The 288,358-nt window shown below is 43.2% G+C and overlaps 3 protein-coding genes and 1 long non-coding RNA gene across 12 annotated transcripts in view; 2 read left to right on the top strand and 2 right to left on the bottom strand.

Moving 5' to 3' along the window:
* Positions 1 to 39,994, top strand: part of PHACTR1 (phosphatase and actin regulator 1) — a 657,956-nt gene extending 617,962 nt beyond the window's left edge. For 3 of the 4 annotated variants that reach the window (XM_066268377.1, XM_066268376.1, XM_066268375.1), the window contains exons 9-13: positions 23,455 to 23,510; positions 28,166 to 28,227; positions 32,929 to 33,069; positions 35,202 to 35,278; positions 36,174 to 39,993. In XM_066268377.1, the coding sequence (XP_066124474.1) occupies positions 23,455 to 23,510; positions 28,166 to 28,227; positions 32,929 to 33,069; positions 35,202 to 35,278; positions 36,174 to 36,189 (352 nt within the window). In that variant the 3' untranslated portion in view covers positions 36,190 to 39,993. Of the gene's footprint in view, positions 1 to 23,454; positions 23,511 to 28,165; positions 28,228 to 32,928; positions 33,070 to 35,201; positions 35,279 to 36,173 lie in introns of all 4 variants that reach the window. The other variant, XM_066268374.1, reaches the window with a different exon arrangement.
* A 12,506-nt stretch (positions 39,995 to 52,500) lies between these two features.
* Positions 52,501 to 73,411, bottom strand: TBC1D7 (TBC1 domain family member 7). Of its 5 annotated transcripts, XM_066268370.1 has the most exons (10): positions 73,334 to 73,365; positions 72,007 to 72,072; positions 70,637 to 70,756; positions 69,220 to 69,300; positions 66,987 to 67,025; positions 66,098 to 66,285; positions 62,176 to 62,313; positions 55,284 to 55,429; positions 54,096 to 54,225; positions 52,501 to 53,070 (listed from the first exon to the last, which is right to left on the bottom strand). In XM_066268370.1, the coding sequence occupies exons 3-10, from the start codon at positions 70,746 to 70,748 to the stop codon at positions 52,984 to 52,986; spliced, it is 921 nt and encodes a 306-aa protein (XP_066124467.1). In that variant the 5' UTR covers positions 70,749 to 70,756; positions 72,007 to 72,072; positions 73,334 to 73,365; the 3' UTR covers positions 52,501 to 52,983. The 5 variants fall into 5 exon arrangements, with proteins under 5 accessions (XP_066124467.1, XP_066124466.1, XP_066124468.1 ...); XM_066268369.1 differs by lacking the exon at positions 72,007 to 72,072 and having other exon boundaries at positions 73,334 to 73,406; XM_066268371.1 differs by lacking the exons at positions 72,007 to 72,072; positions 73,334 to 73,365 and adding an exon at positions 73,144 to 73,168.
* Positions 73,412 to 73,426: 15 nt separating this feature from the next.
* On the top strand, positions 73,427 to 105,364 carry LOC136330862 (uncharacterized). The gene is made up of 4 exons (XR_010730393.1): positions 73,427 to 73,530; positions 88,911 to 89,017; positions 103,203 to 103,293; positions 104,029 to 105,364. It is a non-coding gene; the product is annotated as an uncharacterized lncRNA (long non-coding RNA).
* Positions 105,365 to 111,072: 5,708 nt separating this feature from the next.
* On the bottom strand, positions 111,073 to 268,842 carry GFOD1 (Gfo/Idh/MocA-like oxidoreductase domain containing 1). Of its 2 annotated transcripts, XM_066268367.1 has the most exons (3): positions 267,875 to 268,006; positions 252,808 to 252,913; positions 111,073 to 113,155 (listed from the first exon to the last, which is right to left on the bottom strand). In XM_066268367.1, exon 3 carries the CDS (start codon positions 113,097 to 113,099, stop codon positions 112,236 to 112,238), a length of 864 nt encoding a protein of 287 aa, XP_066124464.1. In that variant the 5' UTR covers positions 113,100 to 113,155; positions 252,808 to 252,913; positions 267,875 to 268,006; the 3' UTR covers positions 111,073 to 112,235. The 2 variants fall into 2 exon arrangements, with proteins under 2 accessions (XP_066124464.1, XP_066124463.1); XM_066268366.1 differs by lacking the exon at positions 252,808 to 252,913 and having other exon boundaries at positions 267,875 to 268,842.
* Between the last annotated feature and the right edge of the window lie 19,516 nt (positions 268,843 to 288,358).

Below are 288,358 nucleotides of genomic sequence, written 5' to 3'. Positions count from 1 at the left end.
ACTCATGGAAATTAAAACAGTCTCAGTTAGAGAAAAATGAGACCAAAAATAAACATTGCTTCTCTTTAAAGAAAAAATTAGGCAAAATACAACTGGGAGATCCCAAAAGGAATTTTTGACCTTGAGCTGGATGAGTTTGTTTTCAATGAGTTTAGATTAACTTTCCAGAGAAACGGTTACTATGGAACTCCAGCTTCAACAAATTGATTCTATTGGAATGTATTAATAACCTACTGTGTGCACAACCCTGTAGTAGGTGTCATTTAGAAGGTAGCTAGACAGTCATTCTTCTAATAGGATAAAGACTAATGGGTCAAGGTGTGCTTAAGTCTGGGATGCTAATGGCAAGTTTTGTTGAGAAAGTGTAGGTCCTTTTAGAACACATTCTCTCATTGATTTAAATTTATTGTATACTATTTCCCTTTCCCCTTTTTTCCCTTTTAAATGTTCTCAAACGCATAATAGTGGGACAGAGCTCTGCATAATTTGAACATTGACTAATCTACACATTTGATTCAGAGTTTATTCCTCTTAATCTACACATTTATATGAACAACTGCAACCTGAGTTCTCAGACCACTTTTCTTGCAATATATTATTTTCTTTTTCTTCTCTATGATTTTTTGATCCTCTCATAAAGTCAGACAGTCATAAGGATGGGTCATGTCCATCATACTTTTATCCGTGGAAGGACTTCTCACAACCATTTGTGAACTTAGCAGGAAGCAATGAATAAGCTATGCATAAACCATCCTATGAAGGATCCAGTAGTCTTCAAGCTTTGGTTAAAGGTAATTTTGTTGCATGAACTACTACCTCAAAAGCTGATCTGATCTGGATAAAGAAGATGTGGCACATATACACTATAGAATACTACTCAACCATAAGAAATGACATCGGATCATTTACAACAAAATGGTGGGATCTTGATAACATTATACGGAGTGAAATTAGTAAATCAGAAAAAAACAAGAACTACATGATTCCATACATTGATGGGACATAAAAATGAGACTAAGAGACATGGACAAGAGTGTGGTGGTTACCAGGGGTGGGGGGGAGGGGGGCGTGGGAGGGAAGGAGGAGAGGGGGAGGGGAGGGGCACAAAGAAAACTAGATAAAAGGTGATGGAGGACAATCTGACTTTGGGTGATGGGTATGCAACATAAGTGAATGACAAGATAATCTGGACATGTTTTCTTTGAATATATGTACCCTGATTTATTGATGTCACCCCATTAACATTAATAAAAATTTATTTTAAAAAAAGCTGATCTGATGCTTTTAAATTGGCTTATTCAGAGATTTCTTTCCCCCTACTATGGGCTTTCTACCTATGTCTCAAGGAGACTATTTATGAGGCTCTTCATCCACTTCACAACTGATTTCCTGGTTTGAAAAGGTAATATAATTAGAGCACAGTAGGGCTTTAATGGACACTCTCCATCATTGCTTCCAGCACCTTTAATTTTATACATTAGCAAACTGAGGCCAAAGGGGTTGAGCTGCTAATCAAGGTCATGTAGCTGTCTGGCTACACTGGAATATGAAAACAGGTTCTCTGTACCCAACCAGTGCTAAAAATTATTATCCTTCAAGAAAGGGAGAGATGTATTCACCTTTTCTGGAAGAATAGGCCAGTTATTAGATAGAAAGCCTAACAAGTCATGTATCTTAAGTTGAGTTTCTCAATTCATGTCTGAAAGAAAAAGAAGTGACTTAACACAGAAGTTTTGAATGAAATTTTTAAGGAACATTTTTAATAATCTAAAGGCCCATGAAAAAGGAAACCTTTAATTTTATTTAGAAAATTAAATTTAACAGGGTTACATTGATCAGTAACAGTACATAGGTTTCAGGTCAATGTTTCTACAGCATTTGAACTGTTGATTATGTTGTATACCCATCACCCAAATTGGTTCTTTCACGGGTACTGTTTCCCTCTCCATCCCACTTAGCTAAGAGAACATCTAAATTAAATGCCTGGGAGAGATGTTTCCCCATCTTAACAGTTATAGTTAACAGCTGGGAAGGTTTCATTAATAATTTTAAAACTCAGAAGATACTTGGGAAAATTTTTTTAGCTGGAGCCTGAGTTTGAACTTGTGCTATTCTAGTGATACTATTATTCAAATTTAGGTAAATGAAGCTCTAATCATTTATACTTAAAAATTTTTTTTTGTTCATGTCTGATGTTGGCAGAGTTCTTTCCGTGGTATGTAGTGCTCTTTCTCCCTCATCCACCACAGTTGGCATCAGGTGTGGTTGCGTGTGATTTTTCTGCAGCTCCTGCATAGACTTTATGTTCTGCCCTGAATATTTAAATAGCACAACTGGATTATAAGTGAGCAATTTTCAGAACAGTTGTTTTTCATCTTTGTTTACTGGCAAGATACCTTGAATCTCATGCAAAATGCTAATAAGAGTAATTCATTTTTTTATTTATCTCCATTGTGTTCTTTTTCACTCTTCTTAGTTAGAACACAAAGATTTTTATAATAGACAAGAAAATTGCATATGTGCTAACTAAGTAGTCATTTTTAGACAGAGTATAAACAGGAAAAATCATCCAAAGTTACAAACCCTGGAAAATTGCTTTTCCCTCTGATTCTCAAGGCAATTCTTTTGAAATATAAATGTGCTCCTATTTTAGGAAGTGCGAACATGAAACTTTTATGTTCTTTGCCCATTGAATCATTAAAACAATAGTTCTTCAAGTGGGTAGCCTTGTTCATTCCTTTGGAAAACAAAAATAGGCAAACAGATAAACAGTGGGTGCTGACAGGTAATTCGTGTATTGAACAGTTTTACCAGCTATAAATACAAGCCTCCTTTTAACTGTTATGATTTTCCGTGTTTTGCTCAGGTTCATATTGTAATTTACCAAATTCTCTCTTTAAAAGGATGCTAAGGCCCTGGCCGGTTGGCTCAGTGGTAGAGCGTCGGCCTGGCGTGCAGAAGTCCCGGGTTCGATTCCCGGCCAGGGCACACAGGAGAAGTGCCCATCTGCTTCTCCACCCCCTCTCCTTCCTCTCTGTCTCTCTCTTCCCCTCCCGCAGCAAGGCTCCAATGGAGCAAAGATGGCCCGGGCACTGGGGATGGCTCCTTGGCCTTTGCCCCAGGCGCTAGAGTGGCTCTGGTCGCAGCAGAGCGATGCCCTGGAGGGGTAGAGTATCGCCCCCTGGTGGGCAGAGCGTCACCCCCTGATGGGCGTACCGGGTGGATCCTGGTCGGGCACAAGCGGGAGTCTGTCTGACTGTCTCTCCCTGTTTCCAGCTTCAGAAGAATGCAGAAAGAAAAAAAAAAAGGATGCTAAGATGGGTAATTACATCTTCCTGCATATTAGAATGATACTATGTAAGAGCTGTCCTCCCCAAATTTGACTGAACCAATGCATCTACCTGCACATGCCACCCCAAGAAGCCCATTCCCTGTCCCATACAAGGCAAGCCTTCAGCAAACCCTCCATAGTGACTTGTATTTGTGGAAGTTGAATGGGCGGCTTCTGTCTGGAACCTGCCATGTCGGGGTAGCCCATCCTTGGAGCTCTTCCCCTGCCCACCCAGGGCTCCCCATTTCACTTTTTTTGTCACATTGCCCTCTCTTTTCACAGTCCTCAACCAACAGAGCCATTTGGGGCCATAGCCTGTGAAATCTGATTCTCACCTCATGGTCAACAAATAGATATGCTTGGGCGTTTTCCATGAGGGAACTGCAAATTCGTATGACTGTCCAGGCAACAATAAAATAAGCTTTTTTTAAAAAAACAAGCCTATATATTATGTCAGGTTTAAACTACCTAAGAAATTAATTTAAATCTGTCATAAATGTATATTATGTGTTATGTGATATGTTTGTTTATTAATAATAGAATGCTGAAGTTTGTAAAAGTTTATGGAGCATTTTCGTAAACATTAAACATTTCTATAAAAAGTTTTCAAACTGCTTATTTGACAAGCCAAGTTGATTTAAGGGAGAAATTCTCATCTCCTTTATGTACATCAGTCATAGTCATCCTCATGTTGCATGATGACAGAGCCCCAAGGCCATTGGCCCTGTTAGAGGAAATAAGTCATTTTAAGGTCAATTAATAGATGAAGCAGTAAATCATATTGAAAAGCATGCTTCTAGCTGCCATACATGAAGGAACTTACAGCTGCAGCCAAACCTCTACAGCTCTGTCTGACTACAAAATTACCAAAATGCTAATCCTCATGTGGCCAAAGCACAAGCAATGGACAGAAATCCAAAAACCAGAATGGAGAATGAGAAATCAGCATGGGAGCCTGACCAGTGCTGACTCAGTGGATAAAGTGGGGTCGCTGGTTCGAAACCCCGAGGTCACCGACTCTGAACGCAGACTCGTCAGGGCAGGGTCACCGACTTGAGCAGTGGAATCATCCACACGATTCCAGAGCTCACCACCTTGAGCCCAAAGGTCACTGGTTTGACTTAGGACCCCGATCAAGGCATATATGAAAAGTAATCAACACATAAATAAAATGAAAGCCACCATGAGTTAATTTAGCTTCTCACCTTCTCTTTTTTTTCTTGTATCTCCCATTCTCTTTCTCTGTCTCTCTCTCTCTCAAAAAAAAGAGAGAGAGAGAGAAGGATGGAGGGAGGGAGGAAAGGGAAGGGAAAGGAAGAAAGGGAAGGGAAGAAAAGGGAAGGGAAGGGAAGGGAAGGGAAAGGGGAAGGGGAAGGGGAAGGAGAAGGGAAGGGAAAGGAAAGAAATCAGCCTTGGAAGAGTTGGTATAGGGGAGAGGGGAATGCTCAGCAGTTACGGAAATAGTGTGCCAATTAAGAAAAGCCAATGCAGGACGGGCCTGACAGGTATTTCCTTCATCACAATGATAGTGAAGAAGAGGATGTTAGGCCTTCCTTCCTTTCTCGCCACCCACAGTCTATAAATCAGACTGTACAATGAGTAAGCACTTGCCTTTGCCTTCTCACACACCAGCATTATTCTTTTTGGCCTTGGGCCAGTGCTTGTATTCTTTATCTAATGTGTTAAAGGACTCAGCTTATTATGCCTCGCTTACAAGATTAAGAACTACACAGCATGTGACTAAAGAATCACCCCTTTTAGTTCGCATTGAGGTACCAAAATACTTCACATTGAGGAAGTTGTGGCAGTTCTTGTGGTCCCACTCCCAATGACTGATTATTCACGGACAGAGTTTTCAGGCATTGGTGACACTCTATGGCAGGAACAGCCAAAGTACAGCCTGAGGGCCCAATCTGGCCTGCTGCCTATCTGTGTAAATAAAGCTTTATTGGAACACAGACACGCTGATTCATGTGTATGTTGTCTGTACTGCTTTCACATTATAGTGAGAGGAGAGTAGTTGTGACTGAGACTGTACGTATAGTCTGTCAAACCTAAAGTATTTTCTGTGAAGAAGGAAAAAGAGATGGCATATTTAAGGATCTAGACCAGAAGTAGTCAACCTTTATATACTGACCGCCCACTTTTGTATCTCTGTTAGTAGTAAAATTTTCTAACCGCCCATCAGTTCCACAGTAATGGTGATTTATAAAGTAGGGAAGTAACTTTACTTTATAAAATTTATAAAGCAGAGTTACAGCAAGTTAAAGTATATAATAATTACTTACCAAGTACTTTATGTCGGATTTTCGCTAAGTTTGGCAGAATAAATCTTTATAAGACAACTTACTATAGTTAAATCTATCTTTTTATTTATACTCTGGTTGCTCCGCTACTGCCCACCATGAAAGCTGGAATGCCCACTGATTTAAACTGAGGACATTTAGAGAAGGTGGCCTTGCTCTCACAGTATTGACAGTGGATTCATTTTGGAAGTGCATAAGCTTAAAATATCTCCATTAGAGGGATAAATCAAATTTATTTAATTTAAATAGGTTTTTCTTTGTGTTAATTTCTCAAATCATCAAAATGATTTCACTTACTTTTACTTATTGGTCTGAATCGGAAGCACCATATTGCTTTGCAAATTGTACTAGGAATTCAGTACAGGCTTTTTACTCGGGTTACTCCCTCTGGCCGCACATGTCAGACTGCACATATGGGAGTATGTGAGTGAGTGAGTGAGTGAGTGTGTGTGTGTGTGTGTGATATAAGCATGCTAAATATCTTTTGTGACCAGTGTGTGAGGAAGTTTAAAAAAAAAAGCTATAAGGGAAAGAAGAGAATTTGGACTAACATCACCAGGCTGGGAATTGGCAGTCCTCAGGCAGATCGGTGCTATAAAATCAGGGTCCTCTTTGAAACATATCTGAGGGGAGGCAGTGTCTTCTCACAAGGCGCTGGATAGGTAAGGCCAGGAAATGAGTGAGACACCATTCATGTTGTTTCCTGTATGATCCATGTAAAATCTACGTGAAGCACCCATGTCACCCTCCATTTCTACTCTCGTCCCCCTGTCCCGGGCACATAGACCCTTCCTGGACAAATAAACTCGTTTCATTTTTAGAACTCCATGTTTTCTGATCTTTTTAGAATTAACAAAAGATTTTCAAAGAATACAAAAATGCAAATCCAGACTGGTGAGACATTCTTAAAATTCATTATGCTGCTGGAACAACAACAAAAAGGTGTAAGTATGGGGGGGTCTTTGCTTTTTGTTACATCACATATATAGAAATATGGATTTCTGAAAGATCGTCAGGCATGGGAAAGCAGTTTGCATTTAATGAGAAAAGCTATGCTATTCCACGCCTTTGGCCTCTAGGGCTGTTGGTTTAAAAGTGAAGCTTTACATTTAAAATTGTAGAGTGATGGATCAGGAGACAGCAGGGGACATGTGACTCCTAATAAAGGAGAACTACAGAAAACTTTGCAAAAGAATTTGACCAAAACCCCTCTACTTGTGCATGTGAGACTCTGTGGAGTTTTTGTGTTTCCAGGTTTCTAAAAAGCATGGGATCCCATCTGAATGTGAGTTATTTCTTCCAGAAGTAGGAGCTCAGAAGAGGCCCTGGGAAACAGTTGGAGAAAACAGCTGCAGCCCCATTGACAGAAAGACAAAAGGAGGTTGGCGGTCCCTGCCAGCTGCCTCCCTGCCTCCACCTCAACATCTGCCTGCTGACTCTCCTGGGGAATTGCTAATGACCCGGGGTGAGGACTGGCCCTTTGGGAGTGACTGTGAAGAAAGCATGAGCTTCACCTAAGTCTGCAGCTCCTGGAGCAGTCCAGGTGTCCCAATCAGATGGGGCAGGAGAGAAGACATCCTAGGAACTGTTTCCTACTTGTCATCTCTTGCCTTGCCTTAGAAAGTCATCAAGGGCTGTATATGTTGTTGATGGAGGCCCATCAAAGCAGAGGCATAGGGGAAATCTAGAACCATCATACTCTGGGAATGAATGAGTGGCTAATAAATTTAATATGCCCTCTGTTACATTGTTACATCCTTGTATTGTCTGAGCTGTGCATGTGCACATCAACCCAACCATGATACTGTTCTTGACAGTTGCTCAGCAATGATCAACCCTGCCCAGAGCTTCCTCCCTTCATTGAATCATTCTTTGGCTCTTGACCCAGAGATATGTGTTCATCAGAAGCATTATTCTTTAAAGAAGTAAAGACAGTTAAGTACAGGGAACCTAGGTAAGGCTCAAGTTAAGAAAAGAATACCTGGCCTGACCAGGCAGTGGCGCAGTGGATAGAGCGTCAGACTGGGACCCGGAAGACCCAGGTTTGGAATCCCAAGGTCGCCGGCTTGAGCACGGGCTCACCAGCTTGAGTGTGGGGTCGCTGGCTTGAGCATGGGATCATAGACATGACCTCAGGGTCACTGGCTTGAGCCCAAAGGTCAATGGCTTCAGACCCAAGGTCGCTGGCTTGAGCAAGGGGTCACTCACTCTGCTGTAGCTCTTGTCAAAGCACATATGAGAAATCAATCACTAAACAACTAAGGTGCCACAATGAAGAATTAATGCTACTCATCTCTCTCCCTTTCTATCTGTCCCTCTCTCTGACTCTCTGTTCCTGTTTCCATCAAAAATAAGAAAGAAAAAGAAAAGACTACCTGGATGTACACATACCAGAAGTTCCTGTATGAGCCTATAGCATGTCTTTTGCCAAGGTTCAGACAGTTGTAAGAATGTTTTCTGAGCATGTCCTGGGTCCACCAAAGTGCTGCTTTCTTGTGGGAGGTCAGTTTCATTACCATGGACATCTGTGCCCTGACACAGAGCAAGCATCCTTTAGTAGTAAGGTGGCTTTTCCAGCAGTGAGGGCAGGAAACCTCACTGAAGGGGCTAACAGCATACAAGGGAAAATAGCCAGTGCCCATGATCACAGCAGGGCTTGGTGACATGTTAAAAATCAAGTGGAGACTCCCAGAAATAATTGGGATAATTTTCCAAGATTGGCTATTATATGGTTGTGTAACATAGGGAGTACAGTGTGTAAGTCACCTGAATATTTTTCTTGACTTATTCTTCTTGGTTGGCGCCTTGTACCTAGTTTGATTCTCTACCGCTAGAGAGAAAAGATACATAGATAATCAGATCAGAATGTCTTCGGTCACTCTGTTTATCAGCAGCATTGATATATGTAAGTAGCTATTAAAGGAGTTCTGTCTTAATCTTTTGCCTTGACCTCTTACCTGATCATATTAAACTTCTTGAAGACTAATATAAAGTTATTCAAAAATGCCTTGTGCTTCTAGAAAGAATATTAATTTTTACAATAGAAAGTTGGTAGAACTCTATATTGAAGGATTAATGAAAAAGAAGAGATAAAATTTTAGTTTTCATGTTTTCGGGAGAGGCTGATGGCAAAAGATAAAACAGTATATATTTATATATTTGATGGCAGAATTTTATTATAGCATCCATACACATTATTGCTGATACATTATTCTTTTTTTTTTTTTTTTTGTATTTTTCCAAAGCCAGAAACAGGGAGGCAGTCAGACAGACTCCCGCATGCAGCCGACTGGGATCCACCCGGCACACCCACCAGGGGGGGATGCTCTGCCCATCCAGGGCATCGCTCTGTTGCAATCAGAGCCATTCTAGCACCTGAGGCAGAGGCCACAGAGCCATCCTCAGCGCCCGGGCAAACTTTGCTCCAATGGAGCCTCGGCTGCGGGAGGGGAAGAGAGAGACAGGGAGGAAGGAGATGGGGAGTGGTGGAGAAGCAGATGGGCGCGTCTCCTGTGTGCCCTGGCCAGGAATTGAACCCGGGACTCCTGCACGCCAGGCTGACGCTCTACCACTGAGCCAACCGGCCAGGGCCTGATACATTATTCTTATACTTAGCTCTGAAGGCCCATATGTGGGAGACTGCAAACTGGCAAAGCCCTTGCAGTTTAAGACTTAGCAAAAGGCTAAGTTCTCCCCCCCCTTCCATATTGGTTATGAAGCTGAGTATTTGCACTCATCACAACCCTCCACCTCACTTGCTTGCTTGAGTTGCTAGAAGCAGTTTGCATGCCCTTCCTCTCACCCTTTGTTTGTTCTGATGTTGGTTGATTTCAGTTATGCAGGGTGGAGGGTTTCTGCACTTGGGAGAATTCTTGGGATGCCTTGAAGATGTGTGACTTTGTATCGGAGACTTCCTTATTTGCACATGGCTATATAATAAAGCAGACCTGGGGTCTTGGTTTTTTTGCAAGCTATCTTCGCATTGCAAAGAGACCTCCTGATCCCATCTTTTTTCTCTAAGTTTATTTCTTCATTCCACACCACTCCCACTCAGGACCTGGAATTACTAGCTGTGCTGGTTCACGGCACCTGACCAATGTCTAGTCTACAATAGATGGATGATGGATGGACTCACACATGGACTGATGGATACATGGATAGATGCGTGCACAGAGAGACAGATGGATGCATGGATGTATGCACAGACAGATGGATGGATGGATGGATTCACTCAGATTAAGCTAAAGGTGATCAGATCACCTTGATTACTTTAAAGTGATAGAATAATGGCCTTTTTTTAATGAAGCAGGAAAGAGAGACAAAGAGTACAGAGAAGGTTTAGAATTTTTTGATTGATTTTTAGAGAGAAAGGAAGGGAGAGGGAGAGAGTAAAAATTGATTTGTTGTTTCATTTATTTATGCATTCATTGGTTGATTCCTGCATGTGCCCTGACCAAGAGTTGAACCCACAACCTTGGTATATCAGATCAGTGCTCTAACCAAGTTACCCAGACAGGGAAATGGTCATTTTCTTGATTCCCACATTTCTTGTCTTTTGACATCATATTGTTTTAGCATTTATTTTTATTGATTCTTCACATAAAGACTGTCCTATTGAAATGAGTGTGTTTTTTGGTTAGCTTCATTAACTATTTTAATTTCTATTGTAACTACTCAGATACTCTTTCAAAGTGTGATCTTCCTGATTGCTAATATTGGGTATATGTCTAATAGTCCTGACAAACCTAAAGGTATCGCTCTGTGGGCTCACAATTTTGTACTGTGGGGTTTTATTTTAATGGTTTGATACCTAGAAACATGGTCCCATTGTTATTTCCAAACTGATTGCAACTCAACATGATCAGTGTTACTTCTATGCCCTGGCTGGATAGCTCAGTTAGTTAAAGCATCATCCTGAAGCACAGAGATTGCTGATTCGATCCCTAGTCGGGGCACATACAGGAGCAGATCCATGTTCCTGTTTCTCTCTCCCTCTCGCACTTCCTTCTCTCTCTCTAAAATCAATATAGTAAACATTTTTTAAGTGTTTTCTGTGGTTATTACCTCACAATACCTTATATCTTATTATACTTTATTATAATTATCTTATAATATATGGGGCCTCACACTGAGGCCACAGCCTCCAGCGAATAAATCCAAAAACATTTCTCTTCTTAAGTGTAACTTGTTTATCTATTTGAGGTAAGGGACTTTTTTCAAGTTACTGAAAATATTTCATGCTTTATATTTATTTTTAAAGGAGACTTTCACATCTTGTTCACATTTTGTCCTCTCAACACTCCTAGGCTGCAAGCAGACTATCTGTGTTATGGCCATTTGTTGTACGGTGGTATTTGGGCATGGAGGGGTAAAGCCATGTCATAGACTCAAGTGGCCTTCTGGTTGGTGGTGGAGGCAGGCAGGAGGCAGGGCTCTGGAGCCCAGTTCATTTCCTCTCTGTTCCTTCCCTGGGCTATGGCCACGCTGTTTGTGAACAGCTGGAGGAGAATAATAATAAGGCGAAGTTGATAACATTGACTGGAGTACCTGGAAAGAGCTGGGTGCATGGAACCATAGTTTTAAGAGTTGTGCTGCCTGGTGTATAGAAGGGGAGGTGGTACTGCAGTACAAGAGCAGAGCTTCCCTGCAGCCTTCGCAGAGGGACCTCCAGTGCTGGTGCCAGGGCTGCCCTGCTGCTGGCCCGGGGTGCTGCTCATACTCATGGGCACAACTCCTGGGTTATTAAGTTATTTAATTATCCAAAACCACCAGTGCCCTTCCTGTATGCCAGGTACTATGCTAAGTCTAGAAACACAGCGATAAATAAGACATCATTTGTGCCTTGACTGGGAATCAAACCTGGGACTTCCACATGCCGGGCCAGTGCTCTACCTCTGAGCCAACTGGCCAGTGCCATCAATATTTAAGTTTTAAGCTTCTGTGGGGATCACCATCAGTTAGCCAGACAAAGAGGAACAGAAAGAATGTCGAGATACAAGGAAGAGTGTGCAGATCTGGAAGGAACCAAGACTGGATCCTTGTGTCTGAAGAATAGGATGGGGGAGATTCTTGGGAAGTGTTCAGATGAGGAAGAATCTTACAAGACATTGGGTGTTCTAACTCCCTGCTGTGGGTCCCAGGAACGCATGCACAGTTTCCAAGCAGAGAACGTGTGATCGGACTTGCTTCTTAGAAAGACCATTGTGTCTGGGCTGAAAGAGGGCCAGAGTGAGACAGGCTGGCCAGCAGCAACCAGGGGAGATGCTGGTGGCCTGCTTTCCTGCGGAGGCAGTGATGGGACAGGATGAGAAATGGTCCTAACATGGTGACTGATTGGCTGTTGAGGAGGAAGGACAGAGAAGGTAATTCCCAGTTTCCTGGCTTGGGCAGCTCACTAGATGTGAGTTCCAAAACTGTCTGGACATGAAGAAAAGAAGATAGATTCATCCATTTGGGACTCTTGAAGTCTGAGAGCCTGTAGGAGGATAAGGCGGCAGGTAGAAAGATGGTCTGGAACTCAGAAATACAACTAGAGGTACAGATTTTAGTCACTGACATCTGAATGCTACTTGAAGTCATGCTTGTTGTTGAGCTCATCCAAGAAGCATGTGTGGCATTAGAACTGGTAAGATCTGGATTAAATAATTGCTGAATGAGCACGTGGTATGTTCTCCGTGGTCTCATAGGAACTGATGATGCAGTGATGAGCGAGGCCAGACAGTAATGCCCCAGTTCTCGTGGGACTGACAGGTTCTCAGGACAGGTTCTGAAGGAGGTGGGAGAAAAGTCAGTGTCGACCTGTGTGTCCTACTGAGGGCATCTGTTGGGAAACCTTGTTTTCTCTTACTCTCCATGAGTACCTTTACACTGTCTCTTTCCATCTGTCTGAAAAGGCAGCTAACTCCATCTGGGGCTGAGATGCAGAAAACCTAAGTTAATTCTGCTTCTGTTTTTCCTGAAATGCAAATACAATTTCAGAGATCCAAACTTGAAAATCAGGGCTCTCAAAACAATGTGCAGTTGTAAATGCTAATGAAAGCTGTGACCCTGTTCTAAAGCCTGCAGAAAGCTCATTAGCACTGTGCAGCAGAACGCATCCTTGCTGGCCTCCAGAAGTCAGACCAGCAAAACCTACAAGGGTTTGTCACTTCTCTGGGGAGATGCTGCGATGCACAAAGATAGCACTCCCCTGCTTTGCAAGGATTTAACACCTCTTGCCACTCTGTTCCCTAGCACTCTCATTTTTCCAGGCTAAAACTGAAGCCCTGTTTATTTGGGGGGCTATTTTGTTTTACCAAAAAAGAAGAAGAGTTGCTTTGTTTGTTTATGGTTACTGGTATAGATAAGAGTTGTTAAAACTGATGAAAAGATCCATTCTCAAATATTGAAAGTAAATAGAAGTCTCATATTTGGTGATTGGTGGCATGTGGCATTTAAATGGAAACTTAGTGTTTTTTCAGTTCACAGTAAATGAAAATCATTTAGCTGTGATCTATGGTAAAGAAAGCATTTGAATTGTGGAAATAATTTTGCTGCTCAGAGATATCTTTTAAACCAGGGTCTCATGGGCAATAGTAAAGCAATTTAAATAGGTCAATTGGAAGTACATTAAATGTTTATTTTTAGATTCATTTCATATAAATGTTTTGGCTTCATTTTATATAAGTAATTAATTACCAAAAAAGTTTCCCTCACCACCTAGCATATAAATGGTTTTGTCAAAATATATAGTCAGAGCCCTGGCCGGTTGACTCAGTGGTAGAGCGTCGGCCTGGCGTGCGGGAGTCCCGGGTTCGATTCCCAGCCAGGGCACACAGGAGAAGCGCCCATCTGCTTCTCCACCCCTCCCCCTCTCCTTCTTCTCTGTCTCTCTCTTCCCCTCCCGCAGCCAAGGTTCCATTGGAGCAAAGTTGGCCCCGACACTGAGGATGGCTCTGTGACCTCTGCCTCAGGCGCTAGAATGGCTCTGGTTACAACAGAGCAACGCCCCAGATAGGCGGAGCATTGCCCCCTGGTGGGCATGCCGGGTGGATCCCAGTCGGGCGCATGCGGGAGTCTGTCTGACTGCCTCCCTGTTTCCAACTTCAGAAAATAAATAAATAAATAAATAAATAAATAAATAAATAAATTTTATATATATATATATATATATATATATAGAGAGAGAGAGAGAGAGAGAGAGAGAGAGTGTGTGTGTCAGGAAATTTTTTTCAAATTTAATATTAGCCTAAGTCAGATACAATTACTTAAACCTATTAGCAAGGTGGGGTAAGAGATACAGTATATTCAGAAAGCATCTCTACTTTTATTCTTGTGAGTTTTTGGATCCTTGGAATTATAATATTATTACTTTGTTGGTTATCATGCGGTTGTTCAGCTTTCTTTTAACCAGTACTTCTGCACAATGTAGATCTTAAAAGGCACAGGGCTGCTTTATTTGGTGAAGATGACAGGCAGCCCTGGGGTTCCCCTAAAATTCTGATGATTAGGGTTCTGAAGCTAGAGCTTTATCCCTCTGGTTTGTGAATTTGGCTCTGTTCAAAGACATATCCCCTCTAGGAAAGTTAATATTTCCAACTACTATAAGGCCCCTGTGTTATAGTCCCACATGAGAGAGTAAGAGCCATCAGTTAGGAACGCCTTTTGTAATTCCAATACCAAAACATACAGACTACATACAGTGCTCTCTGTCCTTCTTCCCCTGTCACAGCAAGACGTGTCCATCCTCCATGCGGAAGGTAAGGCCTTCTCTGTCCCTTGGATCCCAACCCCTCCTGCCTTCTCAGACTTCTGCACTATCAGTTGAGACTTCTCCCTCCTTATATATTTAGTTTCTCACCACCACCACCACCATCACCACCCTCACCACCAGCATTACCAGCACCAGCACCATCACTTAATCTGGATTCTTTCCATTAAATGTGTTCCCCATTAAAAAATATAAACCTCAGCCCTGGCTGGTTGGCTCCACGGTAGAGTGTCAGCCCAGCATGTGGAAGTCCCTGGTTCGATTCCCAGTCAGGGCACACAGGAGAGGCACCCATCTGCTTCTCCACCCCTTCTCCTCTCGCATATCTCTCTCTCTCTCTCTCTCTCTCTCTCTCTCTCTCTCTTTCTCCCTCTCTCTCTTCTCCTCTCCTCCTGCATGGCTTGATTGGAGCAACTTGACCCCAGGTGTTGAGGATGGCTCCACAGCCTTCACTTAGGTGCTAAAAAATGGCCTAGGTTGCAATGGAGCAGTGGCCACAGATGCACAGAGCATCGCCTCCTAATGGGTTTGCTGGGTGGATCCTGGTCGGGGTGCATGTGGGAGTCTGTCTCTGCCTCCTCTCCTCTCACTAAAATAAAATGTGTGTGTGCATGCACACGTGTGTGTGTGTGTGTGTGTGTGTGTGTGTGTGTGTGTGTGTGTGTAAACCTTGCTACAGCCTCCTTCTGTTGTTTATTATTACCGCGGACACAAAGAAAAAGTCAGAGACAGAAAGAAGCCGAGAACTGAAACTTGTTAAGGGAAATCAGCCTCAAACATCATTCACTCTGTGTATTTATTGGTTAACACACAGTGGGGGTGCATTAGTCTAACTATGTTATTTTTCTTTTCTAAATATCGACTGTAATCTTTTTTTTTTACAGAGACAGAGGGATAGATAGAGACAGACAGATAGGAACAGAGATGAGAAGCATAAATTATCAGTTTTTCGTTGCGACACCTTAGTTGTTCATTGATTGCTTTCTCATATGTGCCTTGACCGTGGGCCTTCAGCAGACCGAATAACCCGTTGCTCAAGCCAGCGACCTTGGGTCCAAGCTGGTGAACTTTGCTCAAACCAGATGAGCCCACGCTCAAGCTGGAGACCTCGGGGTCTCGAATCTGGGTCCTCCACATCCCAGTCCGATGCTCTATCCACTGCGCCACCACCTGGTCAGGCTCGACTGTAATCTTTAAATCATGCACTTCTCCATTTCTTCCAGAACACTAGGTGAAGGACAGAACAAATGCTTTAGACCAGGGGTCTCAAACTCGCGGCCCGCCGAACAATTTTGTGAGGCCCACAGACTAATCCACGAAGTTCAAAATATTTTGGATAAAATTAAGTAAGCCTAGGGGCCTACTTGTATTTTTCATTTCTCTAGCATCCTAGCTAGATAATAAACTGTATTATTCATCTTACTTACTTCTATGGTGCTTTTCCGTGGATGCCCCACCCAAAGCCTGGCGATAGCGGATAGCCTATTTATAGCTTTGCTCTGGAATGAGACAAAGCAAAGCTAGCTATGCCTGAAAGCAGCTGCTGCAGCTGAGTGCGGTTTGTTGCCGTAAATGGCCTGGTCTATTTTTCTTTGGTCCCGTCCACCCCGTGTTTAATAATGTCGTCGTAGTGTTCTAAAAAGCGAAAGATTGCGGATGAAAAACGACTGTTTCAGGATAAGTGGGAAAATTTATATTTTGTTATGCAAGTAGGTGACAAAATCAACTGTCTGATTTGTCTGCAATGCATCTCTGTGCCCAAGGAGTACAACGTGCGTAGACATTATGACACGCTGCATGGACAACAGTTTGCTGCACTGACTGGCACAATTCACGAGGAAAAAGTCCGTCACTTGAAGGCATTGTTCGCCAACCAAAGAAACTTTTTTAAACGTGTTAACACAGCAAGCGAAGATTCCGTGAAGGCAAGCTTTGTTGTTAGCGAGATGATAGCAAAGGCGTCACGACCATTCACTGAAGGCCAGTTTGTAAAAGAATGTATGATAAAGGCGTGTGAAATTATTTGTCCCAAGAAAAAGATGCTCTTCGAAGGTAGAAGTTTGTCTGCAAACACAGTTGCCAGCAGGATCACGGAGTCAGCCGACGATGTACATCAGCAACTGATTGCAGTTGCAAAGAATTTTGAAGCGTATTCCATTGCACTGGACGAGTCCACTGGTGTAACAGATACCGCGTATTGTGCCGTATTCATCTGAGGGGTCGACGCAAACTTCAACGTCTTTGAAGAGTTATTGGACATGCTACTGATGACAGGAACGACGAAGGGTCAGGATATTTTTCAAGAACTGGAAGCTTGTATTGACAGATGTGGACTACCATGGGACAAACTCGTTTCAGTGGCCACAGATGGTGCTCCAGCAATGTGTTCACAGAAGGTTGGTGTTGTCGGATTGTTGAAGGACAAACGGAATCGGCTCAGTTTGAGCAGACCTTTTGCAGCCATACACTGCATTTTGCACCAGGAAGCACTCTGTGCCAAAAATATACAACTGAAGGAAGTCATGGATGTTGTTGTGAAGACAGTAAACTTCATACGTGCAAGGGGTCTCAACCACAGGCAGTTTGTGTCATTTCTAGCCGATTTAGAGGCGGAGTACGGAGAGTTGCTGTATCATACTGAAGTCAGATGGTTGAGTCGTGGCAAAGTGCTGCAGAGATTTTTTGCTCTGAGGCAGGAAATAGCATTGTTCATGGCAATGAAAGACAAAGACGTTCCTGAGCTGTGTGAGCCAACATTTCTATTGGATCTAGCTTTTCTGACATATGTCACACAACACCTCAATGCACTGAATTCAGAACTGCAGGGCTCAAAGCAGTTGATTACTGTGATGTTTGACTGCATCAAGTCGTTCAGATGCAAGCTCACCTTGTGGGCAAGCCAGCTGACAGGTGGCAACATGGCTCATTTCTCTGCTCTAAAGTCGTTAGGTGCTGTCGATTTACAACGCCTGAAAGACTATGCAGATATGTTGACCAGATTACGAGATGATTTTGAACATCGCTTTCAGGAATTCACGGCTCTGGAACCGCATTTTGCACTTTTTGCCACTCCATTCGCAGTTGATGTGCAGAGCGTTCCAGAAGAAGTCCAGATGGAACTACTGGACTTGCAGTGTGACACTATTCTGAAACAGAAGTATGCTGATGTTGGCGTTCCAGATTTCTACAAGTCCGTTCTGAGAGAAAAGTTTCCAATATTAGTCTGCAGAGCTGCTAGAATTCTGGCGATGTTTGGCAGTACATACGTTTGTGAACAATTCTTCTCTACAATGAAGATCAACAAAACAGCATTGCGATCGAGACTGACTGACAAACATCTGAAAGCAACTTTGCGACTTGCGACTACACACAACTTCAGGCCTAACTTCGACGGTCTGGTGTCTGCCAAACGCACTCAGCTGAGTGGACAGAAACCTTCTTAAGAGCTTAGCTTAACAGCAGTTAAGAGTTAACAGCAGTTGTGATGCGAACTACAGTTTCTGGTCGTTTTGTGACACTGAGTAAACTGCATGTACGATTGTGCTTGTTGTACTGATTTTTTTGTTTGTTTTCAACTGCAGTGAGAAAAGTGTTGCGTAACAGTTGCCTTTTGTAGACCTAGTGCGGCCCACTGAACGGCTGTGATCTTGCTCTGCGGCCCACATGCTGAGTTGAGTTTGAGACCCCTGCTTTAGACAGTCTCAATTATAAACAAGATTCTTCAACTCCAACTCTCCCATCTCCTTCAAAGTCAGTCTTCGTAGAAGAGTCCTCCATACTTGTTATATCCTTTTTCTCACCTCTGTTCTCAGCCCACCGCAGCCTAGTTTCTGCCCCCACCACCCCCTGAAAGAGCTCTAAGTGAGCTTGCTAATAACCTACCTGATGCCAAACCCAGTGGGCACTGCCTCTCTTCTAAGTCCCTGGCAGGCTTGCCTTCCTTAGCTGTAGCATTAAATATTAGAATTCTGTAAGGCTCCATCCAAAACACCAGCTTCTTCTTATTCTATGTTCTCTCCATCCTCCTGGCTTCAGATATTATCTCTGATAACAACTTGTCACAAATACTTGTCACTGGCATAGATTTCAGGCCACTGAGCTCAGTAGATCCAGCTGCCTACCTGACATCTCCACTTTGATATCGCAAAAGCACTCTAATTCAACAGATCCAAACTCAGACTAACAGTTTTCTTCTATCCTTCTTCTCTTCTCTCCTCAAATGCCCTAGTCCCTTCCAGTATTCCCCTTCTCAATGAAGGATATCACTATTCATCCTGGTGTATGTTATGAATCCTAAGAGATAACCTGTACAACTCCCTCCTCCCCCAACCCCCATCTATATATGCTGTGTCTCCGTGGTCTGTCAGCTTGGTTCCCTGAGAACTGCATGCCTGCCCCCCCCACGTGTCCGCCGTCCTCTACCAGGTGTGCAAAGAGCCTTCGGAGGACTCTACGCAAACTACCCCCATTCATTCTCTGAGTGGCAATTAGTGCTCTTATAAGTCTGAAATGTTTATTCATTCTTTTCCTCACCTACCCTAAAATTTAAGCCTATCAGTGACTTTACAGCGCTCCTCAAGAAAAGATCAAAGTCCTGAACACAAGTATATGGCCCTGCAGCCTGGCCTCTGCCCCTTCCTACCATCCTTCTTCCCCCTGCTCTCTCTACTCTAGCAACCTGGTTTCCTCTGTCCTTCAGATCTGAGCAGTGTCACTTCCTCTGGGAAGTTTTCCCTGATGACGTAACTTGGTCAGGTCCCACTATCACTGTCCCAGTGACTCACCATGGAAGCCATTACTGCAGTTACATCTTATACTCAGTTCTGTGACTGTGTGATTGATGATTGTCCCCCACCAGACCCTTCTAGTCTTTAAGTTCCAGAGGAGCAGAACCTTGGTCTTGTTTTTGCTCATTCCTGTACCCGTGTCTAACACAGAACCTGGCCCAGAGCTGGCACTCAGTTTGTGAAATGAAAGAATTGATTTATATCTGAACATGGCTGAGTAGATAGCATTGGTCTTTAAGAACAGGTCTGGGCGGGAATGAGATAAAGCAAGACTGATGACATGACTCCAGGGACTTGATGCAGGAAGGGTCTAAGAGGTAAGCTCGAGACAGAACTCCTACAGTACCTCTTTCACAATTTTGCCATGTGTCCAGCTCTGCTTCCACAGATGTCCTGATCTGGTCAGCCCTCCAGAGGGCCAAGCTGAGATGCTGCAGGAATCTGTGGTGCCTTTAAACTGCATGAAAGTCTAAGTCATCTCCAATTTACTTATCAAGTTGAGGACGTGTTATTATAGTCCAGCTCCCGAAGATTGTTGATCCAATTTTAACATGCAAATTTTAATCCCTGTTGCTCATGGTTTAGAGCTGTGAGCTCCTGAAGAACTGTCAGTGATGGGGCCCTTAGTTGATATCAGGTAAATGGGTGGATGAAAGAAGGAAAACAGAAATAAGGATTCTTATGACTTGGTGATTTCAACCATGGCTCTCAAACTCAGAAGCCCACCGGGGCCGGCAGTGATTGCAAAGGAGAAATCAGGACAGGTGTCACTGCGCTCACACACGTGTTATCTGAGTGAGTGCTGGGGACTGGGCTACGGGTACCGCACACTCCTGTCTAAAGGCATTCAGGAGGAAACACTCTAACAAATGCGCATGCTAAGGAGAACTTGTAGAGTCACATGCAGTGCAACAGATATCAGTTTGCAAACTTCTGACTAGTAAGTATTATGGTTGTAGTGGACAGACTATCGCTCCCCCCAAAAGATGTCCATATTGTAATCCCGAAACACAGGAACATGTAACCTTTGATAGCAAAGAGACTTTTTAGCTGTGATTAAGTTAAAGATATTGAGATGAGGTTATTCGCTATTTCCTGGTGAGCCCAGTGTAATCACAGGGTTCTTATAGGAGTAGGCAGGAGGGGAAAAGTTAGAGAGAGGCGGAAGGTGATGCACTGCTGGTCTGGAAAATACACAGGGATGCAGGAAGCCTCTCAAAGCTGAAAATGGCAAGGGGACAGATCCTCCCCTTCTTCCAGAAGGAACTTCTTTATAACTCCTGATTTTTTACCCAATGAAATTTATTTTGGATTTCTGACCACCACAACTGTAAGATGATAAAATTTGGTTGCTTTTAAGCCACTAAATTCATGCTACTTCATTACAGCAGCAATAGGAAGCTAATACACTGGTTAAGAGAATGCCTGGATTTTAGTCCTGATGCTGTCATGCGCTAACCATGTGACCTGGGGCAAAGTATGCAACTTTCTGTGCCTCAGTGTTTCCATTTGTACATTGGAAATGATAGTACATACTACCTCAAAGGACTGCTCTGAAGATTAAATGAATTAGCATGCATTCAGTTCTTAAAACCATGCCTATGCATTTTAAGCATTGAATTGGAAGTAACATATTATATTTATTATTTGCAAAAAAAAAAGAACAGAGGCCCAGCAGCATCCCAGACTTTGTCCAAGGAAAATAGGCTCATAACAGAGCCAGACTAGAACCCAGACCTCCTAACACCTGTGCTGTTTAGTGTCTTGTCATTAGGTGCCACAATATCATTTACCCACTGAAGCTCCTTTCCAAAGTCAAAACAACTCATTATAGTACATGCCCTTTGGGAGGGCTTTGCAACATTTTATAGCTATAGTTAGCTTGGAGGTTCTCAGATCCTTTCAAGAGAAATGAAACATAAAGGTCCTCATTAGAAATCATGTGTGCTTGACTAAAAACCTGCCTGGTTAATAATAGAATTTTCTCTGGTTATAGTTGAGTCACTCATTGTTTTGTCCCCTCCAAACATAACCTGCAAGAAAAACAAAGTGCCAGACAGAACCAGGCAGTGTATCTGGAGAGGAAGGGCACTGGGCACAAGCAGACACTTTTGGGCATGAGACTCCAAAATTCCGGCCCAGCTTCACCGACACAAGCTCCACCTTGAATCTGGAGGGCTTGTTCACAACATATTATCCCAAAAATCCAAGCTTAATTTAACACCTGGGCTTTACCTTGTGGTCCCATCCAGGTAGCAGTGCCTTTCTATAAGAGAAACAAGTATTTTTGGGGAAAATAATTGAGAGATGAGGCAGAGCCTCTAAGAAGCTCATTCAAAGTGGCTGCATTACAGACCTGTGGCTCCAGTTTGTTCACTGTGTGATCTCAAAAGTCCTCCTGCAGTATGAGAATGCTGGTTTAGAAAGGACCTCAAGACTGCTGAGTCCAGCCCTGGTTGGGTGGCTCAGGAGATAAAGCGTTGTAGCAGTGCACCAAGGTTGCGTGTTCAATTCCCAGCCAGCACATACAAGAAGCAATCAGTGAGTGCACAACTAAATGAAACAACTAAGCAGAACAGCCTATTGATGCTTCTCTCTCCCTCTCTCTCTCAAATCAATGGAAAAATTTAAAAAAAAAAGATTACTGAGTCCAAATTTACAACCTCCAAGATTTTGAATTTCCAAAATGTGTAGCTATAAACTTAAAATACTTTGGAATACTTTCTAGCAGTTTCCAGGGTACTGACCAAAAAGTTTTTCTCTGGCCTGACCAGGTGGTGGCGCAGTAGGCAGAGCATTGGACTGGGATGCAGAGGACCCAGGTTCGAGACCCCGAAGTCGCCAGCTTGAGCACAGGCTCATCTGGTTTGAGCAAAGCTCACCAGCTTGAGCCCAAGGTCACTGGCTCAAGCAAGGGGTTACTCGGTCTGCTGAAGGCCCATGGTCAAGGCACATAGGAGAAAGCAATCAATGAAAAACTAAGGTGTCCCAACGAAAAACTGATGATTGATGCTTCTCATCTCTCTCCGTTCCTGTCTGTCCCTATCTATCCCTCTCTCTGACTCACTCTCTCTGTTTCTGTAAAAATAAATAAATAAATAAATAAATAAATAAATAAATAAATAAATAAAGTCTTTCTCTGGCGTTGAAGCCCATTCCTAGTTGTCTGCAGCATATGTGGTCATGATATTGGAGTATCACAGAGTCAGCTGTTTCCTGGCCCAGTGCAATGAAGAGAACTGCAAGTGGCATTAAGCATTGAATTTAGAATATTTACACTTATATCTAGGTCTCTCTTCAGATTCTCCAATGTAAAGTCTTGCCAACTACAGACACCAGTTGCCAATAGTTGGGGAGGGACTAGAACCTCTCCTACGAGGAGAGTTCTCCTCATACACTACAGGTTCCAAGGAAGACTTGGAGAAGCTTCAACTCCTTCCACACTTATTTGACACACCTCATTGCAATGGGCGCTGCCGGATGCTGAATAGTTGCGGGGTTGTTACAATTTCCAAGAGCTTCAAAAATTCAGATGTCTCTGTGAATGCTGAGGCCCACTGTGCTTGTGACCATTCCTGGAACATTCTGCCACCATACAAGGATGTAGTTCTCCCCTTTGGTGCCCTTCCCATTCCCTGGTGACTTCTGTCATTGCATGGTGCCCCCATTGTCTGCCCCTCCCCCTGCTGTTACAACATAGCTCATGTCCTTGCTGTGTTTTACTTGCTGTGGCTAAATAATGTGCCCGGCCACAGGAGTGGTCACTTCTGTTCCAGTTCACTTGTCATTCCATGGCTAATAAGGTTGGGTGGTGATGGGTGGGGACAGAAGAAGAGCAGCTATTGTTCTTTGCGAACATACAAGCATCTTGCATCTCCCTGGGCCTATGAGCCTCTTCACGTTCTAACTGGGTCTGCACAGACATGGTGAGAAACAAGGCAGAGGCCAAGGTCCCGAAGTTAGGAGGCCACGAGGAAAGAAAAGGACTTCTGTGAAGAGAAGGCCACTTGCCTGGAGGCCCTGGAGGAGCAGGGCTGGGGAGGGGCCTGAAGGGAGGAAGGAGGAGGTCACTCGCCGTGACATGACGTATGGCGCCTTTCCTGGAGTTGAAATTGAGGAACTGAGGGGGCGTTGGTGGTGAGAGTCAGTCTTTCAGAGCCCAGGATGGAACAAGAGCTCCAGCCACTGGCTCTGCCTCATGTATCCACAAGGGCCGGTGAGATTAATGACCCAAAGAGGATATGGTATGGTCCAAAAACTTTTTCTGGATTTTTTCCACAGGCGGCTGAGTCAGAGGCCGACTGCAGAGGAACTGGAGCAGAGGAACATTTTGAAACGTAAGTAACTAAGCCAGTGGCAATTCCTGATGTTTTTGTGGTATCTTTAGTTATGATTTAATTGTAGGCCACAACGTCTGTCCCTTGAGCCTGTGTGGACATGACTGGGAATGTCTGTGATGGCAGAGGCTCATCCTTGTGTGTCAGAATATCCGAGACAAGCTCCCCGAAAAAAGGGCAAATTCTAATCTGTTTCACTCCTTACAAGTACCCCAACCATCCCCAGCCACTTCCCTGTCATGGGTTGTAAATTCAGAGAGCAGCTGGACAATGACTGTATGACAACTTATTATTCAGTGATTCTGAGGAGCATTAGTGTCACCTTTCAACCAAAGGTGGCGTAAACACTGCAAATACTACTCTACTGAAGGCAAAAATGAGGCACACAGCCATTTGCAACCTGGGACTAGAAACCATGACTTGGCACAGCAGCTGGCTGGCTGCAGTGTTCGTTTCTCAGGACCCCCCACAGCAGGCTAATGGCAAACCTGCCTGGTGCTCTTGTTCAAGAAAAACTCACTGTCACTGTGGCTGTGGAGAGAAAAATAAATGAGTCTTTTGTTGGGTTGGGACATAGAGATGTTTAAATATGTACAACTCAGTTGGTGCTTAATATATATTTATATTGTATATAATATATATATTATATATATGTATATAAAAGTAAAAGAAATCAAGTGTCTCATGGGCACTAGTACATCTCAATTTAGTGGGAGATAATTGAATAATTAAAAAGCAAAACCTTTGCTCACATTCTGCTTCTTCATGACTACCATTCTCACCCACACTTTCCTCAAGATGGTCAACAAATAATATATTTAGTTTAATTCATGACTCTTTCTTCCCACACTCACATCCCCTTCTAATTTCTCTCCAGAAAAGAGAACTCCGTGCTATGCAGAATTTCATAGAAATGCTATGCTGTGCATGTGTGCTCAGGCACAGACACACTCAAATCACGTGAAGCCTCAGTCAGCGTTGGTGGCTGTTTCCACGTACATCAAACTGAAATGTTTTTGCTTTTGCTTTTCTAAACTTCCTCATTATTGTCTTGTGACCCGGTTGGCATGGCAGAGTTTTTTGAGGGTGAGCTGTTGAATGTGCCCTGGGCAGGCGGTGGTGGGAAGTGTGTGGGTGGGCAGCCCCTCCAGAGCACCCACCTGTGTGAAGTTTGTCATCACAGATACCCTGCCTCCCCTGTGCCAAGCGAGACACGATTTCCCCACCTCTGCCTCTCGGTCAGTCGGTGTTATTTTTAGGATTGGCCTTCCTCAGTCTTGAGTGTACCTCACATATTTCCTTGGTCTCTAGGAACTTATGTGTATATTTTCAACCAAGGTATGCCCATTAAGGTTTCTAAGCTGTATAGGCTATAAAACAGAGTGAGAACTTTCCCAGATGATTTCCATGGTCAAGGAAGCATTTAGCCTGTATGCTGTCTAACCAATACCTGGTCTATTTATAAACTCTCCATTGTCAGAGAGAAGGAAAAGCAGAAAGCCATGCATTTATTCCTAAGGTCACAAATCAGGTAAACGTGCTTCCTTCCCCCTCTAACCCTTCACCCACACACAGGCGAACAGACACCTGTTGTCTTCTGAAGGAATCTGTAGGCAGGACCAGACTAGACTTGTGGCCTCCCCACCTGACTCCCTAAACTCAAAGAACCTAAAAACTTCTGGGGGGTTGTTCAGGTTTCAGAAACTATTCAATAGTTCTTCCCTGGGTAGAGGTGAGGGTTTGGGGAAAGAGAAGGTGTCAGATCTTCCGCTCATCTTTGGCTTCCTGAGGCAGTGGTGTCACTCCTTGCTTACCCAGATCCCTGGGGGACCACAGGCTGGCCCCTTGTATTGGATTCGTATTGCTATCCAGAAAAATATTCAAATCTTAGAGACAGTTGCTCATGTCAAATAAACCTAGGGGCTCAGATTCAGGAGACCAAAGTAGCTTAAAAGATTTTTTCCATGGTTTCTTCTATTTCCTCTTCCTTCTTGTCCTGTTCCAATAGCTGCAAATTAAAGAACTACTTGACCAGATTCAAGCAAATTGATCATTTTGCAGTTCCAAAACTTTTCTGAAATAAACTCATTTTTCTTGTTTTTTATTTTTTCCTTGCCTTCTAGAACATTGTTTTCCTAAATGTGTTTTTCTTTCTTTCTCTTTTCTTTCTAATTTTTTGTTTGTTTCCAATCTGATTGTGAAACAAGACATTTTTAATGGAATAAGAAATCGCCCTCAAACGAGTTGTTCTGAAACGTGTTTTCTGAGCTTGAACTTGTGGAGGTGCCATTTCTCCAAGGGCTAGAGAAGGTACGCAGGGGCAACAGGGCTCCAGGCGTGGGAGCCCAAGTCCGACCTGCAGCCCTGCCCTACCCAGCCCTGGACACAAGGTGCGCTCTGTTCAGCAGCCAGTGACACACTGTGCACTCGGAGCGCATGATCGGCACAGGGTGATGTCTGCCTCGCCTCTCCTCCCAGTTGCCCAGTTGAGTTGCCTTGATATTATTAGCCTGGGGAAACATTGCCCTGGGTTTGTAAATGGATTTGAACTAAAGGTATAGATTCCATAGGTGGTCTTGGGGCCCCATCCCTGAAAGGGACTTAAGAAATGCACACAGGAGATGTCCGGTCCAAGCTTGAGCAGAGAAGGCGGCACCCGTGGCATGGAAAGGCCTGTCGGGTAAGGAAACCCTGACTAGCCTCCGAGCACCATAACCAGTAATGAGGAGGGCTGACCCCAGGCAAAACATGAGGCAGCAAGATGCAGTGTCTTCTAGAAAGAAAACAGAGCTGGGCTGTTTGTCTAACTCATTAGCAGTGTGTGTCTGTGAGAGCAGCTATTTAGCTCTGCTGTTGTAGATGAGGCTTTCACATCCTCATTTACAAACTAAGAGTGGTAGATGAGGTGGCTTCTTGGGCCCCTGGTGGCCCTAACATTCTGTGAGTTGGTACACTTCGACCAAGTACCTCGCGCTGCCTCCTAGGCACCTGTCACCCCACCTAGACCTCGCCTTCCCTCCACCCACCCACACTGCAGCCGGCTCAGGTCTCCCAACTTGTCTCCGATAGATTAGTTCATACTAAGATATGAATGGCTGACTAGTTGAATCGGTTTTTATCCAAAAGAGATTTGCACTTTTAAAGTAACTCTGAAAGGGAGATAGGATCTTTAAATCTAAGTAAGGAGCTCCCGTGGGGGGTGGGGTCTGGGACACTGTGGAACAAGCTATAGGGGAGACCTCTGGCGACCTTGGCCCCCAGCAGGCCATGGGCATTTCTAGTGCTGCCCCCATACACGATCCTGATCTGCACAGGCAGCCAAATTGTGCCCCTGCAGGTGTCGCCCAGGGGCCTGAGTCCCACTCTGAACTGCCTTAGTTAGTCCCTTCCACAGGAGGTGTTGCCACTTTCAATGGGTGTCAGCTGTCTGTGGTTGCTGCTGTCAGGGCTGATGAGGAGGGGCAGGATGAAATCCCACTCCTGTGCACAGGGGCTTCCCTCTTTTAAAAATCTGTCCTATTCCATAACAACTGAATTGCAAGTGTGCACTCATACAGTATATTAATTTTAGTTATTGAAACATAATTTAACACTGGTGATTTCAAACTGAGAGAATGGATATCCGGGGCACTCAGTGTGCCCTGTGCCAAAAATCACACTGGAGCAGCTGCCTTTCACTAATGCCATCAGAAATTTAGTGGGGAGAGTCAGAGGCCTCCTTCGACTTTCATGAGTTTAGCCAATGTTATGCTTATATCTATGCATCCATTCCAAGGCCCAGAAGAAAATGGATATATCCAAGGTCATTCGGTTAGCGCAAAAGGAGAAATAAGCCCAAGTTTTCTGCCTTCCAAATCTCTGCTCCCTTCCCCAGACCCTCTTACCTGCGGTTCTCTAAACATCTGATGAGTCAGTCTCCCCCCACATTAAGCTGGCAACGTTTAGGCTCCAGAACCTGCTCTTCTAAGACACTCCTTAAAAGTCTAAACGCAGGCCATTGTATTCCACATTCTGGCCTCACACATGCGCTGTGGATTTCTTGGAAGAGTCAAAGAATTAATGGAGTCAGAGTTTGAGAAAGGTGAGTGTTCTGAAATTCCTCCCCATGCAGCCAGGCTTGCATTCAGTGTTAGCCTTACCTTGTTTCTGTTGTCTCACAGGTGACAAGCATCCCACCGAGGGCAGGGCCAGCCCTCCCATAATGCCCCAGACACCGTATCACAATGAGCCCCCTGCAGCCACCGTGAAGCTAGAGGCAGTGCTGAGTGAGGCCCAACTCTTGTCCAAAGAAGGGAGCTTCCCCTCTCCCCACATGCCCCTGTCGCTGCTGACAGCACCCCCACTCTTTCAGGACCTACGTCCTTGCCTTGTAAGCCACATTTCTCTCCCAGCCTTTCTGCCTGGAGACTCAAAACCTCGTGTGATGTAAAGAAAACAAAGTAAGAAGGTCATCCTGCTAGCCACCAATTTGAATGAAGCAAGGCAGGCTGTTTGGAAAGTGTCCGCACAGGCAGAAGTATGGCTGGGGTGGGAAAAAGCTTTCTCTTCCCCTTTCAAACTGTGAGGTACTTGGACTAGAGCCTCGAAGCCTCCAAGTGTGCTCCTGTGAGCAGCACTGTTGGCAAAACCAAAAGCATCTTCAATGTTTCTTTCAGCTCGTAATGAACAAGAGGAGCAAGAGGAGAAAAGAGAGATCAAGAGGAGGCTCACTCGAAAGGTGAGAAAGTCCTCCCATGAGCTGGGACAGGGGAGGCTGGCTGCCTTCCACTCCTGTGCCCTCTGCTGGCCGCAGGGGCCTTGCAGCTGCTGGCTCATGGGAAGCGACATCCGTGTTTCCGTCTCTACTGTCAGAGTGTGCAGCTATGACTCTCCAGGACCTCTCCAGGAGACCATGGGCAGATCAGCTGCGTGAACTTCAGTCCTTTGGTGACGTTCTATGTTACTTATTTTGTGACATTCACCTGCCCTCAAGCAACTTGATGTCAAGTGCATTATATTTTCAATCATAGTGAATATTTTATTTTAAAAAATGTACTATTACCCCATCAAGCAGTTGGAAGCTCGTCCAAATCAGCAGCTCAAGTATGTCATATTTATTTGCTATGACCTTGGGAACATAAGAATTTTTTTTGCTTGACTATATTAACTAAAAGCTATTTGACTTTATTATGCTAAATCCAATTTGGAGTACTGAATTAAGAAAAAGCCTAAAGTACTGATAAACTTCTTGAGGATGTTTGAAAACCACTTAGAAAAAAGACATAAAGCTAGAATTTATATATATAAATTTATATATATATATATATACACACACATTTAACCCCTAAAATAGATGGCTTGACAATGCACTATAGACTCAAATGGCTTTAATTCTGCATAAGTGGCCTCTTTATAATAAACTCTTATCTGAGGCTATTCTTGGAGGATGTTGACAAATTTAATTAATTGATGACACACAAGATATAATATTATATTCTGTCTTATGAGAGCAGTTTTTTTTTTTTTTTTCAGAGACAGAGAGAGAGTCAGAGAGAGGGATAGACAGGGACAGACAGACAGGAATGGAGAGATGAGAAGCAGTCAATCATCAGTTTCTCATTGCGCATTGCGACACCTTAGTTGTTCATTGATTGCTCTCTCATATGTGCCTTGACTGCGGGCCTTCAGCAGACCGAGTGACCCCTTGCTAGAGCCAGCGACCTTGGGTCCAAGCTGGTGAGCTTTTTGCTCAAACCAGATGAGCCCACGCTCAAGCTGGGGACCTCGAGGTCTCGAACCTGGGTCCTCGGCATCCCAGTCCGATGCTCTATCCACTGCGCCACCGCCTGGTCAGGCTGAGAGCAGTTTTAATCAGCCTCCTACAGTGACCATCTTGAAAGATTCTTAAATCTCAAGATAGTTAAGAGTCCCATTAAAATTAATTTTTAAAAAGTTTATAAATGAATTTTTTCTCCCCAGAAATATTATGCAAAAGAAGAAATTCCAAAATCCTAAAATACCATAAATATCATACCAATTATTAAGGTGATGACTTGTATTTCTCAACACTCTTCTCTCAGAGCATCTCAAACTTCTAGAGACAAGTAAATGCCACCCCCATTAAAAATAGTAGGACAAGTGCCTGAAAGGCCAATGGCAGGCCAGCTCACCCTGGGAGGAACTATAATAGGAGCTAGTGACCTTACTTAACCCAGTCTCGGTCTGATTCTTTCCATTCTCAAGACCAAGCAGTCTTTGGGTGCAGGGCACCTTTTGTCCTGAGACTGAGTAATGAGGAGGGTGGGTATAGGGTGCGTGAACTGTTGTAAGTGTGAACTTGAAATGATTGTGATTGCTCATTTCTGAAACAGAAAGATCTAGACAGTTCAGAAAAAATTTTTTCATACAATTTTCATAAAGTTCATTGGAGCTGATTGCTGGTACATGAAAATTCTTCTAAACTTTAGTGCTTCTAAAAACTGGTAAGAGGAAAATGCTTAAACATCCATCTCATTCTTATCCCTTTAAAAAGAGTATATAATTTTGTAGAGAAAAACTTGACTAATTGCGTGATTTGTCAGGGAGGAGAGGGAGGAGGGCTCCAGCCCACCCTGTCCCCCCTGGGGAGGGTTGCATGAGGGACAGGACTGTGAAAAGGCCCAGGTTTCTGCAGTTCTCCAACACAAGAGAAAGGCCTCTTCCTCCTCCTGGCTTCCTGTCCTTCCTCCCCAAGAACACTGCCTTGTAATTTCCACCTTTCCCTTCCCGGCACTGGCTTGGGAAATTAGAAATAATGAGTTGAAGTGAAGGGATAACTGTTTGAAGGGAGAGAAGAAGCTTTCGCATCTTTTTGTCCACAGCAATGTAGACTTGCCAGCAGGTAAGGAACCCACACCACCTCCTGACTCTGGGCAAGTTCTTTTTCTCTGGGGCCTTTATCATACTGAGACCATATGCCAGTGGTGGTGGCTGCTTTTCAGTGACCCTCAGCCCAAGGACTTCCTTAGTACAGTTTTATTAATTTTAATGTACTAGTAGGAAAAATCAAATACAGCAGCCAATGCTGATAGCAACAGACCAGTTATTTTCTTCAGTCAAATCAATACTCACCTAAAAATTATGCTCTTTTAATAAATGACTGCCTTCTCCTTCCAAATAAAATGAGATAAATGGATAAATAGATGTGAGAAAGGAAGGAAGGAAGGGAGGAAGGAAGGAAGGAAGGAAGGCAGGAAGGAAGGAAGGAAGGAAGGAAGGGAGGGAGGGAGGGAGGGAGGAATCTACTTGGGTCAGGTGATATTAATACTGAAATTTGGGTCTCAATTTACTTTTCTGTTGAGAATTTGGTAGCAAATGATATTATTGCTGCCATCGATTGATACACAGTGCCAGCAACCCTTGCTCCCTACCACTTCTTCCCATGCATCATCCCTAGAAAGCCAACTTTGGCCACAAAGATCACTTCCTCAGTATCTGAGGAATGACCTTGGGTCACATGCCCTGATGACTATAACCAGCCACAAACTAAAGGGACATCTCCTAAGACCTACATAGCAGGGGCACAAGCCCAAGCTCACACAGAGTCCTGACAAGCATAGGTTAGTTGGTTCACACACAAACTGAGACCCTCCCAGCAGAAGTCAGTGCCCCCACTCCTTCCCTCAGCACTTGGGCGCAGTGCCTATTGACTTGGAGAGCTCGTGTCTTGCATTCCCATGGGATTCGGACAAGAAAACTAGACCTTGATGTTCAGAGCTAGCATTCGGTTGTCTCTTCACTCCAGACTCTGCCGTTGACAGTCTATTAGTAAAATCCAGGTCATGATTTCCAGAAAAATGAACTATAATTCCATACTTGACAACCTTTCTCATGTCATGGAACACTTTGAAAAGAGTATCTTTTGTCCAAAACCCTGGAGTAAATCTTGCTAGTCCTAAGCAACATGCACTGGGGATTTTGAATAGAAATCCTCCTTTATCTGGTGTAAATATGAGGAGCATTAAGTGTTTCTATGTATTTTAATAATAGTTCAGAAGCTCCCTAGACTCATATCTTAGTCAGGCTGGACCACCATTTTTGTTTATAACAATCCCGGCTGTCGAGCCTGGGAGCCATAGCCATGTGGTTTCCTGTGATGGGCCAGCACTGATGCTGAAATGTCCCATCCCAGGAAAACCAGAGCTGCTCTGGGACAAACTAAAACCACCTTGAGGGAGAGCTGCATGTGGTCCAGGCAGGTGGGCCCGTGCCACAGCCCTAGGGGCCTCTGATCCCCTGATCTTCTCAACGCTGGCCAGGAGGGAACTGTGGCTGCACTGGTCCTGCCTTGCAGACACAACACCATCCCATTTAATACCAGCAGGCGGGCATCTAGTCGTGCTTGCCCGTGTGGGCCGGTTGGCAGCAAGTTCTGCGCCCTGGCCCCAGTGAGTGTGAACGGCCGCTGCATGGTAAGAATCAGGTGGCCAGAGTGGCTGTGCCCCTTGTGTGGCTTGTTTGTGGGCCTTTGTGGTGAGATGCTATCTGACTGCATCTTCTATTAATAGAAGTAAATGCAGTCTAGGGCTTGAAGGAAACATTGCTTTTAAATAATATTGCTTAAACATGAATCGACAGCATCCTAACAAAAGGCCACCAGAGGAAGTGACCCTAGTGACAGGAAGAGAGACTAGAAACGTCAGCCTCATGTTGTTAAAGAGCAAAAGAGGGTGCCAGGGGGGGACATTGGGAGAGGCATAAATAAGGATGAGTTCTCTTCTCACGTGTCTCGTCCCCGCTCCGCAGACCCATCCAGAGGCCCATCCCGAGCCACCCTGGCGTAATACCAGCCTGGCTGGGCTGACCTTTCATTTCACCTTCTTGAGGGACAGAGCCTCCTCTGACCTCATTAGTCAACACCTTCCCATACCTGCATAACCTAGAGCTTGCATATACACTGTTTTGTGTCTGAAATACATGTATATAAAAATCTTCACAAACCCATACATATTTCAGAGAGCACACAGTTTGACACACAGATGTGGACTCACAAATCCAAAATAAGACAAAATCTTTGTGTAAGATTTCTGTCACCTGATGTGAGAAGTAGGACAGATGTGGGGAAATGCTCAATGGACACCCACACCCACAGAAGGACAGCTGCTTATAAAGACCAAGACACTGCGATGTTTATGAAAGAGAAGCCTAGCCACACTGGCTGTCCATCTGGATAGGCCTGGAGGTAACTCAAGGAATAATAACCCCATCCCATCTGAGTCCTTGAAGAGTCCCGGTGCAGGAGTCAGGAGCCCTGGGTCCTGCCTGGGCCTGCCCCTCCCTTGCTGTGTGATGCCTCAGTGGCTTCTCTCGACCTCATTTTGCACACACACCTATAAGTTCAGGAATGGACAAGCGATCTAAACTTCTCTGGATGACTATGTCCATGTCTGTTGTCCTGCAGCTCAGCCAGAGGCCCACAGTGGAAGAACTTCGGGAGAGGAAGATCCTCATCCGCTTCAGCGACTACGTGGAGGTGGCGGATGCTCAGGACTATGATCGCAGGGCCGACAAGCCATGGACCCGCCTCACTGCTGCTGACAAAGTAAGCAGAGGGGTGGCAGGTCCCCGCACCTTGCTCTTGACCCCTGATCCTGGATTTCTCCCTTGCTGCCTGGGATGCTGTGTTAAAACCAACAGCCAACCCATGGTCACAGTCCCAGTAATGGATCACTCATGCCCACTGGGCAGGCCGTGTCCCCAGCACCTTTCCCCAGTGCTCCAGGTAATCAGCGGGGGCCACTGCATTGAGTCTCCACTGCTCTGGAGAAGGCGCAGGACTGCCAGGTATCCTGCGCCACGCACAGAGGGGAGCGGCATGGGAAGCTGTGATGGAGGGGAGAGCGTCAGCAGGCGCCCGCTGGTGGCAGCCCTCTGGGTACACACACTCCTTAGCACCCAGTGGGGGCTCACAGAACCAAAAGGGGACTGCGTCATTGAGCTTGCAGTTCTTGTAACCTAATGGGAAACACAGGACACAGATCACAGAGGCAGCAAAACATGCCTCATTGCAGTAAACCCTCATCCATGTGGAACGCAGAAAGAACAGAAATAATCTGAAGCTGAGTTTGTTTTTAAAAGAAACGCAGCGATGCTGATGATGAGTCATTTCTACCTGTGCACTAGACCATGTATTAAGATGAAACCTTGCTTGGTCATTGCTCATGATTCTAGTCCAATCACCATGAGGAACTGGAGGGCTCAGGGCCTTTGTTAAAAAATAGTCTAAAATAATGACTGAATCCAATGGACATGTGGCAGTGGGCAACTCTGAGGTACTCTGCACTGTCTCCAAAAGGGTCCTACCTCATCTGCTGGCCACATCCCGGAGCCATGGCTTCTTTATATGCCAGACCAGAGGCAGTCAGCTGCAGCCCCCATGCTGGCTGGATCAGGGACTCACAGGGGAGCTGCCGCAATTCGGGGAAACAGATGTAGCCCGAGCTGGAGGCCTATGGAAATGGCCTCCCACACAGGGCTCAACCCCACAGATCCTGACCAGTGGAAAACCCTGTCCTCCTCTTAAACATAGCACTCGTCTCCTCCCTGTACAGGAGCTCGTCCTGGGCGACCCAGGAACGGGCGCAGGCAAAGCCCGCACTCCAGGCAGTTGTGTCTGTAGATGTCAGCATAAGCGAGCCCTGTACCTCATTCTCTTTTGTTCACACTCCCGCTGCAGCATGCTTGCTTACCACAGGTAAGGGTGTTGCCAACGTCAGGGACAAGGCAACTCCACATGCACATGCTCAAATTCTGAGGAGAAACTGTCCAGGTGGAGAAAGTGTCCAGTTCCTCCCAGGCCACTGGGGATGGACGAATGGACGTGGTGCCTTTCTGAGGCTTATAGCCTGGCACGTAAACACTAGCATGTCTTCCTTCCTGAGGCCAGCCACTCTGACACTACCTAAAGCCTTTTCCATCCTCAAACCCTCGGTGCTTTGATAGTCCCATCAAAGAAAATATCAGCCTTAGAAAGAGCTCTGCAAATGGGCACCTGTTTAAAACTTCAGCCCCTGAGGAAAAAGTGAGGTTTCCTTCAACCCCAGACATCCTTGATTTCCTCACCTGTCTTTGCAGTCTGATTACCCAGCCCTCCCCTGGGTGGGCAGTGCTGTAAGGATGAGATCATTCAGGTTTAACTCAGAATATGCTGAGGTTATTCAAACTATCCCATATACTCGTAATGGTGAAAAATGTTAACTCAGCATCAGCAGAGTTGTCAAAGAACAGAGGCTTTATAAATCAAAGGAACAGTTGGGGGAGAGGCAATCCACCCCTTCTAGAAGTTTCCATTGTGAAGCATTGCCATGGCTGTGATGAGCTTAGATTGTTTCCCAAAGGAAGATGAGAGGTTGATATTTAAATGTGTACTCTGGAGCCCAGGAGTGTGGGGTAGGGGTACCCACACTATGGATGCCCAGCTAAAATAGCTCTGTGACAACAGGAAGAAAAAGATGCTCTGGTCAATATCCCACACAGAATCATTTGCAATTTAGATTTAAGGGTAGGTTGACGCTATCTCAGGTGACTTTTTTTTCTCCCAGTAAAAGAATCCATTTTGTGCAGCTTTTTCAAAGGAAAAAATAGATATATTGTTAGAAATAAAATAAAATAAAAAATGAACTCATCCCCATCTGCCTCCTCTGCATATTCATGGGCTTCTTCTCCTTCTCCCAGGCTGCCATTCGAAAGGAGCTCAATGAATTTAAAAGCACTGAAATGGAAGTTCATGAATTGAGTAGACATCTAACAAGGTTAGTATCGAGTTGTGTTTTATCCCTCTCAAACTGCCTATCTGCTTGGGACGAGCACTGTGTGGAGGTGGGCACAGTGAAGGGGATAAAGGAAGGTTAGCATTAAGTTTTCACTGTGGTTACTGAAACTGGGGGAGGGGGTATTAAGCCCCAGGCTTAAAACCCCCTTCTGAAAGCCTAGCTTTGAACTCATTCAAACTAAAGATCTAAGCACCAGACCACCACTAACCCCACAGTGGGTTTTTACGAAAACTTAAGCTAAGGAGAAAAGACCATCACCAATTTATAGGCAGTTGGCAGAGGCCAAACCTAGTTCAGGGCTGTGCTTCCAGCAGCAGGAGTGAGAACCTCCCCTGATCTCCCAGTAGGGGGTCGCAGGTGACTAACTTCTAATAGACTGGACTGAGGTGAGCAGAGCCCTGGGCAGGCAGGCGGAGAAGATCTCTTTGAAAGGGAGACAGCAAACTGACTTTCCAGCCAGATCCAGAAGGATGCTGGGAGAGCTGACCACCACTTCATTGGGATATGCTTGAGGAAACTGAACACAGAGAGATATAAGGAGCTTATATAAGGTCCCTTGGCTAGTTAGTAACAGAACCATTGACCGTTCTTGCGACACTCTCCCTTGGTGAACATTCAGAAACATGGTGCTGAGACTCGGAGGCACAAGGTTGAGTTTCCCTCTTGCTGCTGAGTCCAGGCTGAGGGCCACCAGAGCCATCTGATTAGTCCCTAGGAGTTCGGATTAGACTACTTCAGAACCAAAGGCAAATTCAGTGGGCCTTGGGCACTTGAGGAGTTCTGTGGGGATGTGCCTCTGGATGGGAACCTTGGCTTGTGGAACCTGACACCTCTGGCCGCCACTCGGTCTTGATTTAATTATTTGTTCTCCTAGGTTTCACCGACCTTAACAGTCAGATTCTTCTTGAGTGCTATGCTGTCTTCAAAACATAAATTTATAAGAACCATAAGTGCTGGTATTTATTCACTTCCCCATCATGATGTAAATCTTCTGAACTGCCTTTTTTAAAAACAAGAAAAGTAAGAGTAAACACAATCAGGATTCTGTTTGCAAAAACGCGATTGTTTGTTAGTGCTCCGTGGTCAGAGCTGCTGGCGCCACTGCTGACCCTGTGCCGTCCCAGTCCTGGCAGGGCTGAGAGTACAGGTGGAGCCTCCCAGACCTGCCAGCCCAGGAGCAGCCTGGGTCCTCTCCAGCCAGGCCGACAGGTGCCTCACTCAGGATCTCGGGAGACTCTTCCTCAAAAGTGTCTGTCACCTAAGTCCAAAGAGAGCTGAGGCGCTGGGTGTGGCCTGGAAGGACTTGCAGAAGCAAATCTCTGGTTGGCCTTCTAGACTTGGCCAAGCTCACCAGCCCCGCACATGGCTTCTGGTTTGGAGTCCTCTTAGGAGGAGGAGCTGAGAGGGAGTACTGCCTCAGTGACCCAGGGATTTCTCCCTCCAGCCCCGCTCCATGCAGAGAAAAGAGAAGAGCCCTTCATCTGGGGCGGTCTGTGGTTGGCTGTCTGTCACTCCTAAGAGTGTGAGTGATCCAGGTGTGCAAGGCAGACACTGAGTGCCCACCCTGCCCCTCCGATGGAACTGAGCTGCCTTCCAGGAAGCTCTGGTTTAGAAGGCAAAAATTGTCATTTGCTTGATTCAAATGAACTGACCCATTGTATTAACAGCCCAGTGTCATGAGGAGCTTTGCACACAAACAGCCATTGCTAAGGGATGTCTGTGGTATCATGTGTACAAGCGCAAAGACCATACCAAGGGCATAAAGGCTGGAGTTAGAACTGCTTTGCTGATGGTCTTCATTTTCTCTGCATGTCCCAGGGCTGGTGACTCTATGGCTTGGAAGTTAATGGCTTCTGAGTATAGGACCAATGCATGCAAGCCAGAAACCATTCTGGAAAAACTGGTCATCCAGTCACTGATGGACTGGTACTCTAGACCCACTCAATGGCCTTCTTCTAGTCTCCTTTCTTTGCACTGAAGAGTTTCTAGGGAAAAGCTCCAGGGTGTGGCACATGCCAGTATCATGCAAACACCAACCATGCCGGTCTCGTGCTGCACTGTCCCACTCATATGTATCCAGTGGGACCCCTCCTGCCCTCATGATGCTGGTGAGGATGACTGAGGATGTGGCGCTAACTGTCCTACTCCCGTGGGACCATAGGAAAGCAGTGCTCTGTTGCCCAAGGAACACCAAGGGTAGCAGATGCAGTGAGAGGAAGGACAAGTCCCAAATCCTAAGAACTGTTCACTGCAGCTCCTTTTGTTTTCCCCCGACAGAGCTTGTAGGGCCCTGCATTGCAAAACTCTGCCTGGCCTTCCATAGTGGTCTCAGAATCACCACGCTCTTTCTAGGTGATGGTTTGCTCTCTACCACACATGCTCAGGATTTAGAAAGATGCCAGCCTGGCCTTCACAAAAAAAAAAAAAAAAAAAAAAAAATACACCTGTCCCCACCTAAAACTGGATGGGAAGCAAGTTACTCTTGAGATGCACACCCATTGGTGAGGCTACTTACTTTTCTGCAGGCACTCCAGGCCCCTATGGCCAGTAGTAGCCCAGGCTCTGTGCATATTTTGGGGGGGGCTCAGGACAGTTCCTCAGGCAGTGCCCACTAGCCGTGGCAAAGCTGTCATAAGCTTTCCTCGCAACACCTGGAGTGAGCACGCCACTGCCCAGCCTCAGGAAGACACCATCATGACATCTTTTTTACTTTGAACACTGAATCTGAATAGTTATTGACATGGGTAGAAATACTGTTCAGGAAAATGTGTGCGGTCAGGATTTTAGCATGGCTTCCCAAAAGGCTTACTGCCACCTGAATGCACTACTGGTGTGACAAAAGATGTAGAGCTCTTTCATCTGGCTTCTCTACGGCAGGCACATGTTCTAGGGAGGTGCCTGCTTTGCCAGGAGTTGATTCTGAACGTCTTCTCACAGCTGTGCTTCAGGCAGCTCTCAGCACCCTGGCTCCATGGTCAGGCTTTCCCCGGCCCAGGAGAGAGTCCTAAGGGAACTCATTCTATGACCTGGACTCCTCCCACCAAGACCAGTGGGTCCTCTGCCGGCCTTGGCTCTGAGGCCTTTCAGATGCCTAGAGACATGAGGCCCAGATCAGTTTCCCTGCAGCCAGCCAGCAGTCCAGGTCTTCTGCCCAAAGTGCCCTACTTTTGCAGTCCACGTGTGCATGGAAGAAATGGAGCACATTTTCCACTTCTGTTCCCACAGAGCACCTTTTCCAGCAGTCATTTGCAGGAGCTCTGGGTGCACCAGAGGGCACCCACCATAGAGGTGGGCAGTTTCAAACCCTCTGTAAGTGGCTCAGCAGCCTCCGTGGACCACAGGATGGCTCTCTGCTGTCTCTGTCCTTTCCTGAAATCTCGAGGTCTTTATAGAAATCTATCCAAATTTCTCTTTTGCCACATTGTTATGACAATTGGACAATGTGTGTTACTTCCCAAGATGACAAATTAATGAGGGGTGGGGGGTGGGGGGGGAGAGATGGCCTGGCTGGTTTACAGTGTGTTACTTTCCTGAGGAAGCTGCAGTTTGGAAGTCAAGGTTTATTTTTTGTGTATAAATTTCCTCTTGTCATCTGGATTATCACGAAAGGAAAGATGTGAAATTTCTCAGATCGAAATGTTTCCTTCTGAAAATCAGGCATTGCCCGCTTCTCCCCATCCCACCTAAGACAGAACAGTGCCATTGATAGGCTGACCCATGCTCTTTCAAAATTGCATTCTTCTTCCCAAAGGCCCTCAAAGCCCTGAAAACCCATTAAAACTTTAGCCTTTATATCAGATTAGAGACACCGAACAATGTGATGGTAGATGTGAAAAGTGAAAACCTCTGAGTTTATTTTTCTCCCGCTTATGATCATGTATTTATATTTGCTGAATGAAAATTGTGGTGTGTGCTGCGATGAATGACATTTCCAGCTCCCCCTGTGCACAGTCCACGAGCAAAGGTCACTTTAAATGACTCTTTCCATTTGTCTGTTAATCCCCAAACCGGTTGCTTTTTCCAGTTGCTTCCTGGGTGTCTGTACATAGTTTGTCTTTGTATAGGAGCGCTCTCTCGTGTTCTAATTTAACAGATGACGGCTGTATGAAGAAGACCATGTAAATAGAATACAAATTAAACTGGATCTCTATGGCCAAGGTTTTGTACATACAGAAACTGCATGGTATTTAAATTATTGTTTGTCTCTGATGATGTATGCAGTTTCTTTAAAAACAAATCCAAAAAAAAAAAGAAGTCTTAAGAAAATCATTCTCTTGCCTCCTGTGTGTTTTATCAACCACCCAAAATATATACTTAGTTTGGCTGGGGTGGGGGCTGGTGGTGAGTCAGCACATCAGAAAATTATAAGAGTTAGGGAGATATAGGACAACCTCACAGATCTGGTAGCACCAGGGAAGAAAGGATTGCTGCACATAAATTAACTTTCTAGCCTGACCAGGCAGTGGCGCAGTGGATAGAGTGTCGGACTGGGATGAGGAAGGATCCAGGTTCGAGACCCCAAGGTTGCCAGCTTGAGCGCGGGCTCATCTGGCTTGAGCAAAAAGTTCACCAGTTTGGACCCAAGGTCACTGGCTTGAGCAAGGGGTTACTTAGTCTGCTGAAGGCCCGCGGTCACGGCACATATGAGAAAGCAATCAATGAACAACTAAGGTGTCGCAACAAAAAACTAATGATTGATGTTTCTCATCTCTCTCCGTTCTGTCTGTCCCTATCTATTCCTTTATCTGACTCTCTCTCTCTCTCTGTCCCTGTAAATAAATAAATAAATAAATAAATAAATAAAATTAACTTTCTAGATAACGTTTGTGTGCCAGGACTTTTTTCTTCCAAAAGTGTTTTAAGAATGTCTAAAATGCATTACCCAACTATCTGTCCTTTAATAATCTGGGAGTGATGAATGTGAATTAACTTGGCAACTCATTCAGTCACCGGGTTTTATCAGTTACCAGGCAGCCTTAGATCGCAACATTACCTTAGGAAACCTATGGGGTGTCATTGCCTAGAAGCAAGAGCCTCAGACCACTCTACTCTGATGTCTGACTCCTTTCTTAAGAAGCCTGAGTATTTGTCCTGTAAAGCAAAGAACTTGATCACTTAACCTCCTGGTCCTAACTTGTCTTTTGAAGGTTTGTTGGGAAGCGAGAGGGGCTGTGATGCTTGCTGGCACTGCTCTCCTGCACCATGGCTGGAAATCGGCCTGGTCAAAATACAGGTGCCAACTCAGTAGGGCTGGGGTGGGGTGGGGGTACCTGAGAGTTTGCATTTCTAACTAGCTCCTAGTGCATACTGATGCTGCTGGTCCAGGAATTACACTTCTGGGCAGTGGGGGCTCCAGAGAACAATCCGAAGGGAGCTGCTTTTCCTTTGCCTGGGACTCTTTAGGCTTGGAGAAGCGAAGCAGCATGTGCGAGGCTGATGTCTTTGCAGACAGCAGTGGCAAAGCCCAGGTTGGAAGTCAGCACCTCAGCATTGCATCCGTGTCTGAGCACCCTCTCAGCTGTGCTGCGGAGGGATACTGGGCGGGTTTTTCAGAAAGAATGTAAGGTTTCAGGTGGAGCTTCTCTCTCATCCTGCCTTCTCCTCATCCCCAGAGCTCTCACTTAATGAAGCTAACCATCAGAACTTGACTGCAGCTATCCAGGAGAGTGAAAGGGCCAGAAAGGAAGGCTATGGTAGAACCCCCAACAGGCTTTGCCTTGCAAGAAAAAGGGACACTGGCCTCCATGCTAAAGGGAAACCTTTCGGAAGTAAGGAGAGGTCACGGCTCCACATTCTCAGTAGGTAGAGGCACTTGGTGTGCCCATTCTCAGACCCTCAGATCTGTTTACACCATCCCATAACAGAGAAGTGGTGTTCCTGTCATGGCATTTAACTGGATAATTTTGGCCAAGTCAATTTCTATGGGCCTCTATGTCCTTATCTGGAAAGTAAAAACACTGAATTAGATGTTCTCTCCTGTGCTTGGGGGCATCAGTTTTCTAAGATTTGGATGTATCTGGATTTTTAAAATGCTAAACCTAGTCCTTAGGAAAGAGGGATCCTTAGATAAGTCCAGTCAAGGCAGTCACTCAGACAGTTTGAAGTCCTCTTCCTCAGACCACCTGAAGTCTGATCGCATGCCTCCACCCCTCCCTGCTTCGGGCTGGCCTCCTGGAGTGCTGGTTGGTACCAAGACCTGCCCTCCCCCACGTCTTCATGGGGGCTCGTCTTAACGCTGCAGTCAACCAGGCTAGTCTACTTTGTCCAACCTCTCCCTGCCTCTCTCTGCTTCTGGACACAGCACCCTGCAGGGGCCTGTGGGCCTCAAGCAGTGATGCTTAAGACACTGCCTGCGGCCTCTGCTACACCCCAAGTTTGAGGGAGCTTCCATGATGGGGTGTTTTTATACCTGCGTGTTAATCCAGCGAATAAACTTGGTGCCACACACTCCCCGCTGGCTCTCCATGGGCCCTAAGAGCCACCCTGGACTTAGATGACTCCATAGCTACAGCTCCGATCCTCCCTGAGCGCCTGACCCCGATGCCCAGCTGTCACAAAGCAGAAGTGTAGTGTAGACATCAAGAGCAGACATGAGCCCACATGCCCTGAGATCAAATTGTGGCTCTGCCCCTCACTAGCTGTGTGACTTTGGTCACCTTTCTTAATCTCACTGTGCCTTAAATTCCTTATCTATAAAACAGGAATAGTGGCACCTGTTTTACAGGGCTGTTAGGAGAAAGCAATATGTGCAAGGTGCCTAGCACAGTGCCTGGCAGAGCTAGGCCTTAGTCAGCATCAGCTCTATGGTTTACATGTCCATCTCTCCCTCAGGCACCTCAGACTTCTCTGTCCCAGACAATGTTTCCCTGTCTGCCAGCCCTACCCCCCTGTCCCTTCCTGTTCCTCTCTAGTCCCTTTTCAGGGAATGGCATTACCTAGAAGTCACCTTCTTTCCACTTCCAGCTGTTCATGAACACCTGCCAATTAGTCTCAAAGCCATTGCACTGCTCTTCATTAAGGGCCCCTCTCCTTCCCACAGGGTAGAGTCACCTTGCCTGTGGCTTTCACCTGTCTAAGCACGCTGCCAGAGTCCTCTATCCAAACACAGACTTGCTCATGTCACACCTCTGCTTGACATCTGCTGTGGCCCCCACTGGCCTACTGATAAAATGCCAATCTCCAGTGTGCCACCCTTGCTGTCAGCGAGGCCCACCCAACATGTACATGCTCCTGCTCACAGGATCCAGGACAGGCTCTGCACCATGTGTGGCTCTGGAGCCCTGTGAGGGAGACTGTGCTGTGGTGATCACCTCGGGACAACCAGAGCTGACAAGGGCTTCAGGGACTGACTGGAGTCCAAGAGAGGCCTCCATTTGCTGACCCCGGGACTCTAGTGCATGAGCAAGGGTCCTCAAGCACGCAAAAAAACCAAACAATGACAGACGGTTGTCCCCTGTGGTGGTGACATGTGGCACCTTCATGTCTAACCAGCTCAGCTCTGGGTGCCTGCCGACAGCACTACTCACTGCTCCCACAGAGCACCCAGGCAAATGTGCCTGAACCAATCAAGCCATGGCTGCAGGGGGAGGAGAGAGAGAGAGAAGGAAAAGGGGGAGGGGTAGAATGGGCACTTCTCCTGTGTGCCCTGACGGGGAATCAAACCTGGGACATCCACACCAGGCTGATGCTCTACCACTGAGCCAACTGGCCAGGGCCTGAAATGCAGGCATTTTTAGACCATCAAGCACCTGGTCAGAAAAACAGAGCCCCACAGGACAGCAGGGAGTTCCCAGCGAGCAGCCCCACATTGGGTCTCTACCCACCACCTCCACACCAGGAGATGAGCCCCCTGGATGATTCAGTTCCCTGTACAGAGATGGGCTTTGCCCTCCAGGAACCTACTGGCTCTTCCTGAGCTGAAACAGTACAGGGTACCAAATATAAATAATTGAGGTGAGGAAGAGAGGAAGGACAAAGAGCGGTGGCTCCAGGTTTGGAGGATAGCTTTAAAAAATTTGAAGCAAAAAAAAAAATCTCTCATTTGAACAGAAGAGGTGTGGACCATTCCACTGTGGTTAAAAACCTTTTACTGTAGCTTCCCATCAGTCTCAGAGAATGTGCAGTCCTTGTTAACAGCTCAGTCCATTGGGCTGGCTCGGAACAAGGGGTTGGGGTAGAGTCATTTGGGTTTCAGCAGCTAAGCAATGGAGGGAGTTGAGCTGTCACCTGAGCCACCTCCTGGGCCTCAGCTTAGGGCTTACAAGTGGGTGGAGGAAGATACAAAGCGGGTTTCTCATGGCCCACTTGAAAGCTGCTCGTGCTGTCCCCCTTCCTCCTAAAAAGCCACACTCACAGAACACTGATGGTAACAGGGCCACTTAGCTCAACTCTTCTGGTTACAACTGAGGCAGTGTTACTCTGCCTCCCTCGACACACCAAGGCCTGTGCCCAGTGGAAGCTCTGAAGGGTGTATTACTGCCTGTACCAAAGCTGCACCCCTGCAGTCCCCTCATGGCTCATGTCGGCACTGGTTGCTGCTGCTGGTTGGTCCTGTTCTCATGCCATCCTGAGACACCCCTCCCAGCACTAGCAGAATGAGCTCTGCACCCTGGCACAGTGCTGGGTGTTTTCATCCGCCATCCCCTTTTTATAGGTGAGGGGATGGTGAAGCTTAAAAGAAACAGGGTCACACCACTGACAGCCAAGCTGAGGACCTCAGACTTCTGACTCTCAATCAATTCCCTTGTCCCTACGTGACAGTTTTAGACCCAGATTTAAACCTGTGGCTTCCCTGCCAACCTGCATCTGCTGTATTGGTGTCAGTTAGCTATGGGTTCTTCAATCTTCATGTAATGAAAGACCCAAATAGTAGCTGAAACAACTGGGATTTTTTTTTAATATAAACGAAGTCTGGAGTTAAACAGGGATGAGCTGTAATACCATCAATGTGCCATAGCTCTATTTTTCTGCCAATCAACCTTAAGTGGCTTCTACCCTCAAGGTTGCCTCATGTTCCAAAATGGCTGCTGGAGTTCCAGTCATTATGTATGTGTTCCTAGTAGGAAGTAAAAGATAAGGTTACCTGCCTGCTGAAAAAATTGTCTTTAAATAAGAACCTTTTCTAGAAGTCCTACCTAATGACTTGGCCTCCATCTTATAATCCATTCCTCTTTGCACAAGAGGCTGGGAAATAAAGTTTTCTTAACACATTCCTACTTCAAATAAAATTGAGGTCTAGCAAGTAAGAGAGAAGTAGAGGGTGCATATGGCTGTTAGCTGCCACAGAGCTATCCTTGGTAGTAAGCTGACTTGGGATAAGGTTATAGTGAAACCACTTCCAGTGACCCAGCAAGGAGAACAATCCATGGAGAACATCCATGTCTCAGTTCTGAGACTTTAGTCAGGTTTTGATGAAGTGCTTTATAAACTTTAAGCAATAACCCTATCATTGCCTAGAAATAAAGCCAGACTAATAATTTTAAAATGAGAATAATGGGCCCTGGTTGGGTGGCTCAGTGGATAAAGCATCAACCTGGCACACCAGAGGTTGTGGGTTTGATCCCCCAGTCAGGGCACATACGAGAAGCAACTAATGAGTACACAACTAAAAGCAACAACTAAATGAAACAACAAATGACTTGATGTTTCTCTCTCTCTCTCTTATATCAATGGAAAAAAATTTTAAGTAATATAAAATAAAAATGAAAAAATGACATGGGCAGGTAGCATTCTCTGAGGCATCTTTCTTTCTTTAGCAATCAGGGTAAACTTCATACTCTAGTGAAATCTACACTCCCTAGGTCCTTGCTACTCATACTGTGGTCCAAAGACCAGCAATATTGGCATCATCATCAGGGAGTAGAATAAAAATGCAGAACCCTAGTTCCACCCAAGAGCTACTAAACCAGAATATGCATTTTAACAAGGGCCCCAGGAGATTCCTATGCTCATTAAAATTTAAAAAGGCCCATTTTTTTTCTTTTCTTTTCTTTTTTTTTTTTTAAGTGAGAAAGAGAGAGAAACAAGAAGAGAGATAGATGAGAAGCATCAGCTCATAGTTGCGGCACCTTAGTTGTTCATTGATGGCTTTCTCATATGTGCCTTGACTGGAGGGCTCCAGCTAAGCTAGTGACCCCTTGCTTAAGCTAGTGACCTTGGGCTCAAGCCAGCGACCTTTGGCTCATAAGGAGCCCTTTTCAAATGCATGATTTAAAGAACCTATAAAGTGTCTCTAATCTCAAGACCCTTCTCAGGAAACAATCTCCTCTAAGGCAGTCTTTAGGAAAACTGTAAGTCACAGTGCCACCTCTCTGAGAACACGTTTATCACTGTGAGAGCTTGTTTTGTGCCAGGCACTGACCTAAGGGCTCTGAGGGTCCTGCACTTAATCCTCCTACCAATTCTGTGAGGTGACTATTAGTATTGTACAATGTCAAGTCTGGATGAAGAAATTTTTAAGGTTCAGAGAACATATAGAATGAATATTTCAGAATGAAGGAGTTGCTTGGAGTTCAATACAGTCCAGACAAGGAGCCAGAACACCTGTGTTCCAGAGGCTGCTCGGCCCCCCAGTGGCCTGGTATAACCTCCTTGGTCACCCAGAAGTTCACTTTTCTTATTTATGTATTGGGAAGGGGACCAGTAAGTTTTCCTCCAGATTCGATTTTCCTCAAGCTGAAGTGTTTCACTGCCATGAAATCAGTCAGCCTCAGCAGCTGCCTACCCCGACTGACCTTATTTAGGTTCATCCAGTTGTCACCAGGGCTGGTGGAGCCCAATCTAGTCTAGAGACCCAGCTATTGGACACCCAGAGGGACCCACACACCTTCCCAAGCAGTCAGGGGCAAATAAATACAGCTGGCGCCACCTCTCATCACCAAGCCTCCCACATGACCCAGGCTGGGATAAGGAGCTGGGCAAAGCTGACTTTCCAAAGACTTCCAGAATAAACTAGACTTGATACACTTACAAAGGAAATGCCTGGCCATGTGACACTGTTCACCGAAGCCGCCAGCGAGGTGGTCCCACTCTGCCCACCCCCATCTGGAGGCACTAGCTGTACCACTCTCAGGCTGATTGACAGAAACCAGAATGAACGGTGAAGGAAAAACCACTTAGACTTAGTGCAAGGCAGAAGGCACTTGTTACGCCTCCTGGCACCTTTCCAGGGCACATATCCAGTCCAAGGATTTGCTAAATGGAGTGGAAAGTGTTTGAGACTGTCCTACCAGTTCACAGTGGACCTTGGGACAATGCCCCTCATTCACTGCCCTTAGACTGCCATGGACACAAGAGGCTCATCATGGCATGATGTGTTTGCTCTATGAGCCCTCCATCTCCATGGTTACATATGATGGACCGCAGACAGCACCAAACCCACACTGTACCACACCTTCTGTCCCACAGATTCAGGAATTGGGGCCAAAACACTCCCTCCCCAGTGACTGTACCACACAAGTTTAGGGTCTTAGGGTAAGGCATCTTTGGCCAGAGCAATGTGGACTGCAGAAACAGAGGTCAACAGGAAGGAAGAGGATGAGAGGGTCCAGAGTCTCAGTAGTCCTGTCCCAGACTCCAACCCTTGCCCTTTATGTCTGAGCCTCACCCCTGTATCCTACAGTAGGGTCTCCTTGAAGCAAGCCAGCACCAGAACAGTCCTATTACTTGTCACCAGAGGAGTCTTAATCAATACTGAGCCAGCCATTCTTGTGTTCCTCTAATATCCCTGTAGAACCCAGGCGGGCTGGGAGGTGCCTGGCACTGAGGAAGTGAAAGAAGGAATTAGACATGATCTCTACTGCAGAGGCGAGCTCAGCCGTGGGCGTGCATGAGAGGAAGGTGCTGCAGGACTGAAGCAAAAACATACAACACACAACATAAAGAAAAGATGGGCGCTGGCGTTGGCTCCGTGGTGGAGCGTCGGCCTGGCATTAAGGAGTCCCGGGTTCGATTCCTGGCCAGGGCACACAGGAGAAGCACCCATCTGCTTCTCTACCCCTCCCCCTCTCCTTCCTCTCTCTCTCTTCCCCTCCCGCAGCCAGGGCTCCATTGGAGCAGGGGCTCCGTGGTCTCTGCCTCAGGCGCTAGAATGGCCCAGGTTGCAGCAGAGCATCGCCCCCTGGTGGGCATGCCGGGTGGATCCTGGTAGGGCGCATGCGGGAGTCTGTCTGACTGCCTCCCCGTTTCCAACTTCAGAAAAATACAAAAAAAAAAAGAAGAAGAAAGAAAAGAAATGATGAGTACAGGGGACTCCCAGTCTCTAGGACTGAGAGCCCAGATCTCTACAGCCTCATCATATTTATTTGTTTCTTTTATCAGCAAGCAAATTAGCAGAGCATAGACTTAGGGACAGAGAAGGATGATTAAAACATTGCAGATATGCAGGAAATGGCTATAAGGTTCAGAAGCTTCCATTAAACAATCTTATCAGTGCTTGCCAGGGTAGCGTTCTACCCCCATAGGCTTTGGCATTCCAAAGTCTGCACATAAGACTTGTTTCAGGGCGGCATTCCAATCTCAGGCCATTTTCCTACTCTCTGCCCTCAAGGATCTCGCAGGCAAGTGTGGACACAAACAGCTCACTCCTAACTAATGTGTTAATGTGGGGAAAAGGATACCAAGTGCCATGGAAGGAAACAAGGTCAAGGGCAGAGAGCCAGGAGAGCTTCCTGGAGGAGGGGATGCTTGAGCTGAATTTAAGAGATAGGAGGATGTAAGTCACAGTGAGGAGAGGATGCTTCTGACAAAAACAACAGGATGTTTATGGATGGGTTGGGGACAGCCTGGTTTCAGGGAGAAAACATGCCTGAGGGATTGTACCAGGTAAAGTGGGATAGTGCAAAAGGGAACAAGACCGTCTCTGGCCTTAAGAAGCTTGCATTTCATTTCATTTTATTATTATTTTTGTTTTTTAGAGAGAGTTAGGAAGAGAGTGGAGGAAAGGAGAAAGATAAAAGCATCAACTCATTGTTCCATTGAGTTGTGCACTCATTGCTTGCTTCTCATATGTGCCCTGACCGCGGCTTGAACCAGAGACCTCAGCAACGAGCTGGCAACCCTAGGATCGAACTAGTGACCTTGGTGCTCTCAGATGATGCTCTATTCACTGTGCCACCAGCCAGGGACAGAAGCTTGCATTTTAGAGGGAAAGTTTAGTAGAAGTTCAAGGCCATTAAATGAGAGACTTTCAAAAAGTACTGCTAAAGGAGTGGTGGCCAAGGTGTTGCAGAGCTCAGACGAAGGGGTGCACTTTTGCTGGGAAGCTGATAAAGGACTTCTCAGGGCCCACAGGGCTATCAGGCCTTGAAGTTCAGGCACCTTCAAACAGAGGCGGTGCCTGGCCACACTCTGGCAAACCATCTATTAAAAATAGCCACCATTCTGTGGAGATCCTTGTTTCTAAAAGTGCTTTCACATTCAACTCATTTGATGCTAAGAACCACAATGAGGGGTAAAGTGTGTAAAAGAATTGCTGTTTGGCAATGGGGAAGCAGAGGCACTGGCAGAGCAGGGAGGCTCAGACCCTCCCCTCAACCCCACTCTTCCCCCAGTCTGGGCTGTCACCTCTTCCATTAGTAGGGAAGGGGGCAAAGAACCACATATCTCAGAGTGAGTTGAACCTTTCTCTGGAGCTTACAGGCCAGCCCAGGTTACCTTCTCCCTGTGTTACAAGGTGCTTTACTTAGGACTAAGAACAAAATACATACTTGTTTAATTTAATATTTCTCTTCCCTCAATGATTTTAAGTCCCAAGAGGGCAGATAGCATGACTTTTTTTCAGCAATTATGTCCAGTACCTGGCCCATAATGAGGAGTGCATTCAAATTTATTTCATGATTGAATGAGAATAAATAAAACAACCAATGAACCAAAAAAGAAGAGAGAGGAATGAGAGGTGGGGGTGCAGGCTCACTGGGTGGCCTCCTGACACTTAGAAGGGAGCCATCAAAGCTCTCCTCCCTCACAAACCTGAGCATCACATCCAGCAGGCAGGTGCGGGTTGGGGAAGAAACGTGAAAACTACTGACAAGGACCAGGCTGCTACCTGTTAACAGTACAGGAAAAGGAGGGTGATGGGAGACCAGGAAGATATGGCAGAAAGGGCAGAAGTTAGTGTGAGCTCCAGCCAACCCTAGCATGTGTGTGCATGTGTGTAAGTTCTTGGTAAACTACTTATATCTAAATTTTAGGCACGGTTTGGGGCTGTGAACATTAAGCACCGGCTGCGATGTTTGGAGCTCCAGTTAGTCAGAACAGGCTTACTGCAAGGAGTTTTTCCCCTGCCCTTCTCAGAGCACATTCTTCTTTCCCCTATGGTTTCCTCACAATAAAGCCAGCCCCCAGGACTAAAGTGGGGAATTATCACCTCACTAGCAACTAACTGTCCACTTACCTTTTAACTTCCATAAGATAAGGCTGGAAGAGAGGCTGAAAAGGACAAGAGGTGGTCAGGAAAGCATGCAAGGGCAGCAACCCCACCCCATCTGTGGCCTCCAGGAAAATTCCTCCCTCCTGCTGTCATCACCCCCTTCCTCCCCCCTCCCTCCTACTCTGGGCAAGCAACAGCTGATCTGGACAGGCAGTGTGAGCCGGGGGCCACAAGCGGTTTCATTTGGCACAGACACTAAAGGAGAAACAGCCCTTTGTCTCACCCACCAGAGGGAATGCCAACAGCTCCTGCTACACAAATTCCCACACCCCCTGCGTCCTCCAGGTCTTTGGAGCCAGTTAAAGACAAAAGCTGCTTACTCTGTGTGACCTGTGACCACTGGCAGACACAAATGCAGAGCAAACGCCCTGCCAGCTGCCCACCCCCTATCCCCCATCAAGGATGTCTTTGCCCTAAGAGCTCAGGACACCCCTCCTGCTTAATGTTTCATAGTGGAGGCTGTCCCTCTCTGAGCAAGAGGCCTTCAGACCAGTCCTGGGATGATATGCTCTATTTTCAGCCTCCTGGTTTCCAGACTTCCCTCCAGATTCTGCACTATCAGGGACAAAAAACAAACCTCAAGTCAAGGTAGGGATGTGGTGACCACATGACGGGACTGACTGGTCAGAGGAAGGGAGGATTCTTAGGCAATTGAAATGGGGCAGGCGTGCTTCAAACCAGAGCAACAGGGGACAGAGGCCTTCAGAGTGCTTTCCACACATCATGTGACTAGAGTGTGATTTTTAGGAACTTTCCATCAACAAAAAACAACAAATAAACCCCACTTCATTCCAACAAACTCTGACCTCATTTCCGGAAGTATCCTCAAACATACACACGCCTCTGTACACACAATTTGCCAATTCCCTCTGTCATTGAGCAAAAACCACACACACACACACCCCTTCCTTGCCCTCAAAACCTCCTAGCAGAGCAGAATCAGAGCTTCTCACCTGGCTTTGAGAAAATACTGCAGAAACTCAATTGAGTAATGCCAAATCCCAGTTTTCCAAGGGAAGGAGAACTCCACAACAGTTTGGCTACAACAGAAGCCCTGGGCTTAACATAGAGGAGGAATCCTGCAGTATCCTGACAAAATGTTTTGAATAGAGAAATTGGGGGAGCTGTGCTTCTCACTCAAGGTAGCGAACATTAGTGTTTTCAAAATACTTAGTTCTTAGCAGAAAAAAATGTGGACATTAAAATTAGATCCACCCAGTGCCTTAAAAAACCCTTCTACTGAGATGAAGCTCTTTAGTTTCCTCCGAAAACTCTTGATAGTTTCAGATTGACTCACTTAGAAAATAATTCTCACCCCCACACCCTACAGCCAGAAATGCTTTACCAAAGGTTTGACAGAGTACACTTGCAGAATATTGTCCTTACTTTCCAATTCCTCAGCAGTCAAGCTTCCCATTCCGGGTTGCTTGGACCTCCCCTCAATTGTGCAGATGAATACTGCAGCCCCTGAAGCGTCCTCCCCAACCCCAAGGCTCCCATCTCCCCACCTCCGCCTCTCCTGGACAGACCAGTCTTCTACCAGCATTTCAGTGTAAGTAGGAGCGCATACCTTGAAATTATCCCCTTGATGAGAGATCACTAATTTTTTTCTTCCTTTTTTGGAATATTCACTAATATCCCTTGACCTTCTAATTTCTATTTTACTAGTTATACAAATGATATGTGGCTCATAAAATATATAAAATTATTGTCTTATGACTTCTCTTTGAACTCCATATATCCCTCAGGATCACCACAGGACAGACGACCAGAGCAGGAATTTCTCCCTTTGCTTTTTTCTCACAGCCCCAACTGGACTGAAAGTTCTTCAGGGACAGAGGCAATCAATGAATAAATGTGAAGTATTCACTGTAGGCATCTGTTTGCCTTTTGTGTGTGTGTGTGTGTGTGACAGAGAGAGGGACAGATAGAGACAGAAAAGGAGAGAGATGAGAGGCATCAATTCTTCGTGCGGCTCCTTAGTTGTTCATTGATTGCTTTTTCATGTGCCTTGACCGTGGGGCTAGAGCAGAGCAAGTGACCCCTTGCTCAAGCCAGCGACCTTGTGCTCAAGCCACCAACCACGGGGTCATGTCTATGATCCCACACTAAAGCCAGCGATGCCACGCTCAAGCTGGTGAGCCCATGCTCAAGCCAGTGAACTTTGGGCTTTGAACCTGGGTCCTCTGCGTCCTAGTCCAACACTCCACCCACTGTGCCAGCACCTGGTCAGGTGGTAGCTATTTGAGTTGAGGTTTTCTTCTGAGTGTATTTTTTTGTTGCTGTTTTAAAAACATTAATACCCTTAGATAGACTGCTCTACAGAAGTATAGGCTAGTGAACAACTCGGCTTGCTCTGAACTCATTCTCAAGTTATTTCACACATTAGGGAGGGACTGCATTCTCCGATTTATAACTCCCTAATTTTATGATCTCCCTCCTCTTTTGGGGGTGGGGTGGGGTGGAGAATCCAGCTCACCACTCAGGTCCCTGTAAGTCTGACAGCTGAATCAGTCTTAAAGGGCCGCATCTCACTCACTAGCCTCAAAGCCTGTCACTGCCCAGTTACCACTATGAGGCACAATACGGCCGGGGGCACTAGCTATTAAACTTCACCCGCCATTTCTCCCACTCCCATTCTGGATGACAGACTGCTCCTTGAAGTATACCCAACACTTAATGACCCACCAAGAAAAAGCATGACTCCAGCAAAATGTCAACAAATATTCTCTCTCCTGATAAGTAAATTTAGACATATTTTGTTCAACATCTGTTTTATTTCAAATGGCACAAACAGAAAATAATGTTAAGTTCTTTATTTAAATTTAGCAAAACAAAGCCTCAAAAGCAATTAGCTTAGATTTAAACAAGAATTGCATCAATAAAAGCTGAGTCCAAGTTGTCAACAAAAGGAAGTTATTCTTTACTCCAGAAATAGACCTTACAAAGTCACTAAGTTGGTGCTAATTAGAGAAGTGCAGGGTGTGGTTATGGACTGCTCATTAAAGCGTCTACCCACCTGACTGAACAGCTTTAGAAACTCCAACAACCCTTTCAGCTGCACTCAGAGTGGAACTTTGTACTTCTGCGTAACTAAAGGATGCTGCTTCGCAACATGGCAATATTGGAGGGGGGGGGGAGCTTAATTAAGTAATTATACTGGAAAAGAAATGACACTTTGACAACCAAAGCAAGAACTCTGTTTTCAATCACTTTAGTGTTTCAGGTTCCACATGGGCCTGGCAGTGTCCAGTGTTCAGGCGGAATGCACCGGGGTCCCACAGTGTTTGTGCCATAAGTCGATGGCCTTGCTCACAATCGCATCCGAGCTGTCCTGGGGAATCTGTGAACAAGCAAACCAGTGTCCCTGAAACCGCAGCGTTTATAACATCAGTCTCCCTCATTCACAGTGGCATATTTCCAAGGGCATTCTTGCTGTTTTTCAGAAAGTGATGGCACAAGAGGCTGCTGCCTGGACCTCTGTTTCACATGACCCCCGAGGACACACTATGGAGCTCTGATGTCAGCTGCCTAGGTTCAAATCCTGCACTGCCCACTACACTGTGTGGCCCTGGGCAGGTTGCCTAAGCTACCTGGGTTCAAATCCCATCTCAAAAATATGCAAATGGACCCCACTGCATAGGGCTGTCACAGATTCCATGAGCTAGCCCATGAGAAACACTTAACATAAGTCCTGGCACTGTTAGCCACTAATTATTATAATGATTATTCAACACACATTCACTTAGTACTTATTATTTACCCTGCCTGTTCAAATGTTAATATCGACTGAAAAGAAAAAAAAAAAGAATAGCTTTTGGATCCAGTGAAATTCCTCAGGCATAAGTCTCTTCACATCTTCCTCTTAACCTGGTTAAGGGTATTCTAAGACACCCAGAGAGGGAAAAGCTGACTCATTTCCCAATATGCACAAGTTTATACGTAAGCACATTAGCAAACCCAACTGGGGTTCCAACAGTGATGCTAGCAAGAATGAAAGGGCTTACAAAGTCCCCCGAACACTAGGGTCCTCTTCCATTAACAAGGATTACTCATCCTAAAGTGACAGAGCTCACCCTTTTCTTGATAAGGCTCTCGGTAGTCCCTTCAGGGCACAAGACTCTGGTCCTGAGTGCACACAGTCATGATGACAATCTCACTGCTCAGACCATCATCCCCCAATTAGAGGATATAAACTATAATCCCCTTATCAATTATAATCTGAACGTTTTCAAGGAAAAATCTGTTTCTTATAATGTAAAAATATGTCCCTTCTCTGAAGTAATTTAATGCAGCAGGAAAACCTGACTTGCTAGTAAGCTGACTTCCTTTCCAGATTCATAATCGAATCAAATAAAGCACACTTACATTTTCCAGAAACTTGGTTATCTTCTCTGAATTGTTCAGTGCCATCACTTTTATTTTGAAGGTTAGTAAAATTTCCACTGCTACAAATACCAGGATCTTACAGGATCCACTTATAACTTTATCCCAAACCCTACAAAAATGAAGAAATAATCAAATTATGTGAGATTAAAATTTGTTTACCTAGTCATCTCAAATTACAAAATTAAATCACATCAGAAGAGCTATAATGAAATAATCATTTAAAAACAACAAATCAGCTATTTGAAATCTATTTTAGACACAATCAGCAATGGATGGAAAAAATGAATGATCGCCGAAAAGTACTTGCTCTGCTTAAAATCTACCAAATGCTCATTTTCTGTTTCAGACAGACAGTTTCGAGAAGGAAAGTCCTAAACCAAAGTTTAGATTTTACTAATATTTTATAATGCTAATATAATCATAACATGCTAAGGAAAAACAAAAGCAGCATAAGAAATGAGATAAATTCAATCCCATTTCCCAGGGGTTTAAATTCCTTCAACTTCTCCATGGGCTTAAGGAGCTAGTTATTGATCTGCAAGCATACAAACATAATTATTCTGATAATTCCTATAATTCTTAAAGTTGGTATCACACTCTGCATGCTTATTATCTGTTGTCCTGTGATGTTCTTTGTGTACTGCCTCTCTTCACAGCTCCACCCTCACTCCTTGGTGGGGAAGGGCCAAGTCTCCAAACACCCACAACATATGTCTGAAACTAATGCTTTCATTAGATTACGTTTGAGCCTCAAATCTTTTTGACTGCCTTCAGCTACTTTAAAGATGTCATAATGAAACTAAAAACTACCAAGATTTCCTCTAGATCAGAATCTACACTTCTGAAAAAGGCTGGGCTTGTATCAGCTCCTGGAGACTGTTTCAAATGTAAATATTGTACAGCATCTAAAACGTTGAGGGCCCTTGATGTTTACAATTGTATATTTTAATATTTGTAATTTTAATCTTTGTTATTATTAAATATTAATATTCTAATCGTATATATAACAAACAGAACCATGTGTTGTTATGTTAGCTGCTAGAGAAGTTAGCTTTAAATTACTATGTTGTTCTAAAGCAAATTTATATTCTGAGGAATGATCATATGAAAAACCAGGATTCTTCTCAAACTCCAAGCCTTCAGTACATCTTTGAAAGAAATACTTGCCTCTGTAAACTGGATTCAGGCAAGCACCCTGCAAAGCACCTCTTGAACCAGAGACCATAAGGAAGTTTGGATACTGCAGAACACATCTTCAGGTGACTCAGCAGCCTGCTATCTTCCAGAAGCAAGTACTGCTCAAAAGCCCTTGGCTAATGATAAAACAAGAAAGATTATTCACTTCCTGTGACATAACATTACCTAATCTTACAACCTATGATGAAAAAATGTACATGATGAATGCAAGGAAGTACTAGAAAACAAAATTTCAGAATCATCCAAGTCACTGGTGATGCAGCAGTTTCCCAAGTCAGCACAGCCAGGGCAACCAACCATCTGGGACCAAGGGGTTTCCTGGGACAGTCCCAGACAAATGTAACATTGGTCACGCTAATGTTAACTGTATTAAACAGATTCAACAGCCTAAGGCAAAAGTCCAAAAGCAAAATTCAATTGTTCTGGGGAACTTAGAAAGGCCCTTGATCTTCCTGGCTGCTCTAGAGCAGAAGATTATATATACAGGGAAAGAGGGGAAAGGGGGGAAAGGGGGAGAAAGAGGAGAAGGGGGTGAAAAGGGGGGAAAGTGGGAGAAGGAGAAGACCAGAGAAACAGAATGGGACTAAAGTGGGAGAACTAGGAAAAATAAGACAAGAGAGCTGGAGCTAGAAAGGGCCCCTCAGCCATTGACCACACATACGCTGACCCACACTGAGCACTACTGTGCGCAATGCCAAGTAGGTTCATCTAACAGGGATGTCCAGAAGTGCTCTGTCCCCAACAAAATGTGCACAAGAATTCTCAGTAGTCAGAGGAATAACACGGAGGGAACAGAGTATACCTGGATTCTACCTGGTAGCCTCTCCCACATAAGGTTAAGCAGCAGCCAACTGGGAGACTAACAAAAGCAGCTCCCCAGACCAGGCCCAATACACCTTGATCACACTACTCTCTTTAGAGTCAACTGGCTAAGAATGGACCAAAGGGTTAAACACTAAAGCCTTGACTGACTGATGGTGGCAGAGTGGACAGTGTTGACCTGGGTCGCTGAAATTCCCAACTCAAATCCCTGAGGTTGCCGGCTTGAGCGTGGGGCTGCTGGCTTAAGTGTGGGATCACGACATGATCCCAAGGTTGCTGGCTTGAGGCCCCCCCATCAAGGCACATATGAGAAGCAGTCAAAGAACTAAAGTGACGCAACTACGAATTGATGCTTCTCATCTCTCTCCTCCCTTTCTCCCCCATCCTATCTCAAATCAATTAAAAAAACAAAAAACCTAGTATCTGTACTCCCTATCCAGAAGCATAAGACCATTTATCATTTAAGTACATGCAAATATTTATTTTACTAAATACATGCATCTCTACACTTCTGCCAAAGAGGTGATTCAAAATATCAGTGTCCATTATAGCCACACACTGTGCTATGTACAGGAAATAGACGACAAAATAAGGTCAAGTCCCTGCCTTCAAGGAGCTTAAAGCTGGTTGACAGAGCCCAGGAAAGAGGAAACTAGGTGACACTGTAATAAAGCTATGGTTGGGATAAGCACAGGATGCTGGGCACACCCACAGGGAATCCTCACCCTGTCTTTAGAAGCCAGAAAGTTTCCCTGAGATGTGACCTGTGAGCTGGGCCAGGAAAGCACAGGGTCAGCCAGACAAAGAGGGCCCACATGTTAATATCTGGTCCACTTTTCCCTCTCATTTCCAGAGAATCTCTTACTTTTTCTGTTTATCCAACTTATCTCTACCACTTAATGCTTCCAATAGCTTCTCCAGAATACCACATACAACTCCCCAAACCAGGAGTTTTTCTCTAAAGACCAATTGTCAAAGGGCTCCTGTTCTGGCTTTTCACCTCTGAAACTCTATTCTAGAATTCTGATCAGTTCTGCCAGTGATAAATATGTATGCTTTTCCCATAAAGTGACACAGATGAACACACACACACACACACTTGTATATTATGTCTCACAACAAAGAAAATTTCATCCAAAAGGCAGTGCAAATAACAAAATGTAGATGGGTGAAGATTTAAAAATATTTATTGTCCTTTTCCTTTATCAGACTGTAAGCTCAGTGAGGGCAGGGGCTGTGTGTTTTGTACACTGCTAGTTCTCCAGTACCTAGAACATTACTTGGCATAGTAAGTACTCAATAGGTAACTAATAAATGAATACTATGAGTTAAATGAAATTTAGACATGTATTAATCAACATCATAATAATCATTCAATGTATATCTTTTAGCTAGTCTTATATTCTTCCAAAGTTTGTTTTTCCTGATTTAGAATATGCTTGTACAAGAAATCTTGAAAATACAGGAAAGAACAAAATAAAAGAAGTATATAAAGATCACCTATAATCACACTCTCCAAAGATAACTGGTGATAATATTTACGTTGTACAGCATTCATCTGTCTTGCTGCATAGATTATATACACACTTTCCTTTTATCAATTGGACTCATATTGAATATACAACTTAGTATTTTGCTTTTTGCACTCAACATATTATGGACATGTTCCCAGATTAACAAATAACCTTAAAAGGTAAATACCCCAAATAAAGAGAACCTCTAAAAATAGAGAAGAAAAAAGCCATATACTCTAAAAAGTGCAAATGGCTCTTACCCATATGAAAAGATGTTCAATGTTACCTATAATAAAAGAAATGCAACCTAAAACTACAGAGGCATCGTTTCTCACCTATCAGACTGGCAAAAATGACACACCACTTTGGCAAGGCTGTGGGGAAACTAGTGTTCTCATCTACTAGTCTTGGGGATGCAAAAGAGTATAAGCTTTACGAAGAGGAACATGGGATATTTCTAGCAAAGTTAACACATGCATTACCCTTTGATCCAGTCAATCCATTTCTAGGGAATCTTTCCCAAAAATCTACAGGCAAATACATAAAAAGATGTAAACACAAAACTATTATCTGTTACACTGTATCATAGCAAAGGACAGGAAATATCCCAAATGGCCAACAATAAAGGACCAGTTGAAGAGTGTAAATATGCATAAAGGAGTAGTATGCAGCCATGAAAAAGAAAAAGGAAGGTCTATACCATTATGGCATGATAATCAGGCAACAATAGGATGAAAAAATATATACATCATGTGCTAAGTCTAAGAAAGAGGATAAATATAAATATATACGTTTTGATAGCTGGTATGGAAACTGCCATGGGGTCAAAAGGCACCTAAGTATTTGAATGCAAGTGGAAAACAGGGACAGAAATCAGGTACTGGCAGTTTTTTCATTTTCATTTGTGTGTGAATTCTTTAAAATATAAATGCTGGAACATTAATCATTAATACAAGTTAAATGCTTCAGTGAACAAGTTTCAACAGTTCAACTTTATATAACAATTACAAATAAATGTGTTAAATTTTTCTGGACAATGTCAGAATTTGGATATTTTCTAAAACAAGTAAATTTCTCATTGATGGCAACTAAAACAACAACAACTGGTTTTTAACTCTGGGGTTAGAAAGAGCTTTCTAAATAATATATAAAAAAAAATATTTGACAAATCCAACTGTATCAAAACTTACATTCTTTGTACAACAGACATGGATAAAATATGTTCAACATATTTAAGGATAAATATCCACTTATTGACAGCTTACAAATAAATAAGGAAGCAAACAAAATAGGAAGGGGAACAAATATAAATGACCAATAAACATTCAAAGCTGCTCAACTTCACTAAAAAATGAGGATATGTAAAAAATGGGATAATTTCACTAGCAGATTAACAAAAATGTAAAAACATGACACTACCAAATATTGGCAATGGAGTGGAAACCAGGAAATCTCATAACCTCTTGGAGGAAGCAAAATTGGCAGAGCTTTTGGGTGGACAACCTAGAGTTAAAATTTAAATACATCTTTCCTTCAAGTCAGCATTCCCCTACAGGCACCCATTCTGGAGAAAACACTCACACACATACACGAAGACACATGCACAAGGGCATGCTGAGGGTCAGTATGGACCTATCATGTTCAATTATGGCAAACAAGAAACACTATGAGCAAATTTAAAAAAAAAATAAAGGTGGTTGCCTGACTAGGCGGTGGCGCAGTGGATAGAGCGTTGGACTAGGATGTGGAGGACCTAGGTTCAAGATCCCAAGGTTACCAGCTTGAGCGCAGGCTCAGATCTGGTTTGAGCAAAGCTCACCAGCTTGAGCCCAAGGTCACTGGCTTGAGCAAGGGGTTACTCGGTCTGTTGAAGGCCCATGGTCAAGGCACATATGAGAAAGCAATCAATGAACAACTAAGGTGTCGCAATGAAAAACTGATGATTGATGCTTCTCATCTCTCTCCGTTCCTGTCTGTCTGACCCTATCTGTCCCTCTCTCTGTCTCTGAAAAAATAGAAAGAAAGAAGGGAAGGAAGGGAAGGAAGGGAAGGAAGGGAAGGAAGGGAAGGAAGGAAGGAAGGAAGGAAGGAAGGAAGGAAGGAAGGAAGGAAGGAGGTTCTAAATGAGTAATTCTCAGCCTGAACCACACTTCAGAATCACCTAGAGCTTTTAAAAAATTAGAATTCTGGGGCCCCAGCTCCAGAGATTCTGGCTTATTTGGGCTGGGTGGAAGAAAGGCACTGGTATTTTCAAAAGCTCCCAGAGGGAGCCTGCCCTGTGGCAGCACAGTGGATAAAGCATTAACCTGGAACGCTGAGGTTGCCGGTTCAAATCCCTAGGCTTACCTGGTCAAGGCACATATGGGAGTTGATGCTTCCTGCTCCTCCCCCCCCTTCTCTCTGTCTCTCTTCTCTAAAATCAATAAATAAATTTTTAAAAATTAAAATTAAAAAAATGCAAAAGCTCCCAGAGGGTACTAACAGGAATTCAGGGCTGAAAACTACTGATCTATTCGTACTAACTTGGAAAGCCTCCAAGATATTAAGATAAAAATAAACTGCGGGGCCATATGAACCGTGTGTTAATATTTGTTTTTAATACTATTTACATTCGTAAAAAGTATATACATCATTATGTGTGTATATGCATCCACATACACATCCATCCATCCTAATGTAGTCTAGAAGAACATATCAAGTTGATGACTATGTTTACTTCTTAGAAAGTAGGAGATGAGGAGACACTATTACAGATCTATGGGAACACTGGATTCATTTGGATTGTTGACTCCTTCAGAATGTATTTATCAGCTGTTAGCTCAGTGGATAGAGGTTCAGCCCAGCATGCAGATGTCCTGGATCCCCGGTCAGGGCACACAAGAGGAGCAACCATCTGCATCTGCTTCTCTTTCCCTTTTTTTCCCCCTTCTCCTCCTCTCTCCTGCAGCCAGTGGCTCGATTAGTTCCAGCATCAGCCCTGAGAGCTAAGAATAGCTCGGCTGGTCTGAGTGTTGGCCTCAGGCACTGAGTATAACTTGGCTGATTCAAGCATCAGCCCCAACCGGGGTTGCTGGGTGGATCCCGATCAGGGCACATGTGGGAATCTATCCCCCTTTCTCTCACTTAAAAAAAAATGTATTTATCTATTACTTGTGTTATCAAAAATAAAGGATGAGTTTTTTAAACCTGAGCTTTCAAAATGTTACTAAATTTACTCCATTATTAAATAAGAAAGACTAAGTTATGGAATCATTTGCACATCCTGATTTAATAAGGCAACATTATATTTACAAATGCTCAATGCTACGCTTAAACCATTTTAATTGAAATCAACTAAATGAATTAAATTTCAAGATTTTAAGAATCAAGCTTTATTTAACTTAAATATTTAAAAAGCACTCTTGTGCCATGCTCTACAAAGCTGAAGGGCCTAGCCAACCGTCCGATAATCGAGCAGTGATCCTCAGGTATTCCGAGCCTTCAACACTTGGGTCCTGCAACCCACATCACAGTGACTGCTTACAATAAAATTTTTAAATTAAAAAACTCAATGATTTAAGGAAAAATAGAGCTTCACCTTCATAAATGAGAGAAGCCAGGAAAAACACTGGAAAAGAGAACAGAAAGGACACCAGCTTATGCTGATGAAGGAAATGCCGTTCAGTTCTCTGGACTCCCAAGTCGGAGCATAATGCTGCCCTCAGACCCACTCACCTCACCCTCCTCACTAACAGAAGCCTATTTTAACAGGAGAGCACACGTGTCCGGTTAAATACATACACATTTCCCAGTCGGGCAGCCAGGGAACACGGTCCTGCCACTAACTGACATGAAGAAAACAGTCTGTTAGAGTGGGACAGGCTTGACTCACTTGTCCCTTCTATTCCTGTGCTGGGTCTCTGCCTCACCCCGCCTGCTTGCCAAGAGCACAGATGTCACAGCTGTCTCTCCATTTGTCTTATGCACCCAGAGGAAGGGTGACACTAAGAATGCTAGTGCAGGAAGGACTGGTTCCCTACTGACACCGCCATGCCATGGCACCAGCTCTGGGCTGCCTCGCCCCTGGACTGCTGTTACAGGAAAAAAACAATAAAGTTTCTGTTTGGGGAGGGTCTTCCCATCATATGCAGGCAAATCTAAACCTTAGCTCACAGACAGGGACAAGTCTAGATAAAGCCCGTGGATTCTAGATCAACATAAGGAATACTGGGGGGGGGGGGGGGGGGGGGCAAACTATGACCTGTAGCAGACAACTCCAGGCATGGCCATTCCTTTATGTATTATTGATGGCTGCTTTTGTGTGACAACAGCAGAGCTGAGTGACTGTAGCAGAGACACAGGGGCAGAGACACCATCTGGCCTGCCATGCTGAGAATATTTACTACCTGGCCTTTTACAGAAAACATCTGCTTATTCCTACTACAAAGGGTCTACTCCTAATTGTAGCATCACTCCCAACACCACTGTTCACCATGCTCACCATCCCCTATCACTCCCCTATCAACAGCCAGAAAAGTGCCCCTCACCAGCTGGCGTAAGGAGTCCCGGTACTTGCGGTTTAACTGATTCACAAAGCACCGGGTGAGCCAGTAGCAGTCGACACTGTCTTCCATCATCTCCTCCATGGCCTTAGCAATGGCAAGAAATACTTCATCTTCTGGTTCCTGGAAGATTAATAATAAATCTCAAGAGGGAAGCAGCAGAAAAGAGGAATACATATTTCTTTGATAAAAATAAAACTTTATCCCCTAAATTTTGAAGAGGCTGCATTAATAAATCAAAGTGGAACCAAAACGCACAAAGTTCATCACTACAGAGAAGACCAAGGAGGAGGTAAGAATGAGTAACAATAGAAATCTGAATGAACTGTTCTTTGTGAATACTAGGTTTCAGGCTGAGCACTCCAAGTTTCCAACGTCTAACATTAAGGCCATCCATAAAGGAATCAACACTAAGCAGAAGCAAGGTGCTGACTCCACCTAGAAATATTCCTGGTGTTAGAGAATTACTCTCAAAACAATGTGATATACAGATAAGTAATAATTGGAGACATTTGCCAATATGGTAACTTTCAAAAATTTAATGACTCCAAAAGGACTAAGAAAGCATTTTCTTCACCTCAAAACATTCATACATACCTTTAGAATTCTGTTCTATTTTTAATCACCTAAAGAGTTTAAAGTGTCCCTAGGATCAAAATTTCAGGAATCAGAAGAATGGCATTTCTCAATATTTGTGTCAATAATCAGAACATAAAAGTAAACCCTCCAGGAAATTTCAACAAAGAAATCTCATAAAAAGTGGAATCTGCTTGAAAATCTATTTTGTTTCCAAACACCATTATCTTACACAAAAATACATTTTCAACTAGAATGCTCAGGGATTTTAATGTTAAAAAAGAAACGAAAAAGTATCTTTCTACTCTCCTAAAATGTCCCAAGTTAAATCAAAATTCCCATTCTAAGAAAATTATTTCACTTTAGGTTTATTTTCATCTTAGTAATATTTTATAAAAAGTCAAGTAAAAGAATCATAGAATATGCATTTTTCTAAATATTAATGTGTCAGAGATGAAGAGAAAAGAAAGAGGAAGAGGGAAGCTCCTTTCCTGAACTCCCATCTAGTTAGTACCAGGCACGGGGCTGGTGCTCCAGAATGTGGCATCGCACTACTGCTTGCTCCTGGCCACTCCGGGTGATCAGGGAAGAGGACTAATGTCCTTGACTGACCACGTTCCAGCCCAGTGCCAAGCACTGTCACACATTCTTCTTAATGGGTAAGGAAAATGAGGCGGTGGGGCTTGGTAACCAGGCAGGCATGGCACAGCAGAGCCCAACACAAACACTTTGACGGCACGTCTGCCCGAGACTGCACCGAAGGTGTCTGGGCTTGCAGAATGGACAAGCTGAGCAGGGATGAGGTAACAGCTATAACTATCATTCTTGAATAGATAATCTACCCTGACTTAATATATAAGAACTCATGTAGTACTACCAACTTCACTTTGCCAAAGATAAGCAAAATTTTAAAAAGCTTGTTAAGAGTTCCAATTATTTTCAGGGCCAAATTCTCTGGATAAACTCTAAAAAAATGGGTGACCAATAGGCCTTCATGGGAACCATATCATTAACTTCAAAAAGAAGGATCAGTTCAAAGCTCACACTTCTATAGTGGCAGATTGCAATCAGAAATAAAATAAACTTCACATATAACATAGCTTGCACACAAATCCCTCTTTTGAACAATTCACTATTTCAGCCCTCCAACATCGTTAAAGTGCCCAGAATAAGTTGCAAATTGCATTAAAACGGCTAAAGCTCAAGACCTGAACTCTTCCTCTTCTCCATCTTTTTCCTCTACAAACAAGTAAAACAAGTAACTAGAATTGAGATTAGCAAAGATGAAGTTTAAAAAGCAGGCTGGGGCCTGTGGGGCTGAGGCCAAGAAGGTGTGAGGGCCGAGGAGAGGCCAGGGACTACAAGGCCTATGCAGCTTGCAGGCCAGGGTCAAGAGATGGCTCAGAGTGCTGGTTACAGAGCAATATGCAAAGAAGTGTTTATGTACTGAGGGAAATGGGAGCCTCTTCAGATTGCAACTGTCAGAGAAGAAATTACAATACAGAAAAAGTAAAGGCTAGAATGAGCCTGATACTGGATCATATATATAGTATTTGGAGCTATGACTGTGAACTCAGGATTTCAATATATTGAGATAAACAGATACATAAACATGCACAGGTGTATGGGAATACGTATGTGAATGTGTATGTATGAACATGTTTCCTGGCTCCTTCTGCTGAGAGGGCCTAGAAGATGATATCCCGACAATGACAAGAATACCTAGGTGCCCTATTCTTGGTTTCTAAATATCACACTCCACTGGTGGGGGCAAGGCAGATTCCAGGCCTGGGGCAGGGAAAGTATATGACCCTGGAGCATCTTTTTATGCCAGAAAGTAAGGAAATGCTCAAAATGATGGAAACTTGTCAAAAAAGACAGAATTCAGCTTGATGAAAAAATCTGACATAATTTAAATACCAAAATAAATACTGGCAGCAATGCATTATCACCCACTGAATAAAAGAAACCCATAAATTCACACTGATATAAACAAATGAGAAGGGAAAATTTTCCTTATAAAACAATACCAACTAATAAATGCAGAGGAAATAAAAGAGTTAGAAAATCACTATTTGGCAATCAGCACAGCAAAATTGTTTCAGGCAAGAATCATTAGCAGAAGGATATTTACAAAGTCTGAAACTTTCTACCCAGAAGTTACTTATTAATTACAAAGGGGAAAAGTAGTAGGTTTACATTGGAGAAACCTGGCAGACACCACCTTAACCAAGCAATCAAAGTCAGCAGCCACAGTAATAAGTATCATACTTCTGTGGTACTTCTGCCAAAAATGCATAACCAGATTTTAATCATAAGGAAACATCAAACAAAAACAAACTGAGAAATGCTCCACTGCCCAGTACTCTTCAAAAATGTCAAGATTATGAAAGTTTGTACAAAGACTGAGGAACTGTCCCAGATTAAAGAAGACTAAGAACTCATGGGAGTAAATGTAAAGTGTGAACCCAGACTGGATCCAGGGTCAGAAAAAGGACATCAGTGGAACAATTAGCAAAATGTCAACGTCCACAGAGTTCATAATATTGTATCAAGGCTAATCTTCTGGTTTTGTTATTCTACAGTTTGTGAGATACATATAACATTTGAGGATGACAGATGAAGTTATATGAGAACACTACACTATTTTTTTTACAACTTTTTTCTATGTCTAAATGAATAGTGAAGACACTAAAAAATTTTGAAATCAATAAATGATAAAACTAGCGGGTGAAAGTTTGATAAGAGAGTTTGATAAGTTCTGAACTAAAACTTTGTTTTGATAAATGGCATTATTTGGACAACTGATCAAATGTGAATGGAGTCTGAAGATTAGATGTTAATACTGTATCAATGCCAACTTCTTGGTTTTGATGATTGTAGTATGGTCACCAAGGGGAATGGTCTTATCTTTAGAAAGTACATACTGAAGGAATAAGTAATGGGATATCAAGTCTGCATCTTATTTTCAAATAATTTAGAAAAAATATGTATACATATAAAGAAAAAATGACAAAGCAAATGTTCAAAAATATAGACCAGGTATTTTTGGGTAACCTGGGTAAAGGGTATATGGAAATTCTTGATAGTATTCTTGCAACTTTTTTGTAAGTTTGAAATTACTTCAAAACAAGACATAGTATTAAAAAAAATTAGGTACATGGGGTCAGACTATGCAGGGCCATGTATGTAAGTGAAAGATGTGTTGCTTTTATTCTATAGACAAAGGGGAGCCACTGAAAGTTTCTAAGGTAAAACATGATGCAATCAAAGGCTGGCAAGATAGGACCATCTAGAGTAGAGCAAAGTGTTGAACAAAAGTACCACTGACCAGTGGGAAGGAGGGACTTCGAGGCAACTTTCCAGATTCCAGCTGATACATGCGGAGGTACAGTTCAACCTGAGGTGTGGTATCACTGATAAAGTGAACGACCCTCAGGGCACGGAGGATATCCAAGTACTGCCCCTTGCGATATGACATCACCAGGGAATGGGAATCATGGTGTGGAGGCAGGATCCCTATACAAAGACCCAGGGGAAAAAAAGAGCAAAATACTGAGGCATCAATCCAAATTCCTCCTCTTGTAAAGAGAACCCTGGGAGAAGCTGCCCATCACAATTAAACTAGAACTCACACAATTATATATTTAGTTACCATTCAGATTTCTTTTAGCAATTCTCACTATAAAAAAAAATTTAAATACCATCATTATTTGGGTGACAACTATCACTGCTATAAAAGAGAAATGAAACAGCATCATAAAGCCCTAAATTCAAGATAATAACTGTATCAATTATAATAATGATTTAATTCAATTAAGGTTGTCAACCTAGGGCCACCTTTAGCTCCTAGAAACCCATGTTGTTTTCCTACTTGGCCCATGGTATGGACTGAATTATGTCCCCTCAAAATTCGTATGTTAGAGCCCTAACCCCCACCATGACTATATTTGAAAACAGGACCTATGAGAAGGTCAAGTTAAATGAGGTTACAAGGGTGGGGCCCTAATTCAATAGGGCCAGTGCTCTTATAAGAAAAGGAAGAGATACCAGAGCTCTCTCACTTTTTGCCATGTGAAGACACAGAAACAGGTGGCCATCTGCAAGCCAGGAAGTGAGGTTTCACAAGGAACCAAATCAGCCAGAGTGGAAAGAGCACACAGGAAAGGCCTTCAGCACACCAAGGTCCCAGCCCCCGATCTGGTAATACCAGTACTCACAAACATCGGTGTGGGCCCTTGTTTTCTCATCTGTCAGGGCTGGAAAATGGGAGGGATAAATGTTCTTTGCAGAACACTAGCTCCTACAGTCTTCATGAGAAAAGGGTGACAGGATCAAATAGATTTGGAAAATGGTGACAATGAATCTTCAAGGCTCTAAGTTTTGCTATTAAGAAAAATATGCTACTTTATTTATTGCAGCCTCATTAAACTTAATCAAACTGCAGAGCAGCACAGACTGGAGTCCAAGTGCCTGGGTCTGAAGTCTAGCTCTACAATTAACTGGCGGATGACCATCAGCAACTTACTTGATCTCTCTATGCTTTGGCTTTTCTATCTGAAAAATGAAATCATAGTACCTTTCTCAAACAGTTGTTATGATGAATAAAAAAATGTATATACATAAAGCACTTAAAAAGTATACGGCACATACGTACGTAGAATAAATGACAACTAATACACCTGACTATGGGTCACTCTTTGCTTCGCACCACAGATCTAGCTTTCTAAAGAACACTCTGGGAGACAAAAGTTGGATAAGCTCTAAGGACTCTAGCTAACATGATGCTTTGTTAACGTTACAACCAAACTTGCTTAAATGTTCTTTTTCCTGATGTAAATCTTTATTTACCTTAGCTATGGGGCACTATGCAGGCTTCCAAAAAAGCCAAAGAAACACACTAAAATGTCCTCCAAATTTAGACTAAAACAGTACAAATTAAATACCTGTAGTTAAGTCCTTATAATACTACTAGAGGCAGCATGTGTTTCCAAGTTAAACATCAAACGTGTTTTCTAAGACCTAGCCCCAAAATGTCTCTTCCTGATATTTATTACAATGGTATCACAAGTAGGCAGAACAAGGACCCTGAGTAATCAACAACAATGCTAGTAAGAGTCATCCTGTCTTTTCCACAGTGTGGCAGCCCTAAATCTCCATGCCTTTACTGCAATAACAACACAACAAAGACTTACCTGAAAAAGACAACTAGGGACAATACAGGTGATGAATAAGCCAGGCAGCCTTGGCACTCAGGGAATGCCACAAAGTATGACTGTGCCTCTCTCATCAATCCACTGGTATTATCAATTAATAAGACACATAGTATTTTCCAGCAAAAATAGATAATATTTACACTGCCACTTAGAAAAAGCATCCTTATTTTCATGACCACTGGAAACACTAAGCTTTTTTTTTTAATGCCCAGGAAAACACTAAAATAGCTTTCACCCATTCTCTAGATTGTAACTGCTCAGTGACCTACTAGGAATACAAGTGTACAAAAACTGCCAAGATGCGTAACAGAACAGCTATTATGCAGTGCTTTCTGGAATGGTTTGTAGTCAGACTTAGGATTAAGAATTGTCAAGTCCTGAAAATACAGTGCATTTTAGAAAGAAGACGAGGTCTATAGTCTATACTACCTTCAAATGGGCTCTACAAACCTGAGCTCAAAGCCTAGCTCTGCTATTGATAGGCTACAAGGCCTTAGGCAACCTCATGGTCCTTTACCTATCTGTAAAACTGGGAAATTTGTACTTAACCCACAGGAAAATTCTAGGATTATTCTAAATATTTTCTTTCTTTTTTTTTTAAAGGAAGGAGGGTAGCATATGTGTTAGCAGGTTCAGCCATGACAGGGGGTGGGGGGGACTTTGGCTAAAAGTACAAAGGTCACTTGTGGCACCTAATATGCTTTTTCTTCCACAGAAACTGAGCAAGATCCTTTTCCCTTCTCCTTAAGCCACCACTAATCACTGGAATGGATTCATCTGCACCTCTAGGAAATAAAAACATTTCCATTCCGTTCTGACTCTGATCACACTCATTAGGAAGTGCACAGCATACCTCTATGCTAGGAATCACACAGGACAAACTGAGCGCTAAAACCGCTCAGTTAATTTAGCAAAAAATGAGACCTTGCAGGGTCTTTGTCAAGGTTACCCAGTTCACAGCAAAGCCTAGCCCAGTTCTTTCTCCCAGTGCAATGCTCTTGCCACACTTTGTCTCACAAACTACATTACTTTCTCTTCTACCACTAATAAACTGACAGTCTTAGAGTAACATTTTATGTTTTGTCACTAAAGTCACCTCCTGAAAGGCAATCATAGGGAGCAGTAATTCAGTCTCCTAAGATCAGACCCAATAATCAGTGAGGACCTCCTTTTCCTGACTGATAAAATGAGAAATGAGCATTTTTGAAGATAAATTTCCAACTCTTTGGTCGCATACCTAGAAGCACCTTCCATACCAATGCACGGTACATGGACGGGAGGGGGAACCTTTGACTAAAAGTACGAAGTTTCTCAACATCTAGAAGAAGAAAAAACCCCAATAGTTAGAAGCTTTCATGCTGTTCACAATATATAAAAGTGCATTTCGTTGTTTATAACTTAAAGCAGGAGTCGGGAAACTTTTTGGCTGAGAGAGCCATGAACGGCACATATTTTAAAATGTAATTCCGTGAGAGCCATACAACGACCCATGTACATTACACATTATCCAATAAAAATTTGGTGTTGTCCCGGAGGACAGCTGTGATTGGCTCCAGCCACCCGCAACCATGAATGTGAGTGGTAGGAAATGAATGGATTGTAATACATGAGAATGTTTTATATTTTTAACATTATTTTTTTTATTAAAGATTTGTCTGTGAGACAGATGCAGCTATCAAAAGAGCCACATCTGGCTCGCGAGCCATAGGTTCCCAACCCCTGACTTAAAGGTTAAAGTTTCCTCCTTCAGAGGAAACCTACCAAATAGTAAATCTAAGAAAGGGAAATCTGGTCTGATTTCTAGTCTGAGGGTTCCACCAAATAGCTATTTTAAAAACAATTATTGTGTCCCAGCATAGGAGATACATTGCATATATTACTACATTTCCAATAATATTAACAGTAGTTACTACTTACAGAATTTATTTCATTTAATCCACCTTGCAAGCTTATTGGCTATTCTTTTAAAGCACAGAAATGGAAGCTAAAAGCAGATGAGTGACTTGACTGCGTTAACACAGCAAGTGAGTCAGCACTCAAATCCCACATTTTCTAATAAAGTACACTCAACTGTCCTCAACCTGAACTCTACTAATTATCAAATGAAAATGATAACAACATACTTAAAGCAATGACCATCTAACAAGAACCAAAGCTCAGGTGGGAAATGTCTTTGAAACTTTAAAAATACTGTATGCATATAAAGTGCTATTTCTAACTATGGTTCAGTTTTACTTTAGTCAACCACAGAATAGACCTTATTGTTATTTACCAGCTGGAAGAAACTGAACTGTCAATACACAATCCAGTCTCAGTATTTCCATAAGAGAAAGTCAGAGCAAGAAACTGTAAATTTACCCAGAAGCTCTGAAGACACCAATGAAAATTGAAAAAAGAAAATATATGGGTCTAAGACAAGAAAAAAATATTGCCTTCTTTGAAGGCCCTTCAAAAGCATCTGATTTTTGTCTCAGCGAAATATAAACTTGAAAAATCCATAATTTCTCCCAAAATATATATACCATTCTGCTGTCATCCACCATTAAACAATTCAGCAGGTAAAAAATACTTCTGGATGTCTTAAGGTAACATTTATTTCAGAACAATTGGGATGACCAAAAACCAGCAGGCTTAATTTAATTTATAAAACTCACCCAAACGGTCATCTTTTAGAAGAATTTCCAATGATTTCTTTTCTTCCACTCCACGAAACCCCACTTTCTCATAATATACTGAACGAAAGTTCCTTTGAGAATCCTCAGTCATGTTTCACTCTTGGAGAGGGAGCAGGAGGAGAGAAAAAAGTGAGTTTACAAACAAAGAATAAAAAAGGAAAATTTTTCAACGATTTTCTCCAATGTTTCAGTGAATCTGTCTGCCCTTGCACAGGACTCAATATTAACTCTTTCGTTTTACACAACTCTAACACCACCTCACCTGCAACTTGGTCAAAACCAAGAAATGAAACCAAAGTCCTCCGAGCCGCTAAAATAGATGGCATGAAGTTTATGCACTAGGGATCTTACTTTACTTATGAGAGCACCTAGTCATAATATATGTTCAGGCCCTGGCCAGTTGGCTCAGTGGTAGAGTGTCGGCCTGGCGTGCAGGAGTCCCGGGTTCGATTCCCGGCCAGGGCACACAGGAGAAGCGCCCATCTGCTTCTCCACCCCTCCCCCTCTCCTTCCTCTCTGTCTCTCTCTTCCCCTCCCGCAGCCAAGGCTCCATTGGAGCAAAGTTGGCCCAGGCGCTGAGGATGGCTCTGTGGCCTCTGCCTCAGGTGCTAGAATGGCTCTGATTGCGGCAGAGTGACGCCCCAGATGGGCAGAGCATCGCCCCCTGGTGGGCATGCCGGGTGGATCCCGGTCGGGAGCATGTGGGAGTCTGACTGCCTCCGCGTTTCCAACTTAAGAAAAATACAAAAAAAAAAATGTTGGGCGGATAAAATGTATTATGCTCACTTTGTTAAAGATGCCGTTGCCCAGGTGATATTAATGGGGGCAGGCAGTCATTGTAGCCTGGGGCTTGGTTTTGGGATTAAGCCTTTCCCACCCTTTTTGCTGTGGGGCAGTACAATCCAATCATGCCTCAGAAGTGATTTTGTATTAGAGACTTCCCTATTTTATATATTGGATTAGAGGTTGTGAAGCTACACTATAAAATGAGGGTAGAACAAGAGTTTATGCTCTTGGTTCCTGGGATGATTAGAAGAGAGAGCAGAGGAGAGCAGGAAAAGGCCATGTGGAGGAGGCCAGGAGAAGCAGCCAAGATGGCAGAGTGCTGAGTGAGATGCCAGTTTGTACAGAGTTTGTATCTGGGATAAGGAAGGAGATGGGGAACTGAGGAGAATAAGGCTGGTGAGCTAGAAACCTTTGATTCTAGGAAACTCGGATAAGTCAGTGGCTTTGTGAGCACTGAATGTGATTGGGTTTTGGAGCCCAGTGTGTATTTTTACTTGCCCGCCGGGTGCAAACTAGAATTAAAGACTATGGCCCATCAGTTCTTGGCTCCGCTGTTTCTTTACCGACTGTCCGAATCCAATGCGAACCTGCATGGGCCAGGGTGCTGTGATAGTGGCCCTGGCTTCTGGCTTTACAAAAAAGATATGTTCAAAGACAAAAAATGAGTGAAATAGGCAGACAAGGTGTCATGCAAAAGGCTTTACCAAACTATACACAATGATTGTTTTTGTTTTATAAGTACTATGCATTAAAAAAAAAAATAAGACTAATATCTGAAAAGTTAACTATAGTTATCTTCAGGTAGTAGGATTCCAGAGGATTTTAAATTCTTCCCTTGCTCAGTTGTGTTTTCTAAAATAAGCATTTTGTAAAATGAAAAAAAAAATTATAACAAGTAAAAAGCCACAAGTTCCTTGATTAGTTTTCCTTCAAACACACAATTCTAACCAAGTTCATTATCAAAATTCAAAACCCATAAAGCTTAACAGTATTAAATTACAAAACAGAAGAGGGGCAGGAACATAGCTGATGGACAAGTTATGCCACAAAGTTAGAGACAGAATAACAACTTAAAATCTGTCATTAGAATTCAAAAATTCAGTGGTCTTGGGTTCTTTCACAACCTTCATACCACTGATGGCACGTCATCAGGAAAAGGTCTAATTAGGTTGGTATTTTAAGAATATAATGGATGTTATGATTTTCAAAAAAAAAAAAAGTACTGCATTGCCCGACCCAAATACTTCAAGTGCCGGTGCAAAAGAGGAACATAATCCTCAGAATTCAGTAATTTCTCATGTGCTCGGTGATCACAGGAGGGCTGAGCTCCAGGGAGCCAAGATCTTTCTTGGAGAAAAGATCGTCTCTGAGCCAATTCAGTCACAGGAAAGATTAAGATTCGCTTAAAATAAGAAATTTTAAAGTGTTCTAAGCTTTGGGGACCAAATGTTTTTTAAGGACAAAATTACTAAGCATTAAAACGCTAAATAAATTTGGAGGTTATTTACAAGAAGCATGCAAACAGCTGCAAGGCGATGCAGTGTCTGCTAAGGAAATCAGTCTCAGACCTCAAAATGACAGACGCATCGTCTTGGAGGAAATACTGTAAATTCCATTCCTGCCCATGACCGAACCCCTGACGGAAAAGTAAACACAGGTTGGTCTAAGGCCCCGCGTCCCATCCCTTCATTACGCTTCACCTCTAGTGGAAACCCGGGTTGAGACTACGTGGCCTGGAAAAGGGCCAGGGATGGACACCAGGCCAAGGGCGGACACCAGGCCAGAATCGCTAACCCGCGGTCCGGCAGGCGGACGACGTGGGGGCTGGCCAGGGGGTCGAGGACGCCACTAGGAGGTCTGCCGGACGGAGGGAAACGGGGGGACACTTACGCCACGAGCAGCAATAAACAGCACACGGATACCGGCTGCGGCGGCGGCGGCGGCGGCGGCGGAAGTGACGTCACTCAGTTCGAGGGGGAGGACCGAGAGTGCGCGTGCGCGTACAGCGTGGGCGGAAGCTCTGCCCATACAGTGGTGGGCGTGGGGGGCCTGAGATGCCGAGCCCCACACGTGTGAAGGAACAGAAGGTATCTAGTGTTATTCGTCTCAAATACCTATCTTGTCTCTCCGCCGACTCTTTCCTAGCCAGAAAATCTCGCGACCATGTTATCCTCGCTCTCCCAGCCGGGCGTGGCTGGGATGCTCCCTCCCTTGCTCTCGAGGTCCCTGTCTGGAGACAACCTCCGGACCTCAGGGCGGCGCTCATCAGGCTGTCTGTGGTCGAGGACCCCTGTTTTGTTTTGTTTTTTAATTTTTATTTACTTTTTTCCCTGGTGTGTGGGAATAAGTAAAGGCCAACCAAACGCAAAGGCATTTTACTCAGAGCTTGCTGTAGACAGAATCAGCTCCTCACCGCTTGCATTTTGTTACACTCAAAGGCAGGCAGAGGAGTGGGGAAGGTTGGGAGTGGAAAGAAGGGAAGATGCCAGGTTTGCACTCAACGCAGGCTGCTGGCATGGGGAGCTGTAGGTTGGCTGATTAGAAGCGGGGCATCCTATGTGATCGGCAAGCCATGTTTTGCTTTCCCTGCTTCTAAGTTGGAAGCAGGAACAAAAATCAAGGAAGCTGTCAGTTATTAATCAAGTTGTGGCCATTTGGGGTCACCTGTCAGAGAAATGACTGTTAGCTTCTTGGGTTGTTACTAAACTGGCAATCTGGTTTCCTGTAAGGCTGCCTTCCTAGGCTGATTACTGTAGATAAGGAGTTGTTTTCCTATACAGGTTGCTGCTGTTGTGAAGTACCCAATTAACAATTCCGCAGGTTTTGGTAGAGACACCAAGTCTAGATGAGTTTTGAAAAGTTTTATTAGGAGGAAATTTATTAAATATGCCGGCCGCATATAGTTTACATGGAGCAGTCCCAAATCGTGTGTATCTATAATATAATATTCTAGGGGATGGTTATATATTCTTAATTATACATGGGCGGGGAAAAAGCCTGATATCACGGGCATAAGCTTATAACCTTTGTTTTCACCTACACAGGTTTAGGAAAAGGATGAAGGGGGGTAAGGGGGGGAATGGGACACAATTCATTAGCAAGTTTATAACATCTGCCTATAGGATTCATAAAAAGACGTTGCTTCACATTAAAACTTACAAGGTAACACAATGGTAAAAAAGTCACTCTACATATTAAAAGACATTCCTATATTTTTTAGTGTTCATTTGCTATTCCTTTGTCCAATACATACATTAACTACGTGCTTTCTGGAGGAGAGAGGTAGTTTCCATGGGGACAAATGTCTGTAAATGGCCAATTAATATAAGAAAAGGCTTAATTTAATCTTTCTCTGCCTGCACCTGGCTAGCTATTCATCCATTTTGCCACAGGTGTGGTGGAAGGTTAGACAATCCAAGTTTCCCTTTTGCATTTACAACACAATGCCATCAGCCATCTTGGTTTTATGCTAATCACACAAGTACAAATATCATTTACAAAATCTCTGCACGCCTAGCCCAAATTAATAAAATGTTCTTCAAGCTTCCTAAAATATTAATATTAATTTTGTAGCTTTTGGTCACTGCGGCAGATTATGGGTCAGAGTTCTATTTTTATACATGGTTGGACCTCTTGTCCATGTATTCAGCCTCTCAAGTAAAACACTACAAAAATAAATTATATTAAAAATGAAGTTTAAAAACAAGATATACTAAATATAAGCCCAAATTTATTTGCTTCAGCAGACATAAAATTACTCTTCAAAATGGCTATTAAAGTTTATAAACACTTTGGATTTCTTTGCTTACCTTTTCACTGACTAGCACCAGACCTGAAACATTCCTCCCAGTGGCACTGCCTGAGTGAGTTTTTTAACCACTGCAGTTCAAGGGGACTCCCCTACAGAAAACTTGGTTCAATGATGGGTGCTGCCTCCTTAAAAGCCCAAAACTGTACAGAATAGACCACACAGAGGCCAAGCTCTAGAGGGAAACTTAGAAATCAGCGATACAGATGTCAGCCCAGTTGCCATGTTGGTAAGTTAGTGGTACAGTGGATAGAACTTTAAAGAAGCTGGTGGTGGTTGAAATCAAACATGTTCCTCCCAGCTCCCCAACCATCATGGTCTTTAGTACTAGAGGACTAAGCCTTACTTAAATTGTGTTTCTTCACATGTGTAAGTGGAGTTCTTCAAGTTACAGCTTTCAGGAATTCCATTTACTTGATCTAAACCTTGGACCAGTCACAAACTGTTACAATCTCTTTTTCCTGTCTTTAAAATACGTAGAGATAAAAAATAAAAAAAAAATACGTAGAGATAATAATGAGGGCAGTATCATAAAGGTATAGGAAAGATTCAATGAGAAGGTATGTAGTGTGTTTGGCAGAGTGCCTAGCACATGGTACAGTGAGGATATCTCTGAATTGGCTATTAGCTAAATGCTGACAAAATATGGTTGCCCTTTAACTGTCATTCTCTGTGCTTTTAATCACCTTATTTAATTTATTGGGAGGACATTGGTTAATAAAATTATATAGGTGTTGGGCAGATAAAATATTTTTTTAACATTTTTATTTTATTTATTTATTCATTTTCGAGAGGAGAGGGAGAGACAGAGAGAGAGAAGGGGGAGGGTGGAGCTGGAAGCATCAACTCCCATATGTGCCTTGACCAGGCAAGCCCAGGGTTTCGAACCGGCGACCTCAGCATTTCTAGGTCGACGCTTTATCCACTGCGCCACCACAGGTCAGGCCAGATAAAATATATTATGCTCACTTTGTTAAAGATGGTGCTGCCCACATGGAAGCCTGTTACCCAGGTGATATTAAATGTATGTTGGGGGCGGGCTGTGGGCAAGTAGGATCCTTGTAGCCTGGGACTTGGTTTTAGGACTAAGCTTTTTCCACCCTTTTTGATGTGGGGTGGTACAATCAAATTATGCCTCAGATAAGTGACTTTGTATTAGAGACTTCCTTATTTTGTATATTGAATTAAAGGTTTTGATTTCTACACTATAAAGTTGGGGCAGAACAGGAGCTTGTGCTCTTGGTTCCTGAGATTAGCATTAGAGAGCAGAGAGCAGAGAAAGGCCATGTGGAGGAGGCCTGGAGAAGCAGCCTAGATGGCAGAGTGCTGAAGGAAAAGCCAGTTTGTGCAGAGTTTGAGCAGAGAGAAGGAAGGAGATGGGGAACTGTTGGGCAGATAAAATATATTATGCTCACTTTGTTAAAGATGGCGCTGCCCACGTGAAAGCTGTCGCCCAGGTGATAATGTGTGTTGGGGGCAGGCTGTGGGCAGGCAGAATCCTTGTAGCCTGGGGCTTGGTTTTGGGATTAAGCCTTTCCCACCCTTTTTGATGTGGGGTGGTACAATCCCATCATATCTCTGATAAGTGACTTTGTATTAGAGATGTCCCTATTTTGTATATTGGATTAAAGGTTATGAATCTACAGACAAAAATGAGGGCAGAACGGGAGCTTGCTCTCTTGGTTCCTGAGATTAACATTAGAGGAGACAGCAGAGCAGAGAGAGGCCACGTGGAGGAGGCCAGGAGAGGCAGCCAAGATGGTGGAGTGTTGAGTGAGAAACCAGTTAGTGCAGAGTTTGTGCAGGGAGAAGGAAGGAGATGGGGAACAGAGGTGAATAAGTCTGGTGAGCTAGAAACCTTTGATTCTAGGAAACTCGGATAAGTCAGTAGCTTTGTGAGCGCTGAATGTGACTGGGTTTTGGATCCCAGTGTGTGTTTTTACTTGTCCGCCGGGTGCAAGCTAGAATTAAAAATAATGGCCCTCCAGCTTTTCGCTCTGCTGTTTCTTTGCCGACTGTCCGAATCCAGTGAGAACCTGCATGGGCCAGGCTGCTGTGATGGTGGCCGTGGCTACCGGCTTTACAGGAACAGAGGTGAATAAGTCTGGTGAGCTAGAAACCTTTAATTCTAGGAAACTCGGATAAGTCAGTAGCTTTGTAAGCACTGAATGTGAGTGGGTTTTGGAGCCCAGTGTGTGTTTTTACTTGCCCGCCGGGTGCAAGCTAGGATTAAAGATGATGGCCCACCAGCTTTTGGCTCCCTTGTTTCTTTACCGACTGTTCGAATCCATGCGGACCTGCATGGGCCAGGCAGCTGTGATGGTGGCCTTGGATACTGACTTCACAATAGGTTTCAGGTCTACAGTACTATAATCATCTGTATATTGTATCGTGCGTTTGCGACCCCAAGTCAAACCTCCTTCCATCACTATTTATCACCCCTTTACCCTCTTTTACCTCCCCCTACCCTCCCCTTTCTCTTTAGTAATCACCAATGAGGTTTTTTTTGTTTTGTGTTTTTTTGTTTTTGTTTAATCCCTAAACTTTTTTCACCCTGCCCCCCAAACCCCCCTCCACTGTGACAGCTGTCAGTTTGTTCTTTGTATCTATATAATTCTATTTCTATTTTATTTGTTAGTTTATATTGTTCATTAGATTCCACATATGAGTGAAATCTTATAGTACTTGTCTTTCTCTGACTGGCTTATTTCACCTAGCATAATGTTGGAATCCATGGGAGTTCAAAAGACCAGAGTAACAGGCTTTATTTAAAGGAAGAAAGGGACCCTGCCCGGCACTTCTGGGAGAAGAGCACCGGTTACAGATTAGTAGTGAATTTATAGGGCAAGGAAGAATTTCGAGCCTGTGGGTGTTGAATCAAAAGTCCTGGTATGTCCAGAATGCTACTCCTTGGGAGGCTTGCCAGCCTCTTGGAATTTCTCTGCCTCGGGGGCGATAGTCCAGTAAGGGTGAGGTCTGACAGATAAGCGGAACATCAAGAGGGCAGTTTGGAATTCCTGGTAAATTCACGTATCTATCACATAATACTCTCCAGGTCCATACATGCTGTCAGAAAAGTAATATTTTCTTCTTCTTTTACAGCTAAGTAGTCTGTGCTTTTTTTTTTTTTTTTTTTTTACAGAGACAGAGAGAGTCAGTGGGATAGACAGGAATGGAGAGATGAGAAGCATCAATCATTAGTTTTTCGTTGCACATTGCGACACCTTAGTTGTTCATTGATTGCTTTCTCATATGTGCCTTGACCGCGGGCCTTCAGCAGACCAAGTAACCCCTTGCTCAAGTCAGTGACCTTGGGTCCAAGCTGGTGAGCTTTTGCTCAACCCAGATGAGCCCGCGCTCAAGCTGGTGATCTCGGGGTCTCGAATCTGAGTCCTTCCACATCCTAGTTCGACGCTCTATCCACTGCACCACTGCCTGGTCAGGCTACTTTGTGCTTTTGATGAGCTGATAAATACAATATTTGGAAGCTTCTATAGGAGATAAGTCTCTTGGAGACAATTCTTAACACTGCAGCCAGAGTGGCCCTTTAAAAATGACCTTCCTCGCCTGATCAGGCGGTGGCGCAGTGGATAGAGCATCAGACTGGGATGCGGAGGACCCAGGTTCGAGACCCCGAGGTCGCCAGCTTGAGCGTGGGCTCATCTGCTTTGAGCAAAGCTCACCAGCTTGGACCCAAGGTTGCTGGCTTGAGCAAGGACTTACTCAGTCTGCTGTAGCCCCACAGTCAAGGCACATATGAGAAAGCAATCAGTGAACAATGAAGGTGCCACAATGAAAAACTGATGATTGATGTTTCTCATCTCTCTGCGTTCCTGTCTGTCTATCCCTCTCTCTGACTCTCGCTCTGTCTCTGTAAAAATAAAGAAATAAATAAAATTAAAAATTACCTTCCTCTGCTCAGAATCTTGTGATGCCTTCCCATTTCACTCACAGATAAAACCAATGTCTTTCTGTTATCTGCCTCTTTTGACCTCAACCTCATCTATTGCTGGAGATGCTCTTGCCTTAGGACCCTCTCATGCTTATTTCCTCTGCCTGTAATGCTGTTTTCCCAGAGAGCCAAATAGCCTATTCTGTCATCTCAATTTGGTCAAATCTGCCCTCTGAAGGCCTATTGCAACCACCCTACCTAGAACCTGAACCTCAATTTTCTCTACGCCCCTACTCAGTTCTGCTTTTCCTTTCTTTTCACGTTATAGTAAGGTACCAAAAAGCTACAGAATTAATATTAATATTTTAGGAAGCTTATAGAACATTTTATTAATTTGGGCTAGGCGCGCAGAGAGATTTTGTAGATGTGATTTCTATACTTGTGTGATTAGCATCAACTCAGGATGGCTGATAGCATTGTATTGTAAATGAAGAGGGGAAGGAGATTTAGATTCCCATCCTTCCCCTACACCTGTAGGGAAGCAGGTAAATAGCTAGCCAGATGCAGGAAGAGAAAGGTTGAGAAAAAACCTTTTCTTATTTGATGAGTATTTGCAGGCATTTATCCCCTAGTGCCATGGAAAGTACCCCTCTCCTCCTGAAAGCATGTGGCTGGTGTGTGTATCTCTAAACAAAGGAATGGCAAATGAACACTAGAAAATTTAGGAATATCTTTTAATATGTGGAATAACATTTTTGCTATTGTGTTACCTTATAAGTTTTGATGTGTAGAAATATTTTTATAGGTCCTATAGACAAATATTGTAAGCTTGCTAATGAATTATGTCCCATCCCCTTCTGACTTTTCCCGCCAACCTGTGTGTGTGTGAACAAAGGTATATAACCTGCCACAAGGGCTGTGCAAAGGGGCACATGATTTGGGTTTGCAACTGCCCCATGTCAGCCATATGCAGCCGGCATATTTAATAAATCTCCTCCTTTAATAAAACTCTTCAAAATTCATCTGGACTTGGTGTCTCTATGTAAACCTGTGGAATTGAGGTATGGGTACTTTACAAAAACAGCACTTATTGAGGAGCCACTGAGCCATTTCACCTGCAGATGTTGTAAAGTACCAAAAGGCTACAGAATTAATATTAATATTTTAGGAGGCTTGGAGAACATTTTATTAATTTGGGTTAAGGTGTGCAGAGAAATTGTGAGAATAGTCTCTGTACAGTATGATTAGCATAACCAGGGTGGCTCTTGCCATTGTATTGTAAATGAAAAGGGAAGGAAAGCATAGATTCCCTGACATTCCACCACACCTGTGGGGAAAGGAGTGAATGGCTAGCCAGGTGCAGGAAGGGAAAAGCCAAAATAAACCTTTTCTTATAACTATGAGCCATTTGTGGGCATTTGTCCCCACGGAAACTACCTCTCTTATGTAAATGCATGTGGTTAATACCTCTGACTCTGGTCAGAGAGATGGCGGATGAACACTAGAAAATATAGGAAGGCCTTTTAATATGTAAAGAGATATCTTTCTACTATTCTGTTGACTTGTAAATTTTGTTTTCTCCAAAATGATATATGGTTTGCAAATTGAACGTGGTCCTATCATGTTAAAGGACATATGACTATAACCAATAGCGTTAAGGGGCTCCTAATTGCAATTTTTGCTTCTGTACTTCCCACTTACAAAACTATAAAAACTAAGTAGAACAAAGGGCCAGAGCGCTCTCCGTCAGATTTCTGTCGGAGTTCCCGCCGCTTGGCCAAGCTAGACAATAAAACTTTAATGTGTAAACGACGGACTTTGCTCCTGTCTTCCATATTTCGGGTCCCTCCAAATTTGGATTAACACTTATCACCTAACACTTTTCATACTTTACTTATTTATTTTTGTTTTTATTGGCTCGATCCTCCCCCCAGAATGTCAGTTCCACAACGTCAGGAATCTTTGCTTTGTGAACTGATGCACCAAATTCATGGAACACTGGCTGGCACATAGTGCCTAATACTGACCTGCTGAATGAATGGAAAGAAATCCCATTGTGAATGGGTGGCCATTCTTTCTTCCTTAACATGGCATATTTTAGCTGTGAGCTGTTAAAAGGCATTATTAGTTGTTGAACTCCCAGTACAATACAGAACATAAAGTGAAGTAGGCAGGTGTGATATTTGTAACTTATAATAAAAAAAATACACATTTGGCTTTTATTCCTGTTTCTGGCTCAGAGCTCCTAAAACCCTTAATTTCCTAAGTGGTGAGATGGATAAAGGTGTCTTTTGGACCGAACCTAAGGATGGAGCCTAGTTGCCTGAAGCATTAACCATGTGATTAGGGGGCTGGTGCTTCACCTGACCTCTGAAGAGGGGAAAGAAGCTGAAGCTTGAATCAGCCAAGTCTATGTAATGAAGCCTCCATAAACCCCACAAGGAGGAAATTCAGAGAGCTTCCAGGTTGGTGAATAAATGGAGGTGCTGGGGGAGTACATTTCTCTGAGTTCTGTGAGCCATCGTAGCAACTCAATCAAACACAAGGAAGAGGTTGTTGGAACCCACAGTCTATAGTGGGTGGGTCAGAAGCCCAGGTGACTATCTGGATTTGCAGTTGGAATCTGAAGTGGGGGTGGGGAGCAGTCTCATAGGACAGAGTCCATAATATGTGGAATCTCTCTGGCATATAGCGTGAGAGTTGAGTTAAATTGTAGGACACTCACTTGGTGTCTGAATTACTCAGTGGTGTGGGAAAACAACCCCCAGCATGCATACACACATCAGAATTGGATGACATAATTTTAGCAGGCAATAAAATTTTCATGAAGTTTAGTTAAAATAAGAATTTTAAAACCCAGGTTCAGCTGCCTGCCACTTTGAAAGCCAGTACTCAAGAGACGGGTGCTGATATGAGAACAGAGGGCTCATTCCAGTGCCAACAGCTTGAGAAGATGGGGCACTCTCATCCCAAAGACCATCTCAACATTTCAGTGCAGGCAGAGGTTTTTATAAGGAGGGAGAGAGAAAACAGAGCAATGGGATCAAGGGGAGGATGTTGAAAAGTTTTCTACATGCAGACCAGCAGAGTCTATTCTGATAAGGACCTCAAAACCAGTCAGCTGGTGGTCTGGTGTGCATCTTGGTTTTACATCGTCCTGGTTTTATGGTCAGCAAATCTCCCAGAGCTGGAAAACCTGAAGGTCAGGGTCTGCATCCTTTGAAGTCAGTTCCTAGGATTGTTATACAAACATGCTGTTTATCTACACGTTGCATATTAGTTAGAGTCAGCATTTACAGAAACAATGTCAAAAGAATGGTAGATGGGTCATATAGCAGGTGCACTTCATGTGAATATATACCTTGTTGTCCCTTTGAGACTTGCTCACTCCTGCTGCCTTGGGAGCTGACTGCCCTCTGGTGGTTAACTGTTCTTACTAAATTTGGAAATAATTGTACTGCTATCCAAACAACCAAATCTCCAGGGGGAAAGGGATTCAAATGTTAGTCTTCCTGTTAAATGCAGTGCAGAAAGCTAGACTTCACAGTATAAAACTTTTAGGAATGGCACTGCATCTTTCAGCTAAATCCACTTGTGACAGGATAATAACTATCAAATAACATTAACCTCAACCTCTTGCCTCTCTTTTTTCAAAAGATAAGGAAATGGAGAGCCAGTGTGGTTATAGGTCTAAGACAATTGTCTTCATTTTCAGTAGCAACTAAAATTAATATAGTAAAAATAAAAATCTGCTACAGCATGATTGGGAAATACATACCTAAATTCAGGTAACTGATATATCAAATCACTTCTCCAGAACATCTGGAGAGAGACAAATCTGGATGGTGCTGGATGTTCATCTTGTTTTTCATTCATTTTAGTCATTTGGCAGAGAACTGGCTCAGCAGGTCTGAATTGCTCAGTCAAATAGGCAGACACCAGCCATGGGACTGTGGAGGCTCCCCTTTCTGACCAGGCAACTTTCCTTAGAGTCATAGCACTTCTCCACTTCAACTCACAAGACCTCATTGCCAGAGGCAGATTTAATGGCAGGCATATCGGGTGCGCACCTGGCCCTGACTTCTGAAGGGCCCCACAAAACCCCAACTTTACACTTTTTCTAGACACCAAGTTTGGTTTCATATGTACAATTTTAACATTAATAGTACATAATATTTTTTATTTATTTAAAAATATGGTTAACATGTAATTTTATTTTCCCTGTCTCTCTTTTTTTTAAGGAGCCCAATATTTTCTTCTGCACCCAGGGCCTCAGCCAACCTTAATCCACCTCTGCTCATCACTATAAATATATAAAGTAAGGGCACAGGGGCTCTGCTAGATTGATATGTTGGTCACAGTGCATGTAGACCCTCTATGCCTGGCCCAACCTCAGATACTTGCCTGCACTCAACTACTTTCCACTTGTGAGTTTTTTTTTCTCTAACAAACCCTATTTTATGAGTGGTGTGTTTTCATGACCCTTTTTCAGGATGCATAATTATATACAGAAATGTCCTATGAGAGGCAAGGACATTAATTTACCTGTCAAGACTGGTAGATTCTGTAGATGTGATTTTTTAAGAGATTTTATTTATTTTATTCTAGAGAGAAGAGAGGGGGGGGGAATGGGGAGGAGGATCAGGAAGCATCAACTCCCATATGTGCCTTGACCAGGCAAGCCCAGGGTTTCGAACCAGCAACCTCAGCATTCCAAGTCGACACTTCATCCACTGTGCCACCACAGGTCAGGCTGTAGATGTGATTTTTTATTTTCCGCTGTTTTTTGTTTTGTTTTGTTTTGTTTTTTACAGGGACAGAGAGAGAGTCAGAGAGAGGGATAGATAGGAACAGACAGGAACAAAGAGAGATGAGAAGCATCAATCATCAGTTTTTCGTTGCAACACCTTAGTTGTTCATTGATTGCTTTCTCATATGTGCCTTGACTATGGGGCTACAGTAGATCGAGTAACCCCTTGCTCGAGCCAGTGACCTTTGGTCCAAGCTGGTGAGCTTTGCTTAAAGCAGATGAGCCCGCACTCAAGCTAGCGACCTCGGGGTCTCGAACCTGGGTCCTTGGCATCCCAGTCCGATGCTCTATCCACTGCGCCACCACCCAGTCAGGCTGTAGATGTGATTATTGACTTCCAATGAAGTCCCAGTATATAGAAACTTCTGGGTAGAGCCTTAGATTGCCTGGTGAATAAGAAGTCATTTAACAAAGAATGAATCCATTAATCACAGATAATTACTTGCCTTGGCCCTGCCCATATCGTGCATGAATCTTAGACCCTTCCAGTATGAAGATGGCATTTAAAGACAGATGAGTAAAATGAAAACTCTATTTTCAGTGAAAGAATTATAAAATAGGTGAAGAAATTTCCTAAAGTGGTGAAGATCAAGCAGGGTATCTGTAAGAGAAAGATCTGCAGATCTCAGAAAGAGCCAGCAAAACACACATCTGCAAGGTGTTTTTCAAAATCAGAAACAGATGTTGGAATTTGCCAAGTGGTTTTTCAGCACATGTGAAGATAATCACATGGTTTTTCATACATACTTTGTTAATATGGTGAATTACATTGATTGATTTTCAAATGTTAAACAAATTGGGCATTCCTGGAATAAACACAATCATGATACATTGTTTTTATTTATTGCTGGATCTTATTTATTAAAATTTTGTTTATAAATCTTGCATTATTTTTTAAATTTTTGCATCATTTTCATGATGGATAATGGTCTGTAGTTTTCTTTAGCTTGTAAAGTTTTTATTTGGTTTTAATATCAGGTTAATGCTGGATTTCCAAAACAAGTAGGGAAGTATACCCTCCTCTCCAATTTTGTGGGACAGTTGGTGAAAAATTGGTATTATTTCTTCCTTGAATGTTTTGTAGAATACACCAGGGAAACCATTTGGGCCTAAAGTTTTCATTTTGAGAAAGTTTTAAACTCTATATGCAATATACTTTTTTTTTTTTTTAATTTATTTTATTTTATTTTATTTATTCATTTTAGAGAGGAGACAGAGAGGGACAGAGAGAGACAGAGAGAGACAGAGACAGGAGGGAGGAGCTGGAAGCATCAACTCCCATATGTGCCTTGACCAGGCAAGCCCAGGGTTTCGAACCAGCGACCTCAGCATTTCCAGGTCGATGCTTTATCCACTGCGCTACCACAGGTCAGGCCTATATGCAATATACTTAATAGATAGAGGTATTCAGGGTATCTATTTTTTCCTGACTAAGCATTGATAGTTTAGGTTTTTAAAGACATTTTCTATTTCATTTAACTTTTAAAATTTATTGGCATAAAGTTTTTTATAATGTACCCTTCTTACTCTTTTAGTGACTGTAGGAATTTGCAGTTATATGTTCTGTACTGATCTCACCTTCTCATTCATGATATTGGTAATTCAAATCTTTTCTCTTTTTTTCCTGATCAGTCTGGCAGGAGATTTTATCAATGGAAATTGGTCTTCTCAAAGAACCAGCTTTTTATTTCATTGATTTTCTATATTATTTTCCTGTTCACTATTTCATTGCTTTCCACATTGATCTTTATTCTTTCTTTTCTTCAGTTTTTTATAGTTTATTTTGTTCTTCTTTTTTAGTTTGTTTTGTTTTGTTTTGGGATTTTTCTGAAGTTGGAAACGGGGAGGCAGTCAGACAGACTCCCTCATGTGCCTGACTGGGATCCACTCGGCATGCCCACAAGGGGGCAATGCTCTTCCCATTTGGGGTGCCGCTCTGATGCAACCAGAGCCATTCTAGCGCCTGAGGCAGAGGCCATGGAGCCATCCTCAGCTCCCGGGCCAACCCTGCTCCAATGGATCCCTGGATGCGGGAGGGGAAGAGAGAGACAGAGAGGAAGGAGAGAGGGAGGGGTGGAGAAGCAGATGGACGCTTCTCCTGTGTGCCCTGGCCGGGAATCAAACCCAGGACTCCTACACGCCAGGCCGACGCTCTACCACTGAGCAAACTGGCCAGGGCCTCTTTTCCAGGTTTTTAAGGTGGCAACTGCTCAGAGACTTTTCCTGTTTTCAAATATATGCATTTAGTACTATACTTTCTAAGTGCCCTGTGATTTCTTTATTGACTCATGTGTTATTTAGTTTTCAAATATTTAAGGACTTTTTATTTTTAATTTAATTCAATTGTGGTCAGATAATATACTTCTTATGATTTGAATTCTTTTGAAACTATTAATAATTGTTTAATGGCTTCTCTTGTTAAAGTTCTCTGTGTTCTTAAAGAGTATTCTGCCATTGTTGGGGTGGAGGGATTTTATACATGTCAGTTAGGTCAAGTTGGTTGATTCTATTATTTAAGTCTCCTTAACTTTCATTTACTTGACTGATCTGTGGTGGCACAGTGAATAAAACATCGACCTAGAATGCTGAGGTTGCCGGTTCAATACCCTGGTCTTTCCTGGTCAAGACACATATGGGAGTTGATGCTTCCTGCTGCTCCCTCCTTCTCTCTCTCTCTCTTCTCTCTAAAAATGAATAAATAAAATCTTTTTTTTTTTCTGTATTTTTCTGAAGCTGGAAACAGGGAGAGACAGTCAGACAGACTCCCGCATGTGCCCGACCAGGATCCAGCCGGCATGCCCACCAGGGGCAACGCTCTGCCCACCAGGGGGCGATGTTCTGCCCCTCTGGGGCATCGCTCTGCCGCGACCAGAGCCACTCTAGCACCTGGGGCAGAGGCCAAGGAGCCATCCCCAGCGCCCGGGCCATCCCTGCTCCAATGGAGCCCCGGCTGCAGGAGGGGAAGAGAGAGACAGAGAGGAAGGGGGGGGGGTTGGAGAAGCAAATGGGCGCTTCTCCTATGTGCCCTGGCCAGGAATCGAACCCAGGTCCCCCGCACGCCAGGCCGACGCTCTACCGCTGAGCCAACTGGCCAGGGCCTGAATAAATAAAATCTTAAAAACATTTTGTCTACTTATTCTCTCAATTTTTTTATTGATTGATTTTAGAGAAACAGGGAGAGAGAGAGAAGCACTCATTTGTTGTTCCACTTAGTTGTGCATTCATTGGTTGCTCCTGTATGTGCCCTGACAGGGGTAGAACCAACAATCTTGGCATTTTGGGACAATGCTCTTACTGACTGAGCTACACGGCCAGGGCTTGTTCTATCAATTTTTTCACCTTTATTGAAATATAATTGAAAAAAATAATTATATATATTTAAATTGTGTGGCATGTTTCAGACTAGAATTTCAATTGTGTTCATTTTTTATATCTTCCATGCCTCTAACTTTTTAATGTAAGAAATAGTGTTATAACAACTTTTACTTACCTTGTTTGGTAACTTTATCATGTGTTAGTTCTGGGTCAGTTGATCAATTTTTCTTCTCATTTTGGATAATATTTTCTTCTTTCTTTACCTGCCTAGTAATTTTTTATTGGATGCCAGACTTTGTGAGCTTTATTTTTTTGGGTGTTAAATGTAATTGTATCCCTGTAAGTAACTGTGAGTTTTGTTCTGAAATGCAGTTCAGATACTTAGAAACAGCTTGAACCTTTTGGGTCTTGTTTTTTTTTTGTTTTGTTTTTTTAATAAATAAATTTTTATTTTAATCTTGTTTTTTTTGTTTTTTTGTTTGTTTTGTTTTGTTTTTGCCTGGTCCTGAATCAGGACTAGTTTTTTTTTCTTCTTCTTATTATTATTAATTTTAATTTATTGTGTTAACATGGATTCAAGTGTCCCACTCAATATAACACCCTCACCCCCACACCTGTGTCCCCATTATACCCATTTTTCCTCTTCCCTGTAACTCCCTCCCCCTTCCCTAGAATTTGCTGTCCTGTTATCTGTATCTTTGTGATGTGTATATATAATTTTACTAATCCTTTCACCTTCTCTGATCCTATCCCCTCTTCCTCTTCCCTCTGACAGCTGTCCCTCTGCCTCCTCTGACCCCATATCTGCCTTTATTCTGTTCCTCAGTCCACCTTATTCATTAGATTGCACATATAAGTGAGATCATATGATATTTGTCTTTCTCTGCCTGGCTTATTTCTTTTAACATAATAATCTCCAGGTTCATCCATGCCATCGCAAAAGGTAAGGTTTCCTTCTTTTTCACAGCCACATAGTATTCCATTGTGTTATGTACCACAGCTTTCTTTTTTTTAAGAGACGGAGAGAGAGAGAGAGAGTCAGAGAGAGGAACAGATAAAGACAGACAGGAAGAGGGAGCATCAATTCTTCATTACAGCACCTTAGTTGCTCATTGATTGCGTTCTCATATATTCCTTGACCAAGGTGCTACAGCAGAGTGAGTGACCCCTTGCTCAAGCCAACAACCTTTGGCTCAAGCCAGCAACCTTAGGTTTCAAGCCAGAGATCATATAGTCATGTCTATGATCCCGCGCTCAAACCAGTGAGCCTGTGCTCAAGCTGGATGAGCCCACATTCAAGCTGGTGAGCCTGTGCTCAGGCTGGATGAGCTGCAGTCAAGTTGGCAACTTCAGGGCTTCGATCCTGGGTCCTCCATGTCCCAGTCTGACATTCTATCCACTGCGCCACTGCCTGGTCAGGCTGTACCACAGTTTTTTAATCCACTCGTCCACTGATGCACCCTTGGGCTATTTCCAGATCTTGGATATTGTAAACAATGCTGCAATAAACATGGGGGGTGCATATCTTCTTTTGAATCAGTGTTTTAGGACTCTTAGGATATATTTATGAATGTAGAATAGCTGGGTCAAAAAGCAGTTTTGTTTTTAATTTTCTGAGGAATCTCCATACTGTTTTCCACAGTGGCTGCACCAGTCTGCATTCCCACCAGCAGTGCAGGAGGGTTCCCTTTTCTCCACACCCTCACCAACACTTATTGTTTGTCGTGTTAATGAGCGCCATTCTAACAGGTATGAGGTGGTATCTCATTGTGGTTTTAATTTGCATTTCTCTGGTGATTAGTGACATTGAACATTTTTTCATATGCCTATTGGCCATCCTTATGTCCTCTTTGAAGAAGTGTCTGTTCAGTTCTTTTGCCCATTTTTATTTGGATTGTTTACCTTTCTGGTGTTGAGTTTTAGAAGTTCCTTATAAATTTTGGTTATTAACCCTTTATCAGATGTATCGGTAAATATGTTATCCCATTGTGTGGGTTGTCTTTTTATTTTGTTCATGTTGTTTTTTGCTGTGCAAAAACTTTTTAGTTTGATATAGTCCTATTTGTTTATTTTGTCCTTTATTTCACTTGCCTGTGGAGATATATCAGCAAAAATATTGCTATGAGAAATATCTTGGGTTTTGCTTTGAAGATTTGCTAAGTGGAAGCAGAGACATGTTTATTTCATGGTTGATTATTCCCCACTGCTGGGGCAAGACCCTTCTGAGTACTCCACATGATGCTCCAGGACCCTTGAGGCTTCCTGGTCCAGCTGGCAGAAAAAGATACTAATTTCCCCCCAACCCAATGGACATAGTTCTCTCTGATTCTTTTGGGTGATTCTTTCCCTCTGTAGACCTCTGAGTTCACCCTCTGGGAAGTTCTTTCCACTCCTCTGTCCTGTGCACTCCAGCTATCATGTGCACCCCCCTCCCCCGCCACCTCCGCCCCTTCTCTCAGTTTGTTCTACTTCACTCAGGGGAGTCCACATGGGCCCCTCCCTGCACCACGGCTTGGAAGCTCTCCAGGCAGTGAGGGGAACCATCATAGGGCATAACGAATTTGTTTCCCCCTTTCGTGGAATCACTGTCTTTTGCTGCCTGATATCCAGTGTTTTGAAATCCATTGTTTTATATATTTTCTTCATCTTTGTTGTTGTTGTTTGAGGTGAGACATAATTCTTTCCCCAATATTCTGCACCATGGTTAGAAGCAGAGGACCAAAAATTGTTTTTAATCTTATTATATTCTTTATTAATGCCCAAAATCTCAACAACACATTTTGTCAGAAAAAAATTAAGAAGGAATTTACTCAAGTGACAATGCATTTGGTAAGGGCAACCTGAGATATTCCTAGAAGGAATATCTAGGCTTGAAGTGCTGTTTCCTGAGTGGTGAGAGAGGAGACTGTGGAGGAAATAGCATTTATGCTGAGGTGCAAAGAATTTCTGTAGAAAAGAGGGCATCTTTGTTCAAAGCACCAGCACTCATTAAGCCGTAAAGGAAAGAGTATGTGTATGTGGAGAATGGGAGCTGGCTCACGGCAACGTGTAGGTGTCATGAGAAGTAAGGCTGGTGAGGAGGAAGGCTCAGCTGTATAAAGCTAAAGGAACTTGAATCAAGTGTGGACAGTGAAAGGTGACTCAGATCAGAGAGGAATTTCAGAATAGTGGCTCTCAAAGACCTGCAAAGGGGAGACTTGGAGGTAGGAAGGCCTCTCTAGAGATGCTAAAGAGACCCTACAGAGGGAGGAAGGGATGGATTTGGGCAGCTGAGAGAATGTGAGAGGTCATAGCTAATGTGGGACTCAGGTTTCAACATCTGGGGCATGGAGGAAGTCAGTAAGGAACAAACAGGTCTGAGAACTTGCCAGTTTCAATTGCAAGTAGGCTGAGCTTGAGGTGACAAAGATCTACATTTGATGGCAATATCCTCAAGCAGTTATAGGTTGTATGCCATGTAAAAAATGCAATGTTAAAGGCACTGTGAAAAAGAAATTCTAGTATATGCAATCGAATCCTGAACAAAGTACAAATGGTTAATTGATTACCTTCACCTGAGGTTAGGTTTTTGCCAGTCTTCCAGCCCTAGAAACTCAGCTCAGTGTAATTCTCAATTGGAGTAGCAGAGGGCAGCGAAAGTAGGTGTTTGGGATGTTCCTGAACTAAAGGGAGCTTCGTTCCCCAGGGGCACTTAAATTCTGCCCTGTAAGATTCTGTAGGTATTCCCAGATGCTGGGGAAGAGACGACTGGCCCTAGCCCGCTCAGTTAGCCATAGATGTATCTTCTTGCAGATGGAACTGCTGAGCAAGGCAACAGTGATCTCTATTCCCTCAAGTAAAAAGAATAGTAATAGCTAAATTTATTGAGTGTCTGCTGTCCTAAGAGCGGTGTGCATATTATGCCATTTAATTGTCTTAACAATACGTTTAACTGCTGCACTCTATTACCTCTCTATGAAGTGGTGTTATTATTGGAGAGGGTGTGTGCGAGTGCACATTTGCTCTTTGGTGCACAGAGTTTTGTTAGTTTGTTTACATTTTGGGTAAAGTGGGAAACTTAATAGGTGTTTTGATATTTTGAACCAAAACACTGTGAGGCATAAACAAGATACTTTGGTATGCTGGAGCAGGGCTCCCTGAAGTGTGGCCCTCTGACTAGGACTAGCCAAGAAACTATTGGTTACAGGTCTGCAACTAGTTAAGTACTGAAATTCAGAGCAAGTTCTTAGGCACTCTTACGGCAATTGGACAGTAATCTTATGCCTGTTGAATCTAATACTAAAAATGGCATACTTGTATGTTGTTTGTCTTTTTTATTTCATTTTTCTAGTAATTTACATTTATTATACTTGAGAAAAGTGAAGTCCACAGCAGATTAGAATTTTTAAAAAGTGCTGATTCTTCGCCACAAGAGTGCTTGAGAAGCACTATAGACACAAAGGTCTGTAGGATGTTGGATAGATCCCTTTGAAAGAGCAAATGAGCATCCATGACAACATGGAGGAGCTACGCCCTTAAATCCTCCAACCTCTCCACTGATCATCATGATTAAAATATAGTGGAGAGGAGAAGGTGAAAGAGGAGGGTGATGGGAGAAGAGGAAATGGGAGGAGGAGGATGTATGAGGAAAGAAAGAGGATGGAGAAACTTGATAAGACTTAAGAAATGGGATCGGCTCACTTCTTGGTCTTGAGCCAAATCATTGCAGCAAGTACAGAAGAGGCACTAAGTAAGTAGAAAGAGATGGATGGAGTATGGAATAATTTTGTCTGAAAGTCGCTCCTAGGTATTGCAGACCTATCTTTTGCATGCACATTTGATGCAGCAAAGGATTGTGAGATCCCTATAATAAACCAGCCTTCCATGAAAAATGCCTGATTTGCGGCTGAAACACGAACCCTTGGCCTCATTCCAGATTTAACATCAAAGAGTTGCTATTTAGGAATAAGGAGGGAGGGGCGGAGTTTTTCTAGGCGACATGGCATTGCTCAGGAAAAAAAAAATCAAACAAAAAAATTCTTTCAAGGCATAAATAAAACTTAAAAGTGTGCATGTGGCCCAGAGTGGAGTTTATTAGAGTAGAAGAGGAAAAATGCAATGTCTTTGTTCACTGGCAGGTGTTTTCCTTCTCTGAGGAGATAAAGGGGAAATGCTAAGCTCTGTCTTGACAGAGTACACAGACATGGAGTAGACATCCATCCACACAATAAGATTTGCCAGGAAGTTTCCCCCAGTCCCCCTCCCCCCAATCTTTCCTCCTCTGCCCTACTCTCTCTGCATTGAAAAGCCATTTTGGGTTTAAAACTCTTTCCTATTATAAAGCAAGAGCCCTAAAATGATCAACACATTCAACCAAATTGATCATCTGTGTTCTAATCGGTATGAGTGTCAGACCCTTTTCAGAAAGCGTAAATTGATAGAATTTAATAGAAGTGGCCACAGGGGGCTGGAAGCATTCACCCTTCAGCAAACATTTTGAGTCCCCAGTGCCAAGCACTGGAAATACTTGTCCCTACCATCAAGGAGCTTATCATTTACTGAAAGAGACACAAATGAATCCAGAAAACCACACAGTATATGCTTTGGTGCATATACTAGAGGGGGTATAGGGTGCAGAGAGAATTCATTTACAATGGGAGGGGTCATAAAAAGGAAAAAAGTTGGGGATTTGCTCAAGAGCAATGGGCAGGCACTGAAGGCTACTGCCTGGAGGTGGCACACTTGGTATAGAAATGGGAGCCTGCGCTGATGTCCCCCAATCCTGGGGCAGCTCAAGAGGATGTCAGGGTGTTTTGGTTCCATTGGAGCCTATTAAGACTGATTAAGGGTGGTTTGCTTTGGAAAATCACATTTGATTTCCATCTCTGTCTAATTCAGCTCAAAACCAATTTTTAAGTCAAGTTCAAGTAAGGTTTAACTCCCTCCAAATCAGTAATTGTCATTTTCATGACACAAATCTGGGAATAATGCATAGACACATTTGACTTATCAATTTGCTAGTTAGGCAAATAACTTTCAATGCTTCATTTGTCTTTTCTGTAAAATGGGGATAATGGAACTATTTACATCATAGGGCTATAATGGGGATTAAATAACAAAAATATGTAAAGTGCTGTGATTACTATGACAACTTTTGTGTGACATCCACACCGAGTAGTTTGACCAACTGAGTGTAGAGAGAAACCTCTTCCCTTCCTCTGTGTGTATGATAGTCCCAGGGTTTGGGAAGAGGGTGTTGGAAGTAAGAAGTAGTGTATGGACACCTTAATGAATTCTCAAAGAGCGTGAAGCCATTGGCAGGGCCAGAGATGTTCCTCAGATTAAAAGTAGGCACTTAAGAAGGGAATTTGATACAAGCGCAAGCTTTTGTGTGTGTGTGACAGAGACAGAGAGAGGGATAGATAGGGGACAGACAGACAGGAAGGGAAAGAGATGAGCAGCATCAATTCTTCACTGCAGCTCTTAGGCTCCTTAGTCTCCTTAGTTCATTCATTGCTTTCTCATATGTGCCTTAACCGGAGGGTTACAGTAGAGTGAGTGACCCTTTGTTCAAGCCAGCGACCTTAGGCTCAAGCCAGCGACCTTGGGCTTCAAGCCAGAGACCCTTGGGCTCAAGCCAGCGACCATGGGGTTATGTCTATGATCCCATGCTCAAGCCAGCAACCCCTCGCTCAAGCCGGATGAGCCCACGCTCAAGCCGATGACCTCAGGGTTTCAAACCTGTGTCCTCTATGTCCCAGACCAACATTAGATACACTGTGCCACTGCCTGGTCAAGCAAGCACAAGCTTTTAACAGGAAAAGAAAGTGACTTTCTGCTGGCCATGTAACAAGCTGAAGTGTGGCCACAAAACACAATTTTTTGTTGAGGATACAGACCCAATTTTCCATTTTCAACTAATGTTATTGAGCTCCTGCTACGTGCCAGACACTTTTTTAAGTGCTTAAGGTATGTCCTTATACATAGATAGGTAATATAAAATAATAAAATATCCCTACCCTTATGGAGCACACATTCTAGTAGAGGTAAATAAACAATATATTTAATAAGTAAGTAGATGAGAGTAATGCTGGTGGAGGTGAAACTTCGTGTCTCTGTTTACTTGAAGAATGACAAGAAGGACAGTGTGTTTGGAGTGGAGAGACAGTGGGGCACAGCAGTAATGGCAATAGTCAGAAACATCAATGGGAAGATGGTTGGGTCTCACTGGTGACCATGAGAACTCTGGCCTTTTCTCTGAGTGGAAGGGGCAGTTTGGGGCAGAGCAACGACATGCTCTGACTCATGTTTGCTGCTGTGTTGACAACAGAATAGAAACCGAAATACCTATCAGGAGTCGTTGCAGAAATTCAAGCAAGGGACTGCATTAACCATGTTTCTAGCTTCTGTAAATTTGGTGTTTTAACATCTGCCCTACATGTTTATGCCTGGCACGCTCATTCTGGACAACCTGAATGTGCCTGAGTCACCATGTGCGTGTCTCCTGATCCCTCATTGCTCCCTCCTCAAGAGGACTCCTCCTCCTGGGGGCAAGCTTTTCAAATACAAACCAACCAGTCCAGAGCCCACACCTCAACCCTTACCTGTTCTCACACTCTGAGCCACTGTTCCCTGCCCTGATTATCCCAATGCCTGGTACCAGGCAATGAGGGACAGCCCCTATGCCCAGAGTCCACTGAAACTATTTAAACCAGCCAGTCCTAAATGTGCCAACTCTACTTTGCCTTTCCCTTGCTATGGAAGCCACAATAAAGGTGTTTGCCCACAACTGTCCTCCTGACCCACTGCCTTCTGACCAACCCTGGTGCTTCCCCCTGTGACCTCCCAAAGGATCAAGTGTGGCGTCCTCCTCCTCTTGGGACTGTGAGTCTAACAAACGGTCTTTTCAGTGGCAGTCATCTCCTGATCTTGATGGCCCTAGTATAACTCAACTTTTCTATTAATACACTATATTGTAGAACAGGGATAATAATGATGACTAGGACAGAGAAAGTAACTGTGGATAGGGTGACAAGTGGTCAGATTGTAGAGATATTCTGAAGGTAGAGCCAAAAGGTTCTCCTCACCAACTGTATGTAGGGAGGGAAAGAAAATAGTCAATAGTGACTTGGAGTGTTGGACCTGAGCAGCGGGACAAGTGGGGTGGAATGCAGGGAGGGCAGCTTGGGGACACTAGGACATAGTAAGTTTGAGATGTCTATCTGACATCCGAGTGGAAATGTCAAGCAGATGGTTGATCATAAGTCTGGAATATACCACTTATCTACCAAGTGCCTCTCTGTGATAATGGAACCAAGCCCTATAAATAGTTCCACTTTGCCCTCTGGGATGACACTGAGTTTCCTCATCATGTGCACTGGCATGACACAGCAGGAGGAAGGGGTTCTCCTCCTGATTCCCACAAATTCTTCCTGGCAGGCGCCCACAGAGTGTCCCGAGTCTGCTGTGCCCAGCTTCTGCAGTGGGCCACAGCTGGTGCCTGGCCACCAGCAGCATGAGACCCCCCCCCTCATGGTGGCTACCCCTGGCACCCTCTCGGATGCCTTTGCAGCTCGTTCCGAAGTGAAGCCCCAACCAGCAGATGGCTTCCCCCCCATGCCCGAGAAGACTATTTCTCAGTGAGTCCCCGACATCGCGCTCAACAAACTTTTCCCCCATCCTGAGAGCCATAGCTGCACCCTCTCTAGCTAGGCTGCAGCTCAGCCCTAGGAGTGAACAAAGGTCCCCTCTTCCAGGTTAATTTCCCCCTTGGGCTCTCTAGCTCAGCCTTAGGGGTAGTGGCTGTTCCCTGTAGCTGCTATTCCTATATCCTTTAGAGTTTTTACTAATTGCTAGCCAATTCTCCATTATACCAGCCTCCTGCTACAATTATATTAAACTGTCCATGATCAAATTATTGTGTGGTGTCTGTCTCCTGACTGGGCCCTGATTGACAGATGGGGCTTGGCAAAGAGGTCTACGCAGGAGATAGAAACTGGGGAGTTGGCCCTGGCCGGTTAGCTCAGTGGTAGAGCGTCGGCCTGGCGTGCGGGAGTCCCGGGTTCAATTCCCGGCCAGGGCACACAGGAGAAGCACCCATCTGCTTCTCCACCCCTCCCCCTCTCCTTCCTCTCTGTCTCTCTCTTCCCCTCCCGCAGCCAAGGCTCCATTGGAGCAAAAATTTGCCCGGGCACTGAGGGTGGCTCTGTGGCCTCTGCCTCAGGCACTAGAATGGCTCTGATTGCGGCAGAGCGACGCCCCCTGGTGGGCGTGCCGCATGGTCGGGCGCATGTGGGAGTCTGTCTGGGGAGCTGTCAGCATATAAAGGCTACTTTGAGGCATGAAATCACCAAGGTAGCAGGCAGATGGAGGAGGGAAGAAAAATAGACAACACTCCAACACTAAAAGGACAAGCAAAAGGGAGGAATTTGTATTTTAAAAAAAAACAAAACAGAAAGAAACCAATCACTGAGGTGGGAAGAAAAATCAAGAGATTATCTTGGAAACCAAGTTTAAAAAGTGTCCCAAGGAGGGAGTGGTCAATTGTGTCAGCTATTGCTGGTAGATCAAGTAAAATTAAGACCAGGAACTGACAGGGGAAACAGTGGTGCTGTTGATGACATGGACAATATTGATGGGAGCAAAAGCCTTAGGAGAGAAACTAGGAGAAGAATTGCAGGGACAGGGCACATTAGCAGCTCTTAGAGAAGTTTTGCTGCAAAGAAATAAGTGGTAGCTTGGGGTGAGGGCACAAGGATGTAATGCCGAGACGGTATATTTGAGTGGTTAAGGAAATGGAATAATTGCAAAGGAATAATTGCCAATCTGGCAATAAGGGTGAGAATCATCCCTGGCAAGTACCTTAACCTTTCTGAGTTTTGGACATATAAAAGCGGTTAACCATAGCCAGTGTGGTTGTAAGGATTAAATGAAGGCACGTTGATAGATAGATAGATAGATAGATAGATGATAGATAGATAGATAGATAGATAAATGCAGGCTCCTTCATGCTTCCCTGACTGAGCAGGGCTCCTATCTTATGCCAGTTTTCCGTGGACCAAGCTCTTGCCCATCTTTCCTCACTTCCTGAAACTGCTCTCAGAAGGATTCCATATTGAAAAGAACCTGATAAATCAAGTATCATTCAGGCAAAATCAAAAAGCTGCTTTCTTGAGTAGTATTTGTACTTTGGGATGTGTAAGTCACTAACCAGTAGGTTAAAGTTTCAGGTATGAATGGGGTGGAAGAGAGAAATTTGGGACTCACACAGTTCCAGGACCTTCAATCATACAAGCTGGACCAGTTTATTTCACTATATGGCAGGTTCTTTTCATTGCAGAAGTTTTTGGCAAGCTTGTCACCTTAATAACTTTAAAAAGATGTCTTATGACACACGTATTATAAAACCAAAAGGAACGAGGAGTCTTAGAAATGACTCTGTCTAATCAGGGTTTAACAACAGAAGTTAAAACATCCCCTCAATTAGAAAAAAATTGGACGATCAGAGACCCAGCCAAATCACTAAACAGTACACAAAAATTCCTTTGGTCATAAAGGCTGTAAAACCTCCAGGAGTTTGTGTGAGGAATCTACACATCTAAGCACTCACCTACCTCCCTGACAAACTTCTTGGTGGCTTGGGAGGACTGCAGACCTAGAACCCAGAATTCAAGTGTCAGTAGCAAGGGGAACATGTGTAAAACAATAAAAGGTGCTCGCCTCGATCAGAACATCCAATAAAAAGTATGATGAATATTCTTGGCCAGCTGCACTTGAGTTTCCCAAACTTGATCTGGAAAAACACTAAAGGGTTTAGAGTCTATTCACTCACTGGCTGTGAAGGGCTCTTCCTGCACATCTCTGGAAAAGGAGAAGTTCTCTGATTAGAGAGAGGGAGTAGGGAGTGGGCATAAGAATTGAAGGTAGAACAGCAGGGTATTGTAGTGCCAACACCCTTGTCCCCACTGTGACCTGGGCCACAGCTGGGAAGGCCTGGCTGTGTCCTCTGGTCAATTTCTTGGGTTCCTTCTACAGTTATTCTTTCTGAAGCATTCCTAGATGGTATAGGTTTTCTTGACTATTTACGTAGTATTGTTGATACAATATCATCTTGAAAAACAGATGACCATCTATCTTCCCTCAGCCTTCTAATCTTATTACTTACTGGTGGGAGGGAGAAGAATGCACAGCTATTTGGTTTTCTAGGAAGAAAGTGAGCATAGCAGTAATAATAAGAGTAAGCAACTGACTCAAGACACAATCAACCTATTCACTTTCTCCTCTACTTGTTTCTCATGGGTGTCTGTACCTTGATGGCATGGGGTGGACGAGCTCCCTGAAGACTCATCACAGGCTTATTATTGTACAATTTTTTTTCAGGGCCATAAAGAAAAGCAAAAGAGTGGTTGGGGAAAGGCAGATAACTGGGTGGGAGTGAGCAGCAGTGGACGCCCTTGAATATGGTGGAATCAGGTTGAACATGGAGGTGGGTTGCCCTCCTGGGAATCTCTGATGAGTGTCCACTGGAACATTTTGGGGTAGGAGAAGAATAAAAACCTTTATGAGGGCTTCCTTTTTGACATCAATTTGCCTGAGTACCAACTTCTTCTAGATGCTACTCATATTTGTAAAAACTGGAAAGAACACAAAATTGACCATCTCACAGTATTTTCTGCTCATCCTTGAGGGAGTACAATCAACATTAGCAATACTATGCTGATGACAAGTTCTGACCTGTACAAAGCCCTTAGAATCTAAGATTTTATTTTTCTGCTAGAAAAACTTTAAGAAACTATTAACTGGCTCTCTAAGAGAAAGAATTATTGATACAATTTCTGTTTTAGAGATGAAGCAACTGAGGCCTAGAAACATGAAAGGATATAATTTTCTTGAAGTCCCGCAGCCAGTAAGGGGGCGAGGAGGTAGAAATCCATGTCTCCCCTCTGGCAAAGCTCTGTCCTACACCCTGTCGTCTCTCTGGCTGACGAGTGATTATGATGAATTACAAGGAATAAATGACTTCTGCGCTGGAAGAAAGCAGTGGGAAACAAACAGGTGGTGACTAATGAGGCTGCCAAAATCTTCAAGGAGAGGAGCAGGAGTGGTTTTGAACTCTGGTCCATGAGAATCGCTGGAACAGCTGTGATTGGGCCCCTGGTGGAGAAGTGAAATCAAAGCCTCTAGGGGTGGAGCCAGGGTGTCCGTAACTTGTGAACTCTCCCCAGGTGATTTTAAGAGGCAGCCAGGGCTGAAAGCTGCTGTTCCAGAACAGTGATTCTTAACGGGTGGTAGATGGAAGACAGACTCAACCTAGAGCAAGCAGCAGTGGGCATGAGCATCCCCGTCTGGAAGGCATCCCAGGCTGCCTTCAGAATTTCTGACTTGGTAGGTCTGGGCTGGGAACAAGAATTTTCATTTCTAACAAGCATCCCAGCTGGTGCTGATGCTGCCTAGCCAGGACCACTTAGAGAACTGCAGATCTAGAGGCAGCTTCTCAAATAAACTACACTTGCCTGGTCCCCAACCTAAGAGTCCATTGACCTCTTTAGAGTGGACTTGGGGAGCACAGGTGGAGAAGAGGGTAGATCACATTAAAAATCCAAACAAAAATGATTGCAGAGCATACAACTACCATTATAGTGTGTGCCATTTCTCAGGTCTCCTGGAGAAGAAATAAGTTGTCAAATAACAATTCAGAATATAAAAACCAGAACTGAAGGTAAAATTTGGTGAAACGTGTACTAGAACTAGCTCTAAAAAGACTATGCATGGTCTATTATCAGACACATGGCAAGCCAGCAACTGAGAGCAAGAACTTTATCTCAAGAAAAGCAGCTTGCCAGGAATTTGGGGCCTGTTGTGGCCTCCATAGGGCTTGTCCTGGCTGCTTCACTTTACCTTATAGGGCAATTGCCAGGATGTCAGTCACAGAATGAGGCCTAAGAACAACCTGATCTCAGAGAAAGGCAGCAGTGAATAGAATATACATGTCATGTGGCGGCTCCACAGTTCTCTGAATGTAACAGCCAGGACTCTGCTGCTCCCTGAATCTTAAAGCTGCACCATGCCTGGGCCAGGCAAGACCATAATGGCTCCAGGGAATGGTGTGTGAGCAGATGAAAATCTGATGGAGGGGACAGTGGAACTGAGTTCATAAATGCATAGACACCCAGTGTTGGTACTGCAGGGCAGGGGGATATACCGTGAGACATTCCAGAGAAGTGGCTATTAGTAACTATGTAGGAAGTAGAATACTAGAAAGAATCTCCAGTGAACTTATGAGATGCATTCAGAGCCCTGCCTCCCCAAACCAAAGACTCCTTCCACGAAACACGGAACTGTTGATGTCTGCAATGACATGGCATGACATTCACTCTCAGGATTGACAAGACATTGGAAGAATTCTAACCTCCACCAGAGTAACCTCATCTGCAGGTCCCTACTCATGAGACTTGGACAAACCCAGGGAGTCAAGCTACTTGAACATAGGAGGTAGTGAGACAAAATTGAGATTATAAGTGATTCCTTAATAGAATTTGGAGACAAGAATTTGGGTACTACACTAACTTTTCCAGGTTACTCAAGTGACTCAGTGCCCTCAGTCTGTTCATTGCCACGGTAATACTTTCCATGGACTTTGCTAGGCAACACGGATGGATGAGGCGCTGGGAAAATCTGCCTGGTGTTGACATTTTGTGATGCTATACTCTGCACCAGCATTTGTTCCCCTACTCTGAACTCCAAAGTCCGCAGCTCAGTGAAGTACATCAGACCTTGCAGATGCAACACATTGTACTGAATTTTAGGGAATTTAACTTATCTGAACATGTCACTTGTGAAAAGGCTTTTCCCAAGCCTTTTAGCTGGGTCAAGGACACCTTAACACCCGTTAAAGGAAGTACAAGAAGGTTTTAGTGCAGACTTTGGGGTTGTTTGTGACCAGGCTTGAATTGTTTCACAAGCCCTGGCCTAATTTCATGGACACTTTCAACACGGAGAATGAAAGGCATTCTGGAGCTGAAAAGAACTCTGTGCTCACCCGTGCTTAGACTGTCAGTGGCAATGCCAGTTGCCTGCCGACTGCGGACAGGCTTAGAGAAGAACCTTTTTCTGCCACTAACATTCTGTGTGAACAGCCGCTGGTGGAGTGGAGACCCATTGTTTCCGTAAAGAACTATAAGTCGTCATTTTGCTTTTAGATTCCCCAGCATGAGAGGGCTCTGAATGGTGGCAAAGAAGCAAACGAGGACACATGTCCCCTGTCAGGCTGGCTGGCCTGAGCAGAAGACAGGGGTTGAGGGTGGGGAACTGCAGTTCAGTTACATGGGGAGCTTTACAAAAAGAGAAAAGATCCAGGACCCATCTGAGGACTGAGCCAGGAAGCCCAAGACAGCAGAGGCCGGGACTAGATGCCAGGACTAGATGTCCAGTCCTGCTGGGCCCAGTCTGCTCCTCCTGAGATTTCCTTCAGAAATGCTCAGGGGAAGTGGAGGAAGGAGACTGTAGCGAAGGCCTGAAGGACAGGGACTCTGATGCCCAGGAGGAGTCAGGCACCATGTGTGTGCAAACAAAGGCTACATGGCAGGTTCCTGAGTGAAGAGTTGTACAGTGGGCTCAGGAATAGACTAATGGACAGGCTGGAATATTGAAGACTTCCAGTTTGAACAAATTGCAAATAAGAAAAAACGGAGTCCCCAATGACCTTGGGGTCCAATCATTTAACAGCGGTTGGCACTGAAACTTTTCTAGCAAATGCCAACAATGTGATAGCTTCAAATAGTTTTAGGAGTGAATCAGCCAGGCTTTTTGAAGTTCCTGTAAGAATTCCTCCCTCAGTCCTTCTCATCTGTTCTCCTCCTCCTCATACAAGCTGTTCTCAGAGCACAGATTAGGCCTGTCAGCCACACAGGAACCCTACTGTAGATATCTTATGTAACATTTACTTATCTTCAGAACTATCCCTCCATCTTTATTTACCCTTGGCATAAATGACCCCTTTTTGCTCCCATCCCTGTTCCCTTGCTGCTCCCCATACTCCAGCTCCTTCTCCACTTTTTTGTCCCCATCCCTTCCCTCCTTGCTTTCTTGGTGTTACATACGGCTTTAGCACTTCCCAGCCAACTAACATCCAGCTGTTCTTCTCAGACTAGCTCTCTTTTGCTCTATGGCGGGCACCTGAGCTTCAAGTCCAGACCTCTTAGCCTGAAGAGGGACTGGCTTCTCCAGGCTCAGCCATTGGCCCCTACATCCCACACAAGCAGCCTCAGAAGGCCTCAAAAGTCAGTGGGGGCTCTGGTCTTGCTCCCTTCCCTTTAGTCTCACTGGCTATATGCCTTCTGGGTCTTGGATTTTTTAGAAGTCTGGACTCCAAGTCAGCCTCACACAGCCCTGACCTGACTTCATCCTGATTGAGACCCCTCCATGCTCTCCAAAAGGGAATTAGTGACCTGGGGAGTTCAAGACTAAGGACGGCCCGAAACCTGGCAGGCTTTGTGGATGTGGTCTTTACATCCACTATAGCCACTCAAGACCTTCTTAGAGTTCCTCCTTCCCAGGCTGTTCTTCTTCTGAGGCCCTGGTGGCTGGTGGCGAATGGGGCTTACAAACATATACGTTCCAGATTGTAATTCTAGGATTGAACCCCATCAATGTACAACTCATTGACCAAGAAAGGAATTACCATGATTGCCCAAAAATTGCACCTAAAAAGCAGTTCTCCTCGTGACTAAGGAGAGAGAGAGAGAGAGAGAGAGAGAGTTTAATTTGATCTAAGGTGATCAGAATCTGTGTAAAATTAGGAGAGAAAGGTATTCCCATAATTAAAATATTTTAGAGGAAGTCTGAAAACTTCGATATGGTGAGTTCATTTGCAGAGCTATGGTGGGGTGCCAGCAACGCTACAGAGACTGTCATTGCTCACATCATCTCAGGAATTTACCCAGTATTGGTCCCGCAGGGGCAGAGGGGCATACAATGTGACATTCCAGAGGAGTGGCTGTAGACTCAGAGAGAAGATTTAAGAAGAAGCCTCAACTTGAACGAACAAGGCAAGGATTCTAAATGTTTTGCATCAGCTTTTTTTGTAGAGGTTTTTGACTAAGTAAGCTGTAACCTGGTTGTGACTTGGCCCAAATTTGGTGAAGAGGTGTCTTTTTTCATGCCTGTCACATACACTTTTTTTTAAGTGAGAAGCAAGGAGGCAGAGATACAGACTCTAGCATGTGCCTCGACTGGGACCCACCCGGCAATCCCCCTATGGAGCCATGCTCTGCCCATCTGGGACCACTGCTCTGTTGCTGGGCAACCGAGCTATTTTAGCACCTGAGGTGAAGCCATGGAGCCATCTTCAGTGCCTGAGGCCAACTTGCTTCAACCGAGCCATGGCTGCAGGAGGGGAAGAAAGAGAAAGAGAGAAGGGAGAGGGGGAAGAGTGGAGAAGCAGATGGTCGCTTCTCCTGTGTGCACTGACTGGGAATCGAACCCAGGGTATCCACACACCAGGCTGACATTCTACCACTGAGCCAACCGGCCACAGCCACATGCACTTATTAGAGAGCATTCCAGAAGGAGGAGCTGCTACTGCTGAGTGCACGTAGGGCTGCCTAGGAATACTAGGCACAGGGATCTTTTCCACTGAGGGTAGTGTGTGTTAATAAAATGGGAGCCTACTACTTAGAGTGAGGTGAAATTATGTATTTTTTCATGTCTATACAAAATTCTGCATACTCTGTGTATGTGTAATTCATTCTTATAACAGTTATAGCAGTCATTTTATTTTTCAGATTGGATCACCCAGACTTATCACAGCAGGGACTAAAAAGGCCCAAGTTGCAGAAGATAAAAGAAACTAAAGGATGGTCCTGTGTATCTGTGGCGGAGAGTAGGGGTGGGGGTCGTGGGCAGAGGAACACAGATTCTTCTTTGTTTTACTGGTAAGCAACCTGAATGACTCAATTGCATCATTCTTTAAAGCAACACTTCAAGAGACTAACAAGGCAACACTGATCATATCCTGTGATTTAGTAGGAGGCAATATCATCCCTGGTTTACAAAACAAGTATTCCCTGAGAGAAACCAACATCACAAAGAGATTACAAATCTGTGAAGGAACAACTAGCTCTTGGATTAAAAATATACACAAATGCTTGGAAGAGTTGTGTCTTCATCAGGGCTGGTTCCCAGGTCACTCTGCTGGGAGAAACCGAGAGGACAGGGCCCCCTTGAAACCATACTTTGTATTTACACAGGTGGCACTTTTGGCTTTGACAAAGCACTCTGTCTCCCTCACTGCCTTCTTTAGAACTACTTTTAGATCTATGACAGTATCATAAAGTGTGAGAAGGTCACATGTGCACTATAACAATTCATGAGAATAAAGGGGTTGGCTGCAATTGATTTTCTCAATGGATGGGCTGTGGTCTGAATGCATTAACATCAAAACCTGCTCATGAAGTAATGAGTAATAAGATCTCTGTTTTCATATTATTCTTTCTAATTCTCAGTTGCTTTGCTTGTTTTTAGTGAGAGAGATAGGAAGTGAGAGAAATGAGAAGCACCAACTTTATGAGTTGCAGCACTTTAGTTGTTCATTGACTACTTCTCATATGTGCCTTGACCAGGGAGGGGGCTCCAGCCAAGCCAGTGGACCTCTTGTTCAAGCCAGTGATGTTTTGGGCTCAAGCCAGTGACCATGGGGTCCTGTCAATGATCCTGCACTCATGCCAGTGACCCCACACTCAAGTTGGTGAGCCTGCGCTCAAGCCAGATGAGTCTGTGTTCATGCCAGTGACCTCAGAGTTTTGAACCTGGGACTTCAGAGTCCGGGTCAATGCTCTATCCACTTTGCCACCACCAGTCAGGCTAATTCTCAGCTGTTTTTAAATGAAGGGAAAGCACCACCAGAAAAATTACGTGTGCGCATGTGTGTGTGTGTGTTCTCGAAGACAGGATAGGGTGAAGAGGAAAGTCTAGCCCATCCAGGAGAGACCTCACGAAATGCAGATTTGCAATTAGGCTGAGCTCTGTTCAAGCTAATTGCCATTAAATACTGCTAAGAACAAAGGAAAAGGAAGCAAAGATGCTCTTGTAAATAGTCAACTGAGCCTGTTAGAAAGTGTCATTCAGGGCTTTGTGGGAAGTATTAGGTTAGACAGGAAATAAGTAGAGAATTCTAAAATTTGCTCCCTGACCTGAAATCTATATTGTCCTCTTCTTGTTTATCTTGACTAAGCTTTCACACGTGCGCACGCACATGCGTGCGCATGCGCTCTCTCTCACTCTCTCCCCCACCCACCCCATGACCCACCACCATTCCCACCCCCTTTCTTGCTTCAGGTTCCACAAACTGGCCAGGTATCTAGTTCATGATCTGGAGCAGCTGAGGCTAATAAGCAGACAAACAGCTGGACTTGTTCTCTTCATTCTTTATTTGCTCCTTTCATTCTTTTATCCACCAATGCAAGTTGTGGAGGACAGCAGGAAGCCACGAGTGCAGTGGTACATGCCAGCTAGCTGAGTGATGCTGCACACAACCCCTGGACACCACAGAGGTAACAGTGGGCATCAGCCCCTGGGCCGGGAAAGCAGACTGCACAGCTGAGAGCCCAGCAGGAAAGGCCACCTCCCACCATAGTTTGGCCTTTAAAACATGAAAAACAGTTGAATTCTTTGTCCTTTTATTTTTCTTTAATAACAAAAAAAGGAAAACCAAAACCTTCTATAATTTATATGCTATTTTTTGCTATCTACATTATATAGAAAATATAGACTCTGTTTATTTTATAACACACATATTTTCCCCTTGATAAATAATTCTTTAAAATATCTTGTATACATGCCTTGACTTTTTATACATAAGTTTGATTTTATACATATACGTACATATATACTCAGCATCTTTTAAAATCGACTTTCTAAGTTGATCTCGATTATAAGTGATGCAGTGAACAGCAGAGCTGGAGATTTTCACACTGTCCTTGGCCGATTATGGGAGAAGGCCTTGGAATTTCACTAGGTTGTTGGATATCACACAGGAAAATGTCTTTTCTTAGGGAGCACACTTTTGAGTTGGTTTGTGACTCAGAATCAGCGGCAGATTGCATTTATACCTTTACACCCTCTTAACTCTCATCTGATCTGATAGCTGCAGCTGGTGAATTTGATTTGTGTTTGTAAATTATGTTTCTGATTCCATTGCCCCTTTATTCTCGGGGTGGGTTGGGGTGGGGGCAGGATGGGGAGCAGAGTTCGCCATTGCTTATGACATCATGGGGTGAAAGTAAATCCAGTTGCATCTGAAGGGACTTCAGAGCCCAATATATTTAGTTCCTTTATTTTATATCCCCCAAGTGGTTAAGTGATGGCCAAGGTCACACCAACTGTTAGTGGCAGACCCAGAACTAGAAGCTGAGTTTTCTGTCTCTAAGTTACATCTTGCTCCACACACCTTCCTGCCTCTCAGATGGGAAGAGGGAGGCTCAGAGAGGTGCAATGGCTTGTCTGAGGTCTCATGGCTACTGGGTGGAAGAGTTGCAATTAAAACTTAGACCTGCAAATGGACTGTGTTCCCTGAGTTGTTGCAGCTGAATCAATTTTCTAGAAATTTATTTATATCTTGAATGTACTCATTAAAAACTAGCTGTTCAGAATATCTCATTGTGATTGTAAATGTGAACAGTTATCTAATTTGTATGGTATTTGGCAAATACGGGGACATAAATTTAGATATGGGCTTTTGGGGTTTCCTGAGGTCAGTTCTACTTATATTTCTGCCCCCCCACAACTCTCCTAGATATAAATTTCAAAGCCCTGAAATTTATGGAACAGAGGCCATGACATTGGGAAGCTCATTTTAAAACAAAAACAATCAAAGCCCTACATTTCAATTTCCTTTTGAGACAAGGAGGAGGGCCAGGAAAGAAGCTGTGTGAGTCTGGCTGGCTGGCCGCACTGCGGCTTCCCCACCCTAGAGGGAGGAGTGGGCCAATTGGAAACACTGGGCTTCAGAGGACAGCCCTGACGTTGCCTGTCTTCCAGGACTTCTCACAAGACAAGTGAAGACCACACCTCACCCAACCCATGCTGCTGTAAGAGATGGGCTCAAGTTCTCACACTGGAGTCTGGAGGTCCAGCCAGTACCATATCTGAGTGACCGCATCAGTTATCAGTGGAAAGCTGTGTACTACCAACCTTTTTCTTCCCCACATCACTGTCCCTACTCACTGGAGCCCCTGGGGAACCACTGAAGCATCTGGCTCTCAGGCTACTACAGTGTTGCACTACTGAATCCCCTTGAGTCTGTTTATACCAACAATGAGTAGAGGAATAACAAGACCACATCCTACACAATGGTTTTATGCTTAGTGTGGCAATCAAAAGCTTGCTGGGTGGGTGGCAAGGCTCTACAGAAAAATCACAGTGTCATGTGTCTCTGCTTAATAGTTGTCCTAGATCAAAGTCAGTGACCCTGGGCAAGTTGCTGTTCCTTTCAGAACCTCGATTATCTCACGTGTAAAATGGGAATAACAATACTCAATACTAAAGCGTTCTTTTTATGGATTAAATGAGATAACTGAAAATACCCTGCACACAAAGGATATCAAGAAATGTTAGGGCACAGAGAGTGCTCAGATTGCTCTCTGCACAGGGAAGAGGCTCTGGGAAAAGTTCATTTTAGTAGGAGTTGGCCAAGACTACCACTAGGGTCCAGATACACCTGACATGAAGGTATCTGCTGCCAGGAAGGCTAAGGAGTTTTCTGCGGTCCCTGCTATGCCTGTCCCATTGAAGGGAGACATTGTAGAGCAGCTGATAGTGACTGTGGACTCTCTCTCCAGAGGAAAATGCAGAGAATCCAAATAAGCCCAGAGCATGCCCACACGCTGTAGATGCCATGTAAAAGTCCCTCACCTATCCCTCCTCAGTATTTGGAATTTGGGACATCTGCAGGGGCAACCAGTGGCATGAGCCAACACTATCAGTGGCAGAGGCATCCACACAGGGTGGGAACAAATCAGGCAAAGGAGACTAAATGTGATGTCCCTAAAGTGGTGCCATTACTATGCTCATTCCTTGCAAATTAAGCCAAGAGGAAAGAGCTAGATTATCACTGGGACTTGTCCTAGATCAAAGTCAGCTGAGGGCACTATGAGGTGCTGAACTTTTTTTCAGCGAGCTCTGTTGAAAGCTTGAGATTATAGCTCCATATTGCAACTAAGTCTTGGTAAGTGGTAGGACAGGAGCAAAAGGAGCAGTAAAGAAGTACTTTAAATCTGCTGACTATAATTTTTATATTAAAAAAATAAACTAGGCCCTGGCCGGTTGGCTCAGCGATAGAGCGTCGGCCTGGCGTGCAAGGGACCCGGGTTCGATTCCCGGCCAGGGCACATAGGAGAAGCGCCCATTTGCTTCTCCACCCCCCCTCCTTCTTCTCTGTCTCTCTCTTCCCCTCCCGCAGCCAAGGCTCCATTGGAGCAAAGATGGCCTGGGCGCTGGGGATGGCTCCTTGGCCTCTGCCCCAGGCGCTAGAGTAGCTCTGGTCGCAACAGACGCCCCGGAGGGGCAGAACATCGCCCCCTCGTGGGCAGAGCGTCGCCCCTGGTGGGCGTGCCGGGTGGATCCCGGTCGGGCGCATGCGGGATTCTGTCTGACTGTCTCTCCCCGTTTCCAGCTTCAGAAAAATACAAAAAATAAATAAATAAACTATACTGGTCTTTTCTTCCTCTCATTCCTGCATCTACCTACTACATGCATGTCAGTAGATAACATCTGAGTACTTACTAAAATATTTTTCATGCTTTTTATTTATTTTTATTTATTTATTATTTTTATTTATTTTTTTTACAGGGACACAGAGAGAGTCAGAAAGAGGGACAGATAGGGACAGACAGACAGGAACGAAGAGAGATGAGAAGCATCAATCCTCAGTTTTTCGTTGCGACACCTTAGTTGTTCATTGATTGCTTTCTCATATGTGGCTTGACCGCAGGCCTTCAGCAGACCGAGTAACCCCTTGCTCAAGCCAGCGACCTTTGGTCCAAGCTGGTGAGCTTTTTGCTCAAGCCAGATGAGCCTGTGCTCAAGCTGGCAACCTTGGGGTCTCGAACCTGGGTCCTCTGCATCCCAGTCCAATGCTCTATCCACTACGCCACCGCCTGGTCAGGCTTTTCATGCTTTTTAAAAGAATATATATCCTGGCCATGGCCAGTTGACTCAGTGGATAGAGCGTCAGCTTGGTATATGGACATCCCTGGTTCGATTCTCGGTCAAGACATACAACAGAAGCGATCATCTGCTTCTCTTCCCTTCCACCTACTCCATCTCTCCCTCTTCCCTTAGCGCAGCCAGTGGCTCAACTGGTCCAAGTGTCAGCCTCAGGCACTGAGGATAGTTCGGGTGGTCCTAGTGTCAGCCCCAGGTGCCAAGGATAGCTTGGTTGATTTGAGCATCGGCCCCAGGTAGGGTTGCCAGGTGGATTCCAGTCAGGGTGCTTATCTTTCTCACTATCTCCCCTCCTCTCACTTAAAAAAACAAAACAAAAGAATATATACCTTTTCTATATACCCTAGCCTCAAATTAGAATTTTTATTTAGACACTATCACAGAGCTCAGAGGCCTTTGGATGGAAAAAGAGTCCCAAGTATTTTGGTTAAGTACAGAAATTTAAAATTGAAACCCCAGGAAAATCCCTCCTTAGGTTATAAACAATTTAGGAAAATGAGACCCGTAGAGTAATCTATGTAGTTTCCTTTTCCTTCATCCTTAATCACAGCCTTTCAGGATAGCTAGGAAAAAAAAATTCACTCCATTCAGTTTCCAGTATCCAGAAGGCAACTCAGGAGAACCTGAGCCAAAGCAGTCCACGGGGTGACTCGCTGCTCAAATGAGTTCTCGAGACTTCCACTCGATCAGATCTCCAGTTTTGAACTGATAGCTACAGAAGCTTGGCATGTCATCACAAAGTCTGGAAACAGATCAGGGACTGTAACGGACCATGGAGAGTTTCAGCTGACTAATCTTACCATACTGCATTAGGCCCTAAATGAAGTAGGCTGTTTCCAGGAAGACAACCCTTATTCTTCCATGCTAGAAAATGTTCACCATTCCCGCAATGTCTGGACACCCACACTGCACCAATAGGCAGCCTGGGCTTCACAGGACATTGTCCCTGGGAGGAGAATGGAGGGTGCAACTGATTGTACTCTTTGTTTTCAGATTCTGCCTGCTCAGAACCTGGAGAGAACTCTCTGCCCCTTAAATTCCCTTCTAGTTCTCCTGTCAGTTATCTGAAAAGAAGTCTAAATCTCAGTAGTATGAGCTGTGAACAAAACTTAGGTAGATTTACAAGCACTAGTTTCTATATCCAATCTTGGCAAATGTCATCTGTGGAATAAAGGACAAAGAAAAAAATAAAAGGATAATTCTCTGTTTTCAAAATGTATTTGATTTGTTCCTTTCAAGACCAGTCCTGAATCTTTGAGAGTGATTTTCGTGACATTTGGCGGGAGTAAGCATTTACAAACCCGTGTGTGTGCGTGCGTGCATGTGTGTGCATGCATATGTACGTGTCAGGCTGTTCCATTTTGGCATCACCTCCTCTGAGCCTGCAGTTTGCCCTCTCCAATAAATGCTCTGTACGCAGAGGTGACAAGACAGGAGAGGCGGGAGGCCAAGCTTCTCAATCCTACATGAAGATATACCTGAGAGGGACCTAACACCTCATTTTAGAAAGGCTGAAAATTATGTCCCTGTTGTCCTTTTGTTTTGTTTTGTCTAATACCTCTTCAATTTTTTTTTCAGGTATCACATTCATGAAAGCACAAGTCAAAGCTAAGGAAAAGAGCCTTGGCTCTTTTTTTTTTTTTTTTTTTTTCTTTTTTTTGGAAAGAGGATTATATCTAAATGGAAGTGCAACTTCCCTTTTACATCCACAAAGCTGCATGAAACTCCTAAAAGGCATTCCCTAGCTCGGTAGGAGAGATGGGTGTTGGAGCACAAAGCCAGTTCAGGGATGGCTCACTTTCCCTTCTGCTGGAGAGCTCCCACTGCACAACAGGGCACCCTGCTGGCCCAGTTCTTGAGGTTAGGGTAGCACAGGAGTTTGTAGTCACACCCATGCCTCCTGCTGCCTCCCTGGCCCTACCTGGGAAGACAGGTTACAGGACAACCTCCATACTAGTGTACTGAATCCCTCTTACCTTCAATTCTGCTCCATCAGAAGTAATGTTATAAGATGGCTTCTTGTAGTTTTTTAATTGCTGATAAATTCAAAGGCCTATGTCATCCTTTGCCTCCTCTCTTGCTCTTTCCTTTTGGCTTAAGAACCTGTCTCTCTGCTGGCCATTGTTGATACTCCCTTACCCCGCCTCAGGCCAGGTGAAGGGCAGTGGACCAATTAGGAAGACACTCCCTCCTGCTTCCTATGAGGAAGACCATCAATCAAGAAAGCTGTACGCTTTGCTGCTAAGTGCTTTTTCCTTCAGACACTTAAAGTAGCTTCCTGGAATTTGAATTTTCTCATGAGCCCACTGCACCCCTACCTTTCCCCAGACTAACAGGCTTGTGTGAACCTGTGAGGATGTGCCTTCTCCTGCCAATGTGTGTGTGGGGGGGGTGGGCGGCACCAGCTCAGCTTGCCCTCACAGGAGCATCTGGCTTGCAAAGAAGGCCAGGTGCAGGGAGATAAGGAGGAAAGCCAACCCTCCTAGCTTTTCACAGTGAAGGGCAGCAGAGGCAGCTAAACTCCTCCCTCTCATGCAAATGTCCAGCAGGGATGGTCCCAGAAAAGGCAGGCCCTCTGAACAATCCCAGGTTATCTACTTAGCATCCTAAAAGTCTCGTTTGGGGCCCCTCACCTGGGCTGGGGTTCACCTTCCCAAGTGCCATTTATGTCCATTGCCTCTCCACATCCCCTAACTCACTTTCCCCAATATCTCTCCCTGACTCTGGGCCCCACACAGAAAGCCTAAGTCCCCCAGATTCCCAGTCCATGCTAACAGTACAGGGACATCCTGCTGCGGCGCATGGCCTCGCTGATTAGATAGGCAGGGCTCAGCTCTGGTTCCTCTGTCATAATGGCAATATTCTGCCACTCGCCCGTCTGGCTGGACCTCTTTATTGTGTCTACCACACAAAGTGCGTACAGGCAGTCATCGAAGGTGGCGGCCATGGTGAGTGGCCGTCCATCCCATGTGCGCCGATCATCCTGGTCCTGGAATGCCTGGCGCACAGCCTGCATCATCTTGATGGTGCCACGCAGGTAGGGCGACGGGATGTCGCTGAAGGCCTTCTCGGGCAGCAGGGAGTTGCTGACAGGTGTGGAGTCCTGGAGAAGCAGCTCCTGCTCTGGGGCACTATTGCGCTGCCCGTACAGGTCTGTGCCCACCGCCAACAGGCGCCCAGTCGAGCCCACCACGGTCACATCTTGCTTGAATTCGCCTGGCACGTTGAAGTTGAGGGTGACAGTGCAGCACACCCCACCCTCCAGCACCATCTGGAAGGTGCAGAAGTCATCGCTGGTGATCTGGCGGATGCCCTTTATGTGGTCAGTCTGCTTCACAAAGGTCTTGAGCAGCCCGTGGACCTTGACGGCCTTCTGGCCAGTGAGAAAGGTGAGCAGGTCAATGATATAGGTGCCCACCGAGTGCAGGCCACCTCCGCCCATCAGGTCGTCACAGCTCCAGTTGTACTTCTTGCCCAGCAGGCTGCCGCTGTGCACCTGCACCTCGCACACCAGCAGCTTGCCCACGTAGCCATCCTCGATGAGCTGCTTCATGTGCACGAAGGCCGGCAGGAAGCGCAGCACGTTGCCCATGATGCTCATGAGCTTGGGATAGTAGTGGGCGGCAGACATCATGCGAAAGGCATCCAGCGGCGTGGCTGTGCGGTCGCAGATGACATTCTTGCCAATGCCTGCAGGCAGGGAGAAGAAAGAGCTGATCAGGGCACTGGATGGGGAGGGAGCGGAAGGGGGTGCTGGGGCCCCAGACATTATTTCTGGGATGGGATCTGATACTTTTATTATAATTAAAAATATTTTATAACACCTTTTATTTATGCAAAATAATATAATCTATATATTTCAATATTCTATAAAGTAAATATTCTGCTCACAAAAATTAGAGAATATTTTATCACTTTATATTCATTTTAAAATATCCCCTAATTTTTGTGAGCAGTATAGCTAAGTTGAATTACTTAACTTTAGTATTAAACCATCCACACTGATTTAAATATTCAATTAATATTTTAAATAGCCTATATTTTAGAAATATTTTTAAATATTTAAAATGTTTTAAAATATAATATAAAATACCTCATTTAATACTTTATGTATATGTCTATAATATTTTATATACAAATACATTACTTATAAAATAGATGTAAAATATTTAAATATAAAATGAGTTCTAGTAAACTATACAATATAATCTTCTTACATATATTATGAAATGTTTTATTAAAAGCATCTTAGATAAGAAATGCTTTAAGTTTTACTTTTATGTAAAACAAAATTTTTTTTTTTTTTGTATTTTTCTGAAGCTGGAAACGGGGAGAGACAGTCCGACAGACTCCCGCATGTGCCCGACCGGGATCCACCCGGCACGCCCACCAGGGGGCGATGCTCTGCCCCTCTGGGGCGTCGCTCTGTTGCGACCAGAGCCACTCCAGCGCCTGGGGCAGAGGCCGAGGAGCCATCCCCAGCGCCCGGGCCATCTTTGCTCCAATGGAGCCTCGCTGCAGGAGGGGAAGAGAGAGACAGAGAGGAAGGGAGAGGGGGAGGGGTGGAGAAGCAGATGGGCGCTTCTCCTGTGTGCCCTGGCCGGGAATCAAACCTGGGACTTCTGCACGCCAGGCCGACGCTCTACCACTGAGCCAACCAGCCAGGGCCAAACAAAATTTTATTTAAAATGTATTATTAAAAATATCACATGTAGAGAAAAGAATAGTGTCTCTATCTGGACAAAACCAGAACACACAAGCTTAAACCAAAGCCAAGGTCAGTCTGATTAAGTATGAGGAAGAATTTCTTTTTTTTTTTTTTTTTTTTTGTATTTTTCTGAAGCTGGAAACGGGGAGAGACAGTCAGACAGACTCCCGCATGCGCCCGACCGGGATCCACCCAGCACGCCCACCAGGGGCGACGCTCTGCCCACCAGGGGGCGATGCTCTGCCCCTCCGGGGCGTCGCTCTGCCGCGACCAGAGCCACTCTAGCGCCTGGGGCAGAGGCCAAGGAGCCATCCCCAGCGCCCGGGCCATCTTTGCTCCAATGGAGCCTTGGCTGCGGGAGGGGAAGAGAGAGACAGAGAGGAAGGAGGGGGGTGGGGGTGGAGAAGCAAATGGGCGCTTCTCCTGTGTGCCCTGGCCGGGAATCGAACCCGGGTCCCCCGCACGCCAGGCCGACACTCTACTGCTGAGCCAACCGGCCAGGGCCGAGGAAGAATTTCTTAATATCTTTCAGAGACCTAAGCTTTTACCTGTCTCCCCTACAACCACCAACAAAGGATTATATTTTGAGTGTTATCTTGCTTGTTTACTTTGTATTATGGATCAGGGCTGGCAGTGGTCACAGATGTGTTAGTTTAATGTTTTCTGCCTTCTTTCAGGAAAAGCCACTCTATCTGAGGGGTGGGCAGTGGCTGGTTGCTGCCATCTGTCTCCTGGTGAGGTTTAGTGCTTTTGGACAGTGCAGCTGAGGCCAAAGTTAGGCTTACATGCGGACTGTGATGAATGCATAAATTACAGGTAGGTGGAAGCCCTCGGGGGACTAAGTGGTTCTGGGTGCAGAGAAGGCAAAGGGCCAGAGGAAAGGAGAATGACAGGAGAGGAGACAGGGATTTATTCTGCAGAAGCCAAGAGTCAAGGAACAAAAACAACTCAACTGAGCCTGGAGAAACAGCCAACTGGAACTCAAAATAACACAATAACAACAATAATAAAAGAATTATACAAATTTTATTAGCAAGCCAGACTAAAGAATGCTAGGTAAAAAGACTTGGGGAGCTTCCAAGTCAAGGCCAGTGCCTGCCTGTGGCAGGACTCTGTTGTCCAGTCGTGCTCCGTACATAGACCCTCTGATGGGGGCCAGGAAAGCTGGCTTTCCTGATGACCATGAACGAGCAATAAGAAGCACCTTTTACTTTCAGCAACCAGGCTCCAGCAGAGGGATGAGGAAACACGGGTCTAGATTACCAAAAGTGCCACACACCTGCATAACCTAATGTTCTGATAATATGATACTGTACGCATCAGACTCATGTAACACCAGCTCATGCAGGCAGGAGCAGATTTACATGTAAATATTGGTAGGTCACTGCAGGGACAGGTGACAAATGCTGCCAAAATCTGCCTCATACCTGTTGGGTACAGGCTGTGGTCTCTTACACCTCCCTCCAGGCCCCCAAAACCGGGACCCCTGGCTGCCATCATCTTGTTATGCTCTACTGGTCATTTTAATGGCACATGAAAAAAAGTTTATCTTATATTTTCCTGTTATAAAAACAATAAAATAAAATAGTAAATAAATAATAAACTGGGAAATTTAACTCATACCCCACTTCAAAATAATCATTGACTGGGTAATTCTTTGCAGCTCTGCCGATGAAGATTCTGATCAAAGCTAGACTCCCTCTCCAGAAAATGCAATATGAACACACATGCAAAACTCTGCCCCCTTGGAACTCACGCATGGCGCCCCCTAGGTTCTGAGACATAGGCATCTCTTCCTTCAGACTATTATGCGTGTTGTGGTTTCACACTGTTCATTAAGTCCCAAGGATAAAGGCTGGGTCCTCCTTTATGCCCACAGCACCTAAAAGCTTGTCATGAATTTTGCAGGAATCCAGTGAGCATATGCCTGGCCCCCCTCTCTGACCAGTCTTTTGTGATGTCCACACTTGATAGATAGGTGTCAACAATATCTTAATGTATAGTATCTCCAGAAATCAAAAGAGACTTCTAGGAATCTACCATAAAGAAATAATCTAAAATGTATGCACAGCTTTTTGCCCAGAGATTCTCATGCATTATTTATTTAAAAAAAGAAATAAAAAGGCTGGGAACAATGCAAACGCCCAACATTAGAAGAATGGGTAAGTACACTGCAGCATAGCCATAGAATGGACTATTGTGTAGCCACTGAAAATGATGCTTATATTTTTAATGGCAAGCAAGAGGATTATGATGTAATGTTAGGTGAAAAGGGCTCTATTCATAGATATACTATGATTTCAACTCTCTCTTAGAAAGACAAAAGAAAAGAAAAAAACTTGAAAGGGACTACATCAAAATGTTTACAGTGGTCCATTGATTAGTAAAATTATGTCTGATTTTTATTTTCTTCACTACATTTTATTAAATTTTATCTTACTGATTTTAGAGAGAGAGGAAGGGAAGAAGAGAGAGAGAGAAGAACATTGATCTGTTCTTGTATGTGCCCTGACTGGGGATCAAACCGGCAACCACTGTGCTTCAGGTCAATGAACCAACTGAGCCATCCGGCCAGGGCTACATTTTTCTACATTTTCTAAGTTTCTACTTTTGTCGTCATGAAAAAAAAACAAAAACTTTTCTTTTGTAAACTCAAAAGAGACATGAAGACCTTCTCATAATGATAGGAGGGCCCTCCAAAGCCTAAGATGGGCAAGCATGTCCCAGAGCTAATGGACTGGATCTGTCCCTAGAGAGCTGGTGAAGGTGCCATGGACCCTGAACTTGGAATGTTTCAGAGGCTCAGACTAGGTTGCCAGGTCCTCTTGCTCCAAGTCCTCCGGACCTCTTTATGATCCTGGTGAAAGCTACAGTCTCTCTCTAGAAGATGCAGCTCAAACATACATACAAAATTTCATACCAACATCTCAAGCCCATGCACACACCCCCAGGTACTGAGAAACATGAATCTGCATTGAAAAGTGTTGGATACCTTCTTGACACCTTTATGACATAAGGTTAAAATAGAATTAAGCTGCCATACGCAGAGGTAGCAGACTCATCACAGATTTTTAAAACAAAGTTTGTTTTCTCTCTGTTCCAACAGGCTACCTCCACCCTGCCTCTTGGTGAGACTTCAGCAATGCCCACGCTGGAACCCTCAAGATCCTTGCTCTCTTTCCCAGCTTTCCCCCACCCAAGACAGCCCTGCAAAACTCCCAGGTTCTCAGCAGTGTGACAAGAATCAAGGGCTTAGGCTAAAGAAATGCCATTCTATCTTTGTCGTTTTTTGCTTATTTTTTCTGGTTTTATTTTAGCTTTATTGAGGTATAGTTGACATAAAATTGTAAGATATTTAAAATGTGCATCATGGTGACTTGATACATGTATACACTGTGAAAGGACTCCCACCATGCATTTAATTAACGCTTCCATCACCCCTCATATTTATCTTTTGTGTGTATGTGGGAACATTTAAGTTTACTTTCTTAGCCAATTTCAATTATACAGTACAGCATTATCAACCACAATTACCACATTTTTATCACCTCAGACCTTATACATCTTATAGCTGAAAGTTTATGCTTAAAGGAATACAATTCTAATTGTAGACTTTCAGTCATCAGATGCCGTGTGTGTATGTGTGTGTGTGTGTGCATGTGCATTACTGTCATGTAGATTATTTCCTTTACCCCTAAAATCACATGCATTATAATGGGAACTTGCATTGTCCAGGCACAAAGTTGACATATCCCACAATCCTGGGTTTGTCAGATGCCACTGAATATATGCTGAATTTCTCCCAAAGAAAGCCCAAAGATAATACCTGCCTTTAACTTCTATCAGCCTGGGCTTTGAGTTTAGCACTCTAGAAAATACTACAAGTCTTTGGTGTCTTTGAGATTTTCATGTTTTAACACAATGCCTTTCTTGCCACTCCCAAAGAAAGTGCTGGAATGGTCTCTTTAGAGAAAAGTACCCTCTTTCCATTTTGTGCTGGAAAGGAAATAAGTAAAAGCAAGATCTTGCGCTCCTCCCTAAGCACAGGGACTGACATCCCTTTTTATTTTTTTATGATTAAATATTTTATTGTAAGAAGTCATTGTGACATCCGATATGAAAGTAAATTTAGTCCACCATGGAGGACTCAGTTTCTTAGGGACAGAAACAGGGAGAGGCAGAATGCCACTTTATGAGTCTGCCTCTAAAACAGCTATGGCTGATCCCTAATGGGAAACCATGAAGGAAAACTGGAGCTCTGCTCCACTCTGCATACCCTAGGACAGCCTGTGCCTCCTCACAGGAGGGCTATCTCCACCACCCTGCATTCATGATCTTTCAGAGGGTCATGCAAAACCCACTCTCCTTAGGTTTGGGGTTCAGATGCTCTTGTGGTAAGATGCTGTGTCCTTCTAAAGCAAAAGAGACAAGAACTTTGAGACCTCAGACAATTCTAGAGAAAATCATGCCATGGAGAATCAGCCCAAGGGACATGAAACATATGGACTCAATTTCACTCCAAATAAACAGGCAGGACAAATGGAAAACAGGGAAAAAAACCAAAACACTAAATGCTCAAGAAGTCGTTTGTGTTTTGCCAAGCCCTAAACACTTCCTGAGCAGTCGGGAGAGTTTCAGCCAAGCCCACTAGTGCTCACATGATGTAAAGAGATGGCAGGGGTTTTTCTGGGCACTTAGGGGCTCTGGTGGATGGCAGTACCCTGTGGCTTCCCTTGCAGGCTGTAAGCCATTACAGTATCATGCCACACTCAGCTCGCTCCTCCGACGGGTCTGGCCCTGTACCCAGAAACGGATGTTTTGGAATCTTGCCACGTTTGTGAAGGTTGTACAGTATGACTGTTGGGAGGGAGGTGGCAGAGAATGTAGCAGGGCTGGCCTGAGCACTTCGTAGAAGATTCATACCCCACCCACTTCCACAGATAACACTTACCTCTTTGCAGCCTGAGAACAGAAAGATGGGTCTCCTGGGTGGGGTGGGGCTAGAACCAGCTTTTTATTTTTCAAGACGAGAACCCCTCCTCAGCCAGTAAAGAGTTCGCTGCCTATAAAATGGCAGGATCTCTGAGCCTTCTCACCTATGTCATGGGGAGAAAATGAGATCGACGGGAGACTACTGGAGGGTAAAAGTGCAGTGTGCAAGGCGCTGTTCCTGCTCTTCATCAGAAGCTTTTAAATTAAATAATTTCAGAAGGAGCTTTACTGTCCTCCTGAGATCCCTTGTGAGGAAATGAAAATCTGGCTTCCTCCAAAGCCAGTGGAGTGTGTTCTCTGTGACAGCCAAAATAGCCATAGCACTGCTCTTGGAAGGACTTTCCAACCCATAGACTATAAAGCCACACTCAAGCAGCTGCTCCCCTCATTCTCTCCAAGCTCAGGGTCTTCAAGCTGTGGCTGAGCACCCATCTATATTCTTTCCAGAGACCAGGGCATTAGTCCATCCAAACAGCACTCCCCCAGGAACCAGGACAGGGGGCTTCCCATGGACCTCTCTGCTGTCCCACAGAGCAGCTGTCTTTTAATCTCCTCCTCCAGGTGGGTTATCCCCGGGTTTCTGGGGGATGTCTGCCACCAGCCACCGAGAGACCAGAGCCTGCCCAGGCATGATCAGCCTGGAGCTCCACAGCATCCCTCCCTGCCAGAACGCCTCCAGGGACACATTCCTTATCTAATCAATGGTGGAAATCTGTGAGGCCAGTGCTACTTTCCCAACAGCTCTTCTGGATTACTCCACCTATGCTGACAGTCCCTTATCTTCTGAAAGCCAAAATGGATGCTGGTCCTGCGGGCTGGCTCACAGCTGCCCTGGCAGATTGGCAGAGCCTTACAAGTCCCCCATCAGATACGGCTTCCTATTTCCTTCCTTCCCTTTCACAGAAAGGAGAGGGCTTTTTCTGCAATCCAAGCAGGGAATTCATTTTCATTTATACTCCATTCCTTCAACATTTCTGTGCTGGCCACTGGACCAAAAAATGACCAAGAAAGATGAATAAAAGCTCACAGTCTAGCAGAGGAGACTAACCAGGAAATGAGTGATTATGGGAGCTAATCGATTACATGAGCTCACAGATTATGAAATCTAATTAGAGGGATGAGTGGTAAGAGCACAAACGAAGGGCTGCCCAACTGATCAGTGCAAGGTAGAAAGCTTTGCTGGACAGGTGACATTTAAGCAGGGTTCTGAAGCATGTGTGTAAGAATTTACCTATTTATTCAGAAGCTTTAAGTCCCATTGTTTTAAAAAGTGGCATTTAACTCAGGACCTGATAAACTGCTAAACTTGGACTATTTACAAAGATTGCATATATATATATATATATATATATATATATATATATATATATATATATATATATATATAATATCCTGATACTCAATTTTCTGAGGGAGAGGTTCATTTGTGTCTTACAAGAGTCTATGATTCCAAAGAGATCAAGCAGAATTAGAGACTGAAGAAAGAGCTAAGTATTTGAATAGACAGGGCTATTTTTATAACAGCTCCTTCCCTGCACCCTGAGATCCAGGGCATTTGGTCAATTTCACTCACTCACTGCCATATCCATTCAGTCCAGGTCTCTCTTTCTCCCTCTATCCCCTCACCCCTCTGGAATCTCCTCTCTCCCCTGCCCCCCTAACACACACGTGTTTTCTTTCAGCTGAGAAAGTGCAAGAGAAGTGGCAACATCAGTTGGGTGACTTGTCTGAGCTCTACTCTGTGCCCTCTGGGTCTCTTCCACATCAAGTGGAAGGAAGCCACACTGGAGAAATCCCTCGTCCTCAATCCCCTGTGATTTCCTGATGAACCACTTCCCAACTCAAACCATAAGTCTGATCTGCTCACAATAACAATGACATAATTTAAAACAGCAACAACCGTTTATTGAACACTTAACTTCGTGCCAGAAGAGGCTGAGTATTTTACATATACTTCCATTTCTTAATGTACACTGTAAGGACCAAGAGAAGATCAGAAAATAAGCAGGGCACTAATGGAACAGAGAACTTAAGGGTTACAGGCAGGTTCTGCTCCTGTTCTGTTAGGAATAACATGCCCAAGGTTGTTCAAGAAGCAGAGACAGATAGGGACTCTGGGAGGCTGAGAGAGAAAAAAAAAGAAAGAAAAAGAGACAAACGTTTGCATTCTATTGGTTAAAAGACCCTTATCAGAAGTTTAGGTTTGGAATTCGCCAATGAGCTAGACCCCAGCCCCTGTTACTATGCTATGTGCAGCCCCCTTAGCAAATAGGTTACCACCACATCTGCTTCTGTATTAGGCTTGCTTGCTTAGCTTATAAAAAGATTTAGCTGTGAGCGCTAGGTGCGATTCCCATCTGCAGCTCCTTGTGAGCACAGGGTCTCTGGACACCTTGGGAATTTGCCCCTGCGCAGGTAAAACTGGCCAATAAAGTTACATCTATACTCCTGAAAGTCTCCGACGTTTGTTCTTGTACCCGGTGGATGTTACATACACAACCCAATTAAAGCAGATATCAATGTGAACACTGAGCCTCTGAGCGGGTAAGCAACTTGCCACCAGTTGGACAACTCAATGAGTTGTAGAGCTGGGATTTGAGCTGTGGCTCCAGAGCTGGTCTTAATTCTGCATTCCTTCAACACCCAGAGGATGACATTTACGTCCCTGATATCTGCCATTTTTCAGCTACGTGCACCTGTGCACACATGGGCAGTGCCAGCCACACAGGAGGCTCTGAGAACTATGCAAGGAGCTGTGGTGAACGTTGGAAACCACGGCTGTGGGCGCGGGTGCCTAACGCTCAGCTGCTGACCACCAGACGTCTCAGAGCAGCTTCACTAAGTTTGCATTCTACTTTCTGACTTGAGGTGGAAATGGGCCAGCCAGGGTGACCATCTTCAGCTCCTTTTGTCAAGGCCCCTGATGCCATCAGGGAGAGTTGGAAGGAGGGGGGGGCAATCAAAGAAAGGAAGTCAGCATGGCTGATATAAAAGGGATTTGAAATTGATATAGAAGGGACTTGAAATTGAACTCAAGTAGGTGTTCAAGTGCTTTTCTAGAGCCAATCTGCCCTTAAAGGCCAGCCCCTGTACCAAGCCTTTTTATGGACATTCCTCCACTACTCAAGCCTGTTGTCTAAGCCTTCCTTTTGCACAGAAATCCCTATCAGGAGTTAAATGTTCTCAAATGGCTTAATGCACCTTTGTATCATCTAGTTATTGAGCACCTAACACCCATGACAGGAACAGTACTCTGGAAACACTTTCCATTTTTGATTTCCTCATTGGTACATCCCACACATCTCCACCACTATGGCTTACACTTGTTAAGAATGAGAACACGGTGTTGGAAAGTCACTAGCCAGCTCCTCCTCACCTGGGCATTCCCCAGGAGAGAAAAGAATGGCTGCCACTTCTAGCCCAGGGGAGACCAAGAATCAAGGTTTAGAAATAGCAAGTAGGCATGCGAGAGCCAGAGACTTCGAGACTACTAGCAGCCAGTTTCCCAGGTAGGTAGCCTGAGGCAGCCTTTCCTATTCATAATGTATGGGTGTTGTGTTAAGCGGCTGTGTTTGTGGTAGTTATTACGGCAGCAATAAAAAAATGGACTGGTGAGGATTGTGGTATACTGGAGATGCACATGCCACATAACTGTGGAAGCCACCATTCAACTTCAACCAATAGGTGTCATGTAGAGCAGCGGTCCCTAACTTTTTTTGGACCATGGAGGTGGCACATAGAAACCCAAGTGTGAGGGGGCAGAGAGGTGGTAAGAGAGCCCATGAGAGGACCCGAGGCCAAGAGTTAGATGCAGTCACTATAGTGGTCAGGGACTTGGGATAGAGAAATGGCCAGGACTGTGGACCTCATCAGTTGAGTTCTGCTATGTTTCTCCCAAATAGCCAAATGACACGTTAGTGGTAATTATTCTGTGGAATGGCCTGAAACAGCCCCATTCTGAGCCTGTACCACCATTCCACAAGCCAGGATTCAGAGAACACCTGGACAGGGAACAGAGCCAGTCATATAAGCCTCACTCTCCCCATAGAAGCAAACACCTTCTGCAGTGGAAGGGTTCAAAGGGCAAAACACTGAACAGTTGGGCCACCAGAGTCATCTAAAAGAGATTGAGCTACTTAAAAAAAATGTAAATGATTGGGGTGGGTGAGATGACCAGATTGGACTATAATTCTGTCCCCTCCCTACCCACTAAAGATGGGGGCCCAGAACACTGATCAGATTGGCTGCAGAGAAATAAAAACAATCTATACTTTCTCTAAGCAGAGTGTGAATTCTCATCAAACACCCAAAAGGGTGGGAGCCTTGTGTTATCTCCCGAAGCCCCCAGCTCATCCCCCACAATGCCTCAGTACCTAATTGCCAATTGCAAGTCAACACTTTTGGAATAAACACTATCCATACCGTGTGTATAATATGAAAGAGAGTAGAATTTAAACTAGGCAACTTGAAAAAATGAAAGAAAGAGGGGAGGGGGGAGAGAGAGAGAGAGAGAAAGAGAGAAAGAGAAAGAAAAAAAGAAAGAAAGAAAGAAAGAGAGAAAGAGAGAGAGAAAGAAAGAAAAAGAGAAAGAAAGAAAAAGAAAAAGAAAGAAAAAGAGAAAGAAAGAAAGAGTAGGAAACTCTCCATTCAAGAGGGGTTATGCTTCAGTGAAGGGATCACAGGTATATTTACCTAGCAGGTTTTTGGCCTCTCTTAAAAAAATGGGATGATTCATAAACATTGGTTTTCTTTTCCCAGAGCCTCTATATCAGTGGTCCCCAACCCCCGGGCCACGGACCAGTACCAGTCCGTGGGCCATTTGGTACCGGACCACAGAAAAAGAATAAATAACTTACATTATTTCCGTTTTATTTATATTTAAGTCTAAACTATGTTTTATTTTTTTAAAATGACCAGATTCCTTCTGTTTACATCTGTCTAAGACTCACTCTTGACACTGGTCTCGGTCACGTGATACATTTATCTGTCCCACCCTAAAGGCTGGTCCGTGAAAATATTTTCTGACATTAAACCGGTCCATGGTCCAAAAAAGGTTAGGGACCACTGCTCTACATGACACCTATTGGCTGAAGTTGAATGGTGGCTTCCACAGTTATGTGGCATGTGCATCTCCAGTATACCACAATCCTCACCAGTCCATTTTTTTATTGCTGCCGTAATAACTACCACATACATAGCCTCTTAACACAACACCCATACATTATCTTTTGAGTTCTCTAGGTCAGAAGTCCAGGAAGGCTCAGCTGGGACTCTGCTTAGGGTTTTACAAAGCCACTCTGGGAAAGAATGTGCTTCTGAGTTCATAAGGTTGGTGGCTGAATTTAGTTCCTCAGGCTGTGGGCCTGCGGTCCACTCTGGCTGTCTGGCATCGGGAGGCCCCTGCATTTCTCACAGGCCAGTCTGTCTTTGGCTAGTCTGTCCTCGGGCCAGTCTGTCCTAGGGCCAGTAGCAGCACCTGGAAGTCAGTCCTTCTCAGGCTTGAACCTCTCTAAATTCTTCTTTTGCCACCAGCTAGAGCAGGGGTCGGGAACCTATGGCTCACGAGCCAGATGTGCTCTTTTGATGGCTGCATCTGGCTCGCAAACAAATCTTTAATAAAAAAAAATAATGTTGAAAATATAAAACATTCTCATGTATTACAATCCATTCATTTCCTATCGCTCATGTTCATGGTTGCGAGCGGCTGGAGCCAATCACAGCTGTCCTCCGGTACAACACCAAATTTTTATTGGATAATGAGTAACGTACATGGGTTGTTGTGAGGTCAGGAAGTAAACTTCCCTCCTTTTAATCAAATAGTCAGCTAGCTAATTGCAGAAACCTTTGTGACGAAGAAGATGGCTAAAAGAAAAAAAGATGAGGAGTATCATACTTTTCAGCAGGAATGGACAGAGGAATTCGCCTTTGTGGAGAAAGTAGGTTCTGCAGTGTGTCTAATGTGCAATGATAAAATTGCATCGATGAAACGGTCAAATATAAAGTGGCACTTCGACACACGCCATACTACATTTGCATCGAAATATACAGCGGGGACAGCAGGAAGAAAGCATGGCAAGAGCAACTGTGCAGAGTGCAAGCTAGTCAGCAGCAACTCTGTGTTTGGACCCAACAAGGTGACTGGAATTCAGCTAGCTTTGCTGGTGCTTTAGCAATTGTGAGAAAACCATTCACAGATGGGGAGTATGCCAAAACATTCATGTTTGATGTTGCCAATGAACTTTTTGACGACTTTTCGGATAAAGACAAGATAATCAAATGAATAAAAGACATGCCTCTGTCGGCAAGAACTGTTCACAATTATACCATCATGATGGCAAATCAAAACGAGGCAACAGAAGTGAAGGACATAAATGCAGCACCATTCTTTTCTCTCGCTTTGGATGAGTCAACAGACTAAGCCATTTATCCCAGTTCAGCGTGATTGCAAGGTATGCTGTCGGTGACACACTACGTGAGGAAAGTCTTGCTGTTTTGCCTATGAAAGAGACAACAAGAGGGGAGGATTTATTCAAGTCTTTCACTGAGTTCGCTAAAGAAAAAAATCTACCAATGGATAAATTTATTTCGGTGTGTACTGATGGTGCTCCGTGCATGGTGGGGAAAAACAGAGGATTCGTAGTGCTTCTTTGTGAACATGAAAAGAGACCCATCCTAAGTTTTCACTGCATCCTACATCAGGAGGCGCTTTGTGCTCAGATATGTGGCGAGCAGCCTGGTGAGGTGATGTCGCTGGTCATTCACATGGTCAACTTTATGATCACCAGTTTAAAACACTGCTGGATCAAGTTGGGAATAATTATCCTGGTCTGCTTCTGCACAGCAGTGTGCGTTGGTTGTCAAGAGGGAAGGTGCTCAGTAGTTTTGTGGCTTGTCTGAGCGAAATCCGGACTTTCTTAAAATGAAAAACGTCGAGCATCCTGAGTTAGCTAACACTGAGTGGCTCCTGAAGTTCTACTATCTCGTGGACATGACTGAACATCTGAACCAGTTCAATGTGAAAATGCAAGGCGTTGGAAATACAGTCTTATCCCTTCAATAAGCAGTGTTTGCATTTGAAAACAAGCTGGAACTCTTCATCACTGACATTGAAACAGGTCATTTACTACACTTTGAAAAACTGGGAGAGTTTAAAGATGCATGCACAGCAAGTGACCCTGCTCAACATCTTGATCTCCAGCAGCTAGCGGGCTTTACATCTAATCTCCTGCAATCATTCAAAGCGCGCTTTGGAGAATTTTGTGAGCACACTTGTCTTTTTAAGGTCATCGCCCATCCACAGGAATGTGCAGTGGACAGCACTGGCCTGAGTTACATTCCCAGCGTCTCCGTCAGAGTTTTTGAGCTACAAGCTGCTGACCTGAAGGCCTCAGGCCTGTGGGTGAATAAGTTCAAGTCAGTGAATGAAGATTTGGAAAGACTTTCATGACAGCAAGTAGAGTTAGCGAGCAAACACAAGTGGGGAGAAATGAAAAAACTTCAACCCGCGGACCACCTGATTGTCAAAACTTGGAATGCTCTTCTCGTCATATACCACACACTGCAGCATGTGAGTATTGCTGTACTGACAATGTTTGGCTCTACGTATGCATGTGAGCAGTCTTTCTCACATCTAAAGAAAGTTAAGACCAGCCTATGATCACGTTTAACGGATGGAAGTCTCAACGCCTGCATGAAGTTTAACCTTACCACGTATCAACCAGACTACAAAGCCATCAGCAAAACCATGCAGCACCAGAAGTCACATTAATGGTAAGAAGTACTTTATTCATCATTGGTTGGCAACAGCATAACAACGTTATTAAAAAGAATTCAGAGACTTATACTTCAAAAGTGTTACATTTAAATGCACTTTTTTATGTCTTACATAAAATGCACACATTTACTTGTATTTAGTGTTAAACATATTGTATGGCTCTCACGGAATTAATTTTAAAATATGTGGCATTCATGGCTCTCTCAGCCAAAATGGTTCCTGACCTCTTAGCTAGAAAGAACTCTATCTTTAAAGGGCTTCTGTGATTAGACTAGACCCACCCCATCATCTTCCTTTTGCCATATAACTAATTAAAGGCCAAGGTCATCTTAACATTACTCCAGCCCAGTCCACTTATTTGGGCATGAGCTCTAGAAAACCTGCCAGGAGGAAAATTCTCAACTCTTCTTCCAACATGAAGTGCCTCAGACACATGTGTACATTCCTTTCAAGCCTCCCCTTGTTTCTATGTTCTTTCAGTAAAATTTTCTCCATCAAAAAGAAAAAATCAATGAGGTACTCTAGACTTTTAAAATTCTATTAATAGTCTCCTTGTTGCCACAGAAATTGTGTCCCCAATTCAGGGCTCGCAGCAGTAATGGGAACAGTAAGGGGCAAGGAGTGAGTTTTGGTCTCCAAAATGAAATGAGCACAGGAAACTCTGGAACTGCTATGCATCCACAAGATGCCGCCGGACTTCCCATCAGCGTTGTGAAGCATCAAGCAGCAACACTGTCCCCATTTTTCCAGAATAGAAAACTGAGGCTAAGAGAGATCATAGACAGGGGGCAGGTCCCAGCTGCAAATTCAGATCTGTGATCCCAAAACCCTGCATTTCCCATTTTCCACCTAGGGAATTGCTACAAGAGGAAGGATGGAAGTGGGATGAAATGACTAAGCTACGGCGCTACCAGGCATGCTATTAAAAGAAGCCCCAAACCATTTGGGCCCCACTGGACCCAGTCCTGAGTTGAGAAGTGATTTGGGATTGAGAAGGCCAAGGAGGGAGGGCAAGGCTAGGCAGTGCTTGCAAGGGGTAAGAACAGAAAGAAGTGGAAGAACCAGAGTGGCTGCTGTCCTCCAAGGGCAGACGTCTAGCTGCTCCACATCGATGGCAGTGACCTGGCCAGAGCAGCTAAAAAATCTTACTGGGAAGGAGAGTGGCTGGGAAACAGGCCATTGTGGTGGCTGGGTTCGCACAGATGAATTAAGGAAGCCCAGCAAGGAAGGGCTCCAGCCTCTTGCACGCGGGCACCTGCCGTCTTTGCAAAAGGAATTGGCAACAATGGCCTTGCCACATACTTCACCTCCAGGGAGCAGTATGCCAGCAGCAAAGCCACAGCAAAGCCACAGCAGAGCCACAGTACCCACCACCCGCCACCCGCTCCCCCGTGAAGCCCAGGGAGGAGATCCTTGGGAGAATAAACACTTCGGTGTGACCAGAACCAGCCCAGGAAAGGAAAGCAAGCCCATGCTCCATGCTTTCTCACAAAGAAACAATGAAGCTCCCCTTCATCCAGAAGCAGAGGGAAAAATATAGCTGTGAGGCGATTTTCAATTCAAAAACACAGTGTTCTTGCTGATGTGGCCAGACAGCAGCAATAAGCCACAGCCAGTTCGCAAACCAGATCCAGTGCTCCGGGGTCATCAAGATAATTATTAACAATCCACTTCCCAAAGCACTTTCATCTACATTATCTCCACAATTTAGACCAAGTCTCTGATCAGGTATGGGGAGTGGTGGGAAAGTGGTGATGGTGAGAAAAAGAGGTAACCTGGCATGAGGTGTTTGTGTGTGTTTGCTTTCCCAGCAGCCTTTGCAGCAAAGGCATGAGCACACATCTGGGTTCGGCCAACCAGGGATACCACCTGAGCCTAGTACACAACGAAGGAGGAAGGTGGAGAATCCAGGCTGGCAGTGGGGACAGCAACACCCTATGTCCCAGGGCTGTGATACAATGATGACAATAATGGTTCCTGCAGTCAGCACTATTGCAAGCAACAGGTTCTGTTTATGTAGGCTAGTTTCTCTGGTGAGACATGGACTGCGAGTCCAGCTGCTACACCTTTCTTTGTTCCCTTTGTTTTCCAAGTGTACTTCCCCAGCCTGCCAACATTTCTCTGATGATCTAATGTCCTTTCAAAATATTCTGCTCTGCAAAAATCAGCTGGGTAGTTTCTATTGTTGGAGATTAAGATGCTTCTCTGGGACATGAGGTTTACAAGTTCTAGACCTCTTCGTGAAAAGGTTGATTTGGGCATCAAGGAGCTGCTGAGTGCCTATGAACAAAGTATTCCCAGGTCCAGCAGAATTTACTGGAAAGGGAAATGGAATGGAGGTTATGAAACATGGATTAAAGTTCAAATTTTGGCATTTGGAACTGTGTATCCCAAGCCATCTCATGTGCAGGAAGTTCAGATTACTTATCTATAAAATTGGAATAACACCTTAAAAGGCTGCCTGCCTTATGGATGCAATGATGTATAACCACTGTCCCAGCACATGAAATGTGCTCGAGAGTGTCTGCAGAAGTCGAGAAAGATCCAAATAAAAGCTGCTCATGTCAGTTCTCAGAGCGACAAGAATTCAATATAAGTGGGTGCCAGGAAGGTAAGTGTAAGGCAGCATGGCGAGTGGGTAAGGTTTCAGGACTTGAAATCAAAATGGGGTCTAAGTCTGACATTACCACTGATTCAATATGCAAAATCCATCTGTGCAACAGGGCTGACATCTGACCCTCCAGCTTCATCAGACTGCAGGAAGGACGGAATGAGCAGTGTATAGAAAGTCAGCTGGGTGGAGAAATAACAACTGACACAACAGAAATACAAAATATTGTAAGAAAATACTATGAAGAACTGTACGCCAAAAAAATAGACAACCTAGATGAAATGGACAAATTCCTAGAATCAAATAATCTTCCAAAAATCAATCTGGAAAAATCAGAAAACCTAAACAGACCAATTACAACAAATGAGATTGAAATAGCTATCAAAAAACTCCCAAAATGCCCTGGCCGGTTGGCTCAGTGGTAGAGCGTCGGCCTGGCAGCAAAGGGGTCCCAGGTTCGATTCCCAGCCAGGGCACACAGGAGAAGCGCCCATCTGCTTCTCCACCCCTCCCCCTCTCCTTCCTCTCTGTCTCTCTCTTCCCCTCCCGCAGCCGAGGCTCCATTGGAGCAAAGATGGCCCCGGTGCTGGGGATGGCTCCTTGGCCTCTGCCCCAGGCGCTACAGTGGCTCTGGTCGCAACAGAGCGACGCCCCAGAGGGGCAGAGCATTGCCCCCTGCTGGGCAGAGCGTCGCCCCCTGGTGAGCATGCCGGGTGGATCCCGGTCGGGCGCATGCGGGAGTCTGTCTGTCTCTCCCCATTTCCAGCTTCGGAAAAATACAAAAAAAAACACAAAAAACAAAAAACAAAAAAACTCCCAAAAGGCCCTGGCCAGTTGGCTCAGCGGTAGAGCGTCGGCCTGGCGTGCGGGGGACCCGGGTTCGATTCCCGGCCAGGGTACATAGGAGAAGCGCCCATTTGCTTCTCCACCCCCTCCTCCTTCCTCTCTGTCCCTCTCTTCCCCTCCCGCAGCCGAGGCTCCATTGGAGCAAAGATGGCCCGGGCGCTGGGGATGGCTCCTTGGCCTCTGCCCCAGGCGCTAGAGTGGCTCTGGTCACGGCAGAGCAATGCCCCGGAGGGGCAGAGCATCGCCCCCTGGTGAGCAGAGCATAGCCCCTGGTGGGTGTGGGGGTGGATCCCGGTCGGGCGCATGCGGGAGTCTGTCTGTCTCTCTCCGTTTCCAGCTTCGGAAAAATACAAAAAAAACCCAAAAAACAAAAAACTCTCCCCCCCAAAAAAAGTCCTGGGCCTGATGGCTTCACAAGTGAATTATACCAAATATTCAAAGAAGAACTAACTCCTATCTTTCTCAAGCTATTTCAAAAAATTCAAGAGGAAGGAAGACTTCCAAACTCCTTTTATGAGGCGAGCATAATTCTGATTCCAAAACCAGGCAAAGACAACACAAAGAAAGAAAATTATAGGCCAATATCCCTGATGAACTTAGATGCAAAAATCCTCAACAAAATATTAGCAAACCGGATCCAACAATATATGAAAAAAATCATACACCATGAACAAGTGGGATTTATTCTTGGGAGGCAAGGCTGGTACAATATTTGCAAATCAATCAATGTGATTCATCACATAAACAAAAGAAAGGAGAAAAACCACATGATAATTTCAATAGATGCAGAAAAAGTATTTGATAAAATCTAGCACCCGTTCATGATCAAAACTCTCAGCAAAGTGGGAATACAGGGAACATACCTCAACATGATAAAGGCCATCTATGACAAACCCACAGCCAACATCATACTCAATGGGCAAAAATTAAAAGCAATCCCCTTAAGATCAGGAACAAGGCAGGGGTGCCCCCTTTCACCACTCTTATTCAACATAGTCCTGGAAGTCCTAGCCACAGCAATCAGACAAGAAAAAGAAATAAAAGGCATCCAAATTGGAAAAGAAGAAGTAAAAACTATCATTATTTTTTTATGATATGATATTGTATATAGAAAATCCTAAAGTCTCAGTCAAAAAACTACTAGACCTGATAAATGAATTCGGCAAGGTGGCAGGATATAAAATCAATACTCAGATATCAGAGGCATTTTTATACACTAGTAATGAACTGTCAGAAAGAGAAATCAAGGAATCAATCCCCTTTACCATTGCAACCAAAAAAATAAAGTACCTAGGAATAAATCTAACCAAGGAGATTAAAGACTTGTACTCAGAAAATTATAAAACATTGATAAAAGAAATCAGGGAAGATACGAATAAGTGGAGGCATATACCGTGCTCATGGTTAGGAAGAATAAACATAATTAAAATGTCTATATTACCCAAAGCAATTTATAAATTCAATGCAATACCGATTAAAATACCAATGACTTACTTCAAAGATATAGAACACATATTCCAAAAATGTATATGGAACCAAAAGAGAACACAAATAGCCTCATCAATCTTGAAAAGAAAGAATAAAGTGGGAAGGATCAAACTTCCTGATATAAAGTTATATTATAAGGACATTGTACTCAAAACAGCCTGGTACTGGCATAAGAACAGGCATATAGATCAATGGAACAGAACAGAGAACCCAGAAATTAACCCACAGCTCTATGGACAACTGATTTTTGACAAAGGAGGTAAGGAAATACAATGGAGTAAAGATAGCCTCTTCAACAAATGGTGTTGGGAAAATTGGACAGCTACCTGCAAAAAAATGAAACTAGACCACCAACTTACACCACTCACAAAAATAAACTCAAAATGAATAAAAGACTTAAATGTAAGGCGTGAAACCATAAGCATCTTAGAAGAAAACATTGGCAGTAAGCTCTCTGACATCTCTCGCAGCAATATATTTGCTGATTTGTCTCCACAGGCAAGTGAAATAAAAGACAGGATAAACAAATGGGACTATATCAAACTAAAAAGCTTTTGCACAGCTAAAGACAATAAGAACAGAATAAAAAGACAAACTACACAATGGGAGAATATATTTGACATTGCGTCTGATAAGGGGTTAATAACCAAAATTTATAAAGAACTTGTAAAACTTAATACCAGGAAGACAAACAATCCAATCAAAAAATGGGCAAAAGAAATGAATAGACACTTCTCCAAAGAGGACATACAGATGGCCAATAGGCATATGAAAAAATGTTCAACATCACTAATCATTAGAGAAATACAAATTAAAACCACAATGAGATATCACCTCACACCAGTCAGAATGGCGCTCATCAATAAAACAACACAGAATAAGTGCTGGCGAGGATGTGGAGAAAAGGGAACCCTCCTGCACTGCTGGTGGGAATGCAGACTGGTGCAGCCACTGTGGAAAACAGTATGGAGATTCCTCAAGAAATTAAAAATCAAACTGCCTTTTGACCCAGCTATACCACTGTTAGGAATATACCCCAAGAACACCATAGCACTGTTTGAAAAGAAGAAATGCACCCCCATGTTTATGGCAGCATTGTTCACAATAGCAAAGATCTGAAAATAGCCCAAGTGTCCATCAGAGGACGAGTGGATTAAAAAGCTTTGGTATATATATACTATGGAATACTACTCAGCCATAAGAAATGATGACATAGGATCTTTTACAACAACATGGACGGGCCTTGATAACATTATACTGAGCGAAAGAAGTAAATCAGAAAAAACTAAGAACTCGATGATTCCATACATAGGTGGGACATAAAGATGAGACTCAGAGACATGGACAACAGTGTTGGGGATACAGGGTGGGGGGAGGAGAGGGAGGGGGTTGGGGGAGGGGAGGGGCACAAAGATCATGGCTTTTTAGCATTTGCCATATTCCCCCTTTAATCTATAGACAGACAGCAAATATTTACTATGGTGTTTCCACTATAAAGACTGCTGTCTTAGGGACAAATGCTGATGAACTATTTCAGCAGTTCCTCCTTCTTCAAAGACTTATATGTCAACATAGAGCTCCATGTTTCATAGGACATACTCAAGCTCACTCCATGCTCCCTGGAGCTTTAACACAAGGGAAGGCCCATTTTTTTTGTTGTTGTATTTTTTCTTTTATTTATTTATTTTTTGTATTTTTCTGAAGATGGAGATGGGGAGGCAGTTGGACAGACTCCCGCATGCGCCCGACCGGGATCCACCTGGCATGCCTACCAGGGGGGAAAGCTCTGCCCATCTGGGGTGTTGCTCTGTTGCAACCGGAGCCATTCTGGTGACTGAGGCGGAGGCCATGGGGCCATCCTTAGTGCCCGGGGTGGCTTTGCTCCGGTGGAGCTTTGGCTGCGGGAGGGGATGAGAGAGACGGAGAGGAGGGAGAGGGGGAGGGGTGGAGAAGTAGATGGGCACTTCTCCTGTGTGCTCTGGCTGGGAATCGAACCTGGGAATCCTGCACGCCAGGCCGATGCTCTACCACTGAGCCAACCGGCCAGGGCCTAGGAATGCCCTTGTTGATCAAGCTACCCAAAAGAAAATTATATGGAGCAACCATGACAGACCGAGTAAGTCAGTCTCATACTATTCATCACCAGAACGCTGCAGCCCGGTGTAAACAGTTTCAACTTTTTCGGGAAGCAGCATGGCCAATTGGGAAATCCTGTCCAAGGGGTCCTATACTGCCCCTTCATTTGGAGTTAACCCTTAAGGACCCCTACCAGGACAACTTTGGCAGATGGATGTTACTCATATACCTTCATTTGGCAAACAGTCGTATGTCCACATTACAGTGGATACATATCCCGGATCTATAGTAACCTCTGTCAGAACAGGAGAGGCTGCTAAGCATGTTATAGCTCATGGTCTGTATGCATTGTTCTATTATTGGATTTCCTAAACTGGCTAAACTGAAAATGCTCCTGCATATGGAGCAAAAGCATTTATTGTATTTTGTCATGCTTACAATCTTTAAAGTTAAGGTATTATTAAAGTGTACTCAGCAAACATTTTAAGGTCAATTTAAAAAAAAAACATTTAAAAGAGGGTAGTCATATCCTGGAACCCCTACGGGTCTACCATATCATGCTTTTTACTTAAGAAAAAAATTTTACATTTCTTTTGATTGCTGATGAACAGGAGACGCCAAATCTTTTTCGCCTGCAAACTACTACCTTCTTTATTAGATCCAGCTAATAACACTGTTTTGTCTTTTTCCAAATAGCTCCAGATATATGGAAAAGATTTATATAGGCAGATGGGGATCCTACAACCCCTCAGCGAGATCTTCTGAGCATGGCTTTTAAGATACCTAGAGGCAGAAAAAGCCCAATAGAGATCAGGGGAACTACCAGCTTTTAGGATACACCCTTAAAGGCTCCAACGCCCTAAAGGGGTCTCCTAGGATGCCATCTGGGTCCTGCTTCAATAGTGGAAAGGAAGGTCATTGAGCTAAAGCCTGCCAGGCTTACATGCCTCCGCTGTGAGGAAACAGGGACACTAGAAGGTAGGCTTCCTCCTTGCTCCTCTAAGGGAGGATTCAGTCTCTTCCATCCCTGCTCCAGCCACCTATGACCTAACCTTGCCCAGAATGCTGGGGTTTGCCACTGAAGGCTGAAGGTACCCAGGGCCATCGGTCCCATCTATGACACTGTGGATGAGCCTAGGGTAATTCTTCCAAGAAGCAGGTAAACTGATCTCATTTGCACAAGGGCCACTTAACTATGTTTTGCCTGAATAGTCAGGTTTTTTATTCTTCCCTCAAAGATCTCTGTTGTGGGTGTTGATAGTCCTATTTTCTGCTGCTTTGCTTAATATATAGTGTTTCCTTTATCCCTCCTACCTCAATGCCCCACTCATATTTCAGGCTGGGACCTACTCCTAATTTAGAGCTCTCTTTCCCCCTTTTGCCAACTTCTATTATGAATCTACCTTTGCCACCCAGCTCAGTGTATCCCAAGGTTCTCTTTACCATGCCACAGTCGCAGAGCTCCAGGGAAAAGCAACCTGGTCTCATCTCTCCAGGCAGAGGAGAACAGAAGCTCCATATCCACGCATGCTGCAAATGGCTTTTCCAGTGTACCTGAATCATTACCAGCTAGAAGCAGCGGTCATTGGGACTTCGACGTGAGCTGCAAAGTATAGAATGGTGACAACAATTCCAGTGCCATGCGGACTTTTCCTGGATGTGGACTTTTCCTGGACTCCTGCTCCCTGTGACAGCTCCTAACAGACTGAACTGTGGTTGGGTTGCATTTTTCAGGGATTTGGCATGGTGATGGGGCCAACTTGGACTTGGTGAACATGTTAAGGACACTACTTTTTTATGGATTCTTGCTGTGTTGGCCAAGAGTTTGCTTAAAGGCTTTTAATCACTGTAAAAAAAAAATAGAAGACTGGATAAAGAGGATGGGGCACATACACCATGGTATACTATTCAGCTAGAAGAAATGATGACATCGGATCACTTACAGCAGAATGGTGGAATCTTGATAACATTATGCAGAGTAAAATAAGCGAATCAGAAAAAAACAAGAACTGCAGGATTCCATACATTGGTGGGACATAAAAGCAAGACTAAGAGACATGGACAGGAGTGTGGTGATTACGGGGGGTGGGGGGAGGGAAGGAGGGGGAGGGGGAGGGGGAGGGTGCAAAGAAAACTGGATAGAGGGTGACAGAGGACGATCTCTCTTTGGGTAATGGGTATGCAACAGAACTAAACAACAAGTTAAACTGGAAATGTTTTCTTTGAATATATGTACCCTGATTTATTGATGTCACCACATTAAAATAAAAATTTATTTATATAAAAAAATTTAAATAAGTAAATTTAGATAAATTTAAATCAATAAATAAGAGTCATGGACATAGTTAAAAGGAGTTACCAGGGAAGGAGAGGGCAGTAGGGAAGAAGAGTAAAGTGGAACAGATAATCACAGTAAATGATCTGACTTTGGATGATGGGCACACAATGTAATCGACTATTCAAATGCTATACAGATGTGTACCTGAAACCTATGTACTTCTATTGATCAATGTCATCCCATTAAAATTTAATTTCTAATATATATATATATATATATATATATATATATATATATATATATATATATATTAGCAAACCAGATCCAACAATATATGGAAAAAATCATACACTATGATCAAGTGGGATTTATTCTGGGGAGGCAAGGCTGGTACAATATTTGTAAATCAATCAATGTGATTCATCACATAAACAAAAAGAAGGAGAAAAACCATATGATAATTTCAATAGATGCAGAAAAAGCATTTGATAAAATCCAGCACCCATTCATGATCAAAACTCTCAGCAAAGTGGGAATACAGGGAACATACCTCAACATGATAAAGGCCATCTATGACAAACCCACAGTCAACATCATACTCAATGGGCAAAAATTAAAAGCAATCCCCTTAAGATCAGCAACAAGGCAGGGGTGCCCCCTTTCACCACTCTTATTTAACATAGTCCTGGAAGTCCTAGCCACAGCAATCAGACAAGAAGAAGAAATAAAAGGCATTCAAGTTGGAAAAGAAGGAGTAAAACTATCATTATTTGCAGATGATATGATATTGTATATAGAAAACCCTAAAATCTCAGTCAAAAAACTACTGGACCTGATAAATGAATTCAGCAAAGTGGCAGGATATAAAATCAATACTCAGAAATCAGAGGCATTTTTTTACGCCAACAATGAACAGTCAGAAAGAGAAATTAAGGAAACAATCCCCTTCACTATTACAACCAAAAAAATAAAGTACCTAGGAGTAAACTTAACCAAAGAGACTGAAGACCTGTACTCGGAAAATTACAAAGCATTGATAAAAGAAATCAAGGAATATACAAATAAGTGGAAGCATATACCGTGCTCATGGTTAGGAAGAATAAACATCATTAAAATGTCTATATTACCCAAAGCTATCTATAAATTCAATACAATATCAATTAAAATACCAATGATATAGATCACATTCAAAGATAGAGATCACATATTACAAAAATTTATATGGAACCAAAAAAGAACACGAATAGCCTCAGCAATCTTAAAAAAGAATAAAGTGAGAGGTATCACACTTCCTGATATCAAGTTATACTACAAGGCCATTGTACTCAAAACAGCCTGGTACTGGCATAAGAACAGGCACATAGATTAATGGAACAGAACAGAGAACCCAGAAATAAACCCACAACTGATATTTGACAAAGGAGGTAAGGAAATACAATGGAGTAAAGACAGCCTCTTTAACAAATGGTGTTGGGAAAATTGGACAGCTACCTGCAAAAAAATGAAACTAGATCACCAGCTTACACCATTCACAAAAATAAACTCAAAATGGATAAAAGACTTAAATGTAAGGCGTGAAACCATAAGCATCTTAGAAGAAAACATAGGCAGTAAGCTCTCCGACATCTCTCGCAGCAATATATTTGCTTATTTATCTCCACGGGGAAGTGAAATAAAAGACAGGATAAACAAATGGGACTATATCAAACTAAAAAGCTTTTGCACAGCTAAAGACAATAAGAACAGAATAAAAAGACAAACTACACAATGGGAGAACATATTTGACAATATGTCTGATAAGGGGTTAATAACCAAAATTTTAAAGAACTTGTAAATCTCAACACCAGGAAGACAGACAATCCAATCAAAAAATGGGCAAAAGAAATGAATAGACACTTCTCCAAAGAGGACATACAGATGGCCAATAGGCATATGAAAAAAATGCTCAACATCACTAATCATTAGAGAAATGCAAATTAAAACCACAATGAGATATCACCTCACACCAGTCAGAATGGCGCTCATCAACAAAACAACACAGAATAAGTGCTGGTGAGGATGTGGAGAAAAGGGAATCCTCCTGCACTGCTGGTGGGAATGAAGACTGGTGCAACCACTGTGGAAAACAGTATGGAGATTCCTCAAAAAACTAAAAATCGAACTGCCTTTTGACCCAGCTATCCTACTTTTAGGAATATACCCCAAGAACACCATAGAACGGCTCCAAAAGGAGAAATGCACCCCCATGTTTATGGCAGCATTGTTCACAATAGTGAAGATCTGAAAATAGCCCAAGTGTCCGTCAGAGGAAGAGTGGATTAAAAAGCTTTGGTACATATATACTATGGAATACTACTCAGCCATAAGAAATGATGACATCAGATCACTTACAATAACATGGATGGACCTTGATAACATTATACGGAGTGAAATAAGTAAATCGGAAAAAACTAAGAAGTATATGAATCCATATATAGATGGGACATAAAAATGAGACTCAGAGACATGAACAAGAATGTGATGGCAATGGGGGTGGGGGTTTGGGGGAGGGGGGATGAGGCGAGGAAGGAGAGAGGGGGTGGGGGAGGGGAGTGGCACAAAGAAAACCAGATAGAAGGTGACAGAAGACAATTTGACTTTGGGTGAGGGGTATACAGCACAATCAAATGTCAAAATAATCTGGAGATGTTTTCTCTCAACATATGTACCCTGATTTATCAATGTCATTGCATTAAATTTAATAATAAAAAAAAGAAAAAAAAAAGAAAGTCAGCTGGAAGGCATAAGCATATTATTTATTATCATAATTATTATTATTATTTTTACAGAGACAGAGAGTCAGAGAGAAGGATAGACAGGGACAGACAGACAGGAACGGAGAGAGATGAGAAGCATCAATCATCAGTTTTTCGTTGCGCATTGCGACACCTTAGTTGTTCATTGATTGCTTTCTCATATGTGCCTTGACCGTGGGCCTTCAGCAGACCAAGTAACCCCTTGATCAAGCCAGCGACCTTGGGTCCAAGCTGGTGAGCTTTTGCTCAAACCAAATGAGCCCGCACTCAAGCTGGTGACCTTCAGGTCTCGAACCTGGGTCCTTCCGCATTCCAGTCCAACGCTCTATCCACTGCGCCACCGCCTGGTCAGGCAGGCATAAGCTTATTAAAGAAACAAAGTTACTGCAGAATGCAGCAGCAAAAACAAACCTAAAAAACCAACCCTATTGCAGTGCTCGCTCATGAATAAAAACAAAATGCAGAGCCTATAGGTCCTGGTCGGGGTCCTGATTCACTGGACAGCACCTCCCCTCCCAGGCACAGACTTCTGCAGGCATTATCGGTTGTGTAGAGTGGCACCAGGGAGGCTAGGCTAGGCAAATGTGAGGCAAAGGCAGCCTGAGAAATTTAGCTGAGTGCCCTATCCACTGCTCCTAGTAAACAACTGGAGCTCAGCTAGTGATGGAGGCTGCAAATCACAACCTCCCATTCTGAGAACCCAATTTCACCCTTGGTTGCCATTGATATTTTGCCAGATCTGTGCTACCATGATCACTAGAATGAGGATCCTGTCAACAGAGCTCAGAATCTCAGGGAAGGGCAAGATGTGGGGGGCAGGGGGTGGGGGAGCTGTACGCACTAGAGGGATTGCTTACAAAGCAGCTAACTGATCACTGTGATGCCAGCTTCCCTGACAGGCAGTAAAACATAATTGCAGTCCAGATGCCAGCGATTTCTTCCATTCTCCAGCCTTTTCTTTTAAAGTGCTCAGTTTTTCATCTTGGGACCAGATGATAATAGCCTGTCCTGAGCAAGGTAAAGGCTTCAGTAAGACCAGCACTCTGGGCCAAAAGGCTGAAGAACTGCTCACTGCATAGTGCAGACCAGTCATACTGCCCCAGGCACTGGCTAGGATGAGTCTAAAGCAGGGGTCCCCAAACTACGGCCCGGCCCGTGGCCACATGCGGCCCCCTGAGGCCATTTATCCGACCCCTGCTGCACTTCCAGAAGGGGTGCCTCTTTCATTGATGACCAGTGAGAGGAGCCTAGTTCCCATTGACATACTGGTCAGTTTGTTGATCTAAATTTACTTGTTCTTTATTTTAAATCTTGTGTTTGTTCCCGTTTTGTTTTTTTACTTTCAAATAAGATATGTGCAGTGTGCATAGGGATTTGTTCATAGATTTTTTTATAGTCTGGCCCTCCAACGGTCTGAGGGACAGTGAACTGGCCCCCTGAGTAAAAAGTTTGGGGACCCCTGGTCTAAAGTCTTTGGAACTTTTTTTTGGGGGGGGGCAACAATTCACAAACAATGCAGACTCTTTTTATAGGAAGAAACCTTGTTGGCAGGAACTCCCAGAAAACTGGACACACTTGGTCCGTGGCTGCCCCAGCACCACCAGTTGAAAGCTCTTGGCTTAGTGATGTCAGGTGGCAGCAGCCCCATTTTACAGATGAGGAAACAGGTTAGGGGTTAAATTCCAATGCTTTCTCTTCCACAGTATACCGTGAGGCCCTGGAGGAGGCAGGGATACCAGCACACAGGTGACAAAGGCTCTGAAGGTACCAGCTCCTGGGGAAAAGGCCATGGCAGGGCTGTAAACGCTCCCTGTCTATTCTGAGGGTGATCCTGCAGGGAAGGGACTCCCACGGACTCCCAGGAGAGGGCTCTGCGTGGGCACAGCGCTGGAGCAAGTCTGGCCTGGGGCTCCCGAACACCTGGTCACTCATCAGACTTGCGCAGGACTCGGGAATAGCCTGTGGGGAGTTGTCCAGATGTCTCAGCCATGGCTGATACCCTAGAGCAGTGGTCCCCAACAGTTTTGGGGCCACGGTCTGATTTAATGTCAGAAAATATTTTCACTGACCAGCCTTTAGGGTGGGATGGATAAATGTATCACATAACCAAGACAAGCATCAAGAGTGAGTCTTAGATAAATGTAACAGAGGGAATCTGGTCATTTTTTTTTTTTTTTTTTTTGTATTTTTCTGAAGCCGGAAACGGGGAGGCAGTCAGACAGACTCCTGTATGCATCCGACGGGGATCTACCCGGCATGCCCACCAGGGGGCGATGCTCTGCCCACCTGGGGCGTGGCTTTGTTGCAACCAGAGCCATTCTAGCGCCTGAGGCAGAGGCCACAGAGCCATCCTCAGCACCCGGGTCAACTTTGCTCCAATGGAGCCTCGGCTGCAGGAAGGGAAGAGAGAGACAGAGAGGAAGGAGAGGGGGAGGGGTGGAGAAGCAGATGGGCGCTTCTCCTATGTGCCCTGGCCGGGAATCGAACCCGGGACTCCTGCACGCCAGGCTGATACTCTACCACTGAACCAACTGGCCAGGGCCTGGTCATTTTAAAAAAATAAAACATCGTTCAGATTTAAATATAAATAAAACGGAAATAATGTAAGTTATTTATTCTTTCTCTGCGAACCAGTACCAAATGGCCCACGGACTGGTACCAGTTCACAGCCTAAGGCAGGGGTCCCCAAACTATGGCCTGCAGGCTGCTTGCGGCCCCCTGAGGCCATTTATCCGGCCCCCACTGCACTTCCGGAAGGGGTACCTCTTTCACTGGTGGTCAGTGAGAGGAGAATAGTTCCCATTGAAATACTGGTCAGTTTGTTGATTTAAATTTACTTGTTCTTTATTTTAAATATTGTATTTGTTCCCGTTTTGTCTTTTTACTTTAAAATAAGATATGTGCAGTGTGCACAGGGATTTGTTCATAGATTTTTTTATAGTCCAGCCCTCCAATGGTCTGAGAGACAGTGAACTGGCCCCCTGTGTAAGTTTGAGGACCCCTGGCCTAGGGGTTGGGGACCACTGCCCTAGAGCTGTGCCAGATACAGACAGCCCAAGGACAAGCCCCAGGCATGGTTTGCTCTCTTCCACGGGGAAGGGTGTAGGGCCCCTGGGACAGTATGACTGCTCACCACCCTCAGAGAGCAGTTCTTCAGCTTCTCAGGTCTTCCGCACAGAGAGGCTGGCCTCTGCCAAGGGGCCTCACTGCAGCTTGTTCCTTTGCCTCTCCTCCACCTAAGTGTTCACTGACCCTCCTCCTGGGAAAACCTGTCATGCTCCTTCACACCGAAGTTTAAATGCCCACCCACAAAAAAGAACAACAGAGCTCAAAAAAAGCACCAGACTGAAGCACCCGGCAAAGTGCAGTCGCACTTCCGAATCCTCCAATACCCTGCGAGGTCACTATCATCCTCATTTCACAAACCATGCCCCCGACCCCTCAGGAGTCCATGTCCCAATTCTCCCCCTGGTAAGTACCATATTTCCCCATGTATAAGACGCAGCCTTTCCCAAAAAATTTGGGGTCTAAAAACTGGATGCGTCTTATACTGTGGTTGTGGCATTTCAAATGCCATAGATGGAACTGAGGACGAGGCAATATATGAAACAGTGATTCATCATCAGACACAGATGAGGACAAGCTAATGGATGGGAGTTTTGACAGTGATGAGTTGTATGAATTTTATGATGAATAAAACTTGAATTCAATAACTTTATGAAATACATTTTTTTTTTCAAATTTTGGGCCCCAAAATTAAGGTGCATCTTATACATGGGAATGTCTTATACATGGGGAAATATGGTAGTCGAGCTGGGATTCAAACCTTCATATTCTAGCTCTCTGTATCTGTGGCTCATCTTGAATATGTTACAATTCTAAATGCAACCTGACAGGCAGTAAAACATGATTGCAAAGGAATCAAGTTACAATCACAGATTTTCACGTAAGCTTTGATTTGATCCACACACACTCAACAAGGGACCACTGAGAAGAAACAAGACAGGAGGCGCCCCAGCCTCCATCTGATTTCACAACTTCTACCACTAGTTTCTGTGCTTGAACCTTGGTCCTCAACCAGAATGCCTGGGCACCCACATTTGCACAGCGAACTCACAGGGGCACTGCAGTGTATTTAGATTGCTTGTTGACACATGGGTGGCACTTAGCATCCCTCGGGCATTGCAGGAACTGCTAACTGGAGGAAGTGCAGTTTCAATGTTGGATTGCACTACATTCCTTTCAATAAATCCTATTTCTGGGCTTGATTTTTGGCAGTTGCTTGTGATTGAAAACAAAACAAACAAAAAAAGTACCGGACAAAAATCAAGGTAGGACAGGAAACAAGGCCGGTTAGGTTCCATCTGATTCCAAGCTTTGAGAAACTGTGCAGTGCCCAACAGGCACAGCTATCCTGTTATAACATCCTGATTACTCAAGAATGAAATATACATAGTTTTTATTCTTTCCATTTATGTGTTATTTTTTATTCAAATCTCTGCTGTGTTGTTAGGACTAAATACTTATTACATACTAAATGGAATTTCCTTTTGGCCTAGGAGCACCATGAAGAAAATTACTGAGACAAAGGGCACCATGAATAGAGAATATTTGGGAACCTCTGTTCTAGAACAGCCTGTGTACTCCCTTCCCTCATCCATAATTACAAGTTTTTTAAAAACAGGAGTCACCTTATATTGGTAAATACTTTGGTTTCTCCTTAACATAGTATTTGGTTTCCTGTAGATACTTGTTAGTTTATAATAGTACTTAGTCAGAGTTTATAATAAAAGTCTTAAACTAACCGATGAGAAGCCCTTAAAGCTCCACCAGAGTCCAGTGAGGTGTGAGTGATTAAGGGAGACTACTGACACATTGGGGGTCAGGGATGTGTACAACGCCTTCTCAACCCTAGAGCATAAATACAATTTTCTGAGCTCTCTGATGCAAAGTCAAATAATTAACTGCCTCTTAAGGGTTTTGAATTCAACTGAGAGTATAGAATTTAGGAAGAAATCATTTTAAAATTCTCTGCTTTGACTATGAGGTTGAGATTCTGTTTTATTTAAGCTGAACCTATTATCATGTCACTGATCTCCTTCATTCTTTCCAGTCTCACAAGGCTGAGCCACACACCTCAGGGGCTTTCAGCATGCAGGGGAGGGTCAGAACTAGTGGGCAGCAGCAGAGTTCATGTTCTAGCCCCTGGGTAGCTCCAGCCTGAAAACTGCGGGAGGAGCTACAGACCTGCTGAAGGGGAGAGCAGAGATGAGCTGGTTGCTTAGTAGCAGCTAAACACTGCCAGGGAAAGCAGAGGAGGTGTGTGTTTAATGTAAGCTTGTGTTCTAATCTCAGGCATGTGGCACTCCTGTGTATCTCAAGACAAGATTGGCAGGAGAGGATCCACCCAGGCATCTGCTCCCATGCAGCTCTGGTCCTAATAAACTGCACTGGTATCAGCAACCCCAAAATGTTTAAAACTGGCAAGTGGTAATGGTGGGAGCCTTCTGTAATGACCAAGCATTCTGCAACAAAGGATGGTTGTGCTTCTGCTAGGGGCTGGTGATAGGAAGATAGGGCTGTGCAGTCCAGAGAAAACTCACAACCTGCATTTCTGCTAGGTCAGGAAAGGAAAGAACAGAATCATTCTTCTGTTCTTTCAGTGCATTAAGATTAAGTAGTTATCAAGTTATGAGTAGAAATGGCTCATTGAACAACGGAGCATCTTTTGTACACAGGGTAATTTCTGTTGGGGAGGGGCTGTTGAGGAGGGACAAAAGAGGTAAGAATGACATCAAGCAGTATAAGTGAGGGGTAGGTAAAGCACAGCCCCTAAAACCCTCTTCGAAGGCTTAAACCTAAAGAATGGACTCGGGAGAGTTAAAGCACTTGCAGAGAAGAAAAACAATAAAGAACAAAATATAACAACAAATAATAATGCATAAGAATAAAGTTACTAGCCGATCCCTCCTTGGTCATCTCTCTGCTCCACAGAAAAGGACTCAGGTCTGTGCAGCTCACCTGTCTTTAGATTTCTTTTCCTACCCATTTCCCCTCAAACACCAGTTTATAAGACTTCTGATCCTTATCAGGTACCTTAGGCCAGTGAGTTTGAGCAATTATCCTTACTTTTTCAGACAATAGCTTTGGTGTTCATGGTCCTCTGTTCTCTTTTCACTCCCAGACCCTAAACAATCATTACATTGAATGTCCCAGGGAGTCTCCAGTTCATCCCAAACCCCCTTCTTAAACACAGGCAAACACGCCACATTTGTGCTAGACACATGCCCAGTGAAACAGCAGTTCGAGAGCCACTGCCTGGAAAGCTGACTTAGGTCGTGCCTCTGGCTGGACTGTGGAGAAACCCGGTCTTCTTTGGAGGACACAGCTGCCCCCACCATCCTAAGTCAGCAGATGTTCCAGTTGGCTCATTCAGCTGGCAGATCCCACTCTCTGCGGCCACCGTGCACTGTTCCACCCAAGTGCCAGGCCCCACAAAGCACTTCTTCCCAGATGCCCCTATTCTGCGCCTCTCCGCAGGGCTTCCCACTGGTGGCGTTTGCCTCCCCCACTCTCCCACTCTCAGAGGGTGAGTAATTAGTGTCGAGGGGCATGAGGAAGGTGACATGGATGTGACTTTATGTTCCACACCCCCGTCCCAACTCTGCCACTATCCATCTTCTCATTTGCAGAGTGAGGGACTAGGCTAAAGCAACGCTTCCCAACAGGCTCCTGAGGAACACCAGTCCTATGAAGTGTTCACGCTGTGCCAGACATGAGAAAAGGATTCTAACAGGCTCAGAATGTTTGGGAAGTTCTTGCTAAAAATGTTAAGAAGTTTCTCCCTTGCCGAGTGGCTGAATGGATATAAAGTGTTATCCTGGCATGCCAAGATCGCAGTTCAATCCCTGGTCAGGGCACGAACGAGAAACAAGCAATGAGTGCACAATCAAGGAGAACAATGAATTAATGCTTCCTATCTATCTCTATCTCTTCCCACTCTCTCTCCTTCCTCCCCTCAAATCAATGGGAAACAATTCTTTTAAGTGAGAGGAGGAGAGATAGACTCATTCCCACATAAGCCTCGACTGGGATCCACCTGACAACCCGTCTAGGGCTGATGCTCAAATCAACAGAGTTATCCTCAGCTTCCAGGACCAATGCTTGGACCAACTGAGCTAACACTGTGCCTGGGGCTAACACTGGAACCAGTTGACCCACTGTCTGAGAAAGGGGAAGAGACAGAGAAGGGGGAAAGGAAGGGGAACAGAAGCAGATGGTCGCTTTTCACGTGTGCCTTGACCTGAGATCAAACCCAGGACGTTCACATGTGACAATTCACTGAGCCAACCAGCCAGGGCTGAAAATTTTTCTTTAAATATTAAGAAACTTCAATTCTGTGTTCCACCCCCATCCCCAGCCTAGATCTCATTCCTTCAAGTCCCAGGAGAGATCAGACACACCAACAACTATCCTTATCTCATATGAGTCTTTGTGTCTATTTTGATGGTTTTTAAAGCAATTTTAAGTACTCAGTTACTGTAGGCACACACAAATACATTGAATTTGTTAGCACCCTCTCCATAAGGAAATGGTTTATGTAATACAGTACTTCCTTGAGCCATCAACGTTTACAATGAATCTCCAAGGAATCAAAACATGGACCAATCCCTGAATTATCTGACCGTTCCCATTTATTTATTTTTTAAAATGTTTATTTTATTTTATTAATTTTAGAGAGAGAGGAAGAGGGAGGGAGAGAGAAAAAGACAGAAACATCAATCTATTCCTGTATGTGCCCTGACTAGGGGATTTAACCAGCAACCTCTGTGCTTCAAGATGATGCTCTAACCAACTAAGAAGCCAGGGCGTGACCATTCCCTTTTAGATTAAAGCATTTTGTAGAAGGGGGGAAGCCTGTGTTTGGTCGAGATGTTCTCTAGGGTGCCTCCAAGTATAACATCCCATGATTTATATTCTTTATATGGTACCTTGCTAACTAAACAGCCAATAAGCATTTATTTTGGAAGTGTAGGAGCAGAGAGGAAATGAGGGGCTCTGATGCTAAATCAGGGCTATCAATGATGCCACCAGCTGGCCCTCCATGTGACCTCAAGAAAGGAGAGTATTTCAGCAGTTGTAGAAGCTCCAGTTCATGGAAGGTGGGATGCGAAAGCACTTAAGAACACATTGGGGAACACATGCTACCTACCTGCCATCGCACACACACCTTTAAGTTGATGAGAAGAAAAGAAAGAGGTGTGGTAGACTGCTCAGAAAAAATCTTAGCAACCAGACATGTAAACAACTCATTGTGAAGTTCAAATACAGGCACTTTTGCCAACTACTATATGCAACTAATATTCTAAAGGTCCATATTGTGTCAATACTGTGTCTTGGAGCTTTTAATTGTGGCTTTGTTTTTTTTTTTTTTTTTTTTATTCTTTGTATCTGATTGGAGAACCCCCTTTAGTATTTCCTGGAGTGGGGGCTTTCTGGTGATAAATTCTCTCATCTTTTCTGTATCTGTGAATGTTTTTATTTCTCCTTCATATTTCAAGGATAGCTTTGATGGGTATAGTATTTGTGGCTGAAAGTTCCTCTCTTTCAAGACTTTAAAAATTGGGGTCCACTCTCTTCTAGCTTGTAGAGTTTCTGTTGAGAAATCTGATGATAATTTAATGGGCCTTCCTTTATATGTTGTATTCTTCTTTTCCCTGGCTGCCTTGAGAATTTTTTCTTTGCAGTTGGTTTGTGCCAATATTATTATGATGTGCCTTGAAGTAGGTTTGTTGGGGTTAAGAAAACTTGGAGTTCTGTTTGCTTCTAGAATTTGAGGTTTTAGTTCTTTTCAGAGGCTTGGGAAGTTCTCATCTATTATTTGTTTGAGTATGTTCTCCAATCCATTTTCTCTCTCTTCTCCCTCTGATATACCTATTATTCTTATGTTATTCTTTTTGATGGAGTCAGACAATTCCTGTAGGGCTATCTCATTTTTTTTAATTTTTGAATCTCTTTCTTCTTCTCTTTGTTGTGCCTCAAGTTGCTTGTCTTCTATTTCGCTAATCCTCTCTTCTATCTGGCCTGTTCTATTAGCTAAGCTTGTTACCTCATTTTTCAGCTCGTGAATTGAGTTTTTCATCTCTGTTTGATTTGTTTTTATAGTTTCAATTTCCTTGGAGATATACTCTTTGTGTTCATCGAGTTGTTTTCTGAGCTCCCTAAATTGCCTTTCTGTGTTTTCTTGTATATCTCTGAGTATTTTTAGAATTTCTATCTTGAATTCTCTGTCGTTTAACTCCAAGGTTTCCAATATCTTAAATTTTTTCTCCATAGATTTTTCCTCATCTCTCTGTGTTACCTCTCTTTCTTTTGTATCCATGATATTCGATTTTCTCTTCTTTAATGGCATCTGAGGGTGGTTTTCTTGATAGTATTAATGAGATTTTATAAGGAATAAAAAGTTAAAACAATAAAAATAAAAATAAAAATTGCGGTTTTTTAAAAATTAATCATTAAATAAAGAAAAATAAAATAAGATAAAAATTTGAGAAAAAAAGGGAATTATTCCTTCCCCTCCTTTTTTTCCTCTCCTCTCCTCTCCCCTCTTTCTTGAGAAAATCTTGTGATGAACTGTGAATTATGTTGTACTAAATAGAACAAACAATACCTGTAGTGGAGGGCTTGAATTGGGGAGAAGTAATAAAGGGGTAAAGGAAAAAGAAAAAAAAAGAAAAATAAATAAAAGAAAAAAATATATATATATAAAGGGGGGGCAGTATAGACCCACAAAAAGCAAATAAGGAAAAAATTTGGGTCAAGAATAAAATGATTTGCTTTTAGGTGTTGGCTGAATCAGAGTTATAATGAGAGGAATAAGAGGGAAACAGGAAAAAGGGGTGGAAAATTAAAAAATTACTATTGTATTTAGTGGAACAAGAACTAGATAAAATGGAGAGCCAGGGATGGGAGCACTGCTAATGTGTTAAAAAGGTGAAGTAAAAACCCTCCAAAATGCCACAAACTTAAGTTTGAGTCCCAGATAAGATAATTTGTTCGTTATTGAGGTTTGAATGAGAGAAGACGTAAAGGAGAAAGGAAGAGACTAATATAGAGGGAGAAAAGAGAGAGAGAGAGAGAGAGAGAGAGAGAGAGAGAGAGAGAAAATGGAACCACTAAAAGAAGAAAAAAGAAAAAGGAGGAGAGAGAGAGAGAGAGAGTTAGGGGTTTTGGATTGCAACCCTCATAGAGAGAAAGGAGGAGGAAAGAAAAGATAATGGGAGATGTAACACTTATGGGCAGTGTAGTTCAAAGAGAGGCGAGAGTAAGACTAAGAGAGAATTAAATGACCAAATTGGAATAGAAAAAAACAAAAACAAAAAATCAAGAATGAAGAAAAGAGACACAGACGAACAAATATAATAAAATGGGATAGGTTATAAAGTTTGCAAATTATTCTTGATTTTGAGAGGTTATCGTCTTGCTTTTTCTTTTCTGTCTCTCTTCCTGGTCGGTGACTTTGTACCCCGGGTTCTGCCCCTGTGGCACTCTCTGGAAGAGGTTTGCAGTTGATACTTCTCTATGGCGATGTCATGTATTGGGCTTCAGTCTCCTTGGCAGTCGAGGCTCATTAGTGTTTATAGGCTCCAACAGTGAGAGGGTCTCTCACTGTGCGAGTGTTCCTGGAGCCTCTCTCCTAGTCTTTCCTTCCACAATTAGAAGCCTGATAATCCAGTTATGGGGTTGCTGCTGCCTCTGCCTGGATAGTAAGAGGCTCAAAGAGCTGGCAACTCCCCACTCTATTCCCACTCAGCATAGGGCTCTGAGTAAGGCTCAGTCAGTTAGAGCTGCTAGCATAATCAGGCGGGGCTTCCGCCCACTCAAAGACCTCTGGCTCTGCCCCTCTGTGGGATAACACGGGTGCCCACTCCTGAGGCGTTCGGAGGAATCTCTTGCCCACTCTCCGTGTGCACCCACCAGGATGTCAGAGCAGCCGTGTCACACTTTGAGTGAAATCCCTATCCACACGGAAAAGATCGAGCGTTGGAATTGGCTCTCGCTCTATCCCTGTGCGCGGCCCCCTCAGGGTGCTGGGGCAGCTCAGAGATTCCTCTCCTGACCCGCTCACAGGCCTCTGACTCTGCTCCTCTGTGGGAAAACACGGGCACTCACCCCTGAGGAGTTCGGAGGAATCTCTTGCCCACTTGCCGTGTGCGCCGACCTGGATATCAGGCCAGTTGGAATCAAGCTTTCTCTCACTCCGAGAAAGCCCTCTGCCCACACGGAAAAGTTCCAGTGTTGGAATTGGCTTTCGCTCTGTCCCTGTGTGACTTTCCCAGGGCGCTGGGGCTTCCACTCCTGGCCCGCTCACAGGCCTCTGACTCTGCTCCTCTGTGGGAAAACACGGGCGCCCACCCCTGAGGAGTTCGGTGGAATCTCCTGCCCACTCTCCGTGTGCACTGACCAGGATATCAGGCTCAGGCGGGACACCTCTCACTCCAAGAAAGCCCTCCTCCCGCACAGAAAAGTTCCGCCGTTGGAGTTGGCTCCAGCTTCCTCCCCGTGCCCGGTCCCCTCAGGGCGCTGGGGCTCCTAGGAGATGCCGCTTTTTGCCCACACAGAGGCCTCTGACTCTGCTTCTCTGTGGGTTAGCACGGGCTGCGCCCACCCCTGAAGTGTTTGTAGGAATCTCTTGCCCACTATCCACGCGCGCAGCGACCAGGAGATGCGGAAAATGGCTGCCCCACTTGTCTTTCTTTGTCTGGGTTTGGCGCGCGTGTTAGCTTGAATTGCCCAGGTTTTTCTGCGGCTTGGATCTCCATGCCACAGCCTGGTTTGGCTGTTTGTACCGCGGCCTGGATCTATTCCCTCCCTATGCCCGCCTTAGTTTCTATATTCTCAGTTCTCAGTGAAAGCCATCCTGTTTGGATTAGAGAGGAAGGCAGAGCATTTCTTACTCCTTATTTCCCCCGGGGTTTGACCATATATCTAGCCAATCTTTCGCTCGACCCTACCTTCAGGTGTGTTGTGAAGCATCTGAAGACTCCAAGGATAGGTTTTTCTGTTTCTGGTTGAAGAACTTGTTGAGTTTATGGGGAGATTTTTGGTATCACTTCCTACCGCGCCATCACTCTGACGTCTAATACTGTGTCTTTAAAAAAATATCTAACACCCTTTTCCAGTCTGTCTGTTGAGGGAAAGCCCCAAAAGTCTAAATTCAGATCAATTCTGAAGAACTGACATGTAACCTTATTCAAATTCATAAGAGCTTTAATAGGGGAGCTTACATACGTGAGCACGGCTGCTTCTTACCAGTGGCATGGGCCAGGCAAAATCCACCCCCATCCCAGAATGGGGTCCCTTTTTAGGGTTAATAGCAACACCATATAGTGGGTAGTCACCTAGACTACCACAAAGAACAATGCATTTCTAATTGAAAAGATAACATCAGGCAGTTGTTACACTCTATACATTCATAAACCTCCCTCCTGGGACATGATGTTTGTCTTCGGGTGGCAGCACTCAGGCTATGAAGCAGCCAGCCGGCATGAGGTTGCAGAGTCACAGAGAGCCCGGCACAGAGAGCACAGCACTTCCCAGACGCCTCTGTCCCGGAGCCAGATTGCATCTCTACAGTGAGTTCCCCTCTTACTATTTTTAAAATTGATTTTAGAGAGAGAGAGAGAAGCATTCATTTGTTGTTTCACTTAGCTGTGCATTCATTGTTTGCATCTGGTATATGCCCTGACCAGGGATTGAACCTCCACTTTAGCATTTTGGGCTGATGCTCTAACCAACTGAGCTAACTGGTCAGAGCCTACACTATCTTACTGTTAATCTTTTTGAAACATCAATACACACATACACACACTCACACGCCCTCTTGTTTAGAAATTTATGGCATTTGAGACTTCTATGCCTTGACTATGACTTACCTCTCCAAAGGGGTTTCTACTCTCCCTCTTCTAAATCCTCAAGTTCAGACAGGTTCAGCCTCACTGGGCACTTTCCCACCCTCATACCTTTGCTCCCTTCCTCCCAAATCCTCATTATGTCAACTCTCTCCAAGGTCCAACTTAAGTCCCATCCCATCTCAGATATCTTTTCTGAGGACCCCAAGCCTCAGGCATCTCTCCACTAATATTTGCTGCCTGAGTCAGTTATAACTTTCTGAGACTTTATTATATAAAATCTAAAATTCTTAGTCATATTTCCATGTAGAATATTGAGTCATATTTCCATGTAGAATACCAACCACCTGTGAGCTCTAAAACTGTGAGACGAGTTCCCATAAACATTCTGGGCTTCAGTTTATTTTTGGTTTATATAAAATAGGAATAACAATGGTATTTACTTCAAAAGGCTGTCTTGAGGATTAAATGAGGTAATGAATATAAACACAGTGAGTGGCATAATAAGTACATGTTAAGTGCTAGCTATTATTAACCAAATAGTGAAACACTTTAGAACAATCAGGAATCATATCTATTTCTTGGTGTCCTCTGATGGCCTAAGCACAATAACCATTTTCAATAAATTCTTATTGCTTGAAATTTACCCAACAAGGTAAAGAGAAAAGAATCAGAGGAGGGAAAGTTTAAAGGGTACTTAATGGCTTTCAAGGGTATAAAGGGTTTACTCTATATAGAACATAAACATTAGATTTTGTTTCCTTGAAGGCAGGAGATTAGAAATGGACTTAAATTTCAGTAATCTTAGCTGAAACTTTCTCATGGTTCCAACAAAGGTGCAGTAGAGAATACTGACACAGGCAGAGGAGCCAGACCAAGGGCAGAGTCTGATCTCAAAGCTCCACCACTTATTTAACTATACTTCTCTAAGCTTCAGTTTCTTTATCTGTAAAATGGAATCATAACAGAATCAACTTCATTGGAGAGTTGTGAGAACCATCTTAGCAAAGGGTCTGGAACATAGTAAGCACTCAGTATATGCTAATGATGGTCATGATATTATTGTACCAGTAGATGTTGTGGAGTTTGTTTGTTTTTTAAATGATTAGTAAATAGTAGATAGTTGGTGACAGGTCTGCCCATGTGATGTGGGAAATTACTCAAGGTCCTAAAATTTGTTAGGCTCGGGACCACTCTGGTGAGGCTAAACAACTCTGCTGACCATGGAGGCTGCCACATCTTGCTTTATTAAGAACTGCTTTGAAACATATAATCTTCCAAAAATCAATCTGGAAGAATCAGAAAACCTAAACAGATCGATTACACCAAATGAGATCGAAACAGTTATCAAAAAACTCCCAACAAAGAAAAGTCCGGTGCCTGATGGCTTCACAACTGAATTCTACCAAATATTCAAAGGAGAACTAACTTCTATCCTTCTCAAACTATTTCAAAAAATTCAAGAGGAAGGAAGACTTCCAAGCTCCTTTTATGAGGCGAGCATAATTCTGATTCCAAAACCAGGCAAAGACAACACAAAGAAAGAAAATTATAGGCCAATATCTCTGATGAATATAGATGCTAAAATCCTCAACAAAATATTAGCAAACAAGATCCAACAATATATGGAAAAAAATCATACACCATAATCAAGTGGGATTTATTCTGGGGAGGCAAGGCTGGTACAATATTCGTAAATCAATCAATGTGATTCATCACATAAACAAAAAGGAGAAAAACCATAATCATATGGTTTCAATTTCAATAGATGCAGAAAAAGCATTTGATAAAGTCCAGCACCCATTCATGATCAAAACTCTCAGCAAAGTGGGAATACAGGGAACATACCTCAACATGATAAGGACCACTGCCTTATATGATGGCAAAAGGCATTTTGCAGATGTGATTAAGTTAAGGATCTAAAGGTAGGGAGATTATCCTAGATTATCCAGGTGGACATGATATAATCACAGGTCCTTATAAAAAGGAGACAGGAGATCAGCATGGGTGTTAGGAGATGTGTTATGTAAGCAAGAGACTGCAGTGATATGAGAAAATTGCCACCAAGAAATACAGTCAAGGTGGCGTCTAGAATCTGGAAAAGGTAAGGAAATGGATTCTGTCCTAAAGCTTCTAGAATCTAGAAGGAATGCAACCAACTAGCACCTTGAATTCAGATTTCTAGGCTGCAGAACTAATAAGAGAATACATCTATATTGTTTTAAGCCACTGAATCTGTGACAATTTGTTACAGCAGCAATAGGAAATCCACATGCCTGGGATGTTTTGTGTCAGAGGAAGGGAAATTTCCCTAAAAAGCAGAGATAGCAGTAGTTACAGGTGTGCAGTAATTCACTAGAAGAACCATATTCGCAGAGCCAGAGAGGCCTGAGTGGAGAAAAGTGCTCAGGGAAGGACAAGGAGCTCAGTGAGCTCACAGCAGTGACTGGGGACTGTGGGACCCCACAGAAGCTGGCCCTTGACAGAAAAGGGGATGTCAGGCTTCAGGGTCCTCCCCTGTCCATCTGAGGCCGGCCAGCGTGCTGTGAGACATTTATCTCTCCCCCACTATACGGCTTTTCACTTACTCTTTCACTTCCGGCCTGTATCATCTCTGGGGCAGCCCCTGCCATGCCCTGAAGGGGTGTGAGCCATAGTTGTATCATACAACCCTGAGCTGGACTGCAGGGGGGACCTGCAGGCCTGTTACCTCTTGCCAGGGCAAACACTGCCTCCTCCATCTTCTTCCATGCTAGAAGCCAACACAGAACAGCAGGGCAGGTGGGTACAAAATGTAAATTTGGCCAAACACCAGTTCAACCTTAGAAGTTAAGAGAAGATGGTGGTGTCCTGCAGAAAGTATGTCAGGAATGACACTGGGCTCACATGGCATCTCCCTGCAGTGCCCTTTGACTTGATCATTGGAGAAAGAACATTTTTTTATATTAAATTTATTTAAATTAAAATAAACACAGGCCAATTTGGAACCAAATACAAATACTACATTAATTTTTAGAAAAAGAAATTTCTGACTATAGGCCTTGTGCCCATTTGCTTCCTCTGTCTCCTCAGGTATGCATTCCCTTTCCTCTGTTCTTAACAAATATTTCAAAAGAAAGTCTGGCCCTGGTCACATAGCTCAGATGGTTAGAGCATCATCCTGACATGGCCAGCTTGCGGGTTCGATCTCCAGTCAGGACACATACAGGAATCAACCAGTGAATGCATAAATGAGTGGAACAAGTCCATGCCCCCCCCCCTTTCTCTCTCAGTAAAATCAATAAATAAATTTTAAAAAATTTTTAAAGAAAGTCTGAGAAGCCTGATTTAGACAAAAGTGCCAATACTGGAGTCTTCCCAACTATACACCGTATTTCCCCAGGTATAAGACCCACCTTGATTTTGGGGCCCAAAATTTGAAAAAAAATAATTACATAAAGTTACTGAACTCAAGTTTTATTCATCATAAAATTCATACAATTCCTCATCACTGTCGAAACTCCCATCCATTAGCTTGTCCTCATTTGTGTCTGATGATGAATCACTGTCTTCAACAATGAGTGCAAAAATAAGTGCGAAAAAGTGGGAAATGCAAGTAAAAAAATCTACAACCACTGTATAAGATGCACCCAGTTTCAGACCCCAAATTTCTTGAAAAAAGGTGCATCTTATGCCTGAGGAAATACATATATAATGCACAGCAAGTGAGCTATATAATGTTACTCTACTGTTGTATATTATGTTATATAACATATAGTATATATGACATAAAGTATATATAACATACACAATATATTATACATTATATAATATAGAGTTATATAACAAAATACATTGCTCACAAAAATGAGGGGGTCAGGGAGCATGCAGATACTCCAGTACTTTCAGCCTTTTGAATAATGCATTTCCACCAATGAAATACAAGTTGGTTTTGCATCTCATTTGCATAATCAACTTTCTTTGACTTGTTTGCTTTTCTAATGTTCTTATTTAATAAAAATATCAAATGCTTTTTTATTGTTTCATATTCATTTTGAAATATCCTCTAATTTTTGTGAACAGTATATATACTTTTTACACATATATTATGTTAATTACTTCTCTGGGCCTCAGTTTCCTCATCTGTACAGTGGAAATGAGGACTCACACTAGTTTTGATGAACAGGCTTTGCTGCACTCAGAAGGGAAGTCCTTCTGGATCACAGGACCTGGAAGCAGAGTGTGCCTACGTAAAGTAGTGAACCCCTCTCCACTGCCTGTTCAGTCTCCTCAAGAGGCATTTCGGGGTTCTATGTCATTTTTGAAATCCTCTCTATATTTTTATTTTTCAATTACAGTTGATATTCAATATTATTTTATATTAGATCCAGATGTACAGCATAGTGGTTAGACAGTTATATAATTTACAAAGTGACTTCCTTGATGATTCAAGTACGCACCTTGCAACAGACATAGTTATTAAAATATTATTAGATGACGTCAGAGTAATGGCGGGGTAGGAAGCGATACCGATAAATCTCCCCCAAAACTGAATAAGATCTTCAACCAGAAACAGAAAAACCTATCCTTGGAGCCTCCAGATGTTTCGCAATACACCCGAAGGTATGGTCGAGCGAAAAATTGGCTAAATATATAACCAAACCCCGAAGGAAATAGGGAGTAAGAAATGCTCCGCCTTCCTCACTAACCTAAACAGGGCGGTTTTCTCTGGGAACTGTGAATATAGAAACTGAGGCAGGCAAAGGGGGTGAATAAATCCAGGCCGCGGCACAAAGGGCCAAACCAGGCTGTGGCACGGAGATCCAAGCTGAGGAAAAACTGTTCCTGTAGCAACCCGGGCAATACAAGCTAACACTCGCGCCAAACCCAGACAAAGAAAGACAAGCGGGGCAGCCATTTTACCCAATCTCCTGGTTGGTGCGTGCAGATAGTGGGCGAGAGATTTCTTCCAAAGCCCCGGGAGTGGGTGCTCGTGTTACCCCACAGAGAGGCAGAGTCAGAGGCCTTTGTGTGGACCGAAAGCAGAATCTCTGGGCAGCCCCAGCGCCCTGGGAAAGCCGCGCACGGGAGGGAGCAAGAACTAATTCCAATGGTGGAACTTTTCCATGCTGGTGGGGGTTTCACTCAAAGGGAAACGCAGCCAGCCTGATATCCTGGTCTGCACGCGCAGATAGCGAGAGATTCCTCCAAGTGCCTCGGCAGTGCGTGCCCGTGTTATCGCACAGAGGGGCAGAGTCAGGGGCCTTTGTGTGGGCCAAACCAGAATCTCGGGCCGCCCGAGTGCCTTGCAAAAGCCGCGCACGGGGACGGAGCGAGAGCCAATTCCAACGCTGGAACTTTTCCATGCGGTTGGGCGTTTCATTCAGTGCATGAGACTGCCGGCCGGATATCCTGGTCTGCATGCGCAGATAGTGAGCAAGAGTTTCCTCCAAGCGCCCTGGGAGTGGGCGCCTGCCTGTGTTACCCTGTGTTACCGGACAGAGTGGCAGAGCCAGAGGTCTTTGAGTGGGTTGAAACCCCGCCTGATTATGCTAGCAGCTCTGACTGACTGAGCCTTACCCAGAGCCCTGTGCTGAGTGGAAATAGAGTGGGGAGTTACCAGCTCTTTGAGCCTCTTACTATCCAGGCAGAGGCAGCAGCAACCCCATAGCTGGAATATCAGGCTACTAATTGAGGAAGGAAAGACTAGGAGAAAGGCTCCAGGAACACGGACTCTCTCACTGTCGGAGCCTATAAATGCTAATGAGCCTCGACTGCCAATGAGACTAAAGCACAATACATGACATTGCCATAGAGACTTATCAACTGCAAACCTCTACCTGAGCGTGGCAAAGGGGCAGAACCCGGGGTACAGAGTCACCGACCAGGAAGAGGGAGAGAAAAGAAAAAGCAAGAAGATAACCTCTCAAAATCAAGAATAATCTGTAGACTTTATAATCTATCCCATTTTATTATATTTGTTCATTTGTTTCTCTTATCTTCATTCTTGATATTTTTTTTCCTCCTCCAATTTGGCCAATTAACTCTCTGCCGGTCTTACTCCCTCATCTCCTTGAACTACACTACCCATAAGTGTTACATTTCTCATTATCTTTTCTTTCCTCTTCCTTTCTCTCTATGAGGGTTGCACTCTAAAACCCTTAACTCTCTCTCTCTCTCCTCTTTTTTTCTTTTTTCTTCTTTTAGTGGTTCCCTCTTTTTTTCTCTCTCTCTCCTTCTTTTCTCCCTCTATATTATTTTCTTCCTTTCTCCTTTACATTTCCTCTCATTCAAACCTCAATAACAAACAAATTATCTTATCTGGGACTCAAACTTATGTTTGTGGAATTTTGGGGTTTTTTTACTTCACCTTTTTTAACTCACTAGCAGTGCTCTCATCCCTGGCTCTCCATTTTATCTAGTTCTTGTTCCAATAAATACAATAGTAATTTTTTAATTTGTCCCCCCATTTTTCTGTTTCCCTCTTATTCCTCTCATCATAACTCTTAGTCAACCAACACCTAAGAGCAAATCATTTTATTCTTGACCCAAAATTTTTCCTTATTTGCTTTTTGTGGGTCCATACCCCCTTCTTTTTTCTTTCTTGTTTTTTTCTTTTTGCCCCTTTATTACTTTTCCCCAATTCAGGCCCTCCATTACAGGCATTGTTTGTTATAATTCACAGTTCACCACAAGATTTTCTCAAGAAAAAGGGGAGAGGAGAGGAGAGGAGAGGAAAAAAGGAGGGAAGAATAATTTCCTTTTTTTTAAATTTTTAAATTTTTATTTTATTTTATTTTTATTATTAATTTTTTTTTAAAAAACAACTCTTTTCGATTTTTTATTTTTTTAACTTATTATTCTTTAGTAAATCTCATTAATACTATCAACAAAACCACCCTCAGATGCCATTAAAGAAGAGAAAATCGAATATCATGGATACAAAAGAAAGAGAGGTAACACAGATAGATGAGGAAAAATCTATGGAGAAAAAATTTAATATATTGGAAACCTTGGAGCTAAATGACAGAGAATTCAAGATAGAAATTCTAAAAATACTCAGAGATATACAAGAAAACACAGAAAGGCAATTTAGGGAGCTCAGAAAACAACTCAATGAACACAAAGAATATATGTTCAAGAAAATTGAAACTATAAAAACAAATCAAACAGAGATGAAAAACTCAATTCACGAGCTGAAAAACGAAGTAACAAGCTTCGCTAATACAACAGGTCAGATAGAAGAGAGGATTAGTGAAATAGAAGACAAGCAACTTGAGGCACAACAGAGAGAAGAAGAAAGAGACTCAAAAATTAAAAAAAATGAGATAGCCCTACAAGAATTATCTGACTCCATAAAAAGAATAACATAAGAATAATAGGTATATCAGAGGGAGAAGACAGAGAAAATGGAATGGAGAACATACTCAAACAAATTATAGATGAGAACTTCCCAAGCCTGTGGAAAGAACTAAAGCCTCAAGTTCAAGAAGCAAACAGAACTCCGAGTTTTATTAATCCTAACAAAACTACTCCAAGGCATATCATAATGAAATTGGCACAAACCAACAGCAAAGAAAAAATTCTCAAGACAGCCAGGGAAAAGAAGAATACAACATATAAAGGAAGGCCCATTAGATTATCATCAGATTTCTCAGCAGAAACTCTACAAGCTAGAAGAGAGTGGACCCCAATATTTAAAGTCCTGAAAGAGAGGAACTTTCAGCCACGAATACTATACCCATCAAAGCTATCCTTGAAATATGAAGGAGAAATAAAAACATTCACAGATACAGAAAAGATTAGGGAATTTATCATCAGAAAACCTCCACTCCTGAAATTACTAAAGTGGGTTCTCCAATCAGATACAAAGAACAAAAAAAAGCAGAGCCACAAGTAAAAGCTCCAAGAAGAACACAATAAAACCAAATTTAAACTGTGACAACAACAAAAAGAAAGGGGGAGAGAAAATGGAGATTAACAGTAGCAAAGGACGATGGAGTGCAAAAGAACTCACAAAATAGTTCGCAACAATGAACAGGGTAGGAACCCTTTTCATTACTTAAAGGTAACCACTTTGAAAAAACCACCACAGAAGCACATGAGATAAAAAAGATAGCAACAGAGGAAAGATGTATGGAATACAACCAAATAAAAACAAAAGATAGAAAAATGAAAGAGAAGGATCAAACAAGACACAAAACTAACAGAAAGCAATCTATAAAATGGCAATAGGGAACTCACAAGTGTCAATAATTACACTAAATGTAAACGGATTAAACTCACCAATAAAAAGGCACAGAGTAGCAGAATAGATTAAAAAAGAAAATCCAACTGTATGCTGCCTACAGGAAACTCATCTAAGTAACAAGGATAAAAACAAATTCAAAGTGAAAGGCTGGAAAACAATACTCCAAGCAAATAACATCCAAAAAAAAGCAGGCGTAGCAATACTCATATCTGATCATGCTGACTACAAGACAGCAAAAGTACTCAGAGACAAAAATGGCCATTTCATAACGGCTAAGGGGACACTGAATCAAGAAGACATAACAATTCTTAATATATATGCACCAAACCAAGGAGCACCAAAATATATAAGACAGCTAATTATTGACCTTAAAACAAAAACTGACAAAAAAAAAATCATACTCGGAGACCTCAATACACTGCTGACGGCTCTAGATCGGTCATCCAAACAGAGAATCAACAAAGACATCGTGGCCTTAAACAAAACACTAGAGCACCTGGACATGATAGACATCTACAGGACATTTCATCCCAAAGTGAGTGAGTATACATTTTTCTCCAATGTACATGGATCATTCTCAAGAATTGACCATATGTTGGGCCAAAAAAACAACATTAGCAAATTCAGAAAAATCGAAGTTGTACCAAGCATATTTTCTGATCATAAAGCCTTGAAACTAGAATTCAACTGCAAAAAACAGGAAAAAAATCCCACAAAAATGTGGAAACTAAACAACATACTTTTAAAAAATGAATGGGTCAAAGAAGAAATAAGTGCAGAGATCAAAAGATATATACAGACTAATGAAAATGACAATACGACATATCAGAATCTATGGGATCCAGCAAAAGCAGTGATAAGAGGGAAGTTCATATCACTTCAGGCCTATATGAACAAACAAGAGAGAGTCCAAGTGAAGCACTTAACTTCACACCTTAAGGAACTAGAAAAAGAAGAACAAAGACAACCCAAAACCAGCCGAAGAAAGGAGATAATAAAAATCAGAGTAGAAATAAATGAATTAGAGAACAGAAAAACTACAGAAAAAATTAATAGAACAGGAGCTGGTTCTTTGAAAAGATCAATAAAATTGACAAACCCTTGGCAAGACTTACCAAGGAAAAAAGAGAAAGAACTCATATAAACAAAATCCAAAATGAAAGAAGAAATCACCACGGACACCGTAGATATACAAAGAATTATTGTAGAATACTATGAAAAACTTTATGCCACTAAATTCAACAACGTAGAAGAAATGGATAAATTCCTAGAACAATACAACCTTTCTAGACTGAGTCAAGAAGAAGCAGAAAGCCTAAACAGACCTATTAGTAGAGAAGAAATAGAAAAAAACATTAAAAACCTCCCCAAAAATAAAAGTCCAGGCCCTGACGGCTATAAGAGCGAATTTTATCAAACATTCAAAGAAGACTTGGTTCCTATTCTACTGAAAGTCTTCCAAAAAATTGAAGAAGAAGCAATACTTCCAAACACATTTTATGAGGCCAACATAACCCTCATACCAAAACCAGGCAAGGATGGCACAAAAAAAGAAAACTACAGACCAATATCTCTACAGACCAATATCTCTAATGAATACAGATGCTAAAATACTAAACAAAATACTAGCAAATTGAATACAACAACATATTAAAAAAATAATACATCATGATCAAGTGGGATTCATCCCAGAATCTCAAGGATGGTTCAACATACATAAAACGGTTAACGTAATACACCATATCAACAAAACAAAGAACAAAAACCACACGATCTTATCAATAGACGCAGAAAAGGCTTTTAATAAAATACAACACAATTTTATGTTTAAGACTCTCAACAAAATGGGTATAGAAGGAAAATATCTCAACATGATAAAGGCCATATATGATAAACCATCAGCTAACATCATATTAAATAGCACTAAACTGAAGGCTTTCCCCCTTAAATCAGGAACAAGACAGGGTTGTCCACTCTCTCCACTCTTATTTAATGTGGTACTAGAGGTTCTAGCCAGAGCAATCAGACAAGACAAAGAAATAAAAGGCATCTATATTGGAAAAGAAGAAGTAAAGGTGTCACTTTTAGCAGATGATATGATCCTATACATCTAAAACCCCAAAGAATCCACAAAAAGACTACTAGAAACAATAAGCCAATACAGTAAGGTTGTAGGATACAAAATTAACATACAGAAGTCAGTAGCCTTTCTATATGCCAACAATGAAACAATTGAGAACGAACTCAAAAGAATAATCTCCTTCACGGTTGCAACAAAAAAAAAATAAAATGCTTAGGAATAAACATAACAAAGAATGTAAAGGACTTATATAATGAAAACTATAAACCATTGTTAAGGGAAATCGAAAAAGATATAATGAGATGGAAGAATATACCTTGTTCTTGGTTAGGAAGAATAAATATAATCAAGATGGCTATATTACCCAAAGCAATATACAAATTTAATGCAATTCCCATCAAACTTCCAATGACATTTTAAAAAGAAATAGAGCAAAAAATCATCAGATTTATATGGAACTATAAAAAACCCCGAATAGTCAAAGCAATCCTAAAGAAAAAGAATGAAGCTGGGGGCATTACAATACCTGACTTCAAACTATATTATAGGGCCACGACAATCAAAACAGCATGGTGTTGGCAGAAAAGTAGACACTTAGACCAATGGAACAGAATAGAAAGTCCAGAAATAAAACCACATATATATAGTCAAATAATTTTTGATAAAGGGGCCAACAACACACGATGGAGAAAAGAAAGCCTCTTTAATAAATGGTGCTGAGAAAACTGGAAAGCCACATGCAAAAGAATGAAACTGGACTACAGTTTGTCCCCCTGTACTAAAATTAACTCAAAATGTATCAAAGATCTAAACATAAGACCTGAAACAATAAAGTACATAGAAGAAGACATAGGTACTCAACTCATGGACCTGGGTTTTAAAGAGCATTTTATGAATTTGACTCCACAGGCAAGAGAAGTGAAGGCAAAAATTAATGAATGGGACTACATCAGACTAAGAAGTTTTTGCTCAGCAAGAGAAACTGATAACAAAATAAACAGAAAGCCAACAAAATGGGAAATGATATTTTCAAACAACAGCTCAGACAAGGGCCTAATATCCAAAATATACAAAGAACTCATAAAACTCAACAACAAACAAATAATCCAATAAAAAAATGGGAAGAGGATATGAACAGACACTTCTCCCAGGAAAAAATACAAATGGCCAACAGATATATGACAAGATGCTCATCTTCTTTAGCTGTTAGAGAAATGCAAATAAAAACTGCAATGAGATACCACCTCACACCTGTTCGATTAGCTATTATTAGCAAGACAGGTAATAGCAAATGTTGGAGAGGCTGTGGAGAAAAAGGAACCCTCATCCACTGTTGGTGGGAATGTAAAGTAGTACAACCATTATGAAAGAAAGTATGGTGGTTCCTCAGAAAACTGAAAATAGAACTACCTTGTGATCCAGCAATCCCTCTACTGGGTATATACCCCGAAAACTCAGAAACATTGATACGTAAAGACCCATGCAGCCCCATGTTTATTGCAGTATTGTTCACAGTGGCCAGGACATGGAAACAACCAAAAAGCCCGTCAACAGATGACTGGATAAAGAAGATGTGGCACATATACACTATGTAATACTACTCAGCCATAAGAAATGATGACAGCGGATCATTTACAGCAAAATGGTAGGATCTTGTTAACATGATACGAAGCGAAATAAGTAAATCAGAAAAAACCAGGAACTGCATTATTCCATACGTAGGTGGGACATAAAAGTGAAACTAAGAGACATTGATAAGAGTGTGGTGGTTACAGGGGGAGGGAGTGAGAAAGGGAGAGGGAAAGGGGGAGGGGGAGGGGCACAAAGAAAACTAGATAGAAGGTGACAGAGGACAATCTGACTTTGAGTGATGGGTATGCAACATAATTGAACGACAAGATAACCTGGACTTGTTATCTTTGAATATATGTATCCTGATTTATTGATGTCGCCCCATTAAAAAAATAAAATTATTTAAAAATATATTATTGATTATATTCCCTAGGATGTACTTTACATCTCCATGACTATTTTGGTTTTTTGTTTGTTTGTTTGTTTGTTTTTTAAATTTTTATAAATGTTAATGGGATGATATTAATAATTCAGGGTACATATATTCAAAGAAAACATGTCCAGATTATCTTGTCATTAAATTATGTTGCATACCCCTCACCAGAGTCAGATTGTCCTCCGTCACCCTCTATCTAGTCCTCTCTGTGCCCCTCCCCCTCCCCCTAAATCTCTCCCTCCCTCCCTCCTGCGTCCTCCCTTCCCCCACCCCTGGTAACCACCACACTCTTGTCCATGTCTCTTAGTCTCGTTTTTATGTTCCACCAATGTATGGAATCATATAGTTCTTGTTTCTTTCTGATTTACTTATTTCACTCCTTATAATGTTATCAAGATCCCACCATTTTGCTGTAAATGATCTGATGTCATCATTTCTTATGGCTGAGTAGTATTCCATAGTGTATATGTGCCACATCTTCTTTATCCAGTCTTCTATTGAAGGGCTTTTTGGTTGTTTCCATGTCTTGGCCACTGTGAACAGTGCTGCAATGAACATGGGGCTACATGTGTCTTCACGTATCAATGTTTTTGAGGTTTTGGGGTATATACCCAGTAGAGGGATTGCTGGGTCATAAGGTAGTTCTATTTGCAGTTTTTTGAGGAACCACCATACTTTCCTCCATAGTGGTTGTACTACTTTACATTCCCACCAACAGTGTATGAGGGTTCCTTTTTCTCCACAGCCTCTCCAACATTTGTTATTACCCATCTTGTTGATAATACCTAATCTAACAGGGGTGAGGTGGTATCTCATTGTAGTTTTGATTTGCATTTCTCTAATAACTAATGAAGCTGAGCATCTTTTCATATATCTGTTGGCCATTTGTATCTCTTCCTGGGAGAAGTGTCTGTTCATGTCCTCTTCCCATTTTTTTATTGGATTGTATGTTTGTTTGTTGTTGAGTTTTATGAGTTCTTTGTAAATTTTGGATATTAGGCCCTTATCTGAGCTGTCGTTTGAAAATATCAGTTCCCATTTAGTTGGCTGTCTGTTTATTTTGATATCAGTTTCTCTTGCTGAGCAAAAACTTTTAATTCTGATGTAGTCCCATTCATTTATCTTTGCCTTCACTTCTCTTGCCATTGGAGTCAAGTTCATAAAATGTTCTTTAAAACCCAGATCCATGAGTTTAGTACCTATGTCTTCTTCTATGTACTTTATTGTTTAAGATCTTATATTTAGGTCTTTGATCCATTTTGAATTAATTTTAGTACACGGGGACAGGCTGTAGTCGAGTTTCATTCTTTTGCATGTGGCTTTCCAGTTTTCCCAACACCATTTGTTGAAGAGGCTTTCTTTTCTCCATTGTGTGTTGTTGGCCCCTTTATCAAAGATTATTTGACCATATATATGTGGTTTTATTTCTGGGCTTTCTATTCTGTTCCATTGGTCTGAGTGTCTATTTTTCTGCCAATACTATGCAGTTTTGATTATTGTGGCCCTATAATATAGTTTAAAGTCAGGTATTGTAATGCCCCCAGCTTCATTCTTTTTCCTTAGGATTGCTTTGGCTATTCGGGGTTTTTTATAGTTCCATATAAATCTGATGGTTTTTTGTTCCATTTCTTTAAAAAAATATCATAGGAATTTTGATGGGAATTGCATTAAATTTATATATTACTTTGGGTAATATGGCCATTTTAATTATATTTATTCTTCCTATCCAAGAACAAGGAATATTTTTCCATCTCATTGTGTCTTTTTCTATTTCTCTTAGCAATGCCTTGTAGTTTTCTTTATATAGGTCCTTTACATTCTTTGTTATGTTTATTCCTAGGTATTTTATTTTTTTTGTTGCAATCGTGAAGGGGATTATTCTTTTGAGTTCGTTTTCTAATATTTCATTGTTGGCATATAGAAAGGCTATGGACTTCTGTATGTTAATTTTGTATCCTGCGACCTTACTGTATTGGTTTATTGTTTCTAGTAATCTTTTTGTGGAGTCCTTTGGGTTTTCGATGTATAGGATCATATCATCAGCAAAAAGTGATAGCTTTACTTCTTTTCCGATATGGATGCCTTTTATTTCTTTGTCTTGTCTGATTGCTCTGGCCAGAACTTCTAGCACCACGTTAAATAAGAGTGGAGAGAGTGGACACCCCTGTCGTGTTCCTGATTTAAGGTGGAAAGTCCTCAGTTTAGTGCCATTTAATATGATGTTGGCTGATGGTTTATCATATATGGCCTTTATTATGTTGAGATATTTTCGTTCTATACCCATTTTGTTGAGAGTCTTAAACATAAAATTGTGTTGTATTTTATCGAAAGCCTTTTCTGCATCTATTGATAAGATCATGTGGTTTTTGTTCTTTGTTTTGTTGATATGGTGTATTATGTTAACTGTTTTACGTATGTTGAACCATCCTTGAGATTCTGGGATGAATCCCACTTGATCATGATGTATTATTTTTTTAATATGTTGTTGTATTCAATTTGCCAGTATTTTGTTTAGTATTTTAGCATCTGTATTCATTAGAGATATTGGTCTGTAGTTTTCTTTCTTTGTGCCATCCTTGCCAGGTTTTGGTATGAGGGTTATGTTGGCCTCATAAAATGTGTTTGGAAGTATTGCTTCTTCTTCAATTTTTTGGAAGACTTGGAGTAGAATAGGAACCAAGTCTTCTTTGAATGTTTGATAGAATTCACTAGTATAACCATCTGGACCTGGACTTTTATTTTTGGGGAGGTTTTTAATAGTTTTTTCTATTTCCTCCCTGCTGATTGTTCTGTTTAGGCTTTCTGCTTCTTCATGACTCAGTTTAGGAAGGTTGTATTGTTCTAGGAATTTATCCATTTCTTCTAGATTGTTGTATTTGGAGGCATATAGTTTTTCATAGTATTCTACAATAATTCTTTGTATATCTATGATGTCTGTGGTGATCTCTCCTCTTTCATCTTGGATTTTATTTATTTGAGTCCTGTGTCTTTTTTCCTTGGTGAGTCTTGCCAAAGGTTTGTCAATTTTGTTGATCTTTTCAAAGAACCAGCTCCTTGTTTTATTGATTTTTTCTATAGTTTTTCTGTTCTCTATTTCATTTATTTCTGCTCTGATTTTTATTATCTCCTTTCTTCGGCTGGTTTTGGGTTGTCTTTGTTCTTCTTTTTCTAGTTCCTTAAGGTGTGAAGTTAAGTGGTTTACTTCAGCTCTCTCTTGTTTGTTCATATAGGCCTGAAGTGATATGAACTTTCCTCTTATCACTGCTTTTGCTGCATCCCAGAGATTCTGATATGTCGTATTTTCATTTTCATTTGTCTGTATATATCTTTTGATCTCTGCGCTTATTTCTTCTTTGACCCATTCATTTTTTAGAAGTATGTTGTTTAGTTTCCACAATTTTGTGGGTTTTTCCCCCTCTTTTTTACAGTTGAATTCTAGTTTCAAGGCTTTATGATCAGAGAATATGCTTGGCACAATTTCAATTTTTTTAAATTTGCTGATATTGTCTTTGTGGCCCAACATATGGTCAATTCTTGAGAATGTTCCATGTACACTAGAGAAAAATGTATACTCTGTCGCTTTGGGATGAAATGTCCTGTAGATGTCTATCATATCCAGGTGTTCTAGTATTTCATTTAAGGCCACTATATCTTTATTGATTCTCTGTTTGGATGACCGATCTAGAGCCGTCAGCGGTGTATTGAGGTCTCCAAGTATGATTGTATTTTTCTCAGTTTTTGTTTTAAGGTCAATAAGTAGCTGTCTTATATATTTTGGTGCTCCTTGGTTTGGTGCATATATATTAAGGATTGTTATATCTTCTTGATTCAGTGTCCCCTTAATCATTATGAAATGACCATTTTTGTCTCTGAGTACTTTTTCTGTCTTGTAGTCAGCATTATTAGATATGAGTATTGCTACACCTGTTTGTTTTTTTTGGGGTGTTGTTTGCTTGGAGTATTGTTTTCCAGCCTTTTACTTTGAATTTGTTTTTATCCTTGTTGCTTAGATGAGTTTCTTGTAGGCAGCATATAGTTGGATTTTCTTTTTTAAGCCATTCTGCTACTCTGTGTCTTTTTATTGGTAAGTTTAATCCATTTACATTTAGTGTAATTATTGACACTTGTGGGTTCCCTATTGCCATTTTATAAATTGCTTTCTGTTAGTTTTGTATCTTGTTTGATTCTTCTCTTTTGTTTTTCTATCGTTTGTTTTTGTTTGTTTGTATTCCATACTTCTTTCCTCTGTTGCTACCTTTTTTAAGTCAAGTGTTTTTGTGGTGGTTTTTTCAAGGGTGGTTACCATTAAGTAATGAAAAGGGTACCTACCATATTCATTGAAGTACCCTTTCTTGTGAGTATTTCTGCGCTTCATCGTCCTTTGCTACTGTTAATCTTCATCCTTTCTCCCCTTTTTTTTTCTTTTGTTGTCACAGTTTAAGTTTGGTTTTATTGTTTTCTTGGTGGAGCTGTTACTTGTGGTGTTGTTTTCTTTTGTTCTTTGAATCTGGTTGGAAAACCCCCTTTAGTATTTCCTGGAGTGGGGGCTTTCTGATGATAAATTCTCTCATCTTTTCTGTATTTGTGAATATTTTTATATCTCCTTCATACTTGAAGGATAGCTTTGATGGGTATAGTATTCTTGGCTGAAAGTTCCTCTCTTTCAGGGCTTTAAATATTGGGGTCCACTCTCTTCTAGCTTGTAGAGTTTCTGCTGAGAAATCTGATGATAATATAATAGGCCTTCCTTTATATGTTGTATTCTTCTTTTCCCTGGCTGCCTTGAGAATTTTTTCTTTGTCATTGGTTTGTGTCATCTTCATTATGATGTGCCTTGTAGTGGGTTTGTTGTGTTAAGAAAACTTGCACTCTAGGGCTCTGGCCGGTTGGCTCAGCGGTAGAGCGTCGGCCTGGTGTGCGGGGGACCCGGGTTCGATTCCCGGCCAGGGCACACAGGAGAAGCGCCCATTTGCTTCTCCACCCCCCACCCCCTCCTTCCTCTCTGTCTCTCTCTTCCCCTCCCGCAGCCAAGGCTCCGTTGGAGCAAAGATGGCCCGGGCGCTGGGGTGGCTCCTTGGCCTCTGCCCCAGGCGCTAGAGTGGCTCTGGTCGCCGCAGAGCGACGTCCCGGAGGGGCAGAGCATCGCCCCCTGGTGGGCAGAGCGTCACCTCTGGTGGGCGTGCCGGGTGGATCCCGGTCAGGCGCATGCGGGAGTCTGTCTGACTGTCTCTTCCCGTTTCCAGCTTCAGAAGAAAAAAAAAAAAAAAAGAAAACTTCGTGTTCTGTTTGCTTCTTGAATTTGAGGCTTTAATTCTTTCCACAGGCTTGGGAAGTTCTCATCTATTATTTGTTTGAGTATATTCTCCATTCCATTTTCTTTCTCTTCTCCCTCTGATATACCTATTATTCTTATGTTATTCTTTCTGATGGAGTCAGACAATTCCTGTAGGGCTTTCTCGTTTTTTATTATTTTTGAGTCTCTTTCTTCTTCTCTCTGTTGTGCCTCAAGTTGCTTGTCTTCTATTTCACTGATCCTGTCTTCTATCTGGGCTGTTCTATTAGCTAAGCTTTTTACCTCATTTTTCAGTTCTTGAATTGAGTTTTTCATTTCTGTTTGATTTGTTTTTATAGTTTCAATTTCCTTGGTAATATATTCTTTGTAATCATTGAGTTGTTTTCTGATTTCCCTAAATTGCCTTTCTGTGTTTTCTTGTATATCTCTGAGTATTTTTAAGATTTCTATTTTAAATTCTCTGTCATTTGGCTCCAAGGCTTCCAATATGTTAAATATTTTCTCCATAGATTTTTCCACATCTATTTGTGTTACCTCTCTGTCTTTTGTATTCATAATGTTTGATTTCCTTTTTCTTATTGGCATCTGAAGGTGGTCTTGATGATAGTGTTAATTAGAATTAATAAAAAATAAAAAGGAAAAGAAAAAAAAAAGAAAAAAGGAAAACACTCCACACAAAAAAAGTAATAATTTATTATTTCCCCCTTTTTTCTTTCTTCTCTTCCCCTCCTCTCACCTCCTTAGGGAAATATCGTGATGACCTGTGAATTATATTATGCTAATCCATGACTATTTTGTAACTGGCAATGTGTACTTCTTAATCTCTCTACCTGTTTCACCCATCCCCCAAGGCCCCTCCCCTCTGGCAATCATCAGTCTATTCTCTGCATTTATGAGTCTGTTTCTGTTTTGTTTATTAAATTCTTTAGATTCCACATATAAGTAAAATCTCATGGTATTTTCTTTCTTTTGTCTGACTTATTTCACTTAATAATATTGTCTAGGTCCATCCAAGTTGTCTCAGATAGTAATATTTCATTCCCTTTTATGGCTGAGTAGTACTCCATTGTGTAAATGTACCACAGCTTTTTATACACTCATCTATTCATGGGCTCTTGGGTTGCTTCCATATTTAGCTACTGTGAATAATGCTGCAATGAACATAGAGGTGCTTATATATTTTTAAATTAGTGTTTTGGGTTTCTTTGGATAAATACCCTAACCACAAGTGGAATTGCTAGGTCATAGGCAGTTCCATTTTTAATTTTTTCAGGAACCTCCATACTGTTTTCTATAGTGGCTGCACCAATCTGCATTCCCACCAACTGTGCACATCCTTGCCAACACATGTCATTTGTAGATTTACTGATGTTAGCCATTCTGACAAATGTGAGGTGCAATATCTCATTGCAATTTCAGTTAGCATTTCTCTGTGGATTTGTGATATTGAGCATCTTTTCATATGTCTATTGGCCATCTATATGCCCTCTTTGGAGAAGTGTATATTCAGGTCCTCTGCCCATTTTTTAATTGGATTGTTTGTATTTTAAGTGTTGACTTGTATGAGCTCTTTATAAATTGTAGATGCTAACTGCTTATTGAATGTATTTTGGTGAATATCTTCTCCTGTTCAATAGGTTGGCTTTTGATTTGTTTTTAATGTTTATTTTATTGTTTTTAGACAGAGGAGGAAGGGAGTGAGAGAGACAGGAACACTGATCTCTTCTGTATGTGCCCTGACTTGGGATTGAACCAGCAACCTCTATGCTTTGGGACAATGCCTGTCTTTTAATTTTGTTGACGGTTTTCTTTGCTATGAAAAAACCTTTTAGTTTGATGTAGTCCCATTTGTTAATTTTTGCTTTTTTTCCCCTTACCTGAGGAAATATATCAGAAAAAAATTATTGCTAAAAGAAGTATCAGTTTACTACCTATGATTTCTTCTAGGAGTTTTATGGTTTCAAGTCTTACGTTTTCAGTCTTCAATCCATTTTGAATTTATTTTTGTATATAGTATAAGGAGGTGGTCTAGTTTCTTTTCTTTTCCTTTTTTTTTTTTTCATGTATCTATCCAATTTTCCCAACACCATTTATGGAATAGACTGTCTTTACCCTATTGGCATGTTCTTGCTTCCTTTGTATATATTCATTGTCCATACCAGAGTGGGTTTATTTCCAGGCTGTCTGTTCTGTTCCACTGATCTATAGGTCTATTTTTATTTCAGTAACACACTGTTTTGATTACTACAGACTTGTAGTATAGTTTGATATCAGGTAGCATGATTCCTCTAACTTTGTTCTTTCTCAAGATTGCTGTGGCTCTTTTGTGGTTCTATATAAATTTTTGAGTTATTCTAGTTTTGTGGAAAATGCCATTGGTATTTTGATAAGGATTGCATTGAATCTATAGATTGCTTTTGGTAATATGGACATTTTTATTGATTGATTTTTAGAGAAAGAAAGGTGGGGAGAGAGAAAAAGAAAGATCGATCTGTTGTTCCACCCATTCATGCATTCCCTGGTTGTTTCTTATATGTGCCCTGAGGATCAAACCTGTAGCCTTGGTGTATTGGGACCATGCTCCCACTGAGGTATCCAGCCAGGGCTGGATAATATGGATATTTTAATGATCTTAATTCTTCCTACCCATGAGCATGGTATATGCTTCCATTTACTTGTACCTTCTTCAATGTCTTATAATTTTCCAAGTATAGGTCTTTTACCTACTTGGTAAATTTATTTGTTTTGTTTTGTTTTTTTCTGCTGTTATTGTAAACGGAATTGTTTTCTTAGTTTCTCTTGCTGACAGTTCATTATTGGTCAGTAAAAATGTCACTGATTTCTGAATACTTGTGTCTTGCTACTTTATAGAATTCATTTATCAGCTCTAAAAGCTTTTTTATAGTAACTTTAGGGCTCTCTCTATATAGTATCATGTCATCTGCAAATAATGACAGTTTTACTTTTTCCTTTACAATATGGATGCCTTTTATTTCTTTTTCTTGTTTGACTGCTGTGACTAGCACTTCAGTGCTATGTGGAATAAGAGTAGTAAAAGTGGCCTGACCAGGTGGTGGTGCAGTGGATAGAGCGTCAGACTGAGTTGCAGAGGACCCAGGTTTGAAACCCTGAGGTTGCTGGCTTGGGCACAAGCTCACAGCTTGAGTGTGGGGTCGCTGGCTTGAGTGTGAGATTACACAATATGACCCTGTAGTCACTGGCTTGAGCAAGGTGTCATTTACTCTACTGTAGCCCCTTGCTCAAGGCACATATGAGAAAGCAATCAATGAACAACTAAGGCGCCACAATGAATAATTGATGCTTCTCATCTCTGTCTCTTCCTGTCTGTCTCTCCCTCTCTCTGTCTCTCTTTCTGTCTCTGTCACAAAAAAGAGTGGTAAAAGTGGACATCCCTGTCTTATTCCTGATATTAAGGTAAATGCTTTTAGTTTTTTCCCATTGAGTATGATGTTAACTGTGAGTTTGTCATATATGGCCTTTATTACGTTGAGTATGTTCACTCTATTCCCATTTTGCTGAGAGTTCTTGTACTATTAAGCTGGTGCTGGATTTTGACAAATGCTTCTTTTGCATTTATTGATATAATTATATAATTATTATCCTTTATTTTGTTTATGTGATGTATTACGTTAACTGACTTTAGATACTGAACCAACTTTGCTTCTCAGGAATAAATCCCACTTGATCATGGTGTATGATTTTGTTAATGTATTGTTAAACTTGGTTTGCTAATATTTTGTTGATAATTTTTGCATGTATGTTCATCAGGGATACTGACATATAATTTTCTTTTTTTAGAATCAAGGTTTTGGAATCAGGATAATGCTGGCATTATAAAATGAGCTTCAAAGTCTTCCCCACTCTTTAATTTTCTGGAATAATTTTAGAAGAATAGTTGTTAGTTGTTCTTTGAATGTTTGGTAAAATTCACCTGTGTAGCTAACCAGTCCAGAAGTTGTTGGGAGTTTTTTGATTACTGAATCATTTTGTTGGTTAAAATTGGTTTGTTCAGATTTTCTGTTTCTTTTTGATTCAGTCTTGGAAGATGTCTGTTTGTAGGAACTGAAAGATTCCCTGCTGATTAAGATGTCATGGATACCTGTAACTATTCATGTTCTTTATTTCTTCTTACACAGAGCATGAGCTAGTTAACAGTGATGCCAAGCATTTAAAGAGAAAAGCTGGACAAGAACTTTGGAAAACAGGCATATTTTTAATAATGTAAAACATATACTTATCCAAAGCCCAGCAATTCTACTCCTAGAACTGTACTAAAGAGAAATAAAAACATACATCTGCCAGAAGACCTGAACATGAATATTCACAGCAGTTTTATTTACAATAGCAAAAACTGGAAACAATCCAATGCCCATTAGCAGCTGAATGGGTAAATGTATTATGGTATATCTATAAAATAGAATACTACTCAGCAATGAAAATAAATAAACTGACCAGACATGTGAAAGAAGCCAGATGCAAAAGCCATATGACTCTATTTATATAAAATTATCAAAAAAACAAAAGTAAGCTACAATGACAAAAGGCACATTGGTGGATTCCTGGGCTAGAGCTAGGGCTGGGAATGTGAAGTATGGACCACAAAGTCATTCAAGAGACTTTCTGGAACAATGGAGATACTGTATCTTAGAATTGGTGTGGTGTTACATAGATATAAACACTTATTAAAATTCATTAAACTTTATACTTAAAATGAGTGAATTTTATTATATGTAAATTATACCTCAGTGAAGTAAAGGGAGAGAAAGAGAGACTGACCTGCTGCCTTTGATGGCATACTTCCCCTTGGGGAAGCTAGTGCATTTGTTCTTTCTCCTAAAATCCTCCACTGTTATTCACACACCCATTAAGAAGCCGAGTTTTACCCTGAAGGGATTATAATCTAGGACTCCATGGGAATACTGATTTTTGTCTTAAAAAGGAGAGACCTCTACCTTCTGCTACATTGGATACAGCAAAGACTCAATGATAGAGGGTAGAACTCTAGAATAAACACAGTAGAAGCCATTACACTGAAATGTACACAGGCCCTGGGCCAATCTCCAGCCAGCACACGACCAGTTCAGGCAATCTCATTACAAGTGGAAAATAATTAAAACATGTATTTTTCAGCTGGTACATAGCTGCTGCCCTGAGAGTCCAGGTGTCTTCCCATAGCCCAGTACCCCTCCTCTCCCCATGGCCCAGCACTCGAAGGGTTGGCAGCAGCACTGCCAGGACCCCACTCCAGCTCCAAGGTGGCTTCTGTACTGATGGGTGGGTGCCTGGCATACCGGAAGGGGAAATATTTTAAATTGCCCCCCCAACTTCAGACAAACATAAACTAGGAGTAATCCACAGCATATAGTATTTAAAAGAACACACATTTTGTCAGAACAGAGTGCTGACAAAACACATAATAGAAAAAACACAAAAGTGGGATTTTTATGCATACACCACATAAAAACTCTTTAAGAGTTTTTTTTTTTCACTTGAAAGCCCTGCTTTGACCCTAATTGCAGACTTGTGTCTCACTTCCTAATCAAAATTTTAAATGAAGGGAAGCAGGGAAGAGTGTTGGAAGAACAGAGAGGAAAGGCATATCTGGTTATTGGAGGGCAGGGATGAGAAGTACAGGCATTGAGAGACCTAGAGTGAGAGACTCTTTTCTGGGGCCTGGGGAATCTAACTCTCCACCCTTTAAATAAAGTGAGATGAGCAAGAGCCCTCTTTGTCTCTCCTTATAACAACTAGTCATTGACGCTCAAGCATGGGGGGTAGGGATGGGAAACAATGGTGTTCTGTCCAATATCTTCAGCAAGAATGATCTCTCCTCATCAGATGCTTAAGAGCCAACAGCAGCATCACACACTTGTGTAGACCAATGGCTCTACTGCTGGAAGAAATAATTTCATGCTCCAAATTCCTTTATATGAAACGAGGTGAGAGAGAGTTGAGGCTCATTTAATGAGGATTCTCTGACTGTAGGTGTTCACCTTATATAAGGTTAGAGACACACTGTGCCTGAATAATATAAATTTAAATTCTCAACAGATGAAAAAGAGAATAGAAGGTCCATTAGACAATGAAGGAGACTTGAAAGATATCACCGCCAGTTATAAAGGAAGGGCTTTTTGGATTCTGATTGAGAAGGCCAACTACGAGAAGATTTTTTACAAACAGAGAAATCCGAATCAGGACTGTACAGTGGGTGAAAACAGAGAATTCTTGTTAATTGTTATGGGTCCAATGGTGGTACATTGGCTAATTGGAAAGGGCGGGAGAAAGAGAGGCAAAGAGAGAAAAAGGACAGGAGGAAGAGAGGAGGAATACAGAAACTAACAGAGGCTAGCTTTGGCACCTACAGGTGGAATGGCATGTGGGTATTATGCATGGTATAACACTTTTAACATTTTTCAGAAAAATTAACAATCTAAAAATTAAATTAAGAAGTCTATTTATATCAGCATCAGAAAGGATAAAATAGAAATAAATTTAAGAAATATAAAACTTGTACTATTAAAACTAAACAAGATTGCTGAAAGAAATTAGAGAAGACTTAATTGGAAAGATATCCTGTGTCCATGGATCAGAAGACTTAATATTGTTCAGATGCAACACTACAGAAATTTATTTACAGATTCAACTCAATTGCTATCAAAATTCCAGCGGCCTTTTTTTTGGTACAAATTGACAAGCTGATGCTAAAATTCATATGGAAATGCAAGGCACCCAGAATAGCAAAAACAGTCATTGAAAGATAACCAAGTTGAAAGACTTACACTTTGTGACTTCAAACTCACTACAAAGCTACTATAATCAAGATGGTATGGTACTAGGACAAGAATAGACAAACAGATCAATGAAATAGAACTGAGAATTCAGAAATAAGCCCTCACACTTATGGTTAATTGATTTTCAACAAGGGCACCAATACTATTCAATGGGGAAAGAATAGTTTTTTCTAACAAATGATACTGGGACAACTAGATACCCATACGCAAAAGAATAAAGTTTGAACTATGCCTCATGCCATATGCAAAAATTAACTTAACATGGATCAAACATAAGAACTAAAATTATAAAACATTTAGAAGAAAACATAGGAGTAAAACTTTGAGACCTTTCGTTGGTAGATTATGACAGTGGCATCTAAAGTACATGGATTTGAACCTTAGTTCTGCAATCTTTTTCTTTTCTTTTCTTTCTTTTTTTAATCAAATATATCCTCAAGATTTTACTGTCAAATAATTAAACAAAATATAAAACTTAGAATTGGATCACTTGGCCCTCCACCCAGTTCAGAATGCTTGCATCTCTTAGTAGCCACCATTCCCTTAGCTCTGCTGTTGGCCTTAACACATTCAAGCCTCAGCACAGTCTTCTTTGTAGCATTAGCCATTTTGCAGAAAACCAGCTTAGTCTGTGCACCATAGCTACTTTGCTTCCTATCATAACGCCACAGTCCCTGTGCCTGCAGAGAATCCCTGCCCTTATTGCACTGTGCAACATTGTGGTGTTGATGCCACATTGTTCTTACAGAAAGTCCAGTAGGTTTTAGGAGTATTTGCCATGTTTATCGGAGTATTATTGATACAGAAAGTTCTGCCCCTTTCTTGCTGTGGCCAATGGGGGGGGGCTTACTTTCCCTAAGCCTCAAAGAAATGAAGGTACAATCCAACTTGTAGGGTTGTTATAAGAGCTGTATGAGACAGTACAGTACTATCCTGGCATCTCCCAGAACATGAATTCAGGCAATATGAGTTAATTGTTAGCCATGTTCTTGGTAAAAGAACATGTAGGCTACAGAGTGGAGTCTATGTAAACTTGGGTGCAAAATTAAAAATAACATCATTTCAAGATTTAAAAAAGAAATGCCAATTTACAAAGCTTGGTTTTAATAGTCTGCAAAGGGTACTTTTCATGGAATCTGTAGGGTAAAACAGTTTGCTCTAAAGATTTGAAGGTCCCAAAAGTAGCATGCTAGAGTCCTCTGGGCCAAATTCCATTGGAAGGACCCAGCATTTAAAAATTTTAATTTGGATGCCTTTCTATAGGGTACCTCATCCCAGAGAACCACAAGCCTTAGCATTCCCTATTATATGACCTCACGCATATCTTATTTGTTTATATCATTGTCTGGTTCCTGAAGGTGATTAAGTTTTTAGAATCTATCTCAAATTCAATGAAATCTCTTTGTTGGTTAGCCAATGCTCTTTTTACAAAGGTTTGGAAAGCCTCTTTTCTTCAAGTTGTAGATTTTTTAAATCCTGTTAAATACTTTCCATAACTTTAAAAACATAGCCATAAAAGAATTTAAGAGATAACAGAGACCAGCACTGTCCAAAAGAAGTAAGCTACAAATGCAAGCCACGTGTCATTTTAAATTTTTTAATACTCACATGAATAAAAGGAAAAAGAAACAGGTAGAATTTTAATAATACATTTATTTAACCCAATATATCCAAATTACTATCAATCTACAGTCAGTATTTAAAAATAAAAATATTTTATAGATATTTTATAGTATTCTTTCAAGATAAGTGTTTGAAATCCAGTGTGTATTTTACACTTACAAAATATATCAATTCGGAATGGCTGTATAGTCACATGTGGCTGGTGGCTCCTGAATTGGACAGTGCAGATATAGACAACCAATGACCAACAATGCAATGTTAGATATTAAGGTTATACAGGAAAAGACATCTGCATTGAAAAGTACTGAAGTGGTGGATTCTGAAGCCTTGGTGGTTATGGTGGTGACACTGGTCATTTTAAAGCTTGAGATCAGGTCAAAGTGCAATCACATTACCCAGTACAGATGGGGAGGAGTGGGTATTCAGGATTGTTATTTCTGCTGTTGTTTCCACTTCTGTCTTCCCTACTCCTCATGTAGTAGGGGTGGAATAGGACAGGGTTGAAGAAAAAGTGAACAAAAGGCCTTGGCCAGTGACTCAGTGGATAGAGTGTCAGCCTGGCATATGGACATCCCAGGTTCAATTCCCAGTCAGAGCACACAGGAGAAGTGACCAGCTGCTTCTCTCCACTTTTTTCTCCCCCTTGTCTCCCTCTTCCCTTCCCATAGTCAGTGGCTTGATTTGTTTGAGTGTTGCCCCAGGCACTGAGAATAGCTCAGTTGGTCCAAGCTCATCAGCCTCAGACACTAAAAATATCTCAGTACTCATGCATTGGCCCCAGATGGGGTTTCCAGGTGGGTCCCGGTGCATGCAGGAGTCTGCCTCACTATCTCTCCTCCTCTTACCTAAAAAAAAAAAAAAAGTGAACAAAGGAGGAGTAGAGGTGGGTTGAGAGATGACAATTTCTAGTATTTTATCTGATCCAAGCCCTGGCCCCCACTGACCTGGCCTGAAGTCCAGGAGGAAGCTAAGGAAGGTTTTTCCTGCCGTTCCCAACTTCTGAGGCAGCCTTCTCTAGCTCCAAAGAACAGGCCTTTAGCCTCTGTTATTCAATGAGTGCCACGTTCTCTTAACTGTGATATTTTGGATCATTTTGGCAGGAGGTAGGATGGGCAGGGGTGGAACAACTTACAAATGGCCTTTGAACAAGGAACCAATAAAACACAGACATCTGGCCCTGGGATTCTGCTGGGTCCAGGGACGTCACTGTAATCCCACTAACACTAATTACTTTCACGTCTGCTCCCATTTCCAGTGGAAATAAAATGCCTTCTCTGGCTAATGGAAAATGAAATGTCCATTTGCTGTCTGTTTACCACATTACGTAAGAGCTCTTGACACACCACTCCCCCCAACCCCCCACCCTGAAAGCCTTTAAAGGATATTTGCACAAAGCCTGCAAGGGTTCCACACATACAAGGTAACAAGGTTCAGAAAGGGTGCTTGTATTCCTTACTAGGACTGCGGAACTCCTAAATCCTAGACTAAACGGATGGGAGAATGCTGAAAGAAGAAAGTGAGACAGAAAAGGGAAGGAATCCTGCTTATTTTTAATATATGTTTCCAGAAATATCTTGGATGTCCCTATTGGACATTAAGTACAAAGATCTGTACTTCAACTTGTGAATTCAGTTTGACATCAAAGAAGGGAAAATATAGGTCCAGCTGAAATTGGGGTTTAAGAAAATAGACTCTCAACCCATTGAGTCTAACACAGTTGTCCTTTAAAATAATTTACAGAAGCTCACTGGGAAGGCTTCTCTGTCAGTCCTGTTCTAGCTTGGCTGCCTGTGTACCCTCTTTCCCCACTGACCACTGGCAGGACTGCATCCTATTCTATCTCCAGTACAGGTTTCAGAAAATCATAGGTATAGCAAGATCCCTGGCTGTCCCACCCCAGTGGTTCTAGTAACAGAACCATTCATTTTTAGCAGGAGTCATGGTTGCTAAAAGTAAAAACTATGTTTCCCAATATCCCTTGCAGTTAAATGTGGCCATGTGACTAAGTTCTAGCCAATAGAATATGATGAAAGTGATATACATATAAACTTCCCATGGTGCAGTTTTTCATTTCCTCCCCTTTTTGTGTAAATTCTGATGGGCTGAGGCTACATAGGGCCATGCAGACAAGGACAACACCCTATGGAAGGTGGAGCAACAAGACAGAGGGTCCTGGATTCCTGACACTGTGGTGTTGCCAGACTGCTTTCAGAGGGTCTGTTATGTGACAAAGAAACTCATATTTTAGATCCGGGTTGCAGTAGCTAAAATTATATGCTTATATTTATTTGTTGAAGAGAAAAAAGGAGGACACCCTTAAAATAGATAACCTCACTGTGATAGTTATTTTACATGTTCATTTGATTGGACCACAGGATACCTGGACATTAGGTCAAATATTATTCTGGGTATATCTGGACAGTGTTTCTGGAAGAGATTAATATTTCAGCAGGTAGACTGAGCAAAGCAGATCGCCTTCCCCAATGTGGGTGGCCTCATCTCATAGACTGAAGACCTAGAGAGCAAAAGCTGAGTGAGAGAACTCCTCCTGCCTGATTGGTGAGCTAGAACTTTAGTCTTTTCCTGACTTTGGACTCAAACATAAATATTGGTGCTTCTGGAGACTCAAGCATGCTGACTTTCAGAGTAGAACTTACACCACTGGCTCTTCTGGTCCTCAGGCCTTCAGACTTGGACTAGAACTACAGCATTGGCTCTCGTGGGTTTCCAACTTGCCAATTGCAGATCTTGGAACTTCTCAGCTTCCATAATTGTGTGACCCAATTCCTTATAATAATTCTACTCTTTTATTCTTGTCCAGCTAGAAATTGATAGTCCAGTTAGTAGAGCAGCAGAGAACTGATCAGGAAGAACCAAGAAATAGCCAGGGATCTGTGCCATACCTGTGATTTGCCAAGACCTGTGCTAAGCACTGAGGTAGAATGCAGTGTGAGATGCAGTCCTGCCAATAGTCAGTGAGGAGATGGACAAGGCATCATGTAATCACACCACATATATATTGGTTCTGTTTCTAGAAGAACCCTGACTAACATAACTCTGGCAGTTTCCAACTCTTCCTGCCTCTCTTACTGGTAAAGACTCTTACATCCCTAACTAGACAACATGCCCCTGGGCTGCACAGGTTCACCTTCCTCAGGGCCTTCTCTCACCTCCCCCTCCATGTGTGCCTGCTCCAAAGCTGGGTACAGAGCAGCACTTCTTGACCAGAACGACAGTAGACACTTGAATAAAGGATCATATTAAAAACAAAGCCTTTCGTCATCTCTCTTTGGAATGCTTTTGAAACACCTTGCTATGACTGAGAAAACTGCCTAAGATGGCCAAGTGCAAATGGCTTACCTTAGAATCAAAACCTTCTTCAAAACAGACATTGGTTTTTGTATATTTTCTACATAGCCATGACCCGCCCCCCCTCATTTCCTCTGTCTCTCTCAAATGAATGAGAAAAAAAGTTGTTGTTTTTTTAAAAAGATCAAACAGGGCTCAGAGAATCAGCTATTACAACAAGATTTAGTCAGGTGGTTTTTCCTCAGTCATTCAATTTCATCAGGAGAGAACTGCAAACACAAACTCTTTGTTTAATGTAGATGGTGATGAAATAAATAAGGTGACTCCAATTCAACCACCTCCCTCCTCGGACTCACCCAAACAACTCTCCAAGATTGCCCAACTGAAGAGCAGAAGTTAGCAGATCTCTCTCTTTTGGGGCCAGCTCCCAAAGGTTGGGAGCACTTGGCTTTGCTCCCAGAAAAACTGTGATCTGGTGAAGGTATGTGAGCAATGTGCCCTTCTCTACCAAACGCTGCAGTAGAGAATGGCCAAGAGCCCATAGGACTAGCATTTGTCCTCCGTGTAGAAAGTATTTATGCTCTCTCAAGCTCAGGAAATAGCCACCTGATCAGAACACAACTGAACATGACCCACTGAACATGACCTTGGCCCCTGGCTATGGCAGGCAAAGGTTAATTTCCTTTTCTCCTTAGGGCAGGACCCAGTTCCAATTGTCTCACTTTGCCTAATACAGTTTTCTGCACAATATAGCAAGCACCTTATCTTGGGCAGGGAGGTAAAAGCTTCCCCTTATTTCTTTGTGTGGTTTGAAGTAGAAGTTTGATAAAGAGCACATTTTGCTCAAAAGGAAAAAAAAAAACAGCATTAATTGGGTTCAGAAATTACTTTTTCTACTTGTGGTTACTATTACAGTAAAAACTTATATTCACCTGTGAGGACCCTCTTCCCCATGTGATCTGGTAGGGAGAAAAGACAGAGTGCCAGGTAAAGGAGCTCAGGTGAACCACTTAGGACCTAAAGGAAAGTAGGCCAGTGGGCTGACATAAAATCCGGCCACACGCAGACAAAAGCTTAATAAACAGGAGATAATGTGATGCTGCACAGTCCTCTGGCCCTCCACCCTCACGCTCCATGGCCAATGGTGCTCAGAGCTCAGTTGGTTAACAGCTCTGTTAAGAGACTAGTTGGGCAGATGTATAGATTTGTTTAATATATACCATTATTATGGAATGACTTTATTGTTTTTTGGAGAAATTATATGTATTGCTTTTTTAAAAAAATAAGTGACTCAGAAAAATCTGAAGAAGAAAACGAAACTGTAAATCGCACAGCCCATTAAGCATCCATCAAGTTAGGTGACTGTAGTCCAGTTATGTCTTTAGGCACATATACAGCTGCGATGATGGACAGATTTATAGGTAGAAACAATTTTAAATGGAGTTTACCACATACTATTTTTAATAAAGAGAATTTCATTATTGACAGATAAGAAGCTGAAATGAAATGAAGCTGCTGGATTTCTGAAAAGACATTTTTAGTCAGGCAGGATTCTGTAGGCAGGGTGAGTGTCAATGACATCACAAAGCACATAGCATAGGGAAATCAAACCTCAAACTCTAAGTGATCTGAAAATGTTTTCCTTGGTGCTTTGGAGAGATGCCTTCAGTTGAGATAAGGGTAGAAGCTACTCTGGACTCAGTGTTCTGGGAGCCTTGGGCCCTGCCTCTGACAGGGCCCCTGGCAGGCCCTGCGTTTGAATAGATTATTGAACCTCTTAAAAAGGGAGCACCTAGGGATGGGTGAATTTGAAGACAACAATGAAGGTAGAAAGAGGGTAAATCATCTAATACACGGTGGCAGGAGGAAAGTGGGGAATAATTTGAAAGCTCAGGTTAGTATCAGGGGACTCCCCAGAGAGACCAATGCAGGTCGAGCCAATCTGGATCAAAAGAGAAAAAGAGAAGAGAAGGAGAAAGAGGAAAGTAGGAGAAAAATACATGCCTCACATGTCTTGACATTGAAATTCAAACCTTGCCGTGGGAGACTAAGCCTACATAATTATTCACACAGCAAAGTGGTTTAACTTCAAGAAGTCAATGGGAGATGCTTTCAAAGGAACCAGGACCTCCTACATACCTGAATGGTGAAGCCTTACATTCTCATTAGGAAGGGTCCAGGACCCTACAAACAGCCAGGCATATAGGTAGTGCTATAAAAAGGCTGTCACTGCTCACAACTGGGTCAGAAGGGAGGAGCAGCAACAGAAGGAAGGCTCTAGGCCAGTGGTAGTAAATCTGGTCCCTATTGCCCACTAGTGGGCATTCCAGCTTTCATGGTGGGCAGTAGCAGAGCAACCAAAGTATAAATAAAAAGATAGCCCTAACTGGTTGGCTCAGTGGTAGAGCGTCGGCCTGGCATGCAAGAGTCCCGGGTTCGATTCCTGGCCAGGGCACACAGGAGAAGTGCCCATCTGCTTCTCCACCCCTCCCCCTCTCCTTCCTCTCTGTCTCTCTCTTCCCCTCCCGCAGCCAAGGTTCCATCGGAGCAAAGTTGGCCCGGGTGCTGAGGACAGCTTTATAACTTCTGCCTCAGGCGCTAGAATGGCTATGGTTGCAACAGAGCAACGCCCCAAATGGGCAGAGCATCGCCCCCTGGTGGGCATGCCAGGTGGATCCCAGTCGGGCACATGCGGAAGTCTGTCTGACTGCCTCCCCATTTCCAACTTCAGAAAAATACAAATAAATAGATAGACAGATAGATAGATAGATAGATAGATTTAACTATAGTAAGTTGTTTTATAAAGATTTATTCTGTCAAACTTAGCAAAAATCCAACATAAACTACTTGGTATTTAATTATTATTATATGTTTTAACTTGCTGTAACTCTGCTTTATAAATTTTATAAAGTAAAGTTACTTCCCTACTTTATAAATCACCATTACTGTGGAACTGGTGGGCGGTTAGAAAATTTTACTACTAACAGAGATACAAAAGTGGGCGGTAGGTATAAAAAGGTTGACTACCCCTGCTATAGGCAAAGGGACACCTTGGCTCAGAGAAGTCAGCTGTGAAAACAGCGACTCCAGGCTGACAGAATCCAACCTGTGGCTATTGGGCCTGTTGGACAGCAGCTATTCATTTTCATTGTTTTAACATGTGCCTGCTTTCCTTAGATGCAGTGAAGAGTGTCACCTGGAGGGCCTCCTTCCCACACAGAAAGGTTGGAGGTCGGCCTCAGAGACGAAGGCCTGTCATTCCAGTACATGATAAGAACCAGTCATGAATGTGAAAGAGCACCTCGATATTTTCTTTTCAATGAATTGAGATTATGCCCTTCCCCCATAATGTCCAGCAAGAAATTTGGAGAAAGCCTTTGTTTCAGAGGCTGCAGAGAGGTTCAAGAATGCCCAGTACAGGTTCTAGCTCCACTGCTTCGTAACTAGCTAGCTGTTGGAGTCCAAGTATCAAGTCCTCTGTTTCCTCATCTGTATAATGAGGGACACACAGATGTCTTAGAGCTAGTGCAAGGATCAGGAGGTGGTTCACACAGAGGACTGGGGCAGTTCCAGTACATAGGAAGGGCCATGATGATCCACACTACCACTGAGCACACAGTAAGTGTTACGGGCTAGTGCCCCTGAAAATTCATAAGTTGAAGTCCTAACCCCCAGTATCTCAGAAGGTGACTGCATTTAGAGACATGGTCTTTAAAGAGGTAATTACAGGGCCCTGGTCAGTTAGTTCAGCTGTTTGGAGCATTGTCCTGAAATGCCAAGGTTGCAGATTTGATCCCCAGTCGACATATATGGGAAGCAACTGGTGGGTACACAGCTATGTGGAACAACAAATCAATGCTTCCCTCTCTCTCTCACTTCCTTTCTCTGTATCTCTAAAATCAATCAACCAATCAATAATAATAAAAGAGGTAACTATGGAGAGTGACGTCACGGAAATGGCGCCGTGAGCAGCGCGTCCGACAGCTCTCCCCTAAATCACAACAAATTTATCAACTAGAAACAGAAAAATTTATCCTCGGAGCATTCCGGAGTTCCACACAAACTGAAAGCGAAAGGACTGTTATCACTTGAATCTGAGAGACGAGGGTGTGGAGGAACCTACCACAGGGACCTTCTTTCAAACCTCAAGGAAGTGCGCCTGTGGTGAGTCAGCCCATATACTTGGGAACCGCGAGCCGCTGCGAGCTGCCGCCGCGAGCCGCCACCGCGAGCCGCCACGAGCCCCTGCGAGCTGCTGCCGCGACCGGCCGCCACGAGCCGCCGCCATGAGCCACCGCGAGCAGCCGCGCGCGCGCCCGGTCCGGTTGAGTACCGCTGACGTTCCCAGCGGCCCGCACACAGCGAGTGGGGGTCGCTGGCCACCGGTGCCTGGAGCGCCTCATTCGCGCGCGTGCCTTGGGCATTCCACGCGCCCAGGGCGCCCTGCTGGCCTGCACACCCAGGGGGCTCCATTATCCTGCGCCTGGTGCGGTCCAGCCGCCAGCGGCGGGGCGAGCGGGAGAGGCTTGGGAGATTCTCTCCGTGGGCGGGGCACCTCACCCAGCCATTCAAGCTAATAATCAAGCGTTGGGGGAAGGGCTCGCGCAGGCAGCCTAAAATACCTTCGGACACACAGCTGCGACCCAATCACTGAAATTAGCTTAACCCATGAAATCTGCGCACCCTCGGTTCTAATTGATAAGATCTCTCTCAGTTCAGCGATCCAAGACAAGAGGCGTGATATTTTTTAGTGCCTCTCGCTAAAGGGGCGGGGGCAACTTCTGATTGATAGAGCCTCCATATTCAGGGATAAACGCTAACAAGAAGGACTTGGCAGATAATAAGGTCTATACTACACTAGTCGTAAGCAGAGACTAGTGCCTCTTCTTCCCTGCAAAAACAGGCTACAAAGTGTGGAAAGCCTGGGTTGAGAGGTCCAACTAAATGATAGGCACTGAACAGTCACCTTGACAACAATTGACTCCCACCCCCGCCTGATTACACTGGAGGCCCTGACTCTCAGAGCCTTTCCCAAAGCCTTGCACTGAGTGGGGATAGAGTGGGGATTTCCCAGCTCTTTGAGCCTCTTACTCCCCAGGCAGAAGCAGTTGCAGCCTTATAGCTGGATCACCAGGCTGCTAATTCAGAAAGGGGGGACTAGGAGAGAGAATCCAGGAAAGCAAACTCTCTCATCGTTGGACCCTGCAAACGCCAACAAGCCTTTACCTCTAGCAAGACTAAAGCCAATTATATGACATTGCCATAGAATCCCATCAACTGCAAATCCCTACCTAAGAGTGACACAGGGGCAGAGCCTGGGGTACAGAGTCACCGACCAGGAAGAGGGAGAGAAAAGAAAACGGAGGAAGTTAACCTCTCAAAATCAAGAAAAACCCACAAACTTTACAACTTGATCCACTAATTTTTTTTGTTGTTGTTGTTGTTGTTTGTTTCTTCTATCTTATTACCTTTATTTCCTCCACCTCGGTCCTTCTATTCTCTGCCCATCTTATGCTTCCCCTTTCTTGAACTACACTACCCATGAGTGTTGCATTTTATTTTTCTTCTTCATCCTCACCCTCCTTTAGGGTTATACTCCAAAACACTTAACTCTCACTCTCTCCTCTTTTGTTTTTTTTTTTTCTTGTCTTGCTTTATTTTGTTTTTTTCTCTTCCTATTTTATTTCTTCCTTCTTTTTCTCTTTTTCTTATTTTTTTTTCCTTTCTATTCATTTTTTCTTTTCTCATTTTACTTTCCTCCCATATAATCCTCAATCACGAACAAATTAGTTAATTTGGGACTCAAGGCTTTTTTTTGGCTTTATTTCTCTTTTTTGCTTTTGTTTTTATTTTTTTTTCTTGTTTGTTTATTTTTGTGGCATTTTGGGTCCTCCCAACCCAAGGTCTCCATTGTATTTAGTCTTCGCTCCACTTAATACAACAGATATTTACTTATTATTTTTATTTTTTCTTCTTTATTATTCTTTTTTGGTCCTTTTTTCTGGTTCCCTCTTATCCCTCTCATTATATCTCTTAGTTGACCATCACTTACAAGCAAATCATCTTATGCTTGTCTAAGATTTTCTTCCTTTTTTTTTTTTTTTTTTTTTTTTTTTGCATTTAGTAGGTCCCTACTCCCTTTTTTTTTGCCCCTTGAACTCTTCACCCCAAATCAGGCCCTCCATTATAGGCACGATATTTCCCTGAGGAGGGGAGAGGAGGGAAAGAGAAGAGAGAAAAAAAGGGGGAAATAATAAATTATTACTGTTTTTTTTTGTGGGGGTGTTTTACCTTTTTTTTTTTTTTTTTTTTTTTTACTTTTTACTCTTTATTAATTCTAATTAGTGCTATCAATAAGACCACCCTCAGATGCCGATAAGAAAGAGGAAATCGAATATTATGGATACAAAAGAAAGAGAGGTAACACAAATAGATGTGGAAAAATCTATGGAGAAAAGACTTAACATATTGGAAGCCTTGGAGCTAAATGACAGAGAATTTAAAATAGAAATCTTAAAAATACTCAGAGATATACAAGAAAACACAGAAAGGCAATATAGGGAGATCAGAAAACAACTCAATGAACACAAAGAATATATTACCAAGGAAATTGAAACTATAAAAACAAATCAAACAGAAATGAAAAACTCAATTCACGAGCTGAAAAACGAGGTAACAAGCTTAGCTAACAAAACAGCCCAGATTGAAGATAGGATTAGTGAAATAGAAGACAAACAACTTGAGGCACAACAGAGAGAAGAAGAAAGAGACTCAAAAATAATAAAAAACGAGAAAGCCCTACAGGAATTGTCTGACTCCATCAGAAAGAATAACATAAGAATAATAGGTATATCAGAGGGAGAAGAGAAAGAAAATGGAATGGAAAATATACTCAAACAAATAATAGACGAGAACTTCCCAAGCCTGTGGAAGGAACTAAAGCCTCAAATTCAAGAAGCAAACAGAACACCAAGTTTTCTTAACCCCAACAAACCCACTCCAAGGCACATCATAATAAAGATGACACAAACCAATGACAAAGAAAAAATTCTCAAGGCAGCCAGGGAAAAGAGTACAACATATAAAGGAAGGCCTATTAGATTATCATCAGATTTCTCAGCAGAAACTCTACAAGCTAGAAGAGAGTGGACCCCAATATTTAAAGCCCTGAAAGAGAGGAACTTTCAGCCAAGAATACTATACCCATCAAAGCTATCCTTCAAGTATGAAGGAGATATAAAAACATTCACAAATACAGAAAAGATGAGAGAATTTATCAACAGAAAGCCCCCACACTCCAGGAAATACTAAAGGGGGTTTTCCAACCAGATTCAAAGAACAAAAGAAAACAACACCACAAGTAACAGCTCCACCAAGAACACAATAAAACCAAACTTAAACTGTGACAACAAAGGAAAAAAAGGGGGGAGAGGATGGAGATTAACAGTAGCAAAGGATGAAGTGCAGAAATACTTATAAGATAGGGTACTACAATGAATATGGTAGGTACCCTTTTCATTACTTAATGGTAACCACCCTTAAAAAAACCACCACAAAAACACTTGACTTAAAAAAGGTAGCAACAGAGGAAAGAAGTATGGAACACAAACAAACAAAAACAAATGATAGAAAAACAAAAGAGAAGAATCAAACTAGATACAAAACTAACAGAAAGCAATTTATAAAATGGCAGTAGGGAACCCACAAGTGTCAATAATTACACTAAATGTAAATGGATTAAACTTACCAATAAAAAGACACAGAGTAGCAGAATGGATTAAAAAAGAAAATCCAACTATATGCTGCCTACAAGAAACACATCTAAGCAACAAGGATAAAAACAAATTCAAAATGAAAGGCTGGAAAACAATACTCCAAGCAAACAACACCCAAAAAAAAGCAGGTGTAGCAATACTCATATCTAATAATGCTGACTACAAGACAGAAAAAGTACTCAGAGACAAAAATGGTCATTTCATAATGATTAAGGGGAAGTTGAATCAAGAAGACATAACAATCCTTAATATATATGCACCAAACCAAGGAGCACCAAAATATATAAGACAGCTACTTATTGACCTTAAAACAAAAACTAACAAAAATACAATCATACTTGGAGACCTCAATACACCGCTGACGGCTCTAGATCGGTCATCCAAACAGAGAATCAATAAAGATATAGTGGCCTTAAACGAAATACTAGAACACCTGGATATGATAGACATCTACAGGACACTTCATCCCAAAGCGACAGAGTATACATTTTTCTCTAGTGTACATGGAACATTCTCAAGAATTGACCATATGTTGGGCCACAAAGACAATATCAGCAAATTTAGAAAAATTGAAATTGTACCAAGCATATTTTCAGATCATAAAGCCTTGAAACTAGAATTCAACTGCAAAAAAGAGGGGGAAAAACCCACAAAAATGTGGAAACTAAACAACATACTTCTAAAAAATGAATGGGTCAAAGAAGAAATAAGCGCAGAAATCAAAAGATATATACAGACAAATGAAAATGAAAATACGACATATCAGAATCTCTGGGATGCAGCAAAAGCAGTAATAAGAGGAAAGTTCATATCACTTCAGGCCTATATGAACAAACAAGAGAGAGCCGAAGTAAACCACTTAACTTCACACCTTAAGGAACTAGAAAAAGAAGAACAAAGACAACGCAAAACCAGCCGAAGAAAGGAGATAATAAAAATCAGAGCAGAAATAAATGAAATAGAGAACAGAAAAACTATAGAAAAAATCAATAAAACAAGGAGCTGGTTCTTTGAAAAGATCAACAAAATTGACAAACCCTTGGCAAGACTCACCAAGGAAAAAAGACACAGGACTCAAATAAATAAAATCCAAAATGAAAGAGGAGAGATCACCACAGACATCATAGATATACAAAGAATTATTGTAGAATACTATGAAAAATTATATGTCACCAAATACAACAATCTAGAAGAAATGGATAAATTCCTAGAACAATACAACCTTCCTAGACTGAGTCATGAAGAAGCAGAAAGCCTAAACAGACCAATCAGCAGGGAGGAAATAGAAAAAACTATTAAAAATCTCCCCAAAAATAAAAGTCCAGGTCCAGATGGTTATACTAGTGAATTCTATCAAACATTCAAAGAAGACTTGGTTCCTATTCTACTCAAAGTCTTCCAAAAAATTGAAGAAGAAGCAATACTTCCAAACACATTTTATGAGGCCAACATAACCCTCATACCAAAACCAGGCAAGGATGGCACAAAGAAAGAAAACTACAGACCAATATCTCTAATGAATACAGATGCTAAAATACTAAACAAAATACTGGCAAACCGAATACAACATATTAAAAAAATAATACATCATGATCAAGTGGGATTCATCCCAGAATCTCAAGGATGGTTCAACATACGCAAAACGGTTAACGTAATACACCATATCAACAAAACAAAGAACAAAAACCACATGATCTTATCAATAGATGCAGAAAAGGCTTTTGATAAAATACAACACAATTTTATGTTTAAGACTCTCAACAAAATGGGTATAGAAGGAAAATATCTCAACATGATAAAGGCCATATATGATAAACCATCAGCCAACATCCTATTAAACGGCATAAAACTGAGGACTTTCTACCTTAAATCAGGAACAAGACAGGGTTGTCCACTCTCTCCACTCTTATTCAACGTGGTGCTAGAAGTTCTGGCCAGAGCAATCAGACAAGACAAAGAAATAAAAGGCATCCATATCGGAAAAGAAGAAGTAAAGCTATCACTTTTTGCTGATGATATGATCCTATACATCGAAAACCCGAAGGACTTCACAAAAAGATTATTAGAAACAATAAACCAATACAGTAAGGTTGCAGGATACAAAATTAACATACAAAAGTCCATAGCCTTTCTATATGCCAACAATGAAATATTAGAAAACGAACTCAAAAAAATAATCCCCTTCACGATTGCAACAAAAAAAATAAAATACCTAGGAATAAACATAACAAAGAACGTAAAGGACCTATATAATGAAAATTACAAAGCATTGTTAAGGGAAATCGAAAAAGATACTATGAGATGGAAAAATATTCCTTGTTCTTGGATAGGAAGAATAAATATAATCAAAATGGCCATATTACCCAAAGCAATATACAAATTTAATGCAATTCCCATCAAAATCCCTATGAGATTTTTTAAAGAAATGGAACAAAAAATCATCAGATTTATATGGAACTATAAAAAACCCCGAATAGCCAAAACAATCCTAAGGAAAAAGAATGAAGCTGGGGGCATTACAATACCTGACTTTAAACTATATTATAGGGACACGATAATCAAAACAGCATGGTATTGGCAGAAAAATAGACACTCAGACCAATGGAACAGAATAGAAAGCCCAGAAATAAAACCACATATATATGGTCAAATAATCTTTGATAAAGGGGCCAACAACACACAATGGAGAAAAGAAAGCCTCTTCAACAAATGGTGTTGGGAAAACTGGAAAGCCACATGCAAAAGAATGAAACTCGAATACAGCCTGTCCCCGTGTACTAAAATTAATTCAAAATGGATCAAAGACCTAAATATAAGACCTGAAACAATAAAGTACATAGAAGAAGATATAGGTACTAAAATCATGGACCTGGGTTTTAAAGAACATTTTATGAACTTGACTCCAATGGCAAGAGAAGTAAAGGCAAAGATAAATGAATGGGACTACATCAGAATTAAAAGTTTTTGCTCAGCAAGAGAAACTGATATCAAAATAAACAGACAGCCAACTATATGGGAACTGATATTTTCAAACGACAGCTCAGATAAGGGCCTAATATCCAAAATTTACAAAGAACTCATAAAACTCAACAACAAACAAACAAACAATCCAATAAAAAAATGGGAAGAGGACATGAACAGACACTTCTCCCAGGAAGAGATACAAATGGCCAACAGATATATGAAAAGATGCTCAGCTTCATTAGTTATTAGAGAAATGCAAATCAAAACTACAATGAGATACCACCTCACTCCTGTTAGATTAGCTATTATCAACAAGATGGGAAATAGCAAATGTTGGAGAGGCTGTGGAGAAAAAGGAACCCTCATTCACTGTTGGTGGGAATGTAAAGTAGTACAACCATTATGGAGGAAAGTATGGTGGTTCCTCAAAAAACTGCAAATAGAACTACCTTATGACCCAGCAATCCCTCTACTGGGTATATACCCCAAAACCTCAGAAACATTGATACGTGAAGACACATGTAGCCCCATGTTCATTGCAGCACTGTTCACAGTGGCCAAGACATGGAAACAACCAAAAAGCCCTTCAATAGAAGACTGGATAAAGAAGATGTGGCACATATACACTATGGAATACTACTCAGCCATAAGAAATGATGATATCAGATCATTTACAGCAAAATGGTGGGATCTTGATAACATTATAAGGAGTGAAATAAGTAAATCAGAAAAAAACAAGAACTACATGATTCCATACATTGGTGGAACATAAAAATGAGACTAAGAGACATGGACAAGAGTGTGGTGGTTACCAAGGGTGGGGGGGGGGAGGGAGGACATGGGAGGGAGGAAGGGAGAGAGTTAGGGGGAGGGGGAGGGGCACAGAGAACTAGATAGAAGGTGACGGAGGACAATCTGACTTTGGGCGAGGGGTTTCCAACATAATTTGATGACAAAATAACCTAGACATGTTTTCTTTGAATATATGTACCCTGATTTATTAATGTCATCCCATTACCATTAATAAAAATTTATTAAAAAAAAAAAAAGAGGTAACTATGGTAAAAGAAGTCATGAGGGTGGGGCCTAATCTACTATAACTAGTTTCCTTATAAGAAGAGATCAGGACACAGACATGCACAGAGGGAAGACCATGTGAAGACACAGGGAGAAGGTGTCCACCTGAAACCCAAGAGAGAAGCCTTAGAAGAAATCAACCCTTCCAATAACTTGATCTCAGACTTCCAGCCTCCAGAAGGGCGAGAAAATAACTTCTGTTGTTTAAAACCCCCCAGTCTGCAGTACTTGGTTACGGCAGCCTGGCACACTCACACACATAAAGGTTGTCCTTTTAGCAGAGCTATGTTCAGACAGTATGAACCAGTGTGGAAACAGAGCCTGTGTCACATCTGATTAGTGACAACAGTTCTAAAGTATTTCAAATATTTTTAATGCCTATCCCTTCCCTCTACAGTACACTTACTAGTCTTATGCCAGTGGTGCTCACCCTTGGGGGAGAAAATCAACCTTTGGCTATAGAAACCAGCGAGAATATGAGAATATGTCTGCTTTCTGCCCTTTGGCTTGCCTTCCTTCTGGGCTTGCACAGTTCAGTGTTCTGCATGCTTGAGCACCTCTCCCTCGTCCCTTTGAGGCATGGAAGTTATAGTGACCAAATACTGTGAAGGGTAAAGGGGGCTCCTCTGAGCAAAGCCATCACCAAATCCTCTTCCAAGAAGCCTCTTGGGGTCTTGTCTACTTTGGAGAGTGCCTGCGTCTGAGGAATGTGACAGGGTCGCTCTAACGATGAACAGGCTTACTCTCTGCTCAGCACTGGTCAGCCTTCCAAGCGGTCTCAGTGGCACCTACTGTACACACAAGAAGCCCAGGGAAATCCGAGCTGGGAAGGAAGCTGTACCAGCCCCTCGAGAGACCCAGGCTGATGGCGCACCCCCTGGGCCCTGTCACTGAGTCAGCCTTTGCCAACATGTTCCCCCGGAAGGTCTGCACCTGAAACTATGTGCTCCTTTTACCTGACATTCTTTCTTTTGCAAGTTTGTTAGCCACACAACTTGGTAGAACATTTACCCACCATGCCCGGAACGTTTCAAACTCTCGGGTAAGAGGAGGAAGGAGCAGGGGTAACCTGTTAGTTCTAAAGATCTGGGGACAGGCACGATGGGGTTAGGTTATCGCTGGCTAGGGGTTGTAGCCTCCACAGGCTTCCATCCTCTCTTTTGCCACAAAGGTACCTCTCAGCCCAGCCAGCACCAGCACGCACAACAGCAAGAAATAAGCATGCATTCCTTGTCCAAGGATAATTCTGATCCAAAAACCCCAGTAAAATCCTTTCTATTGGAAGGTGTCCACAGTGGCCGTCAGCTCCAGGAGGCAGGGAGCTCTCAGATGGCGGTCGTTTAGCTCTCCACTCTCCTCAGCTTAGGTAAGCCAAGGGTGAGGCAAGCTGCAAAGAATGTCTGAGCATTCTTTGGCCCAAATGGGAAAAATAAAATTAAAAACCACTCTGAAGCATGCATTGCGCCCGCCCCCTACTAAGGCTTTACCAGACCAGCTACCACCTTTGGCTCATTGGGTAGCCTGTGCTCCTTCTCAAACAAACATGTGTGCAAATCAACTCACAGCAAATCCAAATGGAAACAACCCAGCAGATCAGACCCCGAGGTTTTGCTGAGCAGCCCAGGTTCAGTCTCAGAGCTCAGCTCGGTTCTGTATTTGAACAGATTACTGAGAACAGCAGTCACCTCAGGAATTAGACAGCCCAAAGATGCCCAATATAAAGAGGCCAAAAGGAAATGCACAAGGTGGCCAAGCCCCTGAAACAGCACCGCAACCAAGTCTACAGGTGATGTTTTCCCTGCTTGACAATTGCCAAAGCAAACCACATTTGTTCTACAGAGATAAGAGCTTGTTAATACTGGACTACTGCAAGTTTCATCCACCTGTACAAGGCCACCACTTAAGAGAAGGCCACCACTTAAGAGGAGGCCACTCTGTCCCCTGGTCATGCTAAGTGCCATTAAACTACTTATGCTAACCACCTACTAACATGTCAGGTGCCCAGGGGGAAACTAGAGGAAAACAAAGCATGGGCCCTGTTCATAAATGTCTTGCAGTCCAGAAGGGGAGAAAAGATGTGCATATTTGGAAATGACTCGAGATGGCAGCAGGGTCGCACTGGATGGAATGCCAGATTGTGTGACACAGGCATCTGATATAGGAATTTGGAGAGTGCCAGAGTCAGCCAGTCCCCGTGGGAATGCAACCCACTGAACAAAACCAGCAGCAAAGACTTAAGAGGCAAAGCAGCTGAGGGAGGGCGGTGCCTGTGGTAGCTCAGGGCTCTCACTGCTGCCTCTGGGACAGACTGATCTGCCCCTGACCCAGACCGCTGCCTAGTGCAGAGTAGAAGAGAGCAAGTCCAAGTGCCACTCTCCTTGGCTTCCATTCCCAGCAGCACCACTTGCTAGGAGTATGACTTTGGGCCCCTCCCAAGATCTCTCTGTGCCCCCAGTGCCCCATCTGTGAAGCAGAGACCAATAACTGGTACTGACATCACTGGGCTCTTGTGGAAAGAGCTTCAGCATAGTGCTGGGCACACAGTGAGTAATGAGTGTTAGCTGTTATTATCATGGGCCTGAACTTCTAAGGGTTCCCCTCTGTTAACAGCAGGTATCAGGAAATTCAGTCTAAGTCAGAAGACAGATAAAGTAGCAGAAAGTAATTTTAATTTTAAGCAAAGATTTTCTTGGGTGAAGGAGGGGGAGGTGCTAGATTCCCATGAATATGATGTTAGTCAGAAGAGGCTCTAACTCAGAGCAAAGGCCATAGCAAGCCCAGCAACTGCAGTGGCCAGAGCCAGGGTGAGTCCAGCTGCTCCTGCTGGTGGTCAGCGGCCGCCGCGTTCAAGCAGGAACAGAAGTCAGCACTGAAGAGAAGACTGTCAGCGACACTGTGCCAGAACACCAGCGGCAGGGGGTACACCCAGCTGGCTGATGCCAGGAGTCACTCAGCACCCTTCACTGCTTGGATTCAGATCACTCCCCGCACCACTGCCCTTTTTGGTGAAAACACTTAAACACAAATACTCAACTTTTCTCACATCCTCTTAAAGTCAGTCCCCTCCCCTCTTTCACCCTTTCCACACTTGAATGTACAGGTCTTCTCATGAGAAATTCCTAGAACATGCTTGACTGTGGGAAACATAACCTTTCTTTGCCAGTTTCCTGCCCCTCCCCCACTGACCACTTCAACACTGACCCTCCCCCTGCTCCCTGAGGGAGGGCATTACCTTTATTTTAATAATGCAGTATTGCAGTATCATTGAGTCACCCTTGTTCTCTACCCACCTCGTCTTGGCCACTTAACTTAGAGCACAAAAAAAAGTTCTCAGAAAGTAGATGCTACTGGGCACAGTGCAGGCCTGAAGGTAGAGGCACACCTCAGGTGGGCATTAGCCTTCCACCCTTCAAGGCCAGGCCTTGTACATGTCCTGGATCAGAGGGGGACTTGGCTTCATCTCCACAGGGCATCAAGCAACAGAACAGCCCTCTGTGGGTCTGGCTTCAATAGCGAGGCAAGTTGACCTATTTGATGGTTCACTTGCTCATCAGATGAATATCTGTTTTGGACTATGAAAATGGCTAAATGAGATAATGAACACAAAGTACAAATTTAGATCTTGGCACACGACGACCATTCTCCTAACCAATCATTAGCATTATTATTTACGTGGCTATGATTAGCATCCAGTTTTCTATTCATTTATTCAACAAACATTGACCATGTTTTTCCAGCATCAACCATGTGCCAGGCACGCAGTGGTAAAGATGGCCACTGTCCCAGGCCTCATGCAATTTAGGGCCCAGTGGGAGCACAGCCAATAAACAAGTAAGGAAAGAGAAAGATATCATTTCAGGTCATGGAAGGCTATGAAGGAATAAAATAGAGTTAGTGACAGAAAATACAAAGAGAAAACTTGCTTTAGATAGAGTGGTCAGGGAAGGCCTCAGTGAAGTGACATTTGAGCTAAAATCTAACAGATGAGGAAATGCTAGCCAGGGAAAGGCAAGGTGCAAGGCACTGAGCAGAAAGAGCAGTGTGTGTGAAGGCCCTGGAGGAGCAGGGCAGAAGCTTCCTGGGTCTGAAAAATAAAAGATAGTCAGTATGGCTGGTGTGCAACCACAAAACGGCAAGTGGCATTGGGTGAGGCGGGAGGGCTGGGTGTGGCTGGAACTGCAGGCCTGGAGAGGAAGTTTGATTTTTATCCTAAGGGTGATAAATGTTCAGACTCATAGAGATGTATCATACTCTCAATTCACCATGAACATCTCATGTCTGCCCTTCACTGAGCACTCACTACGTGCTAGCTTCTGCGCTGTTTTACATGCACTATCCAGGTGCGGCACACTAGTGATGGGGCCAGGGTAAGAGAACAGTGGGCAGATGCAAGAAGCAGATACGAGATAAGAGGGTGACCAGGCTTTGCTGACAGAATGAATGGGGCCCAGGGAAGAACGCCGCTCAGACATGGCCACTGGCTTCTCAAATTATTCCATTGTTATCATCATCATCATTTCCAAGTTACAATGATCATTTAACCAAAGAACAAGGTTAAATCAAAGTAGTCACTTCTACAGAGGGCACCTACTACATACACTGCATTTTAGAAGACAATGTACTCAGTAAGAAGCATGTGGTAGGTTGCTCATATCCTAGTATACCATGCTTGGGTACTCTATACTCTACTCTAGTACTTCAGACTTGGTACTCTGTCTTTACCTACTTCTAACCACTGAGTCTAGAAATAGTTCCCAAAAGAACCTGACAATTGCTGACTGGTCCCATTGAGTTAAGTCAGCTCCGAGAACAAAGCGAGGGAACTAACCTAAAAATACAAAGTACTAGTTCTGTTTACCAACACAGCAGTGCCGCCTATACAGACGGTATCACCTAGCATGGAGGGGTTCCAACCACATCACACAGCCTGTCAGACAAGGACCCAGAATAATGTCAGGCTCAAAACAGCAACCAAGGCCAGAGCCCAGGAAGCCTTCTCATAAACGCAGCAAGAAAAGAAATGCCAGAACATGGGTTCTTTCAATCACAGCATGAATAATGCTATCAGTTGCCACACCATCACTGAAACAATAACACATGTCTGGATTGCAAACCTGCTGGGAAATGATTCAGTTGAAATAGTCTAATCCCTCCCCTCAGTGTGGAGCATACTTACTTGTTCCAGTATGAATGTATTCTGGAAAACATGGACCACTTTCATCAACATACAAATGAATCTCACAACAAGATGCAACAGGAGGACTTAGAGAAAGAAAACAAAGGAAGAGCAGAAAGAGACTTTCTAAAGGTGAATCCTTAGGTCTCCCATCCTCCCATGCCTGGGAGACCATGTTAACTTGTAGGTAAGAAGAGAGAAAGGTATCAGGCTTACCCGACCTGGATTCAGCCTCGACTAAGACTGACATGTCATTTTTGGAAGCCAGCTTCACACTTCCTCAGTAAAACTTTACACCAAAGCCAATGCAAGGGACAAGCAAGACTATAAATCATAACACAAGGAATGGAAGGAAAAAAAAAGAAGGTTGGAACTAGAGGAAACAGACATCTCTTGAGTGGGTAACTGTCCTTCCCTCATTAATTTCTCTTCTGAGATACAAAATCCAAGCCAGACACACTGTCTGGCTGACACGTGGCTGATCAAATTAGATCCTTGTGTAGAATATGCAGTCATCAGAGATGATTCTCCCTGCATAGAATATTAATCTTATCCCTGCCTTCACTTTGCTCACCCTTCCTTTAACAGAATGAGTCAAGTCACACAGCTTCTGACATCTTGCAAATAATGAATGTGGAGGCCCGAAGGGTGGCACCCAGGAGTTTGCCCTAAATTCAAACCTGGACCACCATTTGAAGGAATCTCTCTCCTAAAGCCCAGAGTATTGGTTTCATCAGTCACCTCTGCTCCTCATTTCTTATTCATACTCTTACTTAGAGTTGTAAGATGTTAGAACTGAGAGGCATCTTAGAATCAAGCTGTCTAAGACTCGTGGTAAAGATTAAGAAGCAGTTCCGGCAAAGATGAATGCTCCTGGGCACACATCTGGCAGTTGAAACAAAAACCATGATCTCCTGAAAACTGGTCTAGCCAGGGCTTTCCTTTTATGCTGGGGAAGGTTTACCATCCCTTTTTACTAATAGTATCAATAATGCAAAGCCCTAGAAGGAAGTCAAACAGGTGCTGAAGCTGACAGCCATTGAAATGCATCCTGATAATTGTCTGTTCGGTGTTTTCTGGTCAGATGGTGTAGTTGGGGAACTTCCAGCAGATGGTTCCTGGTTTTGTGTGTTTTTCCTAAGTCCCACCTGGCAGGACAGTGGCATGAAGGAAAAGAAACAGATGGTTGTCATGTTGGACTGCCACTTTGTTTCCTGTTAAAGAAAGAACATGAAAAGAAAGATTCGTGCCAAGTTGAGAGGTGAGCATCCTTCCAAAAGGACACAGATACAGGGATTATTAACAACTGTGATTATTAACAACTGTGATTGACACACCTGGAGGTCAAGATTCTAAAGAGGAAACAGACTACTTTATCTTTTTTTTTTTTTTTTGCATTTTTCTGAAGCTGGAAACAGGGAGAGACAGTCAGACAGACTCCCGCATGCACCCGACCGGGATCCACCTGGCACGCCCACCATGGGGCGATGCTCTGCCCACCAGGGGGCGACTCTCTGCCCATCCTGGGCGTCGCCATGTTGTGACCAGAGCCACTCTAGCGCCTGAGGCAGAGGCCACAGAGCCATCCCCAGCGCCCAGGCCATCTTTGCTCCAATGGAGCCTTGGCTGCAGGAGGGGAAGAGAGAGACAGAGAGGAAGGCGTGGCGGAGGGGTGGAGAAGCAAATGGGCGCTTCTCCTGTGTGCCCTGGCTGGGAATCGAACCCAGGTCCTCCGCACGCTAGGCCGACGCTCTACCGCTGAGCCAACCAGCCAGGCAGGGCTGGAAACAGACTACTTTAGAAGTTCCTCCTCTTCCCTGAGGATGGGAAGGATGCCAGAGAGCCGTCCAAGCCTCCACTGGTCACAGCTCTACTCCCAAGGGACAGAGTGAAGGCAAATGGCAAATGACCCCCCTACAATGTGTGCTCCCAAATGGGCCACTCCTCACTCCCCACAGCCCCCTCCATCCTCTCCCACCTGGACAGTAGCAGCAGCTGCTGGTTTCCCTGCTTTCGCATCTGCTGACTGCTAAACCAGAGAGAGCCAACCTCTTAAACCAAGACACCAGATCACATCATTCCCTTGCTATCAACCCCCAAGGGCTCTGCAGTACAAGGGACACTGAACCCCAAGTCCTTACTGTCATATATGGGGCTGTCCACAATGGCTCCTCCTCCACAGCCCCAAGTCACCCTTCTCAGACTCCTCCCCTCGCTCACTCTGTCCTGCCCACAGCCTCCTTGCTGTGTCACAGGACATGGCAAACACTCCTCCTCCCCTTCTGCTTGCTGTGGCTTCCCCCTGGAACACCCATCCTGTGATTGCCCCTAAACACCCAGGTCTCACTCCCTCACTTCCATCAAATCTCTGTGGACATGTCAACAGCCTTTCTCTGTTCACCTCAGGGAAGCCAGCCCCCCACACCCCATCACCCAGCACTCTCTGGCCCCTGCTCCTGGACACAGCACTCTGGCCCCCTGACGGGCTGTCATTCTTCAGTGTTTCTCTCCCCTACTGGAAGGTGTGTGAGCTCCACATGGCAGGACTTGGTCTTTCTACCTGCTGTCCTATCTCCAGTGACTGGGACAATAGAGTCACAGAAAAAGCACTCAGTACCTACCTGTTGGCTAGCATGAAACTGACCCATGTACTAAACAACGTTTGGATAAAGAAAACACGATTTCTACTAGAAAATCCTTGGACCTCTATTTTTTAGTGTACACTGACTTGTTTCCAAATATATATCCTCCCATCTGTCCCTAGAACCCTTCTAAAAGGTGACAACGAAGTTTGGCACCTTAGGGGATGCTCCCGGCCCACTTCCTTTTGAGACACTACCAGCTTAGGAGTGGATGGCTAAGGAAACTGAGTGGGAGAGAAGAGCAGAGGAAGAAAGAGCTGTCCTGAACCGAAACAAAGCCCTTCTGAAAGCACCCAGCCTCTGAGAGGAAGAAAGGCACGTGTTTCCCTCTCTAGTATGATGCCTCTAACTTGCAACCTATGGAAACTGAGTAAAAGAGCTGCTGTCTTTTCTCCTAAGTCTCTAGAAACAACTTTGTCAGGTACTTATCTTAACTTTGAGGCTTCTGTTCATGAAGCAGTCTGATACCTACACTTCAACAAAGGACCGACTTTTTGGAGTCTTAAGGAAGAAGTAGGCATAGGCACATACATGCCTCCTCCATGTGGAATTTAATGTAGCACAAAAACAATGCTATAATGTGTTTTAAGACTGTATTTATTTGTTTGTTTGTTTTAAGAGAAAAAGACAGTGAGACAGGAAAGAAGAGAAAAGAGAAACATCAACTCATAGTTGTAGCACATTAGTTGTTTATTGATTGCTTCTCATATGTGCCTTGACTGGGGGGCCCAAGCTGAGACAGTCACACCTTGCTCAAGCCAGTGACCTTTGAGCTGAAACCAGCAACGATGGAGTCATGTTGATGATTCTATGCTCAAGCTGGTGAGCCCACACTCAAACTGGCAACTTTAGGATTTCGAACCTGGGTCCTCAGCATCTCAGGTCAATGCTCTATCCACTGTGCTACCACCGGTCAGATAAGACTGTTTTGTTTTGTTTCACTAATTCTATGCCCAGTAAGTGTGATTTGAGGAATCGACTCTAAACAGGATGTCATAAATCAGACAAAAAGTTATGTGCAAAGATACTCATATGAGTACTATTTATAATAAAGAAAAAGCTGGAAACAACCTAAATATCTAAAACTAAGAATAATGCACGTAGAATTCTTAGCCCAGTGCCTGGCACACAGTGAATGTTCGATAAGGGGTAGATATAAAATTTTATTGTGACTAATTAAAGAAAGTGTGGTACAGACCAGACCTGAAGATGGCAGCAGAGTAGGCAGATGCACAGACTCCCAGCTCACACCACAGAACTGGATTATAAACTAATTTATGAACAATCAGCGTGAAAAACCAAATCTGGACTATAAGAACAGCTTTCAAAAACCAAGAAGACCTAGAAACAATACAAGTGAAAACTGGAGGAAGACAACACCAAGCATAGACTCAATCAGCTCTACAAAGAAAACACCCAGACACCCAGGCACAATGAGAAGACAAAGAAGTGCAATCCAAATGAAACCACAAGAGAAACCTTCAGGAGATGAACTGAATAATATGGAAATAATCAAACTTCCGGATGTGGAGTTTAAAATAATGATTGTAAGGATGCTTAGGGATCTTAGAACAACAATAGATGATCATTATGAACACCTAAATAAAGAAATAGCAAGTATAAAAAAGGATATTGAAATATTAAAAAAGAATCAGTCAGAGATGACAAATACAGTATCAGAAATGAAGACCACAATGGAAGGAATTAAAAACAGATGGATAGAGCTGAGGACAGAATCAGCGAGTTGGAGGACAACTGGAATGAAGGCAGAGAAGAAAAAAGAAAAGAGACTCAAAAAGTCTGAGGAAACTCTTAGAGAGCTCTGTAACAACATAAAGAGAAATAACATCCGCACCATAGGGGTTCCTGATGAAGAAGAGAAAGAACAAGGGATAGAGGCTTTGTTCAATCATATCATAGCTGAAAACTTCCCTAAATTAATGCAGGAGAAACTCTCACAAATTCAAGAAGCACAGAGAACTCCACTAAAGAGAAACCCAAAGAAACCTTTACCAAGACACAGCATAATTAAAATACTAAAGCTAAGTGATAAAGAGAAAATATTAAAGCTGCGAGAGAAAAAAAGGCTATCACCTACAAAGGAGCCCCCATAAGGATGACATCAGACTTCTCAACAGAAACACTTGAAGCCAGAGGGGAATGGCAAGAAATATTCAAAGTAATGCAGAACAAGAACCTACAACCAAGACTACTTTATCCAGCAAGGCTATCATTTAAAATTGAAGGAGAAATAAAAGTTTCCCAGACAAAAAAAAAAACTCAAGGAATTCATTACAACCAAACCAATGCTGCAGAAAATAATAAGGGGCATGCTGTAAACAGATCAAAGTAGGAAAATAAAATAGCAAAAGAGGAATACAGCTTTAAAGAATAAAATGGCAATAAACAATTACATATCAATAATAACCTTAAATGTAAATGGATTAAATGATACAATCAAAAGACATAGGGTAGCTGCATGAATAAGAATACAGGACCCGTACATATGCTGTCTACCAAAGACACACAATAAAACAAAAGATGCACATAGGTTGAAGGTAAAAGAATGGAAAAAAACATTTCATGCAAATGGAAATGAAAAAAAAGCTGGGGTAGCAATACTTATATCACACAAAATGGACTTTAAAACAAAGAATATAGTAAGAGATAAAAAAGGCCACTACATAATGATAAAGAGAGCAATCCAACAGGAAGATATAACTATTATAAATATCTACGCACCTAATATAGGAGCACCTAAATATATAAAGCAGACTTTGAAGGATGATATAAGGGGCGAGATCAACAGCAATACTATAATAGTAGGGGATTTTAATACTCCACTAACATCACTAGATAGATCCTCAAGAAAGAAAATTAATAAAGAAACAGCAGACTTAAAGGACACACTAGATCAACTCGATTTAATAGATATCTTCAGAACCTTTCACCCTAAAGCAGCAGAATATACATTCTTTTCAAGTGCTCATGGTACATTCTCTAGGATAGACCACATGTTAGGGCACAAAAGTGCTCTCAACAAATTTAAGAAGATTGAAATCATATCAACCACTTTCTCTGATCACAATGGCATGAAACTAGAAATCAACCACAACAGAAAAGCTCAAAAATTCTCAAACACATGGAAACTAAATAGCAGGTTGTTAAATAACGAATGGATTAAGAATGAGATCAAAGAATAAATAAAAAAAAATCCTAGAAACGAATGATAATGAGCATACAACAACTCAAAATTTATGGGACACAGCAAAAGCAGTACTGAGAGGGAAGTTCATAGCACTACAGGCACACTTTAAGAAGCTAGAAAAAGCTCAAATAAACAACTTAACCCTGCATCTAAAACAGTGGTTCTCAACCTTTATAATGCTGTGACCCCGCAATATAGTTCCTCGTGTTACGGTGACCCCAAACCAAAAAATAATTTTTGTGGCTACTTCAAAACTGTAATTGTGCTACAGTTATGATTTGGAATGTAAATACCTGATATGCATTATGTATTTTCCGATGGCTTTAGGCGACCCCGCTGGGGTCGCAACCCACAGGTTGAGAACTGCTGATCTAAAAGAACTAGAAAAAGAACAGCAAGTAAAGCCCAAATGTAGTAGAAGGAAGGAAATAATAAAGATTAGAGCAGAAATAAATGACATAGAGACTAAAGAAACAATAGAGGATCAATGAAACTAGAAGCTGGTTTTTTGAAAAGGTAAACAAGATTGATGAGTCTTTAACTAGACTCAACAAGAAAAAGAGAGAGAGGACTCAAATAAATAAAATTAGAAATGAGAGTGAAGAAATAACAACTGACACAACAGAAATACAAAGGATTTTAAGAAAATACTATGAAGAACTGTATGCCAAAAAACGAGACAACCTAGATGAAATGGACAAATTCCTTGAAACATACAATCTTCCAAAAATCAATCTGGAAGAATCAGAAAACCTAAACAGACTGATTACACCAAATGAGATAAAAACAGTTATCAAAAAACTCCCAACAAAGAAAAGTCCTGGGCCAGATGGCTTCACAAGTGAATTCTATCAAAAATTCAAAGAAGAACTAACTCTTATCCTTCTCAAACTATTTCAAAAAATTCAAGAGGAAGGAAGACTTCCAAGCTCCTTTTATGAGGCGAGCATTATTCTGATTCCAAAAACAGGCAAAGACAACACAAAGAAAAAATTATAGGCCAATATCCCTGATGAATATAGATGCTAAAATCCTCAACAAAATATTAGCAAACTGGATCCACCATGATCAAGTGGAATTTATTCTTGGGAGGCAAGGCTGGTACAATATTTACAAATCAATCAATGTGATTCATTACAAAAACAAAAGAAAGGAGAAAAACCACATGATAATTTCAATAGATGCAGAAAAAGTATTTGATAAAATCCAGCACCCATTCATGATCAAAACTCTCAACAAAGTGGGAATACAGGGAACATACCTCAATATGATAAAAGCCATCTATGACAAACCCACAGCCAACATCATACTCAATGGGCAAAAATTAAAAGCAATCCCCTTAAGATCAGGAACAAGGTAGGGGTGCCCCTTTCACCACTCTTATTCAACATAGTCCTGGAAGTCCTAGCCACAGCAATCAGACAAGAAGAGGAAATAAAAGGCATTCAAGTTGGAAAAGAAGAAGTAAAGCCATCATTATTTGCAGATGATATGATATTGTATACAGAAAATCCCAAAGTCTGAGTCAAAAAAGTACTGGACCTGATAAATGAATTCAGCAAGGTGGCAGGATATAAAATCAATACTCAGAATTCAGAGGTATTTTTATACACCAACAATGAACAGTCAGAAAGACAAATTAAGGAAACAACCCCCTTCACTATTACAACCAAAAAAAATAAAGTACCTAGGAGTACATTTAACCAAGTAGACTAAAGACTTGTACTTGGAAAATTATAAAACATTGATAAAAGAAATCAAGGAAGATACAAACAAGTGGAAGCATATACCGTGCTCATGGTTAGGAAGAATAAACATCATTAAAATGTCTATATTACCCAAAATAATTTATAAATTCAATGCAAAACCAATTAAAATACCAATGACATACTTTAAAAATATAGATCACATATTCGAAAAATTTATATGGAATCAAAAGAGAACATGAATAGCCTCAGCAGTCTTGAAAAGGAAGAATAAAGGGGGAGGTATCACAGTTCCTGATATCAAGCTATACTACAAGGCCATTGTACTCAAAACAGCCTGGTACTGGCATAATAGCAGGCACATAGATCAATGGAATAGAACGGAGAACCCAGAAATAAACCCACAGCTCTATGGACAACTGATATTTGACAAAGGAGGTAAGGAAATACAATGGAGTAAAGACAGCCTCTTCAACAAATGGTGTTGGGAAAATTGGACAGCAACCTGCAAAAAAATGAAACTAGATCACCAACTTACACCATTCACAAAAATAAACTCAAAATGGATAAAAGACTTAAATGTAAGGCGTGAAACCATAAGCATCTTAGAAGAAAACATAGGCAGTAAGCTCTCCAACATCTCTCACAGTGATATATTTGCTGATTTATCTCACAGGCAAGGGAAATAAAAGACAGGATAAACAAATGGCACTATATCAAACTAAAAAGCTTTTGAACAGCCAAAGACAATAAGAGCAGAATAAAAAGACAAACTACACAATGGGAGAACCTATTTGACAGTATGTCTGATAAAGGGTTAATAACCAAAATTTATAAAGAACTTGTAAATCTCAACACCAGAAAAACAAACAATTCAATCAAAAAATGGGCAAAGGAAATGAATAGACACTTCTCCAAAGAGGACATACAGATGGCCAATAGTCATGAAAAATGCTCAACATCACTAATCATTAGAGAAATGCAAATTAAAACCACAATGAGATATCACCTCACACCAGCCAGAATGGCGCTCATCAATAAAACAACACAGAATAAGTGCTGGTGAGGATGTGGAGAAAAGGGAACCCTCCTGCACTGCTGGTGGGAATGCAGACTGGTGCAGCCTCTGTGGAAAACAGAATGGAGATTCCTCAAAAAATTGAAAATCGAACTGCCTTTTGACCCAGCCATCCCACTTTTAGGAATATACCCCAAGAACACCATAGAACGGTTCCAGAAGGAGAAATGCACCCCCATGTTATAGCAGCATTGTTCACAATAGCGAAGATCTGGAAATAGCCCAAGTGACCGTCAGAGGACAAGTGGATTAAAAACTTTGGTACATATACACTATGGAATACTACTCAGTCATAAGAAATGGTGGCATCGGATCATTTACAATACCATGGATGGACCTTGATAACATTATACAGAGTGAAATAAGTAAATCAGAACAAACTAAGAACTATATGAACCCATACATAGATGGGACATAAAAATGAGATTCAGAGACATGGACAAGAATGTGATGGTAACAGGGTGTGGGGTGGAGGGGTGGGGAGGGGGCGAGGAAGGAGAGGGAGGGGTGGGGGGAGGGTAGGGGCACAAAGAAAACCAGATAGAAGGTGACAGAGGATGATTTGACTTTGGGTGAGGGGTATGCAGCATAATCAAAGGTCAAAATATTCTGGAGATGTTTTCTCGGAACATATGTACCCTGATTTATCAATGTCACTGAATTAAAATTAATAAAAATAAGATAAAAAAAAAAGAAAGCGTGGTACAGCTTTACAATGGATCCATTTTGAAGCATTTTCCCACATGGTGCTGTCACATGCATATTAAAATCTGAGTAAAGGAAATCCTTAAACAATGCCCTTCAGCAAGAGACTGTATATCCGCCCGTATTTTCAGGGACACCCTGTCATATTTTTTTCCCACTCCCAGCTCTGTATTTGCCAGTTGCACAAAAGGCATAGTCACCCATGAGATCTGTTTTCTCCACCTGAGTGATTGCTTTATTAGTCTTTCTTAGTTTTCTCTCTGAGAGGAAGGTGAAAAAGATCATTCTGTAACTCAATCAGCATTTTTAAAATATTTATCATGATCCAAGCCCTGGCTAGCATGAACGTGGTCACAGGAAGGCCTGCTCATACTACTGGGCTAGAAGCCTCTCCTGTCTAAGCAGGGTCTCTAATGAGAGTCCAGCAAGGTTTTCTGTGCAAGCACAGCCCTTCAGCAGGGCTATCAGTCAGACACAGCAACCTGTGATGGATAGATCTATAACTGGTTTCTTTCTCTGGGACTCACCAAGGGACAAAAACCTGAAATTGTGACCTCTAATTCCTTGGAGGAGAATTATATCTAAAGCAGGAGCAAAATATTATCAATAGGCTTTCAGAATACTTGATATTGGTTGGGACCTTTCCCCTCTTCACGTCTATACAAACATATTCAGACACATATACACACACAGACCAACTGACACACTCACACATATACCAAACACGCACATGTCCAAACATAAACAAAACACACATGTAAATACAAAATGCACAAACACATGCACAAACAGGTACAAACACACACGGACATCCATCACCTCCCTTTCCTCTAATCATCCCCTTCGCCAATGAGAGCTGCAATTCAATCCTAAATTCTGGAACAACAGAAAGAACAAGTTCACCTTTATGGTTTGTGATGCTCAGAAAGCCCCAAGTGGAAGCAAAGGCCCAAGGAATGCTGCCCAGCTAGATTCTCAGAAAAGGACTTTGCAGGAAGTGCAAGGCTGTAAGGGACCAGGGAGAGCACCAACCTGGCAGAGGAGGATGCTGAGGTTTGCTAAGTGATACGTAGGGTCCCCAAGATGCTAACAGTGAGTCTGTTTCCTCCACAGCTCCAGCGGCTAACCAAAGCATCCCCCCTTCATCTTCCCACTTCCCCACTTATTCAACATTTATTTTAAATAATGCCTCCCCCAAGATAGAAGCAGACACCTCCCAAATAGCAGAGATGCTGACATGTCTACACTTGGACCCTTTGCAAGTAAGTTACTAGCTGTTCCAGGTAGATGAGAAGAAGAAAAAAGGAGAAAGACAAGAAAAACCCACTGTTCCTTTGGAGTCAGATCATTTCCATCTCAGAAGGAAGCGTGTGTTCACCCAGATACCAGTGGGCTGGTTCCTTTGTTTAAATAATAAAAGGCTTTCCTGAAAGCCACAGGGAACTAAAGGGTTAGGATGCTCAGTAAGAATTTTCTCTCAGTGAAAGCAGGCGGTGCTCTAGAGGGAAGTTTGACAATTCTGGAAACTCAGCTAGTAGGGCAGACTTCATGTAAATGTGTATGATTTAGGAATTTCACCATAGGAACTATTTTAAATCCAGCTTGCTTTAATTGGCTATTTCTTCTACCTCTAATGCTGTTTTAAAGACATATCCTCCAGGAGGAAGAGTATGCATGGGAATGAACTTGGCCCTCACAAAGGGTGCCACAATACCCATTTATAGCTGGTTTACAAATAACTATCTTGAAAACCAACCAAAGAAGTGCTTTGAAAAGTCTGTTTCTCTTCTAAAAGAAAATAATGAAATGAAACTCCAGGCAGTGTTACCTTTGAAGATAAATTTAAGGTGCACAGCATAGTACTTAGCAGACAGAAAACAACATAAATACCAGATCCCTCACCCCAGCATTTAGTTGAGACCAGACTCCCAATGACAGCCAAAGTTAACACACAGTTACAGTGACATGGACACTCCTGAGACAGGATAGATCCATTTATTGAGCACCTGCTATGTGCAAGGCACTGGGCTAGCCACTCTCCCGAAGTGTCACAGTCAGCCCCACTTAGTACACTGCAGAGAGGACGATGCTGAGGGTGCTCTGGTTAATAAACCGTGGTCATTCAGCAAGTAAGTAGCAGAGCTGGAACTGAACCCACTTTGATCAAGAATGCATGCTCTTCCCACTACATTACATTGTCTCAGTGCAGAAGCTTCTTAGATGGGTCCTTCCTTAGAGACCCTTTTTAACCTATCTCCCACCCAAAGCAGAACTGTCCCCAGCAGATGGTCATTTACCCTTTGTTTAAATAAGTATAGTGACAATGCGCTTAAAGAGTTGCCACTCCATGGTTAAGTTGTGATCCAATGGTCAAAAGTTCTATCTCTACATTGGGCTAAAAGCTTCCCCGGAATAATTTTGACCCATGGGTCCTCAGTGCACTCAATTCTGTAACGGATTTTGCCAACATGAGGAAGGTGATGTTGACAATGATGACAACATCAATGTTCACCTTAAACCCTCTTTACATAGAGAACCCAGATGTGAAAAGATTCCCTTAGAACTTAACACCCCATCAAGTAGATATAGACTATATTTGGATGTGAACAAAAGAGAATACTTAAAACATTATGTCATCCAAATGACAGAATATCATGAAACTATTAAAATCAGGTTTCCAAGGATACTCCATACCATAAGAAAATGCCCACCACATATTGTTAATGAGAACATTGTAGAAGCAGTACAATAAAAAAATATGTATACATAAAAAAATGTACAAAAGAAAATGCAATAATAATCATAATTGTTACCTGTGATTGATGTAAATGGTTTTTTTTAATGTCCTCCTTTTACATTTCTGCATTATTTAAAAATTTTACAAAGGTTTTCTTTAATATTTTTGGACTTATCTATTCAATCTCGAGAACTACCTATAAGCACATCTCATTTAAAGATTATTAGAACAATAACTGTAGCAGCTCTAAACCTATATTGGATTTACCAGATGCCAAGCAGTGTTCTTAGGGGTTTATACAGAACAGATTTAATCATCACCACAACCCTGTGAGTCAAGTACTGTTATTGTCAACCATTTTACAGATGAGAAAACTGAGGTCAGAACAATGAAGGCACTTGTCTAAGGTCCCAGAACTAGAAACAGGGACAGCCAGGACTTAAATCCAGGCAGTCGCTCTGGGGCCATGTTTTTGGCTACTACTTCAGACTTGATCTAAGGTGGATAGACTTTGGAAGAGTATAAAATAGTTAAAAACCCAGTGGATCCACTTCAGAGTATATGCCCAAAAGAACTGAAAGCAGGATCTTGAAGAAATATTTGTACACCCATGTTCATAGCAGCACTAGTCACAACAGCCAAGAAGTGGGAACAACCTAAATACCCATCAACAGATGAATGGATAACAAAAATGCAATAGGTACATATCATTCAGCCTTAAAAGGCAAAGAAAGTCTGATACATGCTACAACATGAAATGTCCTCATGGATGAACCTTGAGAACTTTATGCTAAGTGAAATAAGCCAGTCACAAAAGGACAAAATTATTCCATTTATCTGAGGTACATCGAGTAATCAAAGTTATAAAGTAGAATGGTGGCTAGGAGGTGCTGGAGGGAAGAAAAATGGGGAGATATTGTTCATGGTGAGAGAGTTTCAGTTTTATAAAATGAAAACAGTTCTGGAGATGGAGGGTAGTGATGGTTGCTCCACATGAAGAAGGTATTTAATACCACTGAGCTGTATACTTAAAAAAGTTAAAGCCTGGCTGGATGGTTCTGTTGGTTAGAGCATCATCCTGAAGCACATAGGTTGCTGGTTCAATCCCCAGTCAGGGCACAGACAAGAATGGTACCATGTTCCTGTCTCTCTCTCTCTCTCTCCCTTCCTCTCTTGGTAAAGTCAATAAATAATTTTTTTTTAAGTTAAGATTATAACTTTTATATTATGTGTATTTTACCACAATAACTTTTTTCGGGGGGGCCTTTTTGAATTTGTCTAGGGGGCCTTCCCATTGAAGACCCCCCCACCCCATTTAAAGTTTGTTTTAGAAAAAAAAAATCAAAAATGAAAAAAAAGTATGAAGATTATGACCTTGCTAAAGTCCTTTGTGGGTTACTCAGAAGACAAACCAAAATTGCAGTCCTTGTTAAGGTCTAAAACGGTGTTTCCCAATGTGGGGCCCACGCCCCACAGGGGGGCAATTCGATAGTTAAGGGGGGCAATTTGAAAATGGACTCAACATGACTTTAACTCTTTCACCCCGGGCCATTTAAATGCAATGCTAGATATCAGTGCCAAATTTAACAAAAAATGCAATTCTTAAATAATTGCGGTAAATAATTATTAAGTATAATTTCGTTTGATGAGACCAAAATATCAACTGGGTGATTGGCGTCGTCAAGTAAACTTCGTCCTGGGTTCACCGCGGAGTGTGCCGTCTGCCGCTGGGAACCCCGGACGTTTTAAAAACTCGCTAAACAACGCAGTTATTCTCACCTAATTGGGCCATCGCAACTTCTGTAGTGTTTCACATCATTCAGTTGGTGTTAATTTGAAATAAGTGTCAGTCAAAACTGTTGTAAAAGGCCTGACCTGTGGTGGAGCAGTGGATAAAGCGTCGACCTGGAAATGCTGAGGTCGCTGGTTCGAAACCCTGGGCTTGCCTGGTCAAGGCACATATGGGAGTTGATGCTTCCAGCTCCTCCCCCCTTCTCTCTCTCTGTCTCTCTCCTCTCTAAAAAATGAATAAAGTAAAAAAAAAAAAAAAAAAATTAAAAAAAAACTGTTGTAAAAGCTCGATGATTTAATAAATATACATATATATTGCATAGATATAATTGGTATTTGATTTTATTTTTATCAATATTAAACTCTTTATTAAGTACTTCTTGCATCGGGGCTAGAAAGCACTAATATTTTATAAATATTATTGGGGCTATAATAGTGCATGCACGACAATTTTAACTTTAGAAGCATAACTTTCCAGAAAATTTTGTCAAGTGGAAAAAATATAGATACCTTTTGATTTGCGGTGGTAGTGTAGTAAATGTGTTATATACATTTAAATAAATATGAATTTTTAGTATACATTTACTCTATGCCACATTGAATATATTTTAACACATATTTTAATATTAGTTTTTAATTGACCTTATTTTTATTTCTTATAGCCCATAGTAAAATGAGTGGTGCAAGCAAGAAAAAAACTCGTCAATATTCGGAGGAATATTTAAAATTTGGGTTCATACCCGCTGTTCACGATGAGCGGATTCCTTTTTGTCTTTTATGCCAGCAATGCTTGACCAACGAATCAATGAAACAAGGTCGTCTTGAGGCGCATTTGAAGGCGAAACATAGTGCTCATATTAATTCAGATTTGAGTTACTTTAAAACTTTAAAGAAAAATTTTGAAAAAAGAACAACATTAAAGTCTCTATTTACTGCTCATACTTCAACTAATAATCGTGTTCTTGAGGCTAGTTATCAAATTTCTTTATTCGTCACTAAAACTGGAGAAAATCACACTATAGGAGAGAATTTAATAAAACCATCAATATCAGCATTTCTTAAAACGGTTCTTGAAAAAGATGACAAAGATGTAAAAGCTATGCCACTCAGTGACAATACTGTTAGCAGAAGAATAGACGAAATGAGTGAGGATATTGAAAAACAACTTATTGAAAAGCTGAAAACAAGAAAATTCTCCTTGCAAATGGATGAATCAACTTTTGAGAGACAGTGAGGCAGTATTGATAACTTACGTAAGATATATTGATAAAGGACATTTTGCTGAAGAAATGTTGTTCTGTAAAAGATTAGAAAGCACCACTACCTCCAAAGATATATATAATAAGCTAAAAAACTACTTAGATGTCAATGATATACCAATGAAAAATATAACATCTTGTGCTGCAGATGGTGCTCCCAATATGATGGGCAAGAAAAATGGCTGCTTAAAATTGATGAAAGATGCGAATCCAGAAATTATTCTTGTGCATTGTGTTATTCATAGGGAAAACTTGGTAGCTAAAAACATCTCGCCTGTTCTGAATGAAGTATTACATACAGTAATAAAGTGTGTTAATGCTATTAAAGCTAGTGCCAAATGTGAGCGTCTTTTCAAGCTATTTTGTGAAGAACAAAATGAAGGCCATGTGAGACTTTTACTTCATACTGAAGTAAGATGGCTATCTAAAGGAAACTGTTTGAAAAGATTTATGGAACTGTTTGATACTCTTAGTGATTTTTTAAGCGACAAACCTGAAATGAAGTATCTGTTAACAATGGATGGTAAAGCATTTGTGAGTTATTTAGCCAATATATTTGAAAAACTAAATATATTAAATAAGCCAAATAAAACTCTTGTTGATGCAAAAGCAAAGATATTTGGTTTCATTACCAATATTGAGTTATGTCAGAAACATATTAACAACAAAAACTTTAAACAGTTTCATTGGCTCCAAAAATGTGAAGTAACTGATACCGCTTTACTTGTTATTGTCAATCATTTGAATATTCTATCGGCTGATTTAAAAGAAAGATTTTCTGATTTAAAACAAATTGATTTCCCAACATGGATGATGCAGCCAATGTTAGTGGATTTGTCTGATATATCAAATATGCAGTATCAAGAAGAACTCGCAGAATTGCAAAATGATGAGTCAGTTAAAGCTTTATTTAATATCAAAGGAGCGATGGCATGGCTTTGTGAGGAAACAGAAATCAAATATCCAAATTCAACCAAATGTGCAAGAAAACTATTGCTACCTTTTCCATCTTCATTTTTAGCTGAATGTGGATTTAGTGCTGTAAATGATTTACTGGTAAAAAAAAAGAAATCGGCTGGATATAACACAACGTGGAGACTTGAGACTAAAGCTAACCAAATTGGAACCTAATATAAAATCTCTGTGTAGCAAGCATCAAGCGCAAGGATCACACTAAATTAAAATAATAAATTAATATAGAAAAATCTGTATTAAAATTATTTGGAATTTAAATTTGTTTTTCATTATATGTTTTGAAATTTTACTTACTGTGTTTTGTTAACAATTTCATAGTGATTTCTTCCTAGAACCTATCATTTATGTTTATTAAGTGAACAAATCAATTTTTTAATGTTAAAAATTATGTATGTTACATAGGGGGGGACATAAAAATTTTAGAAAGGTTAAGGTGGGGCATGGCACAAAAAAGGTTGGGAAACACTGGTCTAAAAGCTTCAAGGTCTTCATGCAATGCATATCGTTTCCCTCTTATATTAAATATAGACCTTTATTTTCTTACTTAAGCCATAAACTAGCTTACTGACTTTTCCAGAAATATCTACTGCACAGTGAGAAGCATTTTTATTCAGGAAATAATAAAGGAGCAAGTGAAACATCCTTAAGTTATGACTCACTAAATATATTATATATTAGATCAAACATATTTTGCAATATGTATCTGACTAGTAAAATGGTTTATATTTAAAGGGTTAATACCACCTATAACTGCTGAGGCTGGGATCTAACTGATGAAATCTCATCTTTCTGACAAGAACACCTGCCCTGAGCTCTCCCACCTTGGCCCCTGTCAAATCCCACCAGAAAGCAAACTAGAAGTAGTCTACATGTAGCTATTCTAGAAATTAAAATTAAAATGACAGCCATGTTCACAAGTCCTTTCCAGAAAGGGGAAAGAGTCTGGGACACAGTTGAGGCACAGGCACCTGTCACCAAGTTCGATGGTTTGATAGGAGCCATCCAATGTGGGAAGCAGGTGAGTGAAGCTGAGATGGGTCTCCAGCTCTCTCCCCTCCCACTGGCTCTGCTGTGCCTCCACCGTTCTGAGCCAAGGCCACACACAAGGCAGGTCACAGGACCACCCCACCTGGTCCTACAATACAGAAGACACGAGTGCCAGGAAGCCACAGAAACAGCCGGCTAGTTGTCCTATACCCAATCCCGGGTTTATCCCACCCCAGCCCTTCCTGGGTCATCTGGATCACAGGGTGAAGAAGAAGCTCTAACTGGGGTGAGAAACAGACCTGCCAATCTTTTAGAAAATGACCACACCTCTCCTCTGACCTCCTGAAGTGGTCAAGGACCTCGGGTACATTGTCTGCCCCTGTGAAGACTGGGAAGCTGCCTTGGGTCCCCTGCGATGCTGAATGAATGCCCCACTGGTGTTCTGTAGGCACCCAAGGATGCCATGTCTCAACAGGAGCCTCAGCTAAGCACAATGAACAGCTCCACTGGAGGCCAGATGCAGAGGTCTGGGTGGACTGAAGAAGTAGGTCCCTAGCAGGGGACAATTCGGGACTTAACAAGCTGGATAGGGACTGGAAACTAAACTAGAACAGAGGGCAGAGCCCACTGCCAAAAACTGCAAGTCTTTCGAAGCTTTCCTGCTCTGGGAATGGCTGGCAGTGTCACTGGCAACAGAACATGGCCCTAGTGCCGGAGGCTAGGGTTTGAGTCTTAGCTTCTTTGTTTTTTTAATTTTTTAATTTAATTAATTGTGTTTACATAGATTCTAGGGTCACCTCGAATGCATCCCCTCTCCCTCCTATTCCCTTCAACATCTCCCTTGCCCCCCTCCCTACAGCGCCCTCCCCCCTTCCCTTCAGGTTTATCCCATCCTATCATCCCCTTATTATTTGTTTCTTAGACAGGTTGTTTAACATCTCCAGGCCTCAGTTTTTTCTTCTGCAAAGCAGAAATATAACAGTATTTATCTTTTGTGGTTGTTGTCATGAGCAAAACTATAGGGAAGCATTTTTGAAAACCACAAGTAAGTTGGCCTCCATGTCATGTGTTGTGAAAAACCACAGAACAAACCTGTAACAGGTCACAAAACACTGAATGTTTCCAGTTTCAGTGAATCATCTTCAAATCATATTTTCAAGATCATGCAGTTTTCCCAGAACCCAGGGCCACATGTCTTCTGTACACCTGAAGCCTCTGTAGAGAAAATATGCTGAGGGAAGGCTTGACTTTCAGAAATCCTGTAACTGCAAAAATCAAATGACAAATGGGAGGCTCAAGACAGATAAGAGACACGAGTGAACCATGAAGTTAAAATTTTGATTTTAAATAGTGCTGCTTATAGCAAACTTCTCTGATGTCTTTGGGACATTCAATTTCCCTAAGTCTGAGATACCCACATTTCACAAGTGTCACAATCATATTAGATAATAAAGAAAGGTCTATGCCACCATCTGCTATGCCTGGAGCTCCCTTGGACTTGCACAAATAGAAAGCCTAGGATCCTCAAAGGGCACCTTTCCATGGTTAGCAGGTGCCCAGACACCAGACTGAGCCTTGTGACATCATGGCCCTCAAGCATGGAAAGGGACCATTAAACTTTGAGGTCAACAGTGCCAAAGAGAAAAACCACCAGTCTCTGAGGGAAAGCTGTGGACAGCTCCCGTTCAAATGACTCTGAGCTGGGCACCACACGACTCTGACTACACACACACTGAGCTCCGTCATCACAGTCCATATTCAAAAACAACAGGCCTGGGAATCCGTGTAGATAGGAAAGTCCAGCTGGAAACAGGTGGCCTTTTCCATCAACCATGTTTTAATGCTTACTTCCTTTTTCTTCTTAGTATTAAAAAAGAAAAGAAAAATCAGCCCACTTCCAGTGTCTGCAGATGGCTGGGTCCCTTCCATGGCTCTCCAGCCCATGCAAAACTTCCCTTACTCCGGGGTCCTAGTGTCTCTTTTGACAAGATGTGAGACTGACTCAGCCCAAGGTGACACTAGTCACTGAGTAGTGTAAAAAACTGGAGGCTGGGGAGGAAGTGGAGAGGGTGTGTTAGCAGAGTGGGGGAGGGGCATACCACCAAAGCCCTGTGGCCAGCAGTGGAAACACAAACTTGATGTTTCCATTTTCTTGTCACCTTCTAATCTCAGGCACCCAGGGTGACTGTACCACATTTCATTTCCACTACCTTTTACACCCAGCACATTAAAGACTGCCTAAAAAAAAAAAAGGCTCAAGGTTTTCTATCATGAAACCTGAGAACATCCAACAGAGAATTTCTGTAGACCTTCACACTAAAGCACTGGGGGACCCCAGAGCCTTCCCAGAACAGAGGACAGGGAGAACTGCTCCATTATCTGCACCTCTGCAGGACACCTTCCTCTCTCAACACCTCCGCCCAGCTATAAATGGAAAGGGTTCCCACTGCCCATCCGTCTGGAGCATGGCACTTTCTGATTACTCAGCTATTCTAACAACCAGGTCTCCTACTCATCCCATGGTGTACGACTTCCTGCCTGCCTCTTCTCTGGCCTGGTTAAAAAGCACCATGTTGGACAAGAAGATTCTTGACCACCCAAAAAGTGAGAATAGATATCTTAATTAGTACCAAAGTCCCTAAACATGTGATACTAGCTTGCTAAAAACCCCAACAAGCCTCCAAGAACATGGGCCCAGATGTGCTCCCAAGAGAAATCAAGGCAGCTAGGGACCCATCAAATCCATGAAAGAGAGAAAATTAGGGGCATCCACCTGCTGAACCAGAGGCCCTGGCTGGTCACAGCACACCTCCCAGTCACCAGCCTTGGCTTCTTGCTGGGAAGCAGCACAACAGGTCACAGGGAGGGGCTGGTTCCCTGTGTGGCCCTGACATGAGAGGGTGGCTGCACTCAAGAGCTGTTCCTTTTCATACCATTCACCAGGACATTCTGCCAGCTTTTTGCTACTTCAAGAACTGCTGACTGCCAATTTAACGCAAAGGAAGAGGATGTCTAAGACTGAGAGGGGTGAGGTCCATGGTCCTCTCAAGCAGAGAGGCCTGAGTTTCCCCCTGCCCAACAACTAGGAGTCATTCAGGTACTACTGATTTATGAAAAGTTTGACCAGAAACTTAGGTGGTACCCTGGCCTCTGGGTATGGCTGAGACATGGGCATTCTCAGAAACAGCTCTTGGCCTACAGCTTTCTGGAAAACTCAGATCAGGGCACATCACAACAGTGTGCCAGGAGATTGGCTGAGTGAACTGGTAAGGAGCATCTTTCTTAAAAGAATAGAACAGGCTGAGGATTGGATAAAGAAGATGTGGTACATATGTACTACGGAATACTACTCAACCATAAGAAATGATGACATAGTACCTACCATTTATGACAACATGGATGGACCTTGAGAATGTTATACTAAGTAAAATAACTAAATCAGAAAAAGCTAAGAAATGTATGATTTCACACATATATATAAAACTGAGACTCATGGACACAGATAAAAGTGAAATGGTTTCCAGGGGAAGTGGGATGTGGAGGAAGGAGGAGGAGGAAGGGGGAAAAAATATAAGGTGATAGAAAATGATTTGACTTTGGGTGATGCCTATACAGCATAATTAACAGCTCAAATGCTATAGAAATGTTTACCTGAAACCTATGTACTTTTATTGATCAATGTCACACTGTTAAAGTTAATTTTCTAAATAAAATTTAAAAATTCAAAAAAAAAGAATATAACAGGCTTGATCAGGTGGTGGCGCAGTGGCTAGAATGTCTGAGGACCCAGTTTTGAAATCCCAAGGTCGCCAGCTTGAGTGCAGGCTCACCAGCTTGAGCACAACGTCGCCAACTTGAGTGTGGAATCATAGACATGACCCCAAGGTCGCTGGCTTGAACTCAAGGTCTCTGGCTTGAGCAAGGGGTCACTGGCTTGCTGGAGTCCCCCAGGCAAGGTACATATGAGGAAGCAATCAATGAACAACTAATGTGCCACAACAACAAGTTGATGCTTCTCATCTCTTTCCCTTCCTGTCTGTCTGTCTGTCTCTCTCTCTCTCTAAAACAAAAACAAAAAGAAACAAAAAAGGCATCCAGTTTGAAAAGTAATAAGTAAAACTGTCATTATTTGCTGATGACATGAAACTATATATAGAGAACCCTAAAGTTTCCATCAAAAAACTACTAGAATAAATGAATTCAGTAAAGTAGCAGGATATAAAATAAATATCCAGAAATCAGTTGCATTTTTATACACTAATAATGAACTATCATAAAGGGAAAGTAAGAAAACAATAGCATCCACAACTGCTTCAAAAATAATAAAATATTTAGAAATTAATTTAATCAATATGTAACAGAACTGTACTCAGAAAATTATAAGACACCGAGGAAAGAAACTGAAGAAGACACAAATATGTGGAAGCATATACCATGTTCAGTGACTGGAAGAATGAACATCATTAAAATGTCCATATTAGCCAAAGCAAGCTATAGATTTAACACAATTCCTATCAAAATGGCTTATTTCACAGAACTAGAACAAATATTCCAAAAATGTATTTGAAACCCCAAAAGACTCCAAATAGCCACAGCAACCTTGAGAATCAAGAACAATTTGGAAGAATCACCCTACCTGATATCAAACTACTATACTACAAGACCACAGTAATCAAAGCATAAGTGAATTTGACTAAGATCACTGGGTCTATAATCTTCATACAACATCAAGGTGGCTAACTCCTATGCGGACCAGTCTGTGGACCAGTGGTTGAAAAACATTGAATTAAATACAGTAATCAATTGTGTGTATTCCTCCACTAGACTGTAATCTCAAAATGAACAAGTCTTGGGCACCACATCTCCAGGTGGTCTGCCCAGGTATAACCCCCAGTACAACCTAGCAAGTTATTAAACTGCTCAGATACTTCTGTACTGGTTGTAAACAGCTACTGTGCCAAACCTACTGCATGCCTTCGCCAGGACCTAGACACAGTCCAAACTTTGCAATGACTTTTCATAAGAGGGTTTCATTACAGTTCCTGTGGACACAGTACAGGCCCTAAGTAATGGGCTCGTCTGGGGTTTCAAACTGTTGTCTTTTATTCATGGCTAACATATGTGGGAAAGTTGGATTTCTTCCTCAACTAGCTTTCTTTTTTAAAACCCAAAATTATAAATACAGAAATGGGTGGAAGGCATTTTAGTACACATTCATGTTTACATATGTAATTAGAAAGTTATTTTTAAAAATACGTCTGGGATCAGGCCAGTTGGCTGAATGGTAGAGTGTCAGCCTGGTGTATGGATGTCCCAGGTTCAATTCTTGGTCAGGGCACACAGGAGAAGACACCATCTGCTTCTCCACTCCTCCCCTCTCCCCTTCATTCTCTCTCTCTCTCTCTCCTCCTCCCACAGCCATGGTTCGATTGGTTCGAGAACATGGGACCCCAGCGCTGAGGATAGCTCCGTGCAGCCTATATCTCAGGCACTAAAAATAGCTTACTTGCAAGCATGGCCCCAGATGAGCAGAGCATCAGTCCCAGACAGGAGTTGCCAGATGAATCCCAGTTGGAGCACATGTGAGAGTTTGTCTCTCTATCTCCCCTCCTTTCACTTGGAAAAGAAGAAAAAATAATACTTTTTGAAAAATACACACAATACAGGTGACAGCAGGTGCTCCAAGAAGTGGAGCTGGAAGTGGAGAAAGAGGGAGATTAGCATTTTGTACCTTTGAATTTTTTAACAACAGGCATGTATTACCTGTGTAAAAATTAAACAAATGAAGTGAGTTTTAAAACTTAAATTTTGTAAGTATGTAAATAAAATATAATTTTAAAAATGAAACCAAAATATGCACGTTCTTTTTTTAACATCTAACACTAATGTAGAATATAAAGTAAAAAAGTTTTTCCCTCCCCACCCCCTGACAATTCCCTAAGTAAAATGATTGTAGACAGTTTCCTATATATCTTCCTGGAATATTTATCTTTTTAAAATAACCCAGTGGGATCATGCTATACATTCTATCTCACATCTAAATTTTTCACTTAATATAGCTTGGATATATTTCCTTATCCACATAAGCAAATATAAATTATGGTTTAAAGACTATATAATATTATATTGTGTTACTATGGCACAATTCACACAAACCCACTCCCTTGTACATAGGCACTTAGGATATTTCTGGCTATTCAATATTATAACTAATGCTGCAATAAACACTTGTGTTACTACAGCTAAATAAATTCCCAGTGGTGGAACTGCAGGGGTGAAGGGTGGGTGTGATTTCTGCTTTAATTGCTACTGCCAAACTGCTGGGCACATAATCATTCTACGGCTTTCATTTCTTCACTTGTACATATTGATGTGCTAATAGGTTACTTTCATCAGAGTCTTGGCTAGACTGAGAAATACAAAGCAGGATTATTTTAGGTGATATCTGGTCAAAGGCACTGTGTTCATACAAAGTTCTAACCCAGAATAGTGTCTGGGGTCAGAAACCAGGGGGGCTGCTGGTCCACCAACCTCTTAGCAAGCCTGTTATATCCACGGAGTTCTTGTATTTCCCTCCTAAAGTCACTTTCAGAGTGAAAAGGATGTTCTCACGACTAGGCTATGAGAGAACGCAAGCCAACCCAAAGGCAATGGGTCTCTGTGAAGGCAGCCATGAAAAGTTAAAGAAAGTTCCAGCTCCTAGAAAATCTAAGACAGCAGGGATTTCCATGGCTTTTCCCTTTACACTGCTCGGTCATGTGCTCCCATGATGAAGTTCCACACCTCCCTGAAGCTTTGTTTCTGAAGACTTCCTTCCTCTAACCATGGCAAATGCAGGAGACAGGCATGAAGAGGACCCTCTTACCTCTAAAAGTCACTTTAAAAATAAATTGTTTGGCCCTGGCCGGTTGGCTCAGCGGTAGAGCGTCGGCCTAGCATGCGGAGGACCCGGGTTCGATTCCCGGCCAGGGCACACAGGAGAAGCACCCATTTGCTTCTCCACCCCTCCGCTGCGCTTTCCTCTCTGTCTCTCTCTTCCCCTCCCACAGCCGAGGCTCCATTGGAGCAAAGATGGCCCGGGCGCTGGGGATGGCTCTGTGGCCTCTGCCTCAGGTGCTAGAGTGGCTCTGGTGGCAACATGGCGATGCCCAGGATGGGCAGAGCATCGCCCCCTGGTGGGCAGAGCATCACCCCATGGTGGGCGTGCCGGGTGGATCCCGGTCAGATGCATGCGGAAGTCTGTCTGACTGTCTCTCCCTGTTTCCAGCTTCAGAAAAATGAAAAAATAAATAAATAAAATAAATTGTTTGGCACCCACCCTCTAAAACAATGTTGGCCATCAGAACTTTCTGCAATGAGGGCATTGTGCTGTATCTGTGCTGTCCAGCAGGGGAGACACTAGCTACATGTGACCACTGGGCACTGAAAATATGGCTAGTGCAACTAAGAAACTAGATTTTTCCTTTTATTTTTTTTAAATTAATTTAAACATAGTCACATGTGGCTGGTGTCCAGTCTTTGGTAGAGCAGCTTCCATAGTTTTAAAGTAAGATGCCCCCTTAGTCCAAAATTTTCCTCAATCAGCCCATTGAAAAAGACAAACTATCCCATCACAGGTGAACATAAGGCAATGAATACAGTATGGGCCAAAATATTGAGAGTGACCTTTGACATTCACTGCTTATGTCTGGCTGCACTTTGCTGCACACCAAACACCAGAATGTGTGCAGGAGTTTTGGAAAAAGAGACTGTCACTTCTGCATCACTCAACAAACATCTGTTCCATCTGTGCTGGGCTGGGTTCTGGGGTTCTAGACGCATGAGAAGCTGAGGGAGCTCATAAGGGGAGGAAGACAAAAGACAAATATATATGTATATACGTGTAGGGAGAGAAAAAAGCAAAACACATGCTGAGCACTCTGCGGGGCTTTTCCACATGTCTGTTCATTTATTTAGCTTGATGGAGGAAACAGAAAATGGCAAATGACAATGTGATGTGATAAAGGGGTTAGTGGTCTATGCAGAAAGAACTTAGGGAGCCTCCAGGGCATGCAGTGAGTTTAGTCTCTGCCTCATTCCAAAACCTGATCCTGTAGATTTAGTATTGATAACCCTAGCACTGGACACGCCCTCACCCCCACCCTGTCCACAGTTGTGCTCACTCTATTAAAACCCAGAATCAAGAACCAGTGCAGCCCTGGCCGGCTGGCTCAGTGGATAAAATGTCATCCTGGTGCACCAAGGTCAAGGGTTCAATCCCTGGTCAGGGCACATACGAGAAGCAACCAATGACTCGCTGCAATGAGCAATGAGTTTACATTTCTCTCTTTACCTCCCCCCCTCTCAAATTAGTGGAAAATTTTAAAAAGAAGAAGGAGAAGAAGAAGAGGAAGAAGAAGAGGAGGAGGAGGAGGAGGAGGAAGAAGAACCGTCACATACAAAGGAGCAGAAAAGAAAGTTACTTTCAATATGGAAGGCAAGGGTGACAAAAATGTTGAGGAACTGAGGCTGCAATTACCTCCTTTGCAAAGAGAACTGCTTGTAATCCCAAGTAGACTTTCTGATATATTACGATCACCCAAGACCAGTTCCCAAGCCTCAGAGAAAATTCATTGCCATTTATAAATACAAAATTATAGCTTCTTGAAAATAAAAAGAAAAAAAAATTTTAATTGAAAATATGAATGACTTGTCTCTTAACTATAACATGTTGATAATTATAATACATAACATTGTATGTGAAATATATTATGCATGCTACATATAATATTAATAGATTAATCTATACTACTGAGCACTTATCATGGTCACGACATATATATTATTTATGTCATTTTAACCTTTACCACATACCATCCTGCAAAATGGGCACCCCTGTTACCACTTTGTAAGTGAAGAAACTGAGGCTCAGTGCCAAGAACTGATGGAGGATCCTGACCCAGACCTCCTGAGGTCTGAAGTTCCCACTTTCTACACCGTTTCACAGCCTCAGGGAGGTGCTATAAACTCTATTTCACTCTGGGAGTAAGCCTCATCATTTCAGTGTCCCATATACCCCCCTGGCACAGTGGCGAACACCTGACACATCCCCTGAACCAGAGGGTCGGTGTCAGAACTGGTACCCACGTGAAGTTAGGAGTGGGGATGTTCTGACAGCAGAACTGCTAACCCAGACATAGTGTATTAATTTGTTATAATCAATATATATGAACATGATATAGATGCAGATTGATGTTCCATAAGTAGACATGATCTAATAATATCAGTGAATAAGAACAGAATCATAGAAGCAGAGGTCAGTTTGCATTCTTGACTTCTAGAGACATCATTCCAGCAATCACAGTACGTATTTGGGAATTAACTATTCCAGATGTGCTAGGTAGAAGATTCAAGATATATTACCCAAACTTTACTCATATTTAATTTTCTGGAGACTGTCCCTTGTCAAACACTATAATAGGGTCACTTTAAACAGCTATTGCAACACCTAGACAAAGGAAAGGGAGGATCAGAGAATAAAGAATAGAAAATAAAAGATCATATGTTTCTGCAGATGGATTTGGGTGCCTGCATCTGAGACAGTCAGACAACAGCAGCATGGCTGCCCTGGGCGGGCCTAGCCCCAGAGGGGCTCCAACTCTGAACCCTCCACTGTTACTCCACTGTGTGTAAGAGGATGCCAGTCTGTCTGTCTCAAAAATATGTAAAACTGCTGTCCAGAGACATTTTTCATAGATGGTGAAAAATACATCTGCATTTCAAGAGTTTTCTTTCTTTTTTTTCCTTTCTTCTTTTTTTTTTTTTTGTGATAGAGAGAGAAAGACAGGAAGAGAGAGAGGAGAAAGGGGAAGGAGAGAGATGAGAAGCATCAACTCATAGCTACTTCACTTGAATTGTTTATTGACTGCTTGCTCAAGCCAGTGAACTTGAACTCAAGCTAGCCACCTTGGACTTCAAGCCAGCAACCTCTGGATCATGTAAATCAGGGGTAGTCAACCTTTTTATACCTACCGCCCACTTTTGTATCTCTGTTAGTAGTAAAATTTTCTAACCGCCCACCGGTTCCACAGTAATGGTGATTTATAAAGTAGGGAAGTAACTTTATGTTACAAAATTTATAAAGCAGAGTTACAGCAAGTTAAAGCATATAATAATAATTACTTACCAAGTACTTTATGTCGGATTTTCACTAAGTTTGGCAGAATAAATCTTTATAAGACAACTTACTATATTTAAATCTATCTTTTTATTTATACTTTGGTTGCTCCGCTACCACCCACCATGAAAGCTGGAATGCCCACTAGTGGGCGGTAGGGACCAGGTTGACTACCACTGATGTAAATGATCCCATGCTCAAGCCAGTGACCCTGCACTCAAGCGGCAAGCCCAAGCTTAAGCCAGCTACCCTATGCTCAAACTAGTAAGCCTGTGCTCAAGCTGACGAGAGCCTATGCTATAGCCAGCGACCTCGGGGTTTCGAACCCAGGCCCTCAGCCCTGCAGGCAGATACTCAATCCACTGAAGCACCACCGCTGGTCAGGCTCAGGCGTTTTCTTTGCTTATTGCGAAGCTAGGCTAGTGACTAGGATGTTGATTAATGGAGAGCTTACTATGTGCTGGGCACAGGACTAAGCACCTGGCATTTAGTCTCTCTTATATTATCTTCACTTTACAGATGAGGAAGCACAGCTACTGGGCTAGTAAACTTCGCCATGGTTTCACTTGACAAGTAGTTCTCAACATGGTTATCCATTATAGCGGGGTAGGAGGTGGGAGGAATACTTTAAAAGTACCCACACCTGTGTTCCACTCCCAGAGATTTTAGACACTTGCTCCAGGATATAGCTGGGAATCAGAGTTTTAAGAGCTCCCTGGGTGATTCTAACGTACAGTCAAGATTGAGAACCACTGCTTTAAGGTAAGTAAATAGAGGAGGTAGGTCTCTGAAATTCCAAGGCTGTGATCTTAACTGCTTACCCACAGTGCCCTCCGTGCTAAAATTAAGAACATTAGGTGCTGGCAAACAATAATAATTGTTATAGGAAATCCAAACTAGGTCAGTTCTTCCACTCTAGGCCTTCCATGCAAGTCATGTCTTTCAACTTAAGGGTTAATGTGAGTTCTCTGTAAACCATGCCCACCACCTGACTGTAATCAATCACTCTTCAGGTGACTGCTCTCAGAGACCTGCCCTTGGGCAGCACTCCTGTTTCTAGAAAACTCAGAGTTCAGACTTCCTCGCATTCCAGTACTGGCTTGGTCTCCTGGCAGCAATTTCATTAACAAATGTTTTCAGCAATCAAAACCAGATATGTTGCCCATTAAATCCGAGAACAACTTTCAATGTAAACAGTACTTGGGTTATTACTCAAATATCCTCAGTTCATTTGCAGAAACACAGAACCCTTTAAATACTTGACTTTAAAATAAGTGTTATCTTTCAATGTTCCACCCAGCTTTGCTGAAACTGCCCTGCTGTGCATGTCCTGCTCTCTATGCATTCTCTCCTCTCCTCCCTCCCCCCCCCCCCACAGTGATACAGGGGCACTGCTGCCGGTTATCTGGAGATACAGACGGACAGGAATAGAAATAGAGGTGGTCTGTTACACTGATTACTTCATCTGCTAATCTAAAAGTAATCAGACCATTTCAAAGAAGTCATTCCACAACCTACATCTGCCAGGATGATATACTTTCATTAGATTATAAGCATTTAAAATGAATTTCTCTTCCCTCCCAACCTTCCTTGCAGAGGCTAGGGCAATGCTCTGCCCAGTGGCGCCCTCAACAGGAAGAGCGAAACAGGTCACAATCATGTTTGCTGCAAGCTCACAGGACAGGAAGGTAGAAGGGTATGCATCTGTAGCCCAGAGCTGACACTGCCCACCCCAGGTTCAAATGGTTTGCCCCTGTTCATGGAGGGCCAGCCAAGTCCATGATGTCATGGAGACCTCTGAGCTGAGAAGCCAATAGTCTTCTCTCATTAAATACAGTTTGCCCTTGAATAATACAGGTTTGAACTACGTAGGTCCACTTACGCGTAGATTTTTTAAAAATATATAACTACTGCAAATGTATTTTCTCTTCCATATGATTTACTTAACATTTCTTCTCTCTATCTTACTTTACTGTAAAAATACAGCATATAATACATATAACATACAAAATACATGTTAATTTACTGTTTTTGTTGTCAGTAAGGCTTCTGGTCAGTGTAGTGATTGCCGAGGTGGGGGAGATGGATTACAGAGAGAATAAATGGTGATGAACAGAGACTTGACTTGGGAGGGGTGGTGAACACACATGGTATACAGTAGATGTGGTGTAGAATTGTGCACCTGAAACTTGTGTAATTTTGTTAACCAGTGTTACCCCAATAAATTCAATTTTAAAAAGTTATATGATAGGGCCCTGGCTGGTTGGCTCAGTGGTAGAGCGTCAGCCTGGCGTGCAGGAGTCCTGGGTTCGATTCTCGGCCGGGGCACACAGGAGAAGCGCCCATCTGCTTCTCCACCCCTCCCCCTCTCCTTCCTCTCTGTCTCTCTCTTCTCCTCCCGCAGCCAAGGCTCCATTGGAACAAAGTTGGCCCGGGCGCTGAGAATGGCTCCATGGCCTCTGCCTCAGGTGCTAGAATGGCTCTGGTTGCAACAGAGCGACGCCCCAGATGGGCAGAGCATTGCCCACTGGTGGACATGCCGGGTGGATCCCGGTCGGGCACATGCGGGGAGTCTGTCTGACTGCCTCCCCGTTTCCAACTTCAGAAAAATACAAATAAAATAAAATAAAATAAAAAGTTATATGATAGTTTTTGACTGCACTGAGGTTCAGTCCCAACCACCATGTTGTTCAAGGGTTAACTGTCTTTCTGTTTCTAACTACATGTGACCTCAGGCCGGCAATTTGAGGCTTGGGGCTTAATTAAGGTCACAGCTCTGCAGGTCCACAATCACCAGCATGGACATCCACTCTCCTCTTTGTCCCCCTGACACCCATGCTGACACTGCAGAAATAGGGCTTTGGATTCCCTTGTTTCTGGCGGGGCTTTTGGTGAAAACTTCCAGGAAAAGAACAGATCTGAGTTAATTACAAATGACAGGTCTTTCTAAAATGAAATGCAGCATATGTAAGTGACACATCCCATAGTCAGACACTTATGTAAAAGTCGAGGAGGAAATATTTGAATTTACAGTTCTCTTCAATTTCATACCTTTGCAAAGAATTTATCTTGTAATATTCTCAGCTTCATATAAAAAATCAACCTCCTCTAATTATCAAGAGCATCCCCTCCAAAGATAACCTGGTTAATAATATGAACACCAATCCTCCTGTAACAGTGCACTTATTAACAGCAACATGGGCACATATTAGCTGTGCACACAGTGAATGAGGACTAAACATGCCAAAGAAACAGCTCACCTCTGGCAGAGGGCAGAGTGGAGGAAGAGTGAGGAGGGAGGAGGGAGCAGTTAGCATTCAGGTAAAGACGGTTCCTGGAAGCCTTTCAAACCTGCAGATTCTCCACAACTCTTGTCTCCATGAAGGACTAGATTACCTGATGTCTGCTGAGTGCCACTTCTCATATTCATATATGAATATTCAGGTATCAATGTGCATCTCAGCAAGAGCTAGAGACTGCAGTGGCCATCACCTATCTGATAGCAGTAATAACGTCTGCACTTGTACTGGGCCCTTAATCTAAGGAGACCAAGATCCAACCCCATTTTCCCCTATCAGAATACAACACAAAATTCCAATGTTTTAGAAAAAGAAGCTCTTGATTCACATTTTCCAGAGCTAAAGGCAAACAGATCTTGGCCTCTGGCATGCCTGGCTTTCCTCTCAGGGTTATGATAGGAGAGAGGATTCCTACAGGCAAAGAAGCAGAGGACATGGCAGCTGGGTCTGGCATCACTGTTTCTCCTAACAAACTTGCTTTCAAAAGAGAGGTAACATTTCTCCCTTATGTCTGCAGAATCAAGAGATGTCGGTAAGGAGACATCTTAATGTTGCAGCTTAGAACAATCACAGATATAATGAAGTGCAGGCCTAATCTCTAAGAGGCCAGGAGCCTCAGTGTACGTGTCACAGCCCACCCTGCTAGGCTACACAGTCCACACGTCCAGCCCTTAACCATCCTAAGCCTCTCTGGCTGGACACTACAGTGCCAGTCTGATCTCTTAATAGAGCATCACACCAAAGAGCCAGCCAAGTGTGGCAGCCTTTATCAGAAAACATCAAAAGGGTGGCAGAAGGAAGAGTGGAGAATGTCTGTTCAACAGCAAAAAGGGGAAAATGATGCCAGCAGGGACCAAAAAATCTAGCAGAGGGAGAGGGGACCACAAAACCACCACAATGGGGCTGGGACCAACACTCTGTCCACTTTGCAAACAAGCACAGCCCCATCCCTGGCATCATAACGAGGCCAAGAACTAAAAGTTAACAAAGCTACAGCTCTGGGATCTATTACATAATGGGGACAGGCTTTTGAAATATCTATTATTATTAAATGAATTTTATTTCAAATCACCTCTAAAACCCCCAAGCAGGTCTATTCCCCTGTAAGTCCCAAAATCACACCGGAAGAACCAGCACTCCCAGGCTGCCCCAGGAGAACAAAACCAAAGAACAAAGTAGATACCTGTATGTGTTAGAACTCTGGGACCTGGTGGGGGTGGGGTGAGGGGTGAACACACAGTACAGTGTACCAAGATGTGTCATAGAATTGAGTACCTGAAACCTGTATAATTTTGTTAACCAGTGTCACCCCAATAAATAAAAGCTCTGGGACCACGGTGGGGTGATTACTTGTATCAGCTGGCTGCTTGATCTCTAAGCTGGAGGCTACAGCATTGAGGTGGGGAGGAGCATCCTTCTGAAAAACTCATTCAGCCCAGAAAAAGCCTAGGTGCAGCCCCAGCAGAAGACGATGAAGCCAGGAAGTTCCTGGTGACATCATGAGAGTCAAACCAGGCCTGCTGTAGCCACCTGCTAATCCCACTGTGATATTTTCAAGTAGTGTCAGAATATACACGCCCCAAGACTGGCAGCATATCACATATGTAGGGTGCACCGACTGCCCCCAAACACATCGACTGGCAGCCAGTTATAGTAAAGGAAACCCTGCAAGGAAATGGGAGTCTTCGGAAAGAGGGTCAAGGCCAACAGGATCCCACTAATCTACCCCACCAACAGTGGAAAGCGCTTTTAGATGCAGGAAGCATGCAAGTGAGCCTCCCTTTCTACCACCAGGCAGTGTGTCGGTTGTCCTCACCAGACCCTTCTCTGCTCACCTCCTAGGGGCCCGAAGCAGAGGTGGCTTTCCAAATTCTAGGCCAACTTGCTCTGGGTGTCACAACAGTTTTGACAAAAAATTTGCTGATATGCAAGGGAGTGCTTAAGGGATATTTTGGAGCCTATGTGCTCTCCTGGATATTAATGTGAACAAATCCCTCCTTAACCATCATTGCAAAACCAAAGGTTCACGTTAGAAGGTACATCAGTCAGCTTGGGCTGCCTCAACAATGTGCCACAGACCAGGTAGCTCAAATAACAGAAATGTATTGTCTCAGTTCTAGAGGCTGGGAGCCTCAGATTCAGATGCTGACAGGGTTGATTCCTTCTGGGAATTCCCAGGAAGAACCCACTCCTGCCTCTCTCCTGCTCCCGGGTGTTTGCAGGCAGTCTTAGTGTTCTTAGCTGGTAGATCCATCACCCCAGTCTCCACCTTTATATCCACATGCTGGTCTTCCCGTGCACATGTCTGTCTCCAAATTTCCCCTTTTTATAAGGATGCCAGTCATACTGGATTAGGGTCTACCCAATGACCTCATTTTAACTTGATAATCTTATTTCCTAATAAGGTCACACTCAGAGCTACTGAGGGTTAGGACTGTAACATATCTTTTCTGTGGTGGTAGAAACACACACTTCAACAGAACAGATCTCAGAGATCCAGAGATTTCCAAACTGTGTTGTATAGAATACCAGCTTTTTAAAATGCTCTGCACAGAGAACCCTTCCACAGGTACGTTCATGCCCTAACTCGTTGGGTTGTACACATTAAATATGTACAGCTCTTTACATGTCAAACATCCCTCAGTAAAGCATTTTGTTGTTTTTTAATGAAAGATGTATAAAGTAAAAGAGAAAATCCTTTGGTCCATAGGTTTGAGAAATGTTTCAACTCTATCCTAGAGATTCATTATTACACACAAATTTATGAAGCACTTGCTCTACATCGGGCACTGAGCTCAGCCCTGAGACCAAAAATTAATAAAACCTGGTTTCTCCTGGGGAACTGGGTTTTTTGAGGGGTCAGGGGCAGGTACAAACTGAATATTTCACTGTTCTGTGCTAAGTGCTATGGCAGAGATGTACACAGATTTCTGGGAGCCCGGAGGAGAGAAGCTTACCTTAACCTTGGATAAGGGGAAGGTATTAGAAAAGGCTTCCTAGAGGGAAAAACTAGCTAGGATTTAAAGAGTGGATAGGATGTCTGAGCAGGCAGTGGCGCAGTGGATACAGCATCAACCTGGGATGCTGAGGACCCAAGTTTGAAACCCTGGTTGCCAGCTCAAGGGCGAGCTCATCTGGCTTGAGCACAAGCTCACCACCTTGAGTGAGGGATTACTGGTTTGAGCACGGGACCATAGAAATGACCCCAAAGTCACTGGTTTGAACAGGGGTCATTGGCTTGGCTGGAGCCCCCTAGTCAAGGCACGTACGAGAAGCAATCAATGAATAACTGAAGTGCCGCAACTACGAGTTGATGCTTCTAATCTCTCTCTCTCTTTCTCTCATTAAAACAAAAAAAGAGTGCACAGGAGGTAAAGAGAACTTAGGTATGACACATCACACATTTAAAGCAACATCAGCAGCGTCACAAGCTGGGCACTCCTAGATGGCAGAGGACAAGATCAGCAGGGAGGGAGGTGAAGATGAAGACGCACAGAGGACAAAGGGAGGCTTATGTTTACCCTGAAGGCAAGGGGGAGCCACTGGAAACATTTCTGCATGGAGGTGACAGAGTCAGAGCCACATCTGGATACATCTGGGGTGGGCAGGCAAGAGCAGAGGCAGAGAGGCCCATCAGTAGGCTGCTTGTTACATTGACTCAGTCCAAAAACTGTGATGAGACAAGTTGGAACATCATAATTTTGCAGCCATCAGCTGAGATCCACATCACCAGTGGATGTGAAACCCAGGGAAAAATTCTGAAGGTGTGCCAGAAAGTCTTAAAAGGGTCTTCCCACAGATTGCTTATTAGTTGCAATGGAAAAAATAGTAATATACAAAAGGTAAATGGCACATTTTGATTAGTGGAGGGTAAGCAAAGGGGGTCAAAAGGTACCAACTTCCAGTTATAAAACAAACAAGTCATGGGGATGTAATGTGGACCATCGCAACAGTTAACACTGTATTGCATATTTGGAAGTTGCTAAGAGAGTAGATAGATCTTAAAAGTCCCCATCTCAACAACAACAAAAAAATGTAACTATGTATGAAGACGGGTGTTAACTAGACATAAAATATCACTTATAGGAGATCATTATGCACTATATACAAATATCAAATCATTATATACCTGAAGCTAATGTAATGTTATATATCAATTATACCTCAATTTTAAAAAATTAACACCACCAATGTTTATGTATAGCAGGTATTTTCCATTAATTTACATTTTTGCTTTGCAAGTGCCCATCAGGCTTGTCTCCCAGGTGATGGTAGTGGTCACAGTGTTGCCTCCTTGCCCAGCACAGACAGACGCTTTAGAAGGGAGAGTAGAAGCTTCTCTTCCCAAGTGTCTACCCTCCAGCCCAAGAAGGCACAGAGCACAGTAGAGAATTCTCTGCACGATGAAGTGCTCAACCAAAGCAGCTGGCCAATGGTTTCCTTTTTGTCATTTTAGCCCCAAGGAAAGGGTGCACTCTTACTGGTCTCCTCCCAAAAGGGAGCTTGTGAACAATTTTGAAAAGAAAATGAAAGTTTCCAAATGCTATAGCAACACTCAGACCTCCTCACAAATGCCAACAGGCACAGAATATCTGCCTACTCCTTGCGCATTATTGGCAGTGGCTTCCTGTATGACTCAATGCCTTGTCTCCACTCTTCCAAGGATAAAAGCAAAATGTGCTTAGGCCACATAGAGATAAAGCCACTAAACTGCCATGAGAGGCACAGGCTCTCAGAACAGCCTCATGGTGCCATGCTTCTCGCCGTGTAGTTGGTGCAAGTTGGGAACACTTCCTGGAGTGCTTTTGTATTTAAAACTGCTGACTTCCAACACTAGCTCTAGAGACAGAGCCAAAATCCTCTCTAAAGGAGGAGCTAATTTTAAATGCTGGAATATGAAACGTGATAGAGTGATCCCTCTGTCCTTGGAGAGCCAAATACTCAACCACTGGGACAACCCAGGACAACTGCAAACAGAAAAGAGAGTCCTTAGAGAATCAAATTATTGCAAATTATTGTGATTTTGGTGTTCCTAGTCCATAAAAGTTATGACAGCCAAACACAATAGTTCATGTTCTCCTCTCCTCCATACAGATTCATAGCTCTTGCCACTAAGGGTACAAGTCTCTACCTTCCCAGTGAGAACTCTATTCTAAACGAAATGTTTTCCTAACACATTCAGGAAAAAGTATTATGCATTTCTATTCAGAGTTCACAGAAACAGGTTAAATACACCGAGGTTAAGACCTTGCCTTTCCTCTCAAATGACCTTTCCTCCAGTAATTTTTTCTTAACTTATATGAGACTAACTGATTATCCTGGCATGTCTCAGGAGAATCTAGAACCTCATTAAATATAGAATCCCGAAGCCAGAGTGGCTCTGACGAGAAGGCATGCCAGCCAAGTTCTGTTTCAGAAAGTTCCCTCCGTACTCCAGCATGCCATACTGGGCTGGCAGTTCCGTGCTGATTTTTCACATGTGGACCCTGAATGATCTGGCCTCTCAAAGGGCAGTGCAATGTCTGGATTTCACATGGGGCTGGAGGGGACATTGATGTTAAGGACAAATTTTAACTACGCTATAGCTCCTCTTGGAGTAGGCAGAAAAACCTAACCTGTGCCATCAATAAGCACGGGGGACATGTGCAGCACTGTGGTACTTACTTACCTTCACCCGCTCTCAGTCATTTTAAAATCCATGAATACGGAGGTCCCCAAGGCTACTCCCAGGCTTAGCAGGAGGTGAACTGGTAGAAGAATTCATAGGACGCAGCATACAGATGCACCCATGGCTACAACTGGTTATTGCAGAAGGACACAAAGCAAAACCAGCAAAGGGAAAAGGCTCATGGGGCAAAGTCTAGGAGAACCAGTTTCCAAGACTCTTTCTTCTCTCAGTGAAGTTACACAGGAAACACTGTATTACAGTATCAGGCTATAACCCCAGCGATGAGCACTGTCCAGCAAGAAGGTCCATTAGAGACTTCATGTCCAGGGTTTTATTAGAGGCTGGTCACCTAGGCACCCTCTGCCTGGCATGTACCAAAATTCCAGACTCCCAGAAGGAAAGCAGGTGTTCAGTATAGCCTATACCATGTGCACAAACAATTCAGGCACAGAGAGCCGTGCTGATCAATTAGGAGAAGTTTTATATCAGTATAGGAAATGTCTGATGCCATGACGGTAGCACGGCTCTCACCTAGATGCTGGCCCAATGCAACACGCCTTCCTCTTCATCAGCTGTGATGCTCATTCTTTGTACACCCTTGGCAACTCCTGCCAGAATCCTTAGTGGACACCACAGCATTTCTTAGAACCAGAAAGGCCGTGAAAGCACATCTGGACAATTCCCCTCAGTATACAGATGAGGAAAGGGACCCACAGGGAGGTGAAGTGTCTTGCCCAGATTAAGTCTTGATTTGAAAGCCCCTTTTCCTATACCAGACTCCCCTCTTCTCTGACACTGACAGGCCCTAATTCATGGCCTTCAGCCACGAACTATGGGCCTGAGAGAAGGGAAACAGATCAGCAACATGGGTGCCTGAGCAGCCTGGCTGTGTGACCATTCAGTTATAACAGACAAGGGTCAGGGAGCATTCCGAGTCAAGCCCAATCTACCCTAATAAACACAGTCACTCTGCTAGCATGCTGAGATTCACTGGCAGGCTCTCCTTGTAGTTGTCAAGCAGGTAGGAGGCAGTGGTGGCTCGGGTTCTGAGATTTGAAGCCAGTAAGTAGCTTGAGGGACAGAGACAGTCAAAGGGCCAAGCAGCTTGTCTTGGCCCCAAGCAAACAGGCTACACTGTCAACATAAGCAGCAGGAATTCCAATCAGCAAAGGGAACAGAAGGCATCAGACCCAAGCAGTAACAACCAAGGTCAAGGGAACATTCACCCCAAAGATGCACTGTATATTAGGTTAAGGTCAGAAAGACTGAACATCCTGCATCAAATCCAGTACCAGAGCAAGGGTGCCTACATGGCCTGTTTTCTTTAACTAGACACCCCCACCCCCAGTTCTTCATTCTCACACACAGAAGGGAAGCAGACCTGTGGGATCTGAATTGAATTGAAGACTAGCTCCATCTGGCTACTACCTTAAACTGAGCAGGTTAAGCCAGGTTTCAGTGTTAATCACTATTTTCTACCATGTGGACTGGGAAGCAGGAAAAGTCAGTGGTCAAAGAAGGATGCCCAGATGGTAGACAAAGGGAGAGTACTCCTTGACTCCCAGGCTCCAAGGCATCTAGGGCTCCAGGGGACCCTGTACTCTTATCATACCCCGCCCCACCGCCAGTACAGAAGTCTGCTTACTTCTGAAACTGGTTTCTGCAACTTGCAAGCAAAACAGGCTCAATGCATAACAGCAGGATTGGCTAACCTCAGATTGCAGAGTTAGCCTTTTGACTCTCTACAACAAAGAAAGCCTGCAGAAATGTTCCGGATTGATGGAGTCTAAAGAGACAAGGGCAGAGGTGGCAGGGTCCAATGGGTAAGATGCTTGCCCTCGGCATGTCCCCAGTCCTGATCCTCAGAATCGTGCAGTGACAAAGTTGGGGCTTCGAAGCTTTGAAACCTGAGCATATGATTTAACTCCTCAGGGCCCCAGGGCTCCTTGTCCATAAACTGCCTAGTTATGCAGGCTCATTGCCCCTTTCCTAAAGTTCTGGGGCAGGTGCAGGGTAGAATTTCCCAGATTTTAGAAAGGTAATAAGCTACATGCACTTCCAGCATTTTTCTATGGAGAAATGTGTGAGCATTCACGTGATGAGGGTGGGGGAAGCAATACATTGCCTCACGTCAATTCAGCTCAGGTTCTATAATAAATGAGTTTGCACCGTGCCCCCCCCCCGCCAAATATTACATTTTCAAAGTTAAGTTTTTCTTATTCAGTTGGTCTTGGGGTCTTGGGGGGGTCAGAATTGAGGATTAGGGACCTCAGATGATTGTGAGGATTGCATGGGTTAGTCCAGGTGCAGCGTTGCGCACAATGCCCATTATCGCCTGCGATTACATCACTTTGTGTCTGTTGCTCACCACGCTGCAAGCTCCTTAAATCCCAGAGATAATATCTTAGTCATTCTTTATAATCCACCTTAGAACCTAGAGAAGTGTCCGGTGCATAGCAAGGCTTGAGTAAAATGTTTATTAAATGGATAAATCTAGTTTCAAAGGTACATTTTTTTCAGTACTCAAAACACAATGATCCTTGCAGATTCCCTGGAGGGGAGAATTATTTATTCATTTGAAGATGTATAAATCTAGAAATTTCAGGTGGTAACATCCTTATTCCTTTCAATTCACCCCCTTTTTAAATTTTTATTTATTGATTTTAGCGAGAGAGGAAGGGAGGGAAGGAGAGAGAAAGCAAGAGAGAAGGGAGAGAGAGAGAGAGAGAGAGAGAGAGAGGAATATCAAGCTGATCCTATATATGCCCTGACTGGGGATAGAACTGGCAACCTCTGTATTTTGGAACAATGCTCCAACCAACCAAACTATCCAGCCAGGGCTCAATACACCTCTTTTTAAAGCATCCTTCATAATACCCTATTTTCAAACTTTAAACATTCAAGAGACACACAGTATAAATGGTAATAGCAGCAACTTATATTCAGTGAGAATTACAATATGCCAAGTGTTGTTTGAAGAAATTTATATGTGTTCGTTTATTTGAAACTTTCAGCCTTTTTTTTTTTAATTTGCCCATTTTACTGATATGGAAGCAAGGCAAGCAACTTGACAAAAACACATGGCTAGTAAGTGGCAGCTTTCAAGCTCAGCCCATCAGACCCCGTGACCTATGCTCCCATGGCCTCTCACACAAGATGAGCACAAAGAACCCTTTTATCCCCCTTATGGGTTAGACTGTGCCTCCCCTTCCCTACCCAAGATATCAAAGTCCTGAACCCTGATACCTGTGAGTGTGACTCTATTTGGAAATGATTCCTTTGTAGATGATCAAGTTGGAATGAGGTAATTGGGCGGGACCTAATCCAATGATTGGTATCCTTAAAAGGGAACCTTTAGACCCAGAGACAGACATGCACACAAGCAGAACAGCATCAGACATGAAAGCAGAAATGGAGTGATGCTTCTCCAAGCCAAGGAACAATGAAGGTTGCTAGCAAACCACCAGGAGCTAGGGAAGAGGCCCGGAACAGACACTCCCTCAAAGCCTCAGAAGGGATCTTAGCCCTTCTGGTCTCCAGAACTGTGAAAAAATTAATTTCTGTCATTTAAGCCAGCCTGTTGGTGGTACCTTGCCATGGCAGCCCTAGCAGACTACTTTTAAGCCCACAGGCTTTTAAAAGAAATTGGCTAGAACCAGCATGGCCACGTCTCCTCCTGCAGAGGCACTCGTACACACAATACAATAGCGCACCCTTCAAGAGATACAGGATGCTAACAGGGCTTCTTGCTCACTGGCACATCCCCAAATCCTACTTCCTGAACTTTCAGTGACTACATCTTTTAAAACCAACTTAAAAGAAACCAATAGAAGACACATTTCCCTGCGATCCACTAGCTCTTTAGAATAAGCAATTGCGTAACTCCTGCTTATGAGCACACTCATCCTCACACTGACATGTCCCCCACAAAGCAGAAACTTTCCTCTTCACTGCCTGAGCCCACCACGAACATTCTCCACCTCCCACCGACCGAGGTCTGCTCATGAATCAGATATGACAGCTGCCAGCCAGAGACTGACGTCAGCACTTCCCAGTCCTCCCATGGGCTGCCAGAGGGAGACAGACGTGGCCCCACATGGAAGATCAGACAGAACAAGAGGCAGCAAGGTGGTAGTGGGGTCTTCCTCAGCGTCCAGGACTGGCTTCCTGTCTTGCTTTCACTTATAGCAAACCTCTGGCTGCTATAAAATGAAGAACCACAAGTAGATTATAATCTATAATTTATAATTATAAATGCATTCAGATGAGATTTTATACCATCGGATACTGTGACTCCCACTAGAGTTTAGGGTTTAGTCATCTGAGGCTCTCTGATCTAAATCTCTCTGCCATGTGTGCCTGTCACGCTGGAGCCCTTACACACACACACACACACACACACTCCCACACACACACTCCCCCCCCCACCGCCTGAGACTCTGGTCTCTGCAAACATCCAAGGAGGAGCACACACCTCCTTAAAAATTCCGAGAGCTTTGGCAGAGAGCAGGTACACCCAGAAAGGCACACAGCTGGTCAGGTTTCTGACCTGATCCAAACTAAGTTTTATGCTCAATGTTGGTGCTTTTAGAAGTCCCTATCACTAAATCACCTTGGTAATTCCAGACACCCGTCTGGGTTTTGTTTCCTGAGCAGGAGACCAACCCCCCAGCTCAAGAAGCCATGGAGAATTGCCTGAGCGGGGCGACTACCAAGGTGAGAAGGCCCCTGTCTCTGGTCTGAATTTGGTTGTAGAAACACCAAAGATGTGAACACATGTTATTCTAAGGACAAAATCCTCATGATATCTCACCAGAGATTGACAGATTGACGGAAAATATCTGAAACTGCAGGCAAGGATGTATCATTGAATCCAAACAGTAGCAAACCAGAAGATCTGCTACTGCCCACCTGTAGTGTCCTGCACAGGCCACCTGACATTCTGTTTGGACCAAGGACACTCAAGGAGAAGAGCAATAAATGTCTAAGCCAAACTCAGCACAGACACCCACGCAAAGAGCCACATTAGATCAGGAAGAGCACAAAAGGTCAACTTGCTGTATCCTTCCTGCACGTGTGTGAGGGAAAGGAGAGGAGATTGACCCTCACCGGAACACCCACTTGTCGTCTAACATTTATTTGCCTGGTCAGGCCATTGCAGACAGCATTTTCATAGGGAGTCTAGTAGAATAATCCCTCTAGTTTGACTACTCTTGAAATATTGCCAGGCGTGGATTTGATACAGCAGGTGGGCAGGATGGGGACGCTCCTGCTGGGCCCAGCTCTGTCCTGGGGAAGCTCTCATCCCCTGGGTCTCAGCGGTGGCCCAACACACAGCCAGCCTACATCGCAGCAAAACCCCAAATGGTCGAGGGGAAGTGAGGCTTCTCATAGATTGTTTTAGCTTTTGAAAACTTTGAATAAATATTGCCTTTTGCCCATTTAAATACAGGTTAATTTTAGGCCCTGGCCGGTTGGCTCAGCGGTAGAGCATTGGCCTGGCGTGTGGGGGACCCGGGTTCGATTCCCGGCCAGGGCACATAGGAGAGGCACCCATTTGCTTCTCCACCCCCCCCCTTCCTTCCTCTCTGTCTCTCTCTTCCCCTCCCACAGCCAAGGCTCCATTGGAGCAAAGATGGCCCGGGCGCTGGGGATGGCTCCTTGGCCTCTGCCCCAGGCGCTAGAGTGGCTCTGGTTGCAGCAGAGTGACCCCCCGGAGAGGCAGAGCATCGCCCCCTGGTGGGCAGAGCGTCGCCCCTGGTGGGCGTGCCGGGTGGATCCCGGTCGGGCGCATGCGGGAGTCTGTCTGACTGTCTCTCCGTTTCCAGCTTCAGAAAAAATAATAATAAAAAAATAAATAAATACAGGTTAATTTTAAACTACCCATTGCAGCCACCTCCAATCCTTTCTAGAATAAAGCAGGAATCTTAATAAATATACGAAGAGATCCTGAGGGCTCTCTTGCTGCAGATGATAAATCCTAAGCAGGAGTTTAGGTCCTGATGTCTAACCTCCCCGAGCTGTGCGCTGTACACAGAGGCACTGCGCCCCTCCCCCCACACACCCCGCGGGATGGAATAAAAGCCTTCTAGGAATAAAAGCATTCACGTTCAGACAATCATGAGACATTGCTGAGTAGAATGAAAAGTTCAAGTGTATTTTTAAAATAAGAACAAGACATCCTAATAAGACTTGATCATCCTGCAGGAGGTGTTGAGCTATGCCCTTCCCCCACTCTGGAGGTACCTAGACAGGAATTTGGGGAACCGTCTGTAAGGGCACACATTCTGCTGACATATGAGGGGATATTCCTGCTCCTCGTTCCCATGATGACTAGGTGACATTGGTGGCCCACATGAGAAAAGCAAGGACAGGGCTTTCCATCATAAACATAAGGCAAAGGGGCCACATTGCATAGCTATGAATATCAAAGCCATAGCTCCCCACACAAAACGCATGAGACAGCAAGGGGAACCTAGCTAGGGAGCTCAATCGGTTTGAATGTTGTCTCCATACATCAAGGTTGTGGGTTCGATCCCCATTCAGGGCACATTTAAGAATTAACCAATGAATGTATAAATAAGTGGAACAACAAATCAATGTTTCCCTCTCTCTCTCTCTTAAAAAAAATAATAAAAAGACTGCAAGGGGAGTTTAACCTTTCCAGACACTCAGACATGCTCACTCTTGTGGACCCTGAGTCAGAATTGCCAGAAGCAAATGGGCGCCTGCCAGGGATTTGAGAGGTAACCTGAACTTGCTATAATTTTCCAGAGTCTAAAATGAAGGAATGGTCTCAAATGATCTACAGCACACAAAACTGTGCCCTACAGATAGCAGGTACTCAACTGGGGAATGATGATTAATAAGCCTGCTACTAGCAGAGAGCCAACCAAGAAACCTGGCTCTCCCATCCACCAATAGCACCGGATGTTGCAGAATAGTGCCCAAGAGTCTCCACTTTTAACAGGGCCCTTATCCACCCCCCAACTCAGGGTCCTCAGAAACTCTTAGAGAAATTGATGCAGAGAAATAGTCACATGCCCAGGTGATGATGGAGCTGGGATGAGAGCCTGGGTCTGGACAATATCACACCTGAAACTTCTCCTGTGTAAGAATCATTATTGATTATTGAAGGAGATCAGGTATTTTCCTGTGTTAGCAACCATTTATAACAAATTCCTGCAGCTGGGTGTGATTCAGAGTAAGTGAGACAGCCTCAATGTAGTTCTAAACTGGACTCTTGAATTTATATTCTTTGGAAGTCAGCCTCTTCTGGCAAAATAAATAAAAAAAATAAACATAGAGCTTTCTCTGGCTCAGTTTTCAGAGGTCTTAAATCATCTGCTTGGGCTACTTCAGCGAGAGCCTGCAGCTGAAACCAAGAAGAATTTTCTAAACAGGCAACAGAAGAGGTTCCAGTCATGATTCCTGAAGCTCAGACAGGGGTCAGATGGCTTCACTCTTTCCCATCAGCCTAACCCATCCTACAAGCCTAGAGGTCTCAGCTCATCCATAAGGAAGTCTGAACTGAGGAGAGCTAAGATCCAAATTTAATTGATTGCTTCCTAGTCCCTTGGCCCTCTTTTCCTCATCCATATATTTTAAAACCCTCTTTGTATGACATTATAATTTTATAAACCATTTCCAGACTCCTTTGAAATAAAGATGTAACCGACAATGCTCCCCACTGAACTCCTAAGGTGATCTAGTATGATAGAGAAGTCAGCTTGATTGTGACTTCAGTCCCAGGCCCTCCTCATTAGCAGTATCACCTTCCACACATGACCTAAACTCTATGAGACCCATTTTCCATATCTGTAAAATGGTGCTGACACCTGTACTACAGGAGTGTTGTGAGAATAAAAATGAGATGACACAAAACTGCTTTGTGGGGGTGGTATTGTCCTAGTTGTTATAATGAAGACAACCAGAAGATCCAATGCCCCTCAGGCAAAAGCACTGAATTGAAAGAGAGATTAAGGGAGCCTTTCAGATGTGATGTCTTGTAAAAAACGACATGGAGTGGTGAGAAGAAAAGCTCGAGAGACAGCCATGACAGTAACTAATGGGGTAGACCAGTGTTTTGTTCATCAAAGGCAAGATGGACAGAAGGAAAAAGGAACATGCAGGAAAGACTCAGAGATTTTCTCCCATCTTTACCAACTGCCATGGGTTGAATTGTGTCTCCCTCCCAATTCTTAGTACCTCAGAATATAACCTTATTTGAAAACAGGGTCTCTGCTGAGGATCAAATTAAGTTGAGGTCATTAGATTTGAGCCCTAATCCAATATGACCCCTTTACCCAAAGGGGAGATCTGGAGACAGACACATACACAGGGAGAAGATCACGTGGAGATGAAGACAGAGATCTGAGTGATGCACCTAAAGCCAAAGATCACCAAGATGGCCAGCAATCCACCAGAAGCTCAAGAAAACAGATTCTCCCTCATCAGCTCAGAGGGACCAACCCTGGCGACACCGTGACCTTGGACTTCCACCCTGGAGGACTGTGAGACAACAGACTTCTATTGGCTGAGCCACCTGTTTTGTGGTACTTTGTTACAAGCAGCCCAGGAAACTCTATTATTATATTACATAACGTATTATTGTTGTTGCTGTATTTTAACAATTCTGGACATCAGAGCAATGCTGAGAAATGATGGCCTGGCTTCAGCCTCATCACTACCTTATTGACTATTGCCTTGATTTTTATAGCTCTTTTATAAGAGTGCCCTTCCCCCTACACACACACACTGAAGCTCACACTTAACAGACTGGCACAGAGTTAACAGACTTGAACACGTCCTCACCACTCAGAATCAAATCTGAAACACTCCCCCACTTCATCCTACGTTCGACTCTCTGAAGCACTGACTGGTCAGTTTGTTCCCCTTTGCCTCCCCACAGCCCCAGGACAATCCCATCCTGGTGCCACCTGTCAGCAATGGTCCCACAGATGCTATTCCCTCTGAACTCACACAGGGAAGCCAGACAATATGCTCCTTAAAGGCAAAAAACCAAGTTCAGATAACAATTGACTCTGGCAGGGACCCTCATATCTCTAAAGAAGATGCCTACATCTCTAATTTAGAGGCCCTCTCTTCACATCCTTCTGTGGTAGATGAGGATTCAGTTCACTTGTCCACTCAATGCTCCCAATGGTTTATACCACTATTTCATCCCCTCTGCAAAATGCCTCAGTGAGATTGATTACCCTTGTGGGGGCAGCTTGAAAACACATCCACAAATTCCTTGATGTTCCTCTCATCGAGAGGGGTGATATAGTGCCCTCTCCCTGAGCACAAGGGCATTTATAATCACATCAGTGCATAAAATAAGGCACGAGCTACTGCACAACTTCAGAGCCTCGGTTAGAAAAAGCCACGTGGCAGCATCTGACTGTTTCTTTGGGGACACTCACTCTGGGAGCCTCCAGCCACTGTGTAAACAGTCTGGCTACCCTTAAAATCCCTGTGGAGAAATGAGGTAGAAGGTGGTGAGGAGCTGAGGAGCCCCAGCTGTTCCAGATCCCCTATGGATCTTGTCTTCCCAGCCCAGGTGCCAGACAGATGTGTGGAGAGCCTTCAAGAAGTTGCCTGGCCCAGCTACCATCTGACTGCAGCAGTGGAGTCTAACCAACTTCCAGGCTGGTGAGTAAAATAAAGGATGGTATTGTTTTGAAACCACTGTTTTGGAGAGGTGTGTCAGCAGCTCTAGGTCATCAGAACCACCCATATGTTTGTTTCTCGTCCATCATCACACAGTGTAGTCCCCGCCTGGAGGAAGCTCATTCCTGCTTCAGTGTCTCCTCTCCTCTCTCCTTCACCTCTCCAGTTTTGCCATCTGCAGGGCACTTCCACTGCCCATGTTTATCACATCCCATTCTGCTCAGGCGCCACAGTGAGTCCCACTGCCTCCACTGGCCTTCCTGCTTCTGGTGTCCACCACATGCAGGCTCTTCTGCACTCTGCCACTCCTCCTGTGGGTGTTCTAAATGCAGGGCAGATATGACCACTCCTCGCTGCCCAGAGAGCACTCTGCTCCTTGGGTTGGTGTTACGGCCCTTTGCTGTCCTGGATCTCCTGCTTTATTCCCAACCAGTTATTCCAATGACAGCCTGAACTCGGGGTCCCGGGGCCCTTGCCTGAATGTACCACACCCCGTCCAGCTGCTGCCCCTCAGCTCACACTGCTTCCTCGCCAGGAACGCTCTCCCCGCCAGAGCTCCACTCAAACATCACTGCTGCTGTAAAGTTCCCCTTTGTGCCCCAAACCCGTCCCCTCCTGCAGCCCCGTGGCCGTCATCCCAGGCCAGCATAGCCCTATCATTCTGTGTCATGGCATCTGCCCCAAGAACTGTAAACTCTTTGAGGGCAGGGTCCCCAATTCACTCTGAAAATAAACATCCACAGATTCAAAATAAACATCTGCTGAATCGCTGCTAAGCTCAACCTCAGTAATCCCAGTGGGTCCCCCAGAGCCCACCCACCAGTGGTGCTGATGGAGAGTTTTCGAAGGAGACAGAGGGGAACTGGATTAGTTGTCTGGCTGGCATCAGAGTCTGCCTTATCCTCATTTCCCCACTCTCACGGTGATGGGCCCCAGTGATAGGCCCATAATGACGCCCATGTCTATGGGTACCGAGGATGTCAGCGGCATACAGTGAGTCACAAATAGCCTGGGGCACTGTGGGTCACCTTGAGCTGGTCGTGCAGGAAGTCAGGAGGCAGCGCAGCAGAGCAGTGTAAGAGGCCGAATGGCATGTTCACACTGGACTCTGACAGTCTTTGTTTTGCTCTGTTTTTGTATAATGTCTACTTTCGACTTCCTAACCTTGACCCTTTGGAAGCAGGAAGTCCATCTCATGTTTTGAGTCCATTTTATAGCCCCTGGCCAAGCATGTTGGACACGGTGGGCCCCCCATCAGTACAGCTCTCATGATGATTACAGGCAGCCCTCGGGCTCCCAGGCTCACTCTCCCGTGCTGTCACAGAGCCTCCACAACCTGGCCCTGGTCAGACCCTTGCTAAGCGGCCATCAGGAACGCCCTGGGTCGCCCAGTCTGCCACCACAGCCGGGATGCCTCCAGCACAGCCTCAGGTGGCTAATGAGCCACAACAGCCTTCCCCCTGTTTTTCCATCCCCAGTCAGCTCATACCTTCTTCCCTCCAGAGCAGGGCGGCACCACTCTGCCCTCACATTGCCCATTCCTCCTCAGCAGCTGTTTCCTGTCAGCTGAATCTGGAATGGTGTGTTATTGGTATTTTTCCTGTATCTGATATGTATGGGGTACACCCTCCCCTGCACCATGAATTGATCCCTCTGATTTCAGAAAGAAGGAGGCTCCTTCTCCATCACTCCACTCACCCCAGACTCAGCTCTTCCCAGAAAACCTATGATCTCCATCACCTCCCACCCCCATCCTTTCCTGGGTCCCTTAACTTTTCCAGCAGGACCTTGAGGTCAATGAAATAATGGGTCTTTTCCAATTTCAACTCCTAGAATTTAAACAAAGTCTGTCCTCCAAACCTCAAATGTACTCACTAGCTTTGCCAACAAACAACAAAACAAAATAAACCCACCGTGATGGTGACCTACGCACTCAAATTGCACTGTCGCCTTCCCTTTGGCCATCATCCCTGTCTAGAAAAAGGATTCCTTTACTCAAGGAGGAAGCAACTGATGAAAGCAAAGCATCTCATGTTCAGGTTGCAAGTGCCATCTAAGGAGCTCATCGGTGAAGATAGGCTGCTAAGATTTCATTAAGCAGAAAGCATCTCTCTTTTCAAACTGTCAAGTCACACAGGTGAGCAATTAAGCCACTGAAAAGGAAGAAGGGAAAGCTTTCTTATGGATCATTTAAAAATGCACAGCATGTAATCTGTAACACCACCCAGGGCACTTAATTAACTATATGCCCCATGTAAGCATTAAGCCTGGTTTTCCTCACCAGAAGAACCCAGAAAGGAGGCTCTGAGTCCAGCCTCCCAGTTAGCAGATGCTGCACCCAAGGCCAAGGCTGTGGGACAGGGGTGTGGTGAAGATGGGGGCTCACTGCCACACAGTCAGAGGCAGAAGGGCAGTCCCTCAGATCGGTGTTGTCCACCCCAGGAGCCACTAGTCACATGCAGCTACATACATTTAAGTTCATTAAAACAGAACAAAATTTAAAATGCCGTTCCTCTTTAGCCATATGCAGCTACTTAAATTTAAATCAATTAAAATGGAATAAAATTTAAAATTCAGTTCTTTATTGGCACTAGCCACATCTCACATGCTCACCAGCCACACGGTGCCCGCAGCTCCCTCTCTGGATAGCACAGGACAGAAAGCTTCCACAACCACAACAAGTTCCACTGCACAGTGCTGCTTCAGATCACCGGGCTCTGAGAGTCCTTTCCTCTCTGCCAGAACCTGGGTCACATTTTTTACCGCAGGTATCCATCTGTTAAGTATTGTGAAATTGGTTCAGTGGAATAGGACCAGCTTTCCTTCTTAATGAAATAGGAAATACCATGATGCATCATGTGCCAATGAAATAAAAGTAAAACTCAGGTTGTAAAACTTCTTCCATTTTCTGCGATTTTATTTGTACACACACATACACACACACACACACACCCCTAGATGTTACCTATTTCTATACACTTCTATATTTACTGTGTCACGATGTGAAATGTATTTCTCCCTATGGCTTAAGGTCAGAGAAAGGTAGACTCCTGCTCTACAGCGTGCTCCCTGCCTGCAGATATTTGGTGCTTTTGCCCCCACTCATCTTCCCTTTTCGGGATGACTCCAATCATGAGAGAGTGAGGCAGAGCGCTGGACAGCACCATGCACAGTTTCCCCCCAGACCTGATGTTCCCTGTGCTCTTCCCTGTTAATCTATTTCTCTCGGGCACAGAGCCAGGCAACTGGAAGGACCCAGACAAGTGTCCTCCAGTGCCCACACATGCCAGGTTAGAGGGAAGGGTGGGCAGACAGAACCAGTGCTTATGCCAATTCTATGGCTCATGAAGTGTGGCCCTCTTACATTTACAGCAGAACACAGACTTGCCAGAACATTGCCAGTACAGATTAGTGCCCAGAAGACATTCTTGCCCCGCTGGCCCACAGCTCCTTCCTCTCCAGCCATAGTTCTGTAGTTTACAAACGCCAAAAGCACTGGAAAAGCATTTCCCTCATTGTGATGGTTAATTTTGTATGTCAACTTGGCCAGGCCATGGTACCTAGGTATTTGGTCAAATAAGATTATAGATGTTTCTGTGAAAGCATTTTTTTAAAGATGAAATTAACATTTAAATCAGCAGACTCTGAGTAAAGCAGATTATTCTCCATAAGGGGGGAGCAGTCATTCAATCAATTGAAGACTTTAATAGAAAAAGTGATCACCTCCAAATAGAAAAGAGGATTCTGCCTGCAAACTGCCTTTGGACTTGAACTGCTACACTGACCCTTCCCTGGGTCTCCAGCCTGCTGTCCTGCCCTGCAGATCTCAGACTTGCCAGTGTCCACAACTGCATAAACCAATTTCTTAAAACTAGTATCTATACACACACACACAAACACAAATCCCATTGGTTGTGTTTCTCTGGAGAACCAGAAGTTTCCTTGACTAATTCCAAATCAGATTCTACCGAAAGAAAGCCTCATTGTTAACGGTATCTCCAATGCCTCTTCCTCCATGCAGCAACCCCTGATTTATTTTACTCTTCTAGAATAACTGCTGCTTCCTCTGTGCTCATTTCTGTAGTACAGGCTTGTGCCACATTTTTGCAAACATAATTATTGTGCCTTGTACCATGGCTCATATTTTGATCTCAACCTTGTCACTCAAAGCTTGCTCTGTGAACCAACCGCATCAGTACCCCTGGAAACTTGTTAAAAATGCAGACTCTTAGGCCCCACCCAGACTGATGGACTCCAGATCTGTATTTTAACAAGATGTTCAGGTGATTCAGATCATATTAAAGTTTGAGAAACACTCACACACTCACACATACACATACACACACACACACACACACAAACATACTTAACTTTGAGGAGCTATTAAAAATGCCAATGCCTAGTTTCCACCCTCAGAGACTCTTATGTAATTGCTCTGGGGTGCAGCCTGGACATAGGATGTTCAAAACCTTCCTAGGGGCTCTTAATGTGAAGCCAAGCTTGAGAACCATTGTAAAAAAAACTCCTTTTTTTTTAGGGGAACTGAGGCCAACCATGTTAAGAGATGGTATCAGGCCACATAAAGTGAGTCAGTATCAAGAACAGGACCCCACCAAGGCTTCCTGTCTCTAAAAATGTTCAGAAGAGAAAAAGATCCATATGCATTATCAGCAGAGGTAAAACAAAACCTGGGTCATCCAACAGCCATCTGATGCAGGACACTGTCATCACACCAAGTGTCTTCTCTGTAAAGAACCCCTGAGTTTAGACTGGATCTCAGGAAACCTTTCCTATTTAAAATGACTGTCAAACACTGAAGCCAAGTAGTAATTAGTGCTGAGAAAGACAGAGGCCAACCCCAGTCTAGGGCAACCCCACGACATTCTACACGAACATAGACACTGCCTTGATCGGCTTCTTCTCTATCTGCTGGTCCTGCAGTCTTTGCTCACGTAACTCTGTGGAAGGTACAAGATGATATTGTTGTGCCTTCTTAGTGTTCCCTGATGGCACGGATTTTCTATCTGAGTTAGGAGATAACAGGGAGAAAATATGGGAGAAATAAACAGTTATTTTCCTTTCAAGACCCTCTCTGGGTTTTGTCTTTATGCTAACATGTGAGGTCCGCTCACTCCTCTGCCAGGTGATGATTAGTAGCAAGCTTCCTACCCTCAGTTATTCACGTCACGTGCTCTACCTATTTGGAAAAGTAACTACATGCAGAGGGGACCTGCCTTGGGTGAACAACGGCACGAAGAGTGGCTGTACCCAACCAACTACAAAAGTATGACAGGGTGACGTTCTCATATTGTCTCCCTCCCTTTGGGCTCCTATAAACTGTCCCCATCGCAATTTCCAGACTGGAGTTGCTTGGAATAAATATCCCTTTGAGCTTCTGCTGACAGTGCAGTAGTACTTCTTGGGCAAAACTATATCTTTCCTCAGTGCAAGGGAGCACCATCTGCTTAATGGGGCACCTGCAGAAAAAACTAACCCCAAACACCCACTGTGCTGATCAATTTGTGCCCAGAAATTATACCAAACACCACTAAATTACTAGCTTGACAGCTGGTAGTAGCAGCTACCCATACAAATGTGTTCTCAGTGGTGACATTAAAGGGAGAAAAAAATCCCCACAACATTAAGGGCATAATACACATAGGCGGGCTCTCTCTCTCTCTCTCTCTCTCTCTCTCTCCTGGCAATCAGCTTTCCCACTAAGCCACACCATCCATGCCACTTTGTCCCCAGAATGTGCACATCACCTCCCTTGAAGATAAAAGACTGTTTCCTGTTATAATGGAGAGCTGTGTGTGTTTGTGTAACAACATTTTTTAAATACCAAAAACAAAACAAAAAAACCAAGCTGATCAACCAGTTGACAGCAATGATAATAAAACAGCACTGAAAAATATTTACCAAACCAAATCATTTTGCCCAGTCAGTACCCAGCTTTTAAAGTGAGTTACCAGAGTAGGCAGACAAGGTAGCATGTGGCAGGGACAGATAAACCCACTTCGGTGCCTGCATTTCACGGAAACGAAAGTCTAGAGAGGTGAGGTCACTTGCCCAAGGTCACACAGATAGTTAGTTGTGGAGTCAGGACAAGATCCACCTGCCCAGGCTCCCAGGTCAACACCCTGTGGGGGCACCGCATCACCACCCCACGGCCCAGACAGCAATTCCAGCAGGTGGTGGTGAACTTTCTCAGAACAGAGTTCCAAAGCCACTCACCACCTACGCCAGCACAGGTTTGGCTAAAAAGAAAACTCCCTGCAAAGAAAGGGGAAATGAAAGCTGGAAATGCTGCAGATGCACCATTCTTGTATTTCTTTGGAAGGCTGAAGTCAACAACATCTCTTCCCACCCTGGGGTGAATTCAGGAGGCAGTGGAACAGGATGGGACCTCATCAGCCTCTTCTAGTGACACTGGTTTCTGGGGACACAAGGTTAGAATTACAAATAAACTACCCTATAACCAAGAGCCTCCAGCATGTCCTCAGACCCAGAGCCACATCCGATTATACTCCACAACAACAGCAGAGCTCCTGGACCCCCTTTTCCCTTCAGTCAATGCTGGACTAATTTTGCTTCACCATAAACATCTACATGTGCCTGGAGATTACTGTCCTAGATTCAGAACATCACAGAATGTAAGAACTGTATAGTCACCTCAACCAAGCAATTGTTCCCACATTATTGTCTCTTTCTTTCAAAAATATACATTTTTTCCATTAAGATCAAATTGAAAATTTAGTGTAGAAAAAAAATCCAAATCCCACCATCCCATAATAACCATATTAGTATTTGGGCTTATTACCTTCCAAATTTTAATTTTCAGAGCATGTGTGTTTTAAACAAGGCTATCATAATATACAAATATTTCTGTATCCTTTCTTTACCTATAATTATATCATTTTTAAAAATCCCTATAATGCTGGTCTTCCTTTACATAATTCCAACAGTTATTCAGTATTTAATCTATTGTATTTACCATATTTACCTACCCAGTTCCCTGCTGTGGACAATTTGTGTTTGTTTCTAGTGCTTCAGAAATATAAATAAGGTTTCACTGAACACTTTCATGCATGCAGGAATTTTTCACAATCATTACTTCCGCAGAAGAGCTTGCCAGAAGTTAACCTCTCCATTTTCCTCATTATTGAAGAAACACAGGCCCCGAGTAATTAAACATCTGAGACAGGATGAAGGAACACTCTCTGGAGTGTTCCGGGTTGGTCCTGACTCAGTTTTCAAGGATCAGCTGTGTGAACACCAACAAGCCACTCAACTCCCCTGATATTCAGTTTCCCTAGGCAGGGGACAGGTCCCTCCAAGTCTGTCATGGAGTTCTGATCACCAGGAGTATGCTCTTTCCACTATTCACACACCCTTCCATGAGATACCAGATCATTCAACCTTCTACTTCTCCATTTTTTACATCAGCTGCTTTTCAGCTCAGGAAAATTACTTAGAGCCTGTCGTAGGCCCAGACTTGTTATGCGTGTGGGGCTATGTAGATCCAACCCAGAGTATGCAAAGCATGGCAGCACTCTCCAGTCGAGGGCATGGCTCTCTGAATCCAAGTCAGCCATGGAATTGAGACCTTTCTTCATATCTGGGAGTGTTGACCATAGCACACTGTGCCAGTGATAAACACACAGGCCTGCACACAGGGACTTCCCGGAACTCAGCCATGTGGGGGAGGGTGCTGGCCTATGTCTCCTAACATGGTTCTCAGGACAGTAAAGAGGTCACTGTCACATCCCTCACACATTCCTGCAGGTAAACAGTGCACTCAGCCCCAACCACAGCAGCACAGATGAAGGAATGCATTACTCTGTTTCTCTCAACCAGACCACAGTTTGCCATTTATTGTTGGCCTTTAAAAAATGGGGGTTTTATATTCAACAGAGAAGGGAAGATAGTTAAATAATATTTTCTCCATCTTTCTACATCCTGTATGACACGTGCAGTTCCCTGTGCTCCTGCAGCTCCCTCCCGTTCATTCACTGCCCCCGTTCCATACATCGTCTGTGGAAATCACATGGCCTTTGCCAGTTATAGAAGAAAGCAAGACTGGGCACACAAGCTTTACAGTCAGGCAGATCCATGTTGAATTCTGACTCCACTTCTTTTCAGCTGGGTGAACCTGACAAAATACTCAATTCTGCAGAATCTAAGACACCCCTGCAAAGATCTATAATCATTCACTACTGTCAATGAAACTGTGACAGGACACTGACTATAAGACATAGTAGATTATAAAGTGTGAAAATGTCTTAGAATCAATGACATGTGATATTTAACCTCTCTACAGTTAAAGTTCTCAGTTGTAAGATGAAGATGCTAAATGCCCACCTGGAAGGTTGGTCGCAAAGTAGGATGAGCTGACACTGAACCACGCTTGACTCAACCTGGTACACTGTAAGTACTTGATAAAATGTTAGTTCTCATCTCCAAAGTGATGGGTAGGTTCTGGGTAGATATTAAGGTCTTTCAGAGTCCATGCCAGATTTTATACATCTTTGACCTCTTCACCCCTCCCATGACCTAGAATATGACCATACACATTGCAGGCCCTCGTAAATGGATGATAAACAGAAATGAGTTCATTGAAAACTAACAAATACCTAATCAGGGACCCCTGCTGGAGGATGTGGCCCACGCAATCCCACTGGCTTCCCCAGACTTGGAAGCGATGAACACAGCTATCAGTATCATCCAGGGTCGTGGGGGCTGCAAAGGAGAAAAGCAAATGTCAGCTGCTCAGTGCACAGCCCCCACCCTTGTGGGACCCCCAGTGCACACAGGCTGTGGACAGCAGCCCACCGCACTGCAGTCAGCACAGGTAGCTGCGTCCCAGTCTCAGTTCCATAGACAAACACAGCATTGTGGTATCCTTGGGCCTCCCGGGGAAAGCCAGGCTGCCTCTGTGCCCTAGATGTGAAAGGCTGTGCATCTCAAGTCAGACAGGCTACATCCCCACGGGCTCTAAACCTGTCCCCCAGGACTCACTGAGAGCATTACTGTATGGCATAAATAAGTGTCCCACGTGGGTGGTGCTGGAAGGAGCAGACATTCTGACAAACAGAACCATGAGGCATTTTCCCCATCAGTGTTCAGACCTGCAGCTGTGTTCCCCTGTGGTGCCCGAGCTCTGCTAGAAAAGGGAAGAGACAGAGCAGAGAGGATCTCATTTTCCACCACTCACTTTTGATTATTCATACCCATGTAGGAGACGAGAGGAGCTGCCAGTGACAAATCCAAATAACAAGTAATCTAAGATCCTTACTTTGTCCTTGACTTCAGCCAAGAGACATTCTGTCAGAGACATGCTGGGGCTGCATGTCACACCCTCAAATGCACACACCTCTCCCTCCAAGCTCCCCCGGCTAGAATTTCACAGTCCCTGTTCTCTGAGGATGCTTGCACAAATGGATATTGCTTTCACAAAGTGAATGGGACTTGAAGGGGGGAAAAAGGCAGTAATAATTAGGAAAATAGTAAATACCTATTCTTTGAGCCTTTCTCCTTAGGTGAAGGGAAGGACAGAGGCATGGAGAGAAGAGAAATATTCAGGCAGAAACCTCCTTCGCAGAGTCCCACAGTGTGCTGGCAATGGGGTAGAAAGCAACCCCCTGTGAAGTCAGGCTTCCCTCCGGAACTGGCTCCTGGGGTTCTCTTGGGTTCTCAAGGGATTAAGAGGCAGGCTTCTAGTCCCTTCCCGCCACTAGTTCCTTTTGCTCCTCTGTGCTTCAGGCAAAAGGAAGAAAGCCTCAAGCTCTGCTAAGAGGGCTAAGGAGCCCTGGCCAGTTGGCTCAGCGGTAGAGCGTTGGCCTAGCGTGCGGAGGACCTGGGGTTCGATTCCCGGCCAGGGCACACAGGAGAAGTGCCCATTTGCTTCTCCACCCCTCCGCCGCGCTTTCCTCTCTGTCTCTCTCTTCCCCTCCTGCAGCCAAGGCTCCATTGGAGCAAAAATGGCCCGGGCGCTGGGGATGGCTCCTTGGCCTCTGCCCCAGGCGCTAGAGTGGCTCTGGTCGCAATATGGCGACGCCCAGGATGGGCAGAGCATCGCCTCCTGGTGGGCAGAGCTTCACCCCTGGTGGGCGTGCCGGGTGGATCCCGGTCGGGCGCATGCGGGAGTCTGTCTGACTGTCTCTCCCTGTTTCCAGCTTCAGAAAAATGGAAAGAAAAAAAAAAAAAAAAAAGAGGGCTAAGGAAGCGTCACCACGGAGCAAAGGCTACAGTCCTGGCCTGGCATCTCGCAGTCTCATCTGTGCCATTTGCCTACAGTACCTGTGATGGCCCGAAGGTGGGCAGGAGTGTCATTTATCTGGTTGCTCATTCCCAACGTTTAATGAGGATTTTAGGAAACTTCCCACAGCACATCTCCTTCTTATTAATAATAAATAAAGGCATGGCCATGCCTCGCTAAACGTCTACTAATTACTTACAGCATACCAGTAACCCACTGTGGGGATGCCCTATCATCCTACCCCTGGTAGAGAACAAAACACACTCAAAAGTTTGGAATTCTCAAAAATCTATGCTTAGATTAAGCATAAATAACTGCTGTTTGCTGTTGAGTCTACAGCCCCAAGGTTAGAGCAGTCTAATAGGTCTTTTTGCAAAGATGGTAATGTCCTGTGCTGCACTGACCAACAAGATGGCCACCAGCAGCCACAGGTGGCCTTTGAGCACTTGAAATGTGACTAGGTCAACTGAGAAACTGGATTTTTGATTTATGTTTAATTTATGTAAATCAAAAGAGCCACATGTGGCCAATAGCCACTGTACTATAAAGTGCAGTTCTAAAGAGCAGTATACAGCTAGTGCTCAGTCAATATTTGCTCTGGGGGAGAATGAATGGATAGTAGGGGCTCATCATAATAAGTTCTGAGTAAGCAGCATTCTCATGTCATTGAGCACTCACTTTGAACAAATTCCTGTTTAAGTCAACGCGCTTCTGAGGGAGGTAGTTTTCTTATCTGTCTTAAAGATGAAGAAACTGAAGCTCAGAAGAGTTACATAGAGAACCCATAGCCACATAGAACATGGCAAAGCCAGGATTCAACCCCAGGCAGTGTGATGAGGCTGCCTCTTAAGACTCTTCAACTTTTCCACTGATGAAAAAGTGCCCCACTTTATTTCCTGCAGGCTGATACCAAATTCAAACAGGAAATCTCCTTTTGAAATAGAGCAATAAAGACACACAGTGTGTCATGCTTGGAAGCTTTCAGAAGCCTAGCCAGAGCACTCACTCACCTAGCAAGGCTCTGTTGACTGACCACTGGATCCCAAGTCAAGAACTATTTGTTCCACCACGGTGGCCCTTCCCTGAAACTATCTCCCAGGACAGCAGAGCACTGGGCAGCAGCCTCACAATCTCCACAAGCTGTCACCTCCTAATGTTGACAAGCATGTCCCCATGTCACGCACTGAGTGTCTTGACCAAGGAGAGTCTTTCATCTGAACTGACCCTTGGACCATTAGGTACTCAACTCTATAACAAAGGGACATGGGTTTCCACCACCATCCGGCACAAACACAAAACCAGGAACTGAGCGAGGCCAGCTCAGCCTCTCCTCAGCTGACCCTGCTTTCCACTGTAGCCTGCCCCAACTCCACCACACAGGGAGCTTTTGTCTGTACAGTGCTTCTTGCTGACTCAATTTTTACAGCTCTTTTCACACCCTTTAAGGCAGCCATGTGTGCTCCTCTCTAAGGGGTTCTTCCCAACAATCCTGCAGGCTCTTTTCTTTGCCGACCTCAGAGCTGTGTCATCTGTGACAGTCACCACTGGGAGCTGAGGGGAAAGAAAGATGCAGATGAAGGGGGAGGGGGTGGAATGCTGAGAAAATTTTTTTTTTAATTCTTGGTAAGACAAAATAATTTTTAATTTTGGACATTCAAAAAATTGATTTTAGAGAGAGCGAGAGAAACATTAATTTGTTATTGCACTTATTTACGTGTTCATTGGTTGACTAGGGATTGAACCCGCAACCTTAATATATCAGGATGATGCTATAACCAATGGAGCTACCTGGCCATGGTCAATTTTAGACATTCTTAAATCCCTCTAACTTTGTCCTAGGTGGTCGGCCTTAGGAAACACAATTTTCCTCCATGTTGCTACAGAACCAGGTTGGTCCTTGGAGAGGGTTTCATATCACAGAGCTGACTATGTCTTCTTTCGCAATTATTAAATCCTCCCCCTTCTTCACCCAGTTTACACCCTACTTCTGCCAAATGTCTTCCTGGGCTATTCTAGCTCTCCAGAAACTTCAGCTATCAGGCAGCACCTATTATCTGCAGGGCCACCTCTTCAGGGACCCACACTGCCTGAGGGGAAGGGCACTGGGGACCAGTGTGGCCTTTCCTCACAGGTTCCGCACATTTTATCTCTGACCTCAAACTCAAGTTCCCCACTCAGCAACACAAATGCTTAGCAGTGAACTAGATCCAGCTCTTCTGGAAGGCAACTCAGAAACAGCTCACCGCCTGTTGGAGGAGGCCCTTCCAGGTCTCCCTCTGCTGCCAGGCCCCCAGGCACACACAGAACACTTATATGAGGGGAATTTTGTTCAGTTTCTCCAGTTTTTCCTATTGTTTTAGTACCCTCTGTAGACTGGCACCGGGACATTACCCAGATGGTTGGCCTTTAATCCAACACAACACTGTTATGTTTGGGTGACTCATCTGTCTTAAGCAAACACTTACTGGCACTGCAATATAACGCTTGATTCTCTACTTAATCATGAAGTTGCATTGTTGTTGTTTGTGAATGTTTATTTTTTCTCAAGGACAAAGATCATATCTTACTATCTGGGGTATTTCCCACCACACCTAATACATTGCTACAAGCATTCAAAGGCATCTATTAAATAAAAATAAATGAAAAAGAGAGAAACGTTCTCCAGACACCGGGTAAAATAAGTGAAAGATTCTGGAGGCCCTGGCCAGTTGGCTCAGCGGTAGAGCATCGGCCTGGCGTGTGGGGGACCCGGGTTCGATTCCCAGTCAGGGCACACAGGAGAAGCACCCATTTGCTTCTCTACCTCCCCCCCTTCCTTCCTCTCTGTCTCTCTCTTCCCCTCCCGCAGCCAAGGCTCCATTGGAGCAAAGATGGCCCGGGCGCTGGGGATGGCTCCTTGGCCTCTGCCCCAGGCGCTAGAGTGGCTCTGGTCACGGCAGAGCGACGCCCCGGAGGGGCAGAGCATCGCCCCCTGGTGGGCAGAGCGTCGCCCCTGGTGGGCGTGCTGGGTGGATCCCGGTCAGGCGCATGCGGGAGTCTGTCTGACTGTCTCTCCCCATTTCCAGCTTCAGAAAAATACAAAAAAAAAAAAAAAAAAAAGATTCTGGAGCACCTCTGATAATTTCCAATAATTCTGAACTGGAGACATCCCTCCAAGGAAGTTCAGCGCATGATCAGGGCCCAGGGCAACGCAGGAGCCCAGTCATGAGCATCTGCTCACATGGTTGTTTCCTCTTCTAAATAATGAAACATTTCAGTGAATATTTGGCAAAGCTAATTTCATTTGGCTTGAGGAATTTTTTCAACACTATCTAGTTCCAAAACCAAAAATACAGGGAAGCATTTTAAAACCAGAAAATTCTACCCCTAACTTAACAACATAAGAAAATCACAAAACCAATGCTTACAACTCAATAATAAGAAGACAAACAACCCAGTTTAAAAATGGTCCAGAGGTCTGAGTAGACAATGTGCTCAACATCACTAGTCATTAGGGAAATGCAAATCAAAATCAAAATGAAATACCACTTCACACTAATTATAATAGCTATAATCAAAAAGACTGACAATACCAAGTGTTAGTAATGATGGAGAGAAATTAGAATTCTCCTACATAGGTGGTGTAAATATGAAATGGACCACTGCTTTGGAAAACAGTTTGGCAGTTTCTTAAACAGTTAAACATATACCATATTTTTTGCTCCATGAGACGCACCTACGGTTTTAAGGAGGAAAATAAGAAAAAAATATTCTGAACCAAATGGTGTGTTAAAATATTTAATAAAATATACGACAATAATATCTCAACAATATAAACTCAACAGCAGTATTAACAACCACTAGCACTGTTATTTTTTTTATTATTATTATTTTTTTTTTGCATTTTCTTTTGCATTTTTCTGAAGCTGGAAACAGGGAGAGACAGTCAGGCAGACTACCGCATGCGCCCAACCGGGATCCACCCGGCACGCCCACCATGGGGGGGTGCTCTGCCCACCAGGGGGCGATGCTCTGCCCATCCTGGGCGTCGCCATGTTGCGACCAGAGCCACTCTAGCGCCTGGGGCAGAGGCCACAGAGCCATCCCCAGCGCCCGGGCCATTTTTACTCCAATGGAGCCTTGGCTGCGGAAGGGGAAGAGAGAGAGGAAGGTGCGGCGAAGGGGTGGAGAAGCAAATGGGCGCTTCTCCTGTGTGCCCTGGCCAGGAATCGAACCCGGGTCCTCCGCACGCTAGGCCGATGCTCTACCGCTGAGCCAACCGGCCAGGGCCAGCACTGTTATTAACAAATGAGGATAGACTTTAATGTTCAAATACTTTTCTAGTTGTCCGGGAACCCGCAGCAGCTAAAAAAAAAATGAACATTCACTCCATAAGATGCACGGGCATTTTCCCCTCCACTTTGGGGGGGAAAGTGCATCTTATGGAGAGAAAAATATGATACATACCTTTTAACCCAGCAATTACAGTCCCAGATAGTTATCCAAGAGAAATAAAAATGTGGGTCTACAAAGGACTTATACGCAAATATTCATAGCAATATTATTCATAACAATGAAAACTGGAAATGATACAAACATTCATCGAATGGTGAATGGATAAACAAAATGTGGTCTATCCATACAATGGAATATTACTCAACAGTAAAAAGGAGTAAACTTCTGATATATGAAACAACATGCATGAGCATCAAAACCATGATAAGTGAAAGATGCAAGACACGAAAGACTAAATGTTAGACAATTTCATTTATATAAAATTTCTAGGAAAGGCAAACAGCAGAGACAAAGCCAATCAGTGGCTGCCTGCGGGAAGGGGCAGAAATGGGGATTGGCTACCAACAGGCATAAGAAAACTTTCTGGGATGCTTGAAGTGTTCTAAAACTTTTTGTGTAGACAGTTGCACAACTACACTGCTCACAAAGATTAGGGGATATTTTATCACTTCATTTTTTAAATATCCCCTAGTTTTTGTGAGCAGTATATATAAATGTACTAAAAAATCACTGAATTACTTACAATTGGTAAAATTTTATGATATATAAACTATATCTCAATAAAGTTATGTTTTAGAAAGTAATGCTAAAGCTGTAAACGAACTTAATTTGGGGCTTCAGCACTCTGCATTTTCAGTTTCTGGACAGTATGCTAACTAGAAGAGCTAACTAAAAGAGCATCTCAATACCACAGGTCTATTATATTTGGAAATTGAAAGTTTAAAAAACACTTCATATCATTTTAATGTAAAGTTATTTTTTCTGCATTTTTAACGCTGTACAGGTCATTAACAATTTTCAAAGAAAGTCTAAGCCCAAGGCATTATATGCTTGCCTGAGTGTCCAGCTTCCCCAAAGCCCTGCTGACAGGTAAAGAGCTAGTCAGGGTGAAGGTCATTGTGGCTCTCAGCAGAGAGGGTGTGAAAGCCTTTTTCCCAACATCCCCTTGGCTTGAGTCTAAACCAGAAAGAACTTTAGCCTTCAAGTCTTCCTGCTTAGAGAACAATGTGCAGAGATGCTCTCCTAGGGGCCCACACTCACCAGCTGGACTCACTGGAGCAGCTTCTCCACCGACAAGTCCTTCCAGACCTACACCTGCATGACACATCTTATCACCCATTTGCCCAGCCAGGTGGCCTTGATCCAGCCAACATTCGTATTTGTCAGGGTTCTCCAGAGAAACAGAACCAATAGGATGTATGTATATACAGAGAGAGACAGAAGTTAATTTTTAAGGAATTGGATCATGCAATTATGGAGATTAGCAAGCCCAACATTTGCAAGGAAGCACAGTAGGCTGGAGGTCTGGGAAACAGCTGATGTTGCAGTGTTCAGGACAAAGGCAATGTGAAGGCTGAAATCCTTCTTCCTCCAGGGAGCTCTGCCATCTTCCTGATTCCTGACTCCTTCTAGGCCTTACACTGATACTTAAGCACAAAGGGTCTGTGCCTCATCACAGTTCATGGCTGGCACACACCGTGAGGCAGGTGCTCAGTACAGGCTTGTAAAACCAACAGGTAACCATGTAACTCCATGGTGTCAGTCATGTTTCTCTACTTTCCCATTGCATACTTTAAAATGTGCATTTCATAACATGAACAAAGACCCTACATAATCAAAAAATGTCAGCCTTGACCAGCTAGCTCAGTCAGTTAGAATCTCATCCCGAAATGCCAAGGTTGGGGGTTCGAGCCCAGTCAAGACATATACAAGTATCAACCCATGAATGCATAAATAAGTAGGACAACACATTGATGTTTTTCTCTCTCTCCCTCTCACATGCACACCATTTCTCTCTAAAAATAAATAAGAAAGCTCTTAACTATTTTCTTAATCTGGCAGGCGGCATTCATCTCTTCTGAAAATAAGAAAAAAATATCTTCAACTGTTCTATTTGGAATAGGCTAAAGAACTGACCACAATAGGAAGAAGTAAAACTAACATTTACTGAGCTTACGCAGATCACTGATGGCGGACATGGTCTAGGTCTCTACATATCCCTGCCTATTGTAATTGTCACACTAACCCTATATGATAGGATCTTTAACTCCATATTACTGGTGAGAAAACTGAGGCTCAGGAGGGATGGTCACCCCTCCCAAAGTTACACAGTTGTAATCTGCCGAACTTCTCTACCATTGCTTAGGTTTATAATCCACAACAACATCTTATACAGTGATGCTCTTTGCCAGGCCATGATTGTCCTGAGAAAAAATATTTAATTAATTGCCTGTGTATTTCTTTCTTAGTGAAACCCTTAAAACATGCTATTTACTTCCACTTTGTTTTTCTTTCTTCTTCTTCTTCATTTTTTTTTTTTTTTTTTAGTTCTTCTCCAGTTTCAGGTATCAAAATGTCCAAACTTTTTCATTTGGCTCCTTCTCACTCCAATTTAAACTTCTGTACAATTGTACATTTCCAAAGCCAGATATCATCCACAAAATAATCATTTAACTGCTCCTAATTTCAATTAGAGGAAATGAAGCTGGTGAAGCCTGACTTTTCCTAACAGTAATAAAGTCATTTCTTTCTTTCCATAATGGCTAAGGCTTCCGCAACTCCATGCCAAATCAACAACCCAAAATCATTTTGCTCAGTGCTCCAGGGCAGAAGTTCAATCACCTTGCCCACAAAGTCTTTAGAGAGAAAGGGTTCAAGAAGAGACTTCAAGGAAGAACTCAAATACAGGGTTTGCTGGGATATCAGAATGTTTAGTCTCAAGTCCAAATGCATCATTTCATTATCTGTGACCCTATCTCTGCTAGTGTGGCAACCATGACCTGAAGGGCTCTGTCTCAACCTGGTGTCCCCCCTACTCTCTCACCCCTGTTCCAGGAACCTGCCTCAACCTTGAGCAACTGTGACACTGTGAAGTAAGACAGGAAAGGGTGTGCTGCTCAGGTCCTCAGCTAATGATGCCGTGCAAGTTGGGGCAAGAACAGTGTGCAGCCAGATCAAAGCCCCACGAAACCCTAAGACTTACTCTTCCTACCAAAGGAGCCTTCCACCCCACAAAAATGCTTCCCCTGTCTCCAAAAAGCACAACAGGGACCATGAAAACAGATGTAATCACATTACACACAAAGGCTGCAGGTATTTTAACATGGCTCCCATGCTGGGTTCATTCCTCATAGCAGAGGACTTCTTCTTTTCCCAAAGACAAAAAAAGCCATCACATCTCTGTCTGGCTGCTGTGGCCTCCACATCACCTGGGAGCTGGAGAGCAAGCCTGAATCTCAGGTCCCACCCTGGAATCTGCACTTTGATAAGATCTCCAGGTGATGCAGCCACACATTCATGTTTGAGAGAAACAGGGCTATTGCATACAGGACAAAAATGTTATGTATTTCTTGCCACATCCTGTTTATAACCTTTTGCCTTCCCCAAGCCTTCACTTATTCAATGAAAAGTCATTCGCCTGTCATTCAGCAAATATTTACAGTGTGCCTAGTAGGTGACTGACTCAGAGCCTGGCATTGTCTAGGGGAGATAAGGCCTCCCAGATGAGCAAAGCAGACAAAGGCTCTACCTCACAGCACTTACATTCTAGCTGTGGGGACAGACAGCAAACAAGAGAACAAGCAAACAAATGAAAGAGATACACAAACTGCAATAGTGTCACCAAGAAGATAAAGAGGATGACAGAGGCATAATTGACAGTTTTGGGGGACAGATTTTCGATTGGAAAGGGAGGTCCCAGAAGGGACTCTCTCCCAATAGAACACTTGAGCTAAAACTTGAAAGTGAGAAGAATGTATGAGAAAGAACCTTCGGAGAAGGGTCCAGCCACAGGGATGAGATAGTTTATAAAGGCCCAGGGCTGGGAAAGAAGGTGGTGTGTTTGAGGAACAAAAAGAGGGCCAAGTACCTAGAGAGCAATGAGCCTGGGAGGTACACGGTTGCTGGAGATGTGGGAGAAACTACAAGGCAGATCCATTTCAGACCAAGTAAGTCATAACAAAGAACTTGAATGTTGTTCCAGGTGCCATGGGAGCCACTGAAAGGTTCTGAGCAAGGAACACACACACACACACACACACACACACACACTGTGTCCTACATATATATACCACTTACCTGTTACTGTATTAGAAAATAAACTGATTAAGAAACAATAGTGAACCTAAGTAGGCAGTTCAGTTGGGTAGCTCACTGCTCAGTCAGTGGAGTGGCCTGCTGCAGGAGGATGATGTTTTGACTGACCCCAAAAACTGACTGGGAAGTGGTGTGCTCAGGATACCAAGGCAAGGCACCAGGCAGTCAGGGGGCTTGAGGGAAGAGGCACGCAAAAAAATCATCTCAGGTGCCAGCTAATTTGTTAAATGAATTGAGCATATACTTTTTGGCCAGCAATTAGCATGCTCATCCTGCAAGCAGAACGGCATGTGCATAATGACTTATGTTCTAGATTGTTCATTATGATGTTTGTATAAACAGAAGACTGGAAACAACCTAAATGTCGAGTAATAGAGAGCTGGTTAAACAAACATTGATTTATCCATACAATAAAATACTATGCAGCTAAACATGGAAACAAGGATACATTCACATTCTGAGTCTTTATATACATATATTTGTATATGTGTGTGTGTATATAATAGGATGCTACCAATGGTGTAAAAACAATTTTAAAATTCTCACACACATAATTGCCAGTACATCCTTTGAAAATCTTCACAAGGAGACACAAAAACTGCCTCATTGAGGGCAGAGATTGGGGGATACATACTTCTCACTGTGTATTTTTACACCATTTGAAATTTGTATACATGAATGCTTAACCTATCTAAAATAAAGAGAACAGAAGGATATAGAGAGGATGGACTAAGGAAGGGGAATCATTCTGAAACAGGTAACACTGGGGCTGAGTCTTGATAAATGAACAGGCATTCATCGCCAACATATGACAGACCATGTTCCTGACAAAGGCATGGACATGTAATCCACAAGGTCCCTCAAGGAAACAGAAGTATTTTGGCTTAGCTAAAGTTCATGGGGTTCCAGAAAAACCAGCAGCTCCTGCCTGTTATGTCAAGAAGTTGGGGCGTGTCCCAGAAGTGCTGAAAGGGTGGAGCGGTGACGTGATCAGATCTTCAGTTCTTTGAGGTAACTCTGGCATCAGGGTGGAAAATGGACAGAGGCAGAGGTGGAGGGAGCCGACTACAACCTAATTCAGAAACTAAGTAAGGACCTAGTTCCTTTTATGGAAGAAGCAATGATACAGAAGAGGGAACAGAGACAAGAGGGATTTAGGAGTTGGCATCAACCAGATTTGGGAACTGATTCCATGGGGTGGGGGCAGTATATAGGAATAAAGGCTAACTCCAATAATCTTACCTACACTAGCCCCCCACCTTGCCAATCCCATAAAGGCTAACTCCAATAATCTTACCTGGGCTGCCATTATCTGAGAAGAAACTGAGGCAGTGAAGCAAGGCTATGGACAGAAGAGGAGGAAATAGTTCCAGGGGAGGAAGAATAAGAGGTTCAAATCTCTAAGTGTACGATACTTGAGCAGTTTGACTCAAGTCTGTATTTTAGTTGCCTCATTTGTAAAATGGAGCTAATATCTATCTGAATTATTTAAATTATGAAATGAAACGTTTTATATACATGACCTACCACACTGCCTGGCCTATACTAGGTACTTAACAAGAGGCAGCCCTGGACACAATAGAAATTATACATTATAGAAAAGTCTCTACAGCCCTGAATGGGCAACTCAGTGGTTAAAGCATCACTCAGATACTCCAAGGTTGTGAGTTTGATCTCCAGTCAGGGAACATACAAGAATCAACCAATGAATGCAAAAATAAGTGGAACAACAAATCGATGTTTCTCTCTGTATCCCCCTTGCTCTCTCTCTAAAATCAATCAAGATATAAAGTTAAATTTTTAAAAAAGTCTCTACAACAGAGAAATGCCTAGTTCACTAAGGTAGAGATTTCAAGGAAATTTTTAGAAATTAAAGAATGTTGTTATTCAATTGATTTCAAGTTTCATTACTCTAAAGTCCTACACTAGCCCCCCACCTTGCCAATCCCATAACCAGTTATGAGATCGGGGACCACAGATCTCTCATCATTGCTAGGCAAGCAACTCACAGCCCAGGCTTTTGCTAAATGGACAATTCACCAGGACTAGTCAAGACTGCCTTGTTTCAATTCCAGACACTAGCATCTATAAACCCACAACACTGAGACCATCCAGATAACTGTTTGGGGTTTTTCATTTCCTGTGTTGTGTATGTCAAACTTCTCACCCAGACAGCAAAGCAAACCCAGATGACCACCACGCCATGTACTAGCAGGCACAACTCAAAGGAGAGTGACCACCAGGGAATTTTCAGTGAAAATAAAGTCTGGAACAAGACTAAACTCCAGCCCCTCTAAATCATATGCCTCCACGTTTTCTATGATCACAGATGACTTTAAATTACTTGCAAAATCAGGAAGGAAAAAAAAAATCCCAACACCTACCATGAAGACATGAACAAAATCCTATTCCTTAAATCATGAGTATTAAACTAAGTCTATTTTATATGCCTCTTACTTACACTTGGTTTTGAAGAAGCACCTCACATTAGCCATGTGAAGAAAAAGAAATCAACGGGATTTTTTTTTTTTTTTGGTTTTTTTTTTCCTTTTTTTTCATTTTTCTGAAGCTGGAAACAGGGAGAGACAGTCAGACAGACTCCCGCATGCGCCCGACCGGGATCCACCCGGCACGCCCACCAGGGGCGACGCTCTGCCCACCAGGGGGCGATGCTCTGCCCATCCTGGGCGTCGCCATGTTGCGACCAGAGCCACTCTAGCGCCTGGGGCAGAGGCCACAGAGCCATCCCCAGCGCCCGGGCCATCTTTGCTCCAATGGAGCCTTGGCTGCGGAAGGGGAAGAGAGAGACAGAGAGGAAAGCGCGGCGGAGGGGTGGAGAAGCAAATGGGCGCTTCTCCTGTGTGCCCTGGCCGGAATCGAACCCGGGTCCTCCGCACGCTAGGCCGACGCTCTACCGCTGAGCAAACCGGCCAGGGCCTCAACGGGATTTTTGAAAATAAAAAAATATCCAGAAATATATAAGTTGTGCTTCTCTCGAAGCCAGTGTCCCCAAATACTTTCATGCCTAAGTACCGGTGATGGTCAGAAAACAGGAACATCCTTGTTCCTCAAATCGCCACTCTCCTGGAGACATGCTCTAGGGTTGGTCTATGGGTCTGACCTGCAGGACTGTGCTGCCCAAGAGGGGAGAAGCGATGTCAAACAAGGTCTTTCTGGTATGACCAGTCATTCTCTCTCTAGTAGACATGGGGCTCAACATGGACCTGTTTTATACAAATTGCCCCATTAGATTTATATTATAGGATGGCCACAGTCTATTTGATATGCACAGACCCACTGCAAGCACGGAGGTTATCTACCCAACAGACACATTATTGTATATAAAACAGGAAAGAAATAGTAGCCAGAATTCAATTCAAGGCCAAAGAAACCAGGCAACAAAGATCGGAAGCTTAACAAAATTAAACTGAAAACTGACAGCCCTGGGCGTCCTCTTATACCAGATGTCCCATCTCAGTCAACAGCAGAATGGCCTGATAAGAATGTTTTTTTAGTTTTTTCTGGTCATAGGTCTCTGAAGATAGAATTAAAATATATGTACATTTCACCTACCGGAAATCCATACTTATTTTTAAAAATAAAACATTCTGTCCAAGATTACATAAATTACCATTGGTTTCTGAGTGCTGCTATCCCTGTTCCTTCCCAAATCCTGCCTCATAATGCCTCTCTAATGTGTCATCCTGTACTTTGTCTCTTTCCTCACCAATAAAATTCCAACATTTTTCTTGGGAGAGTAAAGGGTGAGCAATCTTCCCGGGATTGTTTTAAATATCAGAACTGTCAGAACTCCTGAGAGACAAAGCATACACTTCTTCCCCTAGGCAGGGCAGAGATGCTGGTGGTACCATACTGTGAGATTGTTCCGACTGCCTGGGTTAGGTGGGGGTACAGGCTGGTGAGGGGTGGTGAGTTCACCCGCCAGCCACTGCCTGTCAACACCAGACCTCAGAACTATTCCCGACGGGAATTAAGGAGGGACTATTACTTGCTTCCACGTGAAACCGGCAGCGTTAAGCCTTTTCCCACACAAAGTACGTGGGCCTCTGAAATTACTGCGCCCCTGCCCTAAAAATTGAAGATCTGTGACTCCCAATCTGCACAGGAGACAATTCCTGGCTGCTAAACCCAAAAGTTAAAACCCTCTGGTTTTATCCAACCAATCTTTACTAATTTATGAGCCTCCCCGAAGCCTAAAGATGTCGTAATAGATCCCCCAATCCCGGGCATCAACTACTCAGGCTATCCTTGTTTTTAGCGAAGATGAGATAATTACGGTTGTCACGTGTCTAATTTCACACTAAACTAACCCATAGCGGAAAGTAACAAACTATCGTGGCAAGGCGCCACAGCTGCTAAATGTCAGGTTGTCTACAGCTCCCCGGAAAACCAGAGACGTGAGTGGAGCCCTTTATTCAGGCACTCTTGGGCGCACACTCGCCTCTCACAGGCGCGCACGCACACACTCGGGCACTACACACACAGCAGGGACTTAGTTTTCTCTCCCTCAGAGCAGCCATCCACAAGTCAACATCTGATACGCCTCATCCCCATCCCCGGAATTCACGCCTCCCCCAGCCTCCGCGATACACACGTGGGGAAGCGCGTCCAGGTGGAACAAGAAGAGAGAAGGAAAGCGCAGCGGTGGGGCGGGGGGGAGGGGGGGGGGGAGGATGAAGGAGGAGTGCGCTCGGAGGGGGTGTGGGATCTCAGGTCCCCGGGTTCGCGCAGAGGCGAAATAAGCTTCTGGGAGGAAGAGGGGGAGAGAGGAGAAAAGCAGCGGGAAAGGGAAGGAAAGGAGGCAGGAGGAGAGGTGGGGGAGGGGCGCTTACCCAGGGTTTTGACAGCGATCTGCCTGGTGAGGGGAGGTGGCAGGTTGATGCACACTAAGTCCACGTCCTGATGGAGCAGCACCTCGTCAATGCGACTCGTATAGAAAGGAACGCTCATCTCCTTGGCCAGCTCCTCCGCTTCCTCCTGTGTGCGACCCCACAGCGCCTTCACCGCGAAGCCCTCGTCTTTCAGCAGCGGAATGATGACACGGGCGGTAAGGCTGGTGCCGAACACGCCCACCCCGGGAAGCATGGCTGCTCAGGTCCGCCTGGTTCTGCTTTAGCTCGGCTCTCCAGTCCAACACGCGAGCACACACCCCTCTAGCCAGCCAGTACTGCACCCGGCTCGCCGCGGTGCGCCAGCCACCGTGCCCTGGGCAAAACGCCCGGGTGCCGAGAGCGCACCCAGCTGCAGGTGAGCAGTCTCGGGGCTCCTCAATACGGTGACTGCTGCAGTGTCCGCCACGCGGGGCTCCCGTCCTTCCCGGAGACGGCAGCAGAGACTCCCCCAGGGCCCCTGAGGCCCCAAAGCCCCGCAGAATCTCTGCTCAGGTGGCAACCCTGCCGCAGCACCAGCCGGCTCCGTGCGCCCCGCGGAGGCTGCTCCATGGCAGTCTCATCCCCGCACCCGTGCCTCTGCAGCCCGGGACTAGCTCTCTCCCGGGTCTTTTCCGCAGCCGCGAGTGTCGCGCGCACAAGCCTACACGCTGCCTGAGCCTGGAATGGCTCGGCTGCGGGGGTCCCCTTTCTCCCCCGTCCTCCGCCCAGAATGAAATAATTCAGCGACAACCAGGAGGATGGCTAAGCAAGAGGCTCCGAGGGCGACGGGCGCGGATCTTAAGCTGCAGCGCGGCGACGGCGATCGCAGAAGCCACGACCCGGCGCCAGCCTTCTCATTCTGCTGCCATATTCGCTCGTAGCGCGGTTCCGGCGGCCTCGGCTCTGGCCGATTCGGCTCCGGGATCCCGCGGGGATGAGGGCGGAGTTGGGGAGTTTGGCTGTCAGCAGCCGGGTTTTCCTGCACCGCCCCCACCGCTGCGCCGCGCGCCATTGGCCGCCGCGCGTCGCCCCCGCCCGGCCGCCGCAGGCTCGGGTAAGCGCCTCGCTGGGGCCCAGGAACGGCCGGACTCCGCCCCGGCCCCGCCTCGCTCGCCTCCTGCCTCTCCGCTTCTTCCCTTTCAGTTCCCTCCCCCAGCTCCTACTCTTTCTTGCCTCTTCCAAACCCCGCCCAAAGCAAGCTAATAAATCTATCCAGGCAGGGCGTGCCCTCACCGCGGAGCTTTCGGTCCCTGTGAAGGCAGCACCCGGTACCTGGCCGGAGGAGGCCAGGGGACACAACGAGGTGTGAGCAGCGGATAATTACAGCCTCTGTTCCGAGAGAGTTTTTTGTGTGCGGGGAACCGTGCTGGGGAAGCTTTCCAGGCATTCTTTCTTTTAATCCTCTCACCAACCCTAAGGTTATTGGAAACCTATTTCACCGATGATGTGATTGAGTCCCGGGAAGGTTTAGTGACTTGAGCAAGGTTACACAATAGGTAAACTACTGGCATGGGATTAGAATCCAGGCTCCAGAGGAACGCTGAGCCGGAGAGTTCTCTCCTGAAATGCCTGCTCCGATCGCGCACTCGTGGCCCAACCGCCTTCCTCCCAGATAATCTTGTCTCAACCAGCTCTGCTTTCCCCTCGATGCCGGCGCTCTTGTAGTCGCTGCTGTACTCAGAGGCTACCACGGGGCAGGGGTCTCCGAAGCGGCTGAATACATGCGTGTCTGAGTCTTGGTTTAGGGATGGAGGGGTCACTCTGACCAGATGCCACACCAGCCTCTCAGCCTGGCGCTCTGGCTTCTTTCGCTGCCGCTTCGCGCGGCTGCCACTCCCTGCCTTGTACACTGTTTCCTTCCTGAGTCCTCAAGGTACTGGGGGGGAGGGGGTGCCAGGCTCGAGCTGTGGGGACCCTGCACATGTTTAATTTCCTGCCATTTCCTCAGCACCTGTCTCACTGCCTGCCTAGCATGTAGTAGGCACTCTGTAAACATTTGCTAAATGAATGATGAATATTTATTGAATACCTGCTTTGTACCCACTTGGTGTTGGGAAGGGGGACCCTATACTGAAAGGCACGTGACCTGACCTCTAGTTCAAAATCTCTGGGGAGGTCAGGAGTCCTGTCATGTTTATCTCTTCATCACTTAGCTCAATGTGCCACATGATCTGCTTCAAGTCATGAGTGGAAAATGGGCTAAGTACTTGCAGCCTTTAAAACAACTTACAATGAAGCAGGGCATGTGGAGAGAGCAGGACACCAAAAAAGCTTGTATGTGGCAATGTAGGGAGGAAACTGACCTCAAGGCATTAGAAGAAAGGCACAAAGGACACAGTGCACTGGTATCTGCTTGGGAAGACCTGACACAAAATGAAGTATTGCTACCAATGCTGACAGGCTTCTTCTGAGCAGTTTGCAAAGACCAAGGCAGGAATGCCTGCTGGGGTACGGTGCAAGCAGGGGAGTTAGACACAAGGCATCTTCTCAGTACATCAGAGGCTAGATCACCTGTCAAAGATGACATTGTTCACAGGGAGCTGGGGGTGTGGAACTTGGCATTGAGATTAGAAGCAAGTTATTTAATCTCTCTGTGCCATGGTTTCAACCGTAAAATTAGGTATAATGGTATATACCCCAAAGGATTTTCAAGAATTATGTGGGTTTTTATAAAGTTCTTAGAATAGTGTCTGGCACATAGTAAGCTCTATATAAATGTTAAATTAAGCATGGAGTGCAAAAGAATGAAACTCGACTACAGCCTGTCCCTGTGTACTAAAATTAATTCAAAATGGATCAAAGACCTAAATATAAGACCTGAAACAATAAAGTACATAGAAGAAGACATAGGTACTAAAATCATGGACCTGGGTTTTAAAGAACATTTTATGAACTTGACTCCAATGGCAAGAGAAGTGAAGGCAAAGATAAATGAATGGGACTACATCAGAATAAAAAGTTTTTGCTCAGCAAGAGAAACTGATATAAAAATAAACAGACAGCCAACTAAATGGGAAATGATATTTTCAAACAACAGCTCAGATAGGGCCTAATATCCAAAATTTACAAAGAACTCATAAAACTCAACAACAAACAAACAAACAATCCAATAAAAAAATGGGAAGAGGACATGAACAGACACTTCTCCCAGGAAGAAATACAAATGGCCAACAGATATATGAAAAGATGCTCAGCTTCATTAGTTATTAGAGAAATGCAAATCAAAACTACAATGAGATACCACCTCACCCCTGTTAGATTAGCTATTATCAACAAGACGGGTAATAGCAAATGTTGGAGAGGCTGTGGAGAAAAAGGAACCCTCATTCACTGTTGGTGGGACTGTAAAGTAGTATAACCATTATGGAGGAAAGTATGGTGGTTCCTCAAAAAACTGCAAATAGAACTACCTTATGACCCAGCAATCCCTCTACTGGGTATATACCCCAAAACCTCAGAAACATTGATACGTGAAGACACATGTAGCCCCATGTTCATTGCAGCACTGTTCACAGTGGCCAAGACATGGAAACAACCAAAAAGCCCTTCAATAGAAGACTGGATAAAGAAGATGTGGCACATATACACTATGGAATACTACTCAGCCATAAGAAATGATGACATCAGATCATTTACAGCAAAATGGTGGGATCTTGATAACATTATAAGGAGTGAAATAAGTAAATCAGAAAAAAACAAGAACTACATGATTCCATACATTGGTGGAACATAAAAATGAGACTAAGAGACATGGACAAGAGTGTGGTGGTTACCAGGGGTGGGGGGAGGGAGGACATGGGAGGGAGAGAGGGAGAGAGTTAGGGGGAGGGGGAGGGGCACAGAGAACTAGATAGAGGGTGGCGGAGGACAATCTGACTTTGGGCGAGGGGTACGCAACATAATTTAATGACAAAATAACCTAGACATGTTTTCTTTGAATATATGTACCCTGATTTATTAATGTCATCCCATTACCATTAATAAAAATTTATTTTAAAAAAAAATTAAGCATGGAGAGTAGGTCTGTTACCAACATCATTGCTTGATACGAGGACAATTGTATAAGTGCAGCAATATCTAGCCAGTAAGAGGGAGTTTTGTGTTCTTTTTAGGGAACTCGACTCCTGGCGTCAGTGTGAATAAAATATATATTCTATCTATATAATATCAAGACAGTGATCACATTTGATTCTCATTAGAAATGTATAATATAGCCTGACCAGGCAGTGGTGCAGTGGACATAGTGTTGGACTGGGACGCAGAGGACCCAGGTTCAAAACCCCGAGGTTGCCTACTTGAGCGCAAGCTCATCTGGTTTGAACGATGGCTCACCAGCTTGAGCATGGGATCATAGACATGACCCCATGGTTGCTGGCTTGAGTCCAAAGGTCGCTGGTTTGAGCCCAAGGTCATTGGCTTAAGCAAAGAGTCGCTCGCTCTACTGTAGCCCCCCCCTCCCCCGGGTCAAGGCACATATGAGAAAGCAATCAATGAACAACTAAGGAGACAAAAGAGCCTCAATGAAGAATTGATGCTTCTCATCTCTCTCCCTTCCTGTCTGCCTGTCCTTATCTCTCTCTCTCTCTCTCTCTGTCATTCACACACACATAAAAAGATGTCAGATCAGGGCCCACCAGGCTCCACTCCTACCAGTGAGTAATGTTGCACTCGACGGGTAAAACAAACACTGGAGATGTTTGGAGAGTTTTAGACAAAGTTTTATGGCCAAGAGAAAAAGAAAAAAAACAAACCTGCGCAGGGGTGAACTCTGGTGGTAGTCACCGGAGTCACACCGAGCGCCTACAGTCTAGGGGTTTTTATAGCATAGCAAGCAAGCGGTTCATACAGAAGCAAATTTGGCATTTAGCAATTGGCTCCCCCAAATTAAATTTTAGTCATGTGCCTTAGTAACCAGTCATACAGTTGAAAGCCCCCAGCTGGAAATGTCCCTATCTATCCCCTAGGATGTGGTTACATTAACTATCTTAGGAGTTTTTACGACTTCCTTATCTCAAGGACTCATCAGCTCCTAGTCATCCTGGGAGTTTAACGACTTCCCTATCTCTAGGACTCATCTGTTCTTATTCATCCTGGGAGTCTGGTCTCATCTATTCCGGGAATGAGCTGTATTTACTGGACTAGTTCCTTTGAAGTTATTTCCAAAGCCCATTAATGTGTTTTATGGCTTTTATTCGGATGTCACATTTCCTCCTCTTCTTTGTACTAGTTAAATCCTTAACTATAACGGAGATTCTTCGACTGCACTAAGGCGTTGGTATGGCTGAGATAAAATTATTATTTTAACTGTTTCTATTCTTTCCTTAATAAAAGCAAATACCTTGTTAAGGATTACGGGTCCAATAGTGAGGGCCAATAACAGTATTAACAATGGTCCTGCTAGTGTAGTTATCAATGTAGTTAGCCAAGGTGACAGTTTGAATATAGAGGTGAACCAATCTAAATTGTCATTATTTTGCTGAATATGCTCTGCTAACTGTTTTATCTTATCTATTTTATCCTGGATTTCATTGCTGTTATCAGTTAAATTAAAACAACACATTCCTTTTACTTTTTCACAACCCTGGTGGTGAAATAATAATAGATAATCAATAGCCGCCTGATTATCTAAAATAGCTTGACATAATTGCTGCTGTTCATTATTTAAAAGAGTCAATGCTTGAGACGTTTCGTTGATGCTTTTAGCTAAGTTACAAGCTAAATGTTGGATTTGTCTATGATTGTAAGCACCCCATACTAGATTCCCTACAACACTTAAAATTATGGCATATCCTTCAGCTTCTGACAATAATCGTACTTCATCATGACATTCAGGTCCTACAGGGATGGAGGCAGCACGCCTACTGCGAAGAGTGGTATTATGCTCAAGAAGTAACAAATCATTCTTGTTAGGTAAGAAAGTAGCAATCCTAGATAAACAACAAGTGGTGTCAGTAAGATTAGGGGGAATATAATTATACGTCATAGAGTTACAGGTAAAGAACCATCCAGTAGGCAAGGTAACATAGCCATAAATGGAAGGGTATTTGATAGTATTATTACAGGGTAAAAAACCAGGGATCGTCTTACAATTTTTACTACAATTAACAAAAAGAACACAAGTATCATTGAGTACAATAATGCTATGAGGAGTATGAATCTGTAATGCATGGCTTGGCAACTGATAAGAAGCTTTTCCCCAGTTTGCTAAATCTAGATAAGTTACAGTCTTATTAGGGATACTGGAGAAGAAAGTTAAATTCCTTATGTCAGCTGCCGGTTTACATACCGGGCGTAGACATTTTCCTAGCATGAAATGAGTATGACTATCCTCTTCAAGGCAAAACGATGAGACATTTAGGGTGCGTGCTAAAGCCACCCATAAATTCTCTGGATGATTCAGGGTTTCCTGGAAAGCTGGTACTGGTTTAATACTGGACAACATACAAAAGAAAACCATTGCTACGATTCGGGTAAGAACCACACTTTTAAGGGATTGTGGGGATCCGCTTTGACTCTCCATTTTGCTTCTTTCAAGCTCGGTTCTTGAGCTAACTTTACATGTGATAGATGAATCCAGTAAGGTTTTTCAGCTATCCTCACAGCCGTGGGCGTGCTGAACAGTACCTGGAACGGTCCTTGCCACCGAGCATCAAGGTTCCCGCGACGGTGATTAAGAATCCATACCCATTGTCCTGGCTCCGGTGGAGTTGGCAGTGGAAGTCCTTTGAGTTGGTCCTTCTGCTGGTCTCTAAGCGCCCGTACTTCTGCACGTATCAGTTGTAATGCCTGTAAGGACTTTAGAAAACTTTGATTAGAACCTTCGATTTCTTCCCTTGTTATTTGTGGAACCAAAGGAGTTGGTTGCCCATACATTAACTCATAAGGAGTCCATTTTCCTGTATAAGGTGTATTTCGAACCCTATATAATGCAAAAGGGAGTAGCTCTACCCAATTTTCGCCAGTCTCCTCTCTTAACTTAATTATAGTCTCTTTAAGGGTCCTATTCATCCTCTCGACTTGCCCTGAACTTTGAGGCCGATAAATGCAATGTAATTTCCAATTGATCCCTAATCTTTTTGCCAATTCCTGTGATATCTTGGACACAAAAGCAGGTCCATTATCTGACCCTACAGCAATGGGAATGCCATATCGTGGAATGATTTCTCTTAAAAGTATTTTACAAACTGTTGAAGCAGTTTCTCCTTTTGTAGGAAAAGCCTCAGTCCATCCAGTAAAGGTGTCTATTAGAACAAGCAAATATTTGTAGCCTAATTTCCCTGGAGTCATTTCGGTAAAATCCACTTCCCATAGTTCTTCAGGAGCTTTTCCTCGGTGCCTGATGAGAGGAGGTAATTTCTTATTGACAGCATTTACTTTGGCGCAGGCCTGACACCTAGACACGACAGAGTGTATGATATCTCTGATTTCTGCTCCCTCATAATATTTTCTTACTAAATGTTCTAGTTTTTGTTGTCCTAAGTGGGAGCTGCTATGTATTTCTTGAATTATTTGTCTTAACACTCCTTGTGGTAGGTATATTCTGCTGTCTGGTAATTCTATCCATCCCTGTTTACTTTTCTTACCCCCTAGTTGCTTACCTTTCTCTTCTTCTTTTGGCTCATACCTCAGTTCTATTTGTAAAGTAGGGGGTGGGATGAGTAGCAGTTGGTTAGTGTGTTCCTCCTCTTCTGCTGCATTCTGTGCCGCTTGATCAGCAAAGTGGTTTCCTTTTACTATAGGGGAATCCCCCTTTTGATGTCCTTTGCAATGTATTATTGCCACCTTTTTGGGCAACCGAATGGCTTCTAATAGAGCTAAAATCTCATCCTTATTTTTAATTTCCTTTCCTGCAGCAGTCAACAACCCACGCTCCCGGTAGATGGCGCCATGTACATGGGCAGTGGCAAAGGCATATCTACTGTCTGTATAGATGTTGGCACTTTTCCCTTCAGCAATTCTAAGGGCCTGTGTGAGTCCGATAAGCTCAGCCCATTGTGCAGATGTGCCTTTAGGCAGTGCCTTTTTCCATAACACAGTATCTTGAGTGGTCACCTTAGTTCCAGCATACCTTTGCCCATCCTGAACATAGCTACTTCCATCTGTAAACAAAGTTAAATCTGCCTTCTCGTAGGCCTGATCCCGTAGATCTGGTCTGGCTCCTGTAATGGTATCTAATATTTGTCTACAGTCATGGATCACCGATGGGTCTGGCAACGGGAGCAATGTAGCAGGATTCAAGGCTGTTGTTTTCAAAAATTGTATTGCGGGGGGGTTCAGCAACTGTGCCTGATACTGTGTTAGTCGGGCATTCGAGATCCACCTATCCAGTGGAGCCCGCAGCACTTGTTCTAAATAGTGCTCTCCAATTACCTGAATGTCTTGACCCAGAGTCAGTTTACTGGCCTCCTTAACAAGGATGGAGGTAGCAGCAAGTGCTCTCAAACAATTTGGCCAACCTGATGACACAGGATCTAGTCTTCTGGACAGATAGGCTATTGGTCTTTTCCAAGGTCCCAGTTCTTGACAGAGGACCCCTAGAGCAATGCCCTTCTTCTCAGTCACAAATAGTTGAAAAGACTTAGACAAGTCTGGCAGGGTTAATGCCGGGGCTGCAACTAGGGCCTCCTTGAGTTTTTGAAAAGACTCTCGTGCCTCCTCTGTCCATACAAATTGTTCCTCTTTTCCCTGTGTTAACTCATGCAAAGGTTTGGCCAGCTCTGCAAATCCCAGTATCCAAAGTCTGCAATATCCCACGGCACCTAAAAATTCTCGTACTTGCCTCTTACTTACAGGCTCAGGAATCTGTAATATTGTCTGAATTCTTTGGCTAGACAAGCCACGTTGTCCCCCCCCTCAAGTCATACCCTAAGTAACTCACGGTTTGGGTGACAATTTGAGCCTTCTTAGCAGATACTCGATAGCCCATCTGTTGCAGTTCTTGGAGTAGTTCCAATGTAGCTTCTCGGCAACTCTCCTGGTTTGGGGCTGCGATAAGGAGATCGTCCACATACTGCAGCAGCACAATTGAAGAGTGGCTGGCTCGAAACTCCTGTAAGTCTTTGCACAAAGCCTCATTAAATATGGTTGGTGAATTCTTAAAACCCTGGGAGAGCCTGGTCCAAGTGTATTGGCCTGAAAGTCCATTCTCAGGATCATTCCACTCAAAGGCAAACATTTCCTGACTTTGCTTTGCTAATGGAATGCAAAAGAAGGCATCTTTCAAATCTAATACTGAATAGAAAACATGCATCGGTGGCAATGAACTTAATAGGGTATAGGGGTTTGGCACAGTAGGATGTATGGTCTCTACCCGAGCATTCACTTCACGCAGGTCCTGCACTGGGGAATAGTCCTGAGTTCCAGGCTTTTGTACTGGCAGCAAAGGAGTGTTCCAGGCAGATTGGCATTCCAGGAGAATCCCAGCTTCTAATAAGTGCCTCAAGTGCTGTGCTATGCCCTGTTTAGCCCAAGCGGGTACAGGATACTGTCTGATGCGTACTGGGCTGGCATCACTCCGCAACAGCACTACTACAGGCGGCTGATGTATTGCCAATCCCGGAGGATTGTTTTCTGCCCAAACTCCAGGAACCTGCTGCTTTACTTCCTCGGGGATGCCCGTAAACCCGCTCTTACCTTCCGGGAGGGAGGCAATCAGGTATTCTTCTGATATTGGCACAGTCACTAATACCTTGCCTTCTGCATTCTTCTCCTGGTTGAAGGTTATTGTTGCTTGAAATTTTTGCAACAAATCTCCTCCCAACAGCGGGTAAGGGCAGTCTGGAATAATCAGGAATGAATGAGTAATAGTCCCTCGCGCCAGGTCAGTAATCCGAGCAGTGGCTCGAGGATATGAGACAGCTTTGCCAGTGACCCCTATTACCTTTGTGGATTCCTTTTGTAATGTCCCAAGTGGTCTCTTTAGGACGGAATAAGTGGCCCCCGTGTCAACTAGGAAGGTAGTTGGTTTCCCCTCAATTGACAGTGTGACCATAGGCTCCTGGGGGCCAACAGAAATGGAGCCTTGGCCCCGTCAATCTAATTGGAGCAAAACTTGTGAGCTTTGTTTCTGATTCACGGCCTGTAGCTTAGGGCAATCCTTCTTCCAATGACCTTTCTCTTTGCAATAAGCACACTGGTCTTTATCTAGTTGCTTCTGCGGGAAAGTTCCCTTCTTTCCCTTAAAGGGCTGCTGTTTCCCTTTTGGTCCTTTTGATTGCTGTGCCAAAAGTAGTTTTATGACTGCTCTCCCTAACTCAGGGTCATCACGATTGACATAGACTCTCTGTGCTATTTCTAATAATTCACTCCTATTCTTTCCCTCAAATCCTTCTATTTTCTGGAGCTTCTTTCTAATATCTGGGGCTGCCTGAGTGACGAAGGTTATGTTTATTAGCCTCCGATTTTCCTCTGCCTCAGGATCAATAGGGGTATAAACCCGGTAGGCCTCCATTAGCCGCTCTAAATATGCAGCAGGGGACTCATCCTTCCCCTGAGTTACCTCACCTACCTTACTAAAGTTGGTTGGTTTCTTAGCAGCTGCCTTTATTCCCCTTAATAGAGCCCGGCGATATTGGGTAAGCGATTCCCTATCTCTGACATTGTTTGGATCCCAACTGGGGGGGGCTCCTGGGGAGCATCCTCTCCAGTTCCCTTTCAGTGCCCCCCTCTTCCCTAAATACTTTTTCAGCTTCTTGGCTGATGCGGGTTCTTTCTTCCGTTGTGAACAGAGTGTGCAAAAGCTGCTGACAATCATCCCAAGTTGGTTGATGGGTCCTGAAAACAGTCTCAAGCAAAGAAATTAACCCCTGAGGTTTCTCTGAAAATGACGGGGTCTGATGTTTCCAATTATAAAGGTCACTAGTAGAAAAAGGAATATAAATCATTCGGGACGGTGCATGTGGTCCTTCATCTAGTGGGGGCAGCACCTCCCTAAGAGGTAACATTGGGGCACCTCCAGCAAAGGAAGGTTGAGCATAAGGGGTTCCCCCCTGGGTGTGGGGAGGACTCTGGACATTCTCGGGCACAGTTGAATCTGGCTCCCTGGGCTTCTGATAAGGTGGAGGATAATTTACAGGGTCTACTATCTCCTCAGTAACATCAGAAAGGACCAGATATGATTTGGGAGGTTCTTTTTCAGGTGCAGGTGGAGCGGAGGGAGGGCGAGGCTTGATGTCCACTGCGCTCACACAGATAGCTCTCTTAACCTTTTGATTTGCTTTTATGCACCTCTTAATGTACCCAGGTTTGTCTGTAGCTATATCTATCCAAACATCTATATACACATATTGGTCTGGGTGAGGCACCTGATATATAATGGCTCTTACTGCAAAAACTATGGGCAGATCAAAGGTTCCTTCAGATGGCCATCCAACCTTAAGAGATGGCCACTCCACTTGGCTTAAGGTCCGGAGAGTTTCTCGATCGGGTGGAGGTCCCCCATAACCCTGAGCTCTCTTCTGAAAATCAGAGAAGTTACTTAAAATGCAATCAAGAGGGGATTTAAGAGTAGATTCTTGCTGTCCCATCTCGTGGTACTTGTTCTTCTCAGCCAGGTATGCTTCTAGTCCTACAAAGACAACACACAGGATTCCCCACCCTATAAGCAGGGTGATCCAAATAGATGAGCGTTGATCACACTGTACTGGCAAACAAATTAACACCAAACACAACAATGCAGCAAATCCCAGGAGGGCAATACACAAAATTTCCCACACAGTCATTCAGGCTAAACAAACAACCAGACAGCAGCGCGGCACAAGTGAGCTCACTACTTTGAAACGATCGATCGATTTCAGACAGAAACAGAAACCTCGGCCGGCAGCGTCCTGCCCTTTGGCCCGAGTGTCTGGGCAGGTCACTGACAGAGTCCTGTCTGCCACCACAGACTGTAAGTGCTCCGGAGCCAGATTACAAAAACAAGAAATTCTACAACAAAATACTCACCAGCTCAAACAGCTGTTCCGCCTGTCCCCAGTCAAGATTCCCGTAATGGGCAATCCCGGGCGAGCCCCCATAAAATGTTGCACTCGCCAGGTAAAACAAACACTGGAGACGTTTGGAGAGTTTTAGACAAAGTTTTATGGCCAAGAGAAAAAGAAAAAAAACAAACCTGCGCAGGGGTGAACTCTGGTGGTAGTCACCGGAGTCACACCGAGCGCCTACAGTCTAGGGGTTTTTATAGCGTAGCAAGCAAGCGGTTCATACAGAAGCAAATTTGGCATTTAGCAATTGGCTCCCCCAAATTAAATTTTAGTCATGTGCCTTAGTAACCAGTCATACAGTTGAAAGCCCCCAGCTGGAAATGTCCCTATCTATCCCCTAGGATGTGGTTACATTAACTATCTTAGGAGTTTTTACGACTTCCTTATCTCAAGGACTCATCAGCTCCTAGTCATCCTGGGAGTCTAACGACTTCCCTATCTCTAGGACTCATCTGTTCTTATTCATCCTGGGAGTCTGGTCTCATCTATTCCGGGAATGAGCTGTATTTACTGGACTAGTTCCTTTGAAGTTATTTCCAAAGCCCATTAATGTATTTTATGGCTTTTATTCGGATGTCACAAGTAACCCCAAAGTCTTCAGAATGGACTGAAAAGCTCTATCTGACCTCAGCTTCGAATATCTTACTACATACCACCTTCCACCCAGGTGCCCTGTAAAGGCCAAGCCTGTTCTTATATCAGGGCCTTTGCACTTGCTGTTTCCTCTGTCTGACCCCACCCCTCTAGCCCTACCCACATATCCATGTGGCTTACTCATCTTACTCGGAACCCTGCTCAGATGTCCCCTCCTCAAATGGCCTTGCCTGATCATCCATCTAAAATGATACCTCTTCCTGACTGGTGGTGGTGCAGCAGATAAATGGGGGACTTGGGATGCTGAGGTCCCAGGTACAAAAACCACAGGTCACTGGCTTGAGCGTGGGCTCATCAGCTTAAGCACAGACTCACTAGCTTGAGTACAGGGTTACCAGCTTGAGTGTGGGCTCCATGATCCCGTGGTCGCTGACTTGACCCCAAGGTCACTGGCTTGAGCAAGGGTTCACTGGCTCATCTTGAGCACCCATGTCAAGGCACATATAAGAAGCAATCAATGAATAGCTAAAGTGAAGCAATTATGAGTTGATGCTTCCCATCTCTCTTGCTAAAAAAATAAAAATAATTTTTAAATGGTTCGTCTGTCACATTTTATCCTTTTGTCCGGCTTTACTTTTCTTTATAGTTTGTCTCACTACCTCACATTATATTGCATACCCATTTGTTTATCATCCATTTGTCCCAACAGGTTATAAATTCACTGAGGTCAGAAGTCTGTGTGTCTTCTTCACTTCTGGCTCCCCAGTGCCCAGAATCATACCCAGAACCTGCTGGACACTCAATCTGTATGTTCTTCTAATAACAGTGTATTACTATGAGAGTTATACGAGTTAATATTTATAGATTTCTTAAAACTCTGCCAAGTGCCATGTGCAAGGAAAGTTTAGGCCCTGGAGAAGCAAGGCTGAGTATGACAGAGCTCAGGTTGCTTATGCCAAATGGTCTATTGCTTGAGGACATGAATTGGCAATGACAATACTGAGTGACAAATGCTATGGTGGGGACCTTCAGGGGATGATTTGGGATCAGAGGAAGGCTTTGAAATCAGAATGGGAAGCCTTTAAAGACTTTCAGAATGAAGAGTGGGCTGGACCCAGGCTTTAAAAGACTTGTTGAGGTTAGCTTGAAGAAAGAGGGGAGGATATTCTAGACAGAGGAAAGCTAAAAACAGGCTAACCTGGCCCTGGCCGGTTGGCTCAGCGGTAGAGCGTCGGCCTGGCGTGTGGGGGACCCAGGTTCGATTCCCGGCCAGGGCACATAGGAGAAGCGCCCATTTGCTTCTCCATCCCCCCCCCTCCTTCCTCTCTGTCTCTCTCTTCCCCTCCCGCAGCCAAGGCTCCATTGGAGCAAAGATGGCCCCAGGCGCTGCGGATGGCTCCTTGGCCTCTGCCCCAGGCGCTAGAGTGGCTCTGGTCATGGCAGAGCGACGCCCCGGAGGGGCAGAGCATCGCCCCTGGTGGGCAGAGCCTCGCCCATGGTGGGCGTGCCGGGTGGATCCCGGTCGGGCGCATGCGGGAGTCTGTCTGACTGTCTCTCCCTGTTTCCTGCTTCAGAAAAATACAAAAAAAAAACAGGCTAACCCAAGGTTGGAGGGGTGTATGTGGAGGAGGCTAGAATGTGATGAGGAATCACTGAAACACAAAGCAGACAGTGAACAATCAGATTGGCATATTAGAACCATCACTCAGTCTGCACCATGGAGGATGGGGTGCAAGGGGCACATCTACCCCAGCCCTGAAAAAAGACCACTACAGTAACCAAGAGCAAAAGAAAGAGGATTAAACAAAGGCAGTAAGCATGGAAGTGAAGATGTGGGGACAGGGACTTGAGATAAAACAGGGCACTTGGTGGGATAACAAGGAGATGAAATCTCTCTGGCTTGGTAGCTCATTGGACATGTCTTGTTCCCCCTCATCCAATCTCTACTGTTTGCATTTGGGTGAAGACTTTAGGCCTCTTTTAATGTCGTTGAAGATAATCATCTTGTAACTCCAAAAAGAACATTCTAAACCTTCTTTTAGAAATAAAAATAGAAAGGATTCATTTTTTATTCATAGCTCTAGGATGATGGTACAGTGGAACTTTTTCTCAAAATAATTCAGTTTAATGATAGTGATGGAGGGACTCTTGACTTGGGGTGATGAACACAACACAGCATACAGATGATGTGTTACAGAACGGTACATCTGAAACCTATGTAGTTTTATTAACCACTGTCCCCTCAATAAATTCAATAAAAATTTATCATTTTAACCATTTTTAATTGTACAATTCAATGGCATTAAGTACATTCACATTGTGCATACAACCATATATTTTTAAAAGAAATAACCTGTGAAATGAAAAGAAAGCTACTTATTCATACATTTCTGTACTTTTCATACAGCTAAAATTTTAAAAAAATTAAACATTTATATGAACTAACAGTTTGGTCACATACTCAGAAATCTTTTTCTCTACAATTATGACTCTGAGTAAATGAACTCATTGAGGGAAGGAGCCTAAATGCATCTGGCTAGTCACAAGCCCTCTGAAACACCAAAAATAGTGGTTGACCCAACTAGGTTGTATAGGAACATGTTTTGTATTTGTGTCACTTGCCAAACCAAGAGAACAAAGATGCCCTTTAAAGTTTCACCACTAAATCTGTGGCTCTTTGAGGGAGGGAATGGGTTTAAAGTATATAATAACATAGGACCTTGGGCATCACAAGCTATGTGGAAAATACAAACTTTTCTTCTTGGTGTGTGACAACCTTCAGGGCACTTGGCCTCTTCATGCCCACAGTTTCTCTGAGATAATGCTATTCTATGTAACTTTCTGCTGCCTCAGTCAGCATGCTAAGCAGGCACCCAAACCTCGGCCTGCGGGCCGCATGTGGCCCCCTGAGGCTATTTATCCAGCCCGCCACACTTCCACACTTCCAGAAGGGGCACCTCTTTCACTGATGGTCAGTGAGAGGAGAGCACTGTATGTGGTGGCTCTCCAACGGTCTGAGAGACAGTGAACTGGCCCCCTGTGTAAAAAGTTTGGGGACCCCTGTCAGCCAAGGCATGAGGGCAGACAATATAATTGCTCTATAAATAAAGTACAGATCAATAAATACATAACAAAACTATCTAGCATCCCAAATTATTAACATACTGTTTACATACACAAATTAGCACGCCAGAAAAATAACCCTTATAACACTATGGCAAAAATAAATACTATTTAAATTTTTTAATTTACAATGAAGAGAGAATGACATCCAATTCAAATTAAGAGCATTATTCTACTCCCACAATTTTTGGTTTAAAGGTTAGGCACATAAAACAGCATTTACTCCATGTTAAACAAGTCTCTTCTACTTATTAATTGAGGCAACATACAGAATTCAAAATCAATCACTTAAACTCTAAGTATCTAGGAATTGATACCATAATGTCATACCAGGGCTGGGCTAAAGGAGGACTGTGCAAAAGGCTGAGAGGTTCAGCAGTTGTTCTCAGGTGAGGTAACCAGAGGCCAGGTGTGGCCTGGGAAAATGGTGGCAGAAAGAACATGTTATGCAACTCAGCAGGGTGAGAGTAGAAGGAAGCCAAGGCCATTCATTCATTTACTCATTAATTCAACCAGGGATGATTGTAAAAATATTTAACAGCCGGTTTAGCAGTGGCAATAAGCAATCAAATTACCCCTGGAGCAGAGTCTTGGAGACCCCCTGCTAGATCCAGCATGTCAGTTTCTGGGTTGTTTGTTTGTGGTCAGGCCTGGGGGCCTGAAGGAGAGGCCTGGGCACCAGGGTGGCTAAGTGGCACTCAAAATTCAGGATAACTGAACATTTCCATGAGCAGTACAACCATGCTGGGTATGTGCCAGATGGCCAGCAGCCCTAAATTTAATTTACATTCAGTCACTTTCTGCTCTGTCCAGCCTTCTGAGTTGCTCACTGGAGATACAGACTCCCATGTGCCCCTCAGGGAGCTCACAGCCTAGTAAGTCAGACAGACAAAAAAATCGGGCTTGCAATGTAGAGTGCAAGAAGTATCATTACAGAGGCAAATTAGGGTCTGTGTTGATACCCACACACAGGCCGCATGGGAGGGGGGGCTGGTGTGCAAGGTATGATGAATAGAAAATAATCCTTGCCTCAACTAAATTACATTTAGATCTTCTAGAACAGGGTAGTCAACCTTTTTATACCTATCGCCCACTTTTGTATCTCTGTTAGTAGTAAAATTTTCTAACCGCCCACCGGTTCCACAGTAATGGTGATTTATAAAGTAGGGAAGTAACCTTACTTTATAAAATTTATAAAGCAGAGTTACAGCAAGTTAAAGCATATAATAATAATTACCAAGTACTTTATGTAGGATTTTCGCTAAGTTTGGCAAAATAAATCTTTATAAAATAACTTACTATAGTTAAATCTTTTTATTTATACTTTGGTTGCTCTGCTACCGCCCACCATGAAAGCTGGAACGCCCACTAGTGGGTGGTAGGGACCAGGTTGACTACCACTGATCTAGAGTGAGCAGTGGAGGGATAATCCACACACAAGCAGCAGCCCCAGATCTCTGGAATTTCTTTTGTTCAGAGTCTCTCGCCAGCGATTGAACCGCCACCATAACTGGCTGTCCTTCCCCCTCTCCCAACCCTAATCCCAGCCCTCCTCCCCTTCCCTGCCCCACAACATACATATACCTTTTTTTTCTTTTCACACAGCCAAAACATGACTAAAGGTTTTAAACAAAGCTTTACAGAGAGCTGGGAGCTAATGGCAGGGAAATAACATCAGGTATAACAGGAAATTAGAATGTGACTGACAAAGCATATTTATGTTCACTTTTAGAACCCTTCACAGGGTGCCCTACCTTTACCACGTCATGACACAAAGTGTTTGACAGCACACTGAGAAAAACTGGGAAAGGTCTCAGGCATCTGAAGGTGACCTGACTATGGGCCCTCCAGTGCCCTGAGGGAGGAAAGACCGGTATTCAGGCAGGTCTCCACCTTACTGAAGGATGCTGGGCCCTCTGGCCATGGGTTAGAAAGCTTGTTTCTTACCTAACTAGAAGAATGTCATCTAATAGTGGAGTGACATTTGGGATTGTGCAAAAGAAAAGTGAGTGCCTGCCTACCTACGAGCATAGCAACAATGTTTAAGGAGGAAAGCCATACATATGAAAGTCCAAACTAAGAAAAATAGAAATCAACAAAAAGTTCTTGCCCCAGTGAATTTCTTCCAGGGGTCCCCAAACTTTTTACACAGGGGGCCAGTTCACTGTCCCTCAGACCATTGGAGGGCCGCCACATACAGTGCTCCTCTCACTGACCACCCATGAAAGAGGTACCCCTTCAGGAAGTGCGGCAGGGGACCAGATAAATGGCCTCAGGGGGCCGCATGCGGCCCACCGGTCATAGTTTGGGGACGCCTGCAAGAGAAAGCACCTACTCAACAAGGACTGAATGGAACTGAAGGAAGGCTGGGCTGATTAGGACCAAGACCTTCCCTAGTCACCCTTAAGTGTAACACCCACCTTCAGACCAAGCTAAATTAATAGTCATTCACTTTAATTCACCATAATGCAATCTGATCTAATCAGATAATATCCCAAGTTAAAGAACCCAATCAGTTATAGGCAAAGGAGAAACATTCAAAACAGGAAGATTCCAATTAGCCAGTGGGACGTAACTCTGCTGTTTGGACAGAGTACCTCTACATCACCTGCCTGGTCACCTAGAACACAGGTGATGACATAGCTGACATTCATAACATAATCTGTGTTGGCATTTCTAAGGGCAGGAATGTTGCAAACTGGGGTCAGAGGGTACTGCTTTAGCAAAATGCGGTGAATGCTGAGGGCCTTGGTTTTTCAGGATTGTACTCAGGTTCTGCTTCTGCAAGAGGAGTTTTCCTTCTTCTTTTTCTGGTAAGAGGAGGTTTCCTGAAAGATAGATTCTTTTTTACTCCTCTTTTCCAAACAATAAAAATAGTTCCTTGTTATGAAAACAAGACATTATATTTGCATATAGTAATAGAGATTTAGAAAGAATCTTCACCCTGGCTGGGTAGTCACTTCAATTGGTTGAAGCATTGTCCTAAAGTGTCAAGATTTCATGTTCGATCCCCAGTCAGGGCACATACAGGAAACTACTAATGAATGCATAAATAAGTGGAACAACAAATCAATGTTTCTCTCTCGTGCTTTCTCCTTTCCTTTCTCTCTGAAATCAATCAACCAATCAATCAATCAATAAAGAAGGCTCTGGTCAGTTGGCTTAGTTGGTTAAAGCATTGTCTTAATATGCCAAGGTTACAGGTATGATCCCTGGTCAGGACACATACAAGAATCAACCAATGAGTGCACAACTAAATAGAACAACAAATTGATGTTCCTCTTTTTTTTCCTCTCTCTCTAAAATCAATCAGTAAATTAAAAAAAAATTTTTCTAAAGAATGTTTGCCCAATACAGATCCTTTATAAGCCCACCCAAAACATTTACACACTTGACCATTTGTTTGGCCACAAAAGAAATCACAATAAATTCCAAAGGAATGATATCATACAGATTACATTCTTTTCATCACAATGCTCTGAAAATAGAAACCAACAGTAGAAATGTATTCTTCTATTCCATAAATTTGACAATAAAAAATATTCTAAATAATCTCTGGTTTAAAAAAGAAGCCATAATGAAGATAAAAAATATTTAAAAGTGAAACACAACAAAAGCATACATATGAAAACTTATGAGTTACAACTAAAATTGTACCTTGTGGGGTATTTAGAGCTTAAATGCATCTTATTAAATAAAAAATATCTGAAAATTAATAAATTAAGCACTCAGTGATCTAGAAAGAGAAAAATCTAGAAGGAGAAATTAAAACAAATAGACTTTAAAACCAAGAATGTAAAAATTATCAATGAACCTAAAAGATTTTTAATTTAAAAATAATAAAATAGGTCCTGACTGGTGGCTTGGTAGAGCACTGGCCCGGCATGTGGAAGTCCGGGGTTCAGTTCCCAGTCAGGGCACACAGAAGTGTCCATCTGCTTCTCCCTGCAACACTTTCCCCCTTCTCTCCTTCTTCCCCTTCTACAGCCAGTGGCTCAATTGGTTTGAGAGTTAGCCTTGGCACTGAGGATAGCTCCATTAGAGTGCATCAACCTCAGGTGCTAAATGTAGCTTAGTACTTGAGCATGGGCCCAAAATAGGGGGTGGGGGTTGCCAGGTGGATCCTTCAGGGAACATGTGGAGTCTGCTTCACTATCTTAAATAATAATAATAATAATAATAATAATAATAATAATAATTGGTCAGTCTCTGGAAAGACTGATTAGAAAAAGAGAAAACAAAATTAATGATATTATGGATAAAAAACAAAATTTTGCCTATAATTTTGAAAACTTTCATAACATAAACAACTTTGTAGAGGTATATCAATTAGAAAAGTCATCCTAAGAGAAATAGAAAATCTGAATATGCCTGTAACTATTAAAATAAGTGAATGGCTAGTCAAATAACCCTCCTCTAGGAAAGCAGCAGGGTCAGTCAACTGTACAGGCAAATTTCAAGGAACAGAAAATTCTGTCTTGGCCAAATAACTCCAGACAGCAGAAAAAAAGGGAAAAACTATCAAATTTGTTTTATGAAGTTAATATAAGTGGAAAAGAATAGTATTTTTAGAAATAATTTATGAATAGAAATGCAAGTATTCCAAATTAAAAACTAGCAACATATAACCTAAGTAAAGTTTACCCTGTAAAAATATAGGTGACTCAACATGAGAAAAATGTATCAAGTTACTATAAAATATGAAGATGTGAAAGGAAAGAAAACTATGATTTTCTCAACAAATACA

This window comes from Saccopteryx bilineata, chromosome 3 (genome assembly GCF_036850765.1).
Source record: "Saccopteryx bilineata isolate mSacBil1 chromosome 3, mSacBil1_pri_phased_curated, whole genome shotgun sequence".
NCBI classification, from domain to species: Eukaryota; Metazoa; Chordata; class Mammalia; order Chiroptera; family Emballonuridae; genus Saccopteryx; species Saccopteryx bilineata.
This window is presented reverse-complemented; position numbering and strand designations above follow the sequence as displayed.

Coding starts and splice junctions, on each gene's coding strand:
- TBC1D7 (XM_066268369.1), bottom strand. CDS start 70,748: ATGACTGAGGATTCTCAAAGGAACTTTCGTTCAGTATATTATGAGAAA. Junction 66,286..66,986: donor AAGGGCCCACACCGATGTTT/GTGAGTACTGGT, acceptor GTCTTTGTATAG/GGATCCTGCCTCCACACCAT. Junction 53,071..54,095: donor TAACCAAGTTTCTGGAAAAT/GTAAGTGTGCTT, acceptor GCTTGTTCACAG/ATTCCCCAGGACAGCTCGGA.
- GFOD1 (XM_066268366.1), bottom strand. CDS start 268,127: ATGCTTCCCGGGGTGGGCGTGTTCGGCACCAGCCTTACCGCCCGTGTC. Junction 113,156..267,874: donor GATCGCTGTCAAAACCCTGG/GTAAGCGCCCCT, acceptor CCCTGCCTGCAG/GCATTGGCAAGAATGTCATC.